The following is a 247,950-nucleotide window of genomic DNA, read 5'->3' as shown; positions in this document are numbered from 1 at the left end:
GCTCTTAATCAGGAAGGAGTGTCCAATGTGATGTAGTGAGTAGTACAACAGGGTCTTTGGGTCTTTTTTCACCACCACCACCACTGACTGATTTATCAGGTGATATTGAGTTCAACCTTCTGCACTGTGTTTTAGCGTGTAGAACATCCTACGTTTGCTTTCTGGAGTATCTCCAGATCCCCTCACAGCCACAGGGTTGTGGGTTCATATGTCCCCGCCCCCGCGATGAGCACACCTGAAGGGTCCGTCTAACCGAAGGAGACTCCCGAAGAGCGTGATGGACCTCAAGAAGGTCTTCATTTGCCACAGGAGTTTGCTGCAGATGCAGGTTGCAGACAGCAGGTTGGTCAGATATTCCCCTTTAATCTTTATAACCCATTTCATATGTGCAGTAATTCTACTCATTCTGTATTCAGCTCTTGCTGAAATGCAGTTTTTCTGGGAACCTTTACATACATTTGGGTATTACTAAGGAGAATTGGTATTTATAGATGACTTGCCGCACTTGTACAAAATTGGTCCTGTCCTCCCCCAAGAATTCCTGTCTTTTTACTCATTATAAGGAAGTAAAGTTCATTATCATGGTATTTTTCACGGTGTCTGGCCAACATGCCTTTTACAACAGCTAGCAGGTGAGGAGGCACGCGGCCAGAATTTAGAGTTAAGTATTTATTGGAACCCCTTTTAGACCCAGATATTACATGTGCTGTTGTCCCCAGCGAACGTGTATTTCTGCCCACGTTGCCTGTAAGCGTTGGAGGGCCAGTGCCAAAACGCCCATTGCCTTGTGTTGCGGTCCTCCCACCAGGAAGGGCAAGCGACTGAGAACACAATTCTGGAGGTGGTCCCAGACTCGAACGCCTCGGAGCACGGCATCATCACTATGCCAACGCAGCATGACGTCTCAGAACAAAAACAGAAGCCAGTGATTCGACGACACCCCTAAATTACCAGTTTGCAGTACCTTTAGAGTAGTCCAACACCACTCCTCACCTCACCATGCTGAGATCTTCGTTGAAGGTGCCTCTTGGAGTCTCTTCTTTGTGCTTCTGGTCCCAGAACTATAAGTTGAGTTGAAGGGTCTGGGTGGGCCCATCAAGCCGAGGAACACGGAACTTGGCCTACCCGCACCTACCTGTGTGGTCATCCGAGAAGAGCCTAACGAGGTACCAGGAAACATGGTGAATAGGGGTATACGCTGGAGTACTGGGGTATGATGTTGCAGACACTTGTACCAGTATTCACACTTGATGTACTTTGGCCTTGAACAGCTGCTGTGGACTGAGGGGTTGGCAGACCAGTCCTGCATTAGTGCTGCACTCTTACTCTGGTCCAATTACATGAGTAACAGAGGTTGGATCAGAACCCAGAACAGTTTCCACGAACTGGGACTGGAAACCGTTTATCGGCATTTCGTGGGAGTGAAACTAACGTGAGTTTCTTCCAGAAAAGGACGGCGTTTTTCACTCGGCCCTTGCTGTAGAGCTTGCGCTTGAGCATCCGAGTGTATTTTGAGTATGGTGTTATTTCCACGGTACGGTACCGGTGCCCAACTTTCTGAAAACCGACAACTTATTTATTGCGTTGATCTTTTTGCGTGGTTTCATGCCTTACGTATAAGCAAGCTCGACATTTAGGTGCCAGTTTTGACTAAATAAGGGAATGCTGTGCTCCGTCTGATGGTGAGCAGAGCGGTCACGTCTGCTGAGCTACCCCTCCCCCCTCCCCCCCGTTTGGAGGCGCTTGCTGTTGTAAGTCTTTCGTCTTTTGCCCAGTACTTCAGACATAAATAAGGTTTGCCAGTCGTCTGGTGAATATGAAACTGAACTTGTATAAATAAAGTGTCTGGAATGGAGTTTGAGCTTCGCCCACAGCACACGGTAACCGAAAATCTGCTCGGCCACAGGAGTCCAGCAGGAAGGCTGCACGTCCTTGACCGTCTGGTCTGTAATCTTCGTTACTGCCCACGTTTTCCTGTAACAAATTATTTATCAAAGAGCTTTTTTTTTTTTTAGTTATTTTTTATATTCATTAACATAAACGTTGATAGTTTATTAGAGAAGTACAGTAATTCTTCAAATACTATATAAAGGAAAATTGATGTATCCTCCCAGATTTTACCCTCCATTGTTTAGTTGCATAGAATCTCACATCCAGCATCACTCTCATGCAATAATATTTTAAGTATTTTAATCGGTTTGCATTACGGCATCTGGTGCATATGCAAATTAAAGCTGGAGACTTAATGCTAATCTGTTCACACAAAGAATACAAAAAAAAAAAATCAGGCGGATAATTACACTTTAATTGACAATTTTACAAAGGGGAATAATGGCTGTCAGTGAGAAGAGTGCAGTACAGTGCAGTACAATACGGTACTTAGTGAGTCTGGGGAATCCTGAATGGGCACTGATGGCACAGTGTGCTGATAAACAGTGGCTGATGCAGCCAAATGAAGACAATTTAAAGTTCTAGCGATAGTGAGGAGTGACCATTTCACTGGCAAAAGGTGAGAATTCACCCATCAATCAATACTTGCTGAAACACTGAAATAATATTAACTGCAAGGATAATTGGTCGCAGACAAACCGCAAACTGTACGGAAGGTGGACAAAAGTTCGGCCGCGATGCAAAAATTGTCAGAAAAAGTGTTTGACAGCCGAAATCATGTTGTGAATTCATTTTTAAACAAACTTATGTCATTATAAGGATAACAAACACTTCCAGATCAATACTTCATGTAATTGTCATACACACTTTGCTTTTAGAGAAGCATTATAATCATGTTTTAGAATATGTACACATTTGGCTACATTTTACAGTAACATACCTTACGTAACTCAAATAAGTCAAGACCATCGTCTTAATAAACATCAGTAAATAGAATGTAGAAAATAAGTAAAATCCAAAACGGTACAACAGTCCGTGTCAGACATTAATTTAAATACATACATTGGTTTCGAGGAGAGGATCAGCCTGAACGGACATAGTTGTGTGTCAGTCAGTAAAGTTTCACAAGCTATTTATCGCGAGCGAGATTTTTCTCAAAGTTCAAAAATAAAACAGGGGCACGAAAGCAGAGGCGACGCGCGACGTCATTAAAATGAAATCTGTGGCGCAAATGTAAATTCTGTGATTTTCGTGTGGAATTCGGAAGCTTTTATATGTCGGAACTAATTGGCGTCAAAGAGGTCGTTGTTCTGGGGCGAAACGCTAAGTACGTTCTAGAAGAATCTTTTACGTTTTAAATGTTTGCCTTTCAGTGGTCGAACGAGCCAGTCCTTTAAGCAGAACCTTGAGGCTGATTACAAGTGGCTTTAGTACGTGTTGTATGTAAATGATGTATATTTTGTGGGGGGGGGGGGGGGGGCAATTATGGTGACTTTTTGAGGTATTTCCTTTGGCTTACAAAGGTCTTCTATTTGTCTGTGCAGCGGAGCGCAGCTCACTATTAAATGTCTCCACTAATACTACCAACTGTTTAATTTGATCTTCACAGTCACTTTTTTTCCTTTTATTTATTTGTTTTTTTTTTTTTTTAAATTATGCATTGGGCGGGAAAATTGTGGAGAAACGGACCTGTATCTGCAGGTAAATTTCACAGGTGGACATTAAAGGAGCACAATTTCAGACACTTTCAGACAGAAGCACGGAACACAGAATCCACTTAATTATGAAATTATTATTGTTGTTGTTGTTGTTGTTGTTGTTGTTGTCAGCATTACTTTTGTTGGAAAGCCTTGCCCGGCCCGCGCTTTGGCAGCAGTACGAGTGCGTGGGCTCTGCCGGCTCTCAGGGCTGCCTTCTGTGTTTCATGCACACAGTCCTGTGCGTGCGCTAAAGTAAAGCTCACCTCTCGTTGCTCTTCGAAAACCAGTCCTTTTCCTCTTTTTTTAATTTTTTTTTTTTAAATTTTAAATGGCGTCCCTCCCCGTTTTCAGCCCTGCGCTTTGCTGGCGAGGTGTGTCCGTGCGCTGTTCTTCTAGCGGTCCGAGGGCCTGCGCTACAGTCTCCGCAGGTTGTGCTCCTCGGAGCAGGAACCCGTCCTCAGGCTGACGTCGTCCACGGCCATCTCGCCGCTGCGGCCACGTCCTCGCTCGCCTTTCAGGATCACCTGGAGGTGGGGGGGCACGGCGTCTGCAGTGAGCACCGGCGGAGGAGGAGGAACCCCGTTACGCTGCCCTTTAGGGTCTGTCCTGCTCTTTATGAGCCCGGGGTCCAGTTAATAACACAGTGCAGCGAAATTTTTCTAAGTTCTTAGTTATGTCGATTTTTGCGTCGATTATGCTTAAAGTTTACTGCGCCAGCCCTGCACATAAGTGACCTACAGGTGTGTAATACTACACATTATTATACCCTTGCTCTTCGGGTTATGAACACATTCCAGACCACAAGTCTGTAATTTTGTTCGCAGCTTGAAAGTCCATGTGTGAGTTCGTAGTTAATGAGTCAAATAATCCTTAGATTTATTTATAGGTTACGTCCTGTAAAAATGGGGGGCGCAGTGGGTTGGACCACAGTCCTGCTCTCCGGTGGGTCTGGGTTCGAGTCCTGCATGGGGTGCCTTGTGACAGACTGGCGTCCTGTCCTGGGTGTGTCCCCCTCCCCCTCCGGCCTTACGTCCTGTGTTGCTGGGTTAGGCTCTGGCTCCCCGCGACCCCGTATGGGACAAGCGGTTCAGACAATGTGTGTCCTGTAAAAACCTCACATACAGTTGTAATTCAAAGTATTGACCCTTTACCAGCTTTAAGCTCTGTTAAATTGAAATTAATTTAAAATTTCTGAAAATAAAAATGCGCCCAAAAAAAAAAAAAAAAGTCGATTTCAGTGTTGATGGTTGACCAATTTGTCCCAAGAACTTCTGCAGCGTTGCTTGTTTTGTTATTGATCAGCGACACTCAGGAACACCAGACACGGGCCGTCAACACTGTGCAAGTGAGGTGAGTTAAGGCGGTACATTTGGATCTTTACTGCCATCTGTCGGCTCGGCAGGTAAACGCCGGTTGCGTTCTTTTCAAAACAAATTCTAGAGTGAAGAAAATGCCTTTAAAATGACTTCCGCCGGAAATGTTGGTATCTTTGAAATTTCGTTACTCAACCATTCATAAAACAGGGATCCAGCATATATGAGCACATACAGGAAGCGAAGAGAATGCCGGGACTTACGCTCTCCAGTCCCGACCCCCACAGCGTGATCTGGGTGCTCCTCCAGCCGTGGCCCCCGGTTCGGCCCCACACTGCGGGGCTGTGCTGCCGTCCTTTCTTCACGAACACCTGCAGCACTCCGACGTGGTGTCCCGCCAGCTTGTGCCGGAACGACAGGCACATGTTCCCCGAGTTCCAGGGCGGCGTCAGGGGTAGGACGAGCCGTGCCCCGCGTCCGCTCCTCTTGCCCCCCGCCTCGGGGATGGTCAGGTACTTCCCCCCTGAGCACGAGACGGGAAGCGGGAAGCGAAGCGCAGCTAACATTACAACGTGTCCATAAAGAACGACTGGAGTGACCAGCAGAGATTTACACGGAGCCCCGGAGGAGTTTATTCTTATTTTAATGACGTGAAGCAGCAGTTGCGCCGATTACTCATTGGAGCCTTTCCCAGCATACGGCTGCAGAGCAAAGCTAAATTAATCATGGCGAGAAGAATGAATTATGACAACGGACTCAGACGAGAGGTCCAAAAAAGGTGAAAGTGAGCGCACACAGACACACACACTTTCAGAACCACTTGTCCCATACGGGGTCGCGGGGAACCGGAGCCTACCCGGCAACACAGGGCGTAAGGCCGGAGGAGCCACACCCAGGAAGACACCCCAAGCGGGACTCGAACCCCAGACCCACCGGAGAGCAGGACCCGGTCCAACCCACTGCGCCACCACGCCCCCCCCCCATGTGAAAGTGAGCAATAAAAAAAAAAAAAAAAAAAAAAAAAAGGGATGTTACACATCAGCTACCTTCGCCAAAAGGTAACATTTCGGATTCTGAATAGGACCTGGAAAACGTATTGCTTCCTTTTCTCCATTTCCACACAGGGCTCCTGAAGTCTCACTGCTCTGAACATGCAGAAAAAAGTTGGGCTTTCCAGCATTGGGGGTCTCGGGGCGGAGGGCTCTGGGATTTCGGCCGATCTGATCGCTTCCACTGTACCCCTCCCCCCCCTTTGCCTGCTGGATAAAATCATCGTACAGAAGGCAGCCAGATTTGGAATTGAAAGTCTTTGATTAATGAGGGTCAATAAGCAAAAAAAAAAAAATTTTAGACCTTGAAAGGTGACACTTCGAAAAGGCAGCTGAGCAGTGTAAAATATCTTCCCGAATGAGCGTTTCATTGTCGCACCCTTCACAGTTACTGGTGTGGGTGGTTAACAAGCCAATTTGCCTAAATTGGGGAAGATAATTATACACTAATGACAAGGAAGAATCATGAAAAGAAACCCAACATTGCAGAAATCCAAACAGGTGTTTGCTCCGCTCACCATTTCCACTTATCCTTCTGGCTGATGCTTTTCTACAAAGCGACAATATTGCGCTACTTAGACACCTATACGGCAGGGTCATTTTTACTGTATCAATTTAGGTTAAGTACCTTGATCAAGGATACTACAGCACGAGGGGGGATCGGAACCTGGGTCCTTTGAGTGCAAGGTGACCCCTCTAACCACTATACCACCTACTTCCCCTAGATTGCCTGTCCCGAACAGGAGGTCGCGAATGCGGAAGCTCCATCCCGTGTCTGAAAAGGGACACGGGCCACACAGAGGGACGTTATGAAGGAATGACGGTGCGGGGGGGGGGGGGGGCACGCTGCCGTCACCTGCGGGGTCTTCCGTCGTCTCCCAGCGCAGGTCTCCTTCTCGGTCATCGATCCAGGCGCAGAGGCCGTCGTCGAAGGCGCAGCTCAGGAAGCCGGCATCTGCCAGGGACAGATGTCGGACGGACAGGTGTCACACAGGTATGTAGGTCGGAGCTGATGTGCTTGTAGGAGAGGGTCTCGAAAAAGGCTGGGCAGCCTGAGCTGGCAGCTACCGCATTCCCTCCGGTGGAATGTAATTACACAACGGTAAAGAAAGCGGAAACGCGTCGCTCGGCCTTTGATCCACACAATTAATAGAGAAACGCGTGGTCGTACGTGTCGACCTCATCCCGCACGCTGCGATTCGAGGGCGTACGGCGTGAAGTGAATCTATTATTGTGGCGCCGGAGAACGTGCCTCGAATAACAACAGAAACGGACCTGAGCATCGCGGCGGCCGCCAAAAAACGTGATCTACATTAATCCGCACGTCACCGTAAAAATTGGATTGTGGGTGAAGAGCACATTCATCGCTCTTCCCCTGAAATGGCTTTCGGAAATTCTTCCCAGCGAAAAAGCCTTTCCGTGCCGAGCCAAGCTGATAAGATAAGCGTGTTGTTCCGCTAAACAAAAGCTTCGTCGGCCAAAACCATTAGCTAATTTGATTTTGTTTTGCTGGTACCAGTCATCGCTTATAGTGGATGTGGTGCTGAAATGTGGGTTTAGACCCTGTTGTGAGCTCAGTCATATTGTATTTGTGATTATTAATTATTAAAATTGTTCTCACCACACGGGATGATGTTGTCCTGGATTTCCGAGGGCAGCTAGCTTTAATATACATGTTTTACGAGATAAATCCAGACTCCATAACCTGCAACGCTCAGATTGCGCTGCAGTGTTCAAATATAACATATTGTGCAATTTTTTTTGAGGGTTAAGTTCTTATCTGCGTCTCTATAAACTTTGCCAGGAAATCTCCGAGAAAAATTTTCTCTTTCTAGGAATTAAGACCAGAATTAAGAGATTTTCGAAGCACCGCCGTACCGTGTCGTGGAGACGAAGATCAGCGACCGGCTCACGGTTCACCGCTTCTGCCACAGTATTACTGGAACAGCTGTCACATTTTAAGTGATTGGGAGGAAATGGCTTTTACCTGGATCGTCCTTTAACTCATCCGCGGTGTTTCCCAACTCGATGTCATAATCGATCGTCAAAACGTTGTTCTGTCCGGGGTTACGGGGAACTGCAAGAAGACACAACCGCGGTGTGATCTACGTAGGGCAATCACTGCAGGAAATTCACTACTACTTATACATTTACACCTTCAGCAGACGCTTTTCTCCAGAGCGGCATTCAACTCAGGTTAAAGTGCTTTTAACCATAAGAGGAAGACATACAGATTCAGACACGTGATTCTCAAAGTACTGTTTTTTTTTTTTTCCTGTGCACGTTCCACAACTGATGGGAAGAGATGTGTTTTAGACACGTTCAGGAAGTCGGGAGGGATTCAGCAGCTGTGAGGGACAGTGGGAATTCTCTTTAACGCTGCAATAACTTTTCAATCTGTTTGCCAGACGCAAGGACGGAGGACAAAACGAACACAGCTCTCTACAGTAATTACTAATCGCCTTCCAAAGTGGCGCTAGCTGTCCAACGCGAACGTAAACAGGCCTGCGGAGCGAGTTTATCGGGACTGCTGACACCTTCCTCCTGCCCGAGTTTTCCGAGTACTTGACTTCATCATTACCCTGCTATTGGGCTCCCGTTTAGGATCACTCTATGTATATCTGAAAGCGCTCGTGTTACTTCTGATGCAAGCGCTGGGTAACCGCAGCCTGCATTCTACCCATGAGGCCCCGCACCTCCCGGCCGTTCCGCAGCCGTGGCGGAAGCCTCACCGAAATAACTTTGAGGAGGTCGCCGTTCTGTCCTCTTCAGCTTCGCTCTTAGACTTTCGTAAAGTCATAGGCAAAGTTTTGGGGGGGGGGGGAAAGAAGAGGCTCAACATTTAAGATTAATCCAGCACCAACGAAGCGGAGAAAACTGGACATTTCCACAGAAAATGGACGAGCTGGCAAAATCGCGATGGCACAGAAATCAAATTAAAATATATCATCCAACGGGCAGAACATCATCGTGGAGAAGATGGGGGTCGATGGTATTCTGCAAACAGGGCAAAGCGTTTGCCTTCCAGCCTGCGATTTACTACCACGCCGGGTTAAACTTGATAGCAGCGGAGGGAGGGAGGGAGGGAGGGAGGGATCTGGAAGCCCAAGCCGGGCCCTCGAGACCCGCAGGAATGCAGTTACGCCGGCAATGTCAAGCACCCTCTCGCTCCCTCCCGGGGGAAGGGGTGAACTCGGACGGGACCTCCCCGGCAGTCAAATTAGCCGAGCTTGTAGGTCAGTCCCGGATTTAAGCGCAAAGGTATCCGTGACACACGACTCCCCGGCCGCGCCGCTATCGACCGGCAGCGCCGGGCCGCGTCAGCTCACACAAATAATCGCGTTTGTTCCTTATCTCCGCTGGCAAGGACTCCCAGGAAATCTCTGCCGAGAGCTCGCCGCAGGAACGAAAGAAAACCTCTCTCGCTCGCACCGCTGCCTATTTTTTTACACCGTGCTGCGTGCGATTATGACAAGAGGATGATCAAATGAATCCCGCAGATCGTATCTGAGGCGTCGAGACGGAGCGGGTGGCTTCGTGACTATTTAACGGAAATGCTGCCAGTAAAATGTAAAGGAACGGCTAAAATATCCAGATTAATAAAGATGTTCCTGCAGCCTTCGTCTTGAAATGCTGCTCCTTTATACGGAGCCATCGGTAAAAGAAAATTCATAAAAATATGTTGGTGTATGTATCTGCTTTAAGTGCAACGTGCTGGAGAGCTGAAAAAGCACGACGGTATCGGTGCGGTGCACCGTGGGATATATCGGATGTCAGTTTCGGCACCTTGATGCTATCGCTCGGGTCTCATTATCATTAGTAGCTTCATCAAAAGTACTAAATAAAATTAAATGTCTTTAATTACCGTGTGGAGGCATTTGCTCTTTCTCTTCATTACATATTTTGTCCTCATTTATCTGGATCTAATCAATTTTTTGATCAAAAGGCACCGTGTGGAGCTGAACCGTTGGTTTCCGCGCAGGAGGGAAAGCTCATTATTAAACATGCTGATTTGGCTGAGATTATTTCTACGCTTTTATTATAGTGCAAGAAATAATATTTGGGCCAATCAGTATTGCTGACTACGATGATGATCGTCACCTCGTCTAATTTAGGTACGAATAGAGAAGATTTTTTTCACCCAGCCGGGGCGGTTCTGGACCACTCGATACCCGTTATGGCCTGAGAGCTGCATAAAGTTCTATAATTAGTCCAAGTTTAGCTCTGGTGAGAAGACTTTTGGGTCGGACGGCGGTCTTACTGTGAACGTCTCCCCTCGGCTTCTGCGTGACCTCCTTTGGGATGCTGTTGTCCGCTGGGGTGACTTCTGGGGTGAGGGGGGGCCCGGTAGGAACTACGGCGACCCTGGTGGTCGGTGCGGGGGGTCTGACGGTAGGGACCGCGGGCTTGCGCGTAGGGGCGGGCGGTTTCCTCGTGGGAACAGAAGGCTTCCGTGTGGGGATGGCGGGTTCCTTGGGGGCTGGAGTGACTCTGCGCGGCGGTGCGGTGGTCGGGATCGACGTGGTGGGGTCGACCCTCTTCACCGTCACGGGAGCGCGCGCCGTGGTCGCGGTCCTCTTGTCGTCCGAGTCGGGGATCTTGTTGTTTGGCTGGTTCTTTCCCGGTCTGGGAGGTTCGATACTCACCTTGGGAATCGCTGAAACGGCAATGGCGCTCATTACTGGGGGGCAATTACCAGAACAGGACCATTTATCAAAAAAATCCCGATCGATTCCTATCGATTTTCTTATGACTATTTCTGCATGTGTAATGAGTTTGCTGGAAAAAATGGCCCAGGTGAGATGCTCTGTTTTGGCACGGAGGCAGCGAGTAGCTCAGCGTTTATCTGTAGGTGCTGCGGTCCCCAATCTACCGCGCAGTGCCAGTAGGTAAAATTACTCAATCGCCTGTCACTCAGAGGAGACAAAAATAATTAGTATTCATCTTATTAAAAAGGACGCCGCTTCTAAGTCGTTGCGGAGAGATTTGACCCTTCCCTCTCGACGCCCATAAGCGGCGAGGGTTCAGTCGGAGCCGTGAGCTGATCCCGTTGCTCTCATACGAGTAAAATCACAGCCTCGACCGTCGACCGCAGGAAAATGCCAAACCAATAGACACGGCTACCGGAGAGGTGGGACCTGTCCTCAGGAATGGACCTTAAACGGGACCCAACTGCCCCGACCGTTCACGGCACACACACGGCACACGCGTGGCTGGTCTAAGAGCTTTGTCCGTCAACGTGATTGACACCAGCGTGGGTCACTTCACCGTCCTTCTCTTCATCAATGTCTATTCTCAAATATCTCTCAGCATCTCATCAACATCGTCGAACTCTCCATCAGCGTTTTGTTTCTTTCTTTTTAAATCAGGACTTGTCTTCACGAGCATCTTAATGCTTCATGGTTATTCCGCAGCGAGCGAGTCGTGCTCCGCCGCTGTCGGAATTGTCACTTTCATTAAGGGAACGTTGGACCGCCTACTCCGGTTTTCATCCTTCTCCTCGCTAGACATCTTTGTTCTCGCTCGATTCCCGCGGCGTTCGTTGGTCTTTGTCACCCGAGGTCGCCCCGGGCTGCATCCGCTCGACACGTCGACACCAGAGAGTCGGCCCAGCGGGGTCTTTAGACAAATGTCCGGCACGGTGATGTTGAGGTACAAAGAAGCTGCCCTTTGCTCTCGCTCACGTTCCATAAGAGAAGCGTGGCACGGTCGCTGGGGTAACAACAATGGGGTGAGCCGTGGAGGGGGGGTACCGTTTCAGCCCGGTATCTACACTTACAGACGTGGCTTTGATATACAATACTCCAATGGGATGCTGCAATTCAACACGCAAAGCTTCTGCGAGGAACCCCATCGACAGCTGGCTTAGCCTTTCGCATGTCCATCGCAGTTGGAATTCGTGAACGCTTCCAGCGGAATTCCATACAGCCCCACGGGGGTCAATCGGTTCCAAACAGCCTAAGGAAGCGACGGCAATAAATTTGATTTTTACAGCCGGACCGCTGGACCCACATCGGCCGTCTCTCGCTAAGCGGTGCCAGATACCGGCCGGAGGACAAATGGCGGGAATCAAAAGAACACGGAAAAAAAAGGGTTCTGGTCGAAAGAGGAACGCGATGCCATGATTTTTGCGTGTCTTTCAACACTACGGTGCTGTGAAAGATCAAACTTCTTGACGTCATCGCTCACCGAGACCGGAAAGCTGCGCAAGGTGACAGGCAGCCTTTCACGGTTCTTACGTTGCGCCTTTGTTTTCTGCCTGGAAAGAGTAACGGAGAGAAGTCCCTGGTTCCCCCGCCCGCCCCAACCCCCGTCCCGCGGAGGGTGGGCCGATGCCCCGGTACTCACGCTTGCAGTCGTAGCCCACGCCTAGGGAGCCGTCTTTGCACTTGCACTTGTAAGAACCTGGCGTGTTGTAGCAGCTCGAGAACCCGGGGCAGTGGTATTGACCCAACGCGCACTCGTCCACATCTGTCGGACAGGACAAGTAAGCACGATCCACGTTGAACCCCTCAACCTCGAACTCGCCTCACCTGCTTCATATCGTATCTGGGATCGGAACATCGGCCTCCTGCGTTGCGATGACTCTGGATTTCAGTTCTATCGCGAATTCAACTTTGACAAAGACGGATGGAGGCCGATTTCCACCGGCATAAAAATTATAGCTGTAATAAGACTGCAGTAGCACGGTAATAACGATTTTAAACATTAATCAAGGGGCGGCAGGTAGCGTAGCCGTTAGAGCTGCCGCCTTTGAATTCGGAGGATGCGGGTTCAGATCCCACCTCATGCTGCAGCACCCCTGAGCAAGGTATTATAAAAAAAAAAATCACCCAGCTGCGTAAATAGGTGCGAGTCGTAAAACGCTAAGCCGCTTTGGAGAAAAAAGTCAGAAAATGAACAAACGTATATGAATCCAACGTGCCGCAGCTCCTCACCCATGCACTGGTATTTCCCGTTGATGTAGAGCAGCTCGAACCCGTCGTGGCACTTGCAGATGTAGCTGCCGAACGTGTTGACGCATTTGCGGAAACGCGGACACACGGCCCGGCGGGAGGCGCACTCGTCCACATCTGCGGAGAGACGGGCCTGGCGATGAGTCCCTCTTGCCGTTCCCCCGAATCCCACAACGCCCCGGTCGGCGAAGCCCCCAAGACCTCGGCACTGCTTTAAAGGAGACGCTTTCGCAGCGCCGCGTGCAGGAAGAGGACTGGACGGAGGCTCGGTCGGGAGACGTGCGGTCAGTAGCTGCGGTCAGACGGGCAAGAGAACCACAGAGTCGCCTTATGGACCTTCTCTGCATCTCCATCGCTAACATCCCGGTTTGACCGGAGCTTTTGAGGCATTGTGTAGTCGAGGAGAGAGATGAGCCGCATCCGTGAAAAATGATACGAACTAACTAAAAAAAGCCCAGCTTGGATCATTAATCAGAAGTTTTAATTTGAAAAGGAACAATTCATCTTTATGTGTTTATGAATGAAAAGATAAACCAGATTGATTCATTCTTTTTTTAAAAAAAAAAATCAGCGTTCTGGGTAATTTTTTTTAAATTGGCAAACCTCGGCTGTTTCGGTATTTCGGAAAGGGAAAGCGACGCACGGGGACGGTCGTGGCGCCGAGTTCCCATCCGTCAAGCCCCCGAAATTAAAGCTAGGTCTTTCTCCAAGTGGCCGACGCTCCTCGCCGACCTTTCCCGCTCTCCTCGGTACTTCGGAGCTGCGAACACCTGCGGCCTCCCGGGTCGACGTCCTGATTTACGGACCGCCGGTGCTGAAAGTTCAGTTCAGCCTCGAATCCGGTCCCCGAGGGGCAGACCAGCGACGAATAAAGCCCTGCCACCGGGGCGGGGGAGGGCGAGGAATATATTTAAACGAGACGGAGGTTAATTGCTGTAATTTGTCTCGCGCCGCCTGCGCTCCGTTGATCCGAGAAGCTATTCCAGCTCCGCTTCGTGAGCCTACGCACGTGGCTGACCAGCGGGGGCGCCATCCGATGCATTACGCGACATAAAAGGGGTCACCTCAAGTGCAGAGGGGTTTTTCCCCCCAAATCATAGTTAGTGGGTACAATTAGGTCTCTAAACACTCTCTTTTTCTTTTTTTTTTTTTTTTTTTTTTTTTAAATCAGGGTCTTTTTTTCCCAATTACCACCAGAAAGAACTTTCTACCTGCATGCAAACACAGGACAGAAATTATTCAGGAATAAATGCGAAACATGACCGTGCTCCGGGTTTCCTCTGCGGCGGCCGGACGTACCCACGCAGGTCCGGCCATCGGGCCCCAGCTGCAGCCCTGGCGACGGGCACTGGCACCGGACCTCGCCTTTCACCACCTCACAGCCGTACTGGCAGTTGGCCATACTGCAGGTGCGGGCGTCTGGGAGGAAAGGAGAAGCATATTGGGATAGCAGCCAGTATCTCTCTCTCTCTCTCACACACACACACACACACACACACACACACACACACACACACACACACACACACACACACACACTCTCTCTCTCATTGTCAGGGCCAGAGGAAACCAACAGAGACAAGAGACAAACACTAACTAGAAACTGGGCACAAGTACCTACGGCTCGTTCGTTCGGTGCCCGGGCGTTCAGGCGTAGGTCGGAATCCGACTCGGGATGTGTTGAGTTTGCCCGTTTTCCGCTTGTTTGCAACCCAAAGATACGTGAAGAAGGTGGCAATGGAAAACCAAATCTTTCCTTCCCTCGCCTTTCCTTACCCCGGAAACCACGCCAGCGGGGCACTTGAATCTACGCTCCGGTTTCGTTAACAATCCAACATTTCGATGCAGGTGATGCTGAATAGAAATGTGAGATTTCTCACCGTAAGTACTCTACGCAAACCCTCGAGGACAGGGGCTCTTATGTTTGGTACGACTCTGAGCAAAAAGCATCGGCCAAGTCGACTTAGCAGCCACAAGACAGGAGATGGTCCGGTGGTCTTGTGGGCGGAGGCGCAAAACCAAAACGAGGAGAGCGCCTCCGATCGACGGGGGCCGGAAGGCCGATCCGTTTCCGCAAAAAGTGACCCAGACGGACCGCAAAGCGGGCCTTCTGGGTGCGAAGTTCAGAGTCGCCCGCGCCATCCGACAAGCGGCCGCGAAATCACCGACGGCGACCGCTTCCTCTCTGCTCGTAGAACCAAATTTTTGGGAGGCTTTCAGCTCCTCGCAAATAAGGACCGGCACAATAAGGCGGGCGGATACCTTCAAAGCGTCTGCAGAGAGACGCGTTTCTGAGCGGTAGCTGGTGAATAATTCAAACGGAGCCCGCGAGCGATGTTCGCTATCAAATGAAATCGCCGGGACGTTCCCCTCTGGTTTGCCGCGCGGCTGCCGTATCATTAGCGGTTCCATCAAACGGGCCGCCGCGCGCCGTGAGAGGACTGCGATCGGGACCGAGTTTTGGAAGGAGCTCCCCGGAAAATCCATTTATCTCCCCGAGAACGAACCGGAGGCCTTTGAAGCGGCGGCACCGCGGCGACGGCGGCTCTCGTGGCAAGCGCAGGCGGCGTCTCCGGCGAGGAGCGCGTCGCCCCGAGGCGAGCGATGAGCCGCGCGCATCGCTCGCGGGGTGACCTTGATCCGGCTTTCGTATCTTTCATCTTAGTCATCGCAAGTCGCTGCGCGGAGACACGCGCGGCCTGCTGTCAGCCTTTATTTACAGTCGCCGTTTTCTAAGAGAACCTTTTCCCCCCTTCGTGGCGAATTGAGCCGACCGGGAACCGATTCCATTCGCTCAAGTGAGAAAGCTCTCCCTCCCCCCGAAAGCGACATCTCGGTCATGTTCAGACGGGGTCTTTCAAATGGCTTTTCTGAAATACGTCCAGCAGAGACGCAGCTGTTGCTCGGTCAGCCTCAGGGTCGGGACCAAAACGCGACCAGGAACCACACTTGCCTGCTACCTGGGATTGGTAGACACTCCCTGTACTGTGAGCTCCTATGGCAGTTAAGCAGTTGCACAAAATACATCTATTTTAGTACAAATTTGTTGAAAAAAATACATTACAGCTTAGAAATGGGCGGCACGGTGGCACAGCGAGTAGCGCTGCTGTCTCGCGGTGCCTGGGTGGCGCGAGAGGATGTGGGATCGATTCCCGCCTGTGTGGAGTTTGCACGTTCTGCCCGTGTCTGCGTGGGTTTCCTCCGGGTGCTCTGGTTTCCTCCCACACTCCAAAGACATGCTGTTCAGGTTCCCCATAGTGTGTGAGTGACAGAGAGAGAGAGTGTGTTTCACTGATGTATGGATGAGTGACCCAGTGTAAGTAGTGTATGTAGCAGTGTAAGTCACCGCGGTGAATAAGTTGTGTGGGCTCATAACGTTATACAGAGTTCATCGGAAATCACTTAGGAGAAAAGCATCAGAGAAATAAATGTAAAATATAAACTAGGGTTACAAAATTAACCTAAAATACTTAAAAATAATGCGTAATAAATTTTTACTTTTGTCCATGATGTCATATGATGCAGAATGTACAGTTTTACGACCCCGAGGTTGTCTAGGCGCGTATAGGGGTGCAACAAAGTTTTTTGTACCAAGTCACGGATTGACGAGACAACAAATAGGGGGCACAAACAGGAGTGCGTGTTGAGCGTTCTGCTGAAAGGGCAGTGAAGCAAAGTGTATAAAATAAAGATCCAACAAAGAAACCTTGCCGAAGTGGACAGAATGTAAAGGGTATTCAAAAAAAAAAAAATCACTGTCACAACCCTCTACTCCCCTGGACAACCTTGGCGTCGTAACAACAATAAAGAATAGTACGATAAATGTCTTGGGTCTGTAATTGCAGATATTTAAAGAATTTTTTACTCTACACCTGTAAGCCATGCACACGCATGAGCCGTGACTCCCATGATGAGGCCGGTCACGTGACGATGACGTCGAGCGCAGTCCCTACAGCGAACGTTGGCGAACGCGGTCAAACGCGGCACGGTCGTCAAAGTTACCGGACCGGGACGTCGGGGACGGGACTCACTTCCGCACGAGCCGTCCGGCAGCAGCATGTAGCCGTTGAGGCAGTAGCACTTGTAGCTCCCGTACGTGTTCATGCACCTGTGTTTGCAGGGCCGCGGCTTCAGTCCGCACTCGTTCAGGTCTGCGAGCAGAAGGTCGGCACAGGGTCAGAGGTCAATCGCGCCGATGGCTCGTGGGCAGAGAGGCGTAGGAGACAAAGACGTGGGCCACCGGAGGGGTCATGTTGGGACGGGACCGGAATCTCAGCAGCGAGTCTTACGGGCTCATCTCCCTTCCAGGGTCTTCGTGCCAATATCATACATCATCCCCCATAACTAAGATGTGCTTATTGCATATTTATGAATGTGATGAGAAAAATACTAGAAATATAACCATCATTTGAGTGGCATTTCCAGGTTCCTGCAAGAAAAGATGAATAAAACAGTAAAAGAGTAACAAGAGGTGCAGCGGCGTCACTGAGGTTGGCGTCACCCAGTGCGGTAACTCATGGCGTCCCCCCCTCCCCCCTCCATTGACCTCCTCCTGAACCAGACCATACAGAATCCTTAGTAACGTTTACTGTAGTAGTGTTACTCGTAAATTGTAATCCCCCTGTATCACTGAATCGAGCAGCAACATCGGTGACGTAAACAGCCAGCAAAATTAAAATTACGCCTTTAAATTAGAATATCATATGCACAGCCTAAATGTATTTCCATTTACACAGTTTCATGTGGTCAAAGTGAAAATTCAGTAAGAAAACTAGAGAATTAGAAGAAAAAACGTTTAAGAACTACATCAAAATTATGTTTTTTCAACGTTATATCATAAGTTCACAAATACTAATGACCACAATATTGTAGGTAAAACACCAGAAAATGTGACGAAATCAGCGACTATAAAAACAGCGGCGGCGACGAAAACAAGAGCGCGTGTCTGTAGAGCGTGGAGATGAAATCACGTGATTCAACGTGTCAATATTCCCTTATAGGGATATTAATACATGTAAACTGGGCTTTATTACGAGATGTTTTTGTTCTTAAAAAAAAAAAAAAAATACATTTCTGCTGAAACACCGCACAAACATTTTATACGCAGTCATTTTGGCGTGACCCCCCTCTGACGGTGTCACCCGGCACGCTTCGCACCCCCCACCCCCCTGGTGCCACAAAGGGGTAAAATTTAGGCAGAGCGCAACAGCGGGAAGCCACACTCTCGGTGATCTGATGACACATGGTGACACGCTGCTGCACGGTTACACAGCACTTCCAGGGACACTCCGCACCTGGAGACGGGGTCGCGCCCTACAGACGCAGGGCCTAAGATTCTTCCCCCCATCCGCGTGAAACGTTAGCCACGGGACGCGGCTCGGCCGGACCCCCTTCGGGCCGACGCGGGATAAGTATAGAACAAGAACCGTACCGGCGTCCGGGCCAGGCGGCGGGTTTGTTTCCACGCTGTAATGAATCGGACCTGTGCTCTGGCGAGGCGTGCGCCCGCGGCGCGGTCCCCCTTCTCCGCCAGCGGCGCCGCCGCTGACTCCAGCCAAATACCCAGAATGCCTTCCTCTGGGAAGCCGACATGCCTCCTTTGTTTGACAAGCGATGCCGTTTTAAATAGCTGGACGGTGACGCACTTTTTAATATTAATTGGCAGCTTTTGCCCTGCTGATATCAGTCACGCCACGTCTAGCGCTGCTCAGAGCGTTAAACACCGCTGGGTTTCAAATGCCTTTTATTACGGTTTAAGCCGTTTTGAGATACGGCAGGAAATTAAATCCTCAAGGGAAAAGTCGCAGATGACGGAGAATAATGAAATACTGAAATAATTTGCACTGAGGTCACTGGTTTCTCCTATAACGACATCTGCCTTCACCAAATGTTTGTATATTTTGAGGGAAGCAGGCGGTCACGATTTAATCGAATCGGTGCGGTAGCATGTGATCGTAGCCCGAAATTAACGCCATTAGACATATGGCTACGCGACAAAGCAAAAAAGCAGGTGAATCTCGAGCGGAGATCATCGACTTGGTCTCGTCCCCAGTGCTCCCCCTTCAACAGATGTCCCTCACCGCCACAACTCCCATTCTCAAACACGGGGATGTGGATCCCACAAATGCGGCGGCATTCTGGAATTCACGCCCCCTCCCCAGCCCCCAGCCATCCCTGTGCAGCTGTTTTGGAACAAAATATCATCCATCTAAACTCGTCCGGCCAGTACAATCGGGAAGGGATGGCGCCCGCGGTCACGTACGAAGCCGAACGTTGTATTGAAAGTACATTTTAAACTGGGGAGGGTGTGACCTTTTTGCAGTGACCAAAAATTGTACTTGTCGTCGTTGCACATATTTTGACGATTTCTAGCCGACAACTAGATTTAATTTTCAGAAATTCCACTGGTATCACACATACGCACACGTTGTCTGAACCGCTTGTCCCGTACGGGGTCACGGGGAGCCGGACCCTAACCCAGCAACACAGGGCATAAGGCCGGAGGGGGAGAGGACACACCCAGGATGGGACGCCAGTCCATCACAGGGCACCCCAAGCGGGACTTGAACCCCAGACCCACCGGAGAGCAGGACCCGGTCCAACCCGCTGTGCCACCGTGCCCCCTTCCACTGGTATCAATTTAATCTTAATACTTTGATTGCTAAGCATTGTGTCTTTTTATGACGGAGAAGATCGGCAACAGAATTTGGAAAAAGAAGAGGTGTCAGGAAGACACTAAACACTAAAGCCTGACTTCACTTCTGCCATCAGACAGGGGGTTGTACTCTGATGTGGGATGCAAAACCAAAAATGTCAGTTTGGCCTCAAGATTTTAAAATATGCTGCAACCACGAGACAATTTCAGCTGAAACTGGGTGAAAATTGCGATTTCTGAATGATACCGTTTGGTTTAGTCAGGCCTCCCAGTTTGTAATACTGACATTTTTTACTTTTTAATGCATATATACATATATATACTGTGTGTATATATACATATATGTATCGATACACTGTGTATATATAATATATATGGAAAATGTGCACCGAGTGAAACATTTTCAGCTTTTCAGCACTTCCGTTACCAGCATAACCTTTTCAAAACCTTTACAGATCTACCGATCCCCATCACAATTGATCATAATCTACCACACATTTTCTGCAAAGCCAGAGCATCTGGTGAAAGAAAAAAAAAAGAGAAAGGTTTCACACGAATAAACTCGATGTGACACATGCCCTTTCGAGTTTGTGGCATCACTCCCTCCTCACTTCTTTTTAGTCTCGCTGCACTCTCGTAATTTGACAGTTGCGTTCGTGACACAGCCTTAACAACAACAACGTGGTTGGGTCCGTGGGGCCACTTGTTTGACCTTGGCATGGGGCTCCGACCCGCATGCCGGACTTCCGTCGACATCGAGAGCTGCTGTGAAGAGAAAGGCAGCAAAACAACACGGAAACGTGGAAAGGCAAGCAAAGAAGGAGATGCAGAGGGTTTGACAGGCGAGGCCTGTAGACAGCTCCGAGCGACAGCACATGCGAGGAATACGGCCATTGCTTTCCCTCCACAATGAGCGTCGGAGAGGAGAAGGAACCGTGCGGTCAAAACGAGTAAGACGGGGGAAGAGGCTTACGCAGCGAGCCCCGGTGAACACGCAGGACCGCCTCTGGATTCCCGCTTCAAACGCACCGTTGAAACACATCAGATGAAGGATCAAGGGGGCGATTTATTACAGGAGCGCTTTGGCGTTCAACACTCCCTAAACACACCCCCATCGTCGTAGGGAAGATAATTCAAGGTGCCTGCAAGGATCATGCGGGTAGCTGTCTGCGATAAGCACAGGACCCGGCTCCCAGGGACTGTTCTGAAGCATCTGTCCAGGTGGGGGGAGAATGGGGAAAAGAAGGCGGCGAACTTGACCGCAGGAAGAAGATTCACGTCGGTGTCCATCCTTCGATTTTCTAAAAGGCTTGAATGAGACTCCAAGGCTCGGGCCGTCAAACATTATATCGTTGCACCATTCTGGCCTCAAATCATGCACAGTTTCTTAGCCATTTTTTGCCATCGAATCCAGGTTTGAATAATGACAATTACACAAAATGTGTTCATGTGGCCCCCGCTGTAGTGTCATTGGAAGTTAAAGGAGAAAAATCACAGGGTACATAGGCAATGTGTCCTCGGGTCACACAGGGTCAACCTTAAGATTCTTCACCGATACGTCATTCTGCAGTTTATTTTTGCGTTTCCTTCATATCTTTTTCTTTCTAAAATTTCTTTCAGAGAGAGCCTGACCTGTATTTCTACACCAACCCAACAGGCGTCGGTAGAGTGAATTCAAACAGGAGCGCGGGATCGAATCGGCTCGCTTCCTCGATGTTTACGGCTCATGTCTGGAGTTCCTGAGCGCTGGTGATCAATAACATAAGACAAGGAACGTTGCACATGGTTATGGGACGAATCGGCGAACAATCAGCATTGAACAGAAGCTTGTGGAGACAACGTATCTTTATTTTCAGTCATTTAAAATTACTTTTTATTTTAACGCAACTTAAATTTATTAAGTACACTGAAATTAATAATAAATAAAAAGTTTTTTTTTTTTTAGAGATATAGGTGAGATTTTCATCGAACCTAACGAGGGAATATATCAGGAGGTGTCTGTATAACTAAGTTTTTATTGATCGTGGTAAGACCGACTTGAGTCGATGTGTAGAGGAACGAACTACGGACAGTCTACCGGTCGCAAATGGTGGGTTTGCGAGAGGAGGAGCCGAGGTTTCATAAATGATACGACAAGAAGCAGAGCAGCCTGCAGCGAAAAGAACAATTTCAGTTAAGATCAAGGGAAAGGCTCAAGATAGAGATGTGCAAGCCGGGAGCCGGAGGAGCAGGAAGGCTTGCAGGTGGCTCCGGGAGGCTCGGGTGCCGAGGACATTTGGGATGTCATGCTTGGCTTTCGGCACGTCATTCTCGAGGCCCGGCGCAGGCCTAGGGTGGCGCCATGCAGGGGGCGGGAATAATCAACGGAGTAGCTCACCCTGTGGTGGACCCCCTGCTGGCTCAAGGTCCACAGGAAGAAACATAGGAGGGAGACCATCCCAAACCGCGGGAGTTACATAGTCCTGTTCACCTTCTTCAGGAGCCGGAGGGGAACAAAGAGTACAAAGGGAAGGGGAGGGAAGGAAAATAAGCACGGATCAGACCACTCTCACCCGACCACATTCCTGGAACGTAGAACGACGCCATCCCGCGTGCGGATTACCGCCATCGGAATCGGCCTTCGGCAAAGTCTCTTCCCAGCTGTACCGAAGCGACACCTTTTCATTCCTGCTCAGGCCGAGATGGGTCACCAGCTTCCGTGCGTTCAAACCGCGTTCCAGTGGTAGGGTATCAGCCACGCAGGACTCTATTTTCTCCTCCTCTGCTTTTAGTAGCTTCGGGTATCCGTGACTGGACGTGCGACCAAATGGGGGCATGTGACACCACGGCTCAAACGGCAAAGCCAAGATACCTCGAAACCGGGCCACCGCGAGCGGACCCGACGTCAGCCGCCGCCTGTCGGGAATTACCCAGCATCCTCGGAGAGCCCAGTCGAAGCACAGGTGACAGGGGGATGACTTTCCAGAGCGCAACCTCGTTGGAGCCAAGGAATGGCCCAGGCTGGATGCCTTCTAAGTGAACAACGCGTCCAGGCCGCAGATAATTGCACGATGGCGTGTAGAGTAGGCGCTGTAATCCCGGCGGCTGCGTTTCAACATATTGATGTGGCAGCGAAGAGAACAAAAAGCGAAATGCAACAGAGACTGCTTGGAAACACTGGGACTTTATCGCTTGGAAATATGCATTAAAAAAAACACTTCAGACAATCTAATATCAACAGAGAGCAAGAAGTCGGTGCCAGCGGTGGGATTGTATATCTCAGCCGCCGCGAGGAAAACGGGCCAATAGGAACATGAAAGGGCACGTGAGTTACGAGTGGCTCCTATAATAGCTGCAGAAGTGATGCTCACCGTGTCGGAGGGAGAAAGCTGTGGGCAACGAGTGTTGATTGCTCTCAATTAGGCGTTTATTTCTTGGGATCACATTAATAATACGGCGCGATTCCCGGGCTGGCTTTTAATAACATCCGACCGGGTGCGCGGCGCAGCGGATAGCTAGATACTCATTAGACAACCTCGCAGAAATAATCATCTTATTAGAATGATTTAATCAGGAGGAGGCAAATGAATCCTCGGGCACGGGCGCTCTTAACAGGATTAGTATTTAATGAGTTTATTTGTTCTGGGAGATGCTATCCGCCTGCATCCGGAAAGGATCATCCAGAAGCACGTTGAAGAGCACGTCCTCCCTTAGGACGAGAAGGCGATTAAAGAGTTCGAAGGAATCCCGCAATGCTGTATTGTGGCAGAGCCGCACGGGGTCGACGCAGGGAGTTCCAGGCCGGGGCCGCGGGAAGTCCCGCCTCTTTCAGCCCGTGTTCCCGTCCCACACCGCTGAGCTCCAACCCTTCTGGTCCTGCTGGTGTTTTCTTCCTCCGTTCTTCTAGGTACGCCTCCCTTTGGACCAACGGCTCACCTCCTGCGTTTGGGAATTTTAAATTCTTCCCTAAAAATGGCCTCGGGTTATGTTCTTCCCCATGTTTCGCAAACTCACCCGCATGGTATGCGTACGCTCTCGTGCGTGCATGCGTGAAAGGATTCGTGCTTCGTCTTGTGCATGAACGCTGTGCTTGAATTTAACAGATCAGTTACTATTGTGAACATTATTATTATTAGTACTATTTTAAATGATATTCAGGTCCAATTTTAACACAAAATAAATACTGGCTGACCAAGGAGGCCAATTTCACGAAAGAAGACGACGGCCAGCCTTCACCAAGCACTCCAAGACATATATCGCATAGTTGAAAAGTTGTGTCGTATAATTCAGCCTGAAATAAAGCCATTTACTACAAGTATTATTTTCCTGTCCGTTCCAATAAGACTGCAAGGCGACAAAAAAATCAGTTACCATACTAGTGTCATTCATTTGCAATTAAAACAAACATCCAAGTCATACTAAGTCAACTTAACTGATATTTTAATTATATTCTTCCACGGATGTTGGGAAAAATACCTCCTTTCTCGCTTGAAACCAGTATCTGGTTTGGGTAAAATACTGTTGTGGCCTCAGCGCTGGCTGACAAATGATGTTTCCACAGGTAAGCTTGTCGATGTGCAATGAGACCTTAGCGGCTTTAACGCTGTTACTCGCATTCTTTATGGTAAATCGAAGAGGCTCGAGCCCGGCCCCCGTGTCGCCCAATAAATAAGAGTGAAACTGTGTGAAACTGTACACGTCCTACCTGGCTGAGAGACGCCGCCTCTGCTGTTCCCAGCAGGAGGCCCGTTCTGACATTCCTCCCCGGATTTTGTCCCTTGATTTAATTACACCCTATCCGATTGCTGTCTCGGGGCTAGATTTCGGGGGGAAAACCATTTCGCGCACCCGATTCTTCTCAGCTCAAAAAATCGTGATGGTTCAGTCAACGCTTATCTGGGCTCCTCGCAGCCACCCGGATTGCGAGCGATCCTGCTTCAGCTCGCACCGCTAAATCCATCCGGGGAGTCGTCTCGGGACGACGACGGCGGATTAACTCACGTGAAGCGGTTTGCAGTCTCGAACGGCCTCGGTGCGCACGGACACTTGTAGCGGCTGCCGAAAGCAGCGCGTGAAACTAAGGAGGGCTTTGCGGAGCGAGTGGGCGCCTGTGCTCCTGGCGCCTCGCTCCACCGCTGAGCTGGATGCATCACCCAGCATCCTCCCCTTCCACCTATTCCCATGTATGGTTTTAATGGCATCTCGAAGATAAATCAGTGCATCCATCTCCCAGGGGAGAGTTGGGGGTGTGTTACGGGATCCGAAGTTTGCGGCAGGACCGCTCGCTACACGCCCGTATGACCACCTCCTCCCTTGCACGAGGGTCAAGAAGCAATAATGATAAGGGCTCCGGGGTCGCCCTTAACCGCTGCCACTCACGACAAGTCTCTCTTCAGGGGGCGGGGCCTTACCTTGGTTGCAGGTCTTGCCGGTGAAGCCAGGGAAGCACTTGCACTTGTTGGGCCCGACACACTCGCCGTGCTTGCAGCCGTGCTGACACAGAGCTGTGGGGGTGTCAAGAAGAAAGAGGGGAGGGGCGTCAGGGAAAGGGGGTGGGGCTATGTGCGCATCCAATCAAAACAGCTAAGCGACCACTGACACCATTGCATAATGACCTCATATACTTAGTTATTTATTCATTTCGCTGATGCTTCTCCAAAGTGACTTACAACATTATGGTGTATGATTTAATAGGGGGTGCGGTGGCGCAGTGGGTTGGACCGCAGTCCTACTCTCCAGTGGGTCTGGGGTTCGAGTCCCGCTTGGGGTGCCTTGTGATGGACTGGCGTCCCGTCCTGGGTGTGTCCCCTTCCCCCTCCGGCCTTACGCCCTGTGTTACCGGGTTGGCTCCGGTTCCCCGTGACCCCATAAGGGACAAGCGGTTCTGAAAATGTGTGTGTGTGTGTGTGGTGTACGATTTATCCATTTATACATGGGGGTCATTTTTATTGCATCAGGTCAGGGTACGTTCACCGATCAAGGGCACCGCAGCAGGAGATGGGATGTGAACCCAAGTCCTTCAAGCGCGAGGCAGCAGTTCTAACAACTACGCCACCTGCTGCCCAGACACACACACCCCATGGGTTGCTCATAGTCACAGGATTGACTTAAACTTACCATTATTAATTACATTTTAAATTTCCACACTGCTGTTCATCCTTCACCAAAGTAATAATAATAATAATAATAATAATAATAATAACACATTGAGTTGAGCTTTTCTCCAGCGCTATCTGCAATTATTTAACCATTCAGACACCTGGGTAATTTTACCAGAGTAATTTAGGACAAGCGCCTTGCTCAAAGGTACTATGCCTGGAGGTGGGATTTGAACCTGCAACCTTTAGGCCACAACGCTACCAGCTGTCCCTATTAATTATCATCTCCTAAAGGAGAGGAACGAACTGGAGAAATGGGCGACGCCGCCACATTCTCTGGTGTTCCTATCTAACAGAGCAACACGGCTCCCCGCCCACAAGCCAAGGTGTTTCACAGACACCCTAGAGTCAACATCCAGCTGTGTCGACATGGGAAGCCGCGCCGTACGAAAGCATCCGCGGGAGGTTAACAGAACGCAGCGCGCCGCTCGCTGACAGCTCCGCGCCGAGCCTGTGGCAAGCCGCTCTCGCACACCAGCTAAAGGCGTACATGGGGCGATGTGGAACTGCGGGGTGCCGGGGGGGGCGAGGGCGCATAAACGTTCAAAGACCCCCTCCGTCGTGCCCGGCGGCACGCACAGCTGCACGCTCAGCACCGCTGATGTACGAGCACCAGCCGAGCGATGCTAATTACCATTAAAGGCTTCATTAGGTCTGCCATAATACCAGGCAATTTGAGCTATTAATTATCCGAAGCACGCGGCACACGCCTGCGTGTGTGTGTGCGCAGCTGCTGTGTGAACACGGGCCGCTCTGTTGGCACAGCTCACCGAGGACAAACTCGTGCACCGTGGTGCCAGTCTAGGCAACTCTCTGGACCCACTGAAATAATCAAATACTGGCCTGTCTTGCTCTCCGGTGGGTCTGGGGTTCGAGTCCCGCTCGGGGTGCCTTGCGATGGACTGGCGTCTCGTCCTGGGTGCGTCCCCTCCCCCTCCAGCCTTACGCCCTGTGTTGCTGGGTTAGGCTCCGGTTCACCAAGACCCCGCTCATGACGTGTGTGTGTGTGTGTGTGTGTGTGTGTGGGGGGGCCTGTCTTATCATCCAGTCATTGGTGGACTTGGCCATCAGTCAAAGCTGTGACAGCCAATCAGAGCTTCTTATGTTATCATTGACCGTTGTTTGTCTCCAAGTCGACTTGCAGTGTCACGTTTGCGTGCTACTCTTCTTACGATTATTTATCCATTTATACAGCTGGGTAATTTTTACTGTGTTTTTCAGGTTAAGTACCTTCATCAACGGTCCTACAGAAAGGGAGTGGGATTTGAACCCGAGTCCTTCGAGCACAGTGCTATGCAGTGCACCGCCCACTGTCCCATCTTAACAGTGCAGAAGACAAAGTCTGGTTTAAGGACGATACACAAAGGCGACATGGTGCCACTGCTCAGGCTCATTTTTTCGTGGGGCGTAATGTTATTAACCTCATTTCGTTTAACTTTGTACGATGATCTAATAGATTGCGGTTGTGGAAAGCCGAGACGGAGGGTTAAAGAGCCGGACCATTATAGCAGCGGTCGCAAGGCTGATCCAGAGGATTTGAAGCACAAAGACCTACAGAGGCCCTAATTTGGTTGTAGAATTAAGTCGACCAAATACGGGAAGCTGGATAAACTTACAGTTTTGAAGGTTCAACCAGGTCCACTCGTCATCTGGTCAGATGATTCGCAGATAAACCAGACGGAACCATTTATTAATACTGATGGTGCAACGTGCTTATGACTAAGTATGTATTTATACGCCTCTACGTGATGGCAGGGGGACGAGTGGACCGCGCGCAGAAAGAATGTCGCCCCCCGTTTGCGGTTCAAAGCCGAGCCGGGTGTCGGGGGCCGGGGTTGGGGGCATTTCTTTCACTCGAGAGCTTGGCAAGCGGGTAGGAAATACCCTGTATTACTTTACCACATCCAAAAACATCTCGCCCTAAAAATGGACCCTGCAGCTATTTAGACTCACGTGCCTTGTGTTGCATGCATTCCACGCATAACTCCAGGACACGCCCTGACAATGCCGCGCTCCGCCCCCCGGTCGGTTGTGTGTTCAGGGGTGTAACCGAGGTTATCGCCGTCGTCATCGAAGGAAAGTAGCCTGCACAAAAACTCCGGGTTCACCCCGGTACGCACCGCGGCGAACACACCTCCCGAACTGCATCCTCGCCGAGAGCCCGTCGAATTTAAATGAGACGTTTTTGCATAAACAGTCCGTTGAGATGAGTCATCGCCGGTGATTGTCAAATATGCACGTTGACTTTTTTTAATTGGCACTCATCTGGAACAAAGGATACCGGGTGAAGTCTTCATCTTCTTGTGGAAACACTTGAGCAAGGGGACCCATAACCCAACAAAGACGGGCCAGATGAGCTCAGGCTCTTAATTAAAGGAACCAATTAAGAAACGAATTCCCGTTGGCCCCGATCGCGCCATCGCTGTCAGTAGAGGGTGTGACGAAGGTACGGGGACCCTCACAAGGGAGACATTTGGTGCGGATGGGGAGCTATATTTATGAAACCATCTAGGGGAGGCGTTTGGAGAGCTGCAGGGAAACATCTCGCCAAGATTAGTTCAAGAAATACGTTGGGCTAACCTTGAGGCTGGCACCTTATCCCGACTACTCTGTGCGTTAAGGCGAAGAGAGCTGCAAAATAGAAATCCAAACAAAAGCCAGAAGCAAACAAAAAAACCTGAAACTCCAAGGGCAGAATTGATCGATGGGCTCAAACACACCTTCAAAATCACAGCAGACACCAACCGGGCCACAGGAAAACACTCCATACCTTCCCACTGAATTCATTACTTTGCCTGCCGGTGGTTTTTGTTACAGTTAAAGGAAGAAAATTAAATTAAGAAAAGCTCCAGTGCGATCGCTCCTCATGAACATTCATGCGCAAATCATCCCCCGAAAACGAAAACACGACCACCACATTTTAGGGACTCAGTATCCTTTACTGGTGTGTTTTACAGGGCTCCGAAAAAGGAGACGCGGATGAGACGGTCAATTTTCGTTCTGCAAATCAGCATCTTTGCACCGCTGAAAGCAGTTTAATAAACTGAACTGATGAATACATGAATGTTTAATGCAACTGCAGATGAAAGGGATCAGGAAGATCAGTCAGATAAAAATAACACCCAATTCAGAGTTTCAGCATTGACTGTACGTTCTGTCTTCTCTCCAGCTGAATTCTGAGTAATATAACATTTTTTTTTAAAAGTGTTTATTGCTGCATTTGTCAGGAATATTTTGTGGGAAGTGTTACTTTGTAGCATTAATGCTGTGCATATTATTATTATTATTATTATTATTATTATTAAATGCATAAGGGTCCATACGAACATTATGGGAACGTTACAAACTAACTGCTGTGGAATCATTGCTGCTGTCATCATAATAATACTGAGAAGCAGACCTGGGGTAATTCCCATAACTTTTAATTTAGTAGAAACCATTTAGACCGGCCTTCCGAATTAGAGCGACAAGCCTGGAAAAGTCCAGGGCAGGATGGGCGTCGAGCGAGATGCTCATTTATAGAACGTTCTGGAGCGTGAGAAAATATCTGGCAGTCATTGTTTCCATTCAGCAGTGATACTGTTTCCTTAAAAAAAAAAAGTGGTGGGTTGATTTCATTCTGGAGGAAGGTGGTTCTTTGCTTTAAGATGCACGGTGTCACTTATGCACCGCACGACTATTCAGTCAGTGAGCACAGATCCCATCAAGAGTGTTTGACTACCTGCAAAAGAGTCGTTGCTATGAATATTTTCAGATATCAATATTACTTCTGCATTTAGCTGATTCTTTCCTCCAAAGCACCTTACAATGTAAGGTCTCTACACTAAGATACTTAGAGTGATTTACCCACTCAAACAGCTGGATACTTTTGGCTATTCATTCAGGGTAAATGCAATCATCAAGGGTACTAAAGCCAGTGAGGGATTCGAACCCATGTCCTTTGACTGAGGCTCTGTTGAGAAAGCTCCATGCCAACGGTCACCCCCGCACGGGCACTGCCGTTTGCTCCTTTTGGAGCAAAATCGGGATGTCACTGCAATGACCCAGCCTGCCAAGGACAGATCCCGGAGCAGAGCTGTTGCAATGCATTGTGGGAAATAGATACCGAGCTCTCGTCTTTGGCAGCAGGACAGCATGGCTTTTCTCACTGAGAGTCTATGGGTGGGCCTTGAGCTCCCTAATCTACCATAGATGTAAACACTTTCGATGGGACCGGCGCACTAAATTCGCTTGTTTGGATCAGCTCGGACAGTTTTCACATATCGCTCCCAGCAATGCTCAGTTAGTGACAATAAAATAATTCAAAATAAACACAGAAGGCAGTTTGTGAACGGAATATTTAAAAATGCCAACTGAGGAAAGGAAAATAATAATAAAAAAAAAAAAAACTCCCAGGCTATGGAAATGGGAGAAGAATAAACTTCTGGGGGTCCAAGTACCAGTGGCTGCCCAGTGGTACTTAATATCCGAGACAAGGAAACATCGTGCCGGACAATTACGTGACGCGTGAAGAAGAAAAGCCGAAAGACAAACGCTCAACTGCGGGCGAGAACAGTGTAAGCAGTGGGACTGTTAGGCAAAGCTCACGCAAGGTTAGAACGCCATGCAGCTTCCTCCTCCAGCCACGCGGTTAAGCCCACGTTTGCCACGCTTCTGCAGCAAGCGGCAGCTGTACGATCACGTGAGGCCGTCACACAAAGCCTCCAGCTTTCAGCACCACCTGTTCTACACATTGGCCCCCCTATTTGTTCCTTCGTGCATGGACCAAAGCGACTCGCTGGTTTGAGGTGCGAGTGTTGGTACTATGGAATCGTACTCATTTCTACAGCATACCTTAACCGATCTCACCCCGACTGAGCAGAACTCTTCCACGCTCCTAGACCTGGGCCACCACCTTGGCGAGCAATCGTTTCTGTGGCTGCGTTTCCCTGTATTACGACCTCAGATGCGCAACCCTTCTAAAACCCCGTGCTGGTAAATCCGACTTCGCCGTGCCACGTCACGAATCGATCGTACTACTGCATGAAGACCAAAGTGCTGTTAGGATCAATCTTTACCCAAAGATTGTCACGCTCCACCGAAGCCAAGTGACCCCTCTTTGTGTGTTTTGTGCGTTTCCTATTCCATTGACCATATGCGCCTATTCCCGAAAATGTTATTGCAGTGTTGTAAGCACCAACAAGAAGTCTCCTTGATAGGTTTCTACTCCTCATAGTGGCCCAAGACTGATCTCTCTCATTGGCCAGTATGAGCTGTAGACCTCAACGACAGAAGCTTCAGGTAGGTCTCTACAAGGAGCAAAAATCCAAGACTGATGCTTCTACTTGGATACTGGAAGGAGAAGCTTCTGATTGGCCACCATGAGGAGTAGAAGCCCCGTGCAGACCCCACCAGCCCCAGCAGCAGCAGGACTCACGCTGACAGTGTCCCCAGGAACGTCGCGTCCAGCCCCAACAGCAGTCGATCCGAGCTCCGTAACGGCACAACCCGTTGGGCGAGGCCATCTGCCTGGGCCACCTGTTCGGAGAAGAGGGGCGGGGACCGTCACTTTAACTGCACCCCACAACTGTAAACAAACGGTCAAACATTCAGTAAACCCAGATCCCCAAAGACCTTTCTTGACCCGTTCGTGGCCGATGGCTTTATATTTCTCCGTGATGCGGAATGGAGTCCAAGGAGAAGCGGGTGTGTTCGCTGCCAGTTCATTTCCGGAAGCATGGTTACAAAAAGAATCAGAATCCGATTTCTTTGGCCAAGTAGGCACACGCATACAGGGAATTTGGCTTCAGTTCTCAATGGCTCGTAGCGTAGTCCGAAAAAAAAAAAAAAAAAAAAAAAAAAAACACACAGCATACATATACACACATATAAATACACATATGTGCATAGACTAAGGGCAGGGATGGGAAGGAATAAATAATGAGGGAGGGAGAAAATATTGCACAGACCAACAAATAATCAGCTGTTCATGGACATAACAGCGTGGGGAAAGAAACAACAAAAATGTCTTTTTTTGATGTTTACAGGTAACGCCAACAAAGGCAATATTCCAGCAGGTGTCGAACTAAACGTCAAAGATCTAAATACACCCGACATGGTGAGGCAGGATCACGCTCTTATCGGGGTCTCAGGAAAACCCATTATCGAGAGCGGTAGAGTGCAGACGTTCATGCGTTGCAGACCGACCTGATAACGGCCTGATGGTGGAGGGGTCACATAAAACAGCTCTTTTTCGGAGAAGAAGAAGAGGAGGGCGATTACTCTTGAGAAGAAACTCAAGATAATTGCCCAGCATGAAGGTAGAAAGCCCGTAATGGCCATCACACTTACGCTAGGCTATGATGGTCGGTAGGTTAGGTGCATTTTTGACTGACAACATTTTAGACTTACGATGGGTTTCATGGAACGTAACCCCACCGTAAGTTGGGGACCACCTGTACAGACATATTATTACATATCAGAAAGCCTGAAAAGTACCTCGTTCTTCAAAAATGTTCATTCCAGAACTGTGCCATTTGTCTTAAACATTGATTTTCTTTGAATAAACCCATAATTTCTCCAAGACGTTTCCATGGCTTTGTCAACCAGAAGCTATTACAGTTGTATGTGAAACTTGCCTGTTCAACCTGGATGGAGATATTAGTAGTTAAGAGTCCACTTCATTACCGAAGGTTTCAAAAAAAAAGGAATTGTTGCATCGGTCCTTTGACACCTTAGTGTTTTATTAATGTTTGGAGCTGCACTTTGGACCAGGACCAGTTGAAGAGCTTCTTGATCATCGTTCACTAGTCACCCTTCCACACCCGAAGGGCTTGAGCTCCAACGCTGCATTGTCAGCTTGTCAACTGGATGAGGATGATCACGCTCTCGCCCGAGGCGGGATCGCGGCAAAACCTGCCCGACGGACTGACCCAAAATGTCGGTCTGCATCATGCAAATGGAGCTCGAGTGCCTCTCCAAAGACGGGAGCAATCCATCACCCGCCAGCGGAGCTGACCGACCACAGAAGGAGGCCCTCCCCCCGGACCGAGGGCTTCGGAGCTGAAGACAGGTTCTCAACGAGACGAGCGCCGCCGGCAGGGTGCCCGAGCGGATCCGGCCCGCTGCTCTGCCAGCTGGACTGCCAGAACAAAGCAACCCGCCAACCCGCCAGTCAGTCACACAGAGGGCAAAGCGCTGCGCTTACTCTATTAACTGCAGTAATCAGAGTAAAAAGATCAAGTTCTGGCTATGCTGCCTTCCAGCGGCGTGCATGCGGAAGGATATTTACGTTGTTGTTTGGGGTTCGACCCACTGGAAGATTGATTTAGCTCTGAGGGGTAATTCTGACTTGAGGCGAATCCAGGTGAGCACATTCCTCAGCTCAGGCAGGTGGTGGAGTGGTTAAGGTGCTGGACTCAGGGCTGAAAGGTCCTGCCCTTGAGCTAAAGCACTGCCTTTGTACAGCTGTTCGGGTGGAAACGCCTCGAGTGGCGTTCGGAAAATTCACTCGGCATTCGAGGCAGCGAGTGTGGGTGCGCGCGCGCGTGCCCCGTGTGAACCACGCCGATTGCTACGGTTGTGAAAAACAGCGGTTCAGCAAGGTCACCAGTTAACTGGCATCACTTCAGAAGCTTTCGACAGCGCTAAATAACAAAGAAGTCCATCGGATCTCGGCGTCGGCGCCTCTAATTCCAAAATAGCGCGTAATGGGAGGGAAAACAGCTGGACGACCAACAAAGACATCTGGATTTCTCAAAGCTTGGATGTATCGGACGACGTGCGAGTAGAGAAACTCGACCCCGCCATTATAACTGTCACGGGAGGCCTGGAGGAGCGCTGAGGTAGGACTGAAGAACAGTGTTATGGAGAGGAAAACCCTTCACATCCTCAGCCAAGAAGAAAGAGCAACCTGTAATACGAGAGCGGATATAAGTGAAATTATAATAAGGAATAGATTAACATCGGATTAACATCTATTTAGCCCAAGGAATAAAGACTCGGGGTGTTTGTTTTATTTGGCAACTCTTGCCTACAATAACCCACTGTGAAGTTCTGGATGAGCGACCCTCGCTAACCGCCCTCCCTGTATAGAAATTGTCCTTGACAACCAAACGGTTGCCAACAACAACTGAGCAAAGAACAGGTGAAATGATAAAACGCAGGCTACGATTATTATAACTGTAATTGATTTCACCAGTCATCGCCGTCTCAAAAACAGCTGCCGGTCGAGGCAGGTTGCGGAGGACAGGCTCACCGCCAGCGAATATCATTATGCTTGTACTCTTCGCCAATGAATTCCAAATCATTGGTACCAAATGAGGTTCTGCCTGCCTATTGTCAGGGGGACACACTTGATGAATTTAGATGGAGGTGCAGGAGCAGGTTCAAAAGCACGGAAATTGGCAAATAATGGCCCGTGTGACAAGCTCGCTCCATCAATGGAACCATTAATGACGAATCCCGGGGTTGATCCAACGCTCATTAGGGCCGGCCCCGCACTCGATTAAACGCCATCACGTCGGGCCATGCTGTCTGCGTGCTCTTCGGCTGCTCTCCTCTGCTTTCGCCGTCTGAACGAAAGCCCGGCGAATCGCAGGTCCGCGTCGGAAGGGTTCCGCAGAGACTCCGGCAGGGTGCCGAGGCCTGTTGATCCTCATTCTTAAACAAACACTGCAGCTTCCAAACTTTGAGGAACCACAGCGATCTGCTCAAAGCACTTAGCGATGATTCATGAACACGCTCCGCAACATGCCATGTGCGTGACTAAAGACGCGGGATGACTCCGACGAAGGGGGAAAGACGATCGCTGCAGAAACGTCTCATACGTGCTTCCGCTCCTTTTTCTGGAAGCTTCTTAGGAAAGCAATGTCAACAAGGAGGAAGAGGAACAAAGGAACCGTGAGCTGGACTTTGGCCGTGGGCCCCGCACCCCGTTTGCACCGCGAAGGGTTTCGCCGGCACAGTTGAGGTCAGGGTTCGACAACATCAGGGCGACTAGCTGCACACGGAGAAGGTCCAAGGAGAGATGCTGAGGTGATGCAGAAAAGCATAAACAAGGTTGAAGCTGATGACTCTGAAAAGGTTAAAAAGCCCTCAGTGAGCTGCTTAAATTCTCCAGCAAAAGGTCATAATAAATGAGATTTATACCCAACTCCACCATGGAGTCGCCTGAGGGCACAAACAAGAGAATTCCTCTTTAGATCAGCTGTGTGTTCTTTCACACACACACACACACACACACACACACACACACACACACACACACAGCTGGTACTTCTTTAATGCAAAAAGTCACACAACTGAAAGTCGCGGATTTCGACATCATCGACTTTCTTCGCAAAAACAACTTTTCCAATTTAAGACCAAGGAATGCAGGCCTTATATATTTCTTTTTCAGACTGCTGCGAGTTACACACCCACGAGAACGTAACCCGGCTCTGACCGCGAGGCGTGCGCGCGCGCGCACCCGCGCGATACCCCCCGCCCGGCGCGTGTCGGGACTTGAACCCCCTGACAGCGCGGGGGGCTACACGCTTCCAGAGCAGAGGAAAAAAATGTGGTCAATCCCTCGCGCATTAATGTATGAGTAACGAAAAACTGGTCAACAGGTTGGACGAGGCGTTATAAAATGCAAAATAAAAGATATATATTTAATTTAAAAAAAAAAAAAAAAAACTGACGTGTTAGTGCAATATATGGTCCAGTGAGACTTGAACTGAAACGACACTTTTTTTTAATCACTGCTCAGCCCACGCCGAGTATGAAATATTATCATCACTATTACAATCAAAGGCACCGCACATCATGTTACAATGTACAGTAATGTTTCTGTTCAAAGGATTCTGGACGTAAAGGCATTGAGACACAACCCCGCCGGTCAAATGGACGGATCTCTACAGTAATGAGCAAACAGGACATTTCTACGTGCCACTTGTTGGCTATGGATGATATTTGTGCACTAAATTGGGGAATGAAGACACTATAATACTGGGGACGAGACGCGCACCTCGCGCTGAAACTCAGTGAAACTGCGCTTCATCTGCTCATTTCCCCGTCACTCATCTCTCCTTCCACATTTTTATTTCCCTTTTCTCACCTGCCGTCGAAGTCCGCCTGCGCTCCCACCCAGCAGCCGTAGAGCAGCAGTAACTTTATCCACGGCTGCATCCTCACATCCAAATGTCCGTGCACGAGGTGCTCCTCAACCCTCCGCTGCTCTTCGAGTCTGCAGGGGTGCTGGGAGAGCCGCGATCACGGAGGGGGGGGGGGAGGGTCTGGTCTCCACACTCTCGGCTCCGAGCCCTGAAGGTGGTGCGCACCTGGTGGAGGTGGAGATCTGCTCCTGGTGGAAGTGCTGCTCTCCTGCTCTTGAAGGTCTGCTGGAGGTGTTCCGCGGGTCGCGGTGCTCCTTCTGCACCCACCGTCCTCCAGAGTAACTCCTTATCCCAGGGTGTCCGAGGTTCTGAGGAACCAGCCGCGGTCTGTGAGGGAGTCTGGATGCCGGATGCGTGGGGGACGCAGCGCCCCCTGCCGGCGCTCCGGTGTCCGCGCTGTCCAGTTCGTAGCGGAACGATGGCGATCGCGGGTACGGAGGAGGAGACGGCCGATCTCTCACCCAGGAAGCGCCAGCTGCCGTTTCCAGGTGATGCACCTGGCCACCCGACGGGCGCGCAATTACGCGTTCCATTGCGCATTTCTTTTGCGCGCATCTCCTGCCTTCTCCATCAGCAACAGGATGAGCCCCGAAGGATCTCGTCCCAGCGAGCACACACCTGCACCAGGTGAACCCACACCATGGATGCCTAGGACACACACTACCCAGAGGGAGCACCCCATGCCACGTGCACACGCCTCATCTCAGCACTCAGTCACTCCAGATCTGCTCAACTACACAGTTCTGTGATGCTCCATCTCTCGCAGACCATGTACAGGTGTTTGCGGATGTAAAGGTTTCATATTCTTAGTGCAGACAACCACTGGATCCTAAGATACATGGCAGACATTGTACACATTTCATATTCATAAAACAGAGACTATAATGCTTTGAAATTCAAACCTGTACTTAGCTGGTGCCTTACAGTCTACCCTCACAGTGTTAGATAATCAAATATTTACATTTATACAGCAGGGTAATTTTTACTGTCAATTTCGGGTAAGTGCCTTGATCGCTGTAGCAGGAGGTGGGATTCAAACCAGGAACCTTCACACACTTCTGGCTATGTGGTTCGAGTGGTTGCTGCCTTTGGGCTCAGAGGTCACAGGTTCAAATCCCAACCTCTGCTGTAATAACAATGATCAGTGTTCTTGCCCTGAACCCCTCCAGTTAAAAATTACCCAGCTCTGCATGAATTGGTGAATCATGGTAAGTAGCACCGCACCGCAAGTTTCTTTGGGGAATAAAGTTTCCGCTAAATACACACTGTATATTGGGCACAAAACATACTGTGAACTCCGTGAGCCCCTCATGTTTAAAGGAATTCCCATCTTCTTGGTCAGAATGCAACGTGTTCTCTTATGGGATTTGATCCAAACATATCCACCCTGGTTCCTTCCACATTACATTCTATTTATTCTACTGAAAGCAGCTGAAAAGCACATTTATTCAAATATATGCATTTGAAAGAAAAAAAAATCTAAAGGTACATTTTCTCATTTGCATACATTTTCATTTGATTTCAAAACATTTTAAAAATAAGACATAGTCTTTTAACATCCCATTATTGTTCTGTTACTAAGATCTGGGTGTGCGACAGACTATTTTAATTTAGCTTGTTTGCTTTTCTTATTGGATTTTGAAGCATGGAGGAGTCCGGCATTTACCAACCAGCCGAATCTTTATGTGAATCTCTAGATGTGCTTTAGATTAAACACACACACACACACACACACACACACACACACACACACACACACCTCTCACTCTGAGCTGCCAGCAGCATGCTGGGTCATGCAGCATCCATCTGTTTTTATACACGCTGCCTCCCCAAGTGAAAAGTGAGTTAAAAGTAACCCTATTTGCTCTTTGTGGGTGGAAAAAAACAAGAGAAATAAAAATTAATGTAAGAAATGGCGTAAAACAGAGACGCCAGACCGCAAAAAATGGCTCTAATCTGCAACGTTTAGGCAGAGAAACAGTATGACAGCCTCCCGCTGGCGCCCAAAGATCAGGAGCAGTTTCATAAGTCGTGTGCTTATGAATTGAGAATGTTTACAATTTGGGGGGTGCGGTGGCGCAGTGGGTTGGACCGCAGTCCTGCTCTCCGATGGGTCTGGGGTTCAGGTCCCGCTTGGGGTGCCTTGCGGCGGACTGGCGTCCCGTCCTGGGTGTGTCCCTTTCCCCCTCCGGCCTTACGCCTTGTGTTGCCGGGTAGGCTCCGGTTCCCCGTGACCCCGTATGGGACATGCGGTTCTGAAAATGTGTGTGTGTGTGTGTGTGTGTTTACAATTTGTGTGCAAAGTCACCCCGGGTATGAACCATAAATCCAGAAGAGATGGGACACCCGAGCAAGTGACCGTGAACCCGCTCCCAGTCGCACGCTGACTGATAAAGGCCCTGATGAGTTTGTCGAAAATGACACGCTGCTCTGCAGAGATAAAGGGAGAACGGGGGTGGAAACGTAAAGAAGAGGCACAGAGACACAATGCGCACAAGGGACAGGAGCCAAGGGGGATTAGAATTCATCATGGATTAAACCGCACTTTAATCTATCGTTACACATTAATAGACTTTGACACAAAATTAGCCCCGCCCCCATTTTCCCTACAATGGAGAGAGACATTTTACCCAGCGCTCATTTCTCCGTGTTGCATATGTGCGCAGGCTGCCTCCCTCTCGCCCCAGGCCTCCAGCAGAGACACGAGACAAAGATGTCTCCCTTTGAAATAAATCTGGCTTCCGGAAGGTTCCGTGTGCCTGGCCACTCATCCCCCAGAGACAGGCTGACAAGCACCTGTGGAATACCGATGAGACCCCAAACGGCGGATCGCCGCCGCCCCAAGCACCTCGATCCCACGTTTCCACAGAAGAGGGGCTGTTCTCAATCTGGCGGTTAAGGAACTGGCCTCAGCACCTGAAAGTTGCAGGGTTTAGTCTTAGGAGCAGGAACTCTGCACTTGAGCAGTGCATCAATGTCTTCGAAAGCTGCAATAAAAACCCAGCCATATAAATTAACAAGCTGCTAGAGGTGGTTTTGAGAAATAAAAACGGTATGAAGATGAGGAACAATAATAATAGTAATAGTAATAGTAATAAGTGAAACAGTCCACGGTCTGGGAACGCTCAAGGGAGAAGGTGTAAGCCAAGAGGAAAGAGGTCATGTGTCACGCCGGAGGTTTCTTGGCAGGAATCATCGATTGGCTCCAGTTAAGGTCCGCATACTGGGTATGTGACACCCACTGTACCCCACTTTACCACCTCACAATGGTTGAGGTCAACGGTGCACGTCACCCAACCTTGGCATCAGCCTCGAGTCTGGGCAGCACTGCCCCCCAGGTCCACTCGCAAGCCAAGGCAGGCCCGTTTCCCTGTTGACACCAGGGTTCAGAGGTCAGCAACACTTGCTTTCCTCAACAGGCCCATAGACCTGTCACCGTTATGCCGTTACCTACGGACGTGGAGCTAGATTTGCCCCAAGTTTCCCATGGAAGCGCGACCCATTCCCATGAATAACTTTGCATATTTTCAGTGACGGCAGAGGCAGATGGTTCTGCTCTGCCGTTTCGTCGTGACGCCACATGTAAAATCTGTTGTCAACCATTACAGAATCGCATCTCCCTAATTTGCAAAATGCTGCGCAGAAACGCGCAGAATTCATCTCCCTGTCGCTCATTTATTTATTTATTTTATTCCTGCCGGGTGAAAATGAAGAAATTGAAGCGGGGGATGATGAAAGGTAGAGTCCGCCCACGTGCTGTCGCCTGCGCGTGCTGTCAGAAGCCACATCAAGGGCATTCAAGGACAAAGTGTCGCCTAAAATAAACAATAATGATGGATTTTTGCATTTTTAATTAAATAAACAGTAGAAAAATGCACTTGTGGCTCTTTCCACATAACATTTCAAAAACCGGATTCCCTCCTTTGACAATAACACACTCATCCCTCACATACGTCCCCAGGGTCTCTTCCTGTTCCTCACCACGGTCAGGCCGACCAAGCTGGAAGGTCACCGGGGGCCAGGCCAGAGGTTCGTGAAGATCCTGGAGCTCCCCCTACCTTGACACTCAAAGTCACTCTCAGGGTCACGTAAACACTGCGTTCCAGGTGAGACACACACCTTGGGTACCGTATCAAGTCCCGCTCCGCAGAGCTCATTAAGGACAGATTTAATAATAAAAAAAAAAACGTCAGGGCTGATTTCCTTAAATTACTTGTAATAAATTTGAAAAACCAGGTCATTAAATCTATTTAACAGCTTTAATAACCTATTTAAAGTTATTAAAATTTCATAAAACCTTTTTCGTTGGAAAAACGGCATAATTCATGCTGCGCCACAGTGACACCATCGCTGTACAATAAAACACATGCAGTATATATGTGTAAAATATACACGTATGAAAGACGTTTGATGCAGCGACTTGGGAGCGATGAGCTCAGTCTGCATTTCCGGCTCCAGGACCCCCCCGGGCCGGAGACGTCTGTCCTCAGAGCTCTCGTCCCTGGTTCAGGCAAGAGCGCGTCCCGCCGGGAGGCCCACCAGCATGTTGTTCTTAGGGGAGCAGCTTTCGGGTTCCATGGTCATCACCTCGACCGAGTATCCGCTGGCTTCGGCAGCCCAGGCCCGGTCCAGATCCACCAAGCCCATGCACTGCTTTCCTGGCGGTGGGTGGGTGGGAGGGAGGGAGGGAGGGAGGGAGGGAGAACACATGTACACCTTCAACAAAGGACCAGCCATCATAACATAAAGCAAGAGGCAACGATAAAACTGCACTGATATCATTTTTCTATGTTTTAAATCACTTCTGACATGACGCTAATGAAAGGATCTGAGTAAATACTAGTTTTACTATCCGAGGTACAATAACCAACACACATCACTGTCTTATTGATTCACTGTGAATGGCGCTGGTAGAAGGACATTTTCCGTTTCATCCGTCTCAGAAGTTTGACTGAGAATAATGGCAGTAAAAAGCCCAGTAAAAGAGTCCTGCTTGGCATCAGTCGACATCAAAGTACAAGTACATGTATTCATTTAGCAGATGCTTTTCTCCAAAGTGACGTACATCTCATAGAAAATACAATTTGTACATTTCATTAGGAGAAAGAGACACTTAGATGCAGACGTGTGATTCGCAGTTTGTTTCTTTCCACCATATGAACCAATGTTCATCACACGAGTAGCTGAATATAGATGATTCCTGATCACCTTCCTAGCAACTTTTTCGTTTTTTGGAGATACATATAAACATTTACGTTACATTACAGGAACAGCTGTGTAAAGGGTTATCCGGGCATCATCATAGAGTTATGGTGCATGGATGTTTACACCTTACATGAACTTAAGAGATGATGGGCAAAGTGAGTCTGGAAGAGGTAAGGTTTAAGACCCTTCTTAAATGTGGACAGAGATTCAGCAGTTCTGAGAGAGAGGGGGAGCTCGTTCCACCGTAACGGAGCCAGAACCGAGAGCCTCCGTGCTTCACCTTTTGTATGCGGCACCACCAAGTTCATGCTTTCCCCTGCTGAGACCCCGAAAAGGTCCCCCTTGGGGTCCGGAACGATGCCAACAACGACAATAAGGCAGAAGTGACGGATTTATACGTGTGGAGGTGGACGAGATGCGGCAGCCATAAGGGACCCAGGAACACTTCATTTTCAACTCAGGTTATGAGTGTGAACACACTTGGTCCGGGGGAGAACCGTGTTTTACACTTTAGACCTGTTCCACGTCTCCTTTCTCAGAGACACACGTAAACACACCAGCAAATGATGAATTAATTAGCAGCAGGTATTGAACCACAGAGAGACTGACAGGTACAGAGCTCTTATCCAGCCTGCGCTTAATGAACTAACAGCACCTCCGCATACTGGCTGCGCTATTTAATTGGGTTCAGTGGGACTTACCGATTAATCGCCGGTCGGGAGGCAGCTGGGGGGCCGTTTGGTCTGCAAACCGGCACAGAATCATGTGCTCCTGAGGAGAGGAGTGGAAGCAGCTCTTTTTAAGTGGTGACACTTCCGTTTATACCACAATACGCACACTATTCATTTGCTGACTCTGCATTTCTCTTAGTCATCTCGTTATTACAATAAGGATCTGTTACTATGGCCTTTAAGCCAAAGGACCTGCTAGGTGAAACAGGACCCTACAACCTCCTGGTTCAATCCACTGCCTTTACTAATGCTAGGTACCACTCTTAATAAGTGAGCCGTGGGGCAGATCTCTGCTTGTCAAGGCTGAGCACCAAAACCCAACTGGATGAGCTCAAACAACATGGCAGAAGAGCGACGTTCCCTCCATCATGACTCGCTCTCTCGAACCTGCTGTCAGCGGTGCTCATTCAGATCTACAATGTGTCTAATTGATTCCAATCTTCACTCTGGGCTCAGCAGTGAACACTGGAGAGTTGGGCAGCAATTAAAGTGCGGCATTAAATACCAATGGCTACTATCATTAATGCTCGATTGCAGCCTCACATGATCCATCGTTACCATGGAAGGGCAGCGGCCAACATCGAGACCGGATTGGGGCAACCCGACAACGCAGAACACACCGGAACTCACCTGTCAAGTGAAATCACACTAATATTTCGATTTAATATCAACTTGGTCAAGTGCTGTAGGACAGCTGGTAGTGTAGTGGTTAGAGCTGCTGTCTCTAGACCCAAAGGTCACAGGTTCGATTCCCACCTCCAGCTATCGTACGATGGAGCAAGGTACTTAACCTGAATTGCTCCAGTAGAAGTTACCCAGCTGGAAAAAGGGGTAAATAATTGCAGATACACACTAAGTCAAAGTGACTAAGTTGCTTTGGAGAAAAGTGTCAGATAAATCTAAGTAAATATCTCTATACACATATTTTCCTTTGTGACATATTGCAGCAAGGGGCTCATCGAGGGCATCACAGATTCAGACAGCGGATATTAAACTAAAATAATAAGTTACATAACACACATTGAAAGAGCGCGTTAATATTAAAAGTTGAACTACAGCAAGAAATACAGTTTAAACTCTGCATAAAAACATAAGAACTCGAGTGGCAGTGCATTATGAGGGGACACGCTTCTCATCTCTGGAAAATGTGAAGTGCTATAAATATTGAGAAATGTCACACAAATAAGTGTGAAAGGTCTCATTTTCCGCGCGTTTCAAAACAAAAAAGCTCGACACAGAGGCAAAAGGAACAATTTCTGAGATGTCCGCCTTCCTGGACATTCACAAGGACAAAGCTGTTCGAGAAGGGAGATGGCGAAAAAGCTCGACGAGGTAAACCGTACAACATAATTCATCTGACATCAACAAATATAATGGTAAATATACAATGTGTTCGGAAAGTATTCAGACCCCTTCATTTTATGCGCATTTCTTTCTTAAGTTGCAGCCTTATGCTATAATCATTAAAATTTTTTTTTCCCTTCATGAATCTATACTCAATACCCCATAATGACAAGCGAAAACAGGATTTTAGAAATTTTTGCAGAAGTGAAAAATGTGAAGGGGTCCGAATGCTGTCTGAATACGCTGTGATTGAGCACGTGAGAAAGTGTACTGTAGAAATGAACTAGACAGGAACATACCTTATAGCTCAGCGTGTCCGAAAACCGCTTACTGCAATCAGACAACATGCATGTCACATATTTACTGCATAAAAGCCGTAATGACAAGAAAATGGTTTATACACACACACAATCATCTGAAACTGCTTGTCCCATACAGGGTCGCAGGGAGCAGGAGCCTAACCCGGCAACACAGGGCGCAAGGCTGGAGGGGGATGGGACACACCCAGGACGGGACTCCAGGCCGTCGCAAGGCACCCCAAGCGGGACTCGAACCCCAGGCCCACCGGAGAGCAGGACCCGGTCCAATCCACTGTGCCACCGCGCCCCCCGGATAATGGTTTAATAATAATAATTTGTACAGTACTGTACAGAAGTACACCTTGAAATGTGAGTATGTGCTAAAAAGACTGTTCGACATGCATAACAGTATTTGAAAATGCCAAAATCTGAGAGAGGGACAAGACACTTGAGTGTTCCTGGAAGCAGCCATGGGAAACGTGGACGTGTTTGTTCACATTGGAGCTGCTCCATAGTTCGAAGAGCGCCAATAGCCCGCAAAGCGTGACGCCGGCCAAAGGCCCGAGCGGGCGGCACCTTCGGAGGCCCACAATGGTTAACCTGACCCGCAGGGCAACGCACATGTAAGCTTAATGATAAACTTGTGCTAGAGCAGCTTGCGCCAAACCCTCCCGCAAATGTCACGCTGCAAAGTCTTAAAATCACAAGCGTTTTCCCTCATCAAGTCAACTTATTTAAATTAAGCAAAATTGCATTGCAAATATTGCTGCAGAAAGATTACAGCTGAGTATCATACCAGCCTCTAGTGGACTTCTAATGAGTACAGTAACCAGGCACCGCGAGGTCCGCCAGAGGTCAAGGGCACACTGATTGATTATTTTGGCTCCTTAATTATTCTAGAGAGGCTTCATTGGGTGGCATGGTGCCATTAGCATATTCAGACTTCAGCAGGGGTGAGTGTGTGTGTGTGTGTGTGTTTGTGTGTTTTGGACCCACCTCCTGGGAAAGCAGAACTTCAGCGTGTTCTGGACAAAACCGTAGCAGCAGGGGCTGACGGCGAAGGCAGCGCCAGCCCGAATGCAGTGCTCCAGGACCATGTCTGTGGCCACACCGCAGGCGTGCAGCGCCACCTAGGACAGACATACACACACAGGGGATGTAACAGACCAATCAGCTGGTTCTGCGGCCACGATCCTTCAGCTGACACTTTGGTTTAGACAGCAGATCCGTCCGCTGTCCTTCACCACCAGTGTAAGCTGCCAGGACCTCGGAGCAGAACGGAGGGCACTAATATGTGTCGCGTTGCCAACTCTTATCTCGACTAAAATGTCTCTTGGGATCAGCTCCAGCTTCCCGTGGAAAAGGTCCAAGTGTCGAGGCCTGGTGCCGTTTCCATAGTAAAGTGCTGTTATCTCCCTCCCTAGGAACTTGGGAACACACGGATCTGGCCGTTGCCTTCAGACTTCACGTTTCAGCGCCTACACAGAGAGGTTCTGCTGGAACGAGTGTCTGCATGCCAGACCAGGTCCACACTACAGCACTCCCCCCAAAAAAAATCACACTTATAATCAAATGTATTTTACCAAAACGTGGAAGTTCATTCAACGTATCACTGACATTCAAGGTGGTGTAAAGGTTACAGCCAACAGCTTAAAATCAGAAGGAACTGGTTTCAAATCCCTATTCTTGCCGAAGTACCCTTGATCAGGGTAAACTTAAATGATACATAAAAATTACCATATACTATTACCACACAAGATACAGTGGCCCAGTTCTTGTTCTTCTCAGTTCCCAGTATCGTGCTACTTGGTGGGCATGGGGTTTGAGTCCATAGCAGGGTGTGAATTTACATGTTTCTCCCACAGTTTCCAAGCCCCCAGAATTGCATGGAAGAAGGCGCCAGCAAACCTCTTCCATTCTTCCTGTGCCTTCGAAACCAAGTGAGTGGTCACTATGAGTCAGATTCAACTTGGTGGCACTTTTGTCCATAAACGGGAAAGTCGATGTGAGTAGGTTAGCGTTAAAACATAACATCTTCAGTCACCATGGAGAACAGTTATAAATGAATGATTTTAATGAAATTGGTTCAAACAAGGGCTCTTCAATTCACTTTGTACACATCTCTGCACGATATAGTGTCACTTCATTGATGATGCGAAGCCCTATATGGGACAATATGCAAGATGCTCCCAGCACTTTCTTTGCTTCTTGCTGCTACAGTATATTTGTGCGAGTTTGTGGTGCAAGAGGCACTTTAAAAAACCTTTTTTAACTCAGAAATAGTTATGTCCACAGACAGACCCCAGCCTTCTTCTTGTCTTTCCTCTGGGAAGGAGCTTGTTGCAATAATGAAACAAAGACGGAGGGGCCGTCCTGCCAAGGCATCAGAGGAATTTTGTTTTTCATAACTAAGGAAGCTACGTAAAACCCAAAAGGAACAGCTTGTTCTTCTAAAATAAGCAGTTCCTACACAGATTTTTTTTGTTTTTGTTGTTCATGTTAAAATGTATTCCAACAAACGCTGGAGTAAAAAAAACAAAAATAAAAAAAAGATGATTCTACTTCCTCAAAGACCGACACTGTACTGAAAGGTCCTTGCCAACAAAGACCTTTATTGATTAATTTTAGCAAAGGCTGTCATAAATAAGTCATAGTGATATCAAAACAGCTCTTCTTATTAAATCTCATTAATCTGACAGCGTTATTCCACGCTTACGATAGAGGAAAAAAGCTGTTTAAAAAGCGTAAAACTTCCCCAGCTCAGAGCTAACCTTGGCCTGAAACGCAAGCTGTGCAAGGGCCTCAGGTTCATTCTTCAGCGCTCCTTCAAACCCCCCGTGTCTATCCATTTTTCTGGCTTAAAAAAGGCAGGACCGATCACATCCGTCCATTTTCAGCCCGCCGGCGTCCTGAAACGCCATCCCCTTTAGCCGTTGCGGTCAATTTCACCCCATACGCCAGATTTGTGCGTGCGGATGAGAGCGCTGGCGGATGGGGAAGGAGGACGGAGGACTAAGCCTGTAAGATTATGGGCCTTTCAAGCCAACATCTAAAGCGGCGTGTTTGCCTGATCCTCCTCTGGCACACGAACAGCGTGCCTCCAAAGGCAGGGCAGACACAGACTGAGAGCCGGCAGATGCTGCCATCGGCACACGAAAAACATACAGCGCTGCAAAAGAAGTATTTGCGTCCTTTCCAATTTCCTTTATTTTTGCAGCTTTTTAAATTTGATCCGAGGGGGGGAAAAAAGGGGTAAATCAAAGTAAACCTTCAGTCAGAGAAAAAGTGACCCTTTTGGTTTTAATGTCATTATCTTTTTGTGGAAATTGTGCGCAATCACAGGTATGAAACAGCAATTGCCCAATCAGAGTCAATAATTTGTTATGCCACCTTCAGCAGCAATGACTGCAATAAAACACTTCCTGTAGCTGTTAACCAGGACCTGAAGGAATTTTGACCCACTCCTTCATGTAGAACTGATTCAGATCATCAACATTTGAAGGTTTTTCACCACAAATAGCTCTTTTCAAATCTTACCCCAACATCTCATCCAGATTCATGTGAGGACTTTAACTGGACCAATCCACAACTCTACTTCTGCTTTTTTCCAGTCATTCTGATGTTGGCTTGCTTGTATGTTTAGGATTATTGTCTTGCTGCATGATCCAGCTGCACTTCAGCTCATGGACTGATAACCTGACATTCTTCTACAGAATTTTCTGATACAAAGAAGAATTCAGTGGTCCTTCAATGATAGCAAGGCAACCACTTCCTGTGAGAGCAAAACATCTCTGGACGATCACACTGCTGCCGTGTTTGACTGTGACCTGTAGAAAGTTCTTATTTTGAATTGCTGTATTTGGTTTTCACCAGATATGATGGGGCTCACTTTGTGCAAAAAGTTCTACTTCTGATTTGCTGGTCCACAGAACATTCTTGAAGTCTTGACATGCATCCAGATACATTCACTGCTGTTCCAAACTTTCTCCATCTCATGAGTATGGCTGTGACTGTGGTTCAATTGACATTCAGACCCTCAGTGTAACCATATCCAGACTGACAGGTTTTGGCAACCTTTCTTCATAGCCTTTCAAAGATTTCCTTCTGAAGGTGTCATAGTGTGCCTCTATGAATCTCTGTTCTGTCAAACTGACTTTTGCTGGTAAGGGTTTAACTGGCTGAAAATTATATTGAACAGGGACAAGAGACAGGCCCAAATCAGGCTTGATTGTAGACAAACAGCTGACTAATTGCCCCCATAATTAGGACAATTATGGACAAGGGGTAATTAATTTTTCACACCTATGACTGAACATTTCATTATCTTTCACATTAAGGAAATGACATAGGAATGTAATTTAATGTCAAAAAAGTACAAAAAAACAGAGAAATCTGGGAAAGGGACAAATAGTTTCCCACACCACTTTAATAAAATAAAACAATTAATAGGGGAAAGGACACGCTGTCACACATATCTGAGCTGACCTCAATGATCGTAATTAGGCTTTATCCTTTATAGCCACGAAAACATGAATGAAATTGCACATCATGCACAGTGTGAGAGGACTGTGGACAGACAGACGGGATGTTACTATTACATGTCTAAAAATGCCTAGAACACCCGGGCAACTTGTCTCAACCACGCAACTACAGTCCCTGACCACTGACAAGCACACCTTGGTCACGGGGACCAAACCAACCCGCACTCGGCTCAGCGATAGCGGGAGCGACTGAAGAAGACATGCCGAAACGGGGCCCGGCAGCTCATTCTGCACACGCCAGATTAATTTTCATGCAGCTTGTACTGGGAAATGGAAAGACTGGCATAAGTATTACAGTGGAAAAACGGAGCTTCAAAACAATTATACATGAAATTGGTTGGTTTGTAACACTCTACTGGAGAAAAACAATTTATTAAAAAAAAAAAAAAAAAAAAACCACAAAAAGGAAATATCTTGTAGAGGTCCATATTACTGTATTGCCCAATAATGCTTGCACTTAAGTTAAATGCAGTCATACTGTATTTAACTTGAGTATTTGTTGGTAGTTGGCCAGCACTGTTACAGTATTAGTACCAGCTAGCAGGTTTGGAGTGTTAGAGTTTTGCTGGTAGTAGTTAGTGGACAGCCGTTTTGGCATCAGTACTTGGTTGGCAAGTTGCACTGTTATCCCATCTAGTTAGCAATTAGCATATGACAATGTTAGCACTGGAACTGATTAGTACTTTTTTTTAAAAAAAAAATAAATAAATAAACTCTATATGCAGCTCTTCATGCAACGTGTACTGATCTACACTGTGGTATGAGTCAAAGTGAATATTCAAGAATCATGTCTGCATCTAGATCTCTCCATATGTTGGTGTAACAGTTTTGTATTGTTTTCTGAGATAAGCATCTGCGCTAAATGAATAAATGCAGATGTAGTACTGCGGAGTAGCTGGTGGATAGCCGTGTTAGCATTACTCCTGAAGAGCAGTTAGCAAAAAATAGTGTTAGTGTCAGTACACTAGAGTAGTTAGCGGACAGGAGTGTTAGCGTTACTACTAGTTGGTGGAGAGCAGCGTTAAGGTTAGTAGTGTAGAGCAGTTAGCAGAAAACAGCGTTAGCACGCTAGAGTAGTTAGCGGACAGGACTGTTAGCATTAGTACTAGTTAATGGACAGCAGTTTTAGCGTTAGTATTGTAGAGCAGTTAGCAAAGCGGTCTTAACATTACTACTAGTTGGTGGAGAGCGGTGTTAGCGTTAGTAGTGTAGAGCAGTTAGCAGAAAACAGCGTTAGCACGCTAGAGTAGTTAGCGGACAGGACTGTTAGCATTAGCACTGTAGAGCAGTTGGTGAACAGCAGTGTTGGAATTAGTACTGTTTACAGATTATAAGGCAGCACAAAATACAGATATTTTCCTGTTCAAGTGCGCTAATTATAATTCAACACATAGGATCTGCAGTCACACTCAAGTCCTGAATCATAGCATTAGAAAAAATAACTGGTGGAGGACTGATGGCCAGAGAGCCGCATTGGACAAAGTCAACCATCTGCCAGAATGGAGAGCAGCATCTCTCAGACGTACAGCAAACACGTCAAGAAGGTCTCCTTTCCTAGGTGACTGATGTGTCAATGGACCTCGAGTGCCCCGAGACCAGAGAGAGGCAAACCTCTTCATCCTGGCGATGAAGACCGAGCTAACCTTGACTCTGTCAGGAACCACAGGGTAAAAGCAGCTGTCAGAGGAAAACTGGTTTATTTCAGCCTCCCATGAGGGCAGGAGGGCACAGGCAGCGTGAAAGCCCTTGAACGAAAAACAGAGCACTCTGAATTCATTAATTCATCTATTCCAAACGAAGGGGACTCTGTGAACCCCGAGAGTGGGCCAAGAGAAAAGCACAAAAAGTACTTCTTTGAAATAAAATGTTGAGACATCTCTTGGAAAATTAAAAATTACAAAAAGTAGTTATTCATCCTGCTCTTTCCTGTGAAAGCTTGGAATAAATTTATTTCCGAGCAATTTTTAAAAAAAAAAAAAACACCCAACTATTAGAAACTGATTAATGGAAGACAACGGAAAATACAACAAATGCAATCAGTGACTAATTTTTCTTATGTTGCTAAGGTAACTTTCACAGAGTTGCACACATTCATTTTGCAATTAATTTTGTACAGATGAATGTTCATGTTCATCTGCACTGTATTGGCATTGTATACATTGAAGAGAGCATGAACGGACTGGACTGGTCCCACAAAGGGAAAATACAACCACATGGACCTCAGACATACTGATAATCATCTTCAGAGATACAGTGAAAAGAATTTTAAGAGCAGGTTAAAATCTGGCTGTGACCCAAAACCACATTTGTGGCCAAATTCCGGCCCATCCGCAACACTCACCCCTATCTGGAAGGGTCCGGTGAAGTAGTCGAGATTCGCCTGAACGAAGCCCACATTCTTCAGACCCAGCGCAGTGCATCGGCTCCTTGCTCGAACCAAGGACTCCTCCTTGTTTTCTATCAGAACTACCTGAAAAACAAACAACACATTGTGGAGTAAAGCAGGCTAGGATTTTAGCGGAAAAATATACTGAAGTGCCCTTAGTCATTTGCTACACACTTATCTATTTGTGTAAATTCCACATAAGACCATGAACTTGATGACAGCACATGTTGAAGGTGTTAACACTCTGTATGAGCGCATTAAATTAATATCTAGTGTTGAGTGATCCTACCTCCACTCTGCAAACAGTTCAAACTGGGTCTATTCGTTGTATTCTATGTTTATTCTTAGTCTTATTTTAGGGGGGTTGGAGTTCTTATTCCCAGGAATACATGACTTACAAATAAAGGTGGGATGCAGTGGGTGTAGTAGTAGAGTCACTGCCTTACAAACAAGAGACCAGGGTTTGAATCCTTCCTCTTGCTATAGTACTTGTGATTGAGATATTTACCCTTAATTGATACAGTAAAAATTACCCAGCGCACTGGCTAAAGTGATAATAATAATAATAGTAATAATAATAATAATAAGAAGAAGAAGAAGAAGAAGAAGAAGAGGTGCTGTGAAGTTCTCAGAGACAGAAATATGCTTGTTTGCACAGATCAACCTGTTTGTCATGACTGGCAGAAGCTGGGTTCGGTATGAAAGGACTGGGCTCAGTTTCGCCAAAACCCTCACCTGGCACTGAGGAAGTGTGTACGCTAGGACAATCCCCACATGCCCCTAGGAACACACAGAGAGGAGAAGATGTCACAGAAGAAAGTCAGAGTCAACGAGTAAATAAGAGCCCCACTTCAGTACATCAGCTCCGTTGCACCTGAGCGTAGTCCTGAGAGCTCTACATAGCAACTGGTCAGCGGTTACCCATAATGTTGGGCATAGCACTGCGCGTACAGTGACAAATGAAAACCAGTGTTGGAGACTGGAGGAGGAGACGTGAAACGTCCCATCTCTTACGCCGCCGCTGCAGAAGTCCACCACCGTATCTCCAGGACGGGTCAGCCTCGTCACCATAGCAACCAGGTTATTCAGCTGCTGTCGTTTCCTTGCTGCTCGGACACTGGACATTTTTCCTAGAAAGGAAGAACCGTTTCTGTTACCCATGATCAATTGACCACGTATATGTGTCACTAGTAATACCTTCACTTAATCTACATTAACAATTAACATTATGTGCACAAACTTGTTTGAAAATCTAAGATCTGTGAAATGTACAATTTACGAAGCAATCAGAATACTGACTAGTAAATCACTCCACCCCTCAGAGAAAGCACTACTGCTTCATCATAAACATTTGACTTTGCTTGCATTTCTGCTCAATGATGCTTCTGATCACATTCCTTTGATACACATTTATACTACGTCTAACCACTATATCATCACTTTATCCTAAAGACCTCACATTATTTGACATAATTAAAGTAACAATTTTGTTACTGCTACCTCAGAGATCAGTAGCCTGTACTTCCTTGTCCTATTTGTATTTATTATCATGTCTGTATTGATTATTTGTAATAAATCTATTTATATATGTGTGTGAATTACGTTTGCTGTGTGCTACATTGACTTATGTTACAACTGAACCCGAACAAACCTTGTTTCATTTCATATCTGTTGTACGCCCGTGTTGAGCGAAATAAACACGAACAGCCACCGTTTGTATTGCAGTGATATTTCTGTGTTTGGGCTCAAGTCTGGGAAAATGAAAGAAAAAAAAAAAAAAAAAAGATGCTGCCAATGTGTCCACTTATTAACATCAAAACACGATACAGTGGTTTCTTTCCAAACAGTGATGAGACTTTGATTTGAGCGGCTGTTGGATGCTAAAAAGACAATGTGATCGTGCCAAAGCTCACAGTGATGAGTGGTTTTCTCACGTTCTCATTTGTTTTGAGGAGCAATAGGAAGTTGTTCCAACCCAAACTCGGTGTAGATTCGGCTGGGGCAGCAGAGTGCGGCCAAGGAACGGTGTCCAAGATGTGCCCCATTAACCCAAACCACACTTGCACTCCTCCCCGACACCGCACCCCTTCCTCCTCACCCGCAGCCACTGTGTGCCTGATGCCCTTGCTGGGCCATAAATCCCCGGTGATGAGTGCTTCATTCGCCCTTGTGTCACGCTGTAATATCCTCTCGGCTGGAATATCAGAAACACATTATCTACGCGCTTCCTTTTCATGGCGCTTCAAGAAACCGATATACGCGGACATGAGAGATGGAACGCAGCCGCTGTTTTCCGTCACGGCAGGACAAACGTGGAATTTCACAGGCACGTTGTTCTCATGGTTATTTACTAGGCTCCTGAGTCATTTTTAATGTCCATGATCATCATGGCCTCTCTGTTGTGGGTGAACACTGGCTGGTCCAGCAAGGAATGATGGTCAAAAGAGGGGGAAGTTATGAGGAGGTTTGGCCACTAATTGAGACCGAACAGATATCATTCAGCAGAGCTTAAAGCTGCTCATACAACGTGGACATGAGAGATGGAGGGATTCCCAGACAGGCACGAACATGCCCACCTGCATGTCCCAGGGGGGCTGTGCTTCCAGTCAAGCAGTTGTCAAAACCAAAATGAAAAGGAGAAAGTCGTCTCCATGACCGACACTGCAAGTGTTACCGGAAAAAAAAGGCACTCTGACTAATCAGAAGAGCGCGACGTCTTATCATCAAGGTCTAAATTATAGTCATTAAATCCCCACATTCCACAAACCATGGAGATCGTATTATAGAGGTTAATCCAGCACTTCCTGGTGCGACTCCACAAAGACCTGAGGGTGAATTTTGTCACGCCTCGGTCCGATTCGTCGCTCTGCTGGCACATCAGGTCAGAAACTACGAAAGATCACTTTAGGCTTGTGACCCACTGGAAAACACACTAAATGTAGAAGATAAAAGCCCCAAAACAGCACAAATATTTCTCCGATCAGCTGCTGCGCCACAGTAATTTGTGCAGAATGAGCCTACTGTGTGTGTGAATAAGTAAGTAAGTAAGTAAATAAATAAATAAATAAATACATAAATATTTAAAAATTTTTCGATACGTTGAAGGTTTCAACATACTCGTTCTCGTAACTATAGATTTCTGGATATAGCTCCCTCATGCATGCTCAGGATCAGTGTAGAAATGTACAGTGGAATATAGCAGTATTCCGGAGAATAAAATATAAAAATATTGCAACACATTGGAAAATATGGAAATTATAGCTGCTTATTATACAATATATTTGACATCCCCTCACATACTCAGCGTGCTATTCAATAAGGAAGTATATTTAAGAATTATGACTATGTATTTTTCTTTCATAAGACAGGAGGATATCCCACTTGTGACACCTTGTGGCTTCTCAGTCCTGCGGGACCGGGCTGCTGCTACAAGTTGCTCGTTTTCCAGTAAGTTCTGCAACGCCCAGCATTTCCATTCTCATAAAGTGAGGAACGTCTTTCAAATAAAATCAATGCCTCAGGTCATTCACAAGTATGACAGACTAACAGCAAAATCAAAAAAAAGCGTGCGACACAGAAAGGACAGGTGTGCAGTTCCAGTGTCATCACAGGTGATGCTTACGGTTCCCACCTGGTGGACAGGCTCAGCTTGAATGAGGGGTCGGCTGATAGCATAGTGGATAGAGTTGCCTTCGGGCCTGAAAGTCACAGGTGTGAATCCTGCCTACGGCTGTAGTGCCCTTGGGTACACTTCTTACTCTGAAGTGCTCCAGTAAAAATTGCCCATCTGCATAAATGGGTAAATAACTGCAGGTATCTTAATGCATGGGGGGGCGTGGTAGCGTGGTGGCTTGTCCTGTGCCTGCTCTCTGGTGGGTCTGGGGTTCGAGTCCTGCTCGGGGTGCCTTTTGACGGACTGGTGTCCCGTCCTGGGTGTATCCCCTCCCCCTCCAGCCTTGGGCCCTGTGTTGTCGGGTTAGGCTCCGGGACAAGCGGTTTCAGACAATGTGTGTGTGTCTTAAAACTGTGCGTTTGAGAAAAGTATTAGCTAAATGAATAAATGTAAATGACTACCCAACGAGCACTGCCTCATTACCATCTGTGCTTCAATGGGTGACACGTGAAATACATTCATGAACTGGTCTGAAGTTTCCTCGATTAGTGGTGGGGAAGAGCAACAAAGGCTGAAAAGGTTTGCTTTGTGGTAATTGGTTTTTTGCTGTCATTGTTCACTACTGTGCACATTTTTCTTACAGACCAACATCGAGCTGCCAGATTCAAAAAAAAAAAAAAAAAAAAAAAATCCTTCCGAGAACACCTCTATCAATATTTCATGTTCTAGAAAATAGGAAATCTACTTCAAACCCATCACTGTAACAACAGCTAATGTCATCTGAAATGTACCGGCCATCCAACAGCTCTGAAGTGCTAACACAGTCGCACAATAAGACCGAAGAACTTTATTTTTGTTGTGGACAAAACAGGTCACAGGTTTCCTTCAGCCTCATTCAAGGCACTATAGCGCTCACTTTCAGCGGTGTTGCAGGAACATCCTCGAAACCTCCCAGGGCCACGGCCTCATTCCTTTCCGTGCCTGGCTTGTCTAAAACTCAGGAGGCCACCAAGATGTCCCTCTCACTCCCAGAGCATCTGCAAGAAGGCCTCTCCTACACCTCCAAACAAACTGTCAATAATGGCACGTACAGCTTTAAAATACAAGATCCATTTTTCAGGACACAGGGATGTTAACCCAATATTTTCCTTTTTGTAGCCACTCGTAAGACAGAAAAGTATACATTTACCTTTAGTAAAAGTTGTTACCTAGTTGTTGCCCATCTCTAGAGTTGTTAATGTGGGTTACTACAAGGTACGGCAGTTTTCATTTCTGTGTCCGACCGCACGGCCTTCAAGGAGCACCTTAACCATTGTCTAGTAGAGGGCTAGACGTTAATGGTTGTCCAACTTTCTGGGAGACTTAATTTGCTTAAATTTTCACAGTTCAACAGGGAGAACTGTTCTCATACCAGTTCAATGGACAGGTGGAAAATAAATTAAGGTAAAATATTAAGAAAGTTGATGCAAAACTACAACGGTTATCAAAACGACCCTAGTGATGTCTCTAATTGCATCATTTGCATTATCGTTTTGAAATCATTTTTCCCCAGAAAAAAACAACCCAGATTTCTTAGGTAAAGCAGAGCAAAACAGCCCTAGTCTCTTGTATTTTCTTCACGTTAGAGCCTTGTACATGTCCTATCCTGTGATACTCTTCCATTTTCTCACTTTGATCACAGATATTTAGCTGTGTACCAGAGTAAGCGGTATTTCAGATAAAATCATCTGTAGGTGTTAAATAGACTGGTAACTTGACTACCTAACATGTCTATCAAAGCGTGACTCATTAGCAAAGTGAACTGAATACTTTTGTTTACACTCTTAGCTGGAGGTAATCATAATCGGGCGTACTCATAAAGTTGTCTTTCCGCATCTCCTACAGGAATGCTGCTTCCCCTTGGCTACGCCGTCAGTGCCAAACCCTACCACGCAGAATGCATCCAAAAAGCTGTGGCTCTAGTACAGTGAAAACAAGACCAGAGCTCTTCACTGGGGCTCTGGCACAAGACAAGAAGCACTTTATGTCTACTACAAACAACAAGCTGGGTGTGGATTCCCAGCTTCAGATAAAACCCACAGTGATTTCATCTGGCAACCCCCAACAGGGGGTCAAGCCTGTTCAGTGTTTGCTGAACTTATATGCAGTAATAAAGTTTGAAACATTGTCTGATCTCTTTGCCGTACCTCAGTGTCAGCTGGATTCCCGCCCCCCCCATCCCCCCGAGACTTATTGGGCAGCACGGTGGCACAACATGTTCTCCCTATGTCTGTGTTGGTTTCCTTCCGCAATCCAAAGACATGCTGTTCAGGTGAACTGTGACTCTAAGCCACCCATAGGGAGTGAGTGACAGAGAGAGAGTGTGTGTTCCACTGATGTATGGATGAGTGACCCAGTGCAAGTAGTGTATCTAGCAGTGTAAGTCACCTTGGTGAATAAGGTGTGTGGACTGGTAACACTACACAGAGTTCACTAGAAGTCACTTTGGAGAAAAGCGTCTGCTAAATAAAGAAATGTAAAAGACCCAAAGCTTACTAACAATTTGAGATCCTATTGAAAGGAGCCAAGAACGTGGCTCATGGCTCACTATTCTGGAGCAGTTCTAATACTAAGCAAGCAAAGCTAATACAAGTAGGCTGTGTTAATGGGAATCCCGGTGCCAAAAACCTAGGAAGAGTACAGGGGCGGAACCCACTACACAAGTACATGAACCGCAGCAGTGTTACTCATAACACACCTGGTGCATGCCAACCAAGATCCATGGGGTCATCTGAAGGCAAAGTGGGCGTCAGAGTCGTTCAGAAGCTAGACGTGTGGATTCAAAATAAAACAGCAGAGCAACGGTACCTTTGAGAAAGGGGCAGATTGAGTTGTCAACAGTAAACCTTTGGAATTTGCTTTGGCAAGTCACTTGTGCACGGTGGTTTTATGATTGTTCTCGCTTACGAGATGTTTTCATTCAACGCTGTTTAAACAGCTGACAATTTCACACTTCGGCCATGTATGCATCGTCAGTGAGCATCAAAGGTACGAAAAGACCCCCCACCAGCCCACACAAACTGTCCACCACCATCACCCATTAAAGCTACACCCATTCTCCTAAAAGCATTCTTTCTGCTTGTAGAGACATATGAGCCATCGAGAAGTCCACACGAATCCATTCCGAAAAAGCAAGAGAAGCCAGTGGCAAAGACAGCTTCTCAAGCATCTGCTCACATTCATCAAACAGCCCAGACATCGGGGAAGAAAGCAAGATGCCCAACCATCAGTCATACTGCCCTTCCCTTTGTCACGTTCATACAAATTCCCCCATAACCCAACAATGGGCTAGCAAGTAATGTAATGGTTAGAGCCTCTGCCCTTGAACGTAAAAGGACCCAAGTTCAAACCTCATCTCCCACCAAGTAGTTCCCTTAATCATGGTTTTTACCCTGCACCTGAGCCGATAGAGTAAAGGTTACCCTACTGCACAAATGAGTAGATCGCTATAAGTAGCTTAACACTTTAAATCACTTTGGAGAAAAGCATCTTTTAAATGGGTAGCACTCGTGTCTCACAGCACCTGGGCAGTGTGGTTGGACATGGGTTTGATTCCTGCTCAGCCTGTATGCAGTTTGAATATTCTCCTCATGTTTGCTTGGGTTTCTTCCTGCAGTTCAAAGACATGGTTCAGGTGAACTGATTACTGTTTCAGACAATGTGTGTGTGAGATTATTCTAAATTGCCCATATAATGTGTGTGTGTGTGTGTGTGTGTTAGATTACATGGTGTACAGATGGATGAGTGTGTCAAGTCAACTTGGACAAAGGGCTCAGCTATATACTAGTCAAAAACCATTGTATGTCATGCAAGTGTCTGCTAAATAAATAAATGTAAATATTTATAGGCACGGCGAGACACTCCTTTGTGTCGACGTACAAAAGGGAACTTCATGAACTTATCTGCCAGATAAACTGCTCACACCACTTTGAAAAAGAACAAGGTACAAGAACATGGCATCTGCCAAAAATGCAGCAACTCGCAAACAACTTCACACTATACATTTTTGCTAGAGGCACACACTGCTGAGTGTTTAAGTGTGTGCACGTCCTCCTCAAATGACAAGCTCTTAGATATAAGGTGTGAAGCCCAGGTGGAGGACTCCAGGAATGTGGAGACAGCAGCAGAAGCCCCAACCGTGGGGACTGGGGGGGGTGGGAGGGGAGGTTCAGGCACAGGCTCCAGGTGGAGTGGAACCTGCAGGCCGAGAGCACAAGGAAGCAATGTGGACTCTACCCTTATCGGTTACACATCTCCTCGCCGAGGCCCCCCGTGTCAACATCCGAAGGGATGGAAATGCAAACACGGTACGGCACGGTGCGCAAGCCCGGGGCTGCAGAACGCCCGGCTCACCTTGAGCGGTGTGCGAGGTGGCTGGAAAGCGACTTCGTTAGCATGTCAACCCACATCCAGCACACACGCGGGCACATCTCCATTTCCCCGACCAAGAATCTCTTTACAGACACGTTAAAAGTGTGAAAGCGCAGTAAAAACCCGTGCCATCAACTTCTATTTCCTCAATGGCGTGAAACCCTCAGCAGCGCACAACACTGCATTAAAAAAAGGACAGAGTCAAGGTTATACTTTTTTTTTTTTAATTTGTCCATTTAATCCTAAAGCATTTAAAAAGTTCTCATCACCGACGCTTTCAACAGTTTCGCGAAACCAATTACGATGTCAAGTGCAACTGAGCGTGAGCCAAAATAGTTTAACAGAAGTTGAAAGCCCGCAGCGCTCCAGGGAAAGGCCTTAAAATTGCATTTAAATTAAGGCTCTATTTCTCTGAGCGCAGGTTCCCGCGGAATAAACGTTACCTACATTTTCGGCGCCGCAAACATTTTCATCGTGGAGACTGTAGGGCCCTGGTGGAGACACGAACATCTGGAAAGTCACAATCAATCAGTTCCATCCATGTTAGATGCTCTAAACAGTGCGGTCAACTTCTGTGTCAATACACTAATAAAATAATACACGGAAAAGGTAAGAGGTTTATAATAATTTATATTTTCTTTGTACAAAGTCCCTTGTTTCCTTTAACATTCACACTATTTTCTAATATTTAGTAAATACTTTGGAAGCAAGCAGAGATTTTTCAGAGGCATCCGCTTTAAATGATGTCCTGCAGAAATTGGAGAATTTTATTCACTTGGCTGATGGGGATGTGTAGCAAAAGACATGAAGACATGTCAGCCATCAAGTGGCAAAGAGGTTAAAGTCACCATCTCTGGCCAGAAGGACCAGTAAAAAATACCAAGCTGTATAAATGGGTAAATCACCACATTTACATTTATTCGCTTAGCAGACGCTTTTGTCCAAAGCGACTTCCAATGAACTCTATGCAGTGTTATCAGCCCACACACCTTATTCACCGTGGTGACTTACACTGCTACATACACTACTTACACTGGGTCACTCATCCATACATCAGTGAAACACACACACTCTCTCTGTCACTCACACACTACGGGGGAACCGGAACAGCAAGTCTTTGGACTGTGGGAGGAAACCAGAGCATCCAAATGAAACCCACGCAGACATGGGGAGAACATGCAACCTCCACACAGACTGAGCAGGGATCGAACCCATGTCCTCCCACACCACCAAGGCACTGTGACACAGCAGCGCTACTCACTGTGCCACCGTGCCACCCCATAACTCCCTAAGGGCAAATCACTTAGGGTAAATTACTAAGTGCTTGTAGCCTAACATTGTATGTCGCTTTGGAGAAAAGAATCAACTAAATCCAAAAATAAAAAAAAAAAAGAAGTTGAGTCACAAGACTATATTCTGCTGTCTAAAAACTTCCAGGAGCACAGAAAAGAAACTACATACACTAACATTTCTGTGTAGTTTCCCAGTTTTACTCTCATTAGCATAATCACCCTGCTGCCACCAATCAGGAAAAAGAAAATAAAAAAATCACCATCACGGCTCTCCGTGAGCTAATCTGCTTGTAACTCAGAGGGGAGCGTATCGATATCCCAGCTTTATTGCAGGACTTGGCAAAATCGATGCATGGCACACGGAGGTGGTGACAACTCGCACAGCAATAATGGAACAAACAAGAGCTGGAGAAAACACCCGATCTCGCCTCATGGCTGCCGAAGGGCTTAGAATAACTGTCAACACATGGAATCTGAGGCTTTAGACAGTAATACCCTGAAGCCTGAGTGTATCGCTCGATGCAAAGCATCTCATCTACATTAATGTCAAAAATCGACATCGGGCTGTTTTATTACATGCTGGAATAATATTATAGGGAGGCAGCTAAAAAAAAAAAAAAAATGTAGTAGAAAAATCTTGAGTGTGATGCACGGCTAAAATTGCTGCAGGTGTATAAATAAACGTGTCGGCTCTTCATTTCGGCCGGGGAAATTCAGGTGTACGGCGAGTACGGAGGAGAATATAAACTGAAATAAATTCAGAGGAAAATGAAAGGCAGAAAGAACGGGGTTCTCTGAGCGACACGGTAGCGCTGCTGTCTCACAGCGCCTGGGTGGTACGAGAGGATGTGGGATCGATTCCCGCCTGTGTGGGGTTTGCATATTCTCCCCATGTCTGCCCGGGTTTCCTCCAGGTGCTCTGGTTTCCTCCCACACTCCAAAGATATGCTGTTCAGGTTCACCCATGGTGTGTGAGAGTGAGAGAGAGAGAGAATGAGTGTGTGTGTGTGTTCCACTGATGTATGGATGAGTGACCCAGTATAAGTGGTGTATCTAGCAGTGTAAGTCACCACGGTGAACAAGGTGTGTGGGCTGGTAACACTGCATAGAGTTCATTGGAAGTCGCTTTGGAGAAAAGCGTCTGCTAAATTAACGTACGTATTCTTCAGGAAGTAGCGCCACTGTGCTGCGACGCTCCCAGCTCAGGCCATTCTCAGCTTGTTCTCTCCACCTGGAAGAGCTGCGAACCTCACCATATGCGAAGCCCCTCTCCCCAGCAGAGTCTTTTTCCCTCCCCTACATGCAGGCCATGACTTTGGCCTCTCCGTGTTCTTCGCCCATCGACCCTAGAGACCCAAATAAACCCACTCGATAATCGAGTTGAATTTTAAGGCCAGTTCAGCGTTTAACAAGGTATTTTGTACGAAGTTATGACCGCGAAACGGATCTTTTCATGCGCACCAGCGCAGCGGAGGCCGCAGAACGAGCTGCTGGTTTGTTTTCATAGGAACACAACCCCAACTGGGACAATACCCCCTCAGCCCCCGTATCTGGAGCAGGACAGCGGGGAGGGGACGGAGGCATGATGGAACACCGGGCCCAGTCCAAACAAAGGACACGGAGCAGTACCGCCACCTTCCCGAGACCCCGTGTCCTCCTTGTGACTCGTACTCATCACCTAGGAGACCAGCGAGCCAATGGCATCGGAGCGCCCGAAAAGCAGCCATTCCCGACAACTCCATCTGACAATTTTCGCAGCCCTCGACTTTTACACCGTTATTTTCGCACAGGGGGGAAAGAAAAAAAATTAAAAAGTGCTTATTCAACCTTTCTGGAGTCATTAGGGTTTGTGCGGGCGTTGATGGAAGGCAGGGCAGGGCGCGGCCGCCGTGAGGAGTGTGAAAGATCTGTTTATCTTCTGTTAGTGCCAGCGAGGAGGTGCAGGATTCCCAGCGTGTGTGTGTGTTTTGGGGGGGGGGGGGCAGCACTTGGTATGCAATGCATCAGCGCTGCATGGACGGTATGTGGTATGCGTGACGGCAAACAAACACCAAGCTGTCCTTCTGCCCCCCCAGTATCCCCCAACCGGCTCGCCGAAGGAACAAGATACTGCCGAATGCCTGGGAAACACGCAAACACACAGCTAAATAAACACACAGTCCAAACAGCCCCCAATTCTGCCACCCTGCATTACAGTAACGCCCCCCCCCCCCAGGCTGCCCTGTCTTTGTCCTCCTGCAACAAGAATGTCGCAAATACTAATTAATGTTGTTTTCAGAGGAGGCAAACTTGTTCTTGGGTTCAAGGTTGACAGCTGAACATCTCACCTGCTGCACCAACTACAAAGATCGTCCAGGGAAGGAACGGAAAGGAGGATGGAACTGTCGTTCGGGAACATGCTGCGATGTCACTTAAGGTACGGTGCGCTGTGCTCCATGGCGAAGCCCAGCGATCAGAACTTGTACACAACATTATACTCCGTTACATATTTCCGTGCATAAACTACTACTATCAACTAGGGCTTACAGCTGGTATTTTGCATTTGAAGGGCCCACCTCCTGCTGTAGAACCCTTGAGCAAGATACTTACCCAAAAACTGCAAAGTGACATTTTCCCAGTTGTATAAATGGGTAAATCACTGTAAGTAGCTTAACACTATAAGTTGTTCGGGAGAAAAGCATTAGCTGAATGATTAAATGTGAATTTATTAAAGCATTAATTGACATTTATTCATTTGGATGATGCAAAAACAGGATGTACTGTAATATTAATCCTATTTTTATACCTTTAATACCATTTATGGGACATCTGGCAGCATACTGGTTAGAGCTTGGACCCAAAGCCTGCAGATTTGGATCCTACCTCTGGCTGTAGTACCCTTGAGCAAGGTACTTGCCCTAAAATTGCCGCAGTAAAATTACCCAGCCGTATAAATGAGTAAATAACTGTAGGCTGCTAAACGCTGTAAGCCGCTCTGAAGATAAGTGCGAGCTATATGAATAAATGGAAATGTCTGCAGTTTTAAGCCTAACCCTCATTAACATCAGGGGCACTTCCTGGGCTCAAACCAGCAAACCTCTGGTCAGAAGTTGAGTTGTTAAACCACTGTGTGGGCACGACTTGCCTCTCGTAGACAGTGGCAGCAGACAGCCTTATCGAGGGGTAAATGGCAGCACTATGAGTTGGGCTCAATGAATTCCATGGGTGCGGACCTCACATGCGGTTGGTTTGAAGACTTCGCTTCAAGAGAGGAATCTGGAGACAGGAGAGATTTAGAATGCATGCCCGGTACGCATCTTTAATGCTCCTGTCACACGGCGCGCCGATCTGGGTCATCCGTGTCAATGATATTCATTGCATCCAGACGAGGGCGTAGCAGACATCTGGCGAGCAAAGCGCTCGTCTGTGAAGGAAGCGTGGTCCGAGTGCTGCGACGGGCACGCTCGCCGACCTCGTCGGAAGCAACTCCTCACACGCCCCCCTTTCTTCATTAAACAAATGCTTTTAAAATGTGAAAAAAGACAAAGTAGCAGGTTTACGTGCACAGTTTTGCAGAGGAAAGGAGCACCGTGGTTTCCGTATCCTGGACGGCACCGAGGGATTCTTAAGGAAATGCACAGCTCAGATTTCTGGAACCTTCTCCATGCAAGCTGGTATCAAAAATCATTATTAATCATCATTAACCCGAGACCACTGTTCAAAGTGACTTAAATGTCTGTCATGTTTGTACACTAATCTATTTACAACATGGAATTTGTGGGGTAAAATAGTCACCTTTTGCCTTCTTTAAGATCTGTTTTTTGACATATTTATCATTTACCACTATGAACAGCAAGAATTCTTCACTTTCCTCCAGGCAGATTTCAACTTTCTTGACTTACATTTATTCATTGTTCTGATGTCTTTCTCCAAGGAAAACAATCATTTGCTTATTAATACAGCTGGGTAATTTTTACTGCATCAAATCAGGGGTAACCGCCTTGGTGAAGGGCGGTACACCAAGAGCTGGGATTTGAACCCGAGTCCATCGGCCGGACGGTGAAGGCTCTTACCAAACGTCTGCTACCGGACTGTTACAAGGCGTTCAACGTAGAACACGAGTGATGGCTTTGCAAAGGATCACGCTGTAGGACACAGTGTTGTTCTACCTGTACGTTAAAGGGATTCTGCACTGTTCACCCACCAGGTACGCAGCGGAGAATCAGTCACATTTTCTGCAGGCCAAAGAGCAGCAACGTCCTCCTTGCCACTGTGGAAACCTTTCTGGTGATCCTCCTATCCCCAAAGCCCGGCACTTACCGCCACACTCCATTCCTACGCGGACGTGACTGATATTCCCGAAAGACTTCAGGCAGAGGCGCGAGGATTATTGAAGACGGAGCAATAACTCTCGTGTCAAGAGACATCTTCCTCTTCCCGTGAAAGAAAATGTCACAGGACGTTGGGATGCTCCAAGGAGGAAGGCCTTCTACGGTACGAGGCGTACGAGACACGCAAAACCTCGGCTTCCCGTCCTGGTCACCACGGCAACTTGAGTCCAGCACACCTTCGAGGGCACTTAATCTCTAAACAGACGACGGCACGAGACAAGCGCCGGTAAGGAATTATGAGGAGTCTCAACCCGGACTGGTGTCTGAGGGCTAACATTTCATGCGAGGAGAAGGCTAAAGTGGTCTGCCGAGAAAAGCCGAGGTTAGGAGCGCTGCAGATTGATGAGACCTCTGGGGGGAACCCATTTCTGCTGAAATCTGATGAGATGGGAGCGGAATCCAGATACCGAGCCACCCTCCAGCAGCCAATCGAACAAATAAAAACAATCTTACGTGCCCACACAGCTCGAGCGAGAAATTCGCACTGTCCACTCAGACTGTTTAATCTATACTTGTATTATTTTAAAACTGAGAGATTGCTAGCGCGACTCGATGGATGCCACGGTCATTTCCGAGCGAACCGAGTAGTTAAATCGGTGCCGTAAACTCGAGTCAGATTGCTTTTCAAATTACGGCATTTCTCTGGCAAAATTGGCCCGCGACCCCATCGAAAAAACTGAAACGGGTACGACTCCGCAGTTGAAGCGTCACCGATTTGGTTTCATTTGGCCAATTCCCCAAAGCCATTCTTAGAAACCGAATGAAAAAATGTCAATTACAAAATGCTTGTTTTGGAAATTTTGCTGAGCAGTGAATTCTGTTTGCACTCCCGCCTCCCCCCAAAAAGCCCAGAAGTTTGAGAGATACGTAAAAAGTTGGAGAATCCAACACTCCCAATTTTTTGGCTCATTTACGTGACTAATGCCACAAGTCTGATGCAAACCAATTATTTCACATTCGTGCTCGTGCATTCAGATGTGCAGCTGCCAGAGTCCTCAGACACGTTCGCTTAACAAGGTCCCGGCGAACCGCGGCTGCGGGTCAATTACTCATTGACAGAAACGGAGGGAAAAAAAAAAAAAACGGAAAGGAAAGAGGCGGTCGGCTGCTAAGCGCTAGGAACCCGGAAGCCTTTCCCACCAGTCGAGTTTTATCGGCATCTTTAAATCTTCCAATTAGAGCCGGTAACGAGGTGGATTAGAGGACGACGAACTGGGAACGAGAAACAGAATCGCCCGCGCAGCTACCTTCTCACAAACACGCACGCGCGCCACAGGGGAGCGTGGCCGAAGGTCTTCATCAGGAACAATGACAGCGAAGCGACTTGTCAGCTTGGCACCCGCGCTAAAGCGCCGCCCCGCCCAAACAGTCCCGGAGGTCAGAGTTCATCAGTCACGGCATCACACGCGTCCCCACGGTGGAGACGCCCGCGCTTGGCCGAGCGGCACCGGGTACAGAAGGAATCTCGCCGCTGCCCTCGGCTGCCCTGGCGGGTCCGATCGACGAATGCACGGGTACCCCTGGAGTCGCACACTCGACTTGCAGCCATCCGTCTGTACGGCGGCCGCCCCTTCCACCTTATATTTGAGCGCCAGCGTTTGGTCGTAACGTTCAAAGACGACCGCTTCACGTGCTGTACAGAAACATCGGTTGGTTGCGCCGCCACAACACAGTCACGTTTCTTTCGGACTTCCTCAACACGTCCTTCGTCGACTCTGTTTTATTTGTCACCATTTCTCTTGATCCCGCGCCACTTTTTTCTTTTTCAGTAGCTACCAAGCATTTCTAGCGGTACAGAAAAGTGGAAAGAAAACAGACTTAGAATTTAAAGTGAAAATGTCAGTACAATATTCTACCACAGTTATATTATTACTCTTAGTTTAACCTGAATATTGTGAGAAATTAGTGAAAAATACATTTTATTTAACGTAAAACTCATGGATGCGAATTGCATATGTATCACTACGGCTCATATAATACAGCATAAGGGTGTTTGAAACTTACAAGGTGGTGAGAAAGGAACCCTGTAGTTAGGCGAGGGCCACCTCTACTATGTGGCAGAACTCTGGTTGTACACTGTTTCTTACCGTGATGTGCTGGCTCAGCCGGTGGGTATTTTGAGCACACACACTGCCCCCCACTCCACCGGTTGCAGATACAAGCTAAACAATGACACTGTAATAGGACTGGGGTCCACACTGCTGGCTCCCCGTCGCTATCATCCAACTCTGGGCAAAGGAGCCAAAGCGAGAGGGTCAACGGGCTACCGCTGGGCCTCGTGAAGTGCGTCAGAGCTCAGCCCTTTGTCAGACAGCCGTGTTAACACTCCTGCAAGGTGGCGGGGGGGCTGGGGGTGCGCAGGCCTACAAAAAGGCCCTTCACACAGACAGGGGCAGGAAAGGCCTAAGGAGGATGCTCACGGGAGCGAGACGGAGACGGACCCCTGGGGCGCTGGCGGAATTCAGAAATAAACGTGCAGCGTGGGACACTTTTAATGACAAAATAGTGGAGCGTGAATCTCAGGGTTCCCATACGAGAGCAGACGTGACCTGTCAGGGGTTTTTTTTTTACTCACGCAAGCTGTTGATTTCTGACGTGCTCCTTTCCTCTAGAGCGGGAAGTTCTCTTTTATTACAACGTGAAATTTGGCAGTAAAACAATCACCTTTTTGCCTTCGCCGTTTAAGTCTGACCTCTACTTACCGTTTCCTTCCATAAACAGCAAGAATATTTCGCTTTTTTCCGAGCAGATTTCAAGGTTCTTGATTTATTTGATTCTTTTTTCCAAAGTGTCTAACAATGTGAAGCTACTTACAATTATTTACCCATTTATACAGCTGGGTAATTTTACTGCAGTACCTTGATCAAGGTTATTACAGCTAGAGGTGGGATTTGAACCTGGAACCTTTGGGTCCAAAAGCAGCTCTAATCACTGTGCTATCATTTATTAATTTCCGTGATGCTTTCCTCCAATACAGCTGGCTAATTTTTACCCCATCAATACATGGTAAGTACCTGAATCTAGGGTACAAGAGCAGGAGTGGGTTTGGGACCTGGGTCCTTTGAGAACAAACGCAACAGCCGTAACCACTACGCCACTTGCTGCCCCCAGGTGAAAGTTATCCGTAATCTTTTTTCTTCCAGCATGTCGACGAGTATGAAAGCTGGTGAACAGTCACTCTTTTTGTTCTCCCCCCCCACCAATCAAAAGCGTATCTTTCCTCTGGAGCACGAAGGTATTAACTGTCACTTATCATTCCCCTTAAGGAGAGAGCGGTTCGTTTCCCATCCACATCTGGAAGGGCTCCTTCTTTCCACTTGACATAAAACACCTGGGACCACAAGTCCCCGTCTCCCCCCAACCCCACAAAAGCACCAATCCCATTGTACACAGCGTCATGCCATTTCTCACGAGAAAAAGTGCCTAGCAGTAATGAAAACTTCTGAAGCCCTATTTAAGGGCTCCTTAAAATTCCGCAGGTGTCCTCAGCAACGCGTGAACGCACTTCGAAACACAGTCGAGCTTTGTAGCTTGGCTGGGCACGGGCGTACGCGCCAAGTAACTGCACTTGTCCAATGGAAAGCAGCCAAGCGGAGCCCACCGGTAATCTTTTATAATATCGACGTTTGGCTCAAACCCATTTCGTGACTGTGTTCAGTGACAAAACTGCCAATATCAGGTGGTAAGCGAGGACTTTCCTTCTGCGACGAAGGAAAAAACTCATAAGGAGAAGTGGAAAGTGTTTCAACGGTACCTTCGGCTGGATCGACGGCTGCTGGCAGGTTGTCCCAGTCCAGGGTCCATGACGGGCAGGGGTGGGGACAGAACACCGGCTCGATGCCCCCCTCCTGAGTCGCACACAAAACGGCACTGGTGTTACCATAGGAACCTCAAAAAGGCTTCTCTAGCCGGTGAATCTTGTTTATACAACTTGACGGCTTCCTGGAAGCATCAACACTGAAGTTCTGATGTGAGGAGCTTCAGAAGAACCTTGGACCCATAAATCTCTGCAGAACAAAAGAGTTCCGAGTGGGTGCAACCGAAGATCTCAGCGACAGGGACGCACACCGGCGGAGATGTGCATTACGCACACAATCCATCTTTGGCGAGACGGATCACTGCTCTTTCTGACCCAGGCCAAGTTACTGAGCAATTCTTACGTGGAAACAAATACCAGATAAAGAAAGTCTCGACCCAACGTGTAAAAAATACATCACAAACGGAAGCTCTGCCCAATGGTCTTACTGGTAAGGAGGGGTTTCCCTGACAGCAAAAGGTACTGAGGTGAGTTTTTTGGGTCGATTTGTAAAGGCTGGTCCCAAGCTTGTCCAGGTCATGATGGGACCAAAACTCAAAGCCCAACGGTTCTCATCGCAACGAGGCGGAACAAACTACCTCTGTCCCTCAGAGCTGCTGAATCCTGCCTTGCATTGAAGGAGGGACTCAAGAACACATCTCTTTCACACCCAGTGATCATTTCACAACAGTGATCATTCTATGTATTTAATATCTGATTTTGTACGCAGCTAATTGAGGGACCTGAACCAGCGACATGGTGGTATGAGACCAGCAAGCTGTGCTTCAATACTCCTTGGTCTGTGTCTAAAGCTCTTTCTCTGCCGTTGATGCATGTTTGTTTACTCCGAATTGTACATCGTTTCAGAGGGAAGCAGCTGCCAAATGGAAACATCAGTGGAAACGTTTTCAAAGAGCTCTGACCACCAGACAGTCGTTTCGGGAGGTTCTCTGCGATGCTCCAGGACTGCGGTTGGCCACGCACACAGGGGGTAGGGTGTCGCTCCGGAAGCCAGAGCCTGCATCCATCCGTCTCCCAGAAAACACCAGCTGGCATGGCAACAGGCGCTGGCGACAACAGCTGCAGTGCCGAAAACACGCAAATTGGGTTCGCTCACCGCAGGCATGGGCCATTGTGGGGGTGGAAACACTCTCTCTGGGTAATTACTTCACTTTCACACTAACCAGAGAGCGCGTGCTCCCACGAGAGTGCGGACGGCAGGAAAACCAGTGATTTATGATCTCTGAGAGCAGGGTCAGGGTGAGGCAACCTGAGGAGAGGAAGCGGACCTAAAAGAAAGCTCCGGCACATGGGGACACCACCTGCCCCCACATGGACTGGACAATGACCCCAGTGTCCAACGAGCCATTGCCGCCCTCACACAGCGTTGAAACACAGCTGACGGCACTGGGCCGAGTGCTTCAACGCTGTGCGACTTGACAGCGTTTGACAAAAGAAGTCCTCGTCCACCTTGAGTTATGAATAATAAAGGGGCAAATTTTCAAACACAATCTTTCCACGTTATTTTTTTTCTAACTGTATTTTCATCACCGTTCCATTTTCTACAAATTCTGTGCCGTTGCAGAGTGAAAGCGACCTGCGTTTCTGCGAGCGGCCACTAGTTGGCAGTAAAGTGCAGCCAAAACGGAACAATAGAGAAAGAAAAACAGTGTAATTCACCTCACTTCCACAGTGTTTACAGCTCACGGTCACTGTACAGCAGCGTCAGTCATCAATAACAGTACGAACAACGCGGCACGCGTTTAAGGGATGAGTCAGTTAACAGTGAAGACCGAATAGGAGTTTCTGTGGAAAACATTTTCTGGAATTTTAAATTTTAAAGCTAGTTCAAAATTCATAAAACTATTAAGATGAAAATTCTTCTGATGTATTTTTATTACAGCTCTAATATTTTTTACAGAACCTGACCTGTAAAGTGATGCCTAATTAAACCATACTGTTAAATATACTGTGAACATAAAGTTGAACATGATCAGAAGCTCACAAATATTTGACATGCAAATTTGATGAACCAGCCAGCAACTGATGTGAATAGGATTGAGGAGCTTATATAGACATTTTCAGTACCTTTACATGAGTTTTAATTTCAGTGTAGGACAGCGTTTATAAAAAAAAAAAAAATTATAGAAGTGTTACACTGCAAAGGAAATGATGATGGGGGGAAAAAAAAGGATTCATGTCTATTAGTGATTGTAAAAAAGGATTCATGTCTATTAGTGATTCTGAATTAGTAGAAAAATTACTTGAGTTACAAATAAATCAAGTTATGAACAGATTTCTGGTCCCAATTTCCTTCATTATCTGAGGAGCCAGAGTACTTATTATCACTGCGTATCCAAACTGCCCACTTGATCACATTTATACTCTGTTTATTCAGTTTGATACTTCAGTGGGTGATGTGCTCCGGAGTAGAACCTGCAACCTTCAGGTTAAAAGTGTGTGTCCTTAACTACTACGCCCTATAAGCTTTTCAATGCAAAATGTTTTACTCGGAACTAGTTTCAGCCCATGTAAGGAGCATGGGACCAGAACTGTCGAGAGGCTGCAGACGGAGCGGCAGTGTGAGAACGAGAGGGACGCTGTGTCTGGCCCATGCCAGAACCCGCCGCGGTGCCACTTAGCAGAATTAAATCAGCAACAGGGGCTCTGCTTCAGAGGACAGGAACCTTTTACGCTGACTGGTTCTCCTGGACATACACTTAGCGACACAAGCATGGGAAGTCACCTTCAGTTTGGTCAGAGTTGGCCTCGGACCGCCCACGAAGGTCCCCGGTGCCGACTCCCTGCTTCCCTGCTCCTCTTCGCTGCATCGAGGCTCTACAGCCGGGGGGGCGGAGCTCTGAGCCTGGGGGCCGAAGAAGCCGATGCCACAGTCTCGAGCAGCTCTGCGCACGCCGGGCACCTCCTGGACACGGTGGTACCAGCGGAGCAGGAGCGGGATCTCCTGCAGCCTGGCGGCGTTGTGGTGCTCCAGGGCGCGCTGCAAGGTAAAACAGAGTAGGATGATAAGTCACACCTTAACCCAGACTTGATGCCTCTGGTTCTCGCTTAACCAGTGATCTGGAGGTTTACCCCCTCTGGAGCAGAAGGAGCGGACCGTTTCCCTCCATACTATAACCACTTGTCCAATGCAGAGACACGGTGATCCAGCGCCTATCCAGGAAGCATAGGGTGTGAGGCAGGGAACACCCTGAATGGGATATGAGTCGAGGGCAATCATACACACTCATTGCCCCACACACTCAAATACACTCTAAGGGCTATTTATATTCACCAGTCCACCTGAAACGCATGTATTTGGACTGTGGGAGGAAACCAGAGCACCTGCAGGATCCACCTAAACATGAAAATTCCACACAGAGGGAGATGGACTCGATCTCTCAAATAAGTGTCAATCTACACCCCCAGGGTAAAGAACCCCTCACCATGACCAATAATTCCTCATGGACCAGGAGGTTGGTAAGGTTATAGTCCCTGGGTTTCCATAAACCAAAGTGTGTCCCTCACTCTCATCATGTGGGGAACTCAGATTTTATTTTCTCTTCCTGAGAAGCGACCCGCCTTGAGAAGTCAGAAGAGGGAGAGGAAAATAAACATCTCACTCTGGATAAACAAAGAGGTGCTCTTTTGATCCCCTTACATTATATAGGAAAATTCATTTCAACATTTAAATAGGGGGGGGGGGGGGGGAAATTAATTTCAAAACACAAGAGGCTGCCGCATGCCGACGGCATCCATCCGCCGTGAGACAGCGCCGCTCATCCCTGCACCGACGTGTCTGTGCACGAGCGCAGCCCTGCGTGACACGGGAAGAAGAGCCTGCAGCTTCATTTCCATTAAGGAACGTCGAGATGTTTGTTGTGACGCCTCCAGGTACGTGACGCTGTAAAAATCGCGGTGCGCGCCATTGTGGGATGTCTGCCTGCCCTAATGAGGAGGCCACCTTGAAGGGCGCCATCCGGGGCCAGGAAGAGGATTAGAAAGCAGCCCGAGACCCGGAGGGCGAGTTGTAACACCATCACGGATGGGGACTGACCTTACGTTTCGCAGAGGTGTTTGTCTAATTTGCAGCGCACAGTGGTTACTATGGAAACACCGGGACGACGAGTCAGTGCGTTGATGTCATCAGAGAAGAGTTCAAGGTAATGCAAAACACTGCATACAGCGTGATCTTTCCCATTTATATTCTTTTCCCAGAATTTCAATCCCCCCCAGTCTTTCAGAGTCTATCCTGGAAGCATTAGGGCTTGAAACAGGGGACACCACTCCATCGCAGAGCAATGTCACACACACTCGTTAACTTACACACACAACGGGCAATGCAAATTCACCAGAGTGCCTGAAACAGGTGTCTTTGGAGTGTGGGAGGAAACCAGAGCACATGGAGGAAACCCACACAAACTAACTGTCGATTTATTTTATGAATATGGGTACGACGGGTGTTTGAAGTGGTTCTCCGGGAGAGCGATGAAGGCCTCTGTGACCTCCCTCGACTCGCTGCAGTGTTTTGTGTAATCGAGTTGTGCGTGGATACAGCGGCTCCCTGGGAAAATTATTCCCTAATCCCCCCGATTACCGCTTGAAAAGAGCAAGTGAGGTTACGCAACAAGCCTGGATCTGGTAAAGCACCTTCCAGCTAAGAAATCCTGCAGAATCCCATCAAATACTGCAAACCCTTAGCGCTGCGTGTACGCATGTGTATGTATATGTGTGCGTATATAGATATATGCAATGCAGAATGTGGAAAATGCGTTCCGTCACAGAACATGGAAATTGTGAAACTACGAATATGGAGGAGGAGGATGCTGAAACTAGGGTGAATTTTTAACTCTTACCAGGTAGTTGTGCACACAGGGCAGCAGAACCAGATCAGTGAGGGTGAAATACAGGCCCTCTGCAAACACATGCTCCAGCTGGGGCAGTTCTGTGGTCTTCACTTTCCTGATGTCAGAGGGCCCCCTGGTGGCCGGAGGGTGAACTTCATCCGCCGACAGTTTGGACATGGCAGCTCTGAGTTCCGACTCGTCGGCGACCCGAGCGGCTGCGACCCCCCCGGGGTCCGGGTTGCTGCTCCGCTGCGAATGGAGCTTCTGACGGCGAACCTTGTCATCGTTGTGCACTTTAACGGGTTCGCCCAACTTCCGCTCTAGCTGCAGGAGCGCATCGGGCACCGGGAAATCCCTCACGCTCGGCCGTTGTAGGAACTCCTCCACCGCCAGGGGGATGCTGAGCTCGCAGAGCCGGGTCCACTGGCTCACCTGCAGGAGAGGAGGAGCAGAGTTAGGTTCTACAGAAACACGCTGCCAGACTCACAAAGCCACCCTTCCTGGGAGCTACAGTGTGTCTGCCAGTTAAAAAGTCTCTTTCACAAACATGTCGATAATTTTTCCTGGGCAGCAAGAGGCATAATATTGAAGGACATGGAACTGTAACTCGAGGGCTGCCTCATTCATTGGCAGCTAGGAGACTTGTTACTGTGTATGTCAAGGTAAGGTAATTAATGGAGCTGCAGGTGCAGTACGGGCTGAAGCTGATGCTTTTGGACTTCGAGGACCCGGGTTGGAACCCCACATGCTGTAGTACCCTTGATCAAGGTACTTACCCTAAAGCTGATACAGTAAAAATTGCCCAGTTGTATAACTGGATAAATCAGTGTAAATATCTAAACTTTGTAAGTCTCTCTGAAAAAAGGCCTCATCCAAATAAATAGATTTACGCTGTGGTATCAAAGTATCCAGAGAGATCAGTGGGGCAGCTAAATAAACAAATGAGCTACGTTCTCCATCGGTTCCAAATGAATTCCCATTGCTTGCCGTCTTTTCACCGTGACACACAATTTTATTTCGTCTCCCCGACTACCTACCTCAGCGCAAGCTTTCAGACACGTCTTCTTGAACCCGAGCAGAGCCAGTACGTCCTTCCGGCCGGGTTCCGCCTCGCAGGCCCGCTGGAGGATGTGTCTCAGCACTACGGCGAGACCGGCCCGGCAAAACCCACCAGCCGCTTCCATCGCGGCCGGGAGCCGGCAGCTCCTCGCCAGCAGCGGTAGGTCTTGGCGTCGGACCTGCGAGGCCCCCAGGACTGCCGGCACACGGCCCCTCCACGGCTGTCCGTCGCTCGCCTGAGAGGGCACCAGGAACACGCGAAAGGACTTGGACTCGCAGTAGGACAGGACAAAGAGCACTATCGAGGAGTGGAGGGGGAGGACGGACTCCTCGCCGTGGCCAGAAACATCCAGGTAGAGACACTCCAGCCCTCCAGCCTCAGGCTTCATTGTGGGCTGCGGAGAGAAAGGTTGCAGGTTCGAATCCCATCTCCAGACATCGTACCCTTGAGCAAGGTACTTACCCTAAAGTGCTCCAGTAAAACTACCCAGCTGTATAAATGAGTAGATAACTGTAAGTAGTTTAACACTGAAGGTCACTTTGTTTGGAGATAAATGAAAATGTAAATATACCTGTTCAACAGCCATGCTTCCCATTTCACTTTTTCCCTTTTATGAAATTAATACAATTTAAAAGTCACCAAATGCACATTTCCTCAATAAAATAATCAGAATACCATTTATAGCTCTCAGTCACAAGTTGATTCAAACCAAACACCTCCACCAAAAAAATCATGTTTTTTTTTTTACATCACCCCCATTCCAGGTTTTACGCACTACACTGTACAGCATTTTGAGGTTTGCTACTTAACCGGCTTTTCTGACAAGCCGCTCCATAAATAAATTCAATTTAAAGTGTTAAGAGACGCTGTGTCTGACACACTGAACACTTACAGCAGCTCAATATTTTCCACTGTCAATGAACACACGCTGCTTTCAAACCACTTCCTTGTGTATCATCTAATTTTGCTCGGCGTTGTTCCAAACGTTCATCCCTCACTTCTGTAATTCACTTATTATTTACTTAAAACAGTCGGAAAAATAATAATTCACGCTTTCTTTGTTAAAGCAAACAAACTCCAATGATTATGCTTTAAAATAGCTTTTCTGATAGAATAAAATCCCGACTCCGGCTAGAAATGAGATTCAGGTTGTGTTTCCTCCGATTCCGTTTTGAGGACGGAACACCGGAACCGGAAGCGTGGAACCGCGTCCCAAGCAATTGTTTTTATCCTAGAAACGGTAGTGTTTGTGTGGGTGGCGATGTAAACATGGGAAGGAGGACGGATTGATTTTAAATCCCATTATTTTGTATAAAATCAGGGAGTCGAAGGTGAGAAAACGAGGAATGGCTGAGTTGTTCTGCTCTTTGCCGAGTGCCATGGCTTTTGTTTTGATTTTAGTTTGCTAGCTTAGCATCTGGTAAAGAAGTAGAGAGGAAAATAAAATTGCTTTATATTATAATTATATAATATAGTACTAGTAGTGTTCGATAACAAAACATAAAATAAAATTTTTTATAATGTAAATAATTTTTATATTCTTGCTGCTATTGTTTTTATTTTCTATTATGTTTTATTATTTAGTACTTGTAGTAACAACAGTTTTTTTATTAATTATCATGTTTAGTAAAATACTAATAATTGCAATGCAAGAAATACACTTGAGATATAATTTTTTTTAATTGTGTAAATGATTAAGTTAATTTTAGTTCTGTTGACTTGTATAGAGCACCTGTAACACTAAGTCCTCTCTGCATGTATGTCTGTAAGTAGTGTTTCTGTCAGTGTTTGGACAGTGTGTGTGGAGTGTGATCAGATGTCAGTCATATTAGTTGATTCGCTATGCATTTGACAGAGATCAGCGATCGGTGCTGCCTTCCCCACCTCTATGGACGCTTCTCCGTCATATTATGTCTTGCAGGGGACGAGGACACAACATGGCTGCCACGGTGAGTCTGGAGCTGGATCCCATCTTCCTCAAGGGCCTCGGGTACCTGCACTCCAAGAGCAAAGACTCGGCAGAGAAGCTCAAGGCCTTGCTGGACGAGTCCTTGGCCAGAGGCAGCGACTCCACCTACAGGATTTCCCAGAAGGCATGTCTTCATCGTTGTCCTTCCTCTCCTCCTCGTCCCGGTTTGAGATGATGCCATGCGAGCGGCACGTGCTCCACCTCGCCTGGATTTAAAGAACCTCTTCCCTTCTGTGTAGGAAATGGAAGTGACCAAGGTGTCAGTGAGCAAGGTCACTCTGAGCAAACAGGATTTGAAATCCTCCAGCTCGTCATCGTCGGGCGGCGGGAGCAGCAAGTCCAGCAGCTCCGAGAAAAGCAAGAAAGAGAGCGAAAAACGGCCAGCAGAAAAGGTAACTGTCCAGCATGTGGCCGGAGTCATTTTTCTTGGCAGATTTTGTTGAAAGCGTTGCCTCCTTGTACCCCGCCGTCCCTCCAGGTGAAGGTGGACCTTGGCGAAGGTGCCGACATGCCTAAGAAGTCCCGTGTGGAGAAGCAGGAGAACCGTGGCTCTCCGGTTACGGTGCTGACCAGCAGGGACCTGCCCATCCCCGACCTGTCCAGCTTCGACGAGACCAGCGCCGACGACTTCGCCATGGAGATGGGCCTGGCCTGCGTGGTCTGTCGGTGTGTGTCTTCACAATCAGACAGGGTTGCATCCGAGGGGGTCCTTTCAAAGTATTTTGCGATTGCCGCTTCCTCTTGTCCTCACAGACAGATGACGGTGAGCTCGGGGAATCAGCTCGTCGAGTGCCAGGAGTGCCACAACCTGTACCACCAGGACTGCCATAAACCTCAGGTGACGGACAAGGACGTGAACGACCCGCGGCTCGTTTGGTACTGCGCCCGCTGCACCAGGCAGATGAAGCGCATGGTAGGTCCTACTTGGATTCTACGTGGTGGCCTTCAAATCCATGCCCCTTTCTTGATTCTTCCTCCTCATTCTCTTCCTCTTTGGTTTCATGGAGTCAGAATTTTGAGGAAAGATTAACCTGACTGACACACTCTTCTCACGCCGGCCCGTTGGTTCTGCTCAGGCTCAGAAAAGCCAGAAACCGGCCCAGAAACCAGCCCCCTCCATGGTGTCCGCAGCCCCTGTAGCAAAGGATACTCTGGTCAGGAAGTCGGACGCCAAACCCAAGCAGGACACCACCAGCACTTTCCAGGCTTTCAAGCGGGCTGAAGTCAAGGTGAGCGAGCAGCACCTGATAAGACGTCGGGGTTCATACAGATTCCAGCGTTCTACCTTCACTATAATTCACATTGAAAAAGTGCTGCTGTTCAATGTACCGTGGTGTTGGATTCCTCCAGGCCTCCAGCGCAGTATCTGCAGTCCCCTCGGGTGGCGGCTCCTCCGTGCCTCCTGCCAGCGGGCTCACAGGATGGGCCGCCTTTGGAGCCAAGGCCAGCCCCTCTGGCGCCAAGTTGGGCCCATCTACGTCGGGCAGTGGCGGGAAGGGCATTTCCTCCAACCAGAAACCGGCCGGCCTGTCCGGACTGGCCGGCGCGAAGTCGGGCCTGGGAGCCAAGATGGCAGGCAACGCTGGCGCTAACAATGGTTCCGGTGTGGTGCTCCCACTGAAGCCCCCACCACCCCTCACCTTGGGGAAGCCAGGCCTGAACAGCAGCAAGGTGGGCTCATCGGGCTTCAGCGGTGTCAGTGGGGGGAGCACAATGCAGACGGTTAAAAGAATGACAGCGGCGTAGAGTGGCTCGAACAGCGGCGTCAGAACTCTGCTTCCCTTCTCGTGCTTTAAAACAACAGTTTAAAATCCTATTAATATTTCAGCTCCTTTAAATGGTTTGAAACCGTTGCCGTTTCACGTTTTATCACATTCGACAGTTTCTCTGCTTGCTCCTCTCTTGTGTGGTCAAATATTTCTTTGCAACGGCGAGATAATACGTTTCTCCTTTTTCAACAAATGAATGACGTTTCAGTGCGTCTTCCCCATGAAATTTAAGTGTTAAAAGTGAAATTAATTGGACTTATTCTTCCTGCTTCAAAGGGCTCTTTTGCTCCCCTTTGTGTGGAATTTCTGCAAGAATGTTGTTAGTTCTTTTGATTTGGGGTACAAAATGTGGTAATAAAAGCTGGACAGTGAGGATAGCAGGGCAAGCTGCCTTCAGTCTGAAACAAAAAGTTTAACATCCAAAATGTCTGCAGTTTAAACATCAATATTATTTATTTATGCAAGAAAAATCCCTTTTTACGTTTTTATACCATGTGCTTTATGGACTCGGCCTGGACAGTGAACTGTATAAATGGATTTAAATGAAGATCTATATACCTCTGGACAGGCGAGCAATTCTCCGCCTCCTCTGGCTCTTTGGGTCCTTGGTGTTTATCGATGGTCAGCTTGCTTGGACACATGACCCCACACACCCTACATCAGCTCAGACACTGCCCATTCCCGCAGTTCATCTCTGCTGGTGGCACAAACTTTGCTGAGATGTATGTAGATTTGAGAATTCCCGCCTCCGGTGTGACCACGCCTTTTCTCAGTGTCTCCACCCCTCCCTTTCACCTGCGCCCACAGGCCTCTGATTACCAGAGACAGTGACCGTCTATGTTCTGCCGAGCTGCCGGTGACAGCTGGGACATGTCGGGGACAGCGATCCTGTGGTAACCGGACCCCGACCTCGCCTCGTAGCAGACCATCTCCAGCATTGGGAGGGGCCTCGAACTGGAAGCCACACCCACCTTCCCCCGGTCAGCGACGGTCTGAGTCTGGACACCAGAACTCATGTCCCCTCCCCTGTCCTCATCAGGGTCACCCGCAGCTGGTGCAGCACCAGGCGCCCCCCCCATCAGCACTCTGACCTCCTTGGGCATCGTGCGTGGGAAGCGCTTTGTGTCAGTTTCATGGTGACGGGTGCTACATGCGTCGTGTTCTGTTCGAACTCGGGATCCTTTTGCCTTTGTCTCATAGCATTAGTGCTTTTTTTATAATTTTAGAGTTTCTCTTCCTTTGTTGCCTTTGTAAACACCATGTTTTTATTTTGGCTTGATGAAATATATATTCCTTGTTTAAACTTTGAGGGAGTCTGCTTTTTATTGATCAACGCGAGAAGCTTAAAGGAAGTATGAGTTTTCACCTATTGATTATGTTTATATGACATGTAAAGATCTGCTAGACTTCTCACGGAGTGGTGTGTGTTCGTTAGACAGTCAGTCCTTTAAAATGTGTGATGGAAATGGTAATACGCTGCATGCGAACAGGGTTTATTCTCAAAGCAGATACACTCATCTTACACCATGAAGGTGGGATCAGGAGGGCAGGGCATTATGTGGTAAATATAACTTTATTTACTCAGGACAGTACCTGTCAATTTCTCAATCTTTTACTCAAAGTGCATAATATACCTTCATTTATAGCAAGATAAATATGTTACAAAATATTCACACTATTGGGATAAATCTCTAAAAATTTAAATCTAACGATAATTATGACGAATATTCAATCTGATAAAATATATCTACTGCAATATAAATTTCTTCATTCAGCGTTATGGTCAATAGACTTTATGATCATTCATAATTAATGGAACACTGCAGGTAAAAATACTAGTAAGTGCTGGGAATGGATCTTTGTGCAAAGACAGACAGACTTCACAAATGTTGTGTTGTGTGTTACAGCTGTCATCAGCATTGAGTTGCCTGGTGAACGCCTTTCACCCACAACTTACTCATTTCAGATTCCTCCACTTTATCCAGGTGTGCAACTATATGTTTTCTTTCCTTTTACTGAAGCAGGCAAGGTTAATCACCTCTCTTAATGGTATAATGGATGATCCTGGACTGACAGCAGCATTCAGCCAGGTCCTTAACTTCTGCGCCACCTGCTGGCCGCCGGACACCCGTGAAATCGACGGGATGCTGAGCGTGCGTCGCTCCCCTGGATGCGCTAGGCGTAGGACATCTTGCCCAGGTAGTTGGCCGGGACGTAGCCCTTCTTGCCTTCGATCTCGGCCAGCCACCATTCACGGTTGCCGCTCAGGTCACAGAACTGCAGGATGTGCACGTGCTGGTACTCCTGCAGGGTGAGCTCCTGCTCGCAGCGTGCCTGGAAGGCGTGCACGGCGTAGAACTGCAGCACGGGGGGGGTCGGGTCAGTGGTGACGTCACAGGGCAGATTCCCTGTACAACTCTACCTTCCCTCGACCCATCTGCCACATCACATACTGTTGCTGAGTGTTTACCTCTGTTTTTACACACGATTCATTAGTGTTTAAAACAGCAGGGTAATTCTATGCAAATTTCAATCGTATAATTGAATAGTGATTGTGTCCAGCAGCAGCGATCACGTTCGTTCGTATGGTGTGTTACGCGCTGACGCAAACTCTACGCTTGTTTTTGACCATTCATCACCAGATGGCACAGAGTCTCTCACCCGACACACACAAGCGGTGTCTTCAGCAGCACTTACACACCAATCCCGCTGGGCTTAAATACACTGTCAGCAAGGTGTGCGGAAGCTGCTCTGAAGGTGTTTCAAACAGCCTCCGTCTCTCTATGAATAGAAATGTGTTCTAATGATGGTTAGAAAACTCATTTGGGCCGGAGCGCGGGCTCTGTCCCCTGGAAACGGGCTTGCAGTCACGTCAACGTGCCGTTACCACGGTTTTTACTGCCCCTCTGAGTCTTTTTAAAAAGGCCACTAATCACATGCACCGTAAACCACCGCAGTTGCCCCCCTCCCCCGAAGGGGGCAGCATGCTTTAATTGGCTTGGGCTGATTTAAAAGCCAGCCGTCGATGTTGCTCCTAGGGTGGTGTGTGTGCGTCTCTCTCTCTCTCTCTCTCTCTCTCACTCTCTCACTCTCTCTCACTCTGAGCTGCAGTCCCCTGACACACCAGCATTGCAGCAGTGCCCTCACCTGCTGGTCCTCGCCCTCACCCTCGCCATTCTCCAGGCTCTCCGGTTCCTCCTGCAGGCTGTCAGGAGAAGGACACCCATCAGTGGAGTCGAGCTGGAGGCTCCGCAGGCCACCGCCACCGCCGCCCGACACAAACAGGCTGATGTTGTCGAAGTCATCGGGGCCTTCAGAATGCAGGCTGCCCCGCTCCCGAGCGGGATTGTAGGGCTTCAAGAAGGAGGAGTACACGTAGCCCCGTGCACCTGTGGGGCCAAACAATGGGGAGCCTGTGTGAGGAGGTGGAGTCGGGGTGCGTGACGCCCTGCCTCAATGGAGCCTTTGATACGGCACGATACAGTGGGGGTTTTAAACCGAGGTGAAACCACAGGGCGGGTCACGATCAAGGTACTTGTCCTGAGCTGATGTAGCAAAAATTACCCAGCTGTATAAATGGGTAAATCACTGTAAGTACCCTAATGTAGAAAGGTGCCATTGTAGGTCACCTTGAACAAAGGCATCAGGTGAAAGAATAAAATGTAAAAATGAGCTCCAGCCTTGTGGAGACCTCGGGCTTCGGGGCACCAACACGGTCTCGCCGGCTCCTGCTGAATCTCCCGAGGTTCTCGCAAGGTTGTTGTTGCTGCTCTTTCCCTGTCTGAACCTCAACGTCACACGATCCTTGGGGGTTTTGACGCGTTGCTGACTTGTCGCCGAGAAGCTGGCGCCGTCGCGCCAATAACATGTGTATCGGCCAATTACAGGCAGGAGAATTCAGCAGCAGGGGGCGATCGCCGGAAACCCTCACAATTTTTCTTTATGTTTATTCATTCCGCCGACGCTTTTCTCCAAAGTGAATTACAATATTAATCTACCAACAGGGGCTCCTTTTAATTAATTAATCAATACAATTAAGTTCTGTAATTAAATTGTTGGTAGATTTGGTATTACGTTGTCGCACAGCTGAATGGGGATGCTGGCGGATGAGGCTGTGGGGGGGTTGGTTCACGCTATTGGGCCTGTCAGTCATTTAAGGGTCTCAGTGCAGGTGGGCAGCAGGTGCTGTACTGCTAAGGGTCGGCGCCTCATTGTTGCAAAGCGGTTCGGCTCCCGCCTCCTGCTGCAGTTCACGTGATCAAGGTACCTATCCTGAACTGATACAGTAAAAATTACCCAGCTCTATAAATGGGTAAATTTCCTAGTGTGCAAAGTTGACATTGTAAGCTGCGTTGGAGAAAGTATCGGAAAAGTGACACTTTTGCTGGATACACTCCGTCTCCACGGCAATGGTGGAGAGGAAAACCAGCTCATGGGCTCAACAGCAGTAGGGCGCTGGCTCCGTCTGACACTTTTCCAAAGCGACTTACAACGTTAAGTTATTTACACATTTATACAACTAGGTTATTTTACTGGAGCAATTTAGGGTAAGTACCTTGTTCAATGGTACTAGAACTGCGGATGAGATTTGAACCTCTGACCTCGGGGGCCGAAGATAACAGCGCTAACCACTATGCTACCAGCTGTCCCTATGAAAAAGATTGATGGGATCCAGTATATACACTTCACAGTGTCTTTCAAACAAAAAAAAGAGACATTCTGAAGCAACCAGATACGTGCCCCCACACCCCCACTCACTGCCTGTGTCGACCAGCCAGCGACTGCTGCTACCCAGGGGGTCCCGGTCCTGGATCAGGCCCACCAGCTCCCCCTCCAGCAGGGTGATGTCCTCCTCCTGGCACGCGTTACAGTTGCGCTTCAGCTGGTACAGCTGCTCGGTGCCGTAGGTGGCCAGCAGGTGCGATCTCTGGCTCTCCGTCTGCCGGGGAACCTCAGGGGGCTGTGCCAAAACAGGAAATGGGCGGAGTTACATAGCGTGACATGGCTCAACACTAACGAGCCCCAGGTGATCAGCGGCTTATCCCCCAAGTCACCCTCCCTGCCCACGCTTTCCGACCAGGGAGGCTACAGCAATCAGAATCTGCAGCATGGCTCGGCACCTGCTGGCAGGAGTGAGATCTTCAGCACTATGCATTAATTGCGTTTTAATTTGTGAAATTAAATAAGGGTGCACTAAGTGGGGGGGATGAGGGGGGGTGCTCACCTGTGGCTCAGCACAGCTGCCACAGTAACCCATCAGTTTAAATGCAGCGTGTGCAACCCTGAGCCGGAGTACCGCGCTTCCTGGCTCCATCGTAACCATCGTTCCTGGCTGGGGCGTTCGGGACTGACGTGCGGTTAAGGGGACGTGTCCCCGCTCGTGGTCAACGCGCCCTGAAGGACTCACCGAGGCTTTCTTGGGTTTCTCGAAGCTCACTTTGCGCTCCATGAGCCGGGGTGCGTTGTCCTTGACGAAGCTCAGGTTGTTCAGACCCTCCATGATGCTGCTCTGGACTTCACCGATGTTGGACAGAGGAGCCTGGAAGCCACAAAGACACCATCCATAGACACAGTCCCACTGGTGGTGTAACCTGTAGGCTAACAGAATCACTATAACATCAATCTTTTTCCACTGGGCCAACAAATGGGTCTCCTGTGGTGCTACTGAAATGATCCTAGTACTAAACCAGCATAACCACCATCCAGACCGGGAGATGGACCCAACAGCCACTGCACCAAGGGTGGATTCATAGACAAAATGACACATGCCTGGGCCTTGGTGTCTTCTTGCAAGGCACCAAACCCAAGGGGGTTCCAGTACAATGCTGGGTTGTGTTTCCACCTTGGTACCTGTTGTCTCTCACTCATTCATTATCAATATTTACTTGTCCAGTGCAGGCTCACAGTGGTGTGGAGCCTATCCTGGAGGCATATTGTCCATCACGGGGCAATTACACACTCGCGGCTATTTAGAATCATCGATTCGCCTTGAACACATGTTTTTGAACTGTGGGAGGAAACTAGAGCACTAAAAGGGAACCCACATAAACACAGGGAGAACATCTCATAGATTAAGTCAGATTCAAACCCAGACCCCAGGAGGCTGTGAGGCACCAATGCTGCCCGCCATGCCACCACAGCCCCCATAACACCCATTGTACTCCATAACTGTGTTTGAATTCTGGGATGAAGCCCAGGCAACCCTCGCCCTGGGGACATGTGGAGATCCTGCAGTGGGTCTCAGCCCTTGTCCCACTCTTGCTCCTTGTCCACCCTGACTCACCGGAAGCTGCTGGATGGACGGGGCCTTCTGCTGGGAGGCATCCAGCAGGCCCCTGAGCAGGCCCACCAGGCAGCAGAGGCAGTTGAGCAGAATGGCACGCGCGGCACCGTTGAACCTCTGCAACTCCTCCACCAGCTGCCCGTTGAGGGCCTCGTAGTCACGGCGAGCCTGTGCCTGCTCCTCGGAGCTCGGCTTCTCCAGCCGGCTGCAGTAGTCCAGCAGCTTGTCGTAGCGCTTCTGGATGAGCTTCTGCGGTGCGGCGAACATACCCTGCAGCGCCGACAGGGGCGTGAGCACCACCCGCTCCACCCGCTCCTTCTGTGGGGAAGAAACGGCAAAGCAAGACCGTTACCACGGTTACGCACACAGCCAGTGCATCTCGTCCGATGTTGTGACCTTGCTATACAGAGTACTGTAAACACAGCGAATTTCTGGTGGGTAAAAAAAAACTGCAGTTGTGCAGATGATGTTCCTGTCTAAGTTCCAGGAATTCCGTTTTGTTCTCTGGCCCTCGGCCACATCTCTGCCCTTCGTCTTGTTGCGCTACTCATCAGGATGCTCTTCTCTCTCTCGAGGAGGCAAGCGATGTAGCTGTCTACAGTGCCACCGGTGTCTCCATTAATGGTGCTTATTAGCACTTATTAATCATTCATCAAGCCCGCTGAAGAGTCGCTCTTCCAAGAAACCCCCCCCCCCCAACCCCCGTGGGCTTTGGGACGAGGCCAGCAGAGAGAAGGTGGGTGAAGGAGACGGTGCAGGAGGAGGAGAAGCACAGCGACAGATTGGATGAAATGGATCTCAGGAAACGGACTCACAGAGAGACGAAGGAAGGGTTGTGTGGGGGGGGGCAGTCGGTCACACGGGCTCCCTGGGGGGTCAAGACTCAACGAGCAGGAAGGGAAAGACTGACAGGACAGAGGGGCTTGAAAAAAGGAGGAGAAAAATATAAAATAACCAATTGATTCAGCTGCCTTGAAAAGAGTCTCAAAAGAGAGGGATGCCAGTGGGAGAGGGGGTGTGTGTGTCTGCGCAGCGCTGCAACCACGGCAATTCGTCTCGGTTTATGAACGCTGCGAACGTGAGCGGGAAATTCATCTTTAACGGCCTTTCCGGTCTCAGGAGGACTCTAGAAGGCGGCGAACTCACAAACTGCTGGTACGGGTTGTGGCCATTCTTCCTGCGCAGGGTGCTGGTGAGCTCGCTTTTCTCGGGATCCTTAATTATGTTTTCTAGATCCTGAGCGTGCTGCACGGCGAGAGAAGCCATCTCCTGTGGGTTGAGCACATGACCGGGAACATCCATCAGTGCTATTTTCAACGTCTTCTCACAACCATCCTGGAGTCACTTTCGCCATTTTTACTACCGTTACACCGGTGGTTCTGCTCATGGAGAAATAATGAGGTTTATTATTGTTTCAAATTTCTTTGAGAAATATTTAAAATTTGAATAGATGATAAAAAAGCTTTGGCATTTACCCCGGTATTTACAGACAGTTTGCATAACAATAAATACTAAAGCGCAAATACCCAGAATGCCATTTTCCATTATGGAAATACAGAAATAGGGTAAAAGCTGCAAGGTTGTGATTATTATGGTATATAAAAAATGTACAGATGCATCCGAGATAAATGTACAGCTCAATTTTTTGCTGGAGACATATTGGGTTTCTTAACCACAATGTGACCTCTGACCTTCGACCCGCTGCTGACCACTGAATCCATATGAGGGCTTTGTGTGCTTTGACTCTCGCCTGACCTGGACGTGGTAGAGGTAGCAGCAGACGTTCTTGACCAGCTGTCGCACGCATTTCTCTAGGCTGCGGAACAGTTTCTCCTCCTTATCGAAGACTTCGTCTTTGACCTGGAAGAAGGAGGTTAATGTACAACCACCTGGCAGTTCTTGGTCCCCGATTGACTCCACCTGGGGCAAATACCGTACCTTCAGAAATGTGAAACTTTAACTGTTTCAAACTCAAATCTCCGCAGAATCATGAAATCGCCAGCATGCCATTTCATGGTCTAAAATGCATCATATGACTTTGATATTGAAGAACCTGCAGTTGTGAGAAAAAGTTACCCGTATCGTATGTCTGCATGAATGGCTCCTCAGATGTGATCTGTTCTTCTACATCATAATAATAAATAAAGACAGTCTTATTTAACAAGCAATGTGTACATTTTATGTTGTGATATCTTTTCATGGAAATTCATTATATTTTGTAACTGGTGGAACTTCATTTATTGACAATAACCTCAACCAAATATTTTCTGTAGCTGCTGATCAGAACTACTCAGTCGAAAGGAAGTATTCTTTACCCATTCCTCTATTCAAAACTTTCAGCTCATTTATATTTTTGAAATGCCAGGGTTGAACGTCCTGCTTCAGGTCACACCACAGCATTACAACGGGATCGAGGTCAAGGCTCTGACTTGGTCATTATAAAACACTAAATTTGAACCACTCTGTTGTTGATTTACTCCGGGGTTTTGGATCCTTATCGTGTTGCCTGATCCAATTTATTTTGAGCATTACATCACAGACAGATGCCCTGACATCTTGCTGTAGAATTTCCTCTTACAGCTTGTAATTCATTGGTCCCCTACAATGACTGCAAGCTTTCCCAGCAGTCCCTCAACATTATACTCCCTCCACCATGCTTCATAGTTGGGAAGAACTTTTGGTGTTGGTATGCAATGTTTAGTTTTCTTCATTTACCAAGAAGTCTTTTCTCTCATTTGTCCAGAGTATTATTCCAGTAGTGCTGTGGAGAGCCCTTGTTGGTGGCCTATGCTCCAGGAGGGGTGGAAGGCATTGATTATGATGATGATGATGATGATGATGATGATGAGTGCCGTGGAACATCCATAAGGTCTTTAGCACTTGAGGTGGGAAGCAATGTTTCTGTTTGCAGAGCAGGGGTTTCTTCCATGATAACCTCCCATGAACACTGCTCATGTTTTGTGTTTTTTTAAAGAAAGACTCAAGTGCATCAAATGCCTGCAGATCCTCAGTGATCACCCTAGGGTTCCTTGTCACTTGTTTGAGGATTGTATGATGTGCCATTGCACTGGTATTTGTAGGACATTCACACCTTGGGAGAGCATCAATGGTACTGAATATCTTCCATGTGTAAACTATGAGCCGTACTTTGGACTGATGGAGGCCCAAGTCTTTAGAAATCCTTTGGTAGTTCTTTCAGGTCTTCTGAGCGTCATCAACTCTTCTTCTACGATCCTCAGAAATTTCTTTAGATTGGGCTATGCTGCAGTTCAGCAGAATTTTATTGCAAAGAGTAGGTAACCAATGTGGTTTTGTTTTTATTAAATGGCATGGACGGGGGAGCGGTGGTTTGGCCGGGTCCCGCTCTGGGGTTCGAGTCCTGCTTGGTGTGCCTTGAGGTGGACTGGCGTCCTGCCCTGGATGTGTCCCCTCCCCCTCCAGCCTTGCACCCTGTGTTGACGGGTTAGACTTTAGTTTGCCGCAACCCTGCGTAGGACAAGCGGTTTCAGACTCTGTGTGTGTGTGTATGTGTGTGTATGATCAAACCCACATCCAAAATGATTGATTGGAATACCTGTCTCCAATTAACCCTCTTTTTATGATGTCATTAACCTAGGGGTTCATATACTTTTTTCATTAACCTTGACTGTTTAAAACATTTCATCAGAAAAGATATGGAAATGGAAAATGTGTGTGTTTTTTGTTAAATAACACTCCAACCAACCAACCACCCAATGTCAACAACCGCTTGTCCCGACTGGGGTCACGGTGAGCTGGAGCCTAACCCGGCAACACAGGGTGCAAGGCTAGAGGGGGAGGGCACGCACCCAGGACGAGATGCCAGTCCATTGCAAGGCACCCCAAGCAGGGCTCGAACCCCAGACCTGCCACACAGTGGCCACCACACCCCCCAACTAAGACTCTTTTATTATAACTTAGATGAACAGATCACATTTTAGGAGCCACTCATGCAGAAATCCTGTCAATTTCCAAAGGTTTCACACACTTTTTCTCACAGCTTTATGTAATACTGGCACACAACAAGACCTATACTTCATGGACACCTTTCCCAAAATGTCTCCGTCCAACAGATATCATTGATGACAGATCAAAGAGGCCATGAAACAGGAAGAGGAGGGCAGAGCCGACGGCACGAGCCATACCTGTGGCTCCACCCCCGTGAGGATCTTCAAGTAGCCAGTGAGCCGGTCGGACTTCTTTCGGATGGAATGGATGTTGAGCCTGTTGAGCTTGCCAATCAAGGTGCCCTCCTCATCCGGCCGCTTATACTTCATCACTGGGAAACCAGAACAATGAGCTGAGCTTTAGCGAGGTGGCACACAAAGCGAGCATTGTTCCCTTTGCAATTACACTGCTAGCTTCCCGGCAACGAGAGCGAGCGGGGGAGGGGCACCGATCAATCCAAGCTGACGATTTGCAAAGAGGGGGCCATACTTTTTTGTTTCTGCAGTGAAGAAAACAATTCCTACAATGTGTAAGAATGATTTTGCAGCTGTGAAGGAAAATATTGAGCTATGATTGTGGTGGGTGTGGTGGGGGGGGGGGCTTTTCCACCCACCAATGTCTTTCCTCCTCTTGCACTCGTTGATGTTGATGTTGACGATCTTGACGGCGGCCAGCGCCTCCTCTAGTGCCTGACGGTCACGGTGGTCTTCAGGGGTGGTCTGCCACAGCTCGCCCAGCAGCAGCGGGTACTTCATCACCCTCTGCACGGGTTTGATGATCAGCGAGCCCATGTCCAGCAGGTTGGGTTTACCTCTGCACATTCACCGGCATGGGTCAGTAGATATATACCACACCTCCACCGTGCAGGAGTAATGGCTCTGGCCAAACTCGGATTTAATCAATTACTGAAAGATGTTGTCTTAATTAAGATGTTGGGGTACGTGTTCTGCAATCGGTTTCCCATAATAAAAGACAACGTACTTACTCAAGGTCATATATTTGCCTGCAAAAATGCAGAAAAATTGAGTAATTAGTACATTTATCAGATGAAAAAAAAAAGAAAATTTATTGCATGCAAAGCATGCTGTTATACTGAAAAAAGTTAAAATATACACACACACACATTTTCAGAACCGCTTGTCCCATACGGGGTCACGGGGAACCGGAGCCTACCCGGCAACACAGGGCGTAAGGCCAGAAGGGGAGGGGACACACCCAGGACGGGACGCCAGTCCGTCGCAAGGCACCCCAAGCGGGACTCGAACCCCAGACCCACCGGAGAGCAGGACCCGGTCCATTTATACATAAACACAGTATGACAGGTACTCACTTCAGCGCTAATATGCAGGTTGTGAAATGCTGCTTGATTTCTTCATCTTTCTCGTAGGACTTGAGTAACGTGTTGGCTTCATCGTGCTGGCAACAGTATGTCTTGTAGACCTCCTCCAGCTCCGCTTTGGCCTGTATGAAGACGTCGCCTGGAGCGCGGCAACGGTGAAAGCGGTCATTCGGGGTTCGGCGCACGTCTTTGTTTCGAGCTTCTCCCATCTCGTGCGGTCCCGATCCACGTACCTATGAGCTGAGCCTCGAGGTCGCGCTCGACCGTCGCCTCCTGCAGGCTGCGCAGCAGTTCCCCGGACAGCTCGCACACGGCCTCCATGTTGGTGAACAGCCGCTCCGCATCCACCGCCTGAGACACAGCGGTGCAATCGGGTTCATCATCATCTGCCGCAGCGTCTCGAACCCCCACTGAGTCGCGACGCCTCCCACTGCTCATGTCAAGTTCTGTCATTTCATCTCTAAAGGTGGCCACTGGGGTTAAACAGTGGGGCAGGTGGTAGTGTAACGGTTAGGGTTAGTGCTTTTGGAGCCACAGGTTTGATTCCCACTGCCATCTGTAGTACCCTTGAGCAAGGTACTTGCCCTAAATTACCGAGCTGTATAAATGGGTAAATAATTGTAGGTAGCTTAACATTATAAATCTCTTTGTAAAAAAGTGTCACCTAAATGAAGTGTCATATAAACAGCCAAAACATTATTCCAGAAAAAATCATGTGTCTATATTTCTGTATGAGATACTACTACTTGTAACATTATTATTATGTCGTTCAATAGTTTTACTTAATAGTTACTAGCGTTATCCAATTCCTATTGTGTTGTATTTCGCAGATGTTTTTACCTTATTTGTAATCTTAATGTATGTTGTTACTTTTTTTTAATCCCCCCATGAGTTTGCAGAAAAAGATATTTCATTGCCAGTAACCGCTGCTGTATGCTGAATTGTTTTTCATTTGATAAAAAAACCTTTGATTGATTGATAGATTTTTTGATTGACTGATTGATCATTATCCATCCATCCATCCATCCATCGTCAACAACCACTTGCCAATCAGGACATACCCAGGATGGGGTGCCACCCCAAGCAGGGCTGGAACCCCACCACACCCCTTATTATTATTATTATTATTATTATTATTATTAATTGGAAGATTACCTGGACTTTTCTCAGCGGCTGCACCACCTCCCTGATGCAGAGCTCCAAGTCGTTCAGGTAGTCGCTCTCTGTCTGCAGCAGCTCCTGAATGACCTTTGACCTCCTGATCATCTTCCTTTCCTTCATTTCTTCTGGGTCCAGGTCCAGGGATGTAGTGGAGGAGGTGGCGGACATCACCTGAGGTCCCATTTTCTCTGTGTGACACAATGTGTGAGACAATTAGCCTCAATACAGCTGGATATCACTACTTACTTGTGACTGTACTGTCATGAAATATGATGCATTTAGAGCGTTTAATGAATGCTTCTTCAACAGTTATTAATGCCAACATCTTAACGTTTATTTTTCCATTTTTTATTACCGTATTTACTCGAATATAACTCTCACTTTCAAGTTAAAAATCGGGGTGCGACATGATGTAGTTATGTAGGAATTTTCGGAAACAAAAGATTTTCAGGAAAAAAATTAAATGTTAATAATTAAATCCTCAGTATTCATTATAATTTATAATTGCTCACATTATTTGTTAAATGAATGAAGTTAAATTTCAATTATCAACGTTATTTACCGACTTTCATCACATATATATTTGAATCTTTAGCGACAATGAACAATGCTTCTGTAATTAAATTAAAACAAGCACTTTCATTATTCCTCGTCCTTTACAAAAAGATCGCGCGACTCTGACGAACAAAGGTAAGATGACAATTGTTGAAATGTTGACTCGCATTAACCGAATTCCAAAATACCTGAAACTGCCGTAACAACATTGATTTTCTGTTTCTTACAATTTTAAACTTTTTTCATGTGCGAGGTACATTTTTAAATTTCTTTTTTCGTAACGTAAAAGTAGGGGTGCGGCATATACGTGAGGGCGAGTTATAGTCGAGTAAATACGGTAATCCACGTGACTATTATTCTCTCACATCCTAAACCTCCAGGATAGACTCCGGACCACTAGTTACTGATGATGAATGGCAGAGAGTAATTTGGCATTTCGTTACTCCAGAGGGCATTTACATTTATTTTTCTATCAGACAATTTTCTCCAAAGCGACTTCCAGTAGTGTTATGAGACCACACACCTTATTCACCCTGGTGACTTACACTGCTGGATACACTACTTACACTGGGTCACTCATCCATACATCGGTGGAACACACACACTCTCTCTGTCACTCACACACTATGAGTGAACCTGAACAGCATGTCTGTGGAGTGTGGGAGGAAACCAGAGCACCCGGCGGAAACCCACACAGACACGGGGGGAACATTCAAACTCCACACAGACTGATCGGGGATCGAACCCCTGTCCTCTTGCACCACCCAGTTGCTGTGAGACAGCAGCGCCCCCCCCCCCCCCCCTCCATTTAAAAACAGCTCATTTTTCAATACTGGGCAAACTTTTAATATCATAATGATGATTTTCTGCCAGTTTGGGTCAAAGATTTCTGGGCAGCATTTTAAAAGTGGTTCACACACACTGACAATGACATAAAATGTCCTCTTCCTGTGTCTCATCAGCCCCCCCAGTGTGCGAGGAGGAGGGGAAACCAGAGCATTCATTTAGGAGGAGAGGTGACTTCTTGGTGCCGAGTTAGCACCGCGTTGGACTTCCTCCTTTCGGGATGCCAGGTGTCGAGTTGCAGGACCAGTCACATTTCGGTGATGTAATGTCCCGCACTCGCTCCGGCATTCCATCTGTTCCGGGTGCGGTGACACCTGTCAGGCTACGCCCACAACCTATCAGCAACCACGCTGCGTGTGTGTGTGTGTGTGTGTGTGTGTGTGTGTGTGTGTGTGTGTGTGTGTGTGTGTGTGGACCGCCCTCCTTAAAACCTCGACACGCGCTGGAGCTCTTCCATCGCTCCGGGGACCACATTCGCATGGCTGCCATGTACGAAAAAATGACATTCCTTCCCAGGGCACGACCGTACAACCAGATTTTCACGAAAAAACCTGAGTGGCGGGACTGAAGAATTTGCATGAGCCCAGTTTTTATGGAACTGATGACAGCTGAACTTTGTCCAGATGAAGTCTGTGCACATAAACAGAAGGTTTTTACCACACAAGACACGGTCAAAGCTGTAAATGCGTGAGAGTGCCTATGCTATGTGCGCTCGGAATGGTGCAATAGATGGAGAAATATGTATTTAATCTATGGTTCCCAGGGGACAGCGACGACAAAGGCAAATACCACATCAGACCTACGGGCCTGGAAAATGAGACTGACGCTACAAAGCAACCGCGATATAAAAGTAAATCTGTTCATAACGGCCTCATTTCTTTGATCAGGAAAAACTGCAGCACATTATTGTGGAGTTATAATAAATATTTCACCAGCTGAATATATACTGTGCATCATATGAAGGCCAACTCAGAAGTACAAAGAAGGGTTTCTCATATTTTCTTTTTTTCCTCTAACATAGTCTTATACATAAAACCCTAACGTGCATGTTAATATTTTATTTTTCATACAAGCTTCATAGCAGCTTCTTGCAGCAGCTTGATAACAGTGGAAGCAGGTGTCTCTGGAGCTTCTGATACAGCAGAGCTGGAAAACAACCCGAGCGGCACCAGTCGCCATATGGATGGATCCAAAGTGGGAAAAGTTAAAAATAAAGTGAAACCTTTTGGGGAATGAATGCGGACGAACTGGGGTTCTGTCTCTACCTAATGCCACAAAGCCGTTTTGTCTCCTCACTTTTCCCCCTTGCATTCCACGGTTTTGTTCCAGCCGCGAGATCTTCCGTGAAAGGGGATATAGGGCTTTGACGGGGTTGCCCATTGAGACGCCGCGACGGAAGCCCGAGGGACCGGACCTGCGGATCGCATGTCACCGGCCCGGAGAACAGGGGTTCCAGACCACTGAAAGGGCAGGTCGCTCTCCCCGCAACTGTTCTACACTGGAGCAGACAGGTGTTGTCCAGGGAGCGGCGTTTCATTCAGAGGTGTCTCTTTCGTCCCGCTTTACATATGACACTCCGGCAACGGACAGCGACAAGGATGAGCAGCAAGAACAACGATGAGAAAACTCAATAAGCTCGCAATACGTAGAGAGGCAGCACGGGGGCGTAGTAGTTAGAGCTGCCACCTTGCACTCAAAGTACACATGTTCGGATCCCACCTCCTGTTGTATGTAATACCCTGGCTCAAGGTACTTGCACTGAACTAATGCAGTAAAAATTGCCCTGTGGTATCGATCGGTAAAATAATTCATTACTATTATAATTATTATTATGGGCTGTGTACTGAGTTAACAAAAAAAAAGTATCCTCTGCACATTTCCTACGGATCCCACCATAGAGGCATCAACACCACATGAGCTGCCACAAGGGAAGCAAATTCAGCTTTGTGAATGTACACATTTTGGACCGTGTGTAAGCTGTGTGTAAACGGAGTGTGTGTTTCTTCATTTTGCTGCGTTGACATTCCTATGGGAGGGAAATCCTGACTCATTGAAAACCCTGATGTTTATCGGTCAGGTGTTTTAGGGTGAGACAAGCGGTGCCACTGTGTGTCGCATCCCCGGCGGCCGGACCGACCTGTTCGGCAGGTGCGCAGGAACTATGTTGAGGAACAACTGAGCCATTTCCTTATTCAATAAATCCACCATTGTGTCAATACGTGTGACGATGCAACTCCTGTTCTCTCTGCCAAATAATCCATTCGCTGCACTTTTATATAAAACACTTGCATGTTTTAGATACGTTTCTATTGCATATAAAATATAAATGTTTTCTTCGTAAAAATGCACGGTCAAAAGAATTCTGTACTAATCAGCAGCGTTATATTTCATGAGCAATCTGACATCTCTTCCCAGAACATGAGCTGATGTTGACAGCGTGTCGCGCTTAACAAGGAACGGCCGTGCTTCGGAGCCCCTCGAACCCGCAATGTTCTTGTCAGCAGGCAAGTCTGCCGGCTTCCAGGTGTGTTACATCGATTACGTGGGACAGGTCACTTCCAGCCACTTCTCTTCCTACGCCAACCGAACCCATGGCCACGTGGCACCTTGAGCTGGGGCGAGAGCTCATGGAAACGGTAGGTCATTCAGGCCGCGGGGGGCATCGATGAGGGCGGGAGAGCGGATGCTTTCTGCTAATGAGCGCGGAGCCACACCAGCGAAGGACGGCAGGTTAATGCTGCACCTTTCGGCCCCGCCTTTGCAAAGCACAATTCTGGAATACAGAAATATCGATTCTTACACACATCACAGGCCTGTGGGTCACGTGTACCGAAGGGCGGAGAGGGCACGTTTTCCGTAAGCTTCCACATCCCGATGGAGTGTTCTTGCTCTCATCACACGCACACGCAAATGAGGGCCTAAACAAGCTCCCAGGATAGCAATCTGGTCGCCCCCCCCCCCCATCCAAGTTTAATCATTTCACCGCTTCTCCGTGAGAACAACAATAAAAAAATGATGAGGTGCACTGGAACGAGTCCCCGCTGCGGAGCAGGCAGCTGGCAGCGCGCTGTTTTTCCCACACCGTCCTGTTTGAGGTTGGAACACGCTTTGCATGTATGACATCACCCCACGGGACACGCGCTGCCGTTCCATCTCGCAGCAAACACAACAGGTGTTCGGCACCAACGGCGACCGGCCTGCCGCGTCCTTTCCGAGGTCAGACACCGTCCCGGGCTCCTCAGCACGCTCCTTTAACTCTCCTCCCCGACCGCTTACTTCATCTGGCTGCTCATGGGAACGTGCTTAGAGGGAGTTACCATGCGGCACACGCCTGTTTCCATGGCACGCGGGGAGCCGGTTACCTTTAAGTTTAGTGCTGTACTCCGTTTTATCGGACTGGCTCCTTCTCACGAGGGTGCCCAGGTTGATGTCCCCTTTGCCGAAGTCTTCGGCCACGATGGTGTCCGTCTTCCTCCTCTCCAGGTACTTGAAGAACCCATTCTTCTTCCTGAAGCCCCGCTGCCTCTTGATGGACCCGTCGCCGGCGCTGCCACCGTCCGTGGGCTCCATGGCGGACGCGCCCCTCCTCCAGGACGCCCCTGCCCCACTCGGCCTCGGGAGAGAGAGCTACCTGTGGAGCCCGGCCACCGGCGAAGCGCGGCAGGTGGACTAGCACCGAGCGAGCCGGCTGGCAGCTCCTGCAAAGCTGGCCCCGCCCCTCCTGCGGCGGCGGCATACCTGTCGCAGGAGACTCCTGTGGCTCCGCCCCCTCCGGCAGTGGCTCACCTGCCTCCAGAGAGACCTGTATTCAGGGACAGGTGGGGTGGAGGGAGGAAGGGAGGAGTAAAAAGAGGAACAGTCTGTGAAAGCGGCCTGTGAATTCCCCCACCCCCCCCCCAATGAGGAAAAGCGGATAATCCTCAAAGGAGAAGGGGCACAATGGAGCCGGCGCCACATTCGGCAAGACGGAACGAGTCTCGGGAGCGGGCTATAAAGGGCCGCGGTGCGCGTGTGCCTCCGCCGAGCACGTGGCATGTAAATCGCCGAGTGCCGTTTTGCATATGAAGAAGTGGCGCCCGTCACTCAAGGCATCCTGAGGTGTGCAGTGAGGAATGCAAACAACAGCTGAGTGTTTCGTCTGCGAACTCCCCCCCACCACCCCAACCCCCATCCCCCCCGCTCCTCCGTGCCATCTCAACGCACCCGGCGAGATCCAATAAATGAACCGGAGACGAGCGCGTTACTGACATATTTAAATGTAATTTCTTGCGCGGTCTTGACTGCGTGCGATAAGCGTCGTCTTTTTTTTTCCGGAAGAATTTTCCAAGGCGCCGACGCAGTCGAAGGCCGACTCCGCAGGGGCAGCGTTTGTACTCAACCGTGAGCTACAGACACACCTTGACGGGACATCATGTACTTCACATTTGCTTTATTTCTTCAATATCGGCCTTGAACCGACTCTGCAGCAACACAGTCGTACGCTAAAAATAAATAACTCGGCAGAACAAGTCTGCCACGTGCGCCGTGAGAACATTTTTGGAAATTTTAGCTGTGTTTGCCCAGCTCTGCAGCCTCATGTTCTCAGCAACAAAAGCAGAAAATATTGAACAAAAGGGTGGGCCGGTAATGTAATACTAATGAACCAAAGTAAACGTGGAAAAGACGACACGGCGGCGTGATAAACAGGACGCGACCTCGTGACGACGGCGATATCAGCGTCAGGCGTTGCGCAGAGTGTGTGGAAATGAATAAAACATTTTTAAAAGTACTAATCCTAAGAGTAATCAAATGGCTGTGAAGCTGAGGAGCTGTGAACACCACCCATTGACCACAGAGGAACACTGAGTAGTACCTTCACTGCTTTGGTTTAGTTCTAACACTGAATAATAAATGGCAGGGCAGCAGGTGGCACAGTGGTTAAAGCTGCTGCTTTTACATGTATGTATTTAGCAGATGCTTTTATCCAAAGCAACATCCAACAAACTCTATGTAGTGTTATCAGCCCACACACCTTATTCACCGTGGTGACTTACACTGCTAGATACGCTACTTACACTGGGTCACTCATCCATACATCAGTGGAACACACATACACACTCTCTGAATTATGGGTGAACCAGAACAGCATGTCTTTGGAGGGTGGGAGGAAACCAGAGCACCCAGTGGAAAGCCACACAAACAGAGGGGGAACATGCAAACTCCACACAGACTGAGCAGGGATCAAACCAACATCCTCTTGCACCACCCAGGTGCTGTGAGACAGCAGCGCTAATCGCTGTGCCACCGTGCCGCTTTTAAACTTGAAGAACCGGGGTTCGAATCTTACGTCCTGCTGCGATATCCTTGGTCAAGCCGCAAATACAGGGAGCGTTGTTTTCCGAGGAATGAAATGTTTGACAGCGATCGCGCTGTGACGCAGGAAACAAAGATGAGCAACACTGCCGCCGCTCAGCATCGCTGCCTTTATGAGCCTCGGTACCATGTAACAGGGTCCAAAGTTGCCCAGCAAAAGTAAACAGTAAAGTCACTCCTGCATGGTATCCAAAAGCCCCTTTTCACACACACAAGAGAGCTTTTGTTTGATTTTATCGGGCTATTTAATTTACAGTCACATGCATTGCTAGTCAAATACAACAAATACTAATGTGCACAGTTGTCTACTGAGCGTCAATACGCTTTCGGAAATCTGGTCAGACTGGAATATTCAGCAGCAGCGCGTGGTCGTAATGGCGTGGCAGCTGAGCACGTCCACGTTCCTGGTTGCAATCACGAATAGTTGCATTTCCCCCTAAATGAACAGAAGGAAACAGGGCAAAACATCCATTGGTTCTCTTAATTATAAAAGGCCTTGACACACCACATCTCTCATTGTAAATCTGTTTTTAGGACACAAATCATTTGTTTGAAAGTGACGTAAACAACATATTTACTCTTTATGTGAAATTGTAATTGTTTTAATTGTAGCATATTGAAATATTCGTATAAAATTACGCACGTCTATATTGTGTAATTTTATTTTACTCTCGATCGCTAACGTTCTAATAAATATTAGGTATTTATACTCTGCTATTTTTAAATGAACTTTTATCTTTGCACTCAGGACATCCATATTCATAGTTTAACTTCAATATTTGGTAACTTAGAGGCAAGTGCTTTGAATTACACTAAGGCAGGAGGGACTAGTAACACTGGGGTCCACTGTTAGAACACATAACCATGTGTGATGATGGGATCTGATGTTGTAAGAACCTGGTACAGTCCTCAGTATACAGCAGGTATCCTCGTAGTTTCATATTTGTATACCCCTTCATTTACACACACACAGGCTGGGGCCGCTTGTCCCGAGCAGGGTCGCAGCAAGCTGGAACCTAGCCCAGCAATATGGGGCGTGGGGCTGTAGGGGAAGGGGACACACCCAGGACGGGACACCAGTCCATCACAAGGCACCTCAAGTGGGACTTGAGCCCCAGACCCACCAGAGAGCAGGACCCAGCCAAGCCTGCTGCACCATCATGCCCACCCATTCATTTAGCCAATGTTATATTCCAAAGTGACTGACAAAGGTAAGTTGCTTAGACTTATGTACCCATTTATGTAGCAGGGTAATTTTTCCAGTATTAGTTCAGGGTAAGTACCACAATCCAGCATACTACAGCAGGAGGTAAGGTGTGAACCTGGGACTGCCAAGTCCAGAAGCAGTGGCTATGACCACTGTGCATTCTGTTACCTTTTAGGGTCTTTACCTTCAACTGAAGGACTTGGGTTTGAAACCCTGTTGTAGTACCCTTCATCCAAGTACACGTACACACACACACACACACACACACACACACACACACACACACACACTTTCAGAACCGCTCGTCCCATACGGGGTGACGGGGAACCGGAGCCTACCTGGTAACACAGGGCGTAAGGCCGGAGGGGGAGGGGACACACCCAGGACGGGACACCAGTCCATCGCAAGGCACCCCAAGCGGGACTCGAACCGCAGACCCACTGAAGAGCAGGACTCGGGCCAACCCACTGCGCCACCGCACCCCCCGCACCTTCATCCAAGTATTTACCCTAAATTAATACACTAAGAATACACTGCTGTATAAATAGACAAATCACTGTAAAGTTGAATTTCTAACATTACAAGGTGAATTGGACAAAGATGTACACTAAAAAGGGTCAACAGCAGAGTACGGTTCCTGGGAACTGAGTGGGTCGTGACTGGGACCTCAGCTTCGGCAGTCCTTTCTCCTTTCCAGTGGACCTTCCTGGCTGTACCTCAGAATACCTCATCTGACCTCATCAGGTCAGGTTCAGCACTTTGCTCGAGGATCATGACAGCAAGGTCCAGTTTGCAAAGTAAAGCCTCCGTTTCCAGTCATAAGTACCCTTTCTGGACCAAAACCACACCGCATCAAAGGTCGATTTCTGAAGGCCCGCTGCTTCCTGCAACCTGTTCAAAGTGCAGTCAACCCTTTTTGTTTATGCCACCGACTCCTGATAGCTGCAGTTCAAACAAACCGCAGAGGAGCGGCGGCAGGGGGTCACGGCGCTGGATGCGTGTTTGCCAAGCCCTGCGCCTGCCCCCGCTGCAGATAAGGGCCAGGCCTCTAAACGCAGGTCTAATTATTCTCCTCGAAATCACTACCTCCGCACAAAAGTGGAAATGAAAGGAGCACCGAGAAGGACTACAAAACAGTTGGCCTGTTGCTATGGCGACCATCACGGAGATGATTGGCCATGTCAGAGGGGGGAATGCGGAGGGTTTGGCACTTCAGACGTCTCGCGGTAGGCCAGCCATTGCTGCCATGAAATATGCAAACAAACAATATTAAAAATGCGGTGCCTGTTGAGTGGCTCTTCATCGACGACTTACCTATCTTCAAAGATGCAGACGATCGGGTTGACCTCGGGTCAAAGCAGAGCGGGTCGAACGAGGAGACGTTCCCGCTGTGTAAAAATGACACAGTGGCGGGCAGGTGTTTGTGGTCATGCTACCCTTGCGGAGAAATACCAGGTTTACAGGTAAACAGCCCAGAACGGACAAACCACGGTGCCCCGAGTTCACGTCGCCTTCGTAACCGCGACCGAGAAACGGAAAGTAAAGGGCCGCGAAAGGTGCGTTTATGCGTGTCCCAGGGGTCTTGACCCGTTGATCCCGTTTCCCGGGAAGGCCCAAGAGAAACAAAGAGAAGGCGTACATAAATATCATTATTAATTAATTACTGTGACTTAGATCGGGATGAGATCTCAAGGGAAGCCGTTCGCACAGAACTCCAGATAATTCTAACGGTTCGCAGATTATAGCCGCACCTCATCTAACGTTCATTAGCACATTAACATTTTAGCTCATATTCATTTAGCTGATTCAGGTAACCCACGCACCACCTGCTGCCCCGGAAAACACGGTTCGGCGCAACTCCGTTCACGTACGCGCTCGTCTTTTACTTCGGGCACGTTTATTCACGCACCTTATGCTTTTCCGCAAAGCTACTTAGTCATTTACCGTTTATACGGCCGGGTAATTTTACCAGAGTAATTTAGGGTAAGCACCTTGCTCAACGGTTTTATAGCTGGAGGTGGGATTTGAACCCGTGACCTCTGGGTCCGAAAGCAGCAGTTCTAACTACTACAGTACCAGCCGTCCCCGTTTAAACCTTCATACTGTATTTTGCTTTTTCTCAATGTTCTATACTTTTATAAGAATGCGTCTTGAAGGGATGTATAACTATCGACTGTTATAGGTCAAGCGGAGTGATGTTTAATGACACGATTCCCCAAGTTTGAAGCATCCTGGTCGCTGGAAGAAGCGGTTGATGTGCGGTGACTCTACTAAATGCAGGAAGATGTTTTGCCACATCATGCATTATTTGTTTTCCAGTCATTTCTGTTTAATGAGAGTCCCGTCCCGTCAGAAAGATGTGTTCGCTGAGGCGCTTGTGGGGGATGAAGACTGAGGGGCGGCCGAGTGCCACACCCGCCACCGTACGCTACAGGGAGCCTCTTCTAATTAAATCACTTGGAATATTTAATAACTGACAAATAATTTAAGAGGAGTCAGCGCAGGAGAGCGTTTTTACGCAGCTCAGCGTTTTAGCTCTCTTAGTCCCGCGCGTCACCCCTTCAGCTGCCGCGCGCCCCGTCAGCCATTTTCTGCCACTTTTCGGCCGCGCGGGTCGACCATGTTCTGCGCGCGGGGAGGGGAGGTGTGCAAGTAGGGAAGCGGAGCCGCGCCGCGCCGCCGACCGCCAGAGGGCGCGGCGACATCGCACCCCGCAGCCACGCGGAAGGAAGCGGCCGCCCCGCGCGCGGACTACAGCAACCGGGGTTGAAGGGCGACGGTGGCCCCGCAGCATGCGCGTGCCGTGGAGCTCCTGCCGGTGGCTGTTCGCGCTGCGTGCGGGCGGCCAACCCGCTCCGAGGGCTGCGTTCGCGTGCGGGGGGTCGCGCGCTGCTCCCGGGAAGATGGCGCGCTACGCGACGGAGGAGAGGGGCTGCCGCAATTCGGCCGACTACAGGATTTATTTCAGTAAGTAGGTCCGCGCGCCGCCCCGGCGAAGGAGTGAGCGCGCGCGCCCGCCCGCGCGACTCCCCGACGTACGACGGCGCGTGTCTGAGCGAAAGGACTTGGGGGGCGGGAGCGAGTGATGGGGTTCTGTGCTCAGACAGCGTCCGGTCCGTTTTTTTACTGCAAAAGTTACCAGGTTTCGAAGCTTTTCTTGTCACAGTGAAATTAATAAATATGTTCGTGTCTGGTTACGGATCAATTACTTGCTTGTGAGAGGCGCGGCACGGTGACACTGTCACTGTCTTTCCACCTCATCATCGCCGTGGTTGCTGCCGAGAAGGGACCCCAGATGTAGTTACCATGGTTTTACCGTACTGCGGCAAATCTCCATTAGGGATATGTGTGTTCATTAGCTGTGGACGGAACTCGGGACAAACGCACCATCTCAATGCAGCCCTGTGCTGTAAATGCTGCGGACAGCAGGGGGCGCAGCGGTTGGAGCGCTGCCTTGGCTTGGCATGCCTTACCCTGAATGGACGTGCTAAACACAGTACGCAGTAAAAAAGTCGCTGGCTGTGTAAAGGGTGAGGTAATTTCATTGCCGGCGACATTAATAACTGCCCATCTTGGTCTCGGGTTGGGTAGGACATCTGGTTTTCCGCAGTCGGAGGTTAACGGTACAACGTATCGGTCCACGTTGTGGCTGCGAGAGAGATTCCGAGATGCGGCGCGCTCTATTTTTCTTAATTTACATTTATGCATTTAGCCGTGATGCTTTTCTCCAAAGCGACTTTGTGTTTGTTTGTTTATCCATTTACACAGCTGGGTAATTTTTACTGGAGCCATTTAAGGGTAAGTACCTTGGTCAAGGATACTGCAGCTGGAGGTGGGATCCGAACCTGCAGCCTTTGGGTCCAAGCTCTAAGCACTACGCCGCCAGCTGTCCAATAAATAGTATTAAATATATAAAAGTAGGATTAATATTACAGTACATTCTGCTCTTGATTTGGAGAAAAGCATCACATAAATGTGAATTAATGCTGTAATAAATTTACATTAAATCATTTAGCTAATGCTTTTCCCAAAGGCACTTTCTAGGTGCCCTTCTTAAGGGTACTGTAACTGAAGGTGGGATTTGAACCTGCAACCTTTGGCTCTGACCACTACGCCAGGTAGTCTTTGACACACACACACACACACTTTATGAAATTATTTGATTTTTTTAATGCCACAAATAACTTGCAGTTTCCTGATAGACACAATGCGTCCCCCGTGGGGGTCCGAACCCAGTCATTATGGGGGTGGCATTTGGCATAGCGGTTAGCATTTTTTAGACATGGAAGTTGCAGGTTTGAATCCCACCTCCTGCTGTAGCACTATCGATCTAGGTACTTACCATCAATTGCTCCAGTAAAATTACCCAGCTGTAATGGGTAAATAGGTGTATGTGGTGTAAACAGATGTACATGGTGTAAACAGTGTAAGATGAAGGAATAAATGTAAACGTGTCATCAGTGGCTTTAGTGGGAAAGTGGGGAAAAAAAATATTAAGTAACAAGTCTTCAATTTCTATATTCATTTCTAATTTAAAGGAAAAAGTTATTGTAAAATATACATTTTTCTCACCTCTTTTCCAGATGTAGACTTGAAAAGCTCAGATGTCGAACGGCGAGGAACGTTTTTATGCACAGGCCTGCGTTTGCTGCTGCAGCCGTGTGCCACTCGCACACTTTCGTGGAGGTGAAGGGATCAATAGAATTTAAAAAAAAATAATTTCCTGGAACAAACTGGGAATCGCAAAGCTGTAACATTTTAAGTTCGTTTCTCTTCCCTTATGACACAAGGTGCCATTTAGGCTCATCGTGGTGCGGAATTTGGGATAAACTTGGAACAGATTGGGGGGATGCGGTGATGCAGCGGGCTTGGCTGGGTCCTGCTCTCCGGCGGGTCTGGGGTTCGAGTCCTGCTTGGGGTGCCTTGCGATGGACTAGCGTCCCGTCCTAGGTGTCCCCCCCGGCCTTGCGCCTTTTGTTGCCGGGTTAGGCTCCGGTTTGCCGTGACCCCACTCGGGACAAGTGGTTTCAGCCAGTGTGTGTGTGTGTGTGTGTGTGTGTGTGTGTGTGTGTGTGTGTGTGTGTGGAACATATTGGATTTTCCCCCACATAAAAAATAATGGGATGGAGTAACGTCATAATGCGGTTTCTTGATATTCAGTCCACTTTAAGGGAGGAATTATGACTGGTTAACGCTTTAAATGTCTGTACCCTAATATTGGTTTATTATCAAAAGCACCTTTTATAATCATACAAGGCAAAAGTTGTAAACATTTGAAAGAGTTTTTTTTTTTTTTTTGTAACTTTTGAGTTGAAAAGCAAGTTTGTTGGTCTGGAGATGTGTGTGGGGTTTTGTCATTTATATGTGGTCACCACTAAAGGCTGAAGAGTGAGTGAAACGCTGTATAGCAGGCCGTGTGTGTGTGTGTGTGTGTGTGTGTGTGTGTGTGTGTGTGTGTGTGTGTCTGTCGGTGATAAAGTAACGCTCTACCAGAGTGCAGAACTACTGCTGTTACTTTTGTATCGCTGGCATTTCTGACTTGGATTGCAACATAGACTTCATTTGACTGCTTAATGGTGCCATTGTGTCCCAGTGGGGTGTGGCCTCCTCTCCTGGTTGCCATGGTTACACAGTGACCTTATACTGCCGTGTCAGCAAGATAAAGGCACGGCTCATATTTAGGCGTTGTTACTCACGCGTGTTCATAGTACAAACACGTATTCTGTGAAGCACCAGCGGGACAGTCGCACCTGACCCCGTTCATCGCGTTTGTAAACAAAACGGTCAAATATGAGTAGGTGAAATTTTGTCCCACAAGTTTCCAAAAATTAGGTGTCCCGTGACTCGCGAGAACACGCGCTGAAGATGGCCGTCTCGTCGACCTTATTGTATTGTTTCGAGACCCGACATTTGGTCGTAATGTCTGACGTTTGAGTCTGGAACACGCTGCATTCCGTTTACAAAACTTGTTTGATTCGCTTGGTTACTTTTTGTCTAAAACGACTCGCAAGTGACAAACGTTATGGTTTTGGCGATGCTGAAAAGGCAGGAGACAATAGATTTAGAAATGAAAGTGACAGTATAAGTGCGGTATAGAAATATAATCCTCTTCTGTATTAATATTATTGCTCTCTTAGTGTGTTAACACTGACAGTGTGTGAAATTAGCGTAAACCAATCATACAACGTTAGAGTATTTGTGCATGTTAATAGTCCATATACTGTATACTTACGATTTATGTACATTTATTTAGATGATGCATTTCTCCTCAGCAATTTACAATGTTAAGATATATTTTTTAATCATTTGACCAAGAGATGCACTTGAGCAAGGTACTACAGCAAGAGGTGGGATTCGAACCTGCAACCTTTGGATTCCAAGGCAGCAGCGCTCACCACTACGCTACCAGTTGTACCACGTAATGCAGCATGAGGAGATTAGCGACTTGGCCTGAAGTCCACTGACCGTAAGGTGGTGGGAACGGAACCCCGCCATGAGTCGAGGAGCACCTGTAATGATTTAATGACATCAACCATGTACACGGTTCACTCGGTCGATTTCATTCCGTCTTCCCTGTGCTGCGTTGTTGCTCCCGCAGAAAATGTGTGTCAGGAGATGTTTCTAGGCCAGTTGAAGCCGTTGCTATGCCTGGTTGCTAGGGAAATGACACAGGCACTTTGCCATCACTCAGCTCCCATGATTATTATAATTATTCATTTGCTGCTTAGGTGATGCTTTTATTCAAAGCGACTGACAATATTTGGCTCATTTATACAGCTGGGTAATTTTTATTCTGTCAGTTCTGGGTAAGTGCCTTGATTGATGGCATTACAGCAGGATCAGGGTGAAGGTCACAAACCAGCAGCCCACAGGTCGCAAGTCCATGTCCTTAACCGTTGTGCCCTTTGATATTTGCATAAGTGCTCATTTGACCAAGAGATGCACTTTAGTGATGTGGTCCCAGTGGTACAGCTGCTAGTGTAATGGTTACAGCTGCTGCCTTTGGACCTGAAGGTTGTAGGTTTGATTCACATCTCCGTCTGTAGTACCCTTGAGCAAAGTACTTAGTCTAAATTGCTCCAGTAAAATTACCTAGCCGTATAAATGGGTAAAAAATTGTAAGTTCCTTAACCCTGTAAGTCGCTTTTGAGAAATTAATAAATATAAATGTTTACGTATATCAGTGTTCGCTAAGGGGCAGAACAGTAACACAAATAACTTTGCTTTTTAGAAACATCGGATGGAAAGTACATCTCACCCTTTCATGACATACCACTGTATGCTGGCAGAGAGCAGGTAAATACAGAATTCCAGCTCCCTAAATTGCAGACCATATTTATACTTAATGATAACTTGTTTAATGTGTTGTTGAAATAAGTCTCTTTATTTGTGGTTTATGTTTTAGTATAATCATCTTCAGGAAATGTGAAATTCAGTGCTGCTTGAAAGTATGTGAAGCCCTCTTGTCCCTTAGTTTTACCACAAAATGATTGTTTAATGAGAATCAATGCGTCTCATGTGACGTAATAGGTGTGTAATGACCAATTCCGTATGTTGCTTTAGAGGAAACCATGTGTGTAGTAGAAACACACAAGTAGTGCAGGTGTAAAAATAAGTGAAGCCCAAGTTGTACTGGGTAAACCGAGTAGGGGAGTAGTCAGGGGTGTAATTAATAGTCATTCATTCATTTTACATGTTTAAGATTTTGATGTAATTTACATAATTTCAAACCGCATTGTAGTATTGGTCTCTTAGGGTCATGAGGAAACTCTATCCCCCCCCCCCTTTTTTTTTTTTTTTTAACAGAAGCTGCCCAGCCGAAGTATGTAAGGCACACATTTTTCGCATTGATTTCTGTGCCTTCAACCATGAAGACAGAAAACCTTTTGAAATGGATAATTCAATCTGACAAGGGAGAAATGTTAATTGAACAGAGGGAAAGGTTAAGTGTTTCCGCGGAGGTCCTGTCAATATTAATGCGGCCAGCATGGATCTCCACCTGTTCTCCAGCCAGGGTGCAGACGATCACTTTGAGAAAAATCGCGAGCGTCCGATTGAGATGGATGCAAACGAGGGGTTGTCGTTTGTCTCTGACGATCCTGGAGAGATGACCCGAGCTGCGTTTTAAATTTCTAGCGTTTGGCATCTCTACTGTCTCCCGTGTTCCTGCTAATTTTTCTCCTGACAGTTGGGTGATTGTTTTTCTCCGTAGGAGAATGACGTTCCGTCATCTAAGAAAATTAAGAGGAACGAGAGTGAGGTGGGTGTTGGACAGCGTTCCTACGGGGATGCTGGTCCTTGGTGAGGCCAGTGTACCCATGATGGTGTTGATGTAAATGAGAGACAGATGTCTGTTTGCAGATGTTGTTGCTGACTGATCTTGACAAGCTTTACGGTAACATTTAATCTCCAATTTTTCAGGTCCTGTTCAACATGGTTGTGGAAGTTCCCCGATGGTCAAACGCCAAGATGGAGGTAAGTGTTCTGCCCATTGGTTTTTTGAAAAATCTTGTATTGCTCCTCAAAGGATTACATGTTTCCATCAATTTTTAAAAAAAAAAAAAAAAAAAATCCATTTATTTTTTTAAATGTCACCCATTTACCCCCATTCCACTCTTAGCGTAACCATAGTGCACACCCCCTGGTGTAACAACGCTCACTGTGCAGCCCAGCTTACTTAATAATAATTCCCTTTTCTTATGATGGGGGGGAAAACTTGATTAAATGTTAAATAAAACTCCTCAAAATATCCTCATTGCATTTCATATGTTTAATGATGCTCTCGTTCATATGTGTAATGACGCATGCTGGGTAAATGGTTGCCAGGAATTGCAGGAACGACATCAGGGAAAGGTCATGTCAGTTTGGAGCTGTGCCAGTTATGGAAAATTTAATAGCCCCAGGGGGTAGGGGGGACGCGCGGCTAGGGCACCGTTTTTTTCTCGTCTCCCTTACTCTCCTGTCCTTAACGCACTTCTGAAAATTGATAATTTGTTGTTGTGTTGGGGATTCGGTGGCCGAATCGTTACATCCAGTTGCGTGAGACCGTGCTGCGGTGCGTCGGATGTTTTTGTACATTTGCCAGTGTCCTCCTCTTCAGATCGCGACCAAAGAACCGCTGAACCCGATCAAGCAAGACGTGAAGAAGGGCAAGCTGCGCTACGTCGCCAACGTGTTCCCCCATAAAGGCTACATCTGGAACTACGGCGCCCTCCCGCAGGTGAGAGGTGGGATCTGCGGTTATGTAGGGAACATAATTAGATGGCCTTTCAGCGTGGGTCACTTTCTCTAGTCGGGATGATGAGCCTTGGAGAAAGGAGGCTTTGGGACGAGTGAAAAACCAGGTCTTTTGGGTTAACATACCTTTGTTTTAAATAACAGACCTGGGAAGACCCGAATCACACAGACAAGGACACAAAGTGCTGCGGTGACAACGACCCCATAGACGTGTGCGATATCGGCTCCAAGGTCGGATACGTTGGACGTGAACCGCAGGGTGGAGTGTACCTAATTTAGTATCACGTTCCCACCTTCGGGGGTCCCTGGCCTCACATTGACCCTGACACCTGCCCCCAGGTGTGCTCTTCTGGACAGGTGATCCAGGTGAAGGTCCTTGGTGTTCTGGCAATGATTGATGAGGGGGAGACGGACTGGAAGATCATCGCCATCAATGTCGAGGACCCCGATGCGCCGGCTTTAAACAGTGAGCTAACAGATAGCATGTGTTTGTTTTTTGTGTTTGTTGTGTCTGTTTTATGAAAGCTACAGAAGGTGGGTTTTACCTGGTCTGAAACTGCAAAGTTTTAATTCTTAGAACTTATGAAAACTATTAATATTAATGGAGTTATTAGTTATTCATTACTTATTAATTTTTCTGTGATGGCGAATGAATTTATTGGCTCAGTTGTGTCCGTTTTTTCCTCCCAATCGTCTGACTGCAGCCATCGAAGACGTGCGAAGGGAAAGACCTGGACATTTGGAAGCGACCTTCGACTGGTTCAGGAAGTACAAGATCCCGGATGGAAAGCCAGAGAACCGGTTTGCGTTTGACGGCCAGTTCAAGGACAAGGTACCTGAGTGGTCGCGCTGTGGGTTGAACGGTGTGGTAAAACCTTAACCAAGAGCAGCTCCTACTGGAGCCGTGGGTAACGAACCGCTGCCCACTTTCAGGACTTTGCAGTGGAGGTCATCAAGTCCACCCATGAGCACTGGAGGGCGCTGGTGAAGAAACAGGCTCAGGGGGGAGAGATCGACTGGTGAGTCAGCAGGGAGTGTCTGCATCTTTTATTTTTATTTTTTTTAATAGTGTCATGGGAGATCCTGACTGGGTATTTGCTTTTCGAAAATGAGAAGTTCTCAGTCTGACAGCTCCGGTTTTTTTCTTCTTGCCTTCGGCTTTTGTTTGTTCTTGTAAATATTATTATTGATCAATTTTCCCTGTTTTCTTGCAGAGTAATTCAGTGTGAGGTTCTTGCATTATATTATACAACTGTATCATTTCATCAGCTTAATTATACATGTGACTGAGAGATGTAAAGTACTTAACAATAATTTACGCCACTGTATAAATGGATAATTTTTACTGTATCAGTTCAGGTAGGTACCATCAGCTAATTTTAAGATGATGAGTAGGGGGGAGAGAATCATGAAAAAATCACGAATCTTGTCCTTCCTGATAGCACCAACGTGTTAGTGAGCGAGAGCCCCTTCAGGTGCAATGAGAGTGAGGCGAGCGACGTGGTGAAATCGGTGAGTTTCCCCGCAGGCAGCGGTGACGATGAATAGTTCGCTTTTACACTTGCTTCGTGTTCGGTGACCTCGTTATCGTGACGCTGGGGTGTGGGATTCGCCGCAGGGGCCCCCGCACTCTCCCCACCCTCCTCACTAGCGCTTTCTGTTCGTCCCAGGCTCCACCGTGCGGGAAAGCTGCTCCCACCCCGGCTGAAGGTACACGCTGTTTATTGATTTATTTGAGTGTTTCTCTTATTTGTTACCTTACGTTGATCCCAGTCCCAGGTCAGCTGGTAGCGTAGGGGGCGGCTGCTTTTTGACCCAGTGGTCACAGGTTCAAATCTCACTTCTGGCTGTAGTGCCCTTGAGCAAGGTACTTAACCTAAAAAATAGTTCCAGTGAAATTACTCAGCTGTACGAATGGATCAGTAATTGTAAGTAGCTTCTAGAAAAGCATCGGATAAATGTAAATGCAGCTCGTCTTCCTTGGCGGAGTCGCTCTTTCTTACGCGTTCGTCATAGATACTTGCATTTGCTGAAACCGGTGGCATTGAAGGAGAATTTAGAAAGTACAATGTAGTCAAAGTGGCATTATGCAAGAGTGCCGATTGATGAAAAGCACGTGAAAATATGAGTAATAAATGTGGTAAAACCTCAGGAGGGCATCCAGGAAATACTGGAAGTAGTGGTGTGGTAAGTGTTTTTTTTTTCTTTTTAAAAAAAAAAAAAAAATCATTTTTAAGTTTCTGGTTCAGTATTTACTGGACAGCTGCTCCAGTGCAGGCACTGTGACAGCTGTGCTCAGGACCAGAGAGGTGACAGGTTCAAGTCCCCCAGGGACAGCTGTTGTACCCTTTAGAAATGGCTACCAGTGACCAGTTGACATCTTGAAGAAATTCACCTGCAGCAGCTAATTTTTTCCTTATTTTTTTTTTTCCTTTTTTCCATACAGTGGACAAGTGGCATTTTCTGAGTGGAACCTGGGCCAAGTCTCAAGTTGTCTGAAGCAATGACTTTTGTTGTTTTTGAAATTCAGCTGCTTGAAGCAGAGTACTATAACCAACAATGTATTCTACTGCAGTACTTGTTCTGTAAGTTGGACTGTAAAAGATCATTTTTGTATAACCTGATATAGAATGCATAACCGCTGTTGTACTTCTTAGCTATTAAAAAGCAAATAGTTCCCCCCTCCCCCTTTTCTCATTTTGATTGTATGCATTTTAATTATTTTTCTCCGGTTGTTGTGGGGAAGTTGGGTTTAATGATGATACAAAGAAATATTTTTGTTTTGCAGCCATTGGAATTCTCATGAATAGATTGTTGATTTTTGTTTAACTTTATAACTTGAACGGGAATGATATGTGTCGGAAGCACTACCACGATATTAGAAGATTTAAGAATCAATTAATTTTCTGTTTACACCCCAAACAATTTACTGAGTGTTTTGTCAATTACCAATCGATTTACTTCTCCGGGTTCCATAACTTTCACACGTTTGATATGCTTTTGCACGCGAGCTTTGCGTGCAACTGTATTTTGTAGAAGTGCACTCATTCGATTTGTGAAGTCTAAATATTCCTTTTCTGAAAGAATGCATTCATCTCTCGTACAGTGCGTGACAGCATTTGCTCTTAATTTTGTGAGTAAAGAGAAATAACGAAAGACCGTGCGAACTGTCGTTTGACCCCAGCACGATCTCCTGCTGCCTCCAAGTTCAAAGGTGTTCCAAGAGAGGCCTTCACTCGTAGGCGTCGGCCCCACAAGTGTCAACATTCAAGAGCTTTTGTGAACGGTTGATGGTCAAGTGCTCATTCAGCTGTCGAAAGAACAGGGATATTTCCTGTGTTTACAGTAAAGATTTTGCCTCTCACCTTTTCACTGACCACTACGCAGACAAAAGAGATAGGGGACTTCAGAATGTGCTGTGAATAAATATAAATTTATTAAAAACACCCACATTTCAGCAATATCAGGAATGATATAGTAAACAGCTTTCAAATAAACTGCATTCATTACAATACTTACATTATTTATATCTGTTCTTAATTCCATTTGTAGCATACCAAACATCAGGAGAACAATAGAAGCGGTAAAAAAGGAAGGACAAAGACCAGTAAAGAACACAGAAAATTTCATAACTTTTAGTGTCTAACCGCTAAATACCAGCACGCGTGTACATTAACTGCTAGCTTAACGTAAGAGGCCTGCACCCTTGCCCCACCCCCTCCTGCAATGCTCCGCCCTCCAGTCATGCCCCGCCCTCTCCTGCTATGGCCCACCCACACATTAGTCAAGCTCTAAGTCATTCAAGTAAAGTTGACTCCGCACAGATCACTCCAACTTCAAGTATGGCTAAGCTTATCACCTGTAGTATCCCAGAAACCCTTCTCAATCACAACCTACCGATGCCGCGTACTGTACACACACACACAAAACAAGTTACACTGATTTTTCTCCACAAAAAAAACCAACATTTCTTTTACAGACGTTTTCTACGCGATCTACCGAAGGTGCGATGTGGTCGTGTAAACTACGAAGTGCCGTGGCCGCGCGCGGCCTTCGTCGCGGCGTCGAACGGTCCTGGAGACTCTACGTCCGGGAACCTGAAGGCGGGTGTCGGGGTTCAACAATGGAGAAGTACACAAGCTACACGCAGTGATGTACAAGTGCAGGATTCGAAATTACCACGACGTAAAACTTCTGCAATGCAAACACATGGTATATACACAACGACGTGGCATAATTTATCTTAGAACACATTTACAATAGTCTGCCTTGTTCTTTTAAATAAAATGCTTTATTTTCACTTTTAGTTCATTTATTTCTTTTGTGAAAAAAAAAAAAAATTGGAAGTGCTTTTAGAAAAGTATTAGGTAAGTCGAGAGGGGGTGCTCGGAACTCCTGTGTAACCGACGCCCATCGAATATCACAGAGATTTAAAAGATAGTTAGTCAAGAAGTAGATGCTTAATATAGCTTTTTAGTGGTTATAAATATATATATATATATATATATATATATATATATATATTTTGCTTTAATTACACACAGGCACGCAGTGTGCATCTTTTATCACAACTGCCCTTGCCTTTTCTTTTTGATAAAAAAAGCAAACGCAATTGCTGTTTAAAACGTCGATGCCACGCTTTTCCCTTTAGTCAACTCAGTGCATATACGTTCAGATTCACTCCTTTAGAGTCTGCGCGCTAAATCTGCGGAACAAAGTACAAAACTGCAGGTTATTTCTCTTTCATAAAAAGTTTTTTTTTTCCTCTTCCTTTGAAATATTTACAGGTAATTGAGGGTTTTTGCAATCCCTGATCGGAAGGAAACTCGTCAGGCGAAGACAGGTGATTTGGGCGCGCGTGCCGCAGTATCCCTGATGCTTCTGGAAAATTAAAACTGTGGTGTTCTAGCTGTACTTTGAAAAGATGTGAAGAAAGTCAATAACGAGCGTATGACCATGTTCTTTTCGGTGCGTTTGCATGAACGTGATGGTGTACAAAACCAAAAAAAAAAAAAAAACAACAATAAGCCTGTAGCAAATCCTATTGCCAAACTAGTTCTGAGGTATATGACAAATAGGTTCATCATTCATTTGCCTTCTCACCACTTGTAGAGATTCTCACATTATACATGATTAGAGCAGGTTGAGTAGCACCATATGAAATCAAATGAGCTCGAAACCAAAAGAAATATTACTTTTTTTTTTTACAGTACTAAAATCTAAAGCGTAAATTCAGAAGTTTTAATTTACTGTACAAAGCTTTCTAATTGTATTGTACAACTACACTACAATTTAAAGAGCTCACAGCAAAACAGCTGCCCTTTAGAATTGTCACACGTACATACAGCTAACCCTGTTATGCAAAAAAAGATATTTATATATCTTTTATATATATATATATATATATATATATAGTTCATACAACAGTTGTGTAACTAGATATATAAACCCAGAGGTCAGATTTGTTCAATAGACATGCTGTGATCCACTCTCGTGATATAATACAGCTGCACGATAACTGCCAAACCTGCGGCATTCTGGGAAATGTAGTACTGGGGAGGTTTTGGCAGCCATTTTCTCCAGTACTCCCAATTTTCTGCTATGTAACATACAGAAACAGTAAAAATAGAAATTGCGGCGCAAACACGCTGGTGATCAACTTCTCGTTTAAGACGACTGCGTCGAAAACGCATCTTTTGAATGGCTCGAAACGTAGTCTGAAGGAATACAAAGACACATGCTGCTCAAGTTGTCGAATTTCAAATGTTACAGAAGCACCAGAAGAAATGTTTGTGTAAAAGTTGCATCCAGTGACATCCAATCCGTGCCTTGCAGCCTAAGCATAACCGCGTTGTGTTCGTACGATCCATTCACAATTTCTGTTGCCGACCAGGCTCCAAATGCAGATGCCTGTTGTCCATTTGGCATTTTCAAGATCAAAATTCAACCTTGTGATTTGAAGGTACTGTACTAAGGAAAACGCTTTACCTCCAACAGCCAAACAAAGTGCTTAAAACACAAGTTACAAAACCACTGTAGTCTTTAGATCAAGATCCGTTCTTCCAATTTCCACCTATAAACTGTAAAAAATGTCATAGCCCATAATTGCTAGTTCACCTTAAAAAGTCACATACAAACTGATGTTTATGAAGGCAGATTTTAAGATTTAAAGACACTCCGTTGTAGCACCAAGAGTCAGATAATCCATACCGATCGAACATTACACCACGTTTCCTTAAGATATCTATTTAGTTAGAAGATTAAAGCCACCAAACTTTGTTTCCAGTAATATACGTCCCTATGCATAGGACATGCAGCACCAGAAATTTAGTACAGAAAAGAAAATAAATACTGCTGTAGTCACACTTGTTAGTAAAGCTTGTTCCTGAAGAGATGGCAAACCTGACATGGAAATGAACATATTCCATTTATTCTACAGTATTTTGCAAGTCGTCTAACGGTTTCTGTAGGATCATATTTAGTGATTCAAACACTACTGCTCCCTTTGAGGACGCGCTTTTATGCAGCATGCGGCTTACAGTGCTGAGGTCTAATGTGTTCCAGCACCTCGTGGATGTACAAACTCAGTCTCTTCGCTCGTTCGCTGTAAACCTGAATGAAGCCTTAGATGAAGCGATTGTAAGGGCCTGTTACCTTGGAGAAGGCATAGGGAGCTGTGCTGACGTATGTGTTGGTGGTGCACGACATTGACTTTTGCATGAGAGTCTGGATGAAGCGCTTGTACGGGGGCTCGCCGTGTTCTGCCCCGTCTGAATGTTCCCTCTTGACCTTCTTGTTCTTGCTGGGAGTGCCGTCGGCGCCATGCTTCTCTGTGTCCTCCTCCTTTTCCCGGGCTTTCTCAGCCATCTTGGCCTCCCACAGCGCCAGCCCGTGCTTGGCCTCATTCATGTTCTTGTGCTGGTAGAAGACCAGTGAGATGCGGGTTGGGTGGTTTCGGTCAGGGTTCTTGAGTGGTGTGGTGGCATGCATCTCACGCTTGGCGCACTCAATGAGGATGGAGCCATGGCTGGGGGCCACTGCCACACCGCCAATCTCTGGATCCAGGAAGTTATGCTCATTATCTGACCATACATCCTCCGTCTCCTTGGGATCTGGAGTCGACACCCCTGGCTCTTGCTTGATCTGGGTGCCTGGGACATTTCCACCGGGAGTCCCAAACCCTGGCTGTGTAGAAGTTGGGCAATCGCTGGCCAGAGGAAGTGACTGAACGATGCTGCCTGGACCATGCAGATTCATCTCTGGCTTATTTTGCATACGGAGGTGGTCCTGGCCGGGTGAGGTCATTTGATTGTTCTGGGCAACATAAGAGTTGGTGTATCCGCCAAATTGGCTGCCTTTGCTCGCCGTGCCATAATCCAGACCCGGGTGGCCTGAGGGTGGCGGAATGATGGCCTCCATGTGTTGTGGACCGCTACTGGGGCCATATGTTTGGTATGGACCCATGGAAGGAACACTGGGTCTCATGTTACCGTTGCTGCAGCCATTGATCTGTAAACTCGGATCACCGTACTGGGGAGGAAGGTTGACTCCGTAACGATGATGAGTGCCATAGTGCTGCTGAGGGTAGAGCTGGGGCCTCTGAAGGCGGTACATGTCAGGATGCTTTGGGTTCGTGCTGTCGTACCGGTGAAAGCTGTCCATAGGCCCAGTTCCTCTGCCCTGGTAGCCTGGATAAAGGCTGCTGGGGTTGATAGAACCAGCTGGATGAGGGTTTGGAGAATCTGACCCATTCAGGCAAGTGTTTGGCATATGTCCAGGGTAAGGGCTAGCAGAAGATTGTGGATAACTTATGTTTGCCGACTGGGAAGTACTTGGAAATGAATTTGCATGGTTAACAAGCCTTGCATGAGAAGAACCAGGGAGAGAAGGGGGGTGATTCTGTGGCTGTTGCTGCAGTTGCTGCTGTTGGGGATGTTGTTGCTGAGCATCAAGAGAGTGTCCTGGATGGCCAGGTTGAGGGGCACCCAAAGATGCTTGACCCAGAAGAGAACCTGGAAAAAACAGAGTTAAGAGTAATAACGGTTGTGTGAGATACATGGTTGTATTTAACACAGAACAAAGTGCATTTTGAGTAATTCAATCACTTTTTGGTATGAATAATATACTTGTGTTTGAACTAGAATTAATGTCATACATAACGTTTGTAATGAGCAATTTTAATTTTAAAAATCATGTAGAGTTGTTTTCCTGCCTTATTTGTGGTTGTCTTCTCGTCTCATTTAATGATATCACTAATTTAAATACAACAAATCAGAGAGAACTTCAGTATTAGCGTGTTGTGAACTTGCAAAGTTATCAGTCACCCCTCCACCCCTGCCCAAAGCATCATGGGAAATATGAATACTAACTGACCACAGACAGCTTTCTGCTACAAATGAACCCCTATATTTTTCAGTCATGAGAAATTCTGAAGCAGTTACAAAGGCTATCACTGCACTATCATGAACTGATGAGTCCAAAGAGAATTTGTCGCCAGTGTACAGGACTTTATTGGTCCCTAATGATAGATATATGTTTTATGTATTAGACATATTTACACAGGTCCCCTGTCACCACAACAGAATGTGCAGGAAGAAAATGCAGCGACTGGTACGTGGACCCCCAGAAGCTTATTTTTCTCCCTTTCTTTGCTATCGTGAGTTTTTGTTTTCCTCTCCTCAGCTGCCACCTGGCTTACTTTGTTGTTAACTATAACTTCTTTTGCCTCTCTGTTCTTCAGACCCCAGGATCACAATCTCCGTGACACTGCACCATTCCCAGCAACATCGTTCGGCGCCCTGTGTCACTCCAGTGAGTAAGGTGCTATATACAAGTAAATTGAACTGAACTGAATAATCTTGCTTTACCTGACATCAGTGTGCTTTGGATAGTGCTCTCAGGAGTGCTTTGCTTCAGTTTCCCTTGGAGGGCCTTTTCCGTCTTTGAGTTCGCCACGTCCTGATTGGACACTTTGTTTGCGGCCACTCTTCTGGAGTCCAGTTTTTTCTGTCGGCAAGACTTGGCTGGCTCAGCGAGTATGCGCACCTGGCGCCGGAATGTACTGAGCACCTGGATGGCACCTGACTTCATCTTGTCCTGCTGTGCCTCTGCACTGCCGAACTCATCTGTCGGGGAGAGGGTGTACAGCGGCAGGACGTGGAGCTGCTCGTCTTCGGGTATCTTCCCAATTTCACGATTGTCTTCTCTGGTGAGAGTACACACCTGGATAGAATGCTACACTTTACAAAGATATCCCACACCACTGCTGATCACTGAAATGCTGAAAGCCATGGAAACCTGTGTTCGTTTTTGATTTTTAATTATAAAGGTGTTTTATTTTTAGTACTTATATAAAGAAAAGCACATAACTTATGCAGTTCCACAGATCAAGGACAAGATTACAATTCTTATTACTCCATGCAGCTGAATGACTTTCAAAAGACATTTATTATTAATATGTTGCTTAGCAGCAACTTACGGTTTTGAACGTTTTTTTACAGCCGGGTATTTATTTACTAGGGTAATTCAATGTAAGTACTTTGATCAAGGATACTACAGAAGGAGTGGAGAGTAGAACCAAAGCAAGAAACCTTGGAGCTGTAGGTCCTCATCCTACCAGCCTCTATTCGTAAGGACCTTTATTACTGTGGGAGTCGATAACGTCATGTGAAACATCACAGTGTCCGTATTGACAAACAGCGGTCCGTGCTCTTACCACTGTGCTGCCACTCGGCATGTTGTGGAGGTCCCGGTGTGCGTGTGCGCAGAAGTCCAGACAGGCAGTGACCCCGGAGAACGGACGCCCTTCCTTCAGTCCCAAGCGGCAGTCGAGCGCGCGGTCCTCGTACTCCACCTGCAGCGCAACAACCAGCACGAGGCCAAACGATCAATTCCTGTAAAATGTGTTGGGGCCACAGGCAAGCAGCACGCAAGACCAGTCAAAACAGATTTATTCTTCCTCCATGTCCCAGGTTACAGAGCATCTTCGGTAAGGTAGATGCTGTAGTGCAGTCAGACAGCTAAAAGGATACACTATGAATTATTATAGATCAGTTCACCATTACTTTTAATATTTAATTTATTATTACACAATTAATCCTTGGCATTTAAGGGTTGATTGTAAAAATTTCATGAACCTCACCTGGTTTCCATACGCATCGGGCGCCAGTTTTTTGTAGGTTGGAGCCATTAACGTGGCCAGATGCTGAAGGTTTTGCTCTAGTCTTTCTTCCTATTAAAAACAGTATATACACTTTTTATTAACACTTGCTATGTCCAGCATGATATATTGTTAAGAAATAAACTATGTGATGATTCGGATTCATACAGCTATAATTGCTGGATGCGGCATTTGATGCCCAAACCCTGAGATCTTAAACCACAGTCGCAAAGAATGATGGCTCACTGCTCACCTCCTTGGCATCATCGCCCAGCAGTTTGAACTTCCTGGGCACTTTGCTCCTTGCAAACTTGCAGCCGTTGTAGTACATGCTCCAGGAACAGCCGAAGGAGAAGGAGGCTCCTTTCACGTTTGGGTCGAGGCCCTGGCATGTGCACGTTCTCCTGCACGGGACGGGAAAAGCACACACCTTTACCTCCACCACAGGTTATCTACAGCTTTATTGCATTGTCTTATTATTTTTCACCATTTTCCTTTTCGCATATTAGTTATTATAACTCATATTATCCTGCTCTTTAGTTCCCTGCAAAGCAGCTGTAGTGATTTAAACAGCTATTCTCCAATTGACAAGTGGGACTCTGGTACTAACTCTACTATTACACACACGTTCCTGCAAGCACTGTCCATTTCAGCTGTAGAAAGGAACCGGTGGACCGTTGATAAAGTGGCTAAAGAGGTATGGGTTTACTACAGTACAACAGTATACCTGCCACATGACAAAGAGCTCCAAACAAGCTGAAGAAGCTGCCTTGCTTTGCCTTTAATTTACATTACTTCATTTAGCCAACACTTTTGTCCAAAGCACCTTCCAATGAACTCTGTGTAGTGTTATGAACCCACACACCTTATTCACCGTGGTGACTTATACTGCTAGATACACTACTTACAGTGGGTCACTCATCCATACATCAGTGGAACACACACACTGCCACTCACATACTGTGGTGGCTCAGAGTCACCAGTCTACCTGGACACTATGTCTTTAGACAGTGGGAGGAAACCCACGCAGACTGAACGAGGATTGAACTCACATCCTCTCGCACTGATCAGGTGCTGTGAGACAGCAGCGCTACTGAAACAAATCACAATAGGCCACCAAAGTACCCAAGACAGAGCAGCCTTAGTGTGAATATTATTGAGAGTGAGCTTGGAAGATAAAGCATTTATTTAACTGGCACTTTTCTCCAAAGCAGCTTACAACTGTTTTCCTTTTTATACCACTGGGTTGTGGTTTTTTTTTTTTTTTTTTTTAACCGCAGCAATTTAGGATGAGTACCTTGCTCAAAGGTACTACAGGAGTAGGTGAGATCTGAAGCAGCAGCTCTCAGATCCAAAGGCAGCAGCTCTAACTGGGTCACTATCAGCTGCCCCAAACCCCACTGGTGTCACCTGTGGTGGAGGAATAAAGGCACCAGGGACATTTCTAGCACAAAAAGACCATTTGTATGATGACCTTGCTGACTTTACAGCCGACTGGGTCACTGTTGGACACCAGGGCATCTCCGAGACAGCGGCAGCGTCCCGCCGACACTAATGCTCTCCCTTTCATCTCCCATTAAGCTGTTTATTTTCAAGAATAGATCTTCTCTCTGTCCTCCGGATGCAGGACTTCAGCTGTGATATTTTAATGCTGACAATTTAGACAAGGGAGCATGAACTTCAAAGTACTGCCTCCATCATCTTTGTCTAACCTGTAAGCACTATGCTTCCAAAGTATTATTTCCTTTAAAAATGCATTCATAAATGTAGAATTCTGAAGTCCACAGAGCCGTCCTGTGACTCTGTGGTCAGCTCTGGACCCCGCACACGTGGCCAGTTGGATGAAAGGAGCCTCGCCAGGGACCGGGCCGAACGTCAGGTCCTTACTCTTCGTTCAGGCCACATCTGCGGTAGGTGTGGGCGCCGTGTTTCCTCAGCGTCTCGCTTAGCTCGCTGTAAAGCCGGTCAGCCAGGCTGGTGGGGATGCCCTCCCAGATGAGGATGGCCACCACCAGGCAAGCTGTGGCACACGAGTGTCCCGCCCGCTCTCGTACGAGTACCAGGAGCTTTTCTTCCACGCCAGACCTGCGGATCACCTGACATGACAAAAGCAGACCATTAAATATAGCAGTATTTACGGAAATATAAAAATAAACACGAGCCAAAAGACTAAAAACAACCGTTTCACATTTAGCTATTCAGACAAGTTACTATATAGGTGGTCCCCGATTTACGATGGTTCGACTTACGATTTTTTCGAGCTTACGATGGTGAGCTGGCGATAGACAATCGGTGGAAACCGTGCTTCGAATTTTGATTTTTTTTCCTGGCTAGGCGATATGGGGTGCGATACTCTCTCGCTATGCCGGCAGCGATCCGCATCTCCCAGTGTGTCACGCAGAGGTGTGTATTAGGTGTATTAAATTAATTTTCAACTTATGACGGGTTTCGCGGAATGTAACCCCATCGTAAATCAGGGACCACCTGTATGAATACATCCGCACTGACACCTCAGAATAATACAAATGTACATCTAGAAACAAGCCAAAAGGAACATCATCTGCGGAGCTAACGTTGAAAAGATTGGATACTATGACACGGTCTTTTCCTTAGGGGGCGCTGGCAGTTAGAGCAGTGGCCTTGCGCTAGTTTACAATATTACCATGCGATTAATTCAGTGAGCAGTGGGCGCAACTGAGGAAGGTAAAATTATTTTTCACTGTGGCACCAGTAGTGAAATCCACAGCCTAATTACACACACACACACACACGCACACAGTACTTCACAGATAAGTCTTACCCATTTGGCGATGGGGCACCCCAGTGTACTTTTCCCCTCTTTCCCCGTGTAGACCACTTTCTCAATCCTTATGCAGCTGCCCGTCTGGCCAAACCTTTATCAGAACAATAAAGGAGTGATATTGGGGATTACTGAACTTGAACATGAGAGACACCCAGCTGGTGCGTGGTAGAGCAAGCCCTCACCTTTTCTCCATGATCTCTCGGATGCCGGCTACGTTGGGAGCAGCTCCGAGGTGCGTGTAATAGGGACCCTCGTCTTTTTCGCTGAGTTGTTCTGGTCAAAACACATAATATAGTCCTGTTTTGGTGTGACGTTCACCATGCAAACAGACCCTCGGATGGTTCAAAACTCACCTATGCTTTCAACCTTCACAAGCATTTGACGTGAATAAATAAGATATTGACTCAGATTTGAAACTACTGTTTGTTGCACAAGAAACATGAAACTCAAAACTGCAGGCTATGTTCAGCAGCTCATTTCTTATCCTGTTGGTCTTACCAATGCAATGACATGATGGTATTTCATATTGGGTTTTCACAGGTGTGTCCACTAGGTTCTTGATGGGAGTGTCAAGTAATTTGATAGGTGACTCAAGGAAGCTGTTGAGGTTGAGCTTCACCTTCTTCGTCGGTGTTCCGTCAGCAGACCTCTTCAGAGCTTCAGCTCTGCTGTCTTCCATACTCAGGTCTGCATTAGCTGAGAGAACGGTCACAGCCCCCGACGTCTCAAATTTGATCTTACCAGGGGATTTCATGACCAGAGGCTTCCTTTCAAACAACGTGGAGGGCTGGTACTGCCTTAGTTGATGCTCCATGATTGCGGTGATGTTGCTCCTTTGCCCCTCACCACACGGAACCTGCGTTGGCTCTTGCTTCATTCGCACTTGCATGGCTGATGTCTCTGGTCCTTGCGAGGGCTGCATTTTGGGAGCTTCAAACCTTGGACAGCTCTCACTTTTGATTGCCCGAAGCAGGGACTGACTGTTGCTGAAGCTTGGATGAAGCCCTTGTTTCTCCTGTCTCTGTAACAGCTGCATCCTCAGGATTGCATGCCTCTGGAGGTCTCCATGAGAGTTGGTCTGTGTTTCCCCTTGTTGGAACTGCACGCAGGACTCCTGCAGTTCCAACTTGGGTTGTACTTGGCAGGTTGTGTTCTGCGGCACCTGTTGGTTTAAAGCACCATGTGGTAACTGAGGCTGTGGTTGCGGTTGTAGTGGAGGTGGCTGCTGCAGCTGTTGAAAAGATTCTAAGCCTTGCTGCTGTTGGTGAACCAGAGGTTGGCGTGGGTATTGTATCTGCTGTATCACCTCCTGCACTGGGGCTCCATCTCTTTTGCCGAAGCCAAAGGGTACAGTCTCCTTTGACTGAGGCTGTCCTTTGTGTGGCAAGGAATCAGAAGATTGAGAAGTATGACTGTCGCATTGGGTAAATCCAGGACGCTGCTGTTGACTTGCCTCATTATGACATTTTTTCTCAGTTTTTATCTGTTCTTCCAATCTCCTGTGCTCTTCTAGTTTGAGCCTTTCCATGAGGTTATTTTCCAAGTGCATTTGACCCGGATCCTGCGGCTGAGATGGAGCTGTTTGTTGGGGGTCTTGAGCCTCGAGTGTTGGGTGAAACTCGGCATGAGGGCGATGTGGTGGCTGCTGACGTATGAACCCTGAGCACGAGATGCCCTCAAGATTCTGGATGTGCTTGACTAAGTGCTTTTCCTGCATTTGGGAGTGATAGGGATTCTCTAGCTGCTCTTGGGAGAGGCTGCAGGAGTGGGGCATAAACATTTTACTGCCCTCCACTGTCGACTGTGTTTGCTGGCTGGAGGGGGAGTCTCCATTCATGCCCTGCCATTCTCCTGTAGCTTTGTTCTCTGCTTGATCCTGTGCCAGCTTAGCGCTGTAGCCCCCTGGCACCTGCTCAGCCTGCTGCTGAGAGCCAGACAGACCAGAGCACAGTTGAGGAGACCTCAGCATGGGGCTGATGCCTGGTACTTGCCTCTGGCTCTGCGCCAAGCTCCCCTGCTCCTGCCGTGAGTGCGAGCGGAAACCCTCACGCTGCCACGGGGGTATGGAGGAGCTCAGATCAATCCAGTTCATCCCGGGATAGGTCTCTGCTCTCCGTGACACATTCTCTGCTTCCCTGTTAAAATGCACACCGTTTTCTGTTCCAGAGCCCTGTGTTTGAGTTCCTGATGGATGAGACTCCGGTATTGGCCCTCCAGGGGAGTGAAGAGTTGCATCAGTTGACTTTAAAGGAGGGGGCCCAGTTATTAGCCCAGTGGGGCCTTGCTGATTGCTGCTCTCAGCTGCTGATGGTATTTCTGACTCTTGTGCTCCATACTGCCCCCGCACTAGACTTTGCTGGGGACCCCGGAGCTCAGGGACAGACTGCGAATCCTCTGCTTCTATTACCAATCCAGCTGGGCTGCTGCCTGATGGGCTGGATCGGTCAACCACCTCTGTTCCATCCATGTGTCTGGCTTCCGCTGCTGGAGCAGAGGAGCCATCACTGAATGTCTGCTTTACACCCTGTTCTCCTGCGTGGGTGGGGAAGGACTCAGCACCATTTTCACCCAGCAAGCCATCTCCAGGCTTTGCCGCTGGGTTTTGTTCCTCTGGAACCAGAACTTGCGGTTCCTCTGACACTGGGACGTCCAAGCGAGGGTAAGGCTTTTGCTGCTGCTGCTGCTTCTGCTGGTTTTCTTCGTCAGATTGACTAGAATAGCCATTTACAGCAGCTCCTGCGCTATAAACATTGTCTCCGTGTCCCTCCAAGGATTTCCTGCTCTGCTCTCCAGAAGCAGCCACCTGGGATAAACCAGGCAAACCTGAGGTAAGCAGCGATGTCTGGATTGCCTGCTTATGGGTGTCCTTTGCCAGTGTTCTCCCAATGGTGTTCTCATGAGCTCTACAACTCTGTGGAGCGATGGACACGTGATCCGGGTAATACTGAGAAAGCGTTTTCTCTAGAAGGTCACCAGGTGTGTCCTCCATGTTGGAGGAAGTCATTGTAGCACCATTAGAAATTGGCACCTGTTTGTTCCTTGCAAGTGAGAAAATGTCCCCATTAGGGAAGCAGCAGCTTTTCTTCTCTGGCTTCTGCTCCACCGCCAGAACGTCATGCTTGAAATCTGTCGATCTGACGAGTTCCGGAAAACAGTCCACATCACTTCCTAAGTCTGCGGCCTGTTTCTTGTCCCATGTGGCCAGTTCTGCTTTCTCTACAACCTGGTCATCTTCACCATTCATTCCAGAATCAACCCTGGGCTTTTTGGGTGGTTGAAGCCCGTGTGACGCCGATTCACTGAGCACATGCTTCAGGTCTCCATTGGTCATGCGTGGGTGTTGATCAGACGGGTCCTGAATGCCAGCAGGACTGGGACTGTGTTCACAAAGCTTCTTCGTTTGGTTAATCTCAGCATTGGGTTTGAAGTGGTTCCAGTCCCCATCCCCATTGATTTGATAGGATGACACCTCCGGTAACTGGCTTCCATTCTGCAGTTTGACAACCAGGTTTTCCGTCTGACGAACGGAGCCAAACTGAGCTAACAGTAGAGTGTCTCCCATTTCATGGCTGGCCTTTTCCGTTTCCATCTGGCCTGCTCTGGGTCCATCCACAAGGCTGCCCCTTCTGCGTCCTGCAAGAACCCAAACAAAGAGGGGAAGTCCTTATTGACACAAATTCAGGATTCGGAAAGGACAAAGCGCAATGTTTATGCATGTCACGCTACCATTCCTTCGCACGATTATGTATGTGGTCGATTATATGGGTTTAAAAAACATGTGCAGCTGTGTCTCACTGTTTCATCGCATCAACAAGTTTGTTCTAGGTGCTTTTTGCACGAAACATTAACATAAAGAATATATATGTGGGATTCCTAAGACTCGTAATAATAAAGGTAGTCACGTATAAAACTTAACAAAGCGTCCCTTAGCAAACAAGAGGGGGGCATGGTAGCGCAGCGGGTTTGGCTGGGTCCTGCTCTCTGGTGGGTCTGGGGTTTGAGTCCTGCTTGGGGTGCCTTGCAATGGACTGGCAGCCCGCCTGGGTGTGTGCCCTCCCCCTCCAGCCTACTGCTGGGTTAGGCTCTGGCTCACCACGACCCTGCTTGGGACAAGCGGTTTCAACCGGTATGTGTGTGGCTCCCAAGGGATTGAGTTTGGGCTTAGCAGCATGATAGTGATATGCAGCTACAGCCCACCTCTGACTCACTGGTGGGAATATGTAAGATGGGAATGAAACCATTTCAAGAGAGAATGTGCTGACATGTGATGTCTCTTCTATAACATGTTCTCATGGCAAAGACTGTGTGGCCCTTAAAGCCATCTACTGTGTCAACACAAGTGTCTTCTTCACAATTTCAGTGAGTTCATGAGGTCTCTCTCCACAGCAGGCTCAGATGTTTCCCCAGGTTGCCCGACCCTTTCTTTGAGATTCGAGTTCCCGAGTACCAAGCGAGAGCACGGCAAGGTGTGCCGTTGCTCAAAGAGATTCTCCGACTCCACCTGTTTTCATCTGCTCTTGAAAGTGAGCTTCTGTAGCGTAACTGGTAGAACAAAAATATGCGGAGTAGGCAGATGAGGCTGCTTTCTTCTACCTCTGTCCAACATACACTCAGGCAAATGGCCTGTTCCAAAACAGACAGATCTCTCAGGAAATATCATAGCAGAGAGCTTCAGCGTACGCGGCGTATGCCTGCTCAGCATTTCGGTCAAATACAAGCAGCCGTCCCTGCGGCTCAGTTAGAGGGTCATTAACGGCGTGCAGGAGCTCTCTGTAGGGAGTCCTGGCTCTCCTCGACATGTATGCTGGATCTCTTTGTTGAGGCGGCTACACGGTGGAAAAAAATTTGACTGCCATTTCATTCACTGACTGCTCCAAAGTTCCTCCCTTAACAGCTGACTTGACATGTGGAATTGTGACCGACGGGGACATTGCTTTTACCGCCTTTGTGCAAACGACCTGTGCTGAGATGGTACCAAGTCTTGTTTGCAGAAGTTTGTCACACTTGACCTCCACAAATGGGGTCTTTCACGTATTAACATCCATTTTGCACAAATTGTCATGCAATGTGCAATAAAGTTCCACAAACGCCGGAATCTTTCCACTTTCCTGTTGTGACATAGCAAGTACCCCTCGACAAGAATGCTTCTTCTACACCAGCTTCTTGTTCAATGGAACAGCCAAGTTCCGAATGTTCAGAAATACAAACATTTTCCTTTTTTTCTTTGCAAACATATTTCCTAAAATAGAAAGGGGGACAGCTGGTAGTGTTATTGCCTTTGGTTCCAAAGGTTGCAGGTTTCCTCCCCACCTCCAGTTGTAGTACCCTTGAGCAAAGTACTTACCCTGAATTGCTCCAGTAAAACCACCCAGCTGTATAAATGGGTAAACAATTGCAAGCTTGTAACTGTAATAACTGTAAGCTCTAGGGCAGCCAGTAGTGTAGTGGTTAGTGCTGCTGCCTTTGGATACGAAGGTTGCAGGTTTGAATCTCACTTCCAGCTATTATACCCTTGGGCAACATGTTTACCTTGAGTTGTTGTAGTAAAATTACCCATCTGCCTGAATGGGTGAACAGTTGTAAGTAGAATAACATTGTATGTTGTTTTGGAGTAAAGTGTCAGGTAAATGTAAAATATCTGTCTCCAGGGGAGCAAGCATGAGTTTTTGTTAATACTCCAAGCCAGTAGATGGCAGTAAAGTGCACCCGAACAGCGTAAGGCACTCTGTTAGTTCAACTTACTTCCGGTGATTACAGCTCATATCTGGTGTTGTTGAGTATTGATGATCAGTAAGAAGGTTATCGGTGGTCCGTGTGTTTATGGGAAGAATTGGGCAACCGTTCGCACGGAGTTACGCGCAACTCGAGTTACAAACAGACTTCCGCTGCCAATTGTGTTCGTGAACTAAAGAGCTAGTGCACATCAGCAATCAGAACGATTTTGTATTTATGGTGGTTTTTACCCAGCTTTCACTGTGTTTACAACAAACAATGGTTCCCCTTCCATACTCACTCCAACACACACAGCCCCGTGACCCCAGCAGCTTCCTGACGAAGGGATGACAGTTGCTATTATGGTAATGAGCTGCAGGCGACAGGCATGGGTCACACCGAAGATTGCGCACAGCAGCGAAGAGGTGAAACGTGTCGATCGTCGTGGTGCGGAGCTCTTCACCTTGGAGACCGTTGTCATTTCAACTCTGTGGTTCGGCAGTTGCCTATTTCCCCTCTCCGCATGGTACGAGATACCGATGAGCAAAAACCTACAAGCCCAGCTCACGTATTTGCATTAAGATCATGGGTTTGTGAGTTTATGAGTATGCAGTGCAAATAAGAAGCACTTATACTGCTCAAAGTGTTGAAGAGAGGATGGAAACACACAAAGGTGGTTACAATAATGTGCTGTTGATCAAAAAGTAGTACAATGAGACCAGTACAAGTGGGTACTGGGTGTCTAACTGAACAGTGATTATCCATCCATCATCAATAACCACTTCTTCCCTGTCTATTTATTTTACCACTGTAATCCAATTATTACAGTATTTTTAACTCTCCATCATTATTCTTAGTTATTTTGGATCATCTCCTTATGAGTGATCACTTGACTGGAGAGTCACACTGGTCCAGAGTCTATCCCAGTAGCATTTACATTTATTTATTCAGCAGACACTTTTCTCCAAAGCGACTTCCAACAAACTCTGTGTAGTGTTATCAGCCCACACACCTTATTCACCACAGTGACTTACACTGCTAGATATACTACTTACAATAGGTCACTCATCCATACACCAGCAAAACACACTCTTTCTGTCACTCACACACAGACTATGGGTGAACCTGAACAGTATATCTTTGGACTGTGGGAGGAAACCAGAGCACACAGAGCAAACCCACACAGGCTAAGCAGGGATCAAACCCACATTCTCTCACACCACCCTGGCACTATGAAACAGCAGTACATAAACATAAAGACGACGTGCAAATGCCACACATACTGAGCTTCCTTAGAACCCATACCCTAGGTGGGAATAGCAGGTAGCAAAATGGTTAGTGCTGCAGCCTATAGGCCCAGAGGTCATTGGTTCAAGTCTTGTCTCTGGCTGTAGTCCCCTTGCATGAGGTACTTCTCCTAAATTGCTCTGGTAAAGTTACCCTGCTGTAGAAAGGGGTAAACAACTGTTGGTGCATTAATGTTGTTAGTTGCTTCTGAGAAAAGCATCAGCTGAATGAGAAAATGTAAATCTTTGAGGCACTGGTACTGCCTGCTGTGCCACCCGCAGGGACTATATAATTATAAATTTTTATATGGATATGCTCAATTTGGTGCAGTTTTAATTTGTGCTGCTATAACTGTTCTCCACCCACTATCAGGAAATATTTTGTCTAGTTGGGATGACAATCCATAAATAAACATAACTTGAATACAATGACTTTGAGAGGAAAGAAGGAAATAAAAATGTCCCAAGCAATGAGCAATCCACTGACACCCATCGAAATGACCGTGACCGTCACGCAGCGATGCTCTTTCTTTAAGGTCCACATTCCCACTGCTGAAGGACAAAAGCCTTGTTATGACTGCATGAGCTGCGGCGACCTTCGTTTTCCATCATCTTGTGCAAGTCGTGCGCTTCCTCCCCAGCGCTTATTCCACAGCATCTCTCACAGTCCAAATCAGGCACACTAGCAGGGGGCGTTCATGGAATTGCACAATTAGCAGCTCCGAGACCCTTGTACATTTCACCGCTTGGAGACATGCATGAAATTTTCAATGAACAGTGATTCTATAGCTAATATTTGCTACATCCCAATCCGACCGCTACTCTGCTCCGCATCTGCCCGCTTGGTAGTCACACTCATGAAAGGTAAAGCACGAAGGTTCGCGGTTTTGGCCCCCATCGTGGTGAAACGACCTCCCCCTTTCACTCAGAACTGCTGAATCCCTGTCCACATTTAAAAAGGGTCTTAAACTCACCTCGTCCAGACTCACTTCTCCCATCATCTCTTAAGTTCATGTAAGGTATAAATGTTCATGCTCTATAACTTTGAGATCATGTCCGGATAACCCTTTACACAGCTACTCCTCTAAAGTAACGTAAATGTTTATATATATCACAAAAAAATACTAGGAAAGTTATTAGGAAGTGTCGCTATTCGAATAAAGTTTTATGCAGCTACTTGTGTGACGAACATTGGTTCATGGTGGAAAGAGACATACTAACTGCACTTAAGAATCACATGTCTGCATTTAAGTGTCTCTTCCTGCTCATGTAATGAACACCTTGTATTTTCTATGAGATGTTAGTCGCTTTGAAAAAAAAGTATCTGATAAATGAATAAATGTAATATTCCGGTGGTGGCAGGCAAACGGAGTAAAAGGACATACTGGACTGATCAAATGTGTGGGTGCACTTTCTGGACACTCCTCTTTACTGGAAAGCATTCCATTATCACAAGGATTTGATTTTATCACAAAGATTCCATTCTTCTACGTTTCCACCGATGAGGAAAAGAGGCGCCACGTCTCCCCGGCTCTTCTGCACAAAGTAGGAGACTTTGTCTTCCGTCCAGTTCGTCACACACAGGCGTTGGCCAGGTTCTCCCAGCGTACTCAAACTTTTAACCTGTGTGTACATATTGCTGGTACCTTACATGTAACATGTGTTGGGGGGAGACCTGTGGCTTTTTCTTTGGCGACGGGTGCGTAACAGGACCGGAGGGATGTTACTCGGACCTTTGCATATTTCATGGGCCGAGCGCACAGTGAATCGATGCATTGTAATGAGCCTAAACCTGCCGACCCCTCGCCAATATGGCACCGCAGCAGCCGTATTTCTAACGTGCGGGTGGGGGAGCGTTCCTCCCGGCACAAAATACAGATTTTACCGCTGCCATCGATTTCAGGCCGCGCCGCGGGCCCAGCCACGCACGCAGCCGTTAATGCGTGTCACATCCGCAGCATCTGCGAGACAATCCCCGCCGGGCAGGCGGGACGCCGCAGCCTAATCCATCACAATTACGAGCTCCTTCCCTGCAGATGCGCTGAAGGATATGCGGGGAGGAACGGGGAAAGGACGCGCCGAGGCGCACAGAGGCGCTCATGATGTTCGGCAGGGCAGTTAGGCTGCAGGAGTGCTGTCATCCGGCACGGATTTATAGGCCGTTGGGGACAGGGGAAGAGCTGGGGTCTCGTGGAGCCTCTCCGCAGGAGCACCTGCAGAAACACGACTCTCCCTCAGCCTTTTCCGGACCCGGCAGCAGATTTCGTTGCAGAAACCTCATTAATGGAATTCAGAAATTAACCCTCCCATTTATTCACTTAGATGACGCTCTCCTCCAAAGGGACTTACTTACAGTGATTTACCTATTTGTACAGATGTGATTTTACCAGAGCAGTTTAGACTAAATACCATGATTAGGGGTCCTACACCAGGAGGTGGGATTCAAATCTTCGACCTCTAATTCTGGAGCACAACTCATCGCCGTGGCGACGCCATTCCAAAAAGGTAGTGTGTACCATGGTGGTTAGAGCGGTCACCCTGCAATATAAGGACCTGGATTTGAATCCCAACTCCTGCTGCAGTACCATCAACCAAGGTACTTATCAGAACACACACACACACACACACACACACACACCATCTGAAACTGCTTATCCCATAGAGGGTCGTGGGGAGCCAGAGCCTAACCCGGCAACACAGCACACAAGGCTGAAGGGAGAGGGGACACACCCAGGATGGGACGCCAGTCCATCGCAAGGCACCCCAATCAGGATTTGAACCCCAGACCCATCAGAAAGCAGGACCCCATCAAACCCACTGCACCACCGCGCCACCCTTATCGGAACTCATAGAGTAAAAATTCGTCTGCTGCATAAATGGGTAAATAGATGTCAGTAGCTTAGTGCACAAAACAAACACAGTAAGTTACCTTAGTTAAAGGCACCAACAAAGTAATGGTTAATAATAGTAGGATCTCTTTAGAGGCTACATGTGTTCCTTACCTAAAAAAATGGATATTGTAGCCCAATGTGTATGGCGTATAGCTTATGACTACTTAGCTGTAAAAAGGGAGCGGTAAAAAAGATTTTGTTGTTGCTGTTTGGTACAAATACCACTTGGATACAAAGTGTAGTAAATGACATTTTGTCTCGCCACCAGGTTGGCAGTGACGGCTGCTGGCGGTGGAAGCCAACGTAGATTAAAGAGCTCCTGCACCAGGCGCCGAAGCGCTGTGTCCTTTCCAGCCCTGACTTAATGAAAAGGAGTGACTCGGAGCCTGATTAATACCGGTGTTTATCTGCGAGGATCTGTCCGCAGAATAATTTCTCCTAACATCAAACGTGCGCAAAGCACGCACGTCACGCTCTCGAAACAAAACAAACTTCAAGGCGGAATTTATGTATTTATCGGTATTCATCAGCCCGTTTCCTTGCGCAACTCTTCAAAAGGGTGAAATGGTGAAATTAAAAAATGAAATCTTGTGGTCCACCCATGGAAATATAATGTTGGGCTGCGGTGAAGAGCTCGCGGCTGCGGCAAAACCCGTTGGGCTGGAGCTGTCATCCACGGACCAGCCTGGACACGTGGCGATTCTTGTTTGGTTGGAATTATCACGTTGGGGAGATTGTTTGATTATCAAAGGGTTTTGCCAAACCATCGAAGTGTATCTCGTATCCGCAGCTGGAGCTGACTCTGGAAAAGACTTGAACAACCCACCGTCAGGAGACCAAGAAGACGAACCGGAATGGAAACCAGATCTACGTGGCATCTCTTCTGATCCTTCATGTGCTGTATGGTGAACACCTGGTTAGACCTGTCGAGACTCAACAGGCGTAAGAATTGTTTTAATCCTCAATCAATAATGCTTCTGACCAGGACAGCGGGCCACTCAGAAGTGCGACTAGAGTGCCGTGGACGTGATGGGCCAACGAGCGTCATGGTTTCAGCGCATCGAGAGCGAGCAACATTCTGGCCCGTGTGATACGTGGGATGTGGTCTTCTTGGTACGAGGATCCGCATCCGTTTGAAGTCTGTTGTTCGCTTTCCGATCTTTGTGTTTCTGTCCTTGATGTGCAATATGTCACTGTCTTCGATGCACAGAGCTGCTGCGATGCAAAGCAAAGTTCTGAGAAATCTGGTTCAACCATATCTTATTGTAATGCTGTTGTTATCAGAGCAGGTTCAGGAAAAAAAAACACTTGCTGATATGCAGAAGCGACAAAGGAGCTGCTTCAATGGCAATATGGTCAAGTCTTATACTGGCTAGAGCGCTGAAAGCACGACTGTCGGATTTGTACGGCATGTCAAACTTGGAAGTCGATTTAGCGCCAAGAATTCATGTGTAATTTTGTCCATTTAACTTATATGTATTTACTTATCAGACACTTTTCTCCAAAGTGACTTCCAACAAACTCTGTGCAGTGTTTATCAGCCCACACACCTTATTCACCACGGTGACTTACCCTGCTAGATACACTACTTACACTGGGTCGCTCATCCATACATCAGTGGAACACACACACTCACGCACCATGGGTGAACCCAAACAGCGTATCTTTGGACTGTGGGAAGAAACCAGAGCACCCAAAGGAAACCCACAAAGACACAGGGAGAACATGGAAACTCCATACAGACTGAGCAGGGATGAAACCCACATCCTCTCGCACCACGCAGGCACTATGAGACAGCTACTCGCTGTGCCACTGTGTCCCTCATATCTGTGCCGTACAACCCATATACTCTGAGTGCCATGTATGTATCAGTGTGTAAAAACTGCAATTTATTCAGAAGGTGGTCAGAGGAAGCAGAGGGAAGATGCTGTATACACCCCCCGATGTCCAAATGGACACCTCGCCCCTGTTTCTCTGACCGATGGGGGCGTGGCAGAGCGTCACCCTAGCAGTTGTTTACAACGCACCCGCTTGGGTTTGGGGTGTTAAATCTGCCACTAACAAGCGCAGCCAGAATAGCAGCTGGTGGGTGGCCTCCAGCTGCCCGCTGTCAGTGCCGGGTGGGGGTGGGGGGCTGCGCTAATCGGAGTGCAATGACAGCGTGGAGGTCATCATTCAGCAGCGGCGACAGAGCAGCCCGAGCCTTTTTATTTGAGAGTGTCCCGGGTACAATACACACCCTCTGCGCTCCACCTTGGCTCAACATGCGCATCCAGGTTGAAGGTCTTTAATACGTTTGCTGCTTCTGTCTTTTTTTAATTAGCAACAGAAAAAAAGTGGGTCACAACGTTGTAGAGACATGATCAATATACTACCAGGAAAAATGCAATTACGTACAAGCACGTCATACGACTCAAAGGCAAAGGGTTACAGCCCTCGCTTGGTTTTGTGTAAATGGATGGTAAAGAGGTGCGTTAGTCGCCATTTCTACACGATTACATTTATTCATTTAGCTGATGTTCTTCTCCACAGCAGCTTGCAGTGATTTCGAGTAAATTTTATTAAATTTAAATTAAATTTAAGGTAAATACCTTGATCAAGGGGGCTACTGCGGGAGTGCGGATTTCAATCTAGGTCCTCGGGTCCAAAGACAGCGGTCCTAACCAGTATCACATTTTTGTTATTCCTTTGATTTGACATGTCAACAATTTAATTTTGCATAATCTGGAAAGAAATTTCAAACAATAATATAAAAACCATTTTAATGACAATCCGATGAATTAATTAGTACTGCATTCAAATTGTTACATTTACATTTATTCATTTAGCAGATGCTTTTTTTTTCCAAAGTGATGTACATCTCATAGAAAATACAACACATTCATTACATCAATGCTTAGCTGATGCTTCTCACCAAGGCAATTTACAATGTTAAGGTAAGAATTAGGCACCTATTTACACACCTCAGTAATTTTACCAGAGCAATTTAGGGTAAGTACCTTACTCAAGGATACTACAGCTAGAGGTGAGGCTTGAACCTCCAACCTTTGGGTCCAAAGATAGTAGCACCAACCATTACACTACCAGCTGTCCCACCTTAGGAGAAAGAGACACTTAGATACAGACATGTGATTCTTAAATAAATGTAGTTCCTTTCTTTCCACCACATGAAGCAACATTCATCACACAAGCAGCTGCACCAAACTTTATCTGAATATTGACGATTCCTGATCACCTTCCTAGTAATTTTCTTTTTTTAATGATAGCATATTATTTTGCATATATTTAACATATTTTGCATATACATTACATATATTTAATGATAGCGTTTTTTAATAGTAGCATTACTAATAGGACGGCAATAGTTGCCGTGTGACCCTGCAGCCAGAATAAATGTGCGTGACTCTAGAAATCAGCAGCGAAATGTGTGACAGATGAAGCGCAGTGACATATTTGGAGGCTGTTAGTGTGGTGTGAAAGTGTTTTCACACCTCCTCTCTTGCCGGACCCCCCCCAACCCAGCCATTAACAAAAAGCATACGGACCATGAAGAATCTGCTCCGGAGTTTAGCGATCTCCGAGCGCAGAGAGGTGGGGGGGCCTGCGGCTTGTCACAGCGGGATACACCCACAGCAAAAAAAAAGAAAGAAAAAAAACTGCCCGAGAACAGGAGACGGCAAAGCCAGTGATCCCAGCTGAGTGGCTCACACACAAAATGCCCACGCTAACCCCGGCCGCCGCGCTGGCAGGCCCCTGCATGCAAGCGCTGCAATGGGCTGCGATCACATCACCTCTGTTTTTCACACTTTCACGTTCGGGAGAAAAGCACGTTTGGAGACGGTCGCCGGCCGTGCTCCGTGCGTATGTGCGAGTGTGTGAGTGTGCTGTCATGTCTTCTCGAGTGTGTTTGTGTGCACGCGTTGTCAAGGCTCCTCCTTGGTCTTAGGATCCTACTGCCTGCTCTGTCACCTCTTTCAACCACCTTAGTTCCTACAGGTGTGGGTTGCATGCTTCCCGCCACCCTTGAGCTCATAAGGCGACGTGACGGACTTAGACCCGTCAGCAGTTATGTGTATTTATAGCATCGTGGGGCCTCCAGGGAGGGGAGGGAAGTGGTCAGGGAGTGCGGACAGGCTTCATCTTCAAATTTGCCCAAGCACCGGTGACTTCCACCTTGTCTGCCTGCTACTCGGTGGAATCCTCAGAGGTGCTGAAAACAATTTGAAACCTCAATTGCTTTTGCACCCGATTAATTTTGGAGTCACATAACCCAAAACAGATAACACAGGTAAAAATGTGTTCACAGCTGTGCGTTTGTGGAGTAAACGGGTACCGGGTCTTGCTCTGGTGAGCCGCAGTGTTAGCAGCACCTTTCAAGACACTACTGTGCGTAGTTCTGCCAGGTGGTCATGGGACAGCAGGTGAGTAATGCATAATCGCTGGGTGTTTATCCATAAATACGAGCAGAGACAGGATGAGCACCCGGGTGAACGAGGTCAAGCGGAGAGCCCGGTCAAACCCAGCGTCACTGCTGCTGACGGAGGCGGCTGCTGGATGCTGCACACGAGTGCCTCAGACATACAAGACAGTGAAGTCAGCTGTCTTTACCATCACACACAGCAGCAACTGTGCCTCTCCACATGGCACTCCGCAACCCATTCTCCAGCCTTTGTTGAGAATGAATTGCACCTAGTTATGCAAGTTATTATTTTGTTCTACATGTGAAAATAAAATCCGTGCTTCCCAAATCCTATGCAAAAGCCCCAAGTGTCATTATCATGGAAAAAATACTCAATATTTTCGATATTATTAATACTCGAATAATTAACACTTGCTTATTGGTATTACTAATCGATTCTTTCTTTTCAAAGAGTGGTAAAGTTGACCTGATCAGATGTAGCAAAGCAGAGGTGGGAATGAAAGCTGCCGTTCACTTATCCGCAGTGCCAACAAGCCCAACAGCACAGTGATTTAGGACATGTTAGAAGATTCATAAATCAGGCAGTCGGCAGCCTGGAGTGAGCCCTTATCTCGAGTGTTTGCTTTCTCTTCAGTACCCAATGGCCTATTAATGTGTTCCTGTCTTAAATTAAAAAGATTTTATGGCAGCCTGGGTGATATACGTACTCTGGAGCCGTATGTGCTTCACCTCCATGCTTACAGCATTTGCATAACTTTTGCACTCAGAGGTTGCTTTTGTCGGGTTTCTCCTTATCAATGCGTTCTGCATATGTGTGAGATAGGGTCACGCAGGATCTGATGTCTGTGGTTTGTGACCCTGTCTACATCACGACATAAAGGGTGTATCACAAGGTAGGGTTGGACATGAAGTCCCCCTGTCACATCCTGACAAAGGATTCTCTGTTCATGCAAGCATCTCCAAGCAAGTTTTGTTATAGCATGACATTGTGCATGGAAAATCAATTATTCTTAGAATGTTTAAAACAGTTCACTTATTAAAATAGTTATTTAGGGCCTTGAATTTCATGCACACAAACTGATTCTGCTTTCCATTTTGTCAACATTAGAAAAGCCTCACTGAACAGCGATTTGCTGTGCAACAGTGGAAAAAGTAAAAAATGACAAAAAAGCTAACTTTTCAGTACTGACACTAAATACATGCTTTGTCATTACAAATTTCTTGAACCTGAGCTCAAAACCAACAAGATGGAAGGGCGAGATTTCTGAGCCTCTGTGTCAATGACTGTTTCTTGGGCTGTTGTGCTCTTCCCACCATATGACACTCATAGAAAAGCAGCTTAATGGTGGCAGCGTTGGTATCCCACTACAGAGAGACTGGTAACATGAGTGCTATGTTGTTCCGAGTTAAACTCAGAGTGAATGTGCACTCTGCTGCATTTGCAGCGTGGAGATACATATGTCTCAAAGCCAGTTTCTCAGCTTTCTAAAATACGTGCTTTGGCCAACACTGTCCCTCTAGGCAAACCTCTGTCTACATGAAAAATGCAAAGCCTCTCTCTTACACGGTAGGAAGGAGATTCTACTTGCTGCCAGGTCTACCCTCTACCCATGTGGAGAGAGCACTCTATTCTTGTTTGTTGTATTTTAAAAAGCGTATTAATCAGTAACTCATGTTTACACCGGTTGTCTTGAGAGGTGAGAACATGATATAAAGGTCTTCACGTGGAGAGAGCTGGCTGTGGAAACAAGGACGGATTGTTTTAGTCTGCCGGATATTTTCAGCCTTAAACTTTGTTTTAGTGTAGCACTTTTCAGATGAAGTTCGGGAAATCAGAGATCAAAGGATGAAAAGGGCTTAGAGTGAATTACCAAAAAACAATAATTTCGCACAACACTGCTTGTGTAACCTCGGGAAATCTTTCTTCTCCCTCTTCATTTGTGCATCAGGCAACAATCTGCAAATTCTTACTCTACTTCCTCTCTTTAGTGCTGACTGTTCAGAAGTAAAATGACACTTTCTAAGACACTCCCCTCGCCCTCGGAGACATGTAGACACGTGTTACAGGTGTGGTGCTCGCTAACCTCGAAATTTACACACAAGGTGTGCGGAAGACCTGAGCCAGCTGATGTGGTGCTTAACAGATCTTAAGAAAAGCAGTGGTAGCAGGTAGGACGCAGGCAGTGCCATAACCTTCCAATGTAGTGGTCCTGGGTCCAAATTCCTGCACCTGCTGTAACATCCTCGACCAAGGTAACCAACCAATCAACCAACCAATGAACGTTGAAAACCGGTTGTTCCAAGCGGAGTCACGGTGAGCCGGAGCCTAACCCGGCAACACAGGGTGCAAGGCTGGAGGGGACTCACCCAGGACGGGGACACCAGACTGTCGCAAGGCACCGCAAGCAGGGCTCGAACCCCAGACCTGCCACACAGCGGGCACCGGCCCTTGATCAAGTTATTTAGCCCTAAATGTTTCAGTCACTGTACCCATACAAACCTAAGTTTCCATGGAAAAAGGCATTAGCTAAACAGTATTTAAAAATGAGACTGAATACGCACGTGTATGGATCACACGCCTAGAGTATCGCAGGCATCAGCCAAACTATATTTAATAATAAGACTCAATACTCACATGTATGGACCTCCAATGTACTGCCGTCTGTATCCTACATATGGAAGACTTGGTTTTCTCTTGTGAAATAGTTGTCTGGTATAGTGGCCCACTGTACTAACATAACTTCCTTGTCAATTTAAATTTAATTAAACAATGGGAATGATTCAATGTGTGTTCATAATTCAGGTGATAAAAATTAAAACCTGCTGGGAAAATATAATGTATGAAAGAGAGAGTATATTTACTGCACGTAAGATATTAATTTGCATGACTATTACAGTAGGGCTGACTTTAATTACTTGGCTGGCACAGTGGTTAACTTCCACCGCGTAGTGTCCTTTAAAAGAGCAGGAGTATTTTGCTTGACTGGTAACTTCTCTCTCGCTCACGGGAGATTTATTGAACACAGCTGCACAGAGTAACAACGAGAAGGTGTTTTCTCCTGCTGTCTGCATTTTACACCGGTGGGTGCTGGGCTTTCGATCCGGTCTCCCGCCGATATTATGCAGGCCACATATTGTGCCCATTGTCACCACATAGTTGTGACAGAGCCCTAGATGTTCCGGCATTTACGTACTTTCCGGAAGCTGGAGAAAGTCTCACTGCTTTGCATAATAACGGCTAATTGGTGTCTGTCTCATCCCACCCCGGGAACGGCAGAGGCTGTGGAGTCGAGAAGCAGCGCTGTTCATCTTCATCGCAAACCTTCTCGATACTTCATCTTCCTTTGAGATGCAGATCTCATGAAACCACAACTCAAGTAAATGACAGATGATTCACACTTCTTTGCTGGAGGATTGTTATTGGAATTATTACGAAGATGCAGGCTCTACACATGGCTGCTGTATACTTTCTACTAACGCAAGGTTCAAAAACGCACAATTTCTCACAAGTTAATATATTTACATTTACATGTGTTTATTTAACGGATACTTTTCTCCAGCGGCGTACATCTCATAGAAAATACAATTGAATATCTTATTTAGTATATAATGTAATATATTAACAAACACACACTACTTTTAATTTGTGAATATAAAGCACCATGGAAGACGATGAATTTCAAACCTATTTATTTCTGACTGCTTGACAACTCAGCCTCGCGTCTGAGTAAAAGTGCAATTCTACTAGTGCATTAAAAATCTCTTCTTCCTGTTTTGGGGAGACCAAAAAAAAAATCTGCTTTGTATTTTTTATTTTTTTTTTTGCACTTAAAACAAGCAGAGCACACGTTTTTCTTGTGGAACAGAACAATTCACACAACTGTATTTAAAGGCAGGATATTCGAGGAGATCCAACCCACATGTCTTTCTGTAATGATGGCCTTGTTCACAAAGGATGCTCTAAATGGTCTGCGGACCGGTGCCACTCCCTCTGATAGTTTTTAGCTCTAAATTGCACCATTTTCACATTTTTTTATTTAAATATAAACTAAAATAAAGCATCACACTGAGAAGTGTTAAGATTAACCACACACAGACAGACACAAAATAAACCGCAGAAAAATTGTGATTGAACCGATTCCCCCGGTAAAACTTAACTGCAGTGCAAATAATTCTCTTTCGCTCCATTTCACCATCATTTCCCTTCAGCGTTTCTTCATCTGGATACCTGATATTCACACACTCTTGTACTTACAAGGTAGTTGCTAGAAACAGCTCATCCGTGGCTCTTCCCCAGGCTCTCTTGCTTTCCGGAGAAAGAAGGTGTATTACGAAATGCCGTTTCCTGTTGCTTCTCACAGCGACACTCATTCACCAGATTGCGTGAGTGTCACAAAGGTTCAGTCACGTGACCGGTCACAGGAGCGCCCGAGGCGCCGCGCTCACAAGAGTGCTTCCCTCTTTCCGTCTTTCCCTTACGCCTTACACGTGTGGTTGGCTCAACGAGTTGGAGGTGGAATCCTCACCGGGAGCCTTAATTATAGTTTCGGTCTGTGCTTATTTCCCTTTGCTGCCTTAGTGAAGAGCTTTTCGGGATGGCACCGCATCCACGACGCGGGTCACGCAGCTTGACCTTTCTTAAGAAGTGTGCCAAGGACTCTGGAACACGATCGCGCGGAAAAGCAGTGTAACAGCTTTGGCGCGTCACATTCTTGCGCGCATGCGAGTCGATCGCCGCGCAAGACCATCCGCTACCTCCACAGCAACCGAACACGCTTCGGGTGTGTTCCTGGCCAGGCGGAGGCCCTTCGTACTGCTGTTTGTAATTTTATCCTCAGAGAACCCCTCCTGAAAGAGGGGGCTAATACAATCTACACTGTTCGTTATATCTAATGGGACACAGATGTCTTATTGCCCCACAGAGCTCTGCCTGCACGTCCCGCAACGTAGAGCAAGGCTGAAGAAGCTCTCCATGAACCTCTGCTTCCAGCAAACCTTCTCATCGCAATAATAAAATGCAATTTCCACTTTAATGTGCATCAGCACTGATTTACACCCCTGGCTGTATGAAACATGTCCAGATAAAAGTGTTTGGTCCCAAACTTTACCCCCGATGTCTCTAGCACATTAAATATGAGAAGGCACTTTAGGTGTGTCAGCGTTTACAAAGGATGAGGAAGAGTTTTCAGCGAAACGTGCGGTGAAGAGTAAACGCGAAGGGCAGCCCTTTTTCTGTAAACAGGCGCTGATCAGACGATAACTGCGGCGCTTTCCTTTGTTTGGAGTTGGACCATCCATTTCCTGGATGTGATCTCACACAACCTGCTAGGCGGGAAGGCGATGGGACTCGAGCAACGAAGCACAACCGTCATCCTCTCCAGTTTTACAGGGTGCCTTGTGAATACCAAGACTTCGCCTTCGTCTTGTTGCCAAGGTAGCTGTTGCCGCGTCTTCGCACTCCAGCACATTTGAAGAACTCTAGATGTTTTCGTGGGAACTGGAAGGTGGGATTAAACACGGGTTTGTTTAGGAAACTACAGCTATAACGTTTCGTATAACTAAGGTTATATCAAAACCTGTTCATCTGCTGATATAAGGACACTTCCTTGCTCGTTTGTGCAGTTAATACTAAAATATTTCAAGTTTTTATTATTGCATTTATTTATTTATTTGTATACAGCCAAGTTCCCACACTACAGGCAGATTGAGACAGTTTCTGGGACATCCAAGATTCATCGTTGCCTTTTCCCTCGGATGGTGGCACTACCTCTTCGTGTTGACCCTTGTCGTATGGCTTTGTGAGTTCAGAGAGTTCATCCTGCGGTCTTCAAGGGTCATTGGTGAAACTCAACGGTTGATCATTACTCAAGCCAGATGTCTGCGTAACCATGGACGTGCTGCTGAAAGATAGCGGGCTACCTCGAGGTCCAGTGGAAGAAGGAAACACGCTTGGAAAGGAAGCCTCGACAGCTGGCATAGACAAGCGGGCAAACGGTGCTTCAGTACCCCAGCCCGGGTCGCACTGAGGCTCTAATTAAAACAGTGGTCTCCCAGCACATGTCTAGCAGTCCCACCAGACCCATCCTCCACCCACAGTGTACTTTTCACCGTGCCTCTCGCTGTCCCTTTGTTTTTCTCCGAGTCAATATATCTGACTGACTTGATGAACTGTGTGCCGGGCAAAGTGAATTGTGCATGGTATCCATGGTGACCACCTTATTAGTGCTCAGAAGCCATCTGTTCTAACCATTAACTTTGAGCGGAGGGTGGAAGGGAGGGAGAATAGAATGGCTGGTTTGGCAATTTCACATGAGCGTCAAACATTGATTGTTTGGGATAAAAATGGTACCCAAGAACCTCAAAATGACGACTGTGATTACGAGCTCAACGTCTTCTCGCTTGTGGGTGAATTCCATTTTTCCAGCTTTCAACATGTTATTCATGGTCAGATGCCTGTTAAAAACATACATTCCATTCCAGAATATTCTGTCCTGTTTTAAAGGTTGTATTTAATGTGTACTGCCTCCTCTGGGTCGGGGGGGGATGGGGGGATGTTGAGTCTGACATCTTGCTCTCGCTGACAAAGCCGCTGTCGTGCGAGGTAGATCAGAATATGGAGCACCGTGCGTCTTAACCCAAAATGTTTGAAATGGTGCCCATTCCATCTCTTGACCGTGGAGACAAGCTCCGCCACCGGTTTGTAAATTCTGAGTTTCTGTTTGCATCCTCAAAATCCAAACCAGCATTCAATTAAACATGAAAAGGAAGTGGAACATAAACATGGACAAATGAAAAAGCTGCTTGAAGGAACTCAAAACAGGGGCATGTATGGATGTCGTAAACTCCAAAAAAGGAGAAGTGTAAACTGGTCTCTATAAAGTGGACTTTAAAAAGATTCTGTTGACCTGCAGTAAACCCAAATCAGCCGTATTTAGAAGGACTGTATTTGTAAGCAAGGAAATGGCACGGGTGTTTAAACTCTACCAGACCTATTAAAGTGAAAATCGTTTTCCAGCAGGCAGACTGATCTCCACCAAAACCAGAGCATGCTGCCCTTCACCACAAACAGAATATTCATATACTGTGACTCTTCCCCAGTGGTTTCTCAGCAACATGCCCTCGATGACTGTTGCTAAGGCCTGCACTCCCCCATGTCGTGTGCATTGTGACTGCTTCCCTGGGTGGACAAAATGGAACAAGCAGTAAACTGAACAGCGTCTTCTCCATGAAGAGAAGGCCAATTGAAGGCCACTCTTAGAGGAACGGAGAGATGGTCAACAACCAACTGCTTCGTGTACAGGGTGGCTGAAATGCCAGCGCAATGGAATAGTGATTAAAGTTATGACCATGTTATGCAGAATGAATTTGTGCAACTCTGTAGAGCACCCCATGTGAGGAGAAACTCTTACAACACCACTATTGCACCAAGCTTGACATGCGGAACCCACAGCCCAGGCTTAAAGTCAAACTTCAGCAAATTCAGCAATGTGAATAGGTTTAACTGTAGAAAAGGCACCTCCCCCACCTAGCCGATGAACTTCCCAGAAGCCCAGCTCCCGCTCGTGTGTAGCAGAAATGATCCCAGCTGGGCTGTGAGGCATTCCAGAGAAGAAACCCAATAGCTGGACTCTGGGCCAAAAGCTCCTGGAGCGGTTCATGATGTCATTCAAAGCCCTTAGGAGGCCTGCGCTCCCGAAGGACAGCTGTCTTTCGTCATACTCCCTGAAAGGACAATGGGGCTCAGAACCTGTGCTTCAGAAAAGCCTCCTTAACGATAGACCACAGAAGTCATTTCAACAAGGAGAAGAATGGAGGAGAAGCACTGCAAACCCTGTGATTTACTTCTGTTTGTGTCACTGTTACACAGAAGAGCTGTGTGAGGAGGCTCACAAAGCTAAAACTGCTCTTGTTGTCACACTTTGCAGACTTCAGGCTTCTGCACGCATTTGCTGCTTTCCTTAACCAAACACCTACCAGCCCCAGTACTTTTAAGTCACCACCGAACAGCCTGTCCCAAAATATCTAGAACATAATGTGAGCATTTAACCATTTTTGCATATGGTCGGTGTTTGTTGCAAGGTGCTCTTTGAATCACTGATAAAACCTGTGGATTGTGGATCCAACATCAGGAGAATGATAAGTGATGGTTTACCATACATAGGAAATTCAGTGCATTCAATAGAGGAAGGTTTTTTTTTTAACCGTTCTTGATGACTGTAATGGATTCGTACAGAACAATGAAAGGAGGTTTGGTCCGTGACAATGTGACCAGTGTCAGTTTCAGGACCATTGCTGACCAGCCATCTTAATGAAGTCAGACCACTTTTGGAATATAAATCCCCATGACCAACGTGACCAGAGTCTCGAACTTGGCCCTTAGTGTTCGGACCAGCACCAAGAAGTGTGATGTCACAGTCCTGCTTGAGATGGCTTGTGAAACTGTGTTTTTGTAATCAAACCCTTAACCGCCAACACATCAACGAAGGCTTTAAAACCCACCATCCAGCCTGCAGGCAGCAATGAAGATCTCCTCCTTCTACAGAAACACATCCAAAGGCTACCTCGCCAGTGGTCTCTAGAAATGCATTCATGAAGTCAAAGCAAACCATCACCTGTGTGCCCAGAATTAAGGTCAGAATGACTCACTCAGAGCTGCAACACAGAGTTGGTAAAGTAATAAAAAAACATACCGTGCATGAAATGATGCATTTTCATAAAAATTACTGAAATCCAACATAGGCCAGTCTGCTCTGAGACTTCTAATTTAAAAGCTTGCAAATTTATTCTGTAGCAATGAAAGTCGGGCTTATTTGTTGGTGTCTTAAAGCCATTCGAAACCGTGTTTTACATGCGCTTGTGTACATTTCTTCCTCGACTTTCACACCTCTCGTTTGAGTTCACACAGCTGGTAGCAGGAAGCACCGCAGATTCTGGAAACCACAAGTACCAACAACTTTTCGTGTCTTCAGAGAAACTCACCCTCAACAAAGGTCTCGAGAAAATACGTAAAAACTGAATCTCGGAAGAAGAAATCGTTTGTGTGGGAAGAGAGCATAGCTTTAAAGATTTGACTGTTACTTTTTATTTTATTATGCATTTTTAATGGAAGTCCATCGCATAAAATACCTCAAACTCAAGGTTTATTCCTCATGTAATGACAAAAGTGAAATATAAGTGTTGCCCATTGCTTATATTGCGTTGGGTCTCCGTAAATCATAACTGAGAGTTGTGGGGAAGATAGACATGTTTTGTGTGTTGTACAGTAAAGGTCTGTAGTAAATATATTACTAAACATGGAACCACACCCCCTGGGAGGGAGTAATTGCATGGCTCTGCTACTGCAGTGCTGTCAGGGTTCTGAACCCACGACCCTGTCGGCACTCAGCCATTAGGAAAAATAACACATGCCCGTAATTTTCTGACTTGGAACCGCCGTACTAGGCACCGAAGGAAGAATCTTGTGCACCCAAAACAAACACACCCACCCCCGTCCCCACCTCGGTACCATTGCCCAAAGCGATGCTCGAATATCCCGCCAAGCGCTATCGAGGCACGGCGCTCTTTTCTCAGGAGCCGGTTACGTAACGGCCTAGTGGAATAGCGGGGCACTGTTTGTAAACAGAGCGGCCACGTGCACGGCAACCGCGTGGAGGATGGCTCCGCCCGCCACCAAGGCTGAACCTGACATCGATACACTCGTGCATGCCACCGTGCCTCATTGTCTGGGTCTTCATTAAAAGCGGGAGGCTGGCGAGTTGAGCGATCCACACGTGGATCCAAGCCGAGAGCAACAGCGCATGTTCCAAGCTTTATTTTGTGCTCTCGGCTTCGCGCCGACTCTCCTGCCCTGTAATTAATGTGTAACTGGGAATAGGAGGTCAGTAGGTGTGACGCTACGCGGCTGCACAAAAAACGATTTTGTAATGTCTCCTGTGAGTAACCAGGGCCGCCTGTGCAACACAAGGGATCCTGCAGAGCACGAAGGCACAATTCACAGAAACAGGGCACCATTCTGTCCTCAAAGCCATTCTGTATGTTCAGACATTTTCAGAATATATGTGCATATCTATACCAAGCCTTGCTAAAAAAGACCAAAACAGTAGAATTATTTACAGACAGCGTAAGACCAAATTTTCTCATTTAAAATTATATAAATCTGGAGAATTCAGTTTCTTTTACAGGGATCTTGTTCATCAATACACGAGAAGTATTCAAATGGCAGCTGGGAATTCGACTGAAAAGTGAAATAGGTCAGGATTATGTCACTCACTGTTACTCATTTGAGGAAAATGATCAAGTCCATATAGTTACCAGGTCAACCACTTGGTTCCTAGTCAATTCAGGTGGACTTCAAAGAGTCTTCATTCCCCCATGCTGTGTCCATTGTTTGGACAGTCACATCACCGTCCAAACTTGTTCTACTACATCACTGCTCAGCCCTGGTTGGAAATGGGATTCTGGGATCAGAAATTAGATCAGGCCATTATGAAGGGTGGCATTTTTTTCAGGTCACTGTGGAAACTGAAAATTCCTTCCAGCATCAGTATTGGATTTTTAATGGGAATGGCATGAAAGATGACTTCAGGCAAACACCAGAGCTGTACCAAAAAAGGTGCAGTATGACTGTCACAAGGAAACCGGTCTGACTGGTTTCCCTGTACTTCTTCTAAACTTTTAGGTAGCGGAGTCTCAACAGAAGCGGTGCAGGTGTACACCATATGGAACTATGCCGAACTGAAAGCAACCAAAGGCACAATAACAACACACTTCCCATTAAAGTACCAAAGAGTGATAGCTAAGTGCTGGCTGAGCAAATCTCAGCAGTTCATGTCCATTGATACGCTTTTCCATGCGAGTCTTCGTGCTGTCGCTGAAATTCTCTGCCCACTGAAGGCCAAGCTATAGCAGATGTCACCTCTTTATGCAACTTTCTCACTTCTCAGCTTGTTTCTCGTCTACTGCCTGCCAGCTCGTAGTAACTGTCCAACATTCGCTCTCAGCAAAAAAAATGCGAGGTGTTGCTTGCAAAAACAGAAAGTGAATCTGCTACCCAAAACGAGCTCCAACTCATTCACATAGTAAACAGGAGGACAGAAACACCAGTGGCTGTGGCTCAACTCTTTCATACAGTGCAGGCATTCCACTCCTACATGTTTACATAACTCTCTGACACTGATAATACAGTCAGACTTCCTTGTGACCTAGATTTGCTTTAATATGTTCTTTCTTTCCAGGGAGATAATTCGGTACTGTTCATCGGTACATTAATGCGAAAAATAACACTGTGCATTAAATGCAACCTATTTTGATCTTCAAAAACAGTTTTTTGGGGGAACATTGCTGTTTTTTACAGTCAGTTATGTCCATATAGGTCATCTTAGCTAAATAAATGACTATCAGCAGACCTGCAGATGAAAAGCTCTTAGCACACTGATGCTGTAGCTCAATGCTTGACAAGCAATGTTTGACATCGGCCAAAGTCAGCGTTGATGTCCGGCCAGTGGTCACGCGTAGGATATAAAAACATAGATTCGTCAACGAAAATGTGTGTAAAACACAGGTTTCTTTTCACTGATTTTGAAGATGGACTTCTGAAATGCAATTTAAACTTAGCGTAGCAGCACCGATCCCTGCAGGACAAGGTGTTCTTTTGGCTTTAGACAAGGTTCTTACCTGCCACATGCAGGGAAGATAAATGACTAATCTACTTCATTGTTCCAACATTTACATTTTCACTACCTCCCTGCCTGAGACGTTTGTTTACAACACCCCATTAGAGACCACTTGTTGTATCCCTCACTTTGCATTTCACACAACCCCCTCCCCCAAGCCACTGGAGGTGAACAGGGCCCTGAATACACAATCTAAATACACAAAGTGTCCTATCATCAATGTTCCATCCCTTAATTCTAACGCTAATCCTAACGTCAGTGTCAGCTAATTTGGTGACACATAAAAATGTCGGTCCATTCGTCCTGCTAATTTGTCATCTGTTTTGCTGAAAGCAGAAGAGGTCTTCTCCTTCCAGGTGTTAAAAACTCCACTACTAAGCACATCGCTCCAGGCCGTATAGAAGAATCGGCCGTGCGTCGTTACGGACTCCTTTAATCTTGCGTTTTTCCTCGCCATTGTCTCTGAAGTGCACTGTGACTGGCAGCACTTTCACTTTGTGGGCCCTCACCGAAGGTCTGTAACATTTCCGCTTTGTTATGGAAATCGGACCCCGGGTCGATCGACTGCTCCAAGGGTCCGCACCGGTTCACGTTTAAAAATGCCATTCGCTTGCACTGACAGCAGGGTCATGTTCTACAACGAAACGTGCGACTCAAACGTCCAGTCTCTATTTTTCAGTCTCTTTGCCTTAAAAGTAGCGGCTAAGCAACTGAGTAATAGCTTTGTGTAAGCATTATTTTCCTTAAAGCAGGCCATTCATCATTTTTCTGGTTTTCCTCTTTACTGCTATGACTCAACAGTAAATGATTATTGTGGAGACAAAGAACTTGTTGCACCCATGATCACCACAGCAGATTAAGGATGTGGACTTTACACATGTGGTTCGCAGGGGCTCAGTCCCGTGATTTTCCTTCATCTATGCCTCTTTTTAAGAAGGAGCAGTAAATCATTGAGAAGCTGTTAAGAAATACTCTCCAGCCATGTGGAGAGGATCGCCATGCAGAAGAAATGTCTATGTGAGAAAGGAGACAAAGCAAGTTTTGGGGTGGTTTGAGAAACCTGCTCCAATTTCATCCTGTTCATGGAACACACGGGTTGAGTTTCATCTCCGTTTAAGCTTCTGACCTTGTGCTTCTCGACCATTTCAATTCTTGCCACCCCCTAGACACACACACACACAGACACACACATATGCAGACACCTTTCTGGACTGTCCTTGCTTTGTATCTACTTGTCAATCCACCGGTGAATGCACTGGGAAGGGGTTTGATGTTGTGGAGTTTCTGTGCACTCCGCACACACACACACACACACACACACACACACACACGATGCAACGCAGCTCCTCGGACAGCAAACGTGCCTCCCTGGGGCTGACTGGATGAGCTTCGGGAGTTCTCAACTTCTCCGCATCCTATCATCTGCCCAACCGCACTGAAAACAAACCGAATCATCAGAGCGCGTATTCGCTGAAAAAATCGGGAGGTTACAGACGTGGGCTTTCTTACGATTTTTTTTTTTTCCCCAAAATTAAAAAAAAAAAAGAAAGAAAAACACACCTTGCGAGGTCCTACAACCGTGACACATTCCAGCACGTAACGGAAGCGCGCGATCCAGACGGGTCCTTGAAACGCCGGCGAGGTGTCCGCCTGTAAAGTGCTCCCTCACCGCGTTAGCAGCATTCGCTAACACCTTAAGAAAAGTGCTCTGCGGTCCTCTACGCGTCACCTTTCCCCGAAACGTCTGCTGAAAACGCTCGAAGGACGAGCGGCGCGAAGCGTTCCAAGAGCCGCGAGACTCGTTTTATTTTCAGACTAAAAAAAGAGAAGAAAAACGTCAGCCATGTTGGCGAAGCTTTATCTAATTCCTCCCTCCTTATTACGCTCTCGCTGTTAGTGGGCACATACAAACAGCATTTGCTGCCTTCCTGAAACACAAGAAACAAACAAGAGAGTAAGGATAAGGTCTGCCACCAGGAACAGGCGCGAAGAGAAAGCTCTTACCTCTTGATGCCTCCTTCCAGAATAACAGCAAACTGTCTGTGTTTCCTCTTTAACAAATCCTACAGGGCAGCCATCTTGCTTCCTTCTCTTCTTCTATGAAGCACGCTCTCCTCCGCATCAATATTCATGGGGCGGTCTGACGTCTGCTCTCATCACCGGCGCGGGACGCGCGGCGTCGCCGTGGGCCTCTCCGGGCTACATGTGCGGCGGGCGGCCGCGAGCCGCGGGGGCGAGGATTCGGGCGTGACGCGGGAGGCCTCTTCGCCTGCGAGTCCAACTAGTAGCAAAATCACTTTTCTGCCGGAGTCCTTCCCGACAAAGGGCCTGCGTTCCTTCCACCGCTAACCCTAACCCCCAGCACGCGCGCGCGCGCACACACACACACACACACACGCGCGCGCGCACACACATACGCACGCACACACGCGCTCGCTCGCTCCCTCCCGCCTCCACCGCCCCTCAGCAGCTCCCCCCCGACAGCATTTTTTTCAGCTGCGCACAATAGTGAACATTCTGGCGGCTGCCCCGAAGCGCTGGGCTGGATTATACGGGATTTGGCTCTGCGCCTCTACCCAGGGCCCGCCCTGCTGCCCTGTCGCCCCGCCGCCCTGCCGCCCTGAGCTCTCGGTGCAGGAAGCCTCGCTTATCGTCCTGACCAGGCATCCACCCCGATCGCAGTCAGGCAGGAAGTACAGAGACTCGAGAGCGGGATCGGCAACGGCTTGGCCGCTTCGGCGGGGTTTGGGGTCGTTGATGTTGCTCTTTCTCTTTTCTGTTCTTTTCCCAACTCAGCTTCCTTGAGCTCCCCTTCTCACGTTCACGTGCCGGCCGGTGGCTCGCTTCTACTCTAAAGGGGTGGCACTCCCCCCAAAATATGATTGGCCCGCCCAGTGCCTCTCCAATGCCATTGGTCTAGAGCACTGCCAATCTGACAATGGCCAACGCCATTGGATCAGAGCGCTGTCAATCGCTGCTTGATTTGCAATGCGGAATCACAACACCAAACAGGAGGAGAGACACGACTTTATTTAATAGAACAAAACTGTGTTGTCCTATCCATGCAAAACAGTTATTTGATACAAAACGATATTCAGGCTCTTGGGCAGACCACTTTTCACGGAATACCACCCATATTAGGGCACAGGGCAGTGCACAAGAGCCTGAAAACGGTGCCCACTGTTTTCTAACCCAATTTTCAACGCTGTATTTATTCCTGATAGAATTTTCTGATTTCCCATGGGTACCCCCACGCCACCTCAAAAATCCCGGAATCTGCCATAAAGCGACACCTAAGCCTTGAAACCCTGAGTGGAGCCGGCGTATTTCCCTCTCTGAGCGCCAGCCAAGGCCCACCTCCTGTTTACACCGGCCACGTGGACCAAAGGCGGGTTGTCAGGGTGGGGGCGGGGCAACTGGGCCGCTGGGGGGGGTAGCTGCAGAAAACACATTCAGCACCGTGAAGTGTTTGAGGCGACAGAAAAGCTGTAAGATTTATCCCACATCTCTCAGACGCCAGCGTCAAACCTGCACAGATTGAGGACCCGAAACTAAAAACGAGACATCGTTTGCGTTTTTCTTCCCCACGGACGTCTCGCACCCTCCCCTGCGTACCATAGCGCCACATGACATTTAGCACAAAGCCGTGGACTTGCTTTCGCTTCCAGCGACATTGAACTCCTCCACATTTACAAAGTGAATAAACTAAACGACTGGAGTGAAATGCACAGATCACAGCACCCGTCCGACGTGTCCAGTTATAAATCTGTGCATTTCACTCCAGTCATTTAGTTTATTCACTTCGTATGCCGCAAGTCGTCTGTTGACAGAGAACAGGAAACACGGAAGCGAAAAGCTTAGAGACATGTGTCAGTTGCGCTTGGCTCCGTTTCCGTATTTTGGACGGCAGCAATGTGGTGACCGTTCCTATGGCCGATTTACACACGCCAACCGAAGAAAAGGCCTCGTAGGTCTTGAACCGTTTAAAGATACGAAAAGGAAAAAAAAATGCAAAGCTACCGTTTCAACGAGCGCGATGCTATTGTTTGGTCGGCTGGAGGACAGGCCAAAGATCAGAATTCCTCTCAAATCAGACAAAGCATCAAAGAGGAAAGATCCGAAAGAAGGGCGCGAAAAGGACAGGCCTCTCTGGAGTCAAATTCTATCGTGTTGAGTATTCCAAAGTCACCTCCTGAAAGAAGAGTCCTGTGTATTAATTTGATATTCCGAGTAACCATGCTAAATAATGATCGTCACGATAACATTAATCAGGGCACCCGACGAGAGACTGCGATCGGAACCTTAAACCAGCCACCACTACTCTGTTTTCAGAAAAATAATCAAGATGTCTTGACATGAACGTGTTTGGCATGGTGACATAGCGAGTAGCGCTGCTGTCTCATAGTGCCTGGGTGGTGTGAGAGGATGTGGGTTCAGTCCCTGCTCAGCTGGTGTGGAGTTTGCATGTTTTCCCAGTGTCTGGGTGCTCTGGTTTCCTCCCACAGTCCAAAGACATGCTGTTCAGGTTTACCCATAGTGTGTGAATGATAGAGAGTGTGTGTGTTCCACTGATGTATGGATGAGTGACCCAGCGTAAGTAGTGTATCTAGCAGTGTAAGTCACCGCGGTGAATAAGGTGTGTGGGCTGGTAACACTACATAGAGTTCATTGGAAGTCGCTTTGGAGAAAAGTGTCTGATAGATAAATATAACCCAAAGTAAATGGCTCTTTAGAGAATGAAAGCTGCAACTTCTGGATTTTACACTTTAAATATCTCTTTTTGTGCCCAGAGCTTATTTAACAAATGATTCTTGTTTGAAATTAATATGCTTTTGGATTCAATCTGTTTGCAAAGGAGACCCCCACCCAGTTCTCATCGGCCCCCTCTTGTCAGCATTCGCTTCTATTGACTTAGTAATTTCAGGTTTGGGCAGGAAAAAAAGGTTTGCTTTTACTCTGCGGCGTGTGTGTGTGCGCGCGCGCGCGTGTGACTGAGTGAGACGAAGGAGTCGAGCTGACCTTCGACCCATTTCAAAGCCCCCCGGAGCAGGCGGACTTTGGCTGCATTTGTCGTCACGCTCGCCCTCACCCCACCAGCGTGGACCCTGCCCCCACCCGGCGCTCTTTTCCTTTTGAAAATATGGTGCAGCTTTGGAATAATCTCATCAAAGCCTCACTGCCACAGTCCCCCATGCCAGCTACCGATTCAAAGTGAACATATTCCTCTCTGCCGCACCGTTTCGTTTGGTCAAAATGTCGAAAACAGTCGGCAGCCTGTTCGTGAGCTTTAACTTCACTTTTATTTATGCTTCGCTCAGTCTCAGTAAAGTCACATGCTAGAATAAATTGCTGGATACTTTATAGACGTGGATGTATTTTGTAAAATATTTTAGCTAAGCATGCCTGGCAATATACTGGAATTTAATCCAGGGTGAAGAATGCTTTGGAGCAGCAGTTTATAAAACTGGAAAGAAAAAAAATTCAAAAAATTTTACGTGCGGGGGAGTATAACTAATATATGAATTAATTATTATATATATACACACACACACACACTGTCTGAACCGCTTGGCCCATACAGGGTCACAGGGAACCAGAGCCTAACCCAGCAACACAGGGCATAAGGCTGGAGGGGGAGGGGACACACCCAGGACGAGACACCAGTCCATCGCAAGGCACCTCAAGCGGGATTCGAACCCCAGACCCACCGGAGAGCAGGACCTGGTCCGACCCGGTCCAACCCACTGCACCACCGTGCTCCCCCATTGTAATATATATTGACTATATATATATATATATAGTCAATAATACACATTTTACCACGTGGCAAAAACCCATCAGTCTACCAGGTTTTGTGATTTATTTTAATTCATTCATTTAGCTGATTCTCTTTTCCAAAGTGACTTACACTGTTAATGTACCTGCAATAACGTACCCATTTGTACAACAGGGTAACTTTACTGGAGTAATTTAGGGTAAGTACCTTCTTGAAGAGTACTAGAGGTGGGATTCACACCGAGAACCTTCGGGTCCAAAGGTAAAAGCGTTAAGCAGCACGCTACCAGGTGCCCCCTGATGTCTTGTTCAGTTTTGAGTTGAATATTGTGCTGAATTTTGTCAGCTGAGGAATTCCCATCATGCCTCCCATCGCTGCATGCGACCCGATGCCGTTTCGGGATGCGGCAGCCGGCGAGGATCCGAGGAGCGCGTGCGAGCTGGAGGTTGTGCGTCACTCTCATGGAGAAACTACCTTCCCACACCCACGTGTGTCACTTTCCAAAGTGATGTGATCCCCACCTCCCACTAACTGTTACTTAAATCACCCCCCCCCCCCGCCACCCCCCAGTTGTTGTATCACCGGTCTGCAGCGGTTGGTTCAGTTCAGATTATCTGCTCGCACCACTGATACAGACAAAGTCTGCTTTGCAGATAGGACAATGTGTTGGGGGGGGGTGGGGAGATAGCGCCCATTCAACAGTTTCAAGTCCACTGTCCTTCCTTCATTCTTTGCCTTCTAATCTCATTTACTCCACATTTTATTGGCAGGTGATGGCGCGCTGTAAAAAACACAAGGCGATGTACAAGATATCGCAACAAAACGAATTTAATGCTGCCAGACTGCTATCAGATTGCTGTCTTTGTGAAATGTCATTAACGGGTTCCGTTATTTATTTCGATTACATATTTAGTGGGCTACTAGAAACAAGACTTTTGTACCTTACCAAGAAGTCCCTGGACATGTGTGATTTAATTCTGTCATTTATGTGGAAAATGCAAGGAAGAAACGTCTTTTTTGGCGGAAGTCTATTAAGCAAGCTGAGTCCTTAACCTCACGATGATCAATCAAAACACCTCTGCGGCCTCCACCCTTCAGGGTCTTTATCCACTCCGAAGGCCGTTTACATTCCTCTGCTGGCTCTTTAGCTTTTGAACCCGCGACCTCCAAACTGGATAGTCTCCTTGGCCACCAGGCCAACGGCCATCGATCCTACGAACCGAAAATGGAGGGAAACCAGAGCAGTGAGCGACGGCACCTCGTGCTTGCGGTTCTGTTCTGTGCTGCTGGGCGTCATCGGCAATGGACCAAACCTGGTGGTTACGACCCTTCTGGCACGTGTCCCTCGACCGAGCCCCTGCCCTCTTCCCAAGGTGAAAGTTGCGCGCCCCAAGTGTGAGGAGAGGGACCCGACGGGGACACGCTTGGGTATTATGACGAGCCACAGAGACGGGGTTAACCGTAACATTGCCAGACCTCGGCGGCCCATCTGTCCCAAAAAGTGACTTCAGGGCACCGAAAGAGACCGACAGTGGCTCTGTGTTTGGTAGACATCCACGGTACCTCTGATTACCACGCACACACAATCACATACCCAATACTGTGGTGAAAATGGTCCCTGTACGTTGCATTCGTTTGTTTTTTATTTGAAATCGAAAAACAAAATGCAAATTATGATGCCTTCAATTGTTTTTTTTTTTTTTCATTTTTTGATTTGTATTGAAAGCATAAAAATGAGAAAAACAGCTTTTTAATGTTTCTGAGCACACACACAAAAAAAAGGAAAGGACCTGTTTATTAATTTTCTCTTTTTGTTTAGTCATACAAAGCGTAGAAATCAAAATCTCACAATACCGAATATGATGAACGGCGTAAAGTGCGCAATATTTCCAGTCTAACAAGTAACTCACCACAGAACAGGTGGCAGGGTGGCACAGCGAGTAGCTCTTCTGTCTCACAGCATCTCCGTGGTGCGAGAGGACGTGGGTTTGCTCCACACTCAGTCTGTGTGGAGTTGGAGTTTTCTCCTTGTGTCTGCATGGGTTTCCTCTGGGTGCTCTGGTTTCCTCCCACACTCCAAAGACATGCCGTTCAGGTTCCCCCCTAGTGTGTGAGTGACAGAGAGAGTGTGTGTGTTTCACTGATGTATGGATGAGTGACCCAGTGTAAGTAGTGTATCTAGCAGTGTAAGTCACCACGGTGAATAAGGTGTGTGGGCTCATAACACTACATAGAGTCCATTGGAAGTCGCTTCGGAGAAAAGTGTCTGCTAAGTGAATAATGTAAAAAATAAGACTGCAAAACTAGAAATGAGGCATATTTCACATGCTGAGCAAAACATGGTATTTAAACATAGTTAATTCATTATTTGTTTTTTATTTTTAAAACACAAAACGAATGAAGGCATCATAATTCGCGTTTTGCTTTTCAATTTCGAATCAAAAAACGAAGGAACGCAACGCACACGGACCGAAACCGCAGCATTTGCTATTATATTTCGAATGAGTTTTCGTTCGCAGGTGTAAACTATAGATATTGATTTTCGTTTGCATGTTGGATGAAGACATTTTGGGCTCCTTGGACATATCGTTAATTTGCTTTCTGTCTCCCTGCCTCTGCGTGCCGCTGATTTACTGGGAGGAAGGACCACGGTATAAGTGAAATTCCCAGTAAAAAGAGGAAAACGAGTCACTCAGCTAGAGCGATGAAGCAAGTGAAGCTCAGCAAGACCATTCGACGGGCCAGCCCAGCTGACTGTGGGTCCAGCGGCCGATCTGCCGTTGACCCAACTTTGTAGGTGTGCCCCCCCATTGCCCCCATCAAGGCCATCTTGGCTAATGAGCTGCTGCATCCCCCAGCCCCCCCCCCCTTTGTTTATCTTAAACAGCAATATAAAGACCCCTGCCTCTGTTTGTGTTGCTTCTCCTAATTGCTTGTTTCAAAGCAGGGGGTTCCTGGAGCCCCGGGACACTGCGTGTGGTTGGAAGCGGGATCTGCGGGGTAGTTTTCAGGCATGGGGCCGGAAGTGTTTTATCCTCCAGAGATGCAGTGAAAAAAAAGGATTTTGAATATATTTCTAGTATGTATATAAAATTACCCAAGCCCCACCCCAAACCTTGGTATTATTTAAAAGTAAGTACACATTTGTATATTCATATACGTATATATGAATATGAATGTATGAATACTGAACATATATGAATATCTATCACATTTACATTTATTCATTTAGCAGAGGGTTTTCTCCAAAGCGACGTACATTTCATACAAATGAGGAGTGTATGAATGTTGTCTGTAAATGCACATATAAATGTATATATACTTTTAAATGATAAAAAGGTTTGGGGTGGGGCTTGGGCAATTTTGTATAAATATATATACACACACAATGTATGGCTGTATTATATATATACAGTATGTATATTTCACATTTTCAGAACCGCTTATCCCATACGGGGTCACGGGGAACCAGAGCCTACCTGGTAACACAGGGCGTGAGGCCGGAGGGGAGGGGACATACCCAGGACGGGACGCCAGTCCGTCGCAAGGCACCCCAAGCGAGACTTGAACCCCAGACCCACCGGAAAGCAGGACCGCAGTCCAACCCACTGCGCCACCGCAGCCCCCAGTATGTATATATATACTGTATATGTATATGTATATTTACATTGTACATATATGTATATATATCCATACCCATATATATATCCATATATATATGTATACAGTATATCCATCTATTGTCAACAACCACTCGTCCTGAGTGAGGTCGCGGCGAGTCGGAGCCTAACCTGGCAACACAGGGCGCAAGGCCGAAGGGGGAGGGGACGCGCTCAGGACGGGACGCCGGTCCATCGCAAAGCACGCCAAGCAGGGCTCGAACCCCACACCCGCCACACAGCAGGCACCGTACACTGTATATAAATACATATTTTCAGCAATATGCATTAGGATTTAGAATTGCATCACGGGAAGTTCGGGAAATGCACTCGAAAACTTATGTCCTCCGGAGTGGACAAAAATGAACGGCTGAGTCTCAGGAGGTTATCGGTTCAGCGTCACGGTAAAGCGCTAATTGCCATAGAGTCCTGCACTTGTGTTCGGACCCGTGTGTGTCCCGCACAAAACGGTTCTCACCCTTTCCCGCCGATCGTTCTCCGCAGGTGATGGGATGAGACGAGGCCGCTACGAGAAGCGCGTTCCCGCGGCGGCCCACCGCTTCCCGTGGGTGGTGGTGGTGGTGGCGGGGGGGGTCTCCACTGATGAAGGCAGCCCACATGCCGGCCCTCCCTGCAGCCGAGCGGCCGCTCAGAACAGTCACTCTTCTAATCAATGTTCCGTGGAGCCGGAAAAGACGCGTGAGCCGGAAGGGTATAAAAACACCATTTTCAAGGCCAAATAACGTCCGCACTAATGACCGTGTTACAACTTGTTACTCTGGGAGCTGTTTATTTCTCCCCGTTCATTTGAAGAATGCCGAGGAATGACGAAACCGAGGGACACTATTTGGCGGCGACGCTCGGAGGCAGGACGCCGGGGCGCTGTGTGGGCACCGCTCTCCCGGCGTTCATTACTTCCTGGCCCGTTACAGGAGCCCGGCTCGGATGAAAGAGCCGCGCGGGGCCCGGCCGTCCGGAGGCGGTTCGAAAGAAGACCCCCCGCTGTGACGCATCAATATTTCACGCTGCTGATTAAATGGGAAATTTTCTCATCTGTGATGCGAAGCTTTCGTCTCCCTCTCCGGAATAATCCTGGGAAAAGGCTGGAAAATGCGGGAGAGTATCACCAAACTAACAGCTGGCTTGAAGGACACGTTCACGCCAAACCATCTACGGAAACCCTCCGGACGTGATGGAAGTCGCGAAACCGGAAAAATTTCTAATTCTCCTCGTGCCGCGGAATTCCTTCGTGGAGTCCGATGCATCGGAACTACGCGTTTAAAGAACGAAGCAGAAGATGCGCTTGAAACGGACGCTTCGGGTCCAGCGGGTGGAGCAGCGGTTAGGGTTACTGCCTCGTGACTGAAGGCCCCGGGTTCAAATTTCTACCGCTGCAGTACCCTTCATGAAGGTAAGTAGCCTGGACTGATAGAGCAAAAAAAAATGATACAGTACCCATGGGAAAATCATTGTAAAAGTGTTCATCTATTATTATTGTTGTTCTTGTTGTTTAAATAGTCAATCATTATTAATAATTAATTACTAATTATAATAATTGGTTGTTATTAATTGTCATTAACATAAAATCGATGATGATGATGATGATGATGATTAAATTATTATTATTGTTGTTGTTGTTGTTTCTATTATTATTATGAATTAGATATTCAGTTAGTGTAGATCATATTTATTTGGTTTTGTTGAGCTGGAAAAACACAACTTTTTTTTAAAAGACTGATCAGATGACACATTCGGTACTGGTAAAAATAAAAAATGGATACAGTATGTAACAGGAAGCTGGAAAGCTGCTATCAGGGAGCCCTGATTCACAGATACTGGTTGTTTGCATAGCAAATCTGACCCATTTACATGAAACCTAAAACAAGTGATGTAAATTACCCCACAAGGGTACAGCAGCAGGACCAGTTCCATTGCCATCATTCCATCGGATTCTCTGTGGGCGATGGGATCGTGTTCCAGACAGGTCAGCACAACGGACTCAAAAAAACACACAAAAACCGGGGCGGCACGGTGGTTGGAGTCGCTGTGCAACGAAACAACCTGCGTTCAAATCCCCATCCTGCTGTGGTACCCTTGATGAGTGAATTTACCCTGAATGAACATAAGAAATGAGTAAAAAATAGTAACTTAGCGTACAAACCAGATATTGTATTGGCAAAGGCATTGTGTAATCAATAAATAATGACGATAATAACAAGGCTGTTTCTTACCTCAATGGGGGCGGCTGCCTTTGGCTCGGAAGGTTGCCGGTTCAGTCCCCGCCTCCGGCTGTAGTGCCCTTGGGTAAGGTGCTTGTCTTGGACTTGCTCCGGTGCCTTTCACCTGGCTATGTGCCTGAGTGACTAGTTGTGGCCCTGCGATGGACTGGTGTCCCATCCAGGCTGTTGCTCCCTCAACCCTTCAGCATTGCGCCCAATGTCTCTGGGATAGGCTCCGGCTCACCGCGACCCCAAGCTGCGGTCCTTGTCTACCGCATGGCTGAGCTGAGATGTAGCTCCTCAAGCGAAGCGTGATGGTACGCTTCCCGATTTCTAGAGCCAAATTTTTCGCCGACCTCCCGTTGGACTGTGACTCAATCTGTATCCAGGCTCTTCTTGAATAAAATATGAGTCACCGGCACGTCTTTACGGGCGCCACGGCAGGTCCCTCTGCGCTCGCCCTTGTTGTCTCGGTCAAGCTGACCTGTTGTGTCCTGTTGCGGCGCTCAGTCTCCGAGAAACATACGGTTAAGGAGGCTCCTCCTCCTTCGTTCCCACGGCCGGTCCACGCCGCGGTCCAGGTGTTGCCCATATGTCCATCACGGACACCCTCGCTTCTTCACCCCTTCTTCTCTACATGCTGGTGACCTACAGGGTTTGGAGTCAAGGTGATATTAAGTAGTTAAACAAAAAGGAGGCGGCTACTAGTGTCGCGGTAGAGCTGCTGCTTTTGGGCACGAAGGTCAGAGGTTCAACTCGCACCTCCAGCTATAGTACCCTTGAGCAGGGTTCTTGCCCTAAATTGTTCCAGTAAATATTACCCAGCACAACGGTAAGTTGCTTTGGAGGAAAGTGTTAGCTAAATGAATAAAAGTAATTTATTACCGTTGGCACTTTCTCAGCGGCGTCTCTGAAGTATTGATTTATCGCTGAAAGCCCAACAGAAGCCATAGCGAATGCAACGGCGTTCTGTGTTCCTTCGAATGGCCTTCTCCTGCGGTCCGTGCCACGAGCCTCCGTCGGCACCGCTTACCTGACGTACTGGGACACGCACTAGTCCCGAGTCTCGGGTACACTCGCCCAGCACCGGCTCCGCTCTATATGCCATCCTCCTGTCACAGGCGCTCAACTACCGTGTCTCACGGTGCTTTGCTTCCAGGGTCTCCAGACTGCAAACGTGGCAATGTGGTGGCGATGGTCACTCATCGAAGGCACCCAGTGCTCTCAGCTACATTCTTCCAGTGAGCAAACACTCTATTATGTGAGTGCACACAAGACTGGCACCCAGTAACACACCCTAGGAAACAGTCCCCACTGAAGTCAGCTGAGAACATCTGCACATTTTGCATTTATTTATTTAGCAGATGCTTTTTCTCCAAAGCAACTTTCACTGAACTCTATGCAGTGTTACCAGCCCACACACCTTATTCAACGTGGTAACTTACACTGCTAGATACACTACTTACACTGGGTCACTCACCCATACATCAGTGGAACACACTCTCCCTGTCACTCACACACTGTGGGGGAACCTTAACAGCATGTCTTTGGACTGTGGGAGGAAACCAGAGCACACAGAGGAAATCCATGGGGAGAACATGCAAACTCCACACAGACTGAGCAGGGATCGAACCCATGTTCTCTCGCACCAACCAGGCGCTGTGAGACAGCAGCGCTACTCGCTGTGCCACTATGCCTTCAGCACATGTCTAGAACATCTACAGATCATTTGGAGGACATCAACGCACTTTCCTTTAGCGTTGTGGAAGCCAAGTCTTCTCCTTTGGTCAAAGTTGAACTCGAACATAGGGGTCAGCAGAGGGAAAGAGGGAGGGACCTGTCACAGCGGCAGCACTTTGGCTGGAGAAGAAGAGACGAAGTCCACCGTCCTGGGAAACACTGCCTCGTGTGGCCGGAGATAGAAACTGCATCGGGTCCTGAAGGTGAGACACACAATCGGTTAGACGTACAAAGAAACAGCGAAAGGGCAACGCACACACAAAGGCACCCTTCAATGTAATTGTATTACATGTAGCTCATTTTTGAAAACGATTTTTAAAGGTGCTTGAAGAGCCTCATCCGGCTGTAAATGCCCTACTCTGACAGGGAGCGTCAGCTACATTAACGCGGCGCCTTCGCGTGGAGCTTCTCCCTAAATGAATGCGCCGTTAATGCGCCGGGCTTGCCCCCCCGCCCCCCCACGAATGAACGCAGGGGTCTCATTAGAGGCATAATTGGCGTGGTGCTCGGGAGAGGAGCCTTGTGGCTGTGTGGAGGGAAGGGAGGCACCAAAGAGCTGCATCGCCCAAACGCCCCCTCCCAGACACCGGACAACACCGAAAAATTATGACAACCCAACTATGACAGAGGGGTGTACAGTAAATGTAGCGCTGCGTCATCTTCCAGTTTAAATTTTGTTGCTGAGTAAGAAGATTTTAGTTCTTCAGTGATGGAGCTCTCAATTAAATTTTAATTATATCTTTTCTGAAAGCAGCGGGGTGGTAATTGGATGTGGAATGTGTGTTCGCCTCCCATTAAAAGAGAGTGCTCTCGGTGCCTGTCACTGTTCTCTTCCTTCTTTATTATTATTATTATTATTATTAAATTATATAATAATAATAATAATAATAATAATAAGAAGAAGAAGAAGAAGAAGAAGAATTGTAAGTAAATAGTTTAAAGTAATAGCTTAACATTGTAAGCCACTTTGGACTAAAGAAGACAGCTAAATAAATGCATATACTGAAGGTGTTTTTTTAAATCCTTTGTTATTTAATTTTGGAACCATGTTTTTTCCCAAGATGTTTGTTCTAAGAGTGTATGGTGCACAGTACATCTGCTCTCAGTCGGGTACCGTAGTGCCCTTTGCAGTATTTTTCCCTAACTGTGTCCAGCGCCTTGAGGATTGTCCTCCCGAAGGCACGGATCCGGGTTCCAGCAGCAGAGGGTGCTCTTACCAACACATGAAATTTGGCTCTCCGTCGATGTGATTTAAAGGGCCTTTATAGGTCCTCGTTGTGCGCATCCAGAATGATGTGGGGAAAAAATAACCGGTCCTGAAATATCTGTGATATATCATGGCAAATCGAGGAAACTACCCATAAAAAATAACCGTGAAGGTTCTTGCGCAGATAGGATGCGCTTACGCCTGTATTTCCGAAAAATGTCCGGCGTTTCCGGCAGCTCGGAAAATCGTTTTTGCTGAGAAAGCTCATTATGCCGAAGCACGCCAGTTACGAGAGCTTATCTCACGGCTGTGAATGTAAACGCTGTCTGGGGGGGACAGTCGTGCTTTCCTGAGGGGGGTCAACAGCTACTGGGCACCAGCGATGGCAGAGCATCCGGTGAGGTGATGAGACGGGGGGGGGGGGGCGCTGGGGCCCTGACTCCCGTGGTCCAGGTCCCCTGACCCCTCCGTTCGCTGACCACTTGGCACGCAGCTGTGAAAAAGGCCATCTCTCGACCCCGTCCCGCGAAGGTGAGCCCCGGCGCAAGCCGTGCTGCTGCTGCTGCTTTTATGAGCGTGAGTGCGCACAACACAGTGCTCTTTATGCCGTAAATCTGAGCCACGCTCGAGCTCGCTGGCACGAATCCAGGCCCGGGTTCAAAGGGTCTGGGTTTTTATTAATTTATTTTGAAGGGAAAGGCCTGGACCCTTGTGGGCATCCACTCTGTTTGGTATCCAAGTCCTTGTTATTGGCATCTTCTGGGGAGAATCGAAACTGCAGGGCACCGTCTTCGCCACGGCACCGTGGCCATTCGGAGCAGCCAAGCAACGGTCGTCAAATCAATTTCAAACATTTTTAAACAACAATGTGTTGCACCGGGATACAATCAAAAGAGGGAATTAATATGGAAGGAATTTTGTGAGCAAATGACAGGAACGGATGGAACGACAGGAGTCCCTCTTAAAAGTGCAGTTCAAACAAGTTCCGTCCATCCCTCCATCGGTCCATGACCAATAACTCAATAACTGCATGGTCACGGTGGTCCAGAGTCTATCCTGGAGCACAGGGTGTGAGGCCGGGTAAACCCTGGGACAGGATTCCAATGCGTCATCACACACGTCACGCAAGAGCAATGCAGAGTCACCAATCCGAAAACGTGTTTGGACTGTGTCAGGAAACCAGAGCACTCTGAGGAAGCCCTGGCGAACGTGGGGCGCGCATGCAAACGCAGCACCGGTTCAAACCCACGTCCGAACACACGGCTCCGGAAGCACCGGTGCTGCTCGCTTTGCACAGCTCAGCTGAAACAAAACGAAGCGCACGGGGTGTGACCACGGTGAATTAGACCCCAGGTGACACAGCCACTGAGGAGCCTATTTACCGCGTCTGCACTCATACGGTAAACTGCATCCCAGTTATTACTCACCATCGCCATTATTACATTGATTTCTCTTTGCTTTCACACAGGTATCGGACGCAAAGGTTTCCGCTCGCGGAGCGTGTCAGCGTGCAGACGGACGCGCGGGCAGCTTGTGGACGTTGCCCCGTCATACTTTGGGGTTTTTTCCCACAGTTCCTGCGCCAGCCAGAATCGCCTCCTTCCTCCCTGGTCACTTCAAAGGCTGGAGAGACACCGCAAGGCTCTCAAAGTCCCGGCGCAAGCCGGACGGCCTCTCACATTTAATCACCGCTTCGCCCCGCATCCCTCGAGTGGGCGTCCTGACGGGTCGCGCTCCCAGCGTCGATGGCATTGTCACGCGTTACAAGGTTTGACGCCGCCGTGGCCCTGAGGGGACCCGCTCAGCTTGCGCTCAACACAACGTGTGGAGTCGAGACGACTGGAAACGGTCGCCAACAAGATGAAGGAACAAAACAGACACGGGGGGCGGTCGGTAGCGTAGTGCTTGGAACTGCTGCCTTCGGACTCAAAGGCTGTAGGTTCGGATCCCACCTCTGGCTGTAGTACCATTGAACAAGGTACTTACCCTAAATTGCTCCAGTAAAATAACCCAGCTGTATAAATGGGTAAATAACTTAACGTTGTAAGTCGCTTTGGAAAAAAGTGTCAGAAATGTCAATGGGAGCCAACATCTTACCGCTGTTGAGCCCATGAGCTGATTTTCCTCTCCACCATTGCCGTGGAGACGGAGTGTATCCAGCAAAAGTGTCACTTTTCCGATACTTTCTCCAACGCAGCTTACAATGTCAACTTTGCACACTAGGAAATTTACCCATTTATAGAGCTGGGTAATTTTTACTGTATCACTTCAGGATAGGTACCTTGATCACGTGAACTGCAGCAGGAGGCGGGAGCCGAACCGCTTTGCAACAATGAGGCGCCGACCCTTAGCAGTACAGCACCCGCTGCCCACCTGCACTGAGACCCTTAAATGACTGACAGGCCCAATAGCGTGAACCAACCCCCCCACAGCCTCATCCGCCAGCATCCCCATTCAGCTGTGCGACAACGAAATACCGAATGTACCACGCTCCTTAATCAACAGGCGCTGGAACCAGCAATATAATTACAGAACTTAATTGCATTCATTAATTAATTAAAAGGAGCCGGAGACTATTAGCAGCTTTGCTCCGAGGAAGAAGCAGTCGTCCTCCGACACGGGACTGATAACGGCACTGCGGTTGGAGGAACCGGCTCCGAGGTTTATTCCACGTGCCGAACGAGAGCGTGCCTTGTAATGTGGGGCGAGGGGAGATCTGACAGCCAAACAACTTTTCACTGACACATTTCTTCATTTAGTAGACACTTTTCTCTGAAGAAACTTCCAGTGAACTCTATGTAGTGTTATGAGCCCACACACCTTATTCACCGCGGTGACTTACACTGCTAGATACACTACTTACACTGGGTCGCTCATCCATACATCAGTGGAACACACACACACACACATTCTCTCTGTCACTCATACACTATGGGGGAACCTGAACAGCATGTCTTTGATCTGTGGGAGGAAACCAGAGCACCCAGAGAAAACCCATCCAGACACAGAGAACATGCAAACTCCACACAGACTGAGCAGGACTCAAACCCACGTCCCCTCGCACCACCCAGCCGCTGTGAGACAGCAGTGCTACTCGCTCTCTCACCCACCCGTCCACGGTTTATCCCCTCCAAGATGTATTGAGCAGATATTTTCGGAGATTCAGCACTCGGCCCAACAGCCAGTGCCCATGCATGCCATAAATACAAAGCCTGGAACGAACCCTAACCCTCCGCGGTAGGTGGGAGGTCAGAGGTTGGAGGTGCTGCCATGGAAAGGCTGCACATGGCCGGTCAAACCCTGCCCCCCGAGCGGCGTGTGCCAGCTGAACTAAGAATAAACCCGACGCGGAGGCATCGTCGGTCGGCCATCCCGCGTCTTGCAACACTGTGTATATTTTTTATTTCGACTTTACGAAAGAGGGAGTGTGAAAGCGACGGTGAGCAGGAGAGACACTTCCGGGGACACGGTGACGCATCGAGATGTTGACTCGCCGCACTGGGAGGCCACTCCCCGCCGTGTCTCCGGTGCGACGGGATGATGCCGATCACGGCCGAGTCAGCGTGTTCCTGCCGGGAGGGGAATCGCGGCGCTTTCCGGGCAAACGGCACCTGGGCACCTCGTTTACGCTGAGGCGCGGCCGAGGGCCCGGCCGCGGCTCCCCGCGCTCCGTCTGCTCTCGTGAGTGACGCCGGTGTCGAACCCTTCCACGGGAGAGCTGCTTGTGTCTTTCAAATCATGGCAGCAGTGGAAGGAGCACAAAAACGTGGACAGCTGGTACTGCAGTGGTTCGAGCTGCTGCCTTTGCACCCAGAGATCACAGATTTGAATCCCAGGTATAGTGTTCCTGAGTAAGGTACTTACCCTGAATTGTTGCAGTAAAGTTACCCAGCTGTATAAATGGGTAAATAACTGTAAGTCACTTTGGAGAAAAGCGTCAGATAAATAAACGTGAATTTATGGAGTGTTGAACTCAAGCCGACTATAAATAGGAAAGACTTACAGTGTAATTCACTATGTTGGGGGGTGGGGTAAAGAACACTGATTTTGAACAGGCTACACACCGGTTGGAAACATACACACGTGTGTGCATACATTCGGAAAGCGTCTCGGACACACACGCTTGCTCTCCCACAGACGAGGTGAAGGTGGCCCTGTTTTGTGATCTCCTCCTTCCTGGGATCTTATCTCCATCAGGTAAGTGGTGACCGCACTCACATCTGGCCCAGCGGTTATTAATTACTCCTCTGAGATCACTTAGGACCCACAGTGAGACGGTGAGGAGGTAAAAGGGAGCAAAGCAGAGGCGTGCAGCCAAAAGCACAAGCTGTCACGAGGGGCCAATCCTTGGGGGGTTTCGGAACGAGGGGTTGCATACAAATGAGCTCGACCACCAAGAAGAGTGCGGTGAAGAAACACGGGCAGGTTGGTGAAGTGGCTGCTTGGGGCCCGATACGATGAAACCGCCAAAATTCTCCCTTCTCTTTTTAAGCATTTTCATGTGTTTCATGTCTCAGCCTGTGGAACTTGCATGTTCTCTCTGTGTCTGCATGGGTTTGCTGAAGGTGCTCCGCTTGCCAAAGACACGTGTTTCAGGACAATCGGCGTCGTTAAATTGCCCTTTGTGTGTGTGTGTGTGTTCCCATCCAAGGCAAATCTTCACATCCTGTCCTTTTGGGATAGACTCTGAACCACCATAAACCCGCACTGGAGAAAAGGTTATTGATGATGGATGGATGGATGGATGGATGATGGGACTGAGCTATACATAGAGGATGGATGGATGGATCTTTTCATGTAATGTGCAAAGACAGCGTGAATTTATGACGTTGCACATATGAAACACAAGCAGCAATGGTGGAGCGAAGAACAGGTCGGAAAGTGAAAATTTACAGCCTTCTGCTCTGCTGGCAAAACATTAATCTAAATCATCTTAATGGCCCTCTTTACCTCTTCAGTATCGTGGATTAACTGATTACCAAACCTGTCTTACTTCCAGCAAAATCTAAGGCAACAGCTTAATGGGGACTCTCTCCGACCGTAACTCGTCACCCGGCACCGGATGGCACTTAAATTATTTGTCAAATGAAATGATAATGACGGCACCGTTCGCATCGGAAGCATTCATTCTACTTCCACTTTATATGGATAACCCCACGAGGCTGCGGTTGCGCCGGGCGAAGAAATGAACGCGTCGGGTCGGCGGGTCACGATTTCGCCCCCCGTTGTTGACCATCCGGTCGGAAAATGGGCTCAAGTCCTCGCGGCGTGAACGGCTGCTCGAGGGGAAAAGTGGTCGAGGTGCTAAACGAGACGGGAGCAGTGAAGCCAAGTGCGAGTCCATGGGAGGCGGTTGTGCTTTCCCCACGGCTCAGGTTCAGCAAGACATTTACATTTATTTTTCCATCAGACGCTTTTCTCCAAAGCAACTTCCAATGAACTCTGCGTAGTGTTATCAGCCCGCATACCTTATTCACCATAGTGACTTACACTGGGTCACTCATCCGTACATCAGTGGAACACACTCTCTCTCTCTGTCACTCACACACTATGGGTAAACCCGAACAGCATGTCTTTGGACTGTGGGAGGAAACCAGAGCACCCAAATGAAACCCACATAGACATGGCATGAAGATGCAAGCTCCACAGAGACTGATGGGGAACTGAACCCATGTCCTCTCACAGCACTCAGGCACTACGAGACAGCAGCGCTACCCAATGTGCCACTCTGTCACCCTACACCGCTATCCGCACCCGTCCCTCCAAGACGTCCAGATGAACGCGCACGCGCACACATCCGTAGCACTTGAAAGCTCGTCCTACGGAAGGGATAAAAGAAAAAAGAGCGGGAACAGGAGGAGGGAACCATCGCGGGTGAGGATGTGAGTGCGCCTGTGGCTCAGTGCCTCTAGGGTGCTTACATGACACAAACAGCGTCGCTAAGTTCTGAGTTTAGCGCGCACGTCTGATCAGCGTGTTAGCGCCGGGGTGACTGTGTGATGAAGAAGTGGCTGAACCCCCGGTGAACCCACCGATGGGCGACGCGGCAAATCACCACGGATAATTGCTTTGTTAATGATTGACTGGTTTCGGGCCGATCTCAGAGCTGGGCCGGGGAAGGCGAAGCGCTTTTATTGGCACAAATCGGTCAGCTGCTAATGAACAATTACGGCGTGTGGGTGCGGGGTTCCAGAAGGTGCCGGGAGCAGCGCTCTGCAGCGCCCCCCTGCGTGGCACGGCGAAGGTGACCACTGGTGCCACCGATTCTGACCTAGAAACAGGGTCTCAGACCGGCGCAAACAACCACTGGCGGAAATTCACATTATATGCATCTGTACGGTAAAGTTACCATGATCCCGCAGGACTGTGCAACTGCAAAGGGGTAAATATTGCAGGGCATCTGCATCCATGAAAGAAAACAGAAATCATGTGCAGAAACGTGCACTCTTTAATATGGTAAGGTACCCACTGTGGATAAGGTAACGTGGCCTCCACTGCAATGTCACTCATAACAGAATGACAATATTGTATACTAGTATTAATATAACCTTTCATGTAACTGTATTGTAATTTTATTTATTGTAATAATACACATTTACATGAATGTGTAATAGGAATCCCAACAGAAATAAGATGAAATGATTTATCTGTATATATACATACACATATTAACCATTATATAAGTATGCATATATATAATGATTTATATGTATAAAAAAGTACATATAAAAAAGTATATATATATATACACTTTTACATATATATATTTATATATATATATATATATATATGTACTTATATATATATATATACACACTTTTTTCCCGTATTTTTTGGTCAGATGTCAACACTAAACAGGATACTTCGAAAAGATCAACAAGCGCGAGAGTAAAAGTGTGCGTGTGTCCGCGCGCGTGCTGCTCACAGATCTATTATAATGATGGATTCCTGTGAACGCGCACGCTCGTCCCCGTAATTACGGCTGTCTTTCTGTAGGAAAAAAAACGACACGCGCACAAGCACACAGAGAACACACACAAGCGCGCGCACACACACACACACACACACACACACACACACACACACACACAGACGCAGAACCCCGGTAGGGGCATTTAATCTTAATCACCGTTCGCCTCGATCCTAATTAATTTGACAAGTTTTTTTTCTTTCTGTTTTTTTTTTTTTTTCCAGCGGGTCCACGAGACCCAGTTCCGCGAGTTCTCCTTGAAGGTCCGTCGTGTGTCCGACATCACAATGAGGAGGAGATGAGGACGGCTTTGGACGCAGCATCCCATGGCGACCCCCCACGAGCGCCTCGAGCCACATCACCCCCCCCCCGCCTTCCCTTTCCTCTCCTCCCCCCCCACCACCATCCGCGCGCCCGCCCGCCCGCCGCTCCTCGGGTTTCTACAGTCATTTCCAGCCAATGATCAGTAGGTGTCCGCATCGCATCCCTGCTGCACCTCCCGCTGCAGCCCCTCTCACCTCAGCGCACACACACGCAGACGCGCGCGCGCGCGCGCGCACGCACACACACACACACACACACACTCTCTCTCTCTCTCTCTTTCTCTCTCTCTCTCTCTCTCACACACACACACACACACACACACACACACCACACACACAGACGGAGACAGGCGCTGACTGGGAGACACACACACACAGACGGAGAGACCGAGCCCCGGACCGCGTCTCCTCCGCGCGCCTCCCTCCAGGTGGAGGTGTTTAGGATGCGCCTTTTGTTTTGATCCCGCGCGCAGAGATCCTGCTCCTCCTCCTCCTCCTCCTCCTCCTCCTGCTCCTGCTCCTCCTCCTCCTCCTCCTCGCAGTGATGCTCCTTTCTCCCGGCGCGCCCCCGGCTCTCCGCTAGCGTCTGGCCGCTCTTCTCTCCAGGAGCCCGGTAGGTAGGTGACGATGCGCGACGCTCTTCCATCTTTCTGCCCTCGTCCCTCCTGCGCGCTCCCCGGCGGCCCGATCCTGCGCGTGGCCGGAACCGGACCGACCCGCCCTCGCACCCCCTCCCTCTTTAATTGCGGTTTAATTGACCCTCTCCCCTCCCCTCCCCTCCCCTCCCGTCCCGTCCCGTCCCCCCACCCTACCTCGCGACTCGCGGCTTCTCGCGCTGTGACCTTTGATCTGCGCGTCCCGCTAATTAACGGAGCCCGGAGCTCCTCTGCGTCCCGGTGGGCGCGCGAGGCACGGAGCTCCTCTCCTCTCCTGTCCTCTCCTTTCCTCCTGGAAACTTTGTTTACAGGTTCAAAATCAATGTGTGTCACTGGACCTTCTGAGCCCGGGATAAATCCCCCCAGGAAACATTGATTAAGTAATAATGCTCCCCCCCCCCCCCCCCCCTCCAGGGACAAGCATTTGCTAGGAAATAAGTATATATGTAATGGAGAGGTGGCCTTTTTCATATTATATTTCTGTGTATGTAGTTTATATGTTCTATGTTTCTGAGTTGAACTGCAGTGAGATTTTTTTTTCCCCGGGTTGCTGAGTTTTCAGACAACAAAAGACACAAAGAAAAAGGAACTGTTGAGATTCCTGCTGGAAATGTGTGCGTGCCTTTCAAAGTTACAGTTGGATTGTGTTTTCTCCGGGCTAAAGAGGTCCCCCCCCCCCTCGTGCCTAATAACAGCAATGGGCACCAAGGAGTGACAAAGGTAGTTATGGATAATAAATTGTTATGAATATCAGTGTAAAGTACAGATCAGACTTGTGGAGTTAAAGTGGATACATGTAAATTTCACAATGGAAAGTAAGCAATTTTTCATTTTTCTTGTATGATGGATTATTGTGGTGGCACGAGAAGCACCGTGGAGTATTGTTTTTCTGGTTCTACTGTGCATATTTATAATTCATTTTCCAGCCAGATGCTGGAATAGTTTTTTTTCCTTTTTTTTTTTTACCCTTGAAATGATTTGAAATGCTTTAGTGTTCCCGAAACGTATCGGGTTTGGCAATTAAAAGGAAAAGCCCAGAAAAGGTAATGGAAGGAGAGATGTGTCTAATGGGCTTTTATCTACGGAAACAAAATCCAGATGGACTGGGGGAGGAAATGGTGTGTCCCCCCCCCCCACCCCCCAAGGCGGCTGACACTACGGCTGTCGGGTGTGAGGCTCGGCACGCCTGAAATTCACCGGCGGCTACGTCGGTGCCGCCGAGCGTGTGCATCCGAGCCGTGGGTGAACGAGTGGCAGGTACGCTTAAACGGTCGGGCCGAACTCGATTTACATCGAACCGGACCACTTATGGCCTGCGGTGACGGGGGACCTGGCATCTCGCTCTTTTACCTACGGCTGGCTGCTTTGCTTCGCCACGTCCCCGTGCCTGGGCACATGGGCCCCGTAGCGTGCGTGACGCGAATTAACCTGAAAAATCACCGACGGCGCAGGATGAGCGCGTTCTCCGAGAAGAGCGCCTAGGAAATGTTTTTTAAAATTTAAGGGAAAAAAAAAAAAAGTTTCCCCCTGGGCTTCGTTTCGCGTTTTGTTACTGTTGTGTCTTGCGCCGCGAAAATACCGTTGACAGCTGCACCGTCAAGATGGCCTTGGAAACGGTTCACCTGAAGGAACGTTTCAATCTGTTAAATTTTGGCACGGGGGTTCCGCTCACGCGCCCGTCCAAGTGCGCGGATGTTTTCTTGCCGTTACAATAACACGTTGGCGCGTCGGAGCCTTCGTACGGTCGTCGGCAGACCGACGGGCTCGGGCTCCGCGAAGGCGATGCACACTTCATTACGAAGCGGGCGAGGAGAAATAAATGAAATGCCGGCAGGTTTGTCAAGCGCCGCGTTTTTTATCTTATTTCCCGATGACGCGGCGGGGGAAATTGATTGGAAACGCCGATGTTTGCCTGTTGTATCAGTAATTGTTGTCTTCTCGTTTTAGTACCGGAGAAGATAAACCAGGATGGTAACGTATCGTTGGTAACGAAGCTCCGACTCCGACAAAGGCCCCAGTGAAGCCAGGACTGTGTTGCGAATCGGCCCCGAACAGCGACAGCCATGTCTAATATAAACAATGCTCTTTGCATCGAGAACGGACAGGGCGCAGATGTGTCTCTCTTACAGAAGGATAATCTTCAGGAAAGTGGATTAAGCCAGCTTTTGGATTATAATGCCGAAATGGAAAGGTACCGCTCTTTCGCGAACTTTTACAAAACGAACGGGGCGTTTCCGCAGACGGCCAAGATCGCCCGCATAACCACGCCGATTTTCCCCAGCGCCCGAATCGGCGTGTCCCCCTGGAACTGCGATAACGCCATGCTGTGGGGGAGGAAGTCGGCGGCAGTAAACCCTAATAGGACCGGCATGCATAGAAATGAGTCCCAGCGGCCCGGGAAACCTGGCGTGCCGCCAGAGACGTTGCAAATGGCAAATAATAATTTCCTCTCTCCCTTATCCCCCGAACACTGCAGACCTTTAGCAGGAGAATGCATGAACAAGCTGAAATGCGGCGGCGCCGAAGCAGAGATAATGAATCTCCCGGAACGCGTCGGAACTTTTCCCGCTATTCCGGCTTTAGGGGGCATCTCATTACCTCCCGGGGTCATCGTCATGACAGCCCTTCACTCCCCCGCAGCCTCGGCAGCCGTTACAGACAGTGCGTTTCAAATTGCCAATCTGGCAGACTGCCCACAGAATAATTCCTCGGCGTCCAGCGGCAACCCGGCCAAGAAGAAGAGGAAAAGGTGCGGGGTGTGTGCGCCCTGCAGGAGGCTCATCAACTGCGGGGTCTGCAGCAGCTGTCGGAACCGCAAGACGGGCCATCAGATCTGCAAGTTCAGGAAATGTGAGGAGCTGAAGAAAAAGCCGGGAACGTCGCTGGAGGTGAGACGAGGCCCCCTCTCTCTCTCTCTCTCTCTCTCTCTCTCTCTCTCTCTCTCTCTCTCTCTCTCTCTCGCTCGCTCGCTCTCTCTCTCCTGCTTTATTATTATCTCTGCACTCCAAAGCATTAACCTTTTCATTTAGTCATGTTTAAGCCCTCGAAAATTGTTTCCATGCCCACCCATGCCTGAACATCCCTGGCTTCTCAAATCTGCCTACCCGCCTAGCCTAATTGGCAGTAATTAGGGGTGTTTGCACGGAGCACAAGCTGAGCTTGGCTCAGGCACCCCTAATTGCTGCCAGTCAGGCTGGGGCTGGAACGCATCCGAGCAAACCCCGGCGTTGGCTCCGCTCCAGGCCGAGCTGGGAAAACGGGTTTTCGGCGGCGAGCCGCCGCCCCCGCGACGCACCGCCACCGCCATAACCGGACACCGACCCCCCCCGACAGTGTGACGCTTGGTCATTTCAACCAATTATGTAAACCATCCCTGGGCGGTGAATCGATAGCCCCGCGAGCGCCGGTGCTCCGCTAAACGCTGAGCGATGTGTGCACAGAGAGGTTTGTCCCCCAGCCCCCAACACCCTCACCCTCCCCCCAGATGAAAGAACACCCCCCCCCATTGCATTTTCCAGACAGTTTCCCTTCTGCGGATTTTATCAGGATTGATTGCTGATGGGCTTGAGGTCTTTTTTATTTGTTCTTTTCCATAACCTGATATGACACAATGGACGCTGCGGCTCCTGCTGCAAAGGGACTGTATCAGCCATCAGCTGTGTATTGTTTGCACAGGACAGCGGAAAAGTTTAATTAGAGTGTGACAGCAGCGATGCGGACATCCTTTTTCCAGGGCAAATAAGTCTTGAGAAATCAGTTTTCCAAAAAATGACCCCTTTGGATTCCAGAGCGATCGGACTGGCAAAGAGATGTTTTTCAAGTGCTTCTACTTCAGGTGTGTCGGCTGGGAAGGAGCGCCTGTGCAGCGTTCACGAACAGGTCTTAGAAGGTGCTGCCGGCCTTTCGGTATTTTGTCACCATGTGGATCGAGGGCCTAGTTGGACCGAACGGCTCCAAAGAGCCGTACGTCCTGAAGAAGGTGGTTTGGTGAAGAAGGTGAAGCCTTGTGATGAATCCTTGTTGCTCTTCATCATTAACAAGCATCTATTAAGAATGGTATTAAGGTCCTCTGCCAGACAAAAATCCTCCGAAAGGTATTAGATCCCAGATTATTCCCTGCTTCACACCTATATGCTCTGGTTATACCGCTTATGGCTGCTAAACTGTGGTGCTTCTGCTGAGGTGCTGCACATCGGGCTTAGGTTTGCGGTGTTCATCCGATCCCTGTATGGAACTAGATGAGAACTGGTCGGTTTGCCCACGCTGGGTATTTTCGCCTGAAGCACCATCACAGCTACGCGGTTCAATTGGTGAGATAAAAATAAGTCATTAATAACTAACCCCCCCCGATCCGTCTGCAGCCGCTTGTTCTAATGCAGGCTAATGGTGGTCCACAGTTTTTCCTGGAAGCAGCAGGCGTGAGGTAGGGCACACCCCGGGCGGGACGCCTGTCCATTGCAGGGTGGTGAACAGAAGCACGGTCTCCGCTCATCGTCCGAAAGAGCATTGCGGGAAGCGATTATAGGGAGCAGGTAGAGACACGCGAGGCCTTCGGGTGAACGCTGCAGCTCGGACCAACCTCGCGTGTACCGCAAATGTTGGACTCCCCGTGGGTTCTGCTCGTATTTCGGAAGGAACTGCCCGTGTGAGCGCGCGCATGCCTCGGCTTGACCGCCGTGCTTCGCGTCCCTCGGCGAACCCCGATACGTCCTGCCCTAGAGCGCCGGGGAGAGCTGGAACAGGGACGGGGACGGCTCCTCTCCCGGGCGCCCCCCACGTCTCGCGCTAACAGGTGTTTCAAACAGGTGTCCAGGAAGACGGCGTGCCGCGTTCCCGCGGCTCGGCTGGCGCGGCTTGCCGCAAAGTGTTAATTTTCCGAAGCCGAGGAAATCGCCGGAAAACTTGCTTTAAAGCGAGAAGTGCTTGACAGCATCCTGTAATTTTTATTATGGCTCTCTCGGCTTGTAATTATATATTTTTTTCCCCGTTTCAACTGTACTTTAAAGACATCTGAGCTCCGCTAAAACTGTAATGCATGTACGCAGATTCTGGGATGTGAAGCGGAGAGGTTTAGCGCAGTTGTGCACGTAAGACCATGGCACGTATCAGGAAGGACATGTAAGGTCCTGAGGGTCACGCCGGGGTGCGTACTGACCAGAGGCAGGCGCAGAAACATCGGCGGAACGTTCCCCCGGCACCCGGCGAGTCGACGCCAAGCTACCGGCAGCCCAATGAATTCGCCTGCCAGCATCGCCATTTGGGAATCACCCCGAAACTAATTATATCTTAAGCAGCCGCGGAAAAAATGCAAATCAAAATTTTACTCACACCCCAGAAATCGGAGAGCCAATTTAATCTAATACCCCTTTAATTTAACACGCTAATGTGGGGCCCTGGAGATTGGCCCCCCGGGTCACTGTGGAGCCTGGCTCTTATCGTTCCGGCCCTTGGCTCTCCTACAGGAAGCGGCTCGGATCGTTCGGTGGTGCGTCCTCTGACCCAGCATCCTTCGCTCCGCTGCCCTTAACGCAACAATAAAACAGCCGAACCTTGACCTTTCACCCAGGCGAGTGACCCCAGAGTGGCCTTCTCATCCTCGAACAGTGACCGCATGGGTCTAACAGGGATGAACTTCTTTCTTACACCCACACTTAGGAGGTGCTTAGAATATATGTGGATGTTTACAAAGAGTCAAAACATTGGTGTTGTGGTTAATGTTTGGTATTAAGACACGTTGTTATTAAAATACATTTCTTATATTCTTGCATCCGCAGAGCGTGAATTGGTCCGATCTTAGCAAAGCGTGTTAACGGTCATCAGCTGATGCCAGTAGCAGCCACTTCGAGGCTGGGACAGCTGGTAGAGTAGTGGTTAGCCCTACTGCCTTTGGACCCAAAGGTTGCAGGTTTAGTCCCCACCTCTTGCTGTAATACCCTTGAGTAAGGTATTTACCGTGAAATTGCTTTTGGAAAGAAAAAAAAAAAAAAAAAAACGGCTGTATAAATAGGTAAATAACTCTAAGTACCTTAAGATTGTAAGTTGCTTTGGAAAGAAGTGTCGACTAAATGAATAAATGTAATGCTGTATCCAGGGAGGCGACCCCTGCCCTCCCGCTGCCATGAGGAACTGTACATCTTCCCCCTAGAGGAGGGCGTTCACTATCATGGAGAACAGAATATCTGGGAGGAAGTGTGAATTCAGCGTTCCGGTCTTGCGGGATGACAGGTTCCGTGTGCAGACGGTTTCAAAGTGGGAAACACATCTCAAATCCACGATAAATTATTGAAATATTCCTGCAGGCCATTTAGTGGTATGAGCAACTTTCCTCCTCCAAACATGTGCAGCACAGATTATTTTACACTGGAACTCTTTAAAAATGTATAATATTTACTTTGTGTAATAAGTGGTAACTGTATGTAATTATGAATGCTACATAATATTATAAATGATAAATGAGACAATAATATGAAGATGTATGTTGGCGAACTCTCTGGTGGTGTGTTTCACCGTATATCTAGTCAAAGTCATACATGAAATCGGTTTTCTTTTGCGAAATGCATTTCTTCTAATAACCAAACCAAAAACATGGTGTTGGTCCGAACGCGGTCAAAAGCAGACCTTAAAATTATTTCCAAGATTTCTCTACAGTCGCTTGTTTTGTCTAATTTCTTATGGATTTTTTTTTTTCTTCAGCGGCACAGAATAATCAAGAAAAATTTCATATCCGATAGCCGTGCGATCCATTTTACCGTTGTGACCCGCAACTTTACCCTGATGTAAGGTGCTGCGACGTACAATGCGGTGCCAGTTTACCGTCTCCCAGATCCAAACACAGTGAAACGAAAGTGCGAGAACAAAGATGGTCATTTTGCTAGAAAATGTATGCAAAGGACTAGACTCACTGCGCTGCCTTGACGAGCTGAGACCCAGAGGGGGTCTGTGATTAAATTTTTTTCATGATATAGCAAAGGGGAGGGCAGAAACCGCCCCCCCGCTGCACAGAGAGGCTTTTTCCAAACCGTCTCCTAATTAACGGGGGGCCGCGGGTCGCCGCGCCGCGTCACGTGCGGGGAGAGGTTTGTGGGGCCCTGTCTGTGGAGTTGGGACGAAACAAACAAATGAAGAAAAAAAAAAACACGCGTGGTGACGTCACCCTTGTGGGGGGGCAGAGAAAAAAATGTGTCGAAAGAAGCGGTAGAAATCCAGAGCAGGAAGAGGAAGTGCGAGCCGTTTCTTAATGAGAGCCAGAGAGCCAAATGAATGACACCGCCGAGGTCTAATTTGTTTTAGGTGTGCTTCCAATAGATAAGGATGATTTGGTGGCCTTCTGTCCCCCCCGCCCCCCACCCCTCGCTCGCTGCCTCCCTCCGCGTACCCCCCCCACCCCCCTTCCCAACCTTTGCTTCCCTGGAGATAAGGCTGAGTGCTACCAGCCAATCTCCGCGGGGCGGGTGGAGGGGGGGGTAGAGGGGTGCGTGCCTGCATGTGTGTGTGTGTGTGTGTGTGTGTGTGTGTGTGTGTGTGTGTGTGTGTGTCTGGAAGCCTAGGGGACAGACAGCCTTTAGATCTGCAGATCTTCTGAGTTACCCGGTTTATTCAGGCTTTAAAAGTGCAGATTAATTTGCCTGGGCCTGGGAAAAGGGCTGAGCTCACCCTGCGACGCCAGCTAAAGGGCAACCTTAAGCTCCTGTCAAGACAAAGGGATTTCGCCACCCGAGTCGCACACAAACCGCTTAATTATACGCGTCTCCCGGCGCGCTACCCGCAGCCACTCGGAAGAGCGGGTCCCTCTCCTTTTTTCGCGTCTTTCATTTTATTTATTTATTTTTTCCGTTTTATTTATTTCGCCCCCCTACCCCACCACCTTTGTCGAGCTCTGAGGATTTTCTGTCAGATTCCATTTGCGCGCAGTCCTCTCCCCACGGAGAGCCGCGGCCCCACGACAAACCCCCCCCCCACCAACTCCCGCTAAAGAATTTATAGCTTTTGCCACTGCCGCCAATTAAATGGCGTCGTAATCGGAGGTGCGCGGGAGTCGTGCCCCCACCCGGTGCGTGCCGTCGCCTCCCTCTGCCCCCGTTTTGATTTAACATCCCAGAGGCTGGCAGCGAAAGGGAGAGGCGCCGTTATCGGCCCGTAATATGGAGGAAATGAGACGGGCGGGCAGGCGTTCGCGAGGCCGCTTAGTGGGAGGGGGTGGGGGAGGGGGAGGGGGAGAGGGAGGGGGCGGAGGGGGGCGTGCGGCCGGCCGGCGTGAAAGTGCAGGTGCGGAGGACGCTAATGTGTGGCACGTTAAATTTTAAATAGATAAGCATGAATAATTAATGCTGGCTCTGGCTGAGAAGTTAAAAGGTATCTCTTCATTACGGAGAAATTGTTTAAAAAAAAAAAAAAAAGACACCTAATAAGACGCATCCGCGCGGAGCAACAGGGAATACAGGGGACGGTGGAATTTGGAGCTCGGAAGATGTTCCTCAGATGAACGCTGAAATGGGTTTTATTTTGGGGCTAATAATCTCGTCGTGCCCTTACATCGAGATTCCGGGTCGAGGACGGCGACGCGGGGCCCCTCTTGACGCATTGTCCAAATGGGACTATTAGTCCAGGGAAACGGAACCGCCGTTTTGGTCTCGCCTCGTGTTTTGACTGTTATTTTAATTGCAGAAATGTGGAAATCAGCCGTTGACAGTTATTTCGCCGTAGCTCCAGCACCGACACGAGGCTTCGTTCCTCCTTCCCCGCTTCCGAACGCTCGAACGCCGTATCCGCGCTTCCTCGAGCGGGTCTTCTTCCGAGTGCCATTTTCTTGACGCCTTCAGGTGTTCTGCTGTTGCTGCCGTGACCCTTTGCGAAGAAATCAGCCGATATTAATGAAAACGTAAGGAGGCCCAACGCGGCGCGGTAGGAAGACTAAAAATAAAGCGGAGCTGGTGAAGCATTTACAGCGGCCTCACCTAGAATTGCACTCGTTGTTACAAAAACATGTTCCTTGTCAGGCTCGGCGGGCTGGGCATTTTTCGCGGCGTGTCCTGTCCTGACAGATCGGTGACCCTGCAGCACACGCCCGCGTTTGGGGTCGGGCAAACCGAGAGGCACGTAGACGTACTCGACTTACATTCGCCCATCGGAAATGTTCCCCCCGCCGCCTGCACCGTGGCGTCCCGTCCATCTCGCACTCCTGCTTCTTAGCGTCGTAATTACACGTATCATTCTCCGCACGGAGATTAAGAAATCTAATTTCACGACGAGCTGTTCGTTTTCTAAAAATTACCTTGCAGGGCGATTGGCGGAGGAGAAGCGTTTGCATGCGCTGCGTGGTAGCGATAGACACCGCGGCTGCACTATCGTCGTCATATCTGTCGTCAAATAAACGCAGCATGAAATAATACTGTTTCGCGGAGCCCAAACGCGGCAGATTAACTTTTCGTAATATTCCTCAGTCGCCGCTGTGCGACCTCGGCTGGCGAAGACGCGATATCGCTCATGCGCCAAGAGCGTTTGGCCGAACTCGGAAACGAAGGTGTCGACTCTGAGTCCTTCCTTTCCGTGGCTTCTCGGCGCGTGTCCTGCTGTCACCATTCGTCAGGAAAGAAACGATGAATATTTTCCTTAGTTTGCTAGTTGAGCGACCGTCGTCTGGTGAGGATAAGTAGCCGAAACTCTCCGAACGACGTGACGCCGCGTGTCCGTTTTACGATTCAGAATTTAAGCGAAAATGCTTCGGTAGCGAGAAACAAGCTAGTTTTCGGTGAGAATCTAAGGATCGATGGTACGTACTTTCGCGTGGGCCTTAGCGTCGTACGAGATTAATCGGCGGTAGGGTTAAAGAGCGGTTGGCGGCCCTACCGAGCCGGCATGCTGCTAGAGTGCGCTAGCTAATGCTGAGCGCGTGACGCCTAGAGACGGCCTCGCTCAGGGCCCAGGTGGGCAAAGTCTTAACGGGAGGAGCTAGAACGTTGCTGGGTGTCCTTCCCGCTGTTGAATTCCTTTGACTTTGTGAAAAGTATGAGATGAACCGGAGCGGAAGGCTGCTTTCCAAAGTCCAAACTTTGTAGCCGCTCCCTCCCGACGCATAAACTCACCAAAATGCCTCACAATAAAGGGAAATACAGCGAGGTCATACTTTCGCTGGCATGTATCGTTCGGACCCCGAAAGGATTTACCAGAACCAGTATGGTTTCAGCTTGACTTGGATGACTCGATGCAAAAATGTCGTACAAGCCTGAAAAAACATCTTAATTGCGCTTCTCTTGTCGTAGAAACCACGACTGACCACATGACACATGAGCAGCGGCTTCTGCATGTTGGTAAAACTAGCTCCTACAGGTGAAGCGTAGTCACTCGTACTATTTGAAACGACGAGCAGTAATTGCACGCAGGACTTTGCGCAGGATGTGGGGTCCACGGGGAGCTCTCCGCCGACGGGTCGGCCTCACCGCAGACGCTGCGGTGTCTCCGCAGGCTCTGTGGGCTATTGGTGGCTAACCGCAACAAGCGCGATGGTCAGAAGTCAGACGCACTCTTTTACTGCTAACAGCTCGCTGCACATTTGCGCGCCTCCCAGACACGGTTGGAACCTGAAGCACGGACGCAGCGCCTAGCTTTGCCATTTTGTCAGACTTTGAGCTGCCGTTTATCTCGAATCGGAGGACGGCTCCACCGTACGCGAAGCTCGGTTAGCGTTCGGAAACCGCTTTCCCGGTTTTGTAAATGTTTAATACGCGTCGTTATGTGTAATACGTTACGGGCTTTTAGCGCCAACTCAAAAGTGCCCTTGCGAGAAGCTAACGGCTAGAACCGACACATAACCGAATTGTCCAAAAAGGGATTGGAGCGTAAATCTCTCCCTAATGAGAAATTTAAAGTTTAGATTTTAAAACGAGATTGTACATAAATGGCGTGGTAATTATGCTATTTTAGGTACATTTGGAAAGTTACGCTCCCCACACGTGGGGGTGGGGGGGGCAGGCTCTATTTGTAGCGCGTGTAGATCAGAACGGGGTTCTCGTTTTAATTAAATTAGGAAGCGGCGCTGTCTGAGTGGTTAATTTGGAGCGGCGGCGGCGGCGCCGATGCGCGAGAGGCCTGCCACATATGCCCAGGAATCTGCTGAGGAGCGCCGAGACCTGCTCCGTCTCGCTTTGCATTTCCATTTAACATTTCAGAGAACTGGCAGCCACGGCGCCTGGCCTCGCCGTCCGTCCCCAGCACGCCCACATGGCTCCCCGTGGCACGCCGAGAAGCCCCCCCCCAACCCCTCGCTCGGGACTCCGGATTTCTTCCTTTTTTTTAATCGACAGAACCGCCGAAGCCTTTCTCTGCCAGATCCCCTCCTGCTGTCTCCCTCAAGCTGTTCTTGTTTTAGTCTGCCGACCAGGTCTCTGAATGTTTCTCAGATTCGCCCCCCCCATCCCAAATCCCCTGTACAACACGGGCTGACACGTGCCTCGGATCAGCCTTCTCATGGGCTTGCGTTTAACACCCCTCAGCACCCCTTCCCCAACACGTGTGCCCCCCCGCCCCAGCCCCGCAACCCACGAGAGGTGAAAATTCCCAGTGTGCGTGAAACGAGCAGCGCCGCTCTCTCGTGATGCTCTCCGGAGCACCTCCCACAACGCGCACGTGCGTCACCGTAATTTTCTAAAGGGGATGAGTACCGGGTGCTTGGGGGCAGAAAGGTCTTTTTCTTTTTTTCGGGCTCGTTTTTGTCCTCTGTGTTGTGAGCTGAGTCGCATTTGTGGCAGGAAGTCCACTTTTTTAGGCAAATAAGAGTGCGTGAAATTGCATCTGTTCAAAGCTGCTTTTCCGGTGTCATTAGGCGTTTATGACGATTGCTGTTGATACAGGTGGCAATAAAACCCTTGCTACCGAGGAGTGCCGTTAGGTGGTTGCGTTTTGTTATTTTTGTTTATTGAAGAGCTATGTATTCAAGGGTTGGTACCATTTTGGTCTTTTTAAAAATATCCATTGGAATTAAAAAAAAAAATAACATAATGAAAATTCATGTGAAGATTAGCATATTAAATGCAGTGCTGTGATTGCAGGAGCGTGAATTACTAGACCTACAGTATGAATTGGGCACAAAACTTATTCTTCTATAAATATGTATTACACTTCTGGGTCCAAAATGAGTTTTGTGTTGCGTTCCTGATTTTCTTACCTTTCTGCAGTGCTGGCGCGAAGAATGGGTGATCCTTGACGGTGATGCAGAGAACACCGATGCTCCGTTGAATATTTTTTACGTATTCTGGGGGTCGGGGGGGGTGGAACCGGCAGGCCTAGTGCCAGTGTGCTGTACACAGTAAAGAGTACAGCACTGTACTCAAATTGTCTACATGTGTGTACAAGGTCTTCTGGAATCGGCCCATGTGACCGAGGCTGTGTGCACATGGCCATATGGAGAACGCGATGGAGGCCAACGGGGATGCCGTCGTTCTTCTTTAACCGATTCCCTCGTCTGTGTATTGAATGTTGTTCGAGGGGAATGAATTCCAGCTTTTCTTAGCTGTCCATCCGCCGTCCGGCAATTTCGCATTTCGCTAATTCAGCAAGAATTAAAGGCTCCCGTGACGGCGTCGTCACGCTCAGCCCCATCGCCGCCGCCGCCGTCCTCGGCAGCGGAGCGGCTTTAGCTCAGTGTCAACACGAGCGGTGTGTGGCGGCCTTCGGTGGTACTGTGTCGCCGCGAGCTGTCAGCCTGTCCCGATCCCCAATGAGTTTAACAGCCTTCATTCAGGATATTGTGTGCTGGGTGGTGTAATGTCGTTGAGAAGAAGAGGATGTGTGCAGAGTAGCAGGAAGGCATCCTTTCCACATGTGCTTTCTTGGAGCAGAACTCCAGCAGATATCGCAGTGGAGATTCCAATCCACTGAGCACATTTTTTTTTTAAAAAAATTCACAGAGTTTCCTTATTAGGCCCCTAACCAGAATGGTTTTGTTTTTCTTCGTATCGTCTTACAACTTGATTAGTCGGTAATATGAGGTTTAAATCAAGTAATGTTCGGGAGGGAACTACGCCCAAAACGCCTTTTCATAACAAAGCAGGTATTATTTACCTGCATCTGATGCTTTTCTCCAAAGTGACTCAAGATCATTTACCAAGTCACACAGCTGAGTAACTTTACAGGAGCAAAATAGGGTACAGACCTTATGGGTACGGTAACAGTAAGTGAGATTCAAACCAGCAACCTTCAGAGCTAAAGGGAGTAGCGCTAACCACTACGCTACCAGCTGCCCCCTCGTGTGCTGCCTGGGGGAGTCTCATAGTAAGTACAGCTTGAATACTGGCAGTTACTCCACTCTTACCATGGGGAACTTCGCAGCTGTTACCATATCCAACCAGCTCTACACCTCGGCCTCCAGTAGACAGCACGCAGTAGGGTTGTCTGTCGTGATCCGAAACGCTCGTGACGACGCAGCGGAGATTGCGCTGATGAATTATGGAGAACGTTGGAGAGCTTCATCTCCAAACCACGTTGTTACTCTTAGTTTGCTGACTGTGCCTTTTTTGGATGAACCAGACACGGAAATGCAGCAGCACCTTTCCACCCAAGTCCGTGCTTTATGAAGCTCGTTCTGATAGAGCCCGACCCGCTCAAGATATGATGGTGCACCGCCTTGTGCTTTCCCACTCCTACAAGCCTTCATGTAATCGATGTGTCATTAAGTGATAACTCAACAATATCAGGTATGTTTAGTATTGTTCTTTGAAAACGTTGTGATTTATTTCAGATCTTGTCATGTGCTCACCTTTACTAAAGACAGAACAGAAGTCAAGGTTCGTGTTTGTTTAGCAAAGTGGACTTTGTGGGTCACCAGTGGTACCGGAGCCGTTGTAACCCAGGACTTGTGGTGGTGGTGGTTGGATTACAACCCCCTCCGCTGATCGCTGCTGGGCTAGAGCAGCATTGGTGCTGTTGACCTCTACTTATATTGTGGAGATGGGAGTGTGGGTAGGGCTGCTAACTTTAGACCCAAAGGTTGCTGGTTCAAGTCTCATCTAGTACCCTTGACTGAAGTACCTCCCCTAAATCGCTTCAGTAACACTAGCCAGTTGTATAAACGGTTAAGTAATCATAAGTCACTTTGGAGAAAAGTGTCAGTTAAATGAGTAAATCTGATGTTTCTCTATTCATTTGGAAAATATCCACTGCCGGATTTATCAGAGACAACAATTCTGTCTCTTTTCTGGGTGTTTTCCTGGCTGAAAATAGCAACAAAGTCACCGAAGTGATTTTTATATTTGTGTCTAAACGGCTACAATTCGCATTTAGCTGACGATTTTCTCCAAAGCAACTTACGATGTTAAGCTGCTTACAATTATTGACCCATTTACACAGGTGGGTCATTTTTAGTGGAGCAGTTTAGGGTAAGTGCCTTGATCAAGGGTGCTACAGCTAGAGATGAGATTCAAACCGGTGACCTTTGGGTCCGAAGGCAGCAGCTCTATTCACTACGTTACCAGTTGTTCTATTATCCCAGTTTGTGGGGGGGGCACCTCTTAATAAATTAGCTGTGATGATGCTTTCAGCCAAAGGTTTGTCCTCTCTTGTCCCGTCCTCTCGAATCTGTGACTCCAAGCGTTGCACCTGCACGTCCGGGGGACGGGGCCGATAGCGTCGAACACCGCTCGCCGGCGAGTTCACGCTTGGCCGCGAGTCGCCGCAGATATTCAGAAGAAGGGAGATCTTCCGATAGTTGTTGCGGTGATAGCCAAGGTCATTTGGATGCTGTTCAGTATCTGAGAGAGCGGCCCAGTTCAATGGGGGGGGTGTTATCAGCACCGCTCTGTGGTCGCTCTTCAGCCGTGACATCATCGCTTGTCTCGCGGTATGATGGCCTTGCAAATCTCCACTTCCTGCTGGCAAATATCTCAGAGGCAAAATGAAAATGTGGCCACGATATACAAAATACGAAAGATATATAACATAATAATTAAAAAGACAGTTTTATTCTTGCCCAACTAATGAAAACGCGTTTCGTGTCAATATATACGTTTCGGGGAGTTCATTATCAATAAATTAGGTTACTTCCAAAATAAACCCATATTTTTTAAAAAGCGGGAAACGGAATCCTAATATGGAGATATATCTAAAAGGAATATTGCTCCCTGGATAAACATTTATAGGAGGTTCAGCAGACTATTTCATCTGGGATGTAAATTTGCAAAGCTCCATGCAGTCATGGAGTTAGACAAACACAAACACGGCACCCGCAAGCCGTATATCAAACACGGGTGGAAATTATTTAATCGCCGGATTAGCTGGATCTCTTTGGGCTGGATGCCTTGAAGACGTCGCATCCAAACACCTGTAAACAAGAGCATTTTTCGGAATCGCCGCCGTAATGACGACCGAACCGGCAGCGATGGCCCGAAGGGCGATCGGCTCTGGAGGTGATGGGTGCCGATGACAGGAAGGCCAGGGGAGGCTTTTCAGCCCACTCCTAGTCTGCGGTTGGATTCGAAAAAATCGTTGACTGACTGCGAGATGAGATTCCTCCTGCCACCGCAACCCCCCAACCCCCCAACCCCCCAACCGCAGGTCCCCGTGATTGATTGGTACCCCTTCTAGGTCTGAGCTCGGCAACGCCCCGTTATCCCTGTGGAACGCATCCGTTAGGGCGCGGCGACCTCAAAAAACTTCTGAGGGTCTGCAGAAGGAGCCACGATCCGCGGGCACCTCGCGTAACGGCAGAGGCTCCACCAGAGCCCTCTGCCGTCACGCGAGCTGCCCGCGGCTCCTTGTCTACGTTTCGTTTTCGGTGTGCGGTGCTGGCCGACACTCGGGCGTCCCGACAGCCATCGGTTTATCCAGTTATTTATTTTCCAAGGAAAAATTTGCTTCTCAACTCCAGCTTTTTCGGACGAGGATGAGCGTGTGCGTGTGAGATTGAGGGGAAGAAAAAAAAGAAAGGAAAAAAAAAAAAACCCGGTTGACCTTACTGCGTTCTTGAATTTTGGTATTCGCTGCCGCCAGGATGGTGTGCGAAATGCGTCTGCAATTATGTGGCACCTCTCCAGGCCTGCGAGGAGATGGGGAGGCTGAGCGTGTCAGTGGGAGGGAGGGAGAGAGGGAGGGGGGGGATTATTTATTTATTTTGAAAGCTGTCAGAGCAGCATCCAAAAGGATCGCCTCGGCACGCCGTGGCCCCGTTCCCAGCCCATACGTTAATAAATAATGGGTATGTCAGGGTAACGTATGGGCCGTGCGTTATAATGAGCATTCTGGAGCACATCAGCGCGGTCCCCTGGCTGCTATTCATCCGCGCACCCCCCCCCCCCAACCCCCCACCCGCGCCCCCCCACCAAAGCGAGGAAGGGAAGGTCTGCCCAGTGACAATGAGCTGCTGTCTCCCAGCCTCGCCTCCCTTCCTCCCTGGAAGGAGCCTTTTCCACCACATCGCATATTGCATCCTTATTCAACCATGAATATGGATACAAACGCTTCCCGGCACACACACACACACACACACACACACACGCAGACACGCGCGCGCCCGCACAAGGACACACGCGGATGTATTTAAACATATAAGCAGCCACATATATGTCTCAAGGCAACACGTATATTTTTTTCCAGGGCATTTGAAGCCTTTCTTCTTTTTTCTGATTGGTGGGTAGGAAGAAAATTTGCATTCCTCAGGAAGTGTCTGCGTAGATTACAGTGCGCGCCGGAATCGGTGATAGACGGGAGAAAATGGATTAGCAGGAGAGCCGGGCTCTTTTTTTGTGCCGGAGCACATTTCCAATCGCCTGCAGTTCAAGAGGGTGTTTTGCTTCCAGTCGGTGGTTAGAACAGACCAGTGGGATTTCATTTGGAAATAAGGCAATGGAAAACATTTTTTTTTTTTTTTTAATCTCCGCGCGGGCTGCTTAATGTTTGTCAGCAAGCGTATTTCCCGTTTCCGCTCATCCACGTTGACAGTCCCGCGCTGATTGAATTTGAGGCGCTGCAGTGTCGTCCATTATCATCCTCGTGGTCTTGAGTGGTTTATCTCTGGCCTGGCTGTGGGCGGGACGGGTGAAGGGGGGGGAGCGGGAGGGGGGGGGGGGTTGGGCAGCAGGCGAGGAAAGGGCTCAGGAGAGAAGCGGCGCCTGCCTCCCTGACAGCCTGCGGATCAGTGTGTGATTATGAGTCAGCAGCGCGGGTGAGTCTCAATCAGCCCCCGCCGTCCCCACGAGGGGGTGGGGGGGCGCCAATCAGGATCTCACCCCTGTAATTCAGAAAGCTGCAATCCACGGTTGAGGGCGTCGTCGGCATTCCGGTCCAAAACGGACACGGTTGTCGCCCCGCAGAGGCCCTGCCTCATTAGCGGGATTAAGAGCGTGTTTAAAAACGCCCTGGATGAGACACGGCGTCGTTGATGGCGCCCTGGGCTTCGTTGGTGGATCGGAGCCCGCGGCGCGCGTTTCGACGCAGCCCAGCTGCTGCCGTGACCGGCGTCGCGCCCCCGTCAGCTGGGCTCGCGGCGCGGTGCGGACGCGGGCTCCGAGTCGCCCGGACCGATTAGCCTGTCGTGGGGTCGGTGGCAGCAAAGGTCGGGGACCCATCGGCCCTGCCAAAGCAGGAGCGACTCCACATCCGGAACCGGTCTATGCCGGAATGCAGGGAACCAAAGAAACATTTAGAAATGTTGACGTCTGAGCCCAGAAAAAGGACACGGAACGCGCTCCCGTAACGATTCACTCATAGAGTAGATCACAGTACCCAGAATGCACTTCTGCAGCGCAGAGCAAAACATTTTTTTATTTTGCACCGATGTCGTTAGGATTTTCCCCGCCGAAATTTTCTTAATTACTGCCGGAGGAGAAACGGCAAAAACGGAGCCGAGCAGCGGGGGGTTTGATCCGAACCTCACCCGTTGCTTCATCGTGCGCCGTTCCCTCCGTCGTCCCAAAAAACCAAGACGCCGACACATTTTATCAGGGTCCTCTCGGAGTCAACTCTTTTTTTTAAAGGCATTTAGTTTTAGTTGATGCCGGTCATTTCGTTCTACGACGGGAACGAAGGTGACCGACCAAAGGCCGAGGAAGCGCCCGTTGCGAAGAGGCAGACCTGCACCAAAAGTCTTCAAGTGAACACGCTCCGTTGTTGACCGCAGAGAGCCATTCGAGCGCTTACCGTGTTCCCATGCAACGTGTTAGCATGCGATCAATTACCGTGTGGGCTGTTACCACGTGCTATCGCCACAGAGTTGCCGTTTCACTGTTCACTTCAGGTTCTAAATAAAGCTGGAACGTGTAATAAGACGGCAAGAGCAGCGGCGCCATGAACCCAAAGATTGGTTTGTCATTTTCTAATTGATAGGTAATTAATAGTTGAATCATTTTCTAATTGATTAACAGGTAGGTGATGTGGGGTTGGGGCATCTGAGAGGCATGCGACTCATGAAGACCATCCACGTCGTTTTCGCAGCAGGGGAGGGTACCGAAGCCTTCTCCGAAAAATATAACAAATCCATTTGAATAATAAATCCAAAAATATAATAAATCCATTTTTATTTACGATGTGCCTGTCAGTGGATGAACTGTTTCCGCAGCTTGTGGTTTCACCGCGCGGCCCTTTTCGTTTCGTTTCAAACGTCGCCGCGCTCCCGGTCACGAAACCGAAAATGGGCGACCAGTTCCGGAAACGCAATAAAATGCGTTGCGGCTTTAGCTAAATCCTTCTACCGCGGTCCCGCTATCGACAAATGCCGATAATAATTTGAACGGAAAGAAACGGGGACGCTCGACTTGTGACGAGCTACGGATTTGATGAAATGTTGCGACAGTTCACATTTCCTCAGCGTTTCACGTGTGAATGATGTGGCGACATTTATCTTTACTCATTCGGCGGACACGTTTCTCCAAAGTGACTTACGCCGTTCAGCTACTTGCAGTTATTTACCCATTTATGCAGCTGGGTAATTTTACTGGAGGAATTCAGGGTAAGTACCTTGCTCAATGGTACTGCGCCCAGAGGCAGGGATCGAACCTGCAACCTTTGGATCCAGAGGCAGTAGCTTTAACCGCTTCGCTACCCTGAACATAAAGTTAAAACGCTCCATCGGTGCCGGAGTACTTGTTTGTGACGGAGTTTTATTTTCTAACCGCGCAAAACAGCAGAGTTCTCTGCTTCCCGACGAAATGGCGTCGCCATCCTGTCAACGCACAAATAATCAAAAATCCGCTAATTGGTTACGGGGATCGGCACGGGACCCGACCGCTCGCCGCCGCGACTGCCAGCGCGTTTCAGAAAAGGGAGCGGCTGCCATTTCCATCCCGAGACCTGGCGTACCTTCAAATTACAGCGACGTGACGTTCCCCTCGGCATCTCAAAGCACCGTAATTAAACGCCTTGTTGCGGCTCCTTGGGACTCCGTGCCAAAATATTGAGGATTTAATTCCCTGTAATTATTAGTTTGGTTTATTTTGGAATATCATTTTCTTTGAAAGAATGGGATGCGTGGGCTTTTATTTCAAGAGGGAAAAAAAAAAAAAATCCTTTCGGTGGCAAAGGAACACTGAGGGCTAAGACAGAGCTGGAGGAACCCGGTTCTTTCCGCTGAGCCAAAACGGTCTCGTTTCGAGAGAAACCGAGGAAGGCCGAAGGACCGGGCTCCCCGCTCGCTCATCGGTCAGTGGGACAAACGTCAATAAGCATTCAATTCTCAGAGGTGTCCAGGACTTGGGAATAAATACCAAAGTGCAGCTCGGTATGGAATATTGATCGGGTGAAAAAGCTGAGCTGCGGCGCTGGTTCGCACACTCGACTAAGAAACGTGCGGAAGAAGCGGACGGAGCCCTCGCCTCGTTTTCCTTGGTTTTATTTCCGCCGCTCCTTTTGTGCGTGTTTACAGACGTATTTCTCTCCCCAACAGAGAACACCGGTGAACGGCGGTGAAGCCTTCAGGTGGTTCTTCTAGGGTCGCGGACCCGGCGACACCACGGCAAGCGGGCTCAGGTAAAGCCCTGGCTGGATACAGATACCGCCCGTGGGGCTCCCAGACCCGAAACCTCGAAATCAAAACGGAAAAAAAAAAAAAAAAAAAAAAAAAAAGAAAAACATTACGGTGTTGGTTTAACTCTGTAATTTCCTTTTCCTGTGTAATAATGTACTTTTTGACAGTATCATAATGTATATTTTTGGTGTCTATGAATGTGTTTCAGTGTCGTGACTGTACAAATAACAGTCATTCTTATGTAAAGGACTCAAAAGACAATCATAACAAATAAAGTAAATAGAAAAGAGGCCACAAGGATTAATATCTAATTGAAACACAACACACTCTTTGGTCTGGAGCAATAATCTTTGAGATGATTACTCTTCGCCCATTACTTTTTTCTTTCGCATATATTTCCGTTGATTTGCATACCAGATTTGCGTGGACCCCGCTTTGCACGTACAGCCAAGAAAGGTCTCCTTTCATATTGAGCCGGATGAGAACGGATCCTGCGTGCGAGGGACGCGATAATGATCCCGTGTGTTTATTCTCCTCGATGCTCAACACGTTGCGGAATAGGGCACATTGTCTTGTGTAACGAGTTGCACTTCTCTTTTCCGTTCGTTTGTTTCGACTTGTTTTTTCGTCCCCCCATGGAAGAAGCCCAACGAATTCCACCCTAACCTCCCCCAACACAAGACTCAACAGCTGGAGAAGTAAGATGTGTCCCACTGTGCTCTTTACATCTTGCTGTGGAAAACAAACAAAAAAAAAAAATCCGTTGTATGTATTGAAAAGGCATGTGTGGAACGTAGGGGCTTAGAAGGCCGCAGTTTCGTTTAGGTAGTTTTATTGAGATTACGAGGTCATGTACGGATACGTTCACATCACGCTTGGCCTTTCTGGGCTTTTCTCTAGCGAGATTTCTTCGATATGACGAGGTTAAACGCGCCCTGTCCGAAAGGTAGGTAGAAACCCCAGTGAAGAGAATTCTAGTTTAAAATGAGATATTCAAATTTAGCGTTCTGTCATGGTGCGGTACAGTTTAAGTATCTGCCGGATGGTCTCGAGAGAGGCGATTAGGCGCGTCCCCTCGCTGCGGACCGACGAGGCCGACGGTAGCGTGTTAAAGTGAAGCAGAAGTACACATTCCAAACAAATTACTCGACAAGTTACTCATTGTCTTAAACCCTACTGTTGCATGTGTAAATGTGTTTTGGTTTTAAAGATTACAAAGAATTTGTATATTGTTGTTGTGATGATTTTACGTGTTAAAAAAAAAAAAAAGCTGCAAAAAACGGAAAAAATAATTTGATGTCAATGACTAATGGAAATTTTTATTCTCACATGTACAATTAAACATCAATTATGATCACCAGCACATTGTTTTCGCTCTCGTCCTTTCGTGCGACTGCGCGGCGCGCCGAAGCGAAGGCCCTGCTCTCGACCCTTCGGCGGGGGACGGATTTTTCCCGAATTTCCCAAATTCCCCAGAAGCGCTGTATTAGGCTGCATTAATGGGGATAACTGCACTCCAGACAGAGGCTTCCGTTGGCTTCCTTTGCATAAGTGCACCTGGACCGCAGCGGATAACAACAATACCTAATGGAACGCGCCTATTTTAAGAACGGCTCTCCGCGGCACGGCTGCTCGCCGCCACACGCCGCCGCGCCCCTGGGGGTCAGGACCGCCTGGCACGGCGGCACGCCGGGACCCGGGCCCGCGCTTCCGACGGGCTTCCGCAGCCCCGAGATTCGGCTTTTCCGAGGACGAGGTCTCGGCGGAGCGGACGCACGTTTGGTGGGTCGCAGCAGCACGTGGAGGGATGTAATCGACTTGAGGTCGGGGAGGGGAGGAGAGGAGAGGAGAGGTGGGGGGAGGGCCGGCCGGCTTTTCCGTCAGATGAGTGCGCAAGCGTAGCCCTGTGTGAGCAGCCGGGCCGGATAAGGCCAAATCCCCCTCCGCTGGTGATCAGGAGGCGATAACGTGCATCAGAAAGTCGCTGGACGGTGAGATTAAATAACATCAGAAAAGGCCTAATCCCCCCTCCCGCTCCCTTTGTGCATTCCAGAGCAGAAAAAGTAATAAGGCGCGGGAAATGCTAAAAAGTCGGGCGGAAAAATTGCGAGGTTAAAAAAAAAAAAAATAAATAAATAAACAGCGTCAGGATTTAAATTGTGCGCGGCAGCTCACGGGAGGGACTGATTTGCATACTGTAACGTCGAGAAGCGTTTTCAGAAATAAAAAATGACTTTTTTTTTTCCCCTCCTCTTTTTTTTTTTTTTGCCGCGCCGCCGAGAATGAAGAGCGGGTGTAGAAGCAACAGCGGCGAGGCGAAGGACGTTCCTGCGGAAAAGGCCGGCGGTGCTGCGAAATAATGAAATAATACGTCTTGGCGTGATTCACCTTGACATTTTCTGTCTGCTCGGGGTCTCGGCGCAGCCGTTCTTCGCCCCGCTGGAAACGGCTCCTTTCCGTTTCGCGGCTCCTCGAGTCAACAGAGGCGCAGCCACCCGGACGTATCGTTCGCGGCTCTCTGGGTCATCAGCATAATTGCAGCTAATGAGCGGGCAATTAGGCGACGCGCGGCCCACGAGGGATGAAGCGGCGCTCAGGGTTCGTTCGTTCGCCGCTCGCCCCGCGCGCGCGCCCTCTCTCTCTCCTCCTCTCCCCTCTCCTCCCCTCGGGCGTCCCGATTGGGCCGACGGGAGCGAGCGGGACTGCGAAGCGGATATGCGCTCTCGCGGGAAGGAATCTCGCTTCGAGGTCCGCAGAGCGAGTCGCTGCGAGAACAGCAGCCCAAACCCCCCCTCAAAAAAAACCCGCCAGGGTCACGGGAGGAACGGGCGGCATTTCACGCGACGCCCCGAAGGCGGCCCAGCCGCGCCTTCACTCGTGTTTCGGAGATCAACGGCGTCAGCGCCGCAGCCGTGGACCACCAAACACACACACACACATCACCGGCTCCCTGCAGCACAGAGCATAAATGCGCCGAGAGCCACACCGGCGATCATAAAGCAGGGAGGAAGGCAGAGAAACTCGCAGCTGCCCGCCGCCTCCCTTCCATTATTCATCCGGTGTCTGGAGCTCTTCCGCCGCACGCATATCGATGCGGCGCGAGCGGGGCGCGAGCGCGCGTCACAGCCATTTCCCCGCCAGAGAGACAAGGTGGAAGTAATCAGCGCGGCGCTGATGCAATTCGACAGCCGGGGGAGCGGCTGCTGGTGCGCGTTCGGAGCAGGTAGCGAAGGGACGAGGCCCGCGAAGGAGGTCGGCCAAGTGGCGCGCGGCCGGAAGCGAGGAATCCGGCATCTTGGAGAAGCGGAAGGGCAGTTTGTGTCCGCGGCGCTTAAGCTTGAAATAAAAACACGTTTTCCCCCGACCCCTCCATCATGCGTTCTCATTTTCTCCATGAGCCGCGTAAATTATTGACGAATTATGAAAAAAATTTCAGTGAAGTGAATTAGTCTCAGGGATGATTTCGTAGCCTGGGACAATCACAACGTACCTACTGTTTACCATGGTATTTACGTCAACATTTACATCTCGGTACAAAGGGTGATGAGCTATGGACAGCTGGCGGTGTACTGGTTAGCACCGCTGCCGTTGGACCCAAAGGTCACAGGTTCGACCTCCAGCTGTAGTATCTTTGACCGAGGTACTTACCCTAAATTACTCCAGTAAAATTACCCAGCTGTGCAAGTGATTGTAACCCTTAACACTGTAAGTTGCTTTGGAGAAAAGCATCAGCTCGATCACCAAATGAACTATTAATAAAAATGTACCGTCGCTCACGTAAAAACAGTGTAAACATTACAGGAACAAATGCACCGAATGTCGTGTATGACGTGCGAATCCGGGAATGACCCGCAACGACGGCAAAGGCCTGCGGAGAACGATCGGCACGATTTAAATGCACGCGACTGTGCAGGACGCGAGCATCCGCACGCGCGGATGCGGATCGGGATGTTGAGGCGCACATGCTGGTGTGTTCTGTGACTTGCACATCAGCACCGTGTCACATGTCAACGGCGCTTTTCCTCTGGGCTCTCTGGTTTCCTCCCGTCTCCCTGCGGCAGGCAGGTGAGATTGATTAGTTCCCCTGGACCCGTCACCATGGTGTCCAGCGCGTGTGTGTGTGTGTGTGTGTGTGTGTGTGTGTGTGTGTGTGTGTGTGCGTGCGCGTGCGATCGCAGCGTCCTGCACCCGCAGTGTGGTAAGTGACGGCCTTAGAGATTTATCTGTTTAGGGCTCCGCCGCCCCAGGTGCTCACGGCAAAAGAGGGCTATGACCTCTTATGAGTGGGAACAGCTGGTACCTTTGGACCCAAAGGTGGCAGGTTTGAATCCCACCTCCAGCTGTAGTACCCTTGAGCAAGGTACTTACCCTGAATTGCTCCAGTAAAGTCACCCAGCTGCATAAATGAGTAAATCACTGTAAGTCACTTCGGAGAAAAGTCTCAGCTAAATGAATGTGAATCGTGTCGGTTGGCATCGGCAGCCTCTCGACAGCTGCGGAGCACCGTCACCCTCCCGAGGAGCCCCGCGTACCAGGCGGATGACCCTATGACCTCATGGGTTTGGGTTGCGATACCAGAGAGCGGCGCGTTGCCGTACGTGTAAAGCACTGCTGCTTCCGTTGAATCCGGTTTCCTCGCCCCTTGTCCCTTCAGTAACTTCTCTGCTTAGAGAACAGGGCCAAGAGAAGTCGCCCGTCGACGTGTTCAATCGTCTAAGTAGCCAATGTTAATCAAGTTTATTGGTTGCCGAGGAACAGCGAGCGGCGCAGAGCTGCCCCGAGCTAATGGAGGTGCTGGCATAAGGACAAGTTCACCATCTATATTACAGCCTTCAGTAAAGTGAAATAATTCCGTATTTGTATCAAAAGCAAAGCCAAGAATTAAGCAGATGGAGTGTTTCAACAGATAAACAAATGATATAAAATTGTAGCTTTGTGTTGCTTCGCCATGGGATCACACTTTGCCAACAGCCACTTCCCCCCTTGTTACTACTTCTCTCCCAGCTGCTCCCGAAAATACAGCATGCATGCAGGGCATAAGCCACATACATCCACGTTTCATATTTACATATTTAGCAGACACTTTCATCCAAAGCAACTTCCAGTGAACTCTATGTAGTGTTATCAGCTCACGCACCTTATTCACCGTGGTGACTTACACTGCTGCATACACTACTTACACTGGGTCACTCATCCATACATCAGTGGAACACACACACACACTATGGGTGAACTTGAACAGCATGTCTTTGGAGTGTGGGAGGAAACCAGAGCACCCGGAGGAAACCCACACGGACACAGGGAGAACATGCAAACTCCACACAGACTGAGCAGGGATCAATCCCACGTCCTCTCGCACCACCCAAGTCCTGTGAAACAGCAGCGTTATTCGCTGTGCCACCGTACCGCTCTCGCTGATTTTCACATTTAAACGTGCAATTTTTGCTGGATGAAAGGAAGAAGAGAACATGCCGTCTTCTGCGCCCGGGTACGACAATGGCCGCTGCTTTATGCCGAACACAGATGCGACACTGGCGATTACATTTATAGCAGGAAAAGGGCCATGAGAGCAGCACATTGTGCTTCGTCTGTCTCCGCAGATTTGGAATTTTCTCCAATTTATCCATCTTTTGCATTTAATATCGACCTGGCGCACAGGTAGAAATGAGGGAACGAGGCAACATGAGACGAGTGATTGAAATGCACACTAGGAATGGGGCCAAATGAAGTATTTTTAATAGCGCCCCATACCTAAGGATAATACTGCAGGGGAAGGAGGCAGCTTCCTTACACTATTGTAATTAATGACCCAGAGCCACAGAATCGCTCCATCATCTGCCGTATGTAAATGATCCAGCTGTCTCGCCCGATCTGAGTGATGCGTGTTCCGGAAGCCCACGATGTCGCCGCGTGACCCGCGTACCCCCCCGGGACGGATGGGCCACCCAATTAAAAGCTGGGGGTTTTTTTGTGCGGACGGAGAGGTGTCCATGTGACGCAAACATTTTTCTGTGGACTGACTGCTGTGGAAACCGTAGAGCGCAGAGCAGGTGAAAAAACACAAAGGAAATGGGATAAAAGTGCTTTTTCTATCTTATTCTGTGTCCACTGCTTACATCATCATTTGCAGGTAAAGAAGTAAGTTAAGGAAGCCCATTTATAAAAGAAAACAACAAGAGTCTTTGTATACCTATATATAAATGTGTATATATTTATATATGTATATACAGTATTTATACTGTTTATATATTCTTTATATTTACATATACTGTGCAAACTATAGCAAAAACTATAGCCGTTGCTATACCATTTGGAATATATATATATATATATATATATATATATATATATATATAGACACACACACACACACACACACACACACACACACACACACACTTTATATTATGTATAACGACAGCTATAGTTTTTTCTGTCCTTCCATTGAAATCATATGTAAAAAGCGGGTCCAGTTCTGAGATATGGTCAGATATTTAAAAAATAGATGATTTAGGATAACACACCGTTAATATTAACTTGTTTAAAAAAAAAAAAAAGCACTCAGTATTCAGTAATGGGGATGATTTTTCCTCTTTGGTTTTTTCCCCTTGTCCAGGCTGGGAATTATATATTTATGTGTGCACTTATTTATTTCTCCAGGATATCCTTATCCATCCAGACCATTAAAGTGAGATTAGGTTGAGTGTGAGCAACGCAATAGGAATGGTAAAGTGCTCAGGTGCTGCAAGGAATTGTGGCGATGAGGAGGAGCTTTACGAGTAAAATAAGACACGCAAGGGAAGGAGATCCAACACCACTTGTATGACCTTATGGTAAAACCAAAGAAACAGTTAAAACACACACCATGCAGTTTTACAATTTCTTGTGTCTCGCAGGCCAAAACTAGGCTTTTAGGGAGTCACCGAAACTTAAAACCTCTCATCCATTCACCTACCGTCATTATTTTACTGCAGTACATTAACATTTATTTATTCAGCAGATGCTTTTCTCCAAAGTGACTTCCAATTAACTCTATGTAGTGTTATCAGCCCACACACCTTATTCACCGCAGTGACTTACACTGCTGGATACACTACTTACACTGGGTCACTCATCCATACATCAGTGGAACACAAACTCTCTCTCTCTGTCACTCACACACTATGGGGAACCTGAACAGCATGTCTTTGGAGTGTGGGAGGAAACCAGAGCACCCAGAGGAAACCCACACAGACACAGGGAGAAAACCCATGTCCTCTCGCAACACCCAGGCACCGTGAGACAGCAGCACTACTCACTGTGCCACCGTACCCCCAGTACCCTACTGCTAGGCACTAGCACAGGGCTCTTCCTGAGCGTTGACCCGGGCAGCTGGACCCACATAGGTTGCGAGGATTTATATGAGACGGAAACCAAGGCAACTTTTCACTGCAATCACGAAGGCAAGATGCGGAACCTGAGCCGTCACCGGCGAGCGGGAGCAGCACTTGGGCGAGGCTCCTGGGCCACACGCGATGCTACGCGCCGAGCATCACGCGATCTTCAGTAAACAGCGGTTGGCATTAATCTCGGGACGCTCTTTACGCAGCACCGCAGAGTTCGGCTCCAGTTTACACACAGCCTTCCGCCACCGCGCAAGATTTTACGGCGATGCGGATGTTCCGCAGTAACGCCGCGACGAGACGGATTTATGGGTTCAAGAGCGACGGGGGACAAACGGCTGGGGTCACGCGACCTGTCGGCAAACACGCGTTTCACATCTCGGCCCGAGAGCCGAATCCACGTCGGGCGCCTTTGAGGAGAAACGAGAAAACTCCAGACTTGCATTTAAATGTCAGATGTTTGGAACAGCAATAATTAAATCTCACATTAATGAGACAATTGCGGAAGTGTCTCGCTCCAATGGAAGTAAAATAGCGACAGATAAATGCGTTCTGTTGTATTAATTTCGCAAAATCAAGGAATTATTAGCCGGTGTGGAAATTGCCCCGGGAACACGCGAACGCGTTTCTGCATCATCGCGGTACCTGTCCCATAATTGACAATTACAGCCGGCTTCATTTAGCCCATTACATTTCAATTTTAATGTATACAGACGCATATCGAGTCGGTGTTCAATCATATTTGGGCCAAGAGCGAACAAGCAGGGGACTGACAGCGCAAACACGAAATGGGCATAAAACCCAGAAGGTAACGCCGAGTTTTAAAAAAGTACATCCAGGTGAGTACCGTGGACCGGAGGCGCGTGAAGCGAAACGCTTTGCCGCAGCGGTGCCAGAATCGGTGTTTCCGAGAGACCGCAGCTGGGCCAGCGCGTCCCCACTCGAGGAAGCCTCGCTGATTTTTTTTTTTTCCTTCCACCCCCCCTCCACTGGAGCGCGAGGCTCAGAACAATGGCTCTAGATTGACTGGATGATGGCGATGACGGAGATTGATTTCGAGAGCGCGGCCGTCACCTGATTGTCGTCTTTCTCCCTGTTTGTGTTCTGTGGCCAGACTGCGGGTCAAAATCCGGAGGTGGAGGAGAGGCTGTCCTCTGCAGCGGCGTCGCCGAGGCCTGGCGCTGAGAGCGGCGTCAGCGGGACCCATGCTGTTAATTATTAACGCGGCAGCCGGAGGCAGGGGAAGGCTAAGCTTTCCGCACGTGTGTGTGTGTGTGTGTGAGAGACCCGCTCCCAGCGGCAGCTCATGTGTCTCGCCTGCATCCTGAGCATCTGCGTGGTCAAGGATGTGAGGAAGCCACTAATGGTCTACGGCCATGTAAATCGTGGAACGCACCGGTCGTTGTGCCTTAATCTTACCTCCTTTTTTCGTGTTAGACGTGGCACATCTGCGCACGGCGGCGGCGAACGAGAAAAACCCCTCTGGGGCGTTTCGCCAGGGCACGCAGCCTCTCAGCACACGCGAGACATCCTCATCATTACCTCTTTCTTCAGCTCATGTTGTTCTCCAAAGAGTCTTAGGAAGGCTGGGTTTGTACACTAAGCTGCGCACAATTATTTACCCATTTATACAGCTGGGTAATATTTACTGCAGCAATTCAGGGTAAGTACCTCAATCAAGGTCCTATAGCAGGTGGTGGGATTTGAACCTAAGAGTGCGATTCAGTGGCTCTAACCACTGCGCCACCTGCTGTCCCAGACACAGGTGACACTTTTACCCGTCATGGTAAACCAGCCAGTAAACTGCACATGTGGGAAGCTGGTAGTGTAGTGATTAGAGCTGCTGCCTTTGGACCTAAAGGTTGTAGGGTGAAACCCCACTTCCAGCTGTAGTACCCTTGAGTAAGGTACTTACCCTGAATTGCTCCAGTAAAATCACCCAGCCGTATAAATGGGAAAATAACTGTAGGTAACCTATGAGTGCGAGTTGCTTTGGAGAACTGCGTGCTGTAGAAGAGGGGCCTGCTGTCCCTGCCTTGTTCAAACGTGGTACCGCGTGGGTGAGATGATCATAACCCTCTGTGGGAGTCCAGGGCTCCTCAACCCGCAGGAGCCGGTTTTGTTCCCGTTCCTCAGGTTAATGCGCTGCTCATCCTCACCTGGCATAGCGCGGCACAGGTCAGCTCGGCAGCGCCCGGCGGTTCCCGGCAGGAGCGGCGGCGTGGAGCGGCGAGGCCAGGCGCTGCTCCGCGAGGAGAAACCCGTCCCGCTGAACCCATAAATAACAAGTGCTAATGAATTAAGGAAACTATTAGGGGCGCAGTGGGGATCCTGTGCGCGTGGCAGCCGGTGATGTATCATGCAGAGGCAGGCGCCGAACTGCCTGCAGTCTCGATCCGTGGCAGCACACACACACACGCGCACGCACGCACACACACAGCGTAACAGTTTCTATGTACAGAACGTTGAAATTGTCATTAATTATTTGCTTAGGTGACACTTTCATGCAGAGCAATTTACTGTGTTTAACCCATTTGCACAGCAGAGTGTTTTCCCATGCAGCAATTCAGGGTTAGTATTTTGCTCCAGGCTACTGTGGGGTGGCATGGTGGCACGGTGGCACGGTGAGTAATGCTGCTGTTTCACAGGGCTTGGGTGGTGTGAGAGGACAGGGGTTTGAATCCCACTTGGCCTGTGTGGCCTTTGCATGTTCTCCCTGTGTCTGCGTGGGTTTCCTCCCACACTCCAAAGACATGCTGTTCAAGTTCCCCCATAGTGTGTGTGTGTGTGTGTTCCACTGATGTATGGATGAGTGACCCAGTGTAAGTGTATCTAGCGGTGTAAGTCACCATGGTGAATAAGGTGTGTGGTCTGGTATCACTACATAGAGTTCATTGGAAGTTGCTTTGGAGAGAAGTGTCCGCTAAATAAACGTATGGAAATAGGGTCTTGAACCAGCAACCTCCAGGTTACTGGTCCAAGTGCATAATGAACCCCGGTGACTCAACAGTGGTTACACAGAGTGCATCTTTACTCCATTTTTGACATTGTTTCCAGGACTGGTGCTCAGTCTTGTCTACGAAGGGTCTAAACGAAGACGTGAGCAGAGAAAGTTTCCAAGCTCCCATCCCGCTTTGCTTCCAGAGTCCCAGCTACTCGCAAACCCCCTCGAACCCAAGCAGCTCCCAGGACGACTTCCAGAAATTTCTGTGGCAATCAGGGCAAATTCCCAGAATTAAGAGCTCTCACAATACCTTCGCTCTTCGTAGAGCGGTCGCGATAACTTCTCGCCCACTTTCTCTCCGAACAACTTCCTGACATGAGCGAGCGGCTCTCGTGAAAACTTCCTGACATTTATAGCTCCCGCAACAACTTCCTGCCTCTCACTGCCACTTCCCAAATTTGGAGCTCTCAGGGTAACTTTGTCACATTAGTAGCATTGACAGTAACTTCCCAGCGTGAGTAGCTCTCGTGGACACCCCAACGGCAGTAGCTCTAATGGCATCTTCACATATTAGTGGCTCTCAGGACAGTTTCCTGACGTTAGTGGGTCTCAAACCAACTTTGTGTCCGCAGCCGCTCTCACAAAACCCATCGACATTGAAGCTGTCAGCATGTGCCACTTGTGTTTCTTTATTAAGGAAATTCTGCAATGGACTGGTGCCCTGTCCAGGGTGTACGCTGCTTCCCCTTTTTTCATTTTATTTATTTAGCAGATGCTTTTCTCTAGAGCGACTTCCAATGAACTCTATGCAGTGTTATCAGCCCACACACCTTATTCACCGCGGTGACTTACACTGCTAGATGCACTGCTTACACTGGGTCACTCATCCATACATCAGTGGAACACACTCTCTGTGACACTCACACACTATGAGGGAACATGAATGCATAGCATGTCTTTGGAGTGTGGGAGGAAACCAGAGCACCTAGAGGAAACCCACTCAGATACAGAACATGCAAACTCCACACGGACTGAGGTGGTATCAAATCCAGCAAGGTTACTCACTGTGCCACCGTGCCACCTGGGTTAGAGTTACTCTGGTTACGCACTCTGCTCATCACATGGCGGAACCAGAGTCCAGCGACAGCAGCAAAAGCCTCAGCGCGAAGCGGAACGTGACAGAAATCTCTTAAAGAAAAGCCCCTGCAGTCCTGTCCCAATTAGCAGCCCAAGGGGCAAGAACTGTTGACAACTTCAGCGCTATGGGTGTTGTATCTGAGTGTGTGCGCATCTATCTGTATCACTATACGTATCTGAATCTGTATTTATGTGAGTGTCCTTTTCAGGCACACTAATTATAAAAGGGTCGTGGCTTCAGAGCTGCGTCTTGCTCTCCACACTCGCCAGGCAAGCTGCCACCGACGCGACCCATCAAATCACATTAGAGGTGTGGGGGGGGTGGGGGGGGGGGGGGGGGGAGGGAAGCGGCCCAGGGTTAAAATGCTGACACCCTTCATTTCTGGTGAAGGGGGACGGAGGCTGTAAATTACGAGGTTAGGCGCCCACGTGGCTCCTGCCACCCTGTATAATTACGCCTTGGTAAAAGAAAAGGTTTCGAGCTCGATCGCTAACACCCAGCCCAGCGCGGCCCCACCCCCCCGTCAAAAATCAAAACGCAGCGAGGAAGAGGAGGAGAAGCGCACTCTCCGAGGAATAGTGGATGCTGTGGGTGCCTCACAGCCTCTGCCAGCATTTACATTGGATGGATTCGGTTGGGGGGGGGGGGGGGGGGTTCTAACAGAAAGAACCATCAAAGGTGGAAGCGTTTCACGGAGATGAGGGAAACTGGGGCAAGACACCACTTTCGTAGTTCAGGCTCCGGCCTCGAACCCCCGGGGGCCTTTGGCGGTGGGTGGGGGGGGGGGTGTTGGGGCGGAGCTATGGCAGTAGAGCTGCTGGCAGTCAGAAGCAGCATTCGGTTCTCTGGTTCGAGGCGTCGGGTACGAACGGGGAGACGTTGGCGCCTCGATGAGGGGCTCCTACAACTTTCATTCCTTTGTTGATTCTTTCATACGTTCCATTGTTTATTTATTCGATTTTTTTTTTGCGTTACTTCAGCGGATTGTGTCACGGCGTTATGTGCGTAACACACATGTAACATGAAGACGGGCACGGCTCCTCGAGTCGCTTCGTGCCTGACCGCTGGAAACGAAACGCACGCTTACGAGCACTTCAGAGGCCGTTTCGAGGCAGGGCCCGAGCGACCCCTTACAGCGACCCTCCGGCGCAAAAACGCGCCTTCGTCGGCGACCGAGATCAACGAGGGGCGACTCTCGCAATCCGCTCTCCGGCGCCAAACGGGCCGTATCTCAGCGCCGCCGTCCGAAACGTTTCCCTCAAACGTCCATGAAATACGGCACTCTTTGTTCGTTTTAAAGGGGAAGGTTCTCTTCACGCTTGGTCTCCCCTTTGCCGCGTGGTGTTGGGTGAAGAATGGCGTTTCCAGGCAACAGGCATAACAATGACACAGGTGCTCGCTCGCTCGCCCGCTCGCTCGCCCGCTCCGGCTTCTGGGAGGGTTTTTATCTGCTCCTGTCTCCGAGGTTAAATGGCTGCCATTTCGGTTCAACTTCTCCCGAGTCGATAAAAAGTATCGATTCCCTGACATTTTAGACGTCAATGTCACGACGCATAATAAATTACGTCGGAAACGCAGGCCTCCCGCGGTCGCTTCCGACCGAACTGATTGTTCCTTACGGAATCGCTCCGCTCGCAGGCTGCCTGTGCTCTTTTTACCGCAATTACCGGGGTGCTTACCGCAACATCTGTACTTCCACCATAATATTGTGTTTTTTCTTAAAATACATTTAAAATAAAACAATAGAAATATAATACTGATAACAATAACAGTAATAATACTATAAAAAATCTGCATAAGGAATACCCAGGAAAGAGAAGGTAACAATTAGGTAATAGATATTTAAACGCGTGTGCGTGTGTGTGAGCTGCAGGCCGTTCGAAGGCCCTGGAGGAAGGCGATGTGCGAAGGGAGCGCGGGGCAGCTGGGATGTTGTCGACGGGGCTGCCGCTGCGGCACGACCGCGTTCTCCTTTCCGCAGCTCCTGCCTCATTCTGTCGAGATGGCTGAGGCTTTTGGAGTCTGTGTTAAACTGCCCCCCCCCCCCCCCCCAAACCCCTCCACCGCCACCCCCACCCCCTCCTCCTTGGCAGTCTTTCACCCTCATTGAGGCGGCTGCGGCCTCCCCCCCACCGCCACCCCACCCCACCCCACCCGCCAGGCACGCACTCACTCCCTGCTCAATCCCCCACAACACCCCTGCAGTTAGCGTCTGCCAAAGGGCGCTTCTGTTCATCAGCCAGCCGTGCACTTAGCAACAGAAGATGTGAGGTAATATCCCTGCGCGCCGTCCCCGGGGGTGGGGGGGGGGGGGAGGGGGGGTGTGGGCGCAGGCCGCTCACCCCTCCGCTGAGGAGGCTGACCTCGTGTCACGCATGATCGAGGTGTGGAAACGGCTCAGCCTGAGTGGCAGGCCGGGGACCGCAGGGGACGGGGGAGGTTCGGGGGGGCGGGGGGGGGGCAGCGCTCGACGGCGGTGGCTCAGAGATGCTGAAGGCTGCCACTTACCCCAGACGCTCCTGTGCATTTGTTAAAGCCGCTTCCTGCGGCATTGTTAGGCTCTCCGACGCACCTGCTCTCCCGGCTGCGCGCACACGCACGCGCGCGCACACACACACACACACACACACACACACACACACACACACACACACACACACAATGCACACCGTGACACACAAGCGCAACGTGCCCAGAACTCCCACACACACAAAAATGCACACGTCACGCAGACACACACACACACACACACACACACGCTGACACGCAGCTAAGCGTATTCATAGATCAAATGCAACGCACAGACACGCTGGGGCGCAAAACAGACGCGGCGTAACCGCCCCGTTCGGATGTACGCGGCGTCGATGCTGAAAAGGCAGCGGGTCCGGTTTGCCGGAATCCTCTGCGAGGAACGCAGCTGCTCCCCGGGCAGGAGGCACACTCCATTCAATTTGATCAATGGCGATATTAATTTAGGCGCACGTCAGAGCCGCCGCCCAGGCGTTTGATTAAAACACAGAAGAAATATGATGTAACCGATAAATCTGATTGTCAAAGGGCTCCACCGCTCACGCGAAGGAAGCAGAGGCACCGATAAGGCTGCGCGAGGAGGCAGAGTGGTGTTCTGACCTCAGCCGCGTCCTGCCAGCCCCCCCACCCCATCCCACGACCCTGTTGGCAGCTGTTAATCAACGTGACTCCCGGTGTCCTTCACCTGGGAGAGCGGCGGCACCGTCGTCCAAGGGGGTTTGGAGCGACACCCATTACGGCAGAGTTGGGTGGGATAAATTGAGCCCCCCCACCGCCGCCGCCGCTACCGCCACCAACCAGACTCCTGGTTCCCGGTTAACCAAACCTTCCGCACCCCCGCTCCAGCCAGGGACTTGTTGCCGCACAAATGTGGCCCCAGACACCACGCAGAGGCGCCGAAAGTAGCAGAGCGGGGGCCCAGGGACCGGATACCGAGCAGGGAGGGAGGGGCCTTTAACGTCTTAATTACTCTCACACATTAAAGTCGGGCTAATTGGGTCTTTTTGCAGATATGTGAGGATTTCAATTAATCGCAAATCTGGAAAGAAAAAAAAAAAAAAAAAAAAAAAAAAAAAAAAACTGTTGACTGCGCTCCTTGGCTTCGGAAGATCTTCGTATATGTGTGTGCTTGTGTATGTGTGTGTGTGTGTGTGTGTGTGTGTGAGAGAGAGGGAGTGTGTATCTATAGCATATATATATGTTGATGGGGCCAGTTTGATTGCAGCTCCATTTGTTTGTAAATACAAGAGCTGTGTCACAATCAATGAAAGCTTAATAATATAGAGGTCCCTAGATTTATTCAAATATGCTGTATATTAAAATAAGTACGAATAAAACTAGAATTAATTAAACTTCTGCTGTAAGTGTAAAGTGTAAAATTTTACTTGTTCTATTTTTAACCGCTCAGCCTATGCCGTGTCTAGTGCTCCGGAGTGTCTCCTGGAAACATATACTGTAAGGCCGGCTAGACTTTAATTTTCGTGTTTTATGAACATGAAACAACATTTAAATTAAGGCTACTTACGCATGTCATCTCCGCAACCTTCGCAACCTCCTATTCAATGTGCTGCGTTCAATTTTAAAAACGCAAGACAGTCGCTGTTCCTCCTGCACATCATGTGGTACAGGAGAATGACAATGTTTAGCAGACAAAGGAAGGTAAGACAGAGGTAAAAAAACGGAGTCGACGGAACCTAACAAAAACACTTTTGACCGTAGGATTTACTAAATGTCTCATCTGTGACTGAGGACACAACATAACTGCCTATGAGGATGAAATCAATTCAGCACATAAGCACGTGCAACATTCTTCAGCATCCGGTCACTTTCAGTTTATTATGTACATAATGAAAAAAGCACGGTAATAGTGAAGTACTTTGACGTATTCACTGAGTACTTTCCCTAAAATTCCAGGATAAGAGCTATAAAAGCTATAACAAATAAAAATACACTATGTTTCTATTAACTTGAAGCCCAATACGAAATAAAACTAACTTAAAATGACTGGGAGATAAAAATACATTATCTCCTAGACTCCTATTAAACGCCAGTTGTTTCCCGTGAACATGTGTATCCCGTTATTGATCACCAACACTCGGGAACACCAGACACAAGCTGGAACAAAAACTATTGATAAGTGGGAGGTGCCGGTCTGCTCTGAAAGTCAGTTGAGTCTGTCTGCTTTGCAAGAAACACACACACACACACACACACACACACACACACACACACATTTTCAGAACCGCTTGTCCCTGACGGGGTCACGGGGAACCGGAGCCTACCCGGCAACACAGGGCGTAAGGCCGGAGGGGGAAGGGGACACACCCAGGACGGGACGCCAGTCCATCACAAGGCACCCCAAGCGGGACTCGAACCCCAGACCTACCGGAGAGCAGGACTGCGGTCCAACCCACTGCGCCACCGCACCCCCCTTGCAAGAAACAATTTCTTTAAATAAGCAAGAGAAGAAAATACACTTAGAAATAAATAATCCAAAAATGTTTGTGCCTTCAAAAACTCACGACTTAAGGACAGCTGGTAACCCAGAGGTTGCCGGTTTGAATCCCACCTCCTGCCGCAGCGCTCTCGAGCAAGGATTCTTACCTTAAATTACTACAGTAAGCATTATCCAGCTGTATAAAGGGGTAAATAACTGCATTATTTGAAATATAGGGGGTACGTTACGGTTACATCCCTGAGCACAAAGTATTCAGTACGTTCGCTGCTATATCCATCCACGCAAGCATCCGCCGGTGGTCACAATGATTACGGACGAGTACGGAACTCAGAATTTTATGTGCTCGCTGCTTGTTAACAGTTTCTAAAGCGTCGGAATGCCGTTTCAGGTGCATTATTTGCTGTTCGATTGATGTATTGTACCGCTCTTGGGTCCGCCCTAATGGACCAAATCCTCCGCGGTCACGGATGCTCAACGACCACATTCTGGGTTCCGGCCCAGGATAGACAGACACAAGTGGCCAGAACTCATTAGATCTAAATCTCACGGCGCTTCTCCTCCTTCTCCCTACTGGGTATTATGGGTTTACTGACCTTTACTTAATCCAATCTCCTGTCAGGTTCTACGCTTGGTAAATTACCACGTTTCCGGAGAGTTCGGATATACGCGGCTTCTGACGTGACACGCAAAATGGGGTCATGTATTTTCATATGAAGTAGGGTGCGCGCCATTGCGGGGAAGTAGCGGTCGGTCGGTCGGTCCTCACGTGAGGATGCGCGGCGCCGACGGGAGCAATGAGACGGCTGCCACGGCGTCCTTGAAGCGTGTCTCATTTTGCAGGTTTCTGCAGCGCTGCCGTGCTACGATGACACAATCACACCACCGTACAGTGAAACAAAGAGGCCAGCAGATCCTTTGTCAGATTACCTTCCAGACATCAGTGTGGGGGTGGCGGGAGGGGGGGGGAAGCCAGTGCGATTCAATATGAATGTTTCTTTTCATGTTTAATTGAGAACAACTGATGTCTGAAAAGTAACCAATTACATTTTTTCCCTTTTCACCCCCCCCCCCCACAGTGCGTAGATCCAGATATGTTTTCCACCCATATTGTTGTCGTGTTCCCTGCGAACGCATGACTGGAAACGCAAAACGTCTGCAACGTACGCGCTCGTAGGCACGTGCTCGGAAAGATGGCCCCATTGTGCGGAGAAGCCGCCGCGCCTCACCGGGCACTTTCGTCTCCCTTAATTAAGTTGTCGGAGGCAACGTGAGCTGCGGCGCTTCCTCCCGATAGTTGCCCAAAAGTCAGAGCTCTAGAATGCGGCCTCGTTCTGTCTCGTCGGAGCCAAAATGGCGGCGAACGATGCAAAACGCACGTTACGAATGTAGGTCACGCATGTAACAAACTAAAATGTGGAAGTCTTCAACTTAACAGAATCTGTAAGGTTGTATATGCAGACAGAGGGACAGATACATGCATAGGTAGATGCATGCGTACTTACATAGATACAAACATAGATATATACATGTGTACTTACATGGATACATATATAGATAGATACATAGATGGGTACATAGATACAAACGTAGATACATACATACATACATAGATAGATAGATAGATAGATAGATAGATAGATAAACTGATTTAATAAGTGCAAAGTGGAGGCCACGGGCTTTAGCCAGAATACTTCACCTGAATCACTCCAGCGAACATGCAGCGGTCTGAAAGGAGAAAGTGTAAACCCTACACTTAGTTAGTAAGCCGCTTCAGCTCTGTCAAGCAAATAAATAATGTAATGATAATCTAAAAAGAAGATCTTTTCACTGTCTATCAAATCCACTTTTAGGGTTACTGCTTTCCAGGGATTACGGTTCACTGATGTTCGGCCTTGATTATATAACACAGAAGACCAGCGCGGCACGTTTTTGTTTACGAATCGACGGCGGCGCATTTAAGAGCGACATTTTATCTTTAACTGATGTTCTTCCTTACGCGTAATTATTACCGACGCATTATTTCCAGTAATTGCAAATATTTCCAACTCCTCTGACGGCATTCATTTCGCACACAGTGCCGAGCTTATAACGCTTTTAGTATCCTTGAGCAATAAGGGCTGATTTTATCAAATGATTATGAATTGAATTAAAGAGTGAACAAGCTGGGAACTTTTCCTGTTTCACGCGTTCCGATTTTATTCGCAGCGGCTGGCGATTCGCTATTATGAAATTACACACGTATTATTCGCCGCGGACCGACACAAACAGACGACGGGGATCACGAGAAGGACTCCGCCGGCTACTCGGCCGCGATGCCGAAGCGCCGTAGCTGGGAAACCTCGCGAGAACACGGCGAGAAGAGGTGCGAAACGTGGCGGATGGCGGAGCGGTGGCACTAGGGCGGGAGAGGCCGTCCGCCCCTAAAGTCGCGCTGGGGTCGGACAGGTCGGTCACACGACGCTTTCATCGCAATGATCCGCCCTCTTTTGACACGTACAAATGACGGACGGCGGGAACGGATTAAGCCGTTTCTGAGGTCGACGCACGCCTTTAAATCATGTCGAGTTACGGTATCGCGCCGGCGGCAAATCAACAAGAGTTGACCTTTGGGGTTATTAATCGGGCTGAGACCAGATGACCTCTCTCAAAATTATGATGGATGCAAATAGTCCCGAAATAGCGGCGGATCAGGTTACGTTATTTATATTAGGAAACGTATTGTTCCATAGCGACTTGCGAGACCTATGTAAACAGACGGATATATGCAGCTGGAAAAAGGATGTGGATCCCTTTCAAAGTCAACCAGTACGTGCTAGAATCGTACGGAGGGGTTGTTTTATTTTTGAACGTCATCCCTAAAGCCGAGAAGTAAAAGTTTTCCTGCAGCTCTGTGCGCCGCTCAGTTTGCTTCGTCTACGGTCTAGCAGGGTAGACAGGAACTGCTCACTGAAAAACGTCACCGCTTAATATTTATTGAGGTAACATAACAGTTTATATGCATCTACAAAAAAAAAAAACAAGAAGGCGATCAGGAATCGTGGATATTCTGATAGTTTTATACAGCTACTGGTGTGATGAACATTGGTTCATATGGTGGAAAGAAATATTTACATTTATTTCTTTAGCCGACACTTTTCTCCAAAGCAACTTCCAATTAACTCTGTGTAGGGTTACGAGCCCACACACCTTATTCACCACGGTAACTTATACTGCTACATACACTAGTTACACTGGGTCACTCATCCATACATCAGCGGAACACACACACACACACACACACACACACTGAATTATGGGTGAGCCAGAACAGCATGTCTTTGGAGTGTGGGAGGAAACCAGAGCACCCAGAGGGACCCCACAGAGACACAGGGGGAACATGCAAACTCTACACAGACTGAGTGGGGATCGAACCCATGTTCTCTCACACCACCCAGGCGCTGTGAGACAGCAGCGCTACTCGCTGCGCTGCTGTGGCGAAACAAACTGCACTTAAAAATCACGTCTGCGTTTAAGTGTCTCTTTCTCCTAATGTAACGAACACTTTGTATTTTCAATGAGATGTTTGTTGCCGTGGAGCAAAGCATCTGCTAAACGAAGAAATGTAAATGTACTTATTTCCGATTTCTCTCATTTAAATTAGCGATCTGGTTACATCACAAACTCCACAGCGCACCAACCGGGTATCGGACCGGAAACTGCAGGTCGAGTTCAAAAGGTCGGCAAATTCATCACGTAACAATATCTCCTCTAAGGAATCCGAGGGTAGAATTCACGCGTAAACAGAGGCGGAAGGGTAAAGGGTAAAGTTCTCATCGAGGTGAAAGACGGTACACAGTTTACGGACTTTCCACGAGGGAAAAAAGGCCGTGCGGCCCTGGGACGCGAACCCATAACCCCTCGGTCAAACGCGCAAGCCGTAGGCCGGCCGACGCCGGCTGACCGCCTGCGGCTCCTCGCGTCACCCCGGCTGCTCGTTCCACCCAGTTAATTCGCTGCAGGAAGGACGTGCGTCTTCGGCGGAGGAAGGAGACGGTGTGAAGATTCCCCTAATTGGGCAGATCATCGAACCTGAAGGCCCGTGCGAATATGGCTCCCTAATCCAAGGCGATTTAGCGCTCGCTGCGCTTGAGTAATTAAGCAGATAATCTTCCATTAAACCGAGCTTGACGTCGCACCCTTCGCCCCGCTCGCGGACGCAGATGGGCCCTGAATCGTATCCCTTTTCCGCAGATAAATGAGCTACCGCCAGGAAGTCGCGACATTGTTATTTATATTAGCGCCGGAGTCGCCGCAGAACGTACAAAACGGAGCTTAGCGTTTACAACGTCAAAGACATGTGTTAATAGCGAGATACGGCATCGCCGCGCCTCACCGGAGGTGGAAGGCAAAAGCATGGGATGGGATTTAAGAGGAATTCGTGGAAGCGCGAGCGCTTCTTTGTGGTTTCCATGGTTACCTGCGCGCGCAAACATACACTTCGCATACGGAGCGCAGATGTATCTCGTTTTCATCTAACGGCCAATATTCTTCAGCTTCCGGTTTCGGAAACTGTTTGCGACTTCCGAACTCAAGTCGCATCTTTCGAAAAAGCTTTGGAAGTAAATATGTCAGCGCGCGCACACGCGCGCCTGACGTTTAATTGTGATTAAATTTACACCGAGTTCCACGTCGGCGCGTTGGGCTCGGGGCGAATTGCCGAAGGGCGCGCGGACGCAACGGCGATCTCTGGGAGGCTGCGCGCAAAAACGTCATTAGCCGAGGGGAATACGAGTCACGCGCGACTGGAAACGGGGGGTGCGAGACTAGCCGGGAACTCTTCGAAGCAGTAAAGCATGGCGGATGAGAGCCAAGGTACTTCCAACAGCCCCGCGGTCGCTCTTCGGGACGCGAGCCGGGAGGACCGAGGAGGACCGAGGCACACGAGGAAATTCACGGGCAAACGGGCCGAGGAATCGGGCCGTCGCCCTTCGCCTGGCGAAGACTGGGTCGCGTGGAGGCAGCTTACAAATACCAGATGATGCTCGAGGCTTCGGCCTGGCGTTCTTCTTCGCGGAGCACATACCCAAGCCCCCCAGGAGGAAAAATATCGACGCGCGCAGGCGTTCGGAACGGGCCGGGGCCCCCGTCGCCAGCGAGGTTGGGGGTGGAGGAGAACTGCGGAGGAAATGTTGTCGAGGACAAAGGGGAGCGCACCTGGAACAGGGTTGGGAGGGAGGCGTTGTCCGTGCGGTGGGGCGGGGGGAGGGGGCAGACATCGTCGGCGCTTTACTTCCCCGGGAACAGGAGTGGGGACGGACAAGATGGCCGCCGACAGCAGGATGACGTAAGAGCGTGAGCCGCGAGTCATCCGCGGCAACAAAATAAATGAAGCGTAATCCCTTCTTATCTCGCCGTTATCTCCTGCTTATCGCTGCCCTCGCGAGCGGAAGGACCAAACCGGAACCGCCGGACAACCGAAGTCCCCCCCGACGCCGGGGACCCCGGCAGGAAGTCGAGCCTCCCCGCCTCCGCGGCAGCCACGCGTCTTCGCGCCGATACCCCCGGCACTCCGCGGGGGCCTCGGCCCGATCGCGCGCTCGCCGCCCTCCGCTTCACGCGCGCGCGTCTTCGGTCTCGGAGGGGAAGCGGCCGAGAGAGCGGCCCCGTGGGCGTCTCGAAGGCTGCCTGTCGTCTCTCTTTAAAGGCAGCGACAACGTCCCGGCACGGTCACGGAGGGGGATTCTGGGAGAGCTGTTTCAGCTCCAGGTGTATTGATCTCGCGGTGGCATTTAACCGCCTCCCGCTGGCGGAAATTAAATTATGCTAAACCTTTTGTCGGAGACGGGGCCGCTCCGTTCCACCTCGCCGGGCGCGCGTCCGTCGGCGCAGAGGCCCCCTCCTCCCTGCTCGAATGAGGAGAGAAGCCCGTCGCCTGCGGGCGGGGAACCGGCTAACTGGGCCGTCTGAGATTCTCCCGCCGGACCGTAGGTGTAAGAACTCGGCCGTGGGCGCGACCCCCCCCCCGACATCATTGCTTCTGCACCGTATTTTACCAGGTGTGACACGGTGCCTGACTCACAACCCCTGTGTTAAAAAGGGTGCTTCAGTCCCGCGGATTTGAGCTGGAAAGAGACGGGGGCGGGGGAAGGGGGGTTAGGGGGACGTGAACAGGTGCGGCGGCGCAGATGCCCGGCCCCGGTGGGCGCGTGCCAGGGTGAGTTCTGGAAGGATGCCAGGCCTGGTGCACAAGGCAGATGCTGCAGCGGCGCTGAGGCGCAAAATACCCGCCCCTTCGCCGCTCCCCCCCCCGAGCCCTCCAACCTCTCAACCCCCCCAGCACTGCCCGCCACGGGAAACTGCCACGGCCCATAGATACCTCCTCCCATCGGAGCGTGAGCCGGCAGGGGGGTGGAGAAGGGAGGAGGAGCGATACGAAAATGCACGAGGTGGATGGCGCAGGGAGAGCGAGGTAGGGGTCGAATCCCGCAGCGACCGATTATTTATCATTGTACTTTCTGGACAGATTTGTTCTCCTGTTAATTACATCATTTCGGTATGTCCTTCGCTTTTCAAGTCACGACATTTTAATTTGTCACGGCGGAACAAATCATCCCAGGTTGAGGAGAGGTGAGCAAGTGAGCTGGTAGGGTCGCGGTTAGAGCTGCTGCCTGTGCACCCAAGGGTTGCAGGTTTGAATCCCATTTCCCGCCGTAGTGCCCTCGAACAAAGTAATTTTACCCTAAACTGCTCCAGTAAAACTTTCCAGCTCTATAAATAGGTCAGTAATTGTAGGTTTCTTTGGAGAAAAGTGTCAGATAAAGAGGCCAAAGAGAAACAGGTCCGTGAGCGAGAAGGAAGAATGTATGACTGACAAAAGGCAGAGTAAGAAGGAGCGATGTTGACCCAAAGAGGGAGAGTTATGGGGTAAAAACCCATCTCCACAACTGTCCCCTTTCACTCTTGAAGCAAAACCAGGCTTCTCGCATTTATACATTCAGCTGATGCTTTTCTGCAAAGCAACTTACTATGTTACGGGGCTTAGAATCGTTTACCCATTTATACAGGTGGGTAATGATACTGGAGCAATTTAGGGTTAATACCTTGCTCGAGGGCACTACAGCAAGAGTTGGGGATGGAACCTGCAACCTTTAGGTTTAAAGGTAACAACTCTCACCGCTACGGTAGCAGCTGTCTCGTCCGGACAGAGGTTTTAACTGGTCATCGGTTAGCAAACTCAACGTACGGCATTCCGAATGTACCTGGGTGGAAGAGGTGCCAGTTATCGCAGGTACCGCACCGTAATGCAGCCGGTGTCCAACAGAGTCACCAATAGGCCTGGAACGCATGTCTTTGGACCGTGGGAGAAAATGGACACGGACACGGTGAGAACACCCAAACTCCGGATCGACTGAGCCAAAGACGCGGTAGAGGAGCTGTGTGGCACCAGTGCTACCCGCTTTACAGCCATACCATCTCAATCAAAGAAGTCAGTCCTGTACAGGCACAACTGACCAAAGCGATCCTGCTACTGCGCGTGGTTGCCGCTAGCTATGCCGTTCCGATGGTATTTACACCCTTTTCTCTCCAATTACACTGTCATTTATATTTATTCGACACTTTTCTCCAAAGTGACTTACAATTAATTACCCATTTATACAGCTGGGTAATTTTAACTGGAGCAACTTCAGAGTAAGTACCTCGTTCAAAAGGAGGGATTCCAACCTGCAACCTTTGGGTTTAAAAGAGGCAACTTCATGCACTAGGCTAGCAGTGGCCCACGTTGGCATACCTATCGCAGTGATCCCGAAAGCCTGGACTCCAGCAACGCCCTTTCACGTGATCGTTTTACTCTCGCTAAGGCTCTCGAATACGGCGGGAAAACCGGACGCGCTACTTCGTCGTTCCGCACGAACGCAAATATCAGGAAGATGAGCCCTTTCGTTCCTTCTTCCGCTCTGAGGTACAGACGGCTCTGCCCTGAACAACAACGAGAACAACAACGACAAAACGTCTTGCGCGATGCCATGAACGGGCGAACTCAAAGAAACGCCCCCGGACGCACACGTGCGGAAGAAAGGCGGCGCCACAGTTTCACGTCGGCACTCGTGAAAGTTTGCTGGGCGGCAAGGGGGTAGGTTGGGGGGGGAGGCGTTTCGCTGTTCTAAGTCAGGTGAATTACACATCCCGTCTGGTGACGGCCAGGCAGCCGGTCGATATGCGGCACGTGGCACGCGTCTGTGTCGCCTCATTAATTACAGGTGGAGAAATCACCGCGTCCCACTTGCTAGGAGCTCAGCTGTCAGTGCCGGCGCTCGCTGGGCTTTCTTAGCGCACTTGTCCCAGAAATAATGCCGATGCCATTAATTGTTAATAATGACATGCGGTTGAAGCGCTTCCTGGGGGCCTGTCGGCAACCAGCGGCCGGCGCGTAGGGAGATAACCTTTGTCTCAGGGGCGCCGGCCGCTCCGGGCCCTCGAGCGGAGCAGATTACACCCCGAGGTCCTCAGAGCCAGGCAGAGGGGAGGAAGAAACCCGCGACCGTGGAATAATTTCAGCCTCGTCTTTCCCCCGGGATTGTGTGCTGTCTGCGCTTCCAGAACACCCCCCCCCCCCCTCCGCTGCCTGCTGAAGCCGGACGTGGACACAAGCTGGGAGCTGAGCTCTCGCTCTCCTGCGCAGTGGCTAAGTGCTGCAAATCACCTTCACATTAGGAATACGAGCAATTAGCGCGCTGGCACGTCCCAGCAGACAACTGGGGGGGGGGCAGAGAGAGAGAGAGTGAGCATCCTGCCTCCCGCACACTCTTCCCTTCTTCTTCCTGCCTCTTTATAGAAGAGTGCTGCTTCATAATAAAAACAGGAGAATTCATGTCTGCACTGTGTGTGTGCGTTTGCCTTGTGTGTGCGTGTATGACTGTTTGTCATGCGTGTACGTGTGCGCATCTGCACTGTGTCTTTTTATACCGCGCGCGTGTTTGATTTCGTGCGCGCGCACCACGCGTGTTTACCTTCTCCGGGCCGCGGGAAGGCGTGTGCACAATGATGATTTAGTCTGGTACTGCGGGCTAGCGGAGCCATTTCTCCTTGTTCAGAGGGAGCAGGTTTCTCACCTTCTTTCTCATCCCGGCTCCAGAAATAGTGCAGAAGCCAGCAGTGATGTCTGTTTTAGGCAACAAGAGCCAACCCCAGACTCCCCCGCCCCAAAGCTATACCTAAGATAATCATTTGCTGAAATTTTGAATGGGAGAGAGAGAGAGAGAGAGAGAGAGAGAGAGAGAGAGAGAGGGAGGGAAGAAGAAGAAAAAAAAAACCTGCTGGATTAAACGGTTAAAAAAAAGGCGCAAAATCCAACGGCGGAGCGCGCGCACAAATTATCCTCTTCTCCTGCGCAAAAAAAAAACAGGAGAGGAGAGGAGAGGAAAAAAATAGAAGGTACAGGAAGTGTTGCCATGAAAACCACCCTTGGCAGGCAGCGGTGCGTGTGACACACATCAGGTGGAGGAGAAAGAGGAGCCACCGAGTTGCGGTTCCACCTTAAGGACGGCACCTTAAAAGATTATCTCCGTTATTTCACCGCCACTGAGGCGGCACTAATAGTCCGAGGCAGATATTGAAGAGCAGCGCGGGGCGGTGGAGATCTATTAGAAATTCCCATCTACGCGCCTCATACATATTGATTTCTGACACCAAGCAGCATCGAAGGCCCTGAGGGAATAATATATTTAGCAGGGTTTGCGGCGCGCGGGTCACGGGGTGCATGGAGATTAGCCGCAGAGGACTGTGTGACAGCAGCGGAGGGGAGCCCAATTTCCCCTCGCGTACAGCTGTATTTCTCCTTGTTTATTTTATCTTTATTTATTTATTTATTTCGTATTTCGGAGAGAGAGCGAGAGAGAAAACGTGCGTCCGCTCCTCGAGCCGCCCGCACAAATCACGGGTCCCGGGTGAGCGGGGCCCGCGGGCGCGGTCGAGGACAGGCGGCCCGGGTCCGAGGTCTCCGTCGGGGTCGCCGTCGCAACGAACCCCCGCTTCCCCTTCGCCGTCCGATCCAAAAAAAAGGGAGTCGCTCTGCTCTCCTCCCGCCTTTTGACCGCACGTGGTCTCCTCTCCCTTTTCCGTGCGAACGAGAGGTCCGTGCGCGCAGCAGCGCCACCGCCGGCACCAGAACCGGCACCGGCCGGCACCAGCCGGCACCACCCTCCCCGTCGCCTCCGGCTGGGCTCCCCGCTCCCTCGCGCTCCTGCCCGCCTGGCCGACCGGCCTCCGATGAGCTCGTCGGGGTCGAAGGGTAATTGCTTCAAAGGGAATCCGAGCGCCACGGGCGACGCTTCGGCCAACGGGGGGCGCGTCCGGAGGGGGGGGTCGACTCCTCGCTGAGAGCACTTAACACCGCCGCCCCCCTTCCCTCACCTCGGCCGCCTCACATCGCCCGGGTGCCCAATGACATCGCCAGGCCTGCCTTTTTTAAAACTGTACTTCAAAGCTCCTCTCGGCCGCCTCTCCAGAAATTACAGCTGCTCTCGGTTTAGGCAATTTGACCGAATGCACTCTCTGCATGTGATGAGGGGGTGGAGCAGAGGCGGAAAGGGGGGGGGGGGAAGAAGAGCCTCTGAATGGGAACCGGGGGGCCGATGGAGGGAGGGAGACCCTCCGAGAGAGGCGCTTTAAAACTAAAGCTGACGAGGTTTCGCCGCTTGTCCGCGTCGCCATCGCCTCCGTAACGAGCGCCGCCGCCATCGCCGTTGAAGTGTCTCCTTTCCCGCAGGAAAACACCAGGAAGGGGGAACCCGCGGATGAAAGTGACGCACTCGTGCGAAGAACGCCGGCACTCGCCAAAAGGAGGGTCTGTTTTGCCGCTTAGTTTACACGCGTTTGTACCGCCGCGCTTCGTGCCACGTGGGACTGGCGCGCGCACAATTCTCGTGTTCGGCTTCCTTCATTTCCGCGCCGAAATTAATACCGACGAGTAGCTCGGAAGTGGATGTAAAAATGACGAGGGCGCCATTCCCTGGCGTTGACTTCACCGCGGTGACACGGCGAGAAGAGTTGCTGTCTCACGGCACCTGGGTGACGCGAGAGGGTGTGGGTTCGATCCCCGCTCGGTCTGGGTGGCGCTTGCGTGGCCTCCCTGTGTCTTAAGTCTTAGTGGGGTTTTCTCCGCCTGCTCTGGTTTCCACTCACACTCCAAGCACATGCTCTTTAGGTCCATTAGTCACTCCAATGCGACAGCTGGGAGTGTAGTGCTTAGCACTGCTGCCTCTGAACCTAAAGCTCATAAGTTCAAATTCTCTCTGGTTGTTTTACTCTTGACCGTGGTACCTACCCTAAATTGCTCCAGTAAAATTATCCAGCTATATGAATGAGTAAATAACTGTAGGTAGATTTACATGGTAAGTTGAGTTGGGGGAAAAAAGCATGAGATAAATGTAAATTCACCCATAGTGTGTGAGTAATGGAGTTTGTGTTCCACTGATGTATGGATGAGCGACCCAGTGTAAGTAGGGTATCTAGTAGTGTAAGTCACCACGGCGAATAAGGTCTGTGGGCTGATAACACTACATAGAGTTCATTGGAAGTCGCTTTGGACAAAAGTGTCTGCTAAGTGAGTCCATGCAAATAACACACACTTCCACACTTGTGCGTAAACTGTATCGACGAGCCCAAGAGGAGACCGAGCCAGTTCACACCGAAGCACGGTGTTCTGTGCAGTACACAAAACACAAAATTGGGGTAATTTTTTGGCGTTTCCTTTTGGAATGAAGGCTTCCGTACTTTCGCGTTGGCTCCGACTGCTTTCCATACTGTAAAATAAATGAACAGGCCTGATCTTCCGCTGTTGATCTCCTCATTTCGAACGGAGCAGAGATCGTCCTGCAGACCCGAAGTCCGGGAGGTGATCTTTCCCCGGAACCCGAGAAGAGCCTCATTCAACTTTCTGTCCTCGCTGAACCTCATTCTCCGTGCAGCGCAAAATCTTTTGAACTTTTTTGGCCCGGAGTTTGGAGAAGGGAACTTGCCTTCTCGGGAGACCCTGACCTTGGTCTGTTTATTTTTTTTAAATGCCAAAAGGCATGTGCTCCTGGTGATCTCCCCTACCTTTCCACCTCTACAGTCAAACGCAAAGTCTACACCAAGCGAACGTCAATAATGAACCTTTGTTGCCTTTAAAGCAAAAACCCCAGCATTTCCCATTTTTATGCTTTTCTCTCAAGTGATATACAATGTTAACCTGCCTACGATTATTTACCCATTTATACAGCTGGGTAATTTCACCAAAGTGATTTAGGATAGTACCGTGCTCCAGAGTATTACACCCGGAAGGGAGATTTGAACCTGCAACCGGGGGGTCCAAAAGCAGCAGCCCTAACTACTACGCTACCAGCTGTCCCACTGACAAAACCCCTTCCGAGAAACCAAATTCACAATTTCGGAACGCGAGCGACGTAAAACCAATTAACGGTGATGGTGTGTTCACTCCCGGCAACAGTTTAAAGCCCAGAAGTCTTTTAAAAAGCATGTGTTCTTCATGTTTGAACTACTGAGTTTGGCGTACTTTTCCACGCCATTAATTCTTCCCAGCATGCACCGGTACGCAGGAGCAGCAGCACGACGTACAGTAGTTTAGCATGTCGAGCACCACTTGTATTCAGCACGATGCGATCAAGTTCACAGGAGGCTTCGCCAAGCTCGTCGCTTTATTGTCTAATTCGGACTATTGGCGCGGAGCCAATAGTCCGAATTAGACAATAAAGCATCGGGGGCAGAGTGACGGGCAATGGCATGATGCTGCATCCCAACACCCAACGTGGGAAGTGCGCGGCGAAAGACGCAAATTTTCCAAAGCCATTCAGGAACCTAGAGTTCACTACAAAAACCATAGTAAAACTACATGTCTGCGCCATGCAGAATGACACTGATAACACAATGTAACATGAATTGTATTATGTTGATTTTTTTTCCATTTTCCTCTCTGTTTTGTTAGATTAAACATGCTTTCGGTGTTACTTCATACTGTATGATATATTTTTTTAAAATGTTCTACATTCTTGAAATAAGGAAATTTTTGTGAATTTTAGCACCGGGTTCCAAGCACCAAAGAATGTTCTAGAATGTTTTGGTGCGTTCTAGAATGTCTCGGCACATGCAGAACATCTATGTAATTTTTTTGCGAATATATGGCATTTAAAATCTCACAGTGTAGTGTTCCTTATATGTGTGAGCGAAAATTCTCATAAATTCTTGAAAATTTTCATAAAAACTATGAAAGCAAGATTCTGGGCTAAAACTGACTCTAGAAGAACTAGTGGGATTTTTGCAAACGGCAAACTTTAAAATCAATGCAAAAAGCAACATAACTAAGAACATTTTGCTGAAAACACAAGAACGTGACTAAAAATTCAGTTGCGCTGTCTAATGTGTCATAAGGGGTTTATCGAAAAAAATCAGCGATTCCAATTCCATTATTGAGGATTCATCAGAATAAAGCCTTAATGTGTGGACAGTGCTCAGCTGTTCATAGTCAAAGAAATGACGGACAGCCTTCCCTCCGTTCAGTCCAACAAGCGGAGTTCCTCAACCACGGCACCACCTTCCAACCGTTGCACGTGGGTAGGCCGAGCACAGCGTGCGGCGCTAGGTTCACCCGGGCCAAGAGGGTGTAAAGCATCCCGACTCGAGGCTGCGTGATTCATGCATTTTGCCGAGGTGTTCTTAATGGCGATCTAATTGCCTTCACGTCCTCTTGTGATAAGAGAATGGAGCTCCCAGAGTCGGAGACGAGGAGATTACGAAAGACAAATGCCGAACACAAGGCCGCTCCAAAAAGTCTGTCGCAGATTTTTACGACGGGCCACCTGGGTTACGGAAGTGATGCGGGGGGAAGGTAGATATGTATTCACAACTAATGCAATATAGGGATATGACTGAATGGCCAAACACACGGTATCACGCGGACACTCGGGCCAGGTTCCGGATGAGCGCCAGAGAGAGCTTGCGGTGTTTTGGCCGACATCTGTGCCTGGGCCTGTTTGTTTTTGTGCTTTGCATTGCTTTATCTTATCACAAGGGCCATAACTGTCACACGGCGGTGTTTCAGACAGACACATGGCGGCATGGAGCAGAGGGTAATGGCTTAGATCATGGCTACTGCACCTCATCCCTACATCTGTGTATTTATGCAGAGGAGCCAGAAGGTTCTGGAAGGCTGAGCAGGGAGCGAGGGTTCAGTTTGACTATTACACCATGGTAACACATTGCTTCTTACCAGAGTCCCGTCAAAGTAAATGGCCCAACACCGCAGATGGCTGTGGATCTCTTACTCCACCATGACTCTCCTACTCCACCATGGATCCCAAAAAACATTGTGGATCTCTTACTTCACCATGGATCTCGTACTCCACCACGGATCCCATACTCCACTGTGGACCTCTTACTCCACCATGGATCCCTTACTTCACCATGACCCTCTTACTCCACCATGGATCCCATAAATCACTGTGGATCTCTTACTTCACCATGGATCTCGTACTCCACCATGGATCCCTTACTCCACTATGGATCTCTTACTTCACGATGGATCTCGTACCTCACCATTGACTCTTACTCCACCCGTGGGTCTTTTACTAGTGCCCAGTGCTGGCATTTCCCATCTTGTGTTGGAAATCACGCATTTCCCCGGTGGCATACTCCCCAGGGAAGGCACATAGGCTCAACAAAAAGACACCCGCCCTTCCGCTGAAGAACACACTTCCATGTTCTACGGCGTGATCTTGCGAGCTGGAGATCACAAGACATCCTTCCCTGGATTCTGAAAAGATTCAGCATTTTTTTTGTAGCGCGGTGCTAATTAAAAACTCATTTGGTTCATGAATGGGAGAAACGCATCCTTCTCGGCTCGGCTCAGAGCGCACGATCCACAGATTCAATCATTAGGCTCATTACAGCCCGGCTAAATATGTGATTGCGTTACCTAATTTTGGCGAGTTATCCCTGAATGGCCAAAGCACATCTCCTCCATGAAAAAAAGTTGCAGCCTCTCAATTCCAGCCATTCATCTGGTACCGTGCAACGCGTCCTTCGTTCTCACCAGAGACATCAGAACTTATCCGCAAAGGCGTGAAACAAAAGGTGCACCGTGCAGCGTCGTGTGCCGTTCAGCTGGAAATGTTACCAGGGTTACAGCTTAAAAATTAATCAGATCATGGTGAGCAATCCATACGCACACCTACTTAGATTCAGAATGACCCACGAGGAGGTTTGCGGTCCTCCGTCCACCTCTTTTTCATAGAGGGGAACAAGGACTCATTTTGTGAGCAGCTCCTGCAGGGGGTCAAACAGAAGAAAGGACACTACAGCTCCCAGGAGTGGCTTGACGGAGAAGAACCGTCGCACCGCTATAGTACAAAAATACACCTTTCATGTTTCATAAACGTATTATTTTGCAGCTGGTCAATTTACCAAAGTGGATTTCTCCTCTTGATCGTTTTTTTTTCATCATATGCAAATTCTGTGGAGAAATTAGGCCACAAGTACAGCTTGCGAAGATTTTTAACAAACGCAGTTCATATTGTTTTCATCTCGTATCGACGTTCAACGTTATGATAAACAATTTCGCACCTCAGGAATATAATAAATGATTACGACGTGTTAGAATGTTGAGAGTCGTCTTAGTAATCAATGTCGTGTCAAGGCACTAACATCAGTGCTTCGTTATAAATAAAAACTAGGCTGAATTCTGTATTTTCCTACCAGCAGAGGTAGCGGAAATTCAATACGGACGACTGTCTAAGGTCACGATTCCAGCTGTTCCGGATGGGAATCGCTCCTGGTAAAGTCACCGGAAACACAGAAGTGCAGGCAATGAAAAGAGGAGAGGACCCCTGCAATGGGGTGGACCCCCCATCACTTGGGTCTGATCTCAGCACAACCTGTGTTCTTTACATCAGTGCCACAAGGGTAAACCTAGGTCCCACGGGGGAATCGAGACGCATTTTTAAGACACCGTGGTCATGGACAGGCCATAACAACACCGAGGACACACACGCGCTGGCTGAAGCACTTGTCCCGAGGTAAACCGGAGCCTAACCCAGTAACACAGGGCACGAGGCCGGAGGGGGAGGGGACACACCCAGGATGGGACGCCAGTCCATTGCAAGGCACCCCGCGTGAGGACTCGAACCCCAGACCCACCAGAGAGCAGGACCCAGCCAAGACCGCTGTGCCACCACACCCCCCGGTAAGAAAACTCTAAAACTATTTTTTTTTTACGTTGTCAAACTAATTTCGGCTACATTACCGGAACGTAATAGATTTATCATAGAACCTAATTTTGCTGGACTAGCGCACTGGTGTAAATTCGATTAGCTAGCACCGGTATGTTTAAAGTCTTAGGAGGTTTGGCCCTTCTGGACGGAGAGGAATCATCCCAGCAGATGAGCCACTGGACAACCAGGAGAGGAGAAACCTCATTGTACATTTGTATTTTGTATATTTATATATATAGTATATGTATATTTTTATATATAAAGGAGGAGGCGTTCAGAAACAGTAAATTGTCTGATTTATGTATAAATAAAAACTTTTGCATTATTCTGTGCAGCCCAGTTTATTTCTCTATAAAATTACTGCTGCGTTTGCTGAAATAACATTTTATTTGTTTTTTCGTCGTTTTGAGAATGTTCTAGTCCTAATAACGTATTTTTTCCATTTGCCCTCCCATAATGACCATTGAAATGCACAACTGAATTAAGAAAAAAAAAAAATCCCTATTTTTCCATAGGATTCCAAGAAAAATAATACAGGAAATGGAAATACCACACACTCCCCCCCCCCCAAATTCTTCAACCAAAAGGCACGGGGGTCCGTTCTGTTTATTTATTTCGTACTTTTCGAGGGAAGGCAGCCATTGCTAATAGCGAAACAGCGATTCATCATTTAATTATGGATTTGACAAACGCTGGCGCCTTCCCCCGTCTTCCGCGTCCTCCTCCTCTCCAATTCTCCGCTCTGCCAAACTGTCACGCACCACCCCTCCCCCCGCTCCAAACCTCCACCCCCCCATCTCCCCCGCCCCCCCGGGATTAATTCGAGCTGTCTGTCTTTGTGAGGCTGCCGGCGCTCCCGGGGCGGTGGGTGCACGACACTGTCAATGAACAGAGAGCCTGACACTTCCAGGGAGCACCACGCTCCTGCTCCCCCCCTTGTTATTGTTTCCACGGTAACCCTTTCCTCCCCACACCTGGCCGGCCCCGCGCGCGCTCGTCTTCACAAAGAAGGCCGGGGAGGGTGGCTGAAATTGCAAGGGGAGGGAATAAAGTGTCGAAAATGGCTATGTATTAAAACACTCGGAGAGAAGTGACAGGAATGGGGTTTAAGCACCAATTTAACCTGGTCCGTGTATAAAAAGGTCTATATATTTTTGCGCAATTACGTTCATATAGAGGCCTTATTGCGCGATTGCACATTAGACTCCGTAATTCCGCTCTTGTGCTCTAATGACACCTAATTACCAAAGATGATGAGTGACACAAGCGCCGGTATTCTCCTCGGCCTTTCTAATATCGGGGCAGCCCACCACATCCATCAAAGAGCTCTAATTACGTAAGAAACATTTCTCTAAATCACATATGACAGACGTATAGTTTGAGGACGTGTCGGATTTCAGAGAGGGTTCAAAGCTCGGAACAGGACCGACGTCCTAATCGCCGCGAAGGGGAGAAAAAAAAAATGCTGCGGGACACAACAAAAGTATAGCCAGCCCTCATTGGCTGCGTCTTCACGTCCAGCTCTCGTTGGCATAGAAACTAATCCACGTTCGCATTTTAGCACCTGACTTGGTTCTCCTCCAAGACGCACTGAGTGATGTAAAGCCCACAGACCGTGCCTCCTGTCCCTGCGGGGCTGGAGGGGGGGGTTCCTGACACCGCTGGGCCTGAGGCTGCGGTCAGATCTGGGGAGGACCGTATCCTCGGAAATATCGAGACCCCCCTCTCGAATCGGCGAGCCGGTCACACGGTGATCAGCTCCGGTGCCTTCCACACAAAGGTCTCCCTGCGCAGGGGAGCAGGAAGCCCGGGGAGGGATCGAGACGCGTTGAAAGGATGCGGGGAGTCTTTAGTCCGGGCCAGGGGGTCCCGGCGCTCAGTTTATCACTGGTTTAACCGCCCATTTAAAAAAAATATATAAGCAGCGTCTTTAACTAAAGACCGTCGTTACAGTGACCTGTCAACGGGTGCCAACAAATACAAAGAAAACTAAGAGAAGCGGATCGAAGTTTTGCTCGAAATGCAAGGCGATCCGGTCACAATCATCCATTAAAAACAACATGATCACAAGTGGGACCGATAGCTGTTAGGGAGCCTGGAAAACGAGACTTGGGCTGAAGCTGGATGCCCCATGATCTGCGTGCCAAAAGTATTAGCCCCCTTCGGTAAGCAAGCGGACCCAAAGTGCACCATTTCTCACAGGTTCGGTGTCAGAAAATCTGCTTATGCCCATGAAACAAAAATTGCCCTACTCTTACGAGCCACCGAGCACGGTTTAATGGCTGTCGGGGAGAGGCACGCTGCGAGGCAGGTCGCAAAAAACTGATTTACGCCACGGCGCCGCGCCGCACCTGCAAATTACACAGTGCGCAGATACACTCAGGACGCAAAAACCGCACTTCAGAATGACAGGGTCCCGAGATGGAGGAGTCGGGGAGGGGGGGACTTTTATATACGCTTCTGAATGTTTGCTGGTGAGCGTCACTCCTTCTGTCCCCCCCCGCCCCTCGCCCCAACCACCACCACCACCACCACCACCACCTCCCATTTCGCTCTTCTTTTTCCATGACATCAGTCAATAGGGTGGCAGGAAAGGAAGGGTAGGGGGTGTGGGGCGGGGGGTGGGTGCAGCTCTGCGGCACAATCAACCCCTTCATTTTTTTCGTGCTCTCACACTAATACAATGCCCTCTCAAGGCTGCCGAGTGTGCGGCGCGAGAGGCAGGCCGTCCTTCAGCGTGCCACTTACCCATCAGAAGAGCACTCTGGCCTGCTTCTGCCCCGCCACGCTGCTGTCAGTAATTAGAAACTCGGGACCCAGGGCCTTTTCAATTAGAGAAGTGCCTATGCCCCCTTACATCATTACATCACCCCCCCCCCCCCCCCAACACACACGCACACATACGCACAACACCCCTCCCGTCACGGGCTTCGACGCTCCGGTTACTACCACCCAGATAACATGCATCTCCGCAGGACGTCGGGCACCAACTTGCGACGGACTGGGAAAGTGTGTGAAAAAGGGAAGGAAGGAAGTTCGCGGGGTGACGCTGAGAACTCGATCACGGCGGCCGCACATAGACAGAGAACGAAGTTTGGTAGCCGTTCAAAACAACAAACGTGTGTCCGAGAGCAGGAGAGAGCCTGCGTCTTCCCCCCGAGGTGTAAGCGGAAGCAGAGGGAGGCCACGTGGGTCAGAGGCCGAGTACGTTAGAGGACGCGGTTGCGGCAGGAGGGTCACGAGTCACACGCGCAGAAGGACGCCGGCACGACCGCAGAAGGCGTCGACGGAGATCGGGCGCCTCCGTGACTCGGGGCCGAGCTTTCTCCGCCGGCCCGGGTGACACGTATCTGCTTTGTCAAACGATTCAATTATTCACACTTGACGAGTGGAAATGAGGGCTTTCTCATGCCGGGGGTCCGCCGTTCCGACTCCATCGGGCTCCCGGAACGAGCTCTTAATGAGGCACCGGGGACACTCGAGCACAATGAAGACGTCGGATGTTCCTCCTCCGCCGGTTCTCCCAACCCCGCCCCGCGTCACCCACGACACGGGCACCTCCGCCAGCCCCGCTCACGGGACGAGGCGACGTTTTCATATCAAAACTGGGAAAAGGAGGCCGGGCTTTTTTTTCCCTCGTACTCGGCGAAATGATTTCGCAGCTACCAGAGAGACCCCGGTGTCCCCTGGTAGCTGAAGGTAAACAAGCCAGCGGATTTACTGCGTTTAAGAATAACTTGCATATTTTCATTGAGAATCCGAGGAAAGACTGACAGTAGCGGACAGCCTAATATAAGCGTTCCGTGAACCATTTAAATTGTTAAACATCACGCTAACGCACCAAGGTAAAAGACCGCGTCAGCATTTATTATTAGGACGGCGCAGAGACAATTTCTTATAGAGACGGCTGGTATCTTCGCGGTTAGCGCCGCTGCCCTTGGACCCAAATGTTACGGGATTGAATCCCATTACCGGCTGTATTGTTCTTGAGCAAGATCCTTACCCTTACTTACTAAATACTCCAGTAAAACTACCCAAATGGGTAAATACTTGGAAGTAGCTGAACAGTGTAAGTTGCTTTAGAGAAAGGTGTCAGCTAAATTAATAAGCGCAAGTGTATCGTAGCTGTTTGAATAACAACATAACCTCCATAAAGCCTTTCTTAATCAATATTTGGTTAATACATGTGGTCTGTCCTGTTAATCTAATGAGGAATAAGAGTTTTCTCTAAAACAAAACAAAAAAAAGTGTTGTCCGGTAGGGGGTGCGGTGGTGCAGTGGTGCAGTGGGTTGGACCACAGTCCTGCTCTCCGGTGGGTCTGGGGTTCGCGTCCCACTTGGGGTGCTTTGGGACGGACTGGCGTCCCGTCCTGGGTGTGTCCCCTCCCCCTCCGGCCTTACGCCCTGTGTTGCCGGGTAGGCTCCGGTTCCCCGTGACCCCGTATGGGACGAGCGGTTCTGAAAATGTGCGTGTGTGTGTTGTCCGGTATGAAGAAAATCCCACCGCCAAAGTGAATGATCAGGAAAAGCGGTTGTAATTAATAACAGTTACTACACCTGCAGACAAAACACAAACACTCTTTCTGACCTCATAAAACTATATCATCGGTTCACTGCATTTTAACACGTCAGTAAAAGTGGTCTTTTCATCGGACTTGCTGGACATCCTGAGCCCAGGTCCCCTTCGGCACCTTCGCCCTCCTGTGATGGTAATTGAGGGAAGCTGCCTGAAACAGCCTGCTGGAGGTGGGGGGGTGGTTGGGGGGGGAGAGAGGGGGCTTGTGGGAGGGAAAGCCATTCATCTGAAATGTATGGCAGTGGAACGGAATATTATTTGCTAATGTGTAATTAGATAGGAAATAAGGTCACAGCTCCTGCATCGCCATAAAGACATTGCCATCTAGTGGAAGATGGCGTGTCCTGCCGCGTGTGTACGACCGCACGCGCACGCGCGCACACGCGCACGCACGCAAATATGTATGCGCATATAGGCCTTGTGAGTTGAGGACGGCAGAGGGGTTTGGGATTGGGGCTGCTGCAGATGAGTGACAGGTGTTGGGCGGCAGGGCGGGAGCTCGCAGCTGCCTCCTACGCTTCATTGGCCCGGGTCACCACCGGAGGGACGGGGGGTCCGTGGCCTCGCTGTTCAGGGGGCCGGGTGATAAGCCGGCCGTGACCGGGGGGCCGGCGCCGAGCGATTAAAAGGGGAGGTGAGTCAGAGAGGGGAAGAGGAGGAGGGAGACCGACACACAGTCAGGCGAGCGTAGGGAGGGGGGGGTGCAGCTGTGGGAGCCCGATCCAAACCACAGAGCCGCAAACTGCAGCCGCATACTGCCCCCTATTGAGTCTGTTCGCAAAAAACACGGGATGCGCAAGATCAAACTCAAAAGGCGTTTACCTGAACACGCGCACGCACTTGTGGCAAACCGGAGCCTAACCCAGCAAGACGGAGCGCAAGGGGACACCCGTCGCAAGGCACCCTAAGCAGGACTCGAACCCAAGCCCTGCGAGAGAGCGGGACCCAGCCAAACCCACCGCACCATCGCGCCCCCCCCTTGCATTCATCTAAACTTTATATCTATTTATTGCCTTTGTGTATTATCGCCCTTCCTGCGTCTTAAAAGATCCTTCGATGTCGATGGCGTGAAGTGCGTGTGGAGATCTGTAACGGAATGACGGCAACGCATCACCCGGCGGACGTGATCCAGCATGCTTACGCGGGTGCAATTACGGGCTTTCTGCTCGCAGGTGTTTCCCGCAGGCCTTCGTGAGAGGGGCGCGTGAAGGTTGTTGCTGGGTGCGCCCTCAGGAACTCATCACCTGCGGGGGACAGTAAGTACACGCTCCTGCGACAACAGCTGACCCCCCCCCCTCAGGCAATGCCACGGCTTCTCCCGTAATTTTTACACTAGGGCAGTGTTTAAACAAAAAAATATATAAAAGTAGAGTTTGTTGAATGTAAGATCCTGTTCAGTAGGACAGCAGTGTCACATTTGGGCAACTCCGAAAGACAAATGTTCATCGGTTCCATACACTCCACATGTACAGGAACGCATGTGAGTGAGCCAGAAGAACAGCCGGTCACGTAGCGGTTAAAGCTGCTGCTCTAAGACTGCAGGTTCAAATCCCTCCTCCAGCTGTAGCGTGCTTGTCCCGAGCAGGGCTGCAGTGAGCCGGAGCCCTGTCCGGCAACGCAGGGCGCGGGGCCGAGGGGGGAGGGGACACCCAGGACGGGACGCCAGTCTGTCGCAAGGCACTCCCCGCGGGGCTTGAACCTCAGATCCATCACACAGCAGGCACTGACCAACCCCACCACACCAGCATGCCCCCCTCAAGGAATGTAATTACCTTGAATTGCTACAGGAAAAATTACTCAGCTGTACAAATGATTAAATAGGGGTGGCATGGTGGCACAGCGAGTAGCATTGCTGCTTCACAGCCGCTGGATGTGTGAGAGGACATGGGTTTGATCCATGCTCACTCTATGTGGAATTTGCATGTTCTCCCCATGTCTGCGTGGGTTTCCTGTGGGTGCTCTGGTTTCCTCCCACACCCCAAAGACATGCTGTTCAGGTTCCCCCCTAGTGTGTGAGTGACAGAAAGTGTGCTCCACTGATGTATGGATGAGTGACCCATTGTAAGTAGTGTATCTAACAGTGTAAGTCACCACAGTGAATAAGGTGTGTGGGCTGATAACACTATATATAGTTCATTGGAAGTCGCTTTGGAGAAAAGCGCGCACACACACACACACGCACACACACACACACACACACACGCTGTCTGAAGCCGTTTGTCCCAAGCAGGGTCGCGGCGAGCCGGAGCCTAACCCGGCAACACAGGACGTAAGGCTGGAGGAGGAGGGGACACACCCAGGACGGGACGCCAGTCCGCTGCAAGGCACCCCAAGCAGGACTCGAACCCCAGACCTGCCAGAGAGTGGGACCCGGCCAAACCTGCTGCACCGCCCCCCCCTTGGAGAAAAGCGTGTGCTAAATAAATAAATGCAGATGGATGAAGGTTGGACAATGCAGAACTTTCCAGAGACCTCATCCACCACACGTCCATCCCTGGACGAGCTGCAGCATCTGCAGGTTTGTCAACTCTCTGCCATGAGCAAAGGCTGAATCAGTGCAATGATGCACTTTGTTGGGTCATGTGCTTGTGCGTTGGGTCTCCGTGTTCAGGATTTCAAAATGCGGTCACATGCAGGTCCTCATTTGGTCATTCTCCCATGACTTGTGTGCGTCTGTCGTTCTCGCGCACTTCCCATTTCTGGAACTGGAACTGGAAGCCATTTCTGAAGTGTAAACGTCTGTTTTCGGGGATGTTTCAAATACAGCCGTCAGCCTGACAGGAAGAGTTCTGTATGTGAGCCTCTCACTTCTTGGAAGGCAGGACTGGCTGCAATACAGCCTGGCATGAACCCTTGTTCACTTCAGTACATGTGTATTTTTAAAAAATAATGTATACACACACACACACATTTTCAGAACCGCTCGTCCCTTACGGGGTCACGGGGAACCGGAGCCTACCCGGCAACACAGGGCGTAAGGCCGGAGGGGGAAGGGGACGCACCCAGGACGGGACGCCAGTCCGTCACAAGGCACCCCAAGCGGGACTCGAACCCCAGACCCACCGGAGAGTAGGACTGCGGTCCAACCCACTGCGCCACCGCACCCCCCCAAAATAATGTATATATTTTAAATATTCTTTTACACACACACACACACACACACACACACACACACACACACACACACATATATAGATAGTAGTTATTAAATATTCTTATACTTACACAGTAGTTAATATATATAGTTAATATATATATAGTTCTCAAAATTTTCACTTTGTTCTCTAAGATATTAGCTGTTCTTTTTAATCGTACATTAATGTAAAAATTGAAATTGAATATCAATAAATACGAAATATTTATTTCAATGACCTTAAAATAAGCTATTCCCTCAGTAACAGAAATTCAAGAAACTATTTTTTCTTCCAGGAAACCTTAGTAGCGATATTACGCATGTGGCCGACAACAGCGTAGGCCACATCCTCACCTCCTGCCTGGGTCTTACCTGTGGAGAGACTCCGTAAGGGGAAATGAGTACCAGGTGCGGCCATCCAGCCTGGAGATGATCTGAAAGCGTAACTTTTTTCAGCGGTTAGTTTGGGAGTTCGGGGAATTACTTGAATCATTTCATTTTTTTTTCTTCATTTCATTGTCGTCCGTTGGCGTTATGCTTAGCGGTATTTCTTCTCATTTTTGTTCGGCATAACGCCGAAGACAAAGCTCATAAGTCCAATATTTCTGTCTCATGCATGGTTACTTTGAAAAAGCATGTCCCAACATGCCGCGGTACATTTTTTCATTCTTGAAGGTGGACGAACGCATAGCGGTGCCTTGCTTTTGCCACAGGAGGGGGTGCGGTGGCGCAGTGGGTTGGACCACAGTCCTGCTCTCTAGTGGGTCTGGGGTTCGAATCCCGCTTGGGGTGCCTTGCGGCGGACTGGCGTCCCGTCCTGGGTGTGTCCCCTTCCCCCTCCGGCCTTACGCCCTGTGTTGCCTGGTAGGCTCCGGTTCCCCGTGACCCCGTATGGGACAAGCGGTTCTGAAAATGTGTGTGTGTGTGTGTGTGTGCTTTTGCCACCTAGTGGATTTGTTTAGTGTTACCATATTTCCTGATGTCAGTTAACGCTCCTTACCGCAAGCACTACTCACGCTACGACGCTCCTTGCCCTACTGGCACACGACGAGCACGTCACGAATTTACTATAAAATCACGGTGAAACATTATGCTGGTATTTCCCTCCGTATCATCGATACGCTGTCCGGCAGTCTCTGTTTCCCACCGCAGTTTGGAAATGACACAAACATCCTCCTGTAATTTCTCAATCTTCACGCTTTATTTTTGCACGGTACCTTGTGCTTAAATTCAGCTGGAAATTCCACCGTTGATACCGAAATGACTGCCATGAGGAATCGAGATCCCCGGAGATAAAAATGAAAGCGAAAAACAGTACACGAGGTCAGGTGATGATCAGATCGTAATCAAATGGCAGGCATCACGTCGCCATCGGTGAACGGTGCTGCTGGCGAGTGGCCTTCCCTATCTGTTAGGCCCGACGTGCCGCACGCTCTCGGCTACGTTGTTGTTATGACTCCGCAATCAGCTGAGGCAAGAAGTTTAATGTATGCTGACGTGATAAAAGACAAGTTCATTACATTGCTGTCACGTAGTAAAACCAATAAACTGTTCAGGTGCATATTTCAGATAGATTTGTTCCTCATTTATTTTACAAGCACTGCGTAATTTGCAGGTTTACTACTCACCATAAATGTGCAGAACGATTCTTGCAAAACGTTATCTCTAATTATCACTGGTTGTCTCCTTAGAAACCTTAACTATCTGCTGTTGGATACTTTTAAATGTTTCAGTTAAACTGCTGTTCATAATTGGTCAAACTAATGCAACCTAAACTTTCCTGTCAAACTTTATCTTGCGAATAAAATGAGTATTAGACAAAGTAGAACACGAAATGTGGGTAAAGTAGCCATGTGAAATAAAACAACCTGCGGACACGACTAAGTCGATCTCCCATTCGCTCATGCAGGTCTCGTAGACCATGGCACGCAGCCATCAGCTTCCCTCAACGTGGAGTGCTGTTGTCACGGTCAGCCTCCTGAGGTCTTGTCAAGAGGAAACACACACACAATTTCAGAACCGCTTGTCCCTTACAGGGTCACGGGGAACCGGAGCCTACCCGGCAACACAGGGCGTAAGGCCAGAGGGGGAAGGGGACACACCCAGGACGGGACGCCAGTCCGTCGCAAGGCACCCCAAGCGGGACTTGAACCCCAGACCCACCGGAGAGCAGGACTCGGTTCAACCCACTGTGCCACTCCACCCCCTCAAGAGGAAACAATGATCAGCAAAAAGGGAAGAGTTAGTAACTGATGGCATAACATTAGTTGTGTACTGAAGAATCAGTACAGCAAATAGGTGTCACATTCACTATAAATACGCCAGAGTGAACATATAAATCTCAAGCCTGGATTTAAAGGCTGAGACACACAGGGCATTCCAGGCAATAATTGGCAGATTATTCCAAAAGTTTAGGCACTCTGTATCTAACAGTACACCCTCCTACCGACATTGCCTTGATCACAGGTACTTTAAGGTAACCCCCTTCCAATGAATGAAGACATCATTCTGGAACATAAGAATCGATAATCTCATTAAAGTAAGTCAGAGCAATGAAATTTACTGCCTTATAGCTGAAAAGTAAGACTTTATAATCTATTCTAAACCTAACTGGAAACCAATGCAGTGATTGAAAAAACTGTGTCATATGGTCGTACTTCCTAGTTCTTGTAACAATTCTAATAGCGGCATTCTGTACTAAATGTAACCTGGATACAGTCTGGTAAAGACAGTCCAGTAACAGAGTATAACAATAGTCCAACCTACTTGAAACAAGAGCACCACTTACTTAGCATCCTGGATAAATAAAATCACCTTTATTTCATTATATTTCTCAAATGAAGAAAGCACGAACACGTCAACGTAGCAACATGGAACATGAGTGATAGGTTCCCGTCCAGCAAAACGCCAAAGTCCCTACATTCCATACACATGAAGCTTACTGCATGACTGGTAAAGATTGACGTGACTGTGTGAACAGCTGCAGCACCACGACCCACCACAAGTACCTCTGTTCTACTGGCATTCGGAAATTAAAAAATGTATTACTCATCTACAATTTTTATTAGTAAAATTTGCTAAAGACACAATATAGTTCAAGTTTATTTATACAGCATATGTATCATACACAGAGGTCATTCAAAAATATATGTCATGGGTAATGAGACTTTAACAAAACATAGAACTGTCATCAGCATATGAGTGAACACGGAAATTACGTACAAAGAATATCATCCAATGGTTACATATAGAGCGAACAATGATAGAAGAACAATGATGCCCAGCACAGAGCCCTGAGGCACACCATATTCAACCATCTATGAAGAACGAAGGGATGCAGTCATAAAATTTTAGTACAAACTGTTCAATATTCATGTATTATAAGCTATTTGCGTTGCGTAAATTTTCATTAAACTTGTTGCCTTTGGATCTGATAATACTATATGTTTTGGGCTCATATGTCCTTGTTATTGACATAAATTACATGTTTTATTTTTTTATCCAAGTTGTGGTGGGTCTCAAGACTCTGTGGTGGTCCTCTGTGCTTGCAATGACCCTTTGTCCCAAGGCACCAGTGCACATGCATCAAGCACCACCAAAAATGCATGCCTCTGCAGGAAGAGGAGCGCAACACGTCCAAATATTTATGGCGAGTTTTATTGAAGGATAGCGATAAGGTAATCTTGATGCCTCTCGGGGAAACTTTACCCAGCGATGAAGGGGAAAAACAAAGTGGGGCACTGGGTATTTACAGTTCCAAAGGTTGGCCTGTGAAAGAGTCGCAGAAGTGCTTCTGGCTAAACAGCTGTGGCGATGAGGTCACAGAGAGTGGTACAGTTTAACGAATGACCCATATATAGTGTGCTGTTATGTAAATTCATGGATGACATCATTGTCAACTGCCACTTTGTCCTTTTGCTCCTTCATCCCTCAAAGATTCGTCCTACAAACAAACTTGGACACTGCCGTTTATGTTAAATCTGCATAAATAAACGCTTCGGCTTATTTTTATCCACACTACAAATTTATCCCACAAACACCCATACTTTTCCCTGTCACACTTATACACATGTCCACAAATGTTGTCTTTACAAAAGCTTCTGAGGATCATCTTTCAGTATTGTAAATGTTCTCACTAAAGCTCTTTAGTTTTCAAAAATGTAGGGAAAATCCGAGCCAGCAAACAAGCATAGGTCCCTAGATGATAACTTGCTTAGGATATATGAAGCTACTTGAATTTAGAGTACAAATAACATGTGTCTATAAAAAATGTAAAATGTAAAAATGTGTCTATTTTAAATGTATCTATTTTAAAACAAGAATTTATTCTATATTGTAAACTAACGTTTCACTTACTTAACAGACCAGTAGTAAGCAGCAATAATACCCATTTTATGTCACAAAGGAATATAATGCCTCATATTATCGGTCAGTTCCTGTTGATGTTTTGTTTTCTTTCCTGAGAATCGCCTCTCTGCTGCTGTCACTTAATTTCCTGTGCTTCCTGCCATAACAGCCTCCCCCCTTCCCCCAGCAAAAACCGGCGGATGGAAGACGTTTAATGACGGAAGGAGGCAAGTCACCCACGCGCATTTATGCAACTGCCGCTGGTTATTGGCAGAGCAGATCCCACAGAGAAATGCTTTGTCCCCCCATGCCCACCCCTTACCTCACCCAGTGCAAAGTGTCCTGTTTCAGTTTTTGCTACATTATTCATTATTTACTGTGTTATGCTTCATATTGTAGGACACCGGTACATCAATAGAAGGGTGTGCTGCTCTGCACATCAACAACATGCATGTAGAGTATTTAGCAAGTTTCTCTCTGCCTGGACAACATTAAATGCACATGACTTTGAAACCCATTTCCACATTTAATTTTAGCACTGGAATTCTTTTCTAGTATGTGGCACAGGTAACACATACACACACACACTTTCCGAACCGCTTGTCCCATACGGGGTCACGGAGCCTACCCGGCAACACAGGGCGTAAGGCCGGAGGAGCCACACCCAGGAAGACACCCCAGGTGGGACTCGAACCCCAGACCCCCCGGAAAGCAGGACCCAGTCCGACCCACTGCACCACCACACCCCCGGCACAGGTAACGTTGTTAGGAAAATGACTATAAGAAATAACATTCTCAAACATCATATCATGTAACATATTTACAGAGAAAGAAAAGGTAGCATGCAGGAATGGATAAAACTTTTGACCCGACGAAAACATCCATAAAAAACAGGCTGGGGAAAGTTATCCATGGACAGGTAGCAATTAGTGACTATAGATTATGTTGTAAAAGTGTCTCTACACTTCTGAACTGTTTTTACACAAGTCCAATGAACTCTTGTCCCTAGTACTGACCAAGAAGCACTAAGACATACACAGCTACATTCAGACATTCATGTCCACAAAATGCTTTATTCAAAGCAGACTGTGTACAGAAAACAACAACCAGATACCTGTACTAACACCACAAATATTTAATATATACATATAAAACCTGTCTGAAAATGACCCATGTCACATGTAAGCGGGAATGTGAAGGGGTTAAAAGCCCTAGATGTGAATAAATGCGGTTTTGAAACCATGTGACTCCAGAAAAGCTTTGAAAGTGGCGGGGCTGCCTCATTCCAGGAGCAGAACCTCCCTCGCCTGCTTCTCCAAACCCACTTCAAACAGTTCTTTGTGCTTTGTGATGTCACTGGAATATGATGTCATGAGACCACAGAGACATGTATTCCATTCCAAATGCTAAGGACTTCAGCTGTACCCTAAATGCTAATTTGAGTCATGTCATGATGTGATTCGATAAGCATATATTTACACTTCCTTTGCATGGTTTTTGTATTTTATTATCTGGAAAGGGCACTGTTATAGAATGCCAGGGAAGCTGAGGCACATGTCACAACTGAAAACTTCTGCCTTCACATTGCGTTCTGTTGCGGACTTGCTTCTGTTCAGGTTAAAGATAATGTAGTTAATATTTCTTGGGGTGCAGCATCATGCCACAGGTGTAGGAACCACACAGATTCATTCATTCATAACTGTGTATCTACAAATCCCAAGTTTTCCCAGCACCACCTCTTATTGCCGACGTCCTTTCCAAAGTCTGTTTCCCTCACTATGGCAATGTTGAGTGACTAACATGCTTCTGTCATCACCTTTCAAGCTGAATGCCTTTCCCCAGGGTTCATGAGCAATGAGCAGTAAAAAAGGGCAGTTAAAATGAGCAGTTAAAAATCCTGTAAATTTCCATTCAACAGTTTACACTATTGTCAATAACAAACATGTTCCCCTTTGGACCATATAAATAGCTACAATGTATGGCTGCTTGCAATTTGCTGAGATTGCATCTTCCTTATAAGTATAGCAGAGAGTTACGGTGCAGATAATTGAACCTGCAGTGTTTCATATCAATATTTGACTATCATGTCTTTGACTATCTCCTAGTGGCTTGTAAGGGCAAGATCTCAACAGTTAAGGTCGGTTCCAAAGATTAAAAGGTAGATGTATATTAAATTCCTAAGTGTGGAAGATGTTATGCATCTCTTTTACAGTGCAGTCAGAAGAAATCTTCAAAGGTCTAGACAACATACTTTATGCTCCAGATGATTTTTTTTTCTTGTGTGCATCGCTACTCATTATTTCAAACCAGGAAAATGCTGCTACACAGTGTGTCTGTGGAATCTGTGTGCTATTTAGAGGCATAAAGTCATCTTCCTCTTCATTCACTGGAATGACCAGAAGCAATGGAAATCCAGCGGTGTTTTATGGAGCTGTTCTCAGTCTATACTTTACATGTCTGGCTCCAGAGACCTTTTCATAAACTAGAGCCTGAGGTTTGCCATTAGCAAGTGTCTACACGCATCCGTCATCACAAGTATCGTAATGGTTTATATAGGCAGGCCCACGACTACAGAAAAAAGCCATTCAGTGTGCAAAACTGACACCTTCATCATAAATTGAATATAAGCAAAGGAAGCAGTAAAATATTTAGGTATGAGATGGACGCTGCATCCACGATGCATCCGTTCAAAGCAACAAGTCAGCTAAATCAGAAGATCTGTTATCGTGCATAATGTACCATTCCTTTATAGCCTTCTTCTAAGTTTGGAAACTGCGCTTGCATCTCATTATGCTGCAGCATCCTTATTTTTTACTTAAATTACACCTCTGCAATGCATCACTTTACTCAAGTCATCGCTGTAACTTCCTATTGTCCCAAAAACTCTTAACTTGTGATTTCTTCAGTTTGCTGAAGGGGCTTGTGGGCCACTGTGCTTGAACTGAATGGCTCTGTGTACCTTCACAAATATCCACTCCTCTGGTCTCCAGCCATCACCACAAAAGACTTCCTGTGCTTTGATTCCACCAGTGAGCCCACAGAAAAACTAAACAAAGATAAGGCTGACAGCAGAGCAGGTTATTCCTAACGGCAAATTAAGGTCACACTGAGGAACCATAAATTCGAAATTCTAAGTCTTCAAGGTCAAAAATCCCTGTTTTGGAGAATACTCTTCTAGTTTCCTTGCCTTAGTGTAAAAACCAAATTTTTACATTTTAAGTTATAAGCACTAAAAATAGCTTGAAGAGAAGCTGAGATACGCCCAGTTTATTGTGCCACAGCTACTGGTGACACGGACTGAAAGTGTAAGAAAAGCTGGTGATACTCAGCTCCCAACTGCAATGAAATTCATCCAGAAGCACAGGTGGAACCACTTGCAATGGCACATATTTATAACTACTGCTTTAACAGCTCCTGCCTTCCATCATGTGTAGTGCTGTGCTTTAGTCTACATGATTACAGTAAAAAATGAGACAGCCACTTTGTATAGTGTACATTCCTGGCATTTGCTTGGGGGGAGGATGAGACAATTTCATAAAACCACTTCCAAGCACACACAAATAGCTGTCTTAGGTCACTTTTGCTTCAGACTCTTCATTCGGACTAGACTCAGGCTAAAAACTATTGTGCGACCAGCTAACACCCCCTCACACTGACACTGGTGTATTTTGTTCAGCTGTGTTCTTTGTGTCAAGGGTAATAAAATGCTCAACTATGTACTTAGTCTGAGTGGCGACACACCTGCATCTCCTGTTTTTCATCCTTTTATGGAATACAGGTTAATCATTACATAACTCCCCCCAAGTCTATATTTAAAACAGCTTCATATAAAAAATAAACAGAGCAAAAATGAATTCCTGTAAAATTGGCGAGAGCCATTGAAATCCAATCACTCATCTTGCTACTTGGGATTTGCAGAGCTGTCCTGCCTGAACTGATTTGTAGTAGGGTAGTGAGCAGTCTGAAGGTTATTGAGTTGCACTCCTTCTGGCATCAGTCATTAGCTGCAACAGTTAAAATTGCTGCACAGCATCATGGCACCCAGCTCTATTTCCTCCTGAAATGTGGACAACCCCAGGCTGTGAAAATAAAACGGCACATTCACATCCTCTGCTCCATTCGTATTTATTCAGCACAGGCAGAAACAAGGGCAAAGACCAGGACCAGTGACCTTTTTCAGGCTAGCCGCTTCACCTGGTCACAGTCACGGCAGCCTGTCCTAGAATAAATGGTAGCAAACCTGAGGAGGTACACCATGGACAGGACACCAGTCCACCAAAGGGTAGGCACACATGCACACACTCACTTACCCATTCATATAGGCTGTAGCATCACCAAGTCACCTGAACTGCATGTCTTTGGACTGTGGGAGGAAACACACACAGACACGGGGAGAACACAGACTGGGCCAGATTCAAACCTACGCCTGAAAAGCTCATGCTACCCCGCTTCTTAATCCTTTAGCGAAGTTCAACAAAATGAAACAGTTCACCACTTAAGTGTTGTTTTTGTGTGGTTATTAAAGGTCAGAAGGTACAGTTACTTGCAAGTATGGTCATTTGTGACACATTATGAGTCTTGAAATGAAAATGAAAATGTGCATTTTTCACACCTTTGCCCTTTGTAACTCTGACTTGGATGATGCCTCAGTCCGCTTTAGATGTACCAGTAGTATACTGTAAAATTATAAACTACTGAAAGAACTGAAAAAAATAATGACATTTTAGACATAGCTGTCATTTCAGTAAAGAGACTGGGTATGTTTATGAAGTATGCAAGATCAGATTTGACAGTGAATGTGGTTTCTGTGGTGAGTGGGATTTATCTTATTTTAAACTGTTTTAATAACGGGCTGGAATATGGACATGTAATTAGGTTAAGTATAAAGGTAAAAAAGGATGAAAAACTCAATTAAATTAATCAGTTCTTTATTCACTTAATTTTTTGAAGGATAATCAATTCAGTTCCATTTATAGATTTTTCAGTGATCAGTGGATTTTATGAAAGGCTATAGATTACATTTAAGTATCTTAACTCACACACACACACACATTTTCAGAACCGCTTGTCCCATACGGGGTCACGGGGAACCGGAGCCTACCCGGCAACACAGGGCGCAAGGCCAGAGGGGGAGGGGACACACCCAGGACGGGACGCCAGTCCGTCGCAAGGCACCCCAAGCGGGACTCGAACCCCAGACCCACCAGAGAGCAGGACCCGGTCCAAACCACTGCGCCACTGCGCCCCCATCTTAACTCATTAAAATGAAATTAATCTCTTCCTAGCCTTCTATCACTATATTCTTAAGCAAAAAACCTTACTTCAACACCGCACATGCTGTTAGTATATTAATGAATTATGGGATTCATTCAGTCAACAGCTAAGTTGAGGCTACTGAATAAAGACCTAAGCTTAAATAAAAAGCAGCATCCTTAGTGTCTCTGGAATGAAGGCGTTCAGAAACACTGAGCTAAGTTACCATCTTCTCTCCCCCACTCAAAAGCTGTTACATATCCCTCCAGCGCTTCGAACATATCTGTGGCCACTAGTGGGAGATTGCACCCTCTCATACGTGGAGTTATCCACGTTCTACATTTCTGGCAACACTGCTCCTACAATTCAGATCTACGATCATAAAACTCTGAGTCATACTCGCTAACATTACAAAAGAAAAACACTCCAACAACAGAATCAAAATGTGGTGGGTTGTGGAATGAACTGGAAAGCTTGCACCTACAAAAGTGACACTAGCAGTGCATTAGTGCTTCACTGCCTGTGCATTGTTGACAGACAGATAATCACTGCCATTGACCAAGTCTGTATCTGACTTCCTGTTGTTTCTATACAGAAACACACAACCGCAGAGCAATAAGTATAAGTTTTGCACTCAAGGAAGACATGAGCCAGAGGTTTGCACTAGCAGTACGATATTCACACAAAAATGTCCATCCGACGTCAACAACCACTTGGTCCGAGAGGGGTCGCGGTGAGCCGGAGCCTTACCCGGCAACACAGGGCACAAGGCCGAAGGGGGAGGGGACACACCGAGGACGGGAACACAAAAATGTATACAGCTTTAAGAACTGTCAGGTCAGTGCAGCATTTCACTTTATATATTAACAGGTGAAAAAGAAGGAGAAAATAGGACCTTGACTCATCTTTGAATGATTATGAATATATACGTGTTTGCGTAGTAAAACCAGTTTGATCGATTCGAAGAATGCTTAGCCGTCAAGGACGTTGCCCGGGGGTCACCACGAGGAGGTAGATGTTCTTGACCCCCTATTTATGTGCTAAAGTCTTTCCTGTCTGCATCTCCCTAACCATCCAGGAGCAAAACTTCAAGCTCATTCACAGAATAGACCTCACCTCAGTGCATTTTCATGGGATGGTCCCCAGAACATCTCAGCTGTGTTTTAAATACAAAACCTCTCCGGGCACCTTGATACATTAATACTGGGGATGTGACACAAGCAGAATGGAGTACGCACAACCATCTAAAAAACTCTTAAGAAAAAGTTTGAACTGTCTCCATCTATTTTTTATTAAATCACAACTCACTTTTCTTTTTTGATGATGTTATGGTACATAGGATAATTACTGTTACATATTTGGCAAGGAAATGTATTTTAATGCCCTCCGCGAACTGCCACCTTAACGTGGTGGAGGGGTTTGAGTGCCTGAATGACCTCAGGAGCTATGTTGCCTGGGGCTATATGCCCCTGGTAGGGTCTCCCATGGCAAACAGGTCCTGGGTGACAGACGAGACAAAGCGCGGTTCAAAACCCCCTTATGACTATAAAATCAAGGCTCGTTCACCCCGCCCGGTATGGGGTCACCGGGGCCCCACCCTGGAGCCAGGCCTGTGGGAGGGGCTCGCATGTGAGCGCCTGGTGGCCAGGTCTATGCCCATGGGGCCTGGCCGGGCTCAGCCCGAAGCCAAGACGTGGAGCCGCTCTTCGGTGGGCTCACCACCTGCCGGAGAGGCTGTAAGGGGCTGGTGTGTTGTGATTTGGGCGGTGGTCGGGGCCGAGTGCCCGGCTGACCCAAACCTTGGGCGCCAACTCTGGCTTTTGGGACATGGAATGTCACTTCACTGGCGGGGAAGGAGCCTGAGCTAGTGCAGGAGGTTGAGAGATACCGTCTAGATATAGTCGGGCTCACTTCCACTCACAGCTTAGGTTCTGGAACCACTCTTCTCGACCAGGGGTGGACTCTCCACTATTCTGGCGTTGCTCAGGGTGAGAGGCGGTGGGCAGGTGTGGGCTTATTAATAGCCCCCCAGTTCAGCCGCCATGTGTTGGAGTCTACCCCGGTGAACGAGAGGGTCGTCGCCCTGCGCCTTCGGGTCAGGGAATGGGAAGGGAAGCCGTCAAGCTGAAGAAGGAGTTCTATCGGGCCTGGCTGGCTCATGGGACTCCTGAAGCAGCTGACGGGTACCAGCGGGCCAGACGGAACGCGGCTCTGGCAGTTGCCGTGGCAAAAACTCGGGCCTGGGAGGAGTTCGGTGAGGCCATGGAGGAAGACTTTCGGTCGGCCTCAAAGAGATTCTGGCAAACCGTCCGGCGACTCAGAAGGGGGAAGCGGTGTTCCGCCAACACTGTTTACAGTGGAAGTGGTGCGCTGCTGACCTCAACTGAGGATGTCCTTGGGCGGTGGAAGGAGTACTTTGAGGATCTCCTCAATCCTTCCGACATGCCTTCCGTAGAGGAAGCTGGGGCTGGGGACTCGGAGGGGGACTCGTCCATTACCTTGGCTGAAGTTGCTGAGGTAGTCAAAAAAACTCCTCGGTGGCAAGGCTCCGGGGGTGGATGAGATCCACCCCGAGTTTCTCAAGTCTCTGGATGTTGTGGGGCTGTCCTAGCTGACACGCCTCTGCAGCATTGCGTGGAGCTCAAGAATGGTGCCTCTGGACTGGCAGACCGGGGTGGTGGTCCCTCTTTTTAAGAAGGGGGACCGGAGATTGTGTTCCAACTATAGGAGGATCACACTCCTTAGCCTCCCTGGGAAAGTCTATGCGGGAGTACTGGAGAGGAGAATCCGACCGATAGTCGAACCTCGGATTCAGGAGGAGCAATGCGGTTTTCGCCCTGGCCGCGGAACACTGGACCAGCTCTATACCCTCACTAGGGTGTTGGAGGGTTCATGGGAGTTTGCCCAACCAGTCCATATGTGTTTTGTGGACCTGGAGAAGGCATTCGACCACGTACCTCGTGGTATCCTGTGGGAGGTACTTCGGGATTATGGGGTTCAGGGCTCGTTGCTACGGGCTGTTCGTTCCCTGTATGACCGGAGCAGGAGCTTGGTTCGCATTGCTGGCAGTAAGTCAAACCTGTTCCCGGTGCATGTTGGCCAGGGCTGCCCTTTGTCACCGATTCTGTTCATTATCTTCATGGACAGAATTTCTAGGCGCAGCCAGGGAACAGAGGGTGTCTGTTTTGGTGGCCGCAGGATCTCGTCTCTGCTTTTTGCGGACGATGTGGTCCTGTTGGCTTCATTGAATCAAGACTTACAGCGTGCACTGGAGAGGTTTGCAGCCGAGTGCAAAGCGGCGGGGATGAGAATCAGCACCTCCACATCCGAGGCCATGGTTCTCAGTCGGAAAAAGGTGGATTGCCCCCTCCGGGTTAGGGGGGAGTTGCTCCCTCAAGTGGAGGAGTTTAAGTATCTCGGGGTCTTGTTCACGAGAGGGAAAAATGGAGCGGCAGGTTGACAGACGGATCGGTGCGGTGTCCGCAGTAATGCGGTCATTGTACCGGTCTGTTGTGGTGAAGAAGGAGCTGAGTCGTAAGGCGAAGCTCTCAATTTACCAGTCGATCTACGTTCCTACCTTCACCTATGGTCATGAACTCTGGATCATGATCGAAAGAATGAGATCGCGGATACAAGCGGCAGAAATGAGTTTCCTCCGCAGAGTGGCTGGGCGCACCCTTAGGGATAGGGTGAGGAGCTCAGTCACCTAGGAGGAGCTCGGAGTAGAGCCGCTGCTCCTCCGCATCGAGAGGAGCCAGTTGAGGTGGCTTGGGCATCTGTTCCGGATGCCTCCTGGACGCCTCCCTGGGGAGGTGTTCCGGGCTTGTCCCACTGGGAGGAGGCCTCGGAGCAGACCCAGGACACGTTGGAGAGACTACGTCTCTCAGCTGGCCTGGGAACGCCCTGGGGTTCCCCAGAGGAGCTGGAGGAGGTGTGCGGGGAGAGGGAAGTCTGGGGGGCTCTGCTCGGACTACTGCCCCCGTGACCCGGTCCCAGATAAGCGGAGGAAGATGATGATGATGATGATGTATTTTAATGTGGTACACACCTGAAGTTCCCTCTATAAATACGCAGATGATTGAAGTGTTTACATTTCCCCCATTTGAAAATGTGACAGTTGATTTGCATGTCAACTCTAAATAATTCTGCAATTTTTAGAAACCCTTCTGGAAGTTATTGGAAAGTATAGTCATAACCATGATATATTATAACCTTTTGACCCTGAGCCATGGCTCTGTGAACACATTTGCAAGTTCTTGGCGCACTGTCTCCACCTGCATGTTGCTGTGACCCTGTGCTGTTCATAAAACTAAATAAAAATAAATTTTAAAAAGTCTTGAGATTTTTAACTGCAGTCACCAGTAATAAATAGGTCATTCCAAGAAGCCCTTCCTTATTATGTACAAGTGCATGTTGGTAAGGAAAGAAAAACTAGCAACGGATGACTTAAGCCACTTATAACTATCTACTTAAAAAATTATTACATAAAGAACAATTTTAAAAAACCTGTAACACAAAGAAATGGCCAATGCACTTAAATAAATTCACATATTAATTTAATAGTCTTTTTTTTAATGTAGATTACCCAGGAAGGGTGGGTGGCCACGGCACTTGGACCCCCGGAGTTTTTTCCTTCCCCTGCCTTTCGGTTGGGAGTTTTTTGTTCCTTTCCTCCATGGTCAGTAGACATACTTACAGCTTTAATAACTCAATGGATACTATAGTAATTTAATATATAGCCAACTATCTATTTGTCAATTTGTCTTATGTTCAACGCTCTGTGTCACTGTGTGAGAAAAGCGCTCTATACAAATAAATTGAATTGAATTGAATATAAACACAGGTGATTTCAGTTTTAACCTGAATCTAAAAACCTTTTTAATGTAACGTTTTTTTCTGTTTTCTTCCAGTATTTTCTCGATCTGTTTTGTCAGGAAGGTTCATGAAGACAGTCCTGGAGTTCAGCGCAAAGTTCCTAAAAGCCTCCTAGGCTATGGTGTCTCTTTTGTAAACTATGAAATGACACATGCACAAAAAGTTTTTGCTAAGTATAATTTAGAAATTAAACTGACAAAATAAAAAATACATATATGGCTGTGAAACTCAAGGTTCATGAGAGCATTCCTGGCTTTGCTTGAATGTCTTCATTTTGTATTTCTATATTTTATGGCAAAAATAAATTCTTAACACAAACTATTTGTAATTTGGCATTTTTATCTCTCACTTTTAATAACTAATTCACTAGGAAATCATATCTATATGGATTAATGGAAAATAAACACCAGTACTACTACTACAGCACTGCTGTCATGATGGGACTTATGTATAAAGTACAGTGTATAAGAGGTAATAATTTATAACTGTTTAAAATTTTCACACAACGTGAGAGTATTTTTACCTCAGATTTTGTTGGTTTGTCACAGAACCGGTACTATCACGTTCGCTTCAGTGCACAGAAGTGTATATACTGTACAAAAACTCTGTTGCACGACTGCTTACCTGATCTTTTTGCTCTTTTTTTTATTTGCGAAAGAACAACGCATGATTCGGACAGTTTTAATTTTATTTTGGGAACTGACCGACAGAATTATCGGCTACTACAAAGCGCGGGTGTGACCCGCAGGCCGCGCTATCGGAACCCGCAGAGACACGGAGCGCCACAGAGCGACAGAGCGCGCGACTCTCCTCGCTTTCCCAACCGTCACTCGTGGAGCGCGCGCAACCTCGCGGGTTTCGCCTCAGCGGCCGCGCGGCGCTGCCCGCCTCGCCGAGCTGCGCAGCTGTGGGGGCTCCCCCCTCCCACCCGTCGCCAATGTCCGGCGCATGCGCACTTACCGTGCGGCGTTTCGCCGGCATCGTCGTTGAGCTCCGCGGAGACGGACGAGTCCGGACACGCTCCTGTGCGCCGCCGCGTCGCGCGTTCCGCGCCCAGCTCTCCCGAGGGAGTATAAAAATAACTCCTGAGTGAAGGAAGGCGAGCGAATGAAAAGTGACGGAAAGGCTGCGAAGGAATCCGCCCGGACGAGTGCAAGTTGAAGTGACTTAGTCGGGCGCCGGGGATGGTTTGTGCTCTACCTGTGCCTGGAGCTGTACCTGCGCCTCTACCTGCGCCTCTACCTGCGCCTCTGCTGGGATGAGCAGCGCGGACGAGCTCGCGTCCGCGGCGGCGGCGGGAGACGCGGAGCGCGTCGCGCAGCTCCTGCAGGATGGAGCTGCCGTGGATGCGGTGAACCGCTTCGGGAGAACACCTCTCCAGGCAGGTGAACGTGACCGGCACCGCCGCGCTCTCCGCGTGACATGATGTCTGCATTCCTACAGTATATAATATATATACAGTATTGTGTATAAATCATGCGTTTTACAACAAGTACCGCGGTACTTCTGCGCACACACACGAGTCATTTACTGTCACAATCTTTCTTGGTCTGGAGACGGAGTGCTAGTAGTGCTACAGGAACGTATGTTACGAGACATGATGATGAAGCCAGACGTAGATATAATAAATTATTATATATAATATATATATATATCTACGTCTGGCTTCATGTAATAATAATAATAAGAAGAAGAAATAATAATAATAATAATAATAATAATAATAGTAAAAAAGGATTTGTGGTTCGCTTTGCTTTTCGTGAAATCCAGCGCAGCCCGTGCATCCATGTTTTTGCTTGATTAATTGCCATTTAATTTATTTTGTTATTTTTATTTACCCGGCGACGCCTCTCTCTCTCTGTCCACCGCTTCGTCCGAAGCAGAAATTTCGCTCGTTTTTCAGCATGTTTGTTTGTAACGAGCGGACCATTTTATCCAGTTCTTCCATTCGTCGTTGTAGGAGTTTTATTATTTATTATTGTGTCTTTTTTTTTAATGATTTTACCTTTCCGTAGATGAGCCATAAAGTGCGAATTTCACGCTCAGTCGAAATTCATTGTGTCCGCACATCGCGACCTTTGTTACTTATTAAACACTCTGTTTTAATATTCTCATCACCTTCTTCTGCGTGTAGAGAAATTTACAGTAATAGTTTTCCATCAATACCAAACCATTTAATTTTTCGATTAAATGAGGTGAGATACTTATTATTGCCATTCTATGCAATACATTGAATATTGTTTATCTTTGAAGATATACTTATAGAATAGAATAATACAGAATAGGAATTATATAGGAATAAGATAGGAATATAGAATAGAAAAATATAACCTATAGAATACAATCATAATACTAAACATCTTCATACAGGACAGATTGCTTTGACACTTTCATCTACCTTTTCAAAGATTAACTTTTTTTTTTATTGTAATAAGAAATGGCATTTAAAAGAATCAAGATCCTAAAGAATAAAAATAAATGAGCCTCTTTATTCAATATTTATTGTTATATAGCCATATAACGTTGTTTGTGTTCATATTTTGAATGTTGAACACGTATTGCAATGGTTCAAAATCATCACTTTCTTTAATGTATCCTTTAATGTAATATTTTACCTTTTGGTTTTCTGTAATAGAAGCAGAAATTACACAGATTATTTATGTATCTTAATAATGCCCTAGTCTTATAATATTTCAGTGCAGCAATGGTGACCTTGACTTTGGTTCTGTATGTTTTCTAAACTGATTGATGGGAATAAACTGATTTTAAGATATTGATTTTATCAAAGATATCATGTTGGGAAATCATTGTTTATGGATGTTTTTTAAACTGTTTATGAGAGTTTAATTCCATATCATGACAGAGAGTCACTCTCTGCACATGCTTTCTAATTAATGGGTTAATAGGAATAAACAGGACAATGGGGAGCCAGTTTTTGTTCATGTTTTCTAAATTGGCTAGTAGGAATAAATAGATTTTGAAAATGTCATGATGGTGGGGAAGGCAGTTTTAATGCACGTTTCCCAAACTGCTTAATAAGGACAGTGATTTTAAGTGATTTTGAACTCACAAGTCATGATGGTGGGGAGTCATTATTTATTGATATTTTCTAAACTGATTAATAGGATTTTTTGATGGGGAGTCATTGTGTTTCTGCATGTGTTTTCAACTGGTTCATAAGAGTAAAGTGACTTTTAAAATGATTTCCTTGCACAAGTCACGATGACTCAGCCTTTATTAACGGGTTCCCAACTGGTTGCTGGGAATGAACTGAATTTGAAATGTTGATTTCATTCCGCACACCATAGGGATGGAAGCCAACCTTTAGGCATGTTTTCTGAACCGACTGAAAGAAATGAACCTGATGTAAGATGTGGACTTGATCCTACAGGTGATGATGATGGGGAGTACGGCAGTGGCGCGGTTGCTGCTCGACCACGGGGCGAACCCCGAGGTGCAGGACAGCACCGGGAGTTCACCTCTGCACGACGCTGCCAGAGAGGGCTTCCTGGAGACGGTACAGCTCCTGTGCTCCTTCCAGGCAAACCCTCACGTCCGGGACATGTGGAATCGGCGGCCCATCGACCTGGCCACGGAAAAGGGGCACCGTGAAGTCATGGCTTTTCTACAGTCCTTGTGATGAAACATTGATTTTTATTTATTATGATAATTGTGTATTACCTTTGAAGTGATTGGCAAGGTAATTTATACAGACTCATTAGTGTTTTTTGTCTTATAAAATGTTTATTTATGACTTTTTAATTTCCTTAATGATTTTATTGTCCTAAACGGTTTTATATATTGCACTCTTTATTTGTTATCAGTTTGATGATATAATTTAGTAAGTTTTCATTTATCAAAAGAGTATGTTTTATATTATTTTAACGTCAACCATGGACACGATTTACCACTGGGTGGTAAATGAAGCCAGTTTTTGAAATTTATAGTTAAATTTATTACGATACTGGCGTTGTGTTTAAGAAAATACTGGTTTGGCAAAGTTTTATTTAATCTGAGCAATAAAGATAAAAAACCGTAAAATGGGCTGCTTTTCACTGGAAGTGGTGCTTAGAGAGGACACCAACAGCAGTCACATTTCTTATGATTAAAGTGTGAGATCTGAGAAGGTTTTTAACCATCACTTTTGATTTATTGTGCCGGATTATAAATCTTTAATTTTCTTTTTCACTCCACACTGAAATGCTGAAGTCATAAACACAGA

At 48.2% G+C, this 247,950-nt stretch overlaps 8 protein-coding genes across 13 annotated transcripts; 4 read left to right on the top strand and 4 right to left on the bottom strand.

Annotated features, from left to right (window-relative positions):
• Positions 1-3,347: 3,347 nt before the first annotated feature.
• npnta (nephronectin a) lies at positions 3,348-36,180 on the bottom strand. Of its 4 annotated transcripts, XM_029258963.1 has the most exons (14): positions 35,779-36,180; positions 31,117-31,217; positions 28,281-28,331; positions 24,954-25,046; positions 21,941-22,036; positions 16,940-17,059; positions 14,208-14,327; positions 12,891-13,025; positions 12,301-12,423; positions 10,214-10,609; positions 7,940-8,029; positions 6,809-6,907; positions 5,167-5,426; positions 3,348-4,114 (listed from the first exon to the last, which is right to left on the bottom strand). In XM_029258963.1, the coding sequence occupies exons 1-14, from the start codon at positions 35,847-35,849 to the stop codon at positions 4,004-4,006; spliced, it is 1,866 nt and encodes a 621-aa protein (XP_029114796.1). In that variant the 5' UTR covers positions 35,850-36,180; the 3' UTR covers positions 3,348-4,003. The 4 variants fall into 4 exon arrangements, with proteins under 4 accessions (XP_029114796.1, XP_029114798.1, XP_029114797.1 ...); XM_029258965.1 differs by lacking the exon at positions 21,941-22,036; XM_029258964.1 differs by lacking the exon at positions 28,281-28,331.
• Positions 36,181-39,285: 3,105 nt separating this feature from the next.
• Positions 39,286-74,754, bottom strand: gstcd (glutathione S-transferase, C-terminal domain containing). 2 transcript variants are annotated; one of them, XM_029258807.1, is made up of 12 exons: positions 74,623-74,754; positions 73,708-74,124; positions 72,680-73,102; positions 70,570-70,824; positions 67,782-67,875; positions 51,357-51,472; positions 51,078-51,122; positions 50,298-50,426; positions 44,412-44,545; positions 43,416-43,446; positions 41,743-41,812; positions 39,286-40,494 (listed from the first exon to the last, which is right to left on the bottom strand). In XM_029258807.1, exons 2-12 carry the CDS (start codon positions 74,116-74,118, stop codon positions 40,343-40,345), a joined length of 1,860 nt encoding a protein of 619 aa, XP_029114640.1. In that variant the 5' UTR covers positions 74,119-74,124; positions 74,623-74,754; the 3' UTR covers positions 39,286-40,342. The 2 variants fall into 2 exon arrangements, with proteins under 2 accessions (XP_029114640.1, XP_029114641.1); XM_029258808.1 differs by lacking the exon at positions 74,623-74,754 and adding an exon at positions 74,302-74,307.
• A 183-nt stretch (positions 74,755-74,937) lies between these two features.
• On the top strand, positions 74,938-78,724 carry ints12 (integrator complex subunit 12). Its single transcript, XM_018735739.2, has 8 exons — positions 74,938-75,061; positions 75,652-75,823; positions 75,939-76,091; positions 76,178-76,365; positions 76,453-76,612; positions 76,776-76,928; positions 77,050-77,370; positions 78,276-78,724. Exons 2-8 carry the CDS (start codon positions 75,668-75,670, stop codon positions 78,297-78,299), a joined length of 1,155 nt encoding a protein of 384 aa, XP_018591255.1. The 5' UTR covers positions 74,938-75,061; positions 75,652-75,667; the 3' UTR covers positions 78,300-78,724.
• A 231-nt stretch (positions 78,725-78,955) lies between these two features.
• arhgef38 (Rho guanine nucleotide exchange factor (GEF) 38) lies at positions 78,956-95,316 on the bottom strand. Its single transcript, XM_018735649.2, has 14 exons — positions 94,981-95,316; positions 90,212-90,405; positions 89,290-89,407; positions 89,048-89,195; positions 88,703-88,720; positions 88,331-88,530; positions 87,915-88,048; positions 85,507-85,611; positions 84,898-85,020; positions 83,752-84,069; positions 82,876-83,007; positions 82,227-82,428; positions 80,616-80,857; positions 78,956-79,826 (listed from the first exon to the last, which is right to left on the bottom strand). The coding sequence occupies exons 1-14, from the start codon at positions 95,186-95,188 to the stop codon at positions 79,644-79,646; spliced, it is 2,325 nt and encodes a 774-aa protein (XP_018591165.1). The 5' UTR covers positions 95,189-95,316; the 3' UTR covers positions 78,956-79,643.
• A 5,544-nt stretch (positions 95,317-100,860) lies between these two features.
• ppa2 (inorganic pyrophosphatase 2) lies at positions 100,861-111,883 on the top strand. The gene is made up of 12 exons (XM_029259246.1): positions 100,861-101,144; positions 105,409-105,473; positions 106,390-106,437; positions 106,599-106,652; positions 107,278-107,397; positions 107,559-107,645; positions 107,754-107,880; positions 108,119-108,246; positions 108,348-108,433; positions 108,857-108,926; positions 109,085-109,124; positions 109,861-111,883. Exons 1-12 carry the CDS (start codon positions 100,970-100,972, stop codon positions 109,911-109,913), a joined length of 1,053 nt encoding a protein of 350 aa, XP_029115079.1. The 5' UTR covers positions 100,861-100,969; the 3' UTR covers positions 109,914-111,883.
• A 70-nt stretch (positions 111,884-111,953) lies between these two features.
• On the bottom strand, positions 111,954-148,762 carry tet2 (tet methylcytosine dioxygenase 2). Its single transcript, XM_018735890.2, has 10 exons — positions 148,362-148,762; positions 120,875-124,009; positions 120,559-120,649; positions 120,374-120,467; positions 119,461-119,669; positions 117,827-117,977; positions 117,556-117,645; positions 117,130-117,267; positions 116,282-116,636; positions 111,954-115,426 (listed from the first exon to the last, which is right to left on the bottom strand). Exons 2-10 carry the CDS (start codon positions 123,963-123,965, stop codon positions 114,039-114,041), a joined length of 5,607 nt encoding a protein of 1,868 aa, XP_018591406.1. The 5' UTR covers positions 123,966-124,009; positions 148,362-148,762; the 3' UTR covers positions 111,954-114,038.
• Positions 148,763-168,808: 20,046 nt separating this feature from the next.
• Positions 168,809-188,874, top strand: cxxc4 (CXXC finger 4). The gene is made up of 3 exons (XM_029259153.1): positions 168,809-168,868; positions 170,855-171,795; positions 188,772-188,874. Exons 2-3 carry the CDS (start codon positions 170,971-170,973, stop codon positions 188,814-188,816), a joined length of 870 nt encoding a protein of 289 aa, XP_029114986.1. The 5' UTR covers positions 168,809-168,868; positions 170,855-170,970; the 3' UTR covers positions 188,817-188,874.
• Positions 188,875-244,715: 55,841 nt separating this feature from the next.
• On the top strand, positions 244,716-247,368 carry cdkn2a/b (cyclin-dependent kinase inhibitor 2A/B (p15, inhibits CDK4)). Of its 2 annotated transcripts, none has more exons than XM_018735696.2 (2): positions 244,716-245,109; positions 247,120-247,368. In XM_018735696.2, the coding sequence occupies exons 1-2, from the start codon at positions 244,987-244,989 to the stop codon at positions 247,366-247,368; spliced, it is 372 nt and encodes a 123-aa protein (XP_018591212.2). In that variant the 5' UTR covers positions 244,716-244,986. The 2 variants fall into 2 exon arrangements, with proteins under 2 accessions (XP_018591212.2, XP_029114974.1); XM_029259141.1 differs by having other exon boundaries at positions 244,716-245,113; positions 247,120-247,367.
• The last annotated feature ends 582 nt before the right edge of the window (positions 247,369-247,950 follow it).

Source organism: Scleropages formosus, chromosome 16, assembly GCF_900964775.1.
Source record: "Scleropages formosus chromosome 16, fSclFor1.1, whole genome shotgun sequence".
NCBI lineage: Eukaryota > Metazoa > Chordata > Actinopteri > Osteoglossiformes > Osteoglossidae > Scleropages > Scleropages formosus.
Note: the sequence above shows the minus strand (reverse complement) of the source record. Positions and strands in the feature narration are given on the sequence as shown.

What these genes read in the sequence shown, in the direction of transcription:
- npnta (XM_029258963.1), bottom strand. Translation starts at nt 35,849, where the DNA reads ATGCAGCCGTGGATAAAGTTACTGCTGCTCTACGGCTGCTGGGTGGGA. An exon ending in GCCGGACGGCTCGTGCGGAA is followed by an intron (nt 14,328 to 16,939) that starts GTGAGTCCCGTC and finishes CTTTCCTCCCAG; the next exon opens with ACGCCCGCACCTGCAGTATG. An exon ending in GGGGGTCGGGACTGGAGAGC is followed by an intron (nt 4,115 to 5,166) that starts GTAAGTCCCGGC and finishes CCCCACCTCCAG; the next exon opens with GTGATCCTGAAAGGCGAGCG.
- gstcd (XM_029258807.1), bottom strand. Translation starts at nt 74,118, where the DNA reads ATGAAGCCTGAGGCTGGAGGGCTGGAGTGTCTCTACCTGGATGTTTCT. An exon ending in CCTGTGTGCACAACTACCTG is followed by an intron (nt 70,825 to 72,679) that starts GTAAGAGTTAAA and finishes TTTACCTTGCAG; the next exon opens with CGCGCCCTGGAGCACCACAA. An exon ending in CGGACACGCTGAGCTATAAG is followed by an intron (nt 41,813 to 43,415) that starts GTATGTTCCTGT and finishes TCCTCTCCTCAG; the next exon opens with GAGCACATGATTCTGTGCCG.
- ints12 (XM_018735739.2), top strand. Translation starts at nt 75,668, where the DNA reads ATGGCTGCCACGGTGAGTCTGGAGCTGGATCCCATCTTCCTCAAGGGC. An exon ending in CCTACAGGATTTCCCAGAAG is followed by an intron (nt 75,824 to 75,938) that starts GCATGTCTTCAT and finishes CCTTCTGTGTAG; the next exon opens with GAAATGGAAGTGACCAAGGT. An exon ending in CAGGCCTGAACAGCAGCAAG is followed by an intron (nt 77,371 to 78,275) that starts GTGGGCTCATCG and finishes CTGCGCCCACAG; the next exon opens with GCCTCTGATTACCAGAGACA.
- arhgef38 (XM_018735649.2), bottom strand. Translation starts at nt 95,188, where the DNA reads ATGGAGCCCACGGACGGTGGCAGCGCCGGCGACGGGTCCATCAAGAGG. An exon ending in AGCCGCTGAGAAAAGTCCAG is followed by an intron (nt 89,408 to 90,211) that starts GTAATCTTCCAA and finishes GCTGTGTCTCAG; the next exon opens with GCGGTGGATGCGGAGCGGCT. An exon ending in CTGGCTGGTCGACACAGGCA is followed by an intron (nt 80,858 to 82,226) that starts GTGAGTGGGGGT and finishes TTGGCCCCACAG; the next exon opens with GTGCACGGGGCTACGTGTAC.
- ppa2 (XM_029259246.1), top strand. Translation starts at nt 100,970, where the DNA reads ATGCGCGTGCCGTGGAGCTCCTGCCGGTGGCTGTTCGCGCTGCGTGCG. An exon ending in CGATGCGCCGGCTTTAAACA is followed by an intron (nt 107,881 to 108,118) that starts GTGAGCTAACAG and finishes GTCTGACTGCAG; the next exon opens with CCATCGAAGACGTGCGAAGG. An exon ending in CGAGCGACGTGGTGAAATCG is followed by an intron (nt 108,927 to 109,084) that starts GTGAGTTTCCCC and finishes TGTTCGTCCCAG; the next exon opens with GCTCCACCGTGCGGGAAAGC.
- tet2 (XM_018735890.2), bottom strand. Translation starts at nt 123,965, where the DNA reads ATGGAAACGGAAAAGGCCAGCCATGAAATGGGAGACACTCTACTGTTA. An exon ending in GGTGCCCCATCGCCAAATGG is followed by an intron (nt 119,670 to 120,373) that starts GTAAGACTTATC and finishes TTGTCATGTCAG; the next exon opens with GTGATCCGCAGGTCTGGCGT. An exon ending in CCAAAGCACACTGATGTCAG is followed by an intron (nt 115,427 to 116,281) that starts GTAAAGCAAGAT and finishes TGTTTTTTCCAG; the next exon opens with GTTCTCTTCTGGGTCAAGCA.
- cxxc4 (XM_029259153.1), top strand. Translation starts at nt 170,971, where the DNA reads ATGTCTAATATAAACAATGCTCTTTGCATCGAGAACGGACAGGGCGCA. An exon ending in AGCCGGGAACGTCGCTGGAG is followed by an intron (nt 171,796 to 188,771) that starts GTGAGACGAGGC and finishes TCTCCCCAACAG; the next exon opens with AGAACACCGGTGAACGGCGG.
- cdkn2a/b (XM_018735696.2), top strand. Translation starts at nt 244,987, where the DNA reads ATGAGCAGCGCGGACGAGCTCGCGTCCGCGGCGGCGGCGGGAGACGCG. An exon ending in TCGGGAGAACACCTCTCCAG is followed by an intron (nt 245,110 to 247,119) that starts GCAGGTGAACGT and finishes TTGATCCTACAG; the next exon opens with GTGATGATGATGGGGAGTAC.